Source organism: Myiozetetes cayanensis, unplaced genomic scaffold (assembly GCF_022539395.1).
Source record: "Myiozetetes cayanensis isolate MyiCay16 unplaced genomic scaffold, myiCay2020 scf4, whole genome shotgun sequence".
Lineage (NCBI taxonomy): Eukaryota > Metazoa > Chordata > Aves > Passeriformes > Tyrannidae > Myiozetetes > Myiozetetes cayanensis.
The window spans coordinates 8615593-8902058 of record NW_026087631.1 but is presented as its reverse complement, the minus strand read 5'-3'; the positions used below and the strand labels follow the sequence as shown (position 1 = coordinate 8902058).

The following is a 286466-nucleotide window of genomic DNA, read 5'->3' as shown; positions in this document are numbered from 1 at the left end:
CATGTATAGTTCAGCAGCTCCCAGGCAGCTGATTTGTTCCTCACTGCTGCCCCACTTCCTGCAGTAGGGGCCCTACTTTTAGGGGAGGAGGAAAGCCAAACAGCACAGCAAATTGCTATAAAATATCAGAGAAAGAAGGGTTTAGCAATGAAGTCAGCTGTCTGCAGTCAAGCTGGTGAAGAACAGAAAACATCATCCCAATTTATTTTCCCTCCCTTCCTGTTAGAGACTGATCTTCCAAGCAGAGACATATGTGGATGCAAACTTAGCAACCATGAAGCTGCTGTTTTCGCTTTGACCAAGGACCTTGCCTGGTTTGCTATACACTACATCAAGGTGTGTTTTGAGGGACATAAGGTGTCCCTCATTCTTTGTATGACTAGAGTAGAGAACCCCAAGCTGATGCCCACAGGAAAGCTGTGCTGCATCCTTAGTGTGATTAGCAGTGGTTTAACCCACAGTTTCTGGTCTAACAATGTGACTGAACAGGGCCTGAGGACCCATTCTTCACAGCTGCTATTTTTTGAGTGTCTTTTATTTGATATTTCATGCATATTTATAAAATAGCTGATTTGCATGCTAGCCAATAACTTACAGGTACACAGAGATTTTGAGTTATTTTTTTAAGGCAGGGCATTTGCCAGGACAGAAAGACATATTACACACTATGTTGTGATACTGATGAAATAAACACAGCACTTAAATTTAACAATATAATGTTAGACACACTATCATTTTTCCTGCACCTGTTTCTTCAGCAGTTTGAGGAGTTAACAGGCAAAGTAGAGCTGATCCCTCTGCCCAAAGGAGCAGAGCACTTTGAATTGTTTTGACGATGGTTTGGTTCATTTTATTTCATCACAGTAGGGAATAAAGTTCTCTGCAGAAGGGAAGACATAACAGGGAATCACAGCCAGGATTATAAGCATCAGGTTATGGAGGGGAAGTGATTAATTCATCTCATTTCTGTTGAACCTTCTTGTTTTTGAGCCGTGGAGCAGGCTCTGAGTTGGAGCTGTATGGGAGACTGGCAGGAGCTGGAGCCATAGTCCCCAACACCTTCATCAATACCAGCACGACCCTTGAACAAAAAATATGAACGTCCTGAGCAGTGATTTCCATTATATTTGAAGCTGACATTTCATGGGCTTTTCTCTCCTGTCAGTTCAAGGATTAGACTGAGAGCTAGCTGCATCCCACAGAGTAATGTTTTAATCACTAATACTGTAACTACAATAAAGGGGACATTCGCTGCCTTTAGCGTACTAGTTCTCTGCACTATGCTTCATTCATTAGGACCAGAGTCTCCTGATTAGCTGCAGGGAGACCCCCTGGAGTCACATTAATCCTGTCAATTCAGTCAGCCGCTGCGGCTCTGCAGGATACGGCTGCTGACTGCAGGATCACAGAGATGCTCTTCTGCTTGGTTTAAGCTCAGCGTGGGTCCGGAGGCAAAAGCGGTGAACACCTTCCCGCTCTGTGCTGTGCTGGGAGGGCTGCGCTGAGATGCGGTCGTGCCTTCACCCACACATGCAGCAGCTCGGCAAGGGGGGCGGCGGGGCAGAGCGGGAGCGCTGGGAATGCTCATTGCAGCACTCGGGCTCAGCAGCCTTCCAGCTCCGAGATCGCTCCTCCAGCCAGTTACCTGGGATGGAGAACAGCCGCACACACATGCCGACGATGACAGCAGTCGTCACACCAGCACCTGGAAATCCAGGGAAATGGCAGCGCGGCATCCCCTGGGCAATGGTGTGCATTGAAATTCAAGTGAACATCGCAATGAATGTGTCCCCGGTAGGGGGATCTGCGTGTGCTCCAGGAGCCTGGCGTTCCCAGGCTGTGCCAGTGCACTTCTGCAGATCACTGAGGCACTTGCAAGGGGGGACAGTCCTCCTGCACGCAGCAATGCCAATTAGCTAGATAGTTTATCCTCACCAGGCTGCTGCTGCCTGAGGTTTGGTGACGATAGGAAGTGATATCAAATGTGGCTGGGCAGCTCTCCAAGGGGCACTTCCGAAGGAGAAATCCGAGGAGGACAAGCCAGCCTGTAGTTTTTCCAAGGAAGTTTCTGTCAGGCTTTAAAAAAATACTTCGCAGCATGAAGGGCTAGTTAGAATTTCAGATAAGCCCAAACTAACAGCAAGAAGGACCAGGTAACGCTTTCAAATTAAAAGGCAATTACTAAAAAGGACACACTCTGAGGCCCTGGACGAGGACCTGAGCACAAGAGCAGATAATGATTGCTGTAGCTTTTGTTTGTCTTCCATCTGCACATTATTCCAGTAGTAAGCCCAGCCCACGGAGGCTGCGGGCTCTACTAGAAAGTTTCCCTTAGCACAGCCACACTGACTTCAGATGGGTTTGTTCATGTCGCTGCAAACCCCTGAGGATGGTTCACTCAAGCACACCTGAACCTCCTGCAGACCAGGGCAAGCACAGCATTTCAATGAGCCACATCTAAGAGGTACAGGCACAGACCAGAGCACATCAGCACCCACCAGTGAAGCTGTCCTCATCCCAGGAAGCTGACAATATGAAAAATGTAAGGTTGCAGCCACTAGGGCATGTTAAAGAGAGAGAGAAAAGCAAAAAAGAAAGGGATATGGACAAGAGAAAGGGCCGTGGAGATGAGGAAGGATGAGCTGGTATATCAGAGAACCTAGGAGGGAGGAAAGAGGGTGAACACAAAGTCACAGCTGAAGAATCAATTAGCTTTAGGAAATGAGTGTCCACAATAACAACTCCATTAGAGGCCCCACCCAGGAGCAATCCTGTGTGAGGGGCAGTCCTGCCTCTGTCTTTTTGGGCACTCAAAAAGGAGATACTGCACAGACACCCTCTCTCCTGGTCTTGCTCTGCCCTGAGAAATGGCCGTCTGGGGCTGCCTTGAAAAGAAGATTCACAAGGTGTCGAAGGATAAGCTCCTCCTTTCTTCTCCACAGCTCTTGGGAGGCACTCCAAGACCACTGAGATAAATAAATAGATGTCTAAATGCCATCTATCAGTGTCTATTAACAAGAAACAAGCAACAAGCTGGCTGGTTGGGAAAGATTTCCTTGGCAGTTTTCTCTTTGCTGCTGCTCAGCTGTGGGTAGCATGAGTTGGGACTTGTATTGATTGCTCTGTTTGTAATTTAGCATAAATGCAAATGCAGGTTGAGACCCAGCATGTTCTGTTTAGTAGACACCACGAAAAGAAAAGGAAATTACTATAAATTAAATGTTCCTGTCTCTACAGGCATTGAGATGGGGATTCTGATTTATTTTAGCTGTGGCAGAGAGAGGCAGTAACAAGAAAACAACATTTATTTGAGAGAGAAAGATTGACTAGAAGCTTGCCTCAGTAGCAAAAGTTTTTTATCTCAGGAAGTATAATAAGAGGTTTTAAAATACTGTCAAAACAGATAACAGCATAGAAAAACTTTGTCAACAAAAAACTTTAGGGAGAAGACGTACATTTCAGACCAAAGGTTCGTCTAGTTCAGGACCCTGCCTCCACTGTGGTTACATGCTGAATCCCAGAGAAGGGTGAGGACAAGGCAAATATACCTAGCACTTCCCTGAAAAACTCAACCACACCTTTGCTGCACTGGAATCTTCCTGAGCCTGCTGCAGATACATCTTTGGATTCACCTTTGTAGGCCTGATGGTTTCCACACATCTGAGATCAAACATCACATCTGGCTTCAGCCACCTGCCCGCCTGGCGCTTCTGATTCAAGTTCTTTCAATGGAGGCTCAGATTTATTTAAGGTTAGAAGAGTTGACTCCTCTCCACAAATGACTCAGACCAGTGATCTCAGCTCTTTCCGTGTTTGATAGATTAGTGCTTAAACAAACCTTACAGACTGCAAAATGCCTTTTAGAGAGCCATTTTTTTTCTACTAAGATGCATGACTTTAAAATCCTTTCCTACCTTTGAAAAGTTATTATGTGAATGTGAAATCCTTTACTTTTATTTGGAATTTTATTACAAAACTTTCTTATCAGGAAAAAAAAAAAGTTTTTTTCACACTGGTTTGTTATAGTTTAGTTTTGTCAGAACTGCAGAGCCATCATGAATATGGAAAATGGATCAGATTTTACTTTATTTGTGTATCAACAATTGAATTATAAACCAAAAGAAATTCAGACTTGAAGAGTTTCACATATGAGACCAATAGTGAAATTAAAACTAAGTAAAAGACATTAGGACGTGTAAGGTTTTTGCGAGCTTCCACTTTGTTACAGTATTCAAATTTACTGGATGCAATGAAGGGAAAATACTTCTATACCTGGGCAATTCTGGCATGGGTTTTGTGGTCTTGTTCCAAAATCATCAGTTTAGTCTCATCCCATTCTGTCACAAAACCAAGTGATCTCCGAATTAACTCACACTGGGGAAACCAAAGCAAAATTCACAGAGCCAAAGCTCACAGCAAGAGTAGAAATAAAATTTAAAAAGAAAGTCTTCTTGTGACTCTCTATATAACTACACTGGCATTTTGCAGTAGCAGTTGAGAAGAGATGCCCAGGACAAAAATGACCTCTCTGTCCTCACGCTTGTAAGTCAGACAAGCTGGCTGACCTGGTGAGAACTGCCTGGGTCAGGCAATGGGCCCCCACGTCTTCCAGAAGAAACACTGCCTTAGAATACACCAGGCACTTCCTGCCTGGCATCACTGCTGTCACCTTGGTGTGATGTTTTCAGAGCTCCCTCAATCCAGAAGATTAAGTGGATAGTAAGATGAGTGGTGGCACAGCAAGGTGAGTCTTGCTGTTGGTCAAACCTGCGTGGCTTTGGAGAAATAATGCTTATTTTCAGAGAGAAGAGGTGTGTGAGACTGGAGTGCTGGAGTCACACAGGGTATCCACAACTTCCCTTGAAATGCCTGGAGCTCTTGCAGAGACATTGCAGGAATTTGCAGTGTTCTATCCAAAAGTAAAAAAAAAAAAAAAATAAAATTCTGAGACATAAAGTCAAAGCACAGTACGAAACTCCAAAGCCCATAATCCTCTCCCTGAGAGAAATGAAGCACCATCTAAGTCCTCAAAGCATGACTACAGAAGTAGACACCCACACACAGCCACCTGTATTCCTTAACTCTTCCATTTTGCTGCAGTCTGTACTACTGAAGCTCTTCAAACTTCATTGTATAATTAGTCCTGAGCCTTTTGTAAAGCCTCAGTTCTAGGAGTCATGTGTTAACAGTAGAATGAGTTCCCACTTCTGGAAAAACAAAGGCCTCCAACCTCCCTTGATGCTGAGAAAAAAATTAAAACCATGCACCTGGAAATGCAAAAAAACCTTAAACTTATGTATTTATTTTTCAGTCTCAGAACTGTAGCTCACAAGTTTTGACTACTTTACACACTGCCACATAATTCTGTTTGTTGCATAAGTTTCCCTCAAGCTCATCTGGCGTAATTTTACAAATATCTACGGCTTTGATTTACTTTTTGGAAGTTTATTCTTTATAAAGGCCTAAGAAACACGTGTACAGACAGAGGTAAAGCTATTTTCAAACTTGTAAAGGTGATTATAATGGAAGAGTAATCATTTACTTTAACAGAACATAGAGAAAAAAAGAGGGAACACTTTTCCTATGGTCATTAGGTCAGCAAGTGAGAACATGTAGATTTGATTTCCCCCTTACCCTTTGAAGTGTTTCTTGACATTAGTCAATCATGTCTCTCCTCCTGAACAACTGGGTACCACTTTTCTGCTTTGCAGGGATGGGCACAGCAGCTTCCAGGGTTGCCAAGGTTTCCAGCATGCTACTCACCTGGAGCCCAATTCCCAAGTGGGAATGGATCCACAGTCTCAGGCAGAGGGAAATGCTCATGAAAAGAAAAGAACTCACAGCTGTCATTTCACCTGCCAGGCTTTCTAACCTAAAGGCTACAGACGGCCCATGTTACTAGAGACAGTGCAGATATCTCCAGATCCACATGGCCAGGTTGTTGAGCTTGAGCTTGGGAGGCTTGGACCTCACACATCCTGTTGATGCTCCATGGCTGAGTTACCTCTGCCAAGCCAAGCCGCGTCCTGGTGCCACAACTGCTTCCCCTGTGAAGCTGAAACAGCCAGGCCATAAAATGAAGTGAGTGATTGAAAATTAGCATCTTTAACTTTAACACAGCAGATAAAGTCTGCTGCATTAATACAAACAGACTTTAACTCCACTCCTGGGAGGTCTGAAACCTAGACTGCCCTGGACTGAAGAGATAATGTAGCTTGGACAGAGCAAGCACAGTTCTCCTCTGCCTTGTGCGTGGTCCAGTCATTGCAGGCAGGTTATGATGGCTGAAACACATGGCAGAACAGCCCCTTCCTGAGTCAAACCTAGGCATTAATGCAGATTTTGGGAATAACCAGAACTCAGGGTCTGTTATGCAGCACTGAGAGCTCAGTAATATCTTCTTATTTTTTACCATGCTTTTTGGTTTAGGAGCACTGAATTTGTCTTTGTTCTGTGAAATTTGGGGATAGATCATATATTCTAAACCATTTTTTGGTTCTCTTTGTGACACCTGTCAGTTACTCAATAGCTGACAGCAAATGCTGTTCTATTGATTTATTTTTCTAAACACTACAGATCATTCCAGAAGATGGATGTGAGCCTGTTGTAGTAAAAGCATTACTTTAAAACAGAAAGTAAAAAAAACCAACAAAAATAACCACTGATGCAAGCTCTCTTCCCCCTCCCCTCTAAGGTAAATGGATAGTTGCAAAAAGTGGGTTTTTTTTTCCTTTGGTTAAAGCTTGCCATCTGGTGGAATAAGACCAAATCAGCTGCTCTGCTGTGCGAGGAAAACAGGAGAAAACACCCTTTTTCTTACAGAAACAGTCATCTGGTATTCCTACAAGACAGAATCTGGATCAATCAGATATGGCTGACCTTGTCTACCAGGAAAGCTAAATACGGTGCTGAAGAATGAATGTTGGCACATCAGTAGATTTTGAACTTTGACAGCACAGGAGCTTTATTTGGTTTGATCAGCTGACACAAGGTTTAAATTGAGCTCAGCAAAGACACACTGCCATTCTCTCATAGATTTTGAAAGCTAACATTATTTATAGTGTATAAGCTATGTTTCATTATTTCAAATTAAATGAATAAAATCCCCTGTGACCAATCTTGTGAGCAGATAAATATAATCCTTTATCCTTGAGTTAGCCCTCCGTGAGATTTCTTACCAGACAACTGGATTATTCACCTAAAAGGAAAGGAAAAAGTTAGGACAGACAAAGAGCAAGAGATGAGAAGATGGAAGATAAAAAGAGAAGGAAAGAGGAAAGGGAGGGAGGGATGGAGGGACAGTGGGAGATGGGAGCAGAGAGAGGAGAGAGACAAGGTCCTTCACATGGATTTCAATTTCGCTGCACCACTGATACTCCTAGTCACTTGAAACAGCTGCTTCAAAACAGTAGCTTATGGAGCTGACAAGGAAATGTGATCATTTTTTCATTGCTGTTCTTCATCCTATAAAAAGAGTAGATAGTATACTTTTATCCGGGGATACTCCACAGCTATCTTTTCCTCAGTTTCATGAGGATAGGTGCAATTTATAATTAAAGTGAGGTTAGTATGACGGGATCTACTTTTAAAACAAGCAGAAAAGCCTTTTTGAATCTATGAGGCTTTTTCCCATCTCCTTTATTAGAGAAAAGGCAATGGTGACAGGTTTAATTACCTTTTTTTTCCTCCCCATACCATTGTGAAAAAGTGGGAACAGCGGGAAAAGGGCCTTCTGCCTAGTGCTGGAGTATGAAACCTTATCTTTCTTGCACGAAGATATTTTTACTTTTAAAGTGAGACTCTGTTTGTGCCGAAGCCAAAGCAGGAATCTCTAGCAGGGTCAAGAGGAAACATTGTCTATTTTGCAGTCCTTCAAGACAACAAACATGCTCCTTCCTGCCCTGTTCCTTGCTCTAATCACACTCTGGTATTATCAGCTGAAGCCATAGGTATCAATCAATGTATTTATGACACCAAGAGCTGACAGTCTACTCAGTTCATTTCCTACACCATATAGCCATCCACTCCTCATGACAAACAGCAAGAGATAAGGGTGGGAAGAGCAGAGGCCATGGGAAACTCCTTCCCTCCTCCCATCCCCCTTTGGTGCAACAGTCAAAGGCATATCTAAACCCATGTGGCAAAGGCAGTGGAAACGCAGGACAGCTTGCACTCTGCCCCTGACCTCTGTCTCAGAGAGCCCTTATGGCATGACTGATGCTCATTTACACTGCCCTCAGAGCCCAGGGATGAATTGCATAACAAATGGGTCTCCAGATCAGCTCCTTAATCTGTGTGCATGTGTGTTGGCTTAATTCACTTATTCCCATGATTATCATCTGTGCTAAAACACTATTTTCCTTCCCTTTTCTAAATTTCTGCAAATGCTACCCTTCAGCACAGCTCCCCAGGAGCATCACCCAAAATCCAGAACCCTTATGTCCCACACCTCTTTGCAGACAGTGCAGCCCTCTTCCTGATCAGGCTGTTTCACTCAAAAAAAACCTCACCACATTCTTAACTCAAGGTTGCTGTGGGATGCTTGCCCTCAAGGTTTCCAGGCACAGAAATATTACTGCCTGAAGGCAGTAGGTAAGATGTAGGTCATATGAGTTGTTCCTCTCATTATTATGCTCTGTGTGACTCAGATATTTCCCTTTGATGGCAGTCAAGGCAGAGCATTAGGAAGCCTGTAGCATGGCAATTCCACAACTGCAAGGAATGAACAGGTATGTTGTTCTGCTGTGTGGGGTTAAAACATTAAATACGGTCCTTTGTGTATAAAAGCATGATGTCAAATCATTGCATGCAGTACTGTCGGGAGTGGACCAGCAGAGGCCTACAGAGAATGGAGACAGATGCAGAAAGGCTGCGAAGAAACCTCGGAGGAAGAAATCGATCTAGAGGTGCTCTGACAGCTGCAACTGCAGGAAGCACCTGAGATCCAGCGATAAGACGCCGCTTCCACAGACCCCTGCAGAATTCCCCTATCTGTGCCCCCCTCACCATTCCTTCCCTTCCTTCCCTAACTCCCAAATCTCCCTATATGGCTGGACATATCCCTGCAGCCAATCCCTCAATTTTCCCTTATCTCTGACCCTCAGGATTCGTGCCCCTGGCAAGAATCCCACCCGTGTTCGAGACCCTTCTATGTACCCTCTATATAAACTGAAACCTTGTTTTAATAAAGAGCCATTTTGTGAGTCACCTATCTGGGGGCTCTTCCCTATACAAAATGTGCGCAAGGGTCGATCGCGGGGCCGAACCCCACCCGTGATACAGTACCAAAGAGCACAGACTATATGTCTAGAAACATTTTTTTTTCTGGCTTCTTACCTACAATGCCTGGTGGTCAGGGAATTTTTTAATCTGTTATAATTTTGGTTCTGCTGGTATAGCCCATTTATGTCTATTTCTCCAGGGTAGGTTGGTGGGGAATTTAACCCCACAAGCTAATCTTAGCTTCTTGCCTTGCTAAGTCCCTCACCCTCTTCAGTGCCCATGGCTCCAGCTGTGAACCAACCTAGATTAGCTCAATGTGAGAGAATACACAGTACCCTGGACTTTGGAAGGTCTTCACTGAAGTCTTCCTACTGACCCATTGCCCCCAAAATGTAACATCTAGGAAAAGGAAAGGGCAAGTTTTATTTAGTAATATAACACCCTAGAATTTATATGGCAAAATAAAATCACTTACCATGCAACAAAGCTGACAGAAATGAGATTTACTCTTGCAGCTGCAAGCTAAATTTGTCCCTCACCATGAGAAAGAGAAGATGGTTTAAAGTTTTACAAACTACACCTCTTGGGTACAGTGTGAGTGCTACTGACTTTCAGTTTTCTGTTATTGCATTGTTGCAAAAACCGAGCTGGTTTTGGGCTACATGAAGGATCAGGAATTACCAGAGAAAAGGAGCCAGAAATCTTTTAAATCAATGGAAAAGCACTGAAATATGAATACTTTCAAACTGAAACAGATAACAGAATTAGATACAGATTTATGAATAACTGGTAAAAGCAATATCATAGCTCTCCAAAAAGACAAACTGTATAACAGTGTTAATAAAGTTCCCATAAAAGTGACATCTAAGTGTGATAACAGCACCAGAGAATCACACAATGACAGCATGTTTGAGGTTGGAAGGGACCACTGGATGTCATCTGATCCAGCCCCCTGCTAAAGCAAAACCACTTATATCCTGTTGCCGAGGACCATGTCCAGGCAGCTTCAAAAAGCTGGATATTCAGAATGTCTCCAAGGATGGAGACTGCACAGTCTCTTGGAGCAACCTTTGACAGAGCTCAGTCACCCTCACAGTGGAAATGTGTTCAGAGGCATGTTCAGCAGGAACCTCTTGTGTCTCAGGTTGGGCCCATTGCCTCTGGTCCTGTCACTGGCTACTGCTGAAAAGAGCCTTGCCTCCATCTTCTTTCTACCCTCCATTCAGGTACTTACATTACTCCCTTGAGACTTCTCTTCAGTAGGCTAAACAGTCCCAGCTCTCTCATTGTCCCCCAGTCACTGAAAACTATTGCCCCCAAATTGAAAATTCCAAATAAAGTTTTCAAGGACACATAGCTCTTGCCCTTGAAGATTAGCTCTGCAAAGCCTCAGAGTTCTGAAGGCAACAAGACCTAAATCAAAATTTAGAAATTTCATAGTCTGTCCACGTCTTTAGCCACCTTTTCAATTTGCTTCTGGAACACTAAAAAATTTGTAATAGAAAATTAAGTAAACTAGTGTTGTCAAGCAAATACTGGAAAGGAGTTGCACAAAATCAATGTTTGAATTGAGATAAACAAAAACATAATAACAGCAAAAGGACAACCTTTAGAGTCTTTGACATGAACAATTTTGCTATAACTATTTCTGTGACAGCTCTGAGAACATTTCACAGGTCTTCTGAGAAACCCACTGGGTGACCACTGTTCTCACAGGCACAGCCAAAACTGTGTTGTTCTCATCCTTGTGTTGCCACTACAGTTTCAACAGCCTGGCCTTGGTGGCAGTGTGGACACAGAGAACCCAAAAAGACAGTGTGGACACAGAGAACTCCCCTATTTTTAAGACTTTTGCTATCTCCACCCAGGGAAGGTCTGTACATCCAAGTAGCACTATAGGCTGGGAGCAAAGTGGCTGAAGAGCAGCCAGGCAGAAAGGAACCTGGGGTGCTGATCAACAGGAAGTTGAACATGAGCCAGAGTGTACCCAGGTGGCCAAGAAGGCCAATGGATCCTGGCCTGTACCACCAATAGTGTGGCCAGCAGGACCAGGGTAGTGATTCTTCCTGTGTACTCTGCATGGTTAAGCGGCATCTCAAGTACTGTCTCCAGCTCTGGGTCCCTTGGTTAAGGAAGGACATTGAGGTGCTGGAACATGTCCACAGATTGGCAGCGATGCTGGTGAAGGGACTGGAGCACAAGTCCTGTGAGGAGCGGCTGAGAGAGCTGGGGGTGTTTAGCCTGGAGAAGAGGAGGCTCAGGGGAGACCTTATAGCTCTCTACAGCTCCCTGAAAGGAGGTTGTAGCATGGCAGGTATCGGTCTCTTGTCCCAAGCAACTAGAGACAGGTCAAGAGGGCACAGTCTTAAGCTGCATCAGGGGAGGAAGAAGTTCTTTACAGAGTGATTTGGTTTTAGAATGGACTGCCCAGGGAGGTGGTGGAGCCACCATCTCTAGAGGTATTTAAGAAGAAACTGGATGTAGCACTTAGTGCCATGGTCTTGTAGACAAGGTGGTGTTAGGTCATGGTGTCAAGGTTGGACTTGATGATCTCAGAGGTCTTTTCCAACCCGGCTGATCCTGTGATTCTGTGATCCTTTAAAAAGTAAGGCTCTCTTTACTTTTGAGATTCAAAGACTTTCCATCACCCTGCAACCAAGAAGAATTACAGCATGATCTAATTTTGACATGCACAGAGAGGAAACACAGACATGCACCTCCTTGTCCTGTTTGTAGCTGAGAATATGCTCAAAGAGCATGAAGGTGATTTTCTTTGACCTTTTCCCATCATTCTTAGTGATCACGTGGCAGATGTTGTTGACTTTGGTTTACACCCACTACAGGGTTGCGTACACCTTTGAACAAAATTTGAACTGCACCCACCAGCTCTCTCAGATCAGAGAACAGACAACATGAACTGGAGGAAACATTACACTTCTCATTTAAGCTCTGGAGTCATCTCTAGGCCTGGCTTGTAGATCTGCAAACTCCAGAGCAAAACTGCTGTGACGCCAAAAGTATGCCAACTTTCACCCACGCCTCTGCTTCCAAGGCCAGATCAGCAAATGCAAAGCTAATGCATTAAAACGATGAGTGACAGGTCTCCAAATGTGCTTTAAAAATAAAATTACATTAGCATGACAGTTCAAAGAGATTTCTCCCTACATTTTCCCATCTTAATTTTTACATATATATACGATATTCTGCTACAAGTTCAGGCTCTCTGAAGTCACAGAGGCAAAAAAACCTCTTCTTGGAGTCAAACATGATCTGAAATACATTGAAGAACTGCTCCAATGAGAAAGGGCAAGTATGTCTTTAAAATTATGCAAAAGCAAGCAGGAGGGAAAAGAGGACAGGAGAGAGTGAAGGCAGTTCTCTGCAATGATATGATAAGAAAGCACATCAGAAGAAGAAAATTATGTCAAGCAATACAAGTAAATGAAATATTTAAAATAAAGCAAAATATTTAGGTCTAGAGACCAGCACAGGCAAGAAAAATAGACATATTCTATAATTAGTGTCACGTGTGTTTACCAAGTGACCCTTTTTCTTGTTTTTGAGTTCTAAAGACTTCTCATTGCTACTGCATTTAGCCTGCAGTGCCATTTGTAATAATTTCCTATTCCCATCTGATTGCCACGGAACAGAGCTTCTTCTGAGCACAGCTCAATAATTAGCTGCTGCAGAGTGTGGGAAGATTCCCCATCCCAGGCACACATGAAAGGTGAGGAGGTAAACCTTTATGGGAAAATAAGTGGGCTTATTATTTAAATCAGCAAGACATTTCTCAGGTAAGAACTCTGCTCTTATTTCTCCCAGACTTACCAGCAGGGAAAAAAAAAAAAACCAAATTTTTCTCTCCTCCCCCACCTGACACACAGTGTTTCTACACGTGAAACAAATTACTTGGATGCAGCTGTGGGTGCTGAATTTGGCTGGTTTAGTTACTGGGTGAAAATTTGAGCACAGCCTAGCACCTGGGAATTCACCAGTAAGCAATGTGTCAATAGATAAGCTATCCTTGGAGTCCTGGTCTTCACTTCCATTAATAAGGTCTGACTGATGATTACTTTCCAAAGTTGTTTACCACAGAGGAGGTAGACCTTGACTGACAGAATAGAGCTGACATCAGGGGGCTGAAGGAGCTCAGAGGAGGCAGCATCTGCAGCCAGAGGAAGCTCTCTGTTTGGTCAGAAATTTCAAAGACAGACAGGGAGAGAAAGGATGTCAGTCCCTCAGCTGGTGAAGATGGTACTCCAGTTAACACTGTGTAGTAAGGCACATTATCCAGGAGCAACAAGAATTATTCTGTGTGCCTCATACCACAACCTCAAAGTCACCTGGCACTCTCACCCTTTCCCTATCCATCTTTCAGCCCACGTTGTGTCACCATGTTGGGAAGTTGAAGGGACATGGACTGGAAACTTCTTCTCTGAACTGGAAATCAACCCAGCAAAACAGTGAGAGAGAGCAAGTGTTGGTTTGGTTACTTTCAAAAAGAGTCTTGCTTCTCCCAGGTGAGCATGCTGTGGTGAATATCTCCCATATCTGCAGAAAATAATATCTAAGTTTTAAATCATAAAATTATTTGGAAAAATTACTGCTACATAGACATCCCTATGAGCCCAAGGGGCCAGAAAAACACAGTGGGTATCAAAAGAAGGTGATTTATGCCCTTACCTTTCCTCTTCTCTTAAAGAAAGGACCCCATTTTTGCAGTACTAAAACCTTAAAGATGACTTGTGCATTTACCACAAGGTTCCAAACCTATGGCCTGTCATTTATAGTGACAGGTCTCAGGCAAGATTGTGCAACCACCCTCTTAGATCTTCCCTCACTAACATCAGTGGTAACTTCTCTATTCCCTTTGTCATTGTGAAAGTAAACCTGTGACCTGTTGTCAGCACACCTCCCTCACCTTCTCATACATTTGAGTGTCCTGTGCTGGAGTTTTGGTAACGCCAACACATTAATCTTGAGCCAAATCTCCTGGAAATCAGAGGAGTTCTTAGAAAATGTGTGATAAAGCAATAAGACTCTTCAACAACTAAATGAATAAAAATATCAAGAGAGGACAGTATAGATGCAATATGAAAAGTAGCACTTTACTACTATAAGCTTATAGGATTACTATTCCTAGAGGGCTTTCCTATTTGGCTGTTAAGATAGCAGAATTAAAGATGGGTAGGGTTGGGCATCACATACTTGCAGCTGTATAGATATAAAAACATGAACTTTATCCCTGCTGTAGATGGATATTAAATTCTATTTCATTATACCCAAGCACCACCAAACCCAAGGATTTAAGAATGAAAATGTTGTGTGACATCATGGCTCCAATATTTTATGCACCCTAACTTTAACGACTTAGCTGTCAGAGATAATAAATGCATTGATTAATGGTGGAGATAATTGGACCAATCTTTAAAATGCAAATTATCAAAACAAAGTCACTCCATTTTGTGAAATGCATGGATTTACAGCAGGTTAAAAAAGAGAGAAATGTTTCTCTATCTAATGTTACCCTCTAGATAACACCATTTCATGCACTGATTCCTGCCAGGAGCTCAGAGCTTTCATATGAACTGCAGCATGCTTTGCAGACCGAGATTAACCCTTCAAGCAATGAGAAAATTAAGACTCCATCATACCCCTAGATATTTTGCTTGAAGCTTAATTACAGTTTAAGAACAGCATGAAGCATTTCTCCTGTCTATTGGCTATGCTCCTCCTTGCCAGATTATTTCTATGTGGTGTGTTTGATTTCGTGAATAGATTGAGGAGAACTCTCTATGCCTCCAGCAACTGCTCCAAGCACTTTTATGAGGAAATGGTTTCCTAGTTTCCATAATCGCCCTCAAAACATTTCACTGCAATATAATAAGCATGAACAGCAATCAGTCATTCAACACCATCAGGGACCACTATTTAGAAACAGATGATGTATGTATTTCCAGGCTCCACTCTACAATGAGGAGGTTGTAGAGGAAAGGGGCAGTTATGAGACATATAGAAATAAACGGACTGAAAATAATCAGCTATACTTGTAGAAGTAAAATTAAGATTTGGGGATCATTTCCTAAGTGGGTAAGAAAAGTATGTGAGGTGAATAAAATAGTTTATATGCCTAAATTAATGATCTTTACTCAAACATAGTATGATTCCTTCTCAGGACATTAGTCTTGGCTAGCTTTTATTTCTGCAGGGAGCCCTGGTGTCTCTGGGCACTTGCACAGTACAGGCTCTTGCCTCACTTACTGGTGAGGTAGATCCCAGATAATGGATCTTACATCTGGTAAGAAAGTAAACTTAAGGTGTGTTACACAGGCAGCAATACTTATCCTCAGACATCACTGATGTGCTTTGGTGAAGTCCCTAGATGGCTCAAAATGTGACCTTCGTGTGAGCTGTAAATTTTGGTGGGCATGATTTAATAACTCTTAAGAGGAGCCAGACCCTGTAGGCTTCAGGATCTGATGAAGGTTTCCATCCCAGCCCAGTGGAGCTGAAGTAGGTCAGTTCCCTGGGCCAGGATGATCCCCTCACAGCCCCAGCGAGGCCGTTGGCTGCCATTCCCCCTTCCACATCACTGATGAAAAAAATATTAAATATGGGTCGCAAACCTATTCCTGGAGACCTCAGCTAGAAATAGTCAATTGGATGACATGCCAAGAGGACTAAATTTCTCAATTTTTCAATGAACTTCTTCTAAATTAGGTTCATCACTGATTTTGAATTATGCTAATCTTTTTGCACACATATAATGCAGGACTGAGAAAAATGTCTTATGGAAGAGTAAGAACATTATGGCAACACAATTCAGACCATAAAAATTGGTCTATTTCTTTCATGATATTGCCACTTATTTATTCCTTATTCACTATGCCACCCCAAATCTTTCCCACTCATTGCTTTGAGAGGTGGCTCCTACTTACTTAGTTTATTTTACTTACTTACTTACTATATTTCCCCTTTCAGAACACTCTCTTCTCTGTTTACTGAATGTTATTCGTTGCTTTTAAAAGAACAAATGCTGATAATCAAACTTGTGTACTATTGTCCCATGTCCTTAAAAGTGAGGAATGCTATTTCTCTGTAGAACTCTGCAAAGAGAGTTTGCAGCAAATTATGAAACCTAGTTTCTAATTGGCTTTCCCTACATAGTCTCTCTAGGGAAAGATTGCTGAAAGCTTTATAAGTCTGTGCTGATTTTGGATAAACCTTCACCAGTTCATGGCTTCACATGAAAACCATGTACTAAGCAGACAGCTTGCACAATTTTACCACGGCTAAGCAGGAATATTTTCAAAGAAATTAGATGGTGTTAAAAGATGTTACTTTCTGGAAGACAAGTATTTTTCAGAGACCTATTCATTGCAAGAAAGTCCACGTTTGGATCCTCTTGATGCTGTCAAGAGTAGGCAGTGAAAAACTCGCGAGACTTACAAATCAGTCTCAATAAAGGAAAATGAGCTCAGACTTCTGTCTTCCTTGTGGGCATCTTCATTTGAAATTCTCTCTGGAAATTGCATTAGTTTTCGTATGAGAAGGTCCCTATAATTTGCCTAATTATCAGCCTGACAGTTTTACATGGAGCTTATATGCAGAAAATGAAAGGAATTATGAGGGAAATTCATGGAAGAGCTTTTATTTCCCCTGACAGAAATATCATCTGAACCTAATTTGCATGTTAACATTACACATTGCCCTCCAAATCTTATTGGTGGAAAAATATCCACTCTCATCTATTCCCATAAAAACAGCAAGCAAAAATTGACATTTGTTCATCTTGTTCCAGCAAAGCAGCTCCAAAAAGAGTGAATTTGGGTCAGACTAAGACACTGTCTCTTATAGAGAAATTCAGACTCATATACAAGTGATTTCTTTTAAATCATAATTAAAAGAGGAAAAATTATTGCATTTCTGTGTTAAAGAAGAAATTATCTATGGGCCAACCTAAGACTTACAGGCAAACAGATAATTACATGCCCTTTTTTTGGACCATGTTTTAGTGAGAGACTGAGGTACAGAAAAAAATGGGTCTTACCAGGGAATTGATACCATACCTGAGTGGCCTTTTCTTAACCAGATTCTTAGAAGTGCTTTTTGATATGCAAACATTATCAGCATTTGAACCTTTGACAAGGCTGATATCTGCTGTAAACCTGTAGGACCTTCTGATGCTCATATCCTCAAGATTACTGAATAGCATCCTGAGTAATCAAAAGAGACTTGGAAAACTCTCCAGTTCACTCACTGCCTCATTTCCTCCCTCTTTAAAATCCACAGTACACTCATCCACAGATGAAGTATTTGAGCACTTCCAACGAAAAAGAGAGTGCAATTGCAGGATTCTATATTACTGATCCTTGGATACTGATTGATAGCATATTTACAAATCCAGAAAAAATTTATTCAGTTCCAGTATCAAGGCTAGTGGGCTTTCTACATTGCTGTACTTCATCTAGTGGCATTTTGTAATACCTCAGACTAAAAATGGCATGGCCTTGCCTCCTTCAGTAAACCATTATCCATTTTATTTTAACTGAGCACTGAAAAATTCCATGTGGCTGGAAGACACATAGAAATTAAGAACTTAAGATTCTACATTCTGGGCTAAAAAAAGAAAAATCAATAGTATGAACTATGCATAGTTGAAATTATTTGGCTTCTCAGCTTCTGTGCTGTCTCACGCATTTTGTTTAAACTGCTGTGTATGCCACCAGTACACATTTTTGTATGTAACCAAGACAGAATGGAGGAATTTGCATCTGCATATAATACAAAGTAAAAAGTTCAGCTCTAATTTTTCAGATTTCCTGATTTATGTGTGCTTAGCTATAAAATTTAAATTCAAGTACACATATTTTTACAGGGAATATGATACGTGTTCTATTTAATATTTCATCTTTTTCTGTAATGTACAGAGATTTTCCATCAGTTCTTTTAAACAGGGAGTGTGCATTTAGTAGGAAAAGGATATGAGATACATTCTATTTCTTGACACAAACAGTACTAACAACATTCACTTTCTTAAACTGAGATTTTTCAAGTCAATTCAACAATATCACTTTAAGCGTAATATACGTCATTTACATTCTTCCTTGCGGCAGTTAGGAACACAAATACCATCTTAATTAATTCATAAAGGATAGATTTAGTGTTATAACTAAACGTGTCTGCAAAGTATCACTTGGGAAAATATAGGCAAGTGTCATTACACATAGAGCCATCTATCCTGCTAGAAAATAACTCCAAAAAACTAGAAGCTGAAATCATATACAGCAAGGAGTAATTGCGGCTGTTACTGCACTTACAGTGTGAACACAGAAAGTGCTGATCACAGTTTACATTCAGCACTCAAAACTGTTCCAAAAGGAGCCTAAAATAGACTTAATGAAGGCTTTCAGAAAACTACTTCTGTTTCATATCTAAATAAATGCGTTAAAAAAATAAATTTAACCACAATCCATACCATGACTTCAACCTCTGGAAATATTTATACATATGTATTATTTGACTTCTTGGCTCAGTAATTAATCTTAACATCATAATTTTCTTCGTGGATAGTTTACACACAGTTTTTGGCTGCATCCAGGGTACAAAATAAAAAACACTTTTGCTACGAATAGTTGGAGCAAGAGAGATACCATGTAAATAATATTCTGGGAAACACAAGCAAGTTATGAGGCTGCAAAAGCTACCTCATACTAAGCAGCAATGTTTCTTTGTTTTTAGTCAAGTACTGAGCATCTTGCAGCAAGAAATACACAACCATCAGTGTTATACAGCCTTTCTATAGGCATAGCACATAAAAAAACTTTTGTAATTATTTACAATTGCTTAATTTCACTCTTCTCTTCAAAACTTTACTTTAAAGATCAACCAGTTTCACTGCATATTAATGCAACTGGTATTTTATGGTAAAAGGTAGCTTCCCTTGCTGTTCCCCATCTGTGCTCAGAAGTCTTGACAAACCTGCACACACCAAGAACAGTGATGTTCATTTAGATTGCTACTGTTCAAATCTCAGGTGAATCTTCACAAACAAATCTCAAGTGAACTTTCATAAACAAGTCTTTTTTCGACATATGTTCAGCACACAAGTGCTACTCATTAAAATTCACCTACATTCAATAATTACTCTTTGGTATTCATTGTTATGCAGAGTTCCCTGGAAAAAGGCCTGCAGTCTGCAGGATGTCACCAAGCAGTTACACAACAAATTTTTGGCACTAGAAAATGCTTTTCTGGGTTTCCACACTAAATACATCATTCAAATCAAAGCACTAAAATTTCATTTTTGTGAAAAAATCAGCGTTTCACAGGACAGAGGAAGGCTTGTTCAGAAATACAAATGGGTTGATAGGAACTAGGCATCTTGAGGCAAATATATCATCCTCTTAAAGTAATTTCAATTTCAGGCTGGCTACAAGAAATAAATCTGAGAGGTCATACAGCCACTGTTAGAGAAAGGCTTCTCAACAGTCACAACAGTCACAGCAGCCTTCTCAAGGTAGCAGAGCTGTTTCCAATAAAGACATTAGAGGGGAAGATCCTAGAATTGTAGAATCATAGTACAGTTTGGGTTGGAAAGGACTTTTAAAGTTCAGCTAGTCCAAACCCCTTTCAATAAGCAGGGACATCTGCAACTTCACCATGTTGCTCTGAGTTCTATCCAAGCTGGCATTGAATATGTTCAGGGATGGGGCACCTACTAACTCTCTGGGAAACCCAATCCAAACCCAAACTACCCATCACAAAAAAATTAGTTTAAATTAGTTTATAACCATTATCCCTTGTTTTACCTCTATAGGCCCTACTAAAATGTGCTTCCTTCCTTGCAAGACCCCTTTGTAAGGCAGCAATAAGACCCCTCTTGAGCCTTCTCCTCTCTCCTCTGTCTGACATACTCTCTGAGGCATGGAGGAGTACACTGGAGGCATCACTCTCCTCTTTCTGTATCACCTGCCCAGATAAGTCTGATCTTTCCAGTCTGCCCAGGAAAAAATGGAGCTCCTGTTGCAGCACAATGACATTTTAATGAGCTGGTTTAAAGTAATTTTTATTTTAAATGCATGGGAGGATAAAGCTCTCAGCTTTATTATAAATCTACACAGTTCAAGAGGAAAAAGGTGACTATCCCTCCAGTGCCTCTGTGCATCATACTGAGCCTCCCCCTCTGATCTGCCTGCAGACTGAATTACACTGGTGCTGGCCCACCTGCCTTTAGAGGAAACCTTGCTAGCAAGTCCTGTCACAGCAGGATCAAGTGCCTGTTACGGATCTCCTACCAGGTAGGTATTAATCATTCAAGCACAGCAATCTAGACTTTTAAATGGGTGAGGGAAAAGCTGCTTCACTCAATTACAGATTGCACTGAAGAGAAGAACAACCTATTGGTAATTGGTTGTAACTAATTAAGTAACCTGAACACAGAGGCTACTAATGACAACCAGTTGCTAAACAGCTACAACTGTTAATTGTAAAAGTTTCTGGAGCCTTTTGACATGATCTCTGGCAGCTTATATGCAAAGGAACCTGGATGAATAAATTAATTGCAGCTTTGCCTTTTCCAGAAAGAAAATGAGTAGGAAAAATGCAGTGTAGCTTAAAAATGAAAATGTGATTATCAGAACTAAATTAATCCTTTTAAAGGGAACAAAGCAGACAGAAGACATGATCAGTGCAAACGTGACAAAATGGGAGCAAGTGTTAAAGTACTTACCTTTAAAATGTTCCTTTAAGTAAAAGATGCCTTAAAACAATAAATGAATCATCTTCAGCTACCAAGTATGGTCTCACATTGCTATCTCCAACAGGAAAGCAGTGGTTCAAGCTTTGTATACCTACCAATAATTCATAGGGGAAAAAAGATACCAATCCTCAAATTATTTTTTAACAGTCAAATTCTGTTTGAAAACAAAGAAAAACAAAATTATAAACTAGATACACTAATAACCCATATCTCTCTGTTGGTTTTTCTCCTAGATGTCTTCCTGCATTCATCCAACATGCTACCTACATGTATGTAAATCTCATATCTGGTATACCAAGAGCAAGAGATTCAATACAACAGACCAGGGTCACCACTCAGTTGTCAGTCTGCCTAAATCCTCTTCCACCAGGCTCTATCTGTGGTACACAGATACCCTAAGGCCTGATCACCTTAAAAAAGAGTCAAATTCTTGAATACTTTTAATATATCATACATCACCAGTCTTCCCAGTATGGATTATTTACTTTGCAGGTATTCTGGAAATGCCTATATTTCTGTTTGTACCTACTGCCCTAGCAGATTCTGTTTTCTGAAACATTTCATACAGTTAAACTTTCCACTCCATTAATAATCTCAGACAGTTACATTCTTCCAACTCGGCTTGTACAGTGGCCTCCATTTCAATCTAAATACTTAATTACAACTCCGGTTCAAAACATGTCACTGCAACTTTTAGTACAGAAGAAATTTTAGCCTATGTTTCACAGTATATAGTCTAATCTGTCACATCATAATAGAGAGAAATCCCTGGAGGACACAGCATTGCAGATCTTGTTAACCAGGGAAAAAAGGTATGAAATGTAATTGGCCAGACGTAGTCTCTTGATATTCCCTTGGAGGACTGAATTATCTAATGTGAAGGAGTCTAAAGACGAAATCAAAGGTGAGGGTGTGTTATTTTTGTTTCCTTCCTTTATTCCTTCTTGTCACAGCTCAACATGGTTCTCATTTTACCTGATACATTAGTTGGCTATTTACACCAACATGAGGGTCCTCGCGCAGTTCGTGTTTCTGAATTGCTCAGAAACTTAACAGCTCCTATTTCAACTAACACCCTATCTTCAGATAACCATTACCTTGAACTTCTGCCAAAACCTGTAAAGTTTGACTATCAGCCGGCCACTGAATCTCCTATTACTTACTTATCTCCTAAAGTGTGTGACATTTTATTTTAAAGTGTTCTCATTACACGTAAGTGTACGGTCAAGTATTATCTTCTCTAGGGTAGCACCATTCTGGAAAAGTTATGACTGCCATAGCTCTTCTTATAACCAAAAATAATTGCCTCCTACTCTTTCAAGACTTACATGGTTTTCACAGATCCTTTTAAGTAATCTGAGGATGGCAAATATTTTTCCTCTCAGGAAAAGTAAGAATGTATCTCCCATCATTCAGGAAGAATTTCTTCACTGAAAGAGTGATCACACATTGGAATGGGCTGCCCAGGGAGGTGGTGGAGTCACTATCCCTGGAACTGTTCAAGAAATGACTTGAGATAGGACTTACTGCCATGGTCCAGTTGACAAGGTGGTGTTTGGTTAAAGGTTGAATTCAATGACCTTGGTGGTCTTTTCCAATCTTAACGATTCTATGATTTTATGATCTAAAGAAGCAGGGGGTCATTACACGGCATAAGGATTTGATATGATAATGCAAATTTGTCTTTGCCACATTCAGTCACTCTGTATAATCCTGTGCTGATCTGGATTATCTTGAGGATCAGGATGAACAGATTTTGCTCTAATTGTTCCTCCAAGCAAATAACATAAATTCTTTTAAAAGTAATGCAAAGATAATAAATTTCTGGTCTTAATTGTTACAGATAAAGTAACTTTTCTTTAGTGAAAGAATGTTTTGTATGCTTATCTTTATTAAGTGGTGGTTTATATTAGACATCTGAGAATAATTTCATGACCATCATCTCTTTTAATAAAATATCATCTAAGTATGAAGGTTATCCTGAACAGCAGATATTCATTATTCAGCTATGTAGAATGAAATAAAGTGGTGGGATTTTTTTTAATTACAATTGTTACAGGCTGTAATAGCTCTTATTTGCATATCTGACTCTGGAAATTATTTGTCACGCTGGAGTTGTTCTGATTTCCTATAATTTAGCTTTCAGTCAATGTAATTATACTGCCCTCCTGGTTCTTGACCAAGTCAGTGTACAATCCAAAATCTGTGTGAGGATATTGAAAAATTGCCACATTGCTGTAGAAAACTGGATTTGCTCCAAATCTATTTGCTCTGGAATAATCTTGTTTGTATCATAAGGAGTCAGCAGTCATTTGCATTATATGCAAGACAGTGAATATGGGATGAAATATTCTCTCTCAGCCTTGATGATGCCATTAGAAGTAACAGGAGCAAAGTTTGGGATTGGTCCTTCAGAACTCACATCCAGAGCAGTGATTATGAATTACCAGTGAGACAGGAGAGCTGGATCATTTGGCATGGACAAGGCTTCGTCCTGATGCCTGGAAACTCACAGGAATTCCCATGGCTAAGCAGAGCTGGCAGGTTAATGCACCACCTGGCACATCCAGCCAGGCTGCCAGAAAAGGCATAGCATAAACAGTGGAAAGGTGAGTGACAAGGCACCCACACAAGCCTCACCTTTGACTTTCAGCACCTCCACACCATCCTCTGCAAAGCCCTTGAGGACAGACAGTACCACCTACTCTGCACTAGCAAATCTATTCTGTAAATCATCTAAACACAGGCAATAGCACAATAAATTGCCCTGTGAGGAACCCAGGGACTGTTTTCCAGTGGATTTGATTGTTCTAGCTGACTGAGTTTTAGCTGAAATATACTGAGGAAATGCTGTTAATGAAGCGTGCTCTGCCACACTTCATTAGGCATCTCTAGCAGAGAGAAACCATAACTAAGGAATTAGGCCCCCAATGGCTTGGGTAGTTGCCCCACACCTATATCTGAAGTACTTGCTTTGGCCTATGGTAGTGCCTACCTTCAAATATCACCGTTCTTTTTCTTTTCACAAAGAAAATTTTTCTTGTACAGTTTCTTTTATTTGTACTTTGACAAGTCCTTACTATCTTTATTTTATGAATGGAAAAACTAGGGAAATGCAATGTCATTCAAGAATTACCTAGCAAATGAGATAACTGTATGTAGCATATGCTTCCACTCTCTAGACATTTACTTTCTCTTCCCTTCCTTTCCCTACAAGGTGGTAATCTTTCTCTTCCACAACCACTAATTCTCTTTTTTGAGGGCCATAACTGCCCTTCGCTCATGCAACTAATATTGTTTAAATATGAAATTACTTTTCCCATTCTCTAGCTCCAAGTTTTCCATGTCTGTCTCAGCGCTAAGGGTTAAGCTTATGTGCAAACTTTCCAGTTACAAGAGTCAGCCTAACAAAATATACTTCTGTTAACAAACCTCTCTTCGTGGCCTTAGTTCAACACTTCCACCAACCTACCAGAAAACTTCCTTAACAACAGAAAGTGCAGATACCAGCACTGAAGAAAGGTCTAGGCAAAACATTAATATCCTTGATGATCCTTGGCAGAGGAACCCAGACACCAAGACTAAACCCGGGTTTGCCGAAGGCCACTCAAGATTTCAGTCATATTGTCAAGAATCCAGCTGAGACTACCATCTGCAGTCTTAACCTCAGGGATATCTGTTGTTCAACAGTGAAAAATGAGAGCAACCCCTTATCACTCAGGAGTCTTTGCTGTCTTTCTCGGCACAGTTTTGTGGAGAGAAGTGTTGGAAGTGTTAGACATCTGAGAAACCTTGATCTATTTCTTCTGCAGCAAAGTAGAAACACTTTGGCTGAGATTAGAAAGCTGATTTTTAAAACGACCAACCAGATACACAGCAGCTGCATCAGGTAAGGCTGTAACAGTTGGAAAGCCAGATAAATGTGAGCAAATTTTCTCAGGGCTTTTGCCTCATTCTCATCCTTTCCCTTCTCCAGTCATACTTCCCAGCTGCCTTGCTAACACCCAGCAGAGTGGAGGGATGGGTTTTAGCAGCACAGAAGAAAGAATAAGAAAGTCAATACCGACCTTGTAAAGATTCACAGTTGCAGCCTGTGAGTGTATAATTGTACCTGCCAGTAATATCTGTCTGATTCATTGTATTGGGTCTGGCTGGGCTGGAGTTCACATCCCCACAGCAGCCCTCACAGTGCTGTGCTTTGCATTGGTAGCTAGACAGGTGTTGATAACACACCAGTGCTTTGGATACTGCCAAGCAGTGCTGGCAGAGCATCAGCGCCGTCTCTCAGCACTGCCCCCATCACTGGGGTGGGCAAGATCCCGGGAGGGGGCACTACCAGCCCAGCTGATCCAAATTATCCAAAGAGATATTCCATACCATATGACATCTCCAGTATAAAAGCTAAGGAAAGGAGGAAGCAAGGTGTGGGGAGGGGGAGATGTTTGTGTTTTGCAATGTTTGCTTTCTGAAGCAACCACCATGTGCTTGCTGGGAAGTTGCTGGACATAACTTGCTTATGGGAAGTAGAGAATAAATGGGTTTTTCCTCTCTGCTTGTGCATGCACAAACTTTCACTCTTGCTTTAGTAAACTGCCTTAATTTATGAGTTGTTTTCCATCTTTTATTTTCTTCTCTGTCCAGCTGGGAAGGGCAGTGGTAGAGCAGATTGGTGGGCACCTGGCTGGTTGACACCCACCACATTCATAATTTTGAAAAGTCTGTTTTTTAGAGATCTCTTAGGTCTGTCTTAAAAGGTACCTAAGTAATTGTATGAGGCATTACCTTGCAGGACATGATGCAGAAAAAGCTCATCATTGATCTTTGCATCCATTTCATTCTGTTCAAACTGTGCAGATAAAAAACAGTTTCATTGCTACTCAGATCATCTGGGGAGAAAACTTTAACTACTTTCCATACCTGATAATACAAGGTATTTTTCTCATCATTCTTCATTTAACTTATGTTTGGATATACTCAGTTATCCATCCTGTCCTCTGATTGGCTGCACTCCCCAGCACTTATTTCTTAGGAAAGCACTGCTTATAGATTTTGGAAAGGAACTAACATGCAAGGCAGTCAATAAAAGTTTTGGTACATTTATCTTCCACGGGGTCACAAACTGCTTCATAACAACGGGTGATTTGTAAAGAATATAAAAGGATTATCCAAAAATTAAATTGATGTTTCCTATCAAAAGCAATCACAAAAAGCTGAAAAGGACTTGACAGTGAATGCTCCTTGCCCTCTGTGTTCAGCCCATGTGAACTAACTTACTTCGAACTCTTTGATTTTGTGAGTGTTGGAGAGTGAATGCATAAAATCAACTTATTTAAAGACCATGTAAATAACTATGATATTCCCATTCAAAAAGATCTTGCCCTGAATTTTGTTGTGCTCATTATCCTGCAGGTGAGAGTCAGAGACCTGTATGCTTGGGATTCTTCTATGACTAGGTCTGAGAATGCAGAGCAGGAAGGCTGGAGCAAATGGCTGTGCAGTAATGCAGAGCCTGCTCCCTATGTACAAAGAAGAATGGTATTGCCCTCTCTCCATCCCCATGGCAGTGAAGCACCAAAGAAGATGAGCAAAAGAGCAGCTCCTGAGGCTGGTTATTTCCAATTTTTCCCTGCAGTCACCTCTTAAATTTCAGGAAGACATCCCTAGTCCTTTAATCTACTCTGCTACTTAATGAAAAAAGTCTGAGCACAACAAATGTGGCCTAAAGTCTCTTGTGGTAATCTTTTATTGCTTATGGAGGGAACTTGCAGTGTTGAGGCCTGTACTTGCTTCCTCTTATCACTTGGCAACAATCTCAACAGAAAAGCCGCTGCAACATCCAGCTTTGGCACTGCTAGGCTGGAGGGACTCTTGTCAATGAGAGTAATGATTCTGAAATTAATTCACACACAGATACAGCTAGACTGAATCTGAGGATGCATACTGCCAGTGACAGTCTCACTAAGTCTTCCACTGAAATGAATTTAGAATGTGCATTTGTTGCAGCGTGTGCAGGCTATAATTATTCTACATGTATCATTGTGCATAGTTAAATAATGATATCTGTCAGTCAAGGAGATTATTTTTACTCCCAGGAATATTTTATACTGACCACTGGACTACTGTAAATAAGGTAAAACCCAACTGGATAAAATACTTCTCTGTTCTGTTTTTTCACTCCACTTGCAAAGAAAATGCCTTGCAAACATCCATGTAACCTGAGGTAATAATTTTACTCAATGTCAGTAACTTCTTCATAAAAGCAAGTCTCTGCTGTTGCCCTTGTCATTTATGTTGTGGAGGAAAGACTGGAAGAGGCTATATTTAGCAGGTTTGTGCACAGAAACATCAGTTCCAGAAATATACAGTGATAAATGAGTCCTTGGTTTCTGCAACTGACATCTGTGCCCCCCATTGGAGCTTCCTAAGATGGTAGTCTTTGTTTAGTTCTAACATGTTTCTGTGTACACTGGATTACCGTGGTCATGCTTGGAGAGTGACACCATGAGATCATGGCTTATCGACTCTGCCCTCTCTGAACTGCAGCTATCACTTGAAGCTGACAAACAACCTGAACAAGTGGCCTCAGGGTATGTAGCAGTAATGCAGGGAGTGAAAAATGCCAGAAGCCAGACTAGAAGAGGCTACCTTTTTAGTAAAGTTTCAAGGGAAATCTAGATCAAAAGAAAAAATATATTTAAATAAAAAAAAATCCTGGGAATAGTTATACAGTGTTGTAAAACATATTCTAACATCTACAATAAAAACAAAATTGGTTTGTGTGATAATCAATCCTTGATGCTTTCCAGACATTTCACAGAACTGAAGTCCACATCTCCATCTGTATCGGCTAAATATGCTCTTTACCTATTCCTCACCACCTCTCTCCTACTGAAAGACCTTGAGCTTGAAAGAACCTCCAATCTCCTGGAGGACTTATCTGGTTTTAAAGGACACACAGAAATGCCTAAGTGAAAAGAAAAGAGGAGTTTGCTCTCCTCTGTGCTTGCTCTTTGTAGGCTGTTGCCTGACCTTTTGGGCATTCTAAAGTTCTTGCATGACCTGAGCTCTCTTCTCACCAGCCCCTCAAAGGGTGCTGGGTTTCCCTTCTCTCTTGATCTCAGCGTCCCTTTGCAGACTATTTACTTCCCAATTCAAGGCAGGTCAGCCATGGCTGGCCCTATCCCTGCTGTGCTTTCACCCTTGGGCACAGGCTGTGAGTTAGGCTACAGACCTTGCCAGCAATTCCTTCATTGTCCCTGCATGCACTTCTTGGGGCTGCAACCCAGACTACATCGGGGAATAACCATCCATATGCTTCTGACCCCTTCCAGGAGCAAGTACCAGGGGGACAGGGAGCCCTGGTGCACACCATAACTCAACAGCTCCTCAGAGCACGCAGTTGCTCCTTGCAATGACTTGTTCAGAAGGAATTACAAAATTCTGAGGTGAAGATCGTGGGATTTTGGATTTCTGAGATGCAATGCCTTTGTTGAGAGGTTTTATGGTGGTGTGTAGCCTGTTATTAGGGGCTTTGTCTGTCAGCCCTGTGCAGCAGAGGGTAAAATATCTTTCCAGGCTCATATGTCTATATGCTGCATGTGCCTGTATGAGAGGACAATCTGGTGAAGCCAGCTCTTCCCTTGGACAGTTTTGTGTTACAGTTCAGCACCACAGGAACACTCCAACAATCACTTATGTAACTTTCCTGTCACAAAGTCCCTTTCTTTCAGTTTACATAAAACTCAAACCAAGTCCCATATGCAGGGTTTTCTTCCTCACCCCATACTGCAGGAACTCTGGTTTCAGGTTTATTGGACTCTCCAGTGATGTCTTCACCAGCTATTACAACGTGGAAGTTGTTGCATGACTTACAGGTCTCTCAAGTGTTTTCTCCCATCTTGCCAATCAAGTAACAGAGAAAGAAGAGACTCATTCATACTGAGTCACGTGCATGTCTGCATGTATATTTTTTCCTTTTACATTTCTTTTACAGCCCTGAGAATTCTTCTTTCTATGTGCTGATTTCACCAGCTCACAGGACAGCACAAGAGAAAGGAGACTGAAATGGAGTGGCTCCCTTCTCCTCTAATCACCCTGGCTGAGGGCTACCATACACAGCACGAGGCTTGCCTGCCAGCATAGCAGAGAAGATGTGAGTTAAGTGGAGTGAATACTTGGAAATGAACACGGTAATGACAAAACCGCTGCATTTATTCCTTATAAATGAAACTACTTCTGTGTCACTGGCCCACTGATGGCATATTGCCTTCATGATAAAGATCAGGTGAATTTATTGATGGTCCACAACAAACAAACCTCACACCAAAAACTTGCTTTGTGCTCTCAGACCCTGGAGCAGAATGGAAGTGTCTCCTCCTGCAGCGCCACACAACTGTCTGACCTATTCCATGTTTATCATCAGCAGTTTCATCTCATTCATCCTGGAGGAAACCAGCTGCTTCAAGAACCAACAACCTTTGTTTCATTTGTTTTCACAGCACCCTGGGCAGGTAGTAACAGGTGACAGTCCAAGACCTGCAGCGAATCCACCAGGTGATTGATGGCCTTCTCCATGAGAAAAGATGCTTTCATGGCCTGTGGAAGGGACCATGGCAGAAATCTTGTTCCTATGTTCAGTTTCCCACTCCTCTGACATTTTGGATGGTGTTTCTCTGTGGAGATGCATTGGAAATACATTCACAGACAGCATAGTCACGCACTTGGTGACCACACTGCCCCATCTCACCCCTTATCACTCTGTTTACAAATTAGCACCTCTGACAGCAGCCCCCATAGGCAGGCTAGCACTGAACACTATGCCTGCTCGTCCCTCCCAGATTTCTGGCTCCACCTCATGAGAAGTGAAAGCTGCAATTGAATTAATTTACCCATCTTGCACACTTGAGGAACAGAGAATCAGAGAATCAGAGAATGTCTTGGGTTAGAAGAGACCTTAAACATCATTTAGTTCCAACCCCACTGCCGTGGGCAGGGACACTTTCCACTAGACCAGGTTGCTCAAAACCCCATCCAGGGATCCACAGCTTCACTGGGTAACTTGTTCCAGTGCCTCACGAGGCTCTCAGAGAAGAAATTCTTGCTAAGATTCAATCTAAACCTACTTTCTGTCAGTTTGAAGCCATTCCCCCTTGTCCTGTTACTACATGCTCTTGCAAGCAGTCTCTCTCCAAATTTCTTCCTTGAAAGCTCCTTTCAGGTACTAGAAGACCTCAATTAAGTCACCCCAAAACCTTCTCTTTTCCAGGCTGAACAACTCCAGTTCTTTCAGCCTTTCCTCAAAGGAGAGGTGCTCCATTCCTCAATTTGGTGGCCCTCCTGTGGACTTGCTCTGACAGGTCAATGTCCTTCCTGTGCTGGGGACCCAAGAGTTGGTGCAGATGGGGTGGGGTCTCAAGAGAGCAGAGAAGAGGGTCAGAATCACCTCACTCAGCCTCCTGCCCACGCTGCTTTTGATGCATCCCAAGATACACTTGGCTTTCTGGGCTGAGACTGCACCTTGCTTGTGAGTCATGTCCAGCCTCTCGCCCACCAGCACTCCCAAGTCCTTCTCAGCAGGGCTGCTCTCAATCTGTTCATCCCTCAGGGGGTGATTGCCCACACACAGGTGCAGCACCTTGCACTTGCTCTTGTTAAACCTCATGAGGCTCCCGTGGGCCATTAGTGCTTGTGCAGGACTTGACTCTCAAGAGCTGGGAGACCTACCTGCCTCCAGTTCAGCATCCATTATACATTAGTGGCTTTTACTATTCTCTGTCTGGCAGACGTGCAGATGTTTTGCAGAGCACCACAGAGGAGCAACATGTACATTTTGCCAGCTCACTAGCAGTAAAATCAAATAACAACCCAGAAGGAACATTAATTTAGCTTTTTCAAAATAGGATTTTTGCTGGAAGCCACAACAATCACCAGTTCAAAACCCCAGCTTTTAGCTGGCAAAATTCCTGCCTGAAGAGATTGAGCTGTGTAAACTGGCTTGCTTTCTTTATTCTTTTAAAATGGTATTAAAGTCATTTCTCACTTTTCCCATAAAAATTATTAAATGTTATTGCTTGTCAATCTTATTTAAGATTTTTTTCACTCTGTATTTACCAACCACATCTCTCTCCATCACTCCTTCCCTTGAGGTCTCAATTATTCTCAAGTACTATGTCATTAACAATATTACTTATGCACCAATAGCAGTACAGATAAGTCTTGCTTTTTCCTATTTGAGATCTGAATTATCACATTAAATAAACAAATATTTATCAATGGCTCCTCTTTTACTCACCCTTCTTGCTGTTTTCATTACTTTATGAATGTAGACATTCATAAACAAGAGTTTATGAGTTTATGAGACCTGATGTGATCTTAGATGTATTTTCACTTTGGAAATGAAAACAATTCAGGACAGGGAGAAGCTTGCTTATAGACTGTATTAAAGAATGTGGTGACCCTGTCCCCACAGAAGCAGGCATTCTGGATCTTGCTCATACCACACATGAGTTTTGGGGAACTGCTCCCCTAAACTGGAAATAAACAGCAGTACATGTGAAAGCTGTTAGCAAAGAAGTGGCTGTGCTCTTGCATGCACCCGAAGCGTAAGTGTTCTGTCATGTCACTTCACTCTGGGTACTCCTCAGAAAGAGTCCTTGACAGTTTTTTTTGGACACAAAGAACATATGACTAACACCTCTTTACTGGCTGAACAGAGAAAAGCACAGGTCACCAAAGCAAAAAAGTACCTTCACAAGTTATATTTTCACAGAGCTTCCCCAACCCTGCTGCAGTGCAGAGAGATGTGCTGTGTATTAATAGAGCTCCTTTCCTCTGCTTCCGTTCCTCCATTTAGTCTTTGCTATAGGAGCCTGAAAAAGTCCAGCCTAGATCAGGACTGTGCTTTACAGGATGGTGTACAAATACAATAGGAGACAGTTTCCATCCTCAGAACCTCAAACCTACACTGAAAATGTATAGGAAAAGGGAAAAACATCACCATCCTTATATCAAAGAAGTTATCAGTCACACGTAATGCTATTTGTGACAGCATTGAAGACTGAACCTCAGCCAGAATTTGACCAGCATTTTAAGTGGGCATTGTCATTTGTCAGTGGCATAAACAGCCTTACTTCTGCCCTTTAGCTGACTGCTTGGCTTGGTAGCCTTTCAGCCCTCCACATCCGCATGACAGAACAAACAACCTGAAATGCAGGATGTTCCACCTGAACATGAGGAAGAACTTTACAGTGAGGGTGACTGAGCACTGGAACAGGCTGCCCAGAGAGCTTGTGGAGTCCCCTTCTCTGGAGATACTCAAAAGCTGTCTGGACACAATTCTGAGTAACATACTCTAAGGGATCCTATGTGAGCAAAGAGGTTACCCTAAATGGCCTCCAGTGGTCCCTTCCAACATTACCCCTCCTGTGATTCTGTGAATCTGTGTTTTTTGTACCACAGAGTGAAGGAATTTTGATATAAAACTTAGAGGCAAAAGCAAGAAGCTGTTTAGTCTGCTTCACTTCACTAGGGGGGGTCCGCCAAGCAACCATACCATTGGTTCCACTGGTATGAGGGAAGAGAGAAGGAACAAGGAGCCAAAGGCAAGATTGTGTTTTCTGGAGGCAGCACCAGTTAATGCAAGTTTTTGGCCATGGCCAAGATATCCGGTTTTCTTAGCCAGGAGACAAGTTTTCTAAAGCAAAGGAACATGAATTCTGACCTGCCTTCCTGGTTGTCTGCAACATGGCAAGAATTTGCCTTGCCATGTTGCAGACAACCAGGAAGGCAGGTCAGAATCTGTGCAAATGACGTACCAGAAGGAGCAAAACTTAGCAGTTCAGGGGCAAAGTGCTCATGTGATTATGTAGACTCTGTATCAGCTAGTAAATGGAGTGCCTACTGCCACAATGAAAACACTCTGTTCCCACTGTACAGTAGCCCTGATGTCTCTACACACAAGTGTTCTGTTCCACAGGGCTATGAGGTGTTAATGCAATAGTATGAGTAAAAAGAAATATCAGCAGACAGACTTGTGAAGACTTGGTCCTTAAAAATCGTCAGCAGGAAATTTACAATCGTCATTAAAAAAAAAAAAAAATAGTAGAGAGGAGTTATTTGTAGAAATCATGTTGCCCACTCTGAGAGCTTATCAGCAGTCACTCCATCCAGGTTCCTCTCTGTGGGTCTTGGATAGAGAATGATACAACCCAGCCCTGATCATCTAAGATCATTTGTGCTCACAGGTGTCGAAGTCCTCTTCCTGCTTCCAAAATGTAGTCCTCAGGATTGAGTAAAATGACTGCACAAAAGATTATTTCACATGCCTTCTGGAAAATTATGCTTCTGTCCTGGGTCTCATCACACTATATGTCAGTGTAGTGCAAGACATCTGTTGCTAGGCTTGCTGCCAAGTCCACAAGACTCAGTGTGAAACCAAAGTTGCGAAAAATGCAATTATGGAGCTATAACAGTTTTATTTTCTGGATCCTGAATCACTCTGTTTCTTCAGGACCAGTGGGGACAGTGGCCTTTTCAGGTAACCTACTGCAGTGGAAAGGTGTCCATCTTGTATTGGCTAGCAGGTATTCTGATTTTGCTTCTTTTCATTTCCTTTTCCTTTATCCCTTCCACTTCCCCATCTAAAACGCAATTACAATTCAGAAAAAATAAAGAGTGTATATGCTGCACATGGAAAATATGGAGTATCTTTGCACAGCTCTAGGATTCACTTATGAAGTGAAAGCTGGGTCAGCAGTCCCTTACACAGTGGACAGATATCTTTCCATCATCTTAAGTGGGCTTTGCAACAAGGCAGAAATGATTACTGAACATGTATATTGGGAGGTGTGAAAGAAGAGCACTAAATGCCACAGGCACTACCCAGAGCATCCCACAGACTCCTGCTGAGGGGGTAGTTTAGGGACAAGTGCCATCAATGGAAGAGAATCAGCTGAAACCCATGAGGATCCAGTATTTTGCTGAATGCATACACATAAATTGACTGTAGGCTATTATTTATTCTTTCATTCCTCCCTCAGTTCTAGTAGCCTTCCCTCAAGATTTACAGTCGTATAAACAAATTCGCCCCCTCCTCTGACTTTATCTTTTCAATCCCTCTCCGGTTGCTCGCTTTAGTGCCAGTGTAATTATCTCCCCAAAATAAACAGACATATAGTACAGAAAGGCATGCAGAAAAGTCATTTCCAAGTCTTGTCTGAACCTGCTACTGTTCTGCAAAACACCTCTGTAATGAAAGACATTCAATAATGGTGCAATTCAAAGAGATCAATCAAGCTCCATAAAGTCTCTCCTTTCCTTCCTACTGTTCTTGTACACTTTTGCAGACAGGAAACCCTGACCCTTGTATCATGAGCCTTCAGAGCTTGGGTTAGTTTGTTTGCTTTTCTTTAAATGAGTCCATTAGCAAAACAGTGAGAAGGATTTACTGGATTGTGGGTTGGGGTTCCTTCATGGGGCTGGCTAGGAGACAAGACAGGAGTCAGCTTATAAGTTTAAGGGGAACAAGGCCATCCCAAAGATGGACTAAGTGTCAATAAAATGGACCCAACCAGAATCATGTCCTGTAAAACTATCTCGCTCCTGTCAGTTCAGGGCTCAAGAGAGCACGTTTATCAAAGACAGCCCCCAAAACCAAGGGGAAGGTAGAAAGTGGAGCAAAAAAATAAAAGTTTACAATTCTAAAACACTTCTTAGTTCAGAGGTGCAGGATGCTCTTCATATGCTGCTTGAATAATAGCTAATTTACAGCCAATGCTCAAACCAACATCTGCCATCTGGGATGTTTAACCTTTCTGGGAATCTGAGGAACAAGAAAAGCCATGCTTGTCTAAACATGCATCTACTACATTCTCCCTTTGAATCTTGGTGCTATAGCATCTGTAGCCTGCATGTCTGGCTTTTTTCTTTTCCTGATAAAGGTAGATAATAGTACTCAAGGAACAGCATCAACATTGGCCTTACAAAATATCAAACATGCAGGCACTCTTGACACAATGCTTTTGAGATGTATTTTTATCATGACTGAATGCCTCTGTCTGAGAACTGAGTTTTCAGTGATACAGCTCCTCTGCAAGATTGCACTGTCCTCTTCCTTCACAGGAGCAGTGGAAAAAAAAGCCACAAGAAAAATGCATTAAATTTTGCTGTGCAAGTGAGCTTCTAAAGTAATTCTTTTATCCACAAATGAGAAGCAAACAGTTAAAAAGATAAAATCCTTATCTTGCAGTCTCGGAACAAGTCAACTTATGAAAAAGACAATTTCATAGAAGTTCTTATCCTAGCTTTGACCTCAGGCATGTTTAGACCAATATCTTTCTCAATACTGTAGATTTCAGTTGAACACTAATAAACAAACTTCTAACATATACTGTGATAAAATAATTTGCCACTTTTTAACCCCATCCAGTTAAATTAACTGACTTTCTACACTCCTGGAATTTCTAGAGAGCAACTGCCAAGAACCTGTCAATGTAACAACTAAAAAAAGTCTAACCTTTCTAGGAATTTAGGTATTTATGTATTCACAATTTATTAGTTGTCTTTCAAAAAGTAACTATCTTTCCAGTCAATTTTAAATATATTTTGTCCAATGCCATGGAACATCCCATGTGTCCAGATTCCCTTTGAGAGAAAAAAAGGGAAACGAGCAGTGAGAATGCTTGCACCATTTCCTGTGTTATTTCTAGTATGTCTTATTTGTCTCCTACTTCAGCTACATAGCTGCAGTCTCCAGATGGAAGGTTGGAAAGCAATCAGACTACCACCACCATCACCACCCTTTTTAACAGATTGCAACATCCCTAGACTAGATTGCCTCAAAAAAACGTAGTATAAAGAGGCTTTCCACAACATTTCAAACTATGCTCCCCAACCAAGGCACTGCAGGTAAGGTGTAGTCTCACGTGGTCTTTCATACTTTCTTCAAAACTCCTGAATTTGCTAGAGAAACAAAGTACCTCAGCTTCACCTCCTAGCGAATTTCAGAATAACTCATATTGAACTGTGTCAAAAAAAAAAAATGTATTTACACTGATCTACCTATTTGAGCTTGAATATTTTAATAAGTTCAATAAAAAACCACCCTGATTTCAAGCCTAGATCTGCAACTGGTCAAAGATAGGTTAGCATCACATTGTTCCCAGAAATGTGAAATATAAAAATAATAATTCTCCAGGCTGGTTGGACAACATTTGACTTGGCAATCTTTCAGTTTTTGTGACAATCTTTCAGTTTTTGTGTGCAATGTGTGTTCTAAAAAAAGTGATGAAGCTGTGATACTCCATTTAACATTAAGATGAACAGTTATTAATACTGTGTAAAAGACTATCTAAAACATACACTTACATATCTTAGGGGGGTGTACTGACTTAAGCCATTGGAGGGTCTGGTTTCCTGGTTGTGGACACTGGTTTCCAATGTTCTGCAATAAATAAAAATTACTTCCTTGTCAAAGATTTGATCTTGAAGAATGAATATATGAATATTCTCTTTTCTAATCCATAAATGGATCTGTTAGGGTTGTGGCAATAAATTTCAACTTTTTCCCCAGCAGAGGTTATAAATCCTGGATTCTTTGCTGCATTTCAGCATAAGCTTCAGAATATGCTTTCTACTGATATGCTTCTTAGATGGAAAGCACAAGAAATAAAGAGATCAATTAGCTAAATGTTTATGGTAATATTCTGGTTGTATTCCCAAGAGAAAGTAAATAAGTTAATGGGAATACAGATAGTCAGATTCTATAGCATTAGTAAAGCACTCTGCTCATCACAGCTGAAGGGAAAAACACTGACAATATCTCTAAACTGAGTAAAATTGGATAATGCAATAAGCACACCAGGATTGTGCTTTGCTACTGTCTCATTGGTGGAAGACAATGCTCTGTGAAAAGTAGGAGCAAAAATGGTTTTCTTCCATTATTGTGGACCCACTGTGAGGAATTACTCATTAATCATGAAGGATACAGCAGAACAGAGGAATTCTGTGAGACAGAGTCATCTGTTTCATAAAAGCAGGATTCTGACAAAAGTCTGTTGGATTCAAATGCTGTTGCACCATTTTGCATTGATGGAGGATAATCCCACCCTTTTTATACTTTTTTTCTTAAACAAGTTATTCAGTATCTTCCATCTGCACAGCTGCTACTGATTACATCCTCCCTACAGTTATTTTAGCACATGTGTAGTTGTCACTAGAGGAAAGGCAAGAACTCAGCTTCTCTTTTGCTAAGCCTGGACTGTCTGATGGTGATGGGCTCAGGACTATGTTGCCACACAAACAGGACAGCGCAAGGAGAAAAATAGTTCTTTCAGAGTCAATTACCATCTTTCCACTGCTGAGGTTTATTCTTCCCTATACATCTGGTCTTGACTTGCCAAATGCCACAGGAAAATAAAGAGCTGTGTACAGGCCCAGTGCCAGTTGCACCACAGAGAGAAGTAGGGACAAGTATTTCCTGTCAATATGCAGAGCAAACCTGGGAGGAACAATCTTTGTCTTTCAGCCACAGGTGGGTCATAAATTGTACTAGAAAGCTTTGCTTTACAAAGCCACCGACGCCCAACTAAAATATCAGGTGCCAGATATTAGGGTCTGACTGATATTGGTAGGAAGAGAACCGGCACAGCATTAGGAGGCTAAAGCTTTTCTAAAAGTAGCACTGGCTCTTCTGTGAGCTCAGCTTCTGTTTGAGTTGACCTAATAATTTTGTACTGTGTTTATCTTTCTTGTCTTGACTGCAGGAGAGGGTTGTTCTGTAGTCACAACTGTGTATATGGTTTGACTTTTTTACTATACACAGAGGGTTGAAAACCTGTACGTACCTTTGTACATCAATGCATAATGAGGTCTTCCTGCAGATACCCTGAAAGATGAGTAGGTGTATATACACCATATATTTAACAGAGACAGTAGGAGGCTGAGGTGGCTCAGGGATGGCTCTAATCCAGTAGAAATGTGTGGAGAACCCAGCTGGTGAGTTAGGAATAAGCAATAGGATGTTGACAACAGGCTTGGGAAGAATTATGGCTCATCCCAACTAAGCACATAAAAATCTCCCACTCCTAAGCAGAATTGGAACTCCTGTTGTTGAGCAATATTTATTTGACTCTTGCAATACCAAAAGTAATACACCCATTTGAAAACCAGCAACTGTTTGAAAGCACTGCACTCTGTAGCTACCTCTCCACTCTTTTGTCTAAATAAAGCTCAAATTCTTCCTTTTTCCTACCTCTTATATAAATCTCTACTTTTTTTTTTGCCACCTTATATCAGAACTGTTCCTCCATGAGCCATCCAGTTTATAATCACAGAATATATGACTTTCCATAGCCTCTGTGACATACAGAGGAAATCAATATTTTGCAAAGCATAGGACTGAGCTCAGAAAACGTTTTCTCTTAATGGAGTACTGTAATATTCAGTCTGTAAAGCACACGAGGTATATGAATGCTGGGAAATGGCATGTCTGGGAATTGTTCAGAGCCAAACTCTACAGTCAGTCACTACAGTGCAAAGAGTAAGTGCAAGTGACCTCTCCTAAACTTAACACAGCCAAGATCTCATCAAGGTCTTTATTGGTGCAGTATTTCATTCTCTCAAAAACTGCTCTGCTACACAATGCACAGTTCTTCCAGCGGGCTTGAATAAGCTGTATGCACAAAGCCTGCTGCTGATTTCTTTCCACAGTCTTTTTAATTTTGGTTGTGAGCGATGAAGTCAATGAATCTGCAGTGTCTTTCCTAAGTGTTTTATAAAGATACAACACAGTGTCACAATTACAGTAAGCAAGAAAAAAAAATGGTGTGCATGCACATATTATATTGCCTACAACAGCTTGCAGAATGATCAGTTCTCTCAATTTTCTTTCACTACCTCCTCCTTCATATCTTCATTAGGTCGTTGAGCTTCTTCTGACCCTTTGCACCCCTCTTCCATGAATAAATGGTAAACCTCTTCCAAAGCTTGGTAATGACAAATTCTGCTTTCTCAAACTCTAATGTTCATGTAACCTGCTGGGTGATGTTTTGTAGAAATAATGATGAAATATTCATGGGAGCATGATGGCAACAAATAAATGGAGCAAAGAGAGTCACAAAGTAAGACAAGAGGTCATTTATCACATTATTCCAAGCTAAAAAATGAAATAACAAGCAGTCTTCTGAAGCCTGCTGGGTGAAGCATGAGCCTTCAGTTAGGCCTATCAATATCAGACTCCTTTCTATTGCCATAGCAAATCAATCTGCCAGCATCTGCTTGCTCCCTAGTATGAAAGCAACCACTGTAAAATCTCCTGGGTATACCAAAATTGATAGACCTTGCACTATAGAAAAGTCTCTGTCCACATATGGCCAAATAATAAGATATGTAGCAAGACTGATAGTTCAAAACTAAAACATGAATGAAAAAATTTTGCCATGGAAATTACTCGGAAATCCGGGTAATGATCCTGCCACTTTTGTCAAAGTCTCAAAGGAGTGGAGGGGCTAGTTTCAGGAAGACATTTAAAAGTTTACTCACCCATAATTCTTTCAGCTGTAGGAAAGAAAAAAAAAAAAAAAAAAAGAAAAAAAAAAATTGCCAACAGGATATTTTCCCTGGAAATTGCTAAAACTTCACACTTCATAGTTGCCAGAGTAGGACTCCAGTTTTGTGTAGTGGTTTGCACTCCCTCAAAAGTAGATTTAAACACTGAGCAATCAGGATGGTAACGCTTTTACAATGGCATTGCAGAGGTGTAAATGAGTTTAAGCAAAGACCTTGTCACCTGGCATGCAGACCACAGTTAGCTGCGAGGTTAGGAGAGCAGGTTGTCCTTGTCTTCCCTGCTACAAAGTCACAGCATTTTGACCATGGATTTGGTTCATCCCATTTACTGCCTAAAATGATAAAATGTTTTTAGTAAAGCAAAGACTGTGAAAATTCCATTGACTGCTTAATCAGAGCTGTGCTTATGTGAAAACTTCAACTAAACTTTAACAAACATGGTCTATTGTTCTCTTCTTCATAGAACCATAGTGCATTTCCCAGAGCACTGGTGGGAGACAGGGTCCCAGAGGGCCCCTCATTCATCACCTACACAGAGCAGGATCTCAGCTTTGAGCTTGCAGCCTTCAAGGGTGGAGACCCCAGGGAACACAGGGCAGCTCCTTCAGAGCTTGGCTGTTATCCTTGGGAAGAAAAAGGAGTTTCTTGCATACAGCCAAGCACTGCTATGAGGAGCTTGTCCACGTCCCATTTATCACCTCTTTATAAGCACTGCCATGCTGCTAAGTGCACTGAAACTCTCTCTGCCCCAGATGAATTGATCCCAGACCCAGAACCTTGGTGTTACCTACAAACCTGAGTGCGCTTGTGACTTCCTCAGCACCACTAAGACAGGAACCAGGAAAGGCCCCAGAACAGATCCTACAGGACCCCACAGGACACAAGGCTCCAGGCAGATACAGCCCAACAATCACCACCTCTGACCATGACTGGTTAACCAGTTATTTATCCACCCAGATTCTAACATCTATTGTGGATTCAAGAACAATGTGAGAAACTCTTGGAATCCTTGCTGAAGTTACATCCCATGATCTTCACTTGTCCACAAACACTTTATCACACAACATAATCAGCTGCTTCAGACATGATTCACCCACAGTCAGTGGTGCTCACTGTCCCAATCACCTTCTCCTCCATGCAGCCAGAGATGTGCTCCAAGTGAACATATGCCATGAATATCTTGGGGAGCAAACTGAGACCAAAGATATGAAGTTCAGCAAGGGAAAGTGCCAGATTCTGCACCTGGGATGGGGCAACCCCGGACATATATACAGACAGGAGAATGAGATGCTGGAGAGCAGTGCCATGGAAAAGGACCTGGAGATCCTGGTCAATGGCAAGCTGAATCTGAGTGAGCAGTGCCCTGGCAGCCAGGAGGCCAACCCTGTCCTGGGGGCATCAGGTAAAGCATCACCAGCTGGTTGAGGGAGGGGATTGTCCCGCTCTGCTCTGACCTGGGGCAGCCTCACCTTGAATATTGTGTGCAGTTTGGGCACTGCAATATAGGAAAGATATTAAGTTCTTAGAGAGTGTCCAAAGGAGGACAATGAAGATGGTGAAGGGCCTTGAGGGGAAGCCGTATGAGGAGTGGCTGAGGGCACTTGATCTGTTCAGCCTGGAAAAGAGGAGACTAAGGGGAGACCTCAGTGCAGTTACAACTTCTTGTGAGGGGAAGAAGAGGGAGTAAATACTGATCTCTCCTCTGTGGTGACCAGTGACAGGACCCAAGGAAATGACCTGAAGTTGTTCTCAGCCTTCTTGAGCCCTGTCTCTGGGGAGTCCATCAGTGAAGAGAGAGGCAAAGACAACACTGAGCACCTCAGTCCTCCTCTGTGCTTCTTTTCATGTAAACTGTTTGCCTTATTCAGCCCCCATTTTCCTTGTTTAGCCTGTCACTGTTGATACAGAGGCATGACTTATGAGATTGGATTTTGATATTCATTTTGCCCAAGATGGAGCAGAAATAATTGTTGTAAAAATAAACAAATTCACTGGTATTATCTGACAATGACAAGTTTTAGATTACTGTGAGAGTCCATCATGTACTTACATCACACAACAATTACTATCTAAATGTTCCTTCAAACTGCTATTTAATGAACAAAGAATCCCTTTTCCTATAGAGAAATTATTTCTGCAGATTTAGTTTATTTAATGGGAATCAGCTTTCCCATTTTCATCCTTCTTCCTTATTTTCATTCCATTCAGCAGTTTTTTCATATCATACCTTTCTTTCAATTGAGATCCCCGGAGATACTTTACCAGGAGATTGCCATACTTAGACTTGATGTTCCTAGGAAAGCACATCAATGAAACATTTCTGAAAGGCCAAGTTGTTTCCTGTTGTCCCTTAGGAGACAATATCACTTCGTCCTATCATTGTTTATATGTACCAAGAGCTTTTTGGCACTGTGCCTGAGCAGAGCTGTCAAGATTGTAAATTCAAGTTATAACCCAAGGAGTGTTCACAATTTTATCTTATCCTGAGCTGCCTAACATCAAAAGAAATACTGAGAACACAACCAGCCTTCTACATCCCTGAAATGTGCAGCTGCAGAAGCCTCTATTTTAAAGGAGTTGAAAGTACAGCAGCTGTTTTAGGGAAAGTTATAAATGAAACCATGCTCCTTGTGGTTGTGAGCCAAGGTAAGTCCACATGGTAAGACTTTGTGTCAAGAGGAGCTACTCTAAAAGACAGAAATGGAGTTCCATAATACATAAAAAAACATATTCTGACAGGGAACAGTGTAGCACTCCATTCCTTATCTCTGCCATTACAGAGGAGCCCTCCTCCTCTTCAAGCATCAGTGGGGTGAAGCCATATGATCCTATAAATGATATCTGTAGTCCAAACTCATGGAGATAAGACTGACATAGACATGAGGTAAATGGAGCCCAGACCTCTTGAAATGAGTCCGCCAAATTCCCAGTCCATGGAAAGAAAGTTTGATTCACATTTGGAGTAGCCATGCTTGGATGCTGCTGTCTTGTACAGACCTTTTGTGATGTAGAACTTACTCTCCATCATTCCTCATAAAAAATCACTCTTTTAATTGCAATTTTCACATCCCGAGGGCTTAAGCCTACAGTAACAGAAAATCATCATAAAAGCAAATAAAAGCAGAGGAGAACTGACCTCTGGATAATAATTCTATTCTGAGGCACACACAGTTTTGAAAGGGGATTTTGGCCCTCTGGTGAATAACAACCACACAGAATCTTCTTATAAACACAGAAATACACTAAAATGCACTATTTTTAAATTGGATTTTTAGATTTTCCAATGCAAGTATTCATGCCTGTGACTGGGACATTTGCCAAGCTTGGAAAAGCCCCAAATGGAGGACTCTGCCTGAATTTTTCATGTCAAATAGCTCTGAATAAGATAGATGAGGGATATAAATACACATCCCATATTTCATATTTGCAGACTTACTGCAATGCTGTTGAGAGGAAATATCTCCTGGTCTTTTTTTTCTTTCTCACATTAACATGAAATAATGTTCGTCACTGAAATATCATTGGGTCATAAACATACTACCTGATTCTACTACTCCCTGTGTGCTGTAGTACGTAAAATATGTATGTGTAGGAGCAAAAGTAACTTTATGTGTACGTGGGTTTTGCAAATGCTGTAACAGCAAATGCACAGGCATATAATTTAAAACACTCCTCACTAGTTCCACCTTCTTGGAAGCCATACAGGTAGGTGTGCTGGTTACTACAGGGAGGAAGTTACTTCAGGTTTCCTCAAAGGTGTGGTGCACACAGGTGTGTTGATACCCCTCCCTCACCCCTCCAGTAAGCACGAGAGGAATCTCCACAGCGCATCTTAGAAGTGTCCTGGCACTGGTATTCCCCAGAGACAGTATGGTTTCACCAAAATGTCTTTTGGGGCTTCAGCCTCTGTATTAAACCCGAGTGCTCGCTGTTTCCCAAGGAACTGCGAGCTTGTGGCTACCCAGTACAGCATTGTGAGTCCTACTGACCCCACAGCCCTACACAGTACTAATATGGAACACAGGAGAAGACTGCAAGCTGTGCAGAGCTGGGTCACATCTGCTTTCCCCATGTGCAGTCCTGCAGTGCTGGTTGTGCCTCTCCCATGGTACATCTGCACCATCCTGCATCAACAGAGCTGGGCTCACCCACACTCCACACAGGGGCTTCCGACATCAAAGTGTGTCTCTACAAGGGATTTTCTTTTAAGGATTCTGTCAAAGATCCTGCATCTGTGTACTGAAGTGATAAACCAGTGCCTTAAATTCTGGTTATGAGGAAGAGTCCATAGACTATGACAGACACAGTTTTCAGAGGTGTTGATTATTCTCATACTCCAATGACTCAAGAAAATTAGGAGTGTTTAGTGGGTCTCTGATTAAAGATAAAAGTACACTTACAGATAATGGATTTAAGTTCCTCAAGCAACCATGCTTCTGGTTTCTTTCAGCTTTCTGAATTCGTTATTCCTGAAGCTTTAATATTTTTGGGACACAACTTTTGGCCTTTATTTATTATACACTGCTGTCATATTGACAGCTTATATGACTTCATGTATGATGACTAGAAGGTAAGATGTAAGTAGCTATACCAAAGACAAGCATGTTTTTGATGCATGTTGTGCTGCTTTTTGTGTCATAAGGACATACTAGAAAAAAAGTACTGAATAGCTGTATGGCCACATTTACAAGTAATTCAACAATAAATTATATTGGCCAAATTTCTATTGATTGTATAGCAAACCTTCATACACCATTGAAAAGAACCCAAAAAGTTATGTTTTTAATAATGCTTAGACTTTTTATTTGATTGGAACCAAATATAAAAATAACTAATTTTTAGTTACCAATCAGACCAGTACTACTTAAGAGACAGTATGCTTTGGCCTCATTAATTCAGACATTTCATGTGGAGGTGAAAAAGACAAATTTCAGCTCCAGAATGCTTAGTGGAAGGTGTGCAGATCCACAGCCCTGTGTCAGATCCCTCTCTTCAGGCAGTTTTTTATCATATTTCTGTTGAGTTGACAATAGGACTCTGATCCTAGCAAGTAAATCTTGAAACAAGCATAATGAAAACACAGAACAATGGTAGCATGGTATCTAGAATGTAAAGCATTAGGTCTCAAAATTTCCCAGTGGGGCAATCTGTCCACCTCCCAGCAGTTCTGTACATTGGAGCAGTCACGGACACAGTAAGAAGTAAATAACACATTTTAGAAAACGCTGTAGGGCTTCATCAGCTTGGGGGGCAACCAGACTGAAAAGTTATAAACAACAGTAATTTTGCAACTGTTCTTTCCCCTTCATTTTAGCATGATGAAGCAGTAAGCAAACCCCATATTTAAATAATGTCTCTGTAAATGTATATCAAAATGCAAGATCTGAAATAACATTAATTTTCTTTTATAAAAACAAAGATGTAGGAGAAATGTACAAATCCAATACCTAAACTATGATGTTTCACGCTGAACTTTTTTCTTCTTTATGTCCCAGAAGCCAGATTAAAAAAAAAAAAAAATTAATGAAAATATACCCCTGCTGCCAAACTGGTTGTCATAGAAACAAATATCATTACATCCAGAAAAAGGTTTAAATAGCCAATAGAACTAATATTCACACATGTCAAAGCATGGAGAAGCTTTATGTGGTAGCACATTACAAACATACCTCACCTTTGGGCACAAGTAGCCTCTTTTGACAGGCAGATCACAATCTGAACTCCATGTCAGTTCAGCTTTCAGAGGGTCACTGAGCAAAGCCAGATGCCGTAGTTTTTTCCAGAGCCCTATTAGGTGGAATTACTTCAGATGAAATAATGAATTAAAATCACACCATGAAGAGAAGAGCCCTTCTCCAGTAACAAGCTTCTGGCTGAGGTTACCGGCTCAGCAACACAAGAGGTCATGGAACAGCCCTTCTGTACAAGCGCCAGGATAGAGTACAAACCACTCTGCCCAGGACCACTCTTGTCTAAATTCCTGCACTCATAAAATAACAAAACTAAAGCTCCAACTCAAAGATGATGCAGATCTTCGCAGCCAGGTAACTCTTTTCATGCTTCAGTTATTTGGGAGAGAGCTAATCATAGAATCATAAAATGGTTTGAATTGGAAGAGACATTTAAAGGTTATCTAATACAAAATCCCTGCAATGAGCAGGGACAACTTCAACTGGACCAGGTTGCTTGGAGCCCTGTCCAATCTGGCCTTGAACGTTTTCAGGGATGGGGCATCAACCACCTCTCCAGGCAATCTGTACCAGTCTTCCACCACCCTCATCACAAAAAATTTCTTCCTTATATCTAGTCTGAATTCATCCTCTTTTAGTTTAAAACCATTACCCCTTGTCCTGTCACTACAACCCTGCTAAAAAGAATGCCCCCATCTTTCTTAAAAGCCCCATTTAATCTTATTGAAAGGCCACAATAAGATTCCTCCAGAGCCTTCTCTTCTCCAGGTTGAACAAGCCCAGCTCTCTCAGCCTCTCCTCACAGGACATGTGTTCCATACCTCTTACAGTTCTTGTGTCTCTCCTCAGGCCCCTCTCCAAGAGATCCATGTCTTCTTATGCTGAGGACCCCAGAGCTGGACACAGTACTCCAAGTGGGGTCTCACAAGGGCAGAGCAGAGGGGGAGAATCCCCCCTTTTAACCTGCTGGCCATCCTTTTTTTGTTGCCCCAACTACTTCATGAGGAAGACTCGACTGACTGTAAGAATTCCTGCTTTTCCATGTCTTCTACCATACGAATATTCGCTTCAGTTGGAGGACCTTTCACACTCATGCAGTTGTGAATATCTCTTCTGCCAACCATATGCTGAACAACCACAAGACTCAAACCTCAAAGAACTGAAGAAAGTTTCCTCCACAGGGTACTTGGGCCTGTCCCAGCTTGTTAGAATCCATGGTGGACCTGGCCCTGGGAAGGAACTCAGCAGGACAATGTTTATTTATAATCTTACTATCAGCTCCTCTGTAAACCTACCTCACTTCAGCCAGTGGACTGAGATGAAATATTTAGAGCCATAGGCCTTCATATATCAGCTCACCTTTGAAATTTTCTCTCTCTTTGCCCTGACCTTGGAGCAAGTAAACTGCAATATAAGTGCTAATTTGGATATTTTGACCCAGTGTTAAGAGTGATGGATCCAAGCAATGGTCTAATCTGTGCCCTAGAACTGCAGCTGTGCTGACTGGCCCCTGCTCATGCAATAGGTATGTGTTTTAGGGGAAGGGGAAAGGGAAGGTGAAATTATTAACTGACCAAGATTTGTGTCATGTTTTGGCCATGTGCTCACTTAGTGTGCATCTTATAAAGCTAGTGAGCTCAGTCAATAGTCACTGTAGGAAAACATACATTTGCACTGTTCATGCTCTGCTGACACCAGATATGCAGCATTGCTAATTCATCTCACAGCCACTCAGCTTACACAAAGCCTGAACAGAAAGCAAACAAAAGCCTTGCCCTTGATTTCATCAGACTTTTAGTTGAGCTGTATCACTGCTCTGTTCGTGCTCCTGGATCAAACTTCCATGCAGCACCTTTCAGGCCAGAGTGAATGTTTTTATTGCAGTACTATATTCTCTGGAGGAACAAGTTTTATAATGAAAGCACTGACACTGACCCTTAACTAAAACACAGCTTTAGATGCTGCTAGTGCTCTGCCTTAACAAGTCTCCTATCAGCTTCACAGAAATAAAGAAGGAAAAACCTAGTATAACAGTGCTGTCAGGGAGCATTTCAGTCCTGTTCTGCACATATTATTTTTATTCAACCTATCTTTGCCAAATTTTGAAGTCTATTTCACATCTTCTCTGGATACATCTGCTGTTGTCATGGCACTGTAACTTCTCTTGCTCTTTGTGATACACCAGCCATTAGATTTATGTCATCGTTAATTTTCCTCAGTGCACACCGCTTATAGGTTGATTTACAGCTTTAAAAAATCATTGGTCATCAGCATCTAGGCCAATTCTATTCCAAATGCAAATCATAGATCAGTCTGGTCTTTCCCTCAGACCCAGGTAAATCCTCCTCATTTCTATGTGTGTACTGACTTCGAACAGCCCTGAGTAGAAAGGCCCTTAAGAGGTCTCACCTTTCCCACTTCTGCCACAGGATTTGCTATTGCATGGATCTGAAACTGAAAGAATTGTGTAGATTTAGGCAAATTATCCCTGGACAGGATCTCAAGGCTCAAGCCTATAATTCAACACACCGCCTGTGCTTGTCCATTATGCAGCACGAATAAAGCATGACAGAGAAGGTAGACTTTGAAAGCTCTGGATGTTTCAAGTGTCTCCTGCCAGCCAGCCCTCATTGCTGATCCGTCATTTCACAGATGAAGCACTGCAGAAAGCTGTCAGTATTGCTGTCACTATGATGAATGAGGCCACTAGCTACAACTTTCTCAAACAATGTATCGAGCCCATCTATTGTCAGCATTTATAACATCCCTCTCCCCAGGCACTTCCAGGCAGCTACCACTTAACCAGTTGCTTTGTTTATTTGAACTTGCTGGAGGGGTCCTTAGAGTAAACATTTTATGATTAGAAGTGCAGGGAGTGGCTCATAGACAAGAAGGTAGACACAAGTATTTGTTAACAGTCATCCAGATGCAAAGAAAGATGCTTAGAAATCACTTTCTCGGCTCTTTTAGCCGCTGTAAATTATATTCTGTTTTACCCAGTAATCACGCCTTTCATTACAAAACATCTTAACCATAGACTTTACATGCATAGCAGGGTTTTCTAAACTCCCTCATCATTGTGCTTCACAGTAGGACAGACTTAAAGACTTTCACTACCTCATCATCCACTGCTCTCTCACATCCGCTTATGGAATATTTAGTCAGCTGGAAGAGCAAAGTGATTCCAGTTCTAAACAAGCGAGTTCCCAAGCTGAAAATAATTGGACCCTGGGGGAAGTTTCGCATATGTTTTCCCTGTTCCTAATTTCCTCTACACACCTGGTTTGGTTACTACTGAAAATGGAACTCTGCCTTAGATAGACCTTTGATTTAGGTCGCCATGATCATTTTTATAGCCTTTGCAGTGAAGAAAATAATCTCTGCCTCTGGCCGCTTACATACTAGCTTGTAGGGTGTTTGTACTTATACAGCTTAATGGTGTTACCAAGTGACACAATGATGCACTGATAAACTCATCAGCATGGCTGAAATATTGAAAATTTTCAAGTTAATGTGAACAGTATTTTTTGGTAAAAAAAGCCTTATAAAATGACTTTCTGTATATGTTTTTGCCTGAAACTTTGTTGCAAGACACGTGCAGGAAACCAGGGGATCAGACCCAGGCAGCACCAATTTAGGAAAGGCAGGTTCTGCCTGACCAACCTGACACCTTGTTGTGACTTAGGTGACCCACCTAGTGGATTAGGGAAAGCCTGTGGATGTTTTTTACTAGGATTTCAGCAAAGCCTTTGACAATGTCTCCGCCAGCATACTCCTGGAAAAGCTGGCAGCCCATGGCCTGGACAGGTGCACTCCATGCTGGGTTAAGAGCTGGCTGGATGGCTGGGCACAGAGAGTGGTGGTGATTGATGTCACATCCAGCTGGCAGCTAGTCACTACTGTGGTTCTCAGGGATCAGTACTGATGATCTGGACAAGAGAATCAAGTCCACCCTTAGTAAGTTTGCAGATGACACCAAGTTGGGCAGCAGAGTTGGTCTGCTGAAGGGTAGGAAGGTTCTGCAGTGGGACCTGGACAGACTGGATCAATGGGCCAAGGCCAATTGTATGAGGTTCAACAAGGCCAAGTGCCAGGTCCTGTTCTTGGGTCAAAAACACCCATGCAACACTACAGGCTGGGGGAGAGTTGCTGGAAAGCTACCCAGAAGAAAAGGATCTGGGGGTGCTGAATATGAGCCCAGGTGACCAAGAAGGCCAATGTCATCCCTGTCTATATCAAAAATAATGTGTCCAGCAGGACCAGGACAGTGACTGTCCCTCTGTACTTGGCACTTGTGAAGCCTTACCTCAAGTTCAGTGTCCAGTTCTGGGTTCCTCAATTCAGGAAGGACACTGAGGTGCTGGAGCAAGTCTAGAGAATGACAATGAAGGTTGTGAAGAGTCCAGAGAGTAAGTCTGTGAGGAGTGCCTGAGGGAGTGGGTGTTGTTTAGCCTGAAGAAAAGGAGTGTCAGGGTACATCTTATCACTTTCTACAACTACCTGAGAGTAGGCTGCAGCAAGGTAGAGGTCAGTCTCTTCTCACAGGCAACTGGTGACAGGACAAGAGGAAACGGCCTCAAGCTGGCCTAGAGGGGGTTCAGGTTAGACCTGAATTTCTTCACAGAAAGGGTTGTCAGGCATTGGAATGCACTGCCCAGGGAGGTAATGTACTCACCATCTCTGGAAGTGCTCAAGAAAGGACTGGACATGGCACTTAGTGCCATGGTTTGTTTGACTGAGTGGTGTTTAGTCAAAGGCTGGACTCAGTGATCCTGGAGGCTTTTTCAACGTTAATGATTTTATGATTCTATGATTCTAAGACATTTTGTTCAGGTAATCACAGTAAGCATGTATTTATTACTTCTGTACATAAATAGCTAGCTTCAGGAACAAAACCTGAAATCATTTAGCGATATAATTCCAACTACAGAATAATACTTTGTTGCATAATCCTAGGAGCTCAATAGCAGTTCTCAGGTCCCTTCATTCCACTGTAATGATCTCCCACAGCTGCTTTCAAATGCAGCCATTAATCTGCAAGTACAGAATGTTAAGTGATGTATTTTGTCTTTGTTGTGGTTACATGGGAGACAGAAAAAGACAGAAAAAAACCTGATCAACGGAAGGCCTGATTTTGTAGTTCTGAAGATAATAAAATTATAACAATAGCAGTAGCCAGCCCTGCTTGCGTTTGTTTTTTCGAGAGAGATACATTAAATTCCTGCTCTCCTGAATCACAATACTGAGTACCTTGTTGGAAAACTTCTCCTTGTCTCGAGGTGAGACATGAGGGTGACTGTTACCCCTGCTCAGACACATCTTTAATTCACTTCTTCCTGCGATACTTCAGACTACACCCAGGTGGAAGCAGCTGGAAGCAGGTGAAAGACACACTGCCTATTCTCCTGCCTCTGCAACTGCTGCTGACAGCTGCAGGTCACTACATCTTACACAGCTCTAGCAAGAACTGCCAGAACTTCTCCAAAGGCATCCCTAGGACAATGAATTAGGCCTTTTCAAAATGCTGAGAAAAACTTACATAGCAGACAAAGAAGCACTAATGATGAATACCTGCCATGCAGATGAAATGAGGCCACAGGAATGAATGCCCCAGAAGGTGCTCTAAGGAAGTAACAAAAGCCAATTAGTGCTGCATAGTCTTTTCATGGGGTTTTGCAAAGCTAAGTACTTACAGTGCTTTACTGTGATAACTAAGCATCAGCAGTATCTGTTCTCAATAACTTCCTTTGAGGTAGAGAAAGAAAACTTCTCTACTTACAACTTCTGTTGTAAGACTCAGATAAAGGCTGACAATGATCTATCTAAATGGCACCCTTGATTAATCCCTTAGGATTAGTGTGACACCATATTCACAGACTTCACCGTTTTGAGAAACTGACTTATCCTATCCAAGGCAAAAACCTCCTTCTTTGGACTCCACAGTTAGTGTGTGTAGTCTGGAGCTAAATGTATGCACATCAGGTGCCTATAGCTAAACAGGATGAAACCCCATACCAGGGGCTGGCCCAAAATGACACCTCTATTGGGACAACAGAGTAGAAAGCAGTGATACAGCATGATCCTACCTGTTTATTCTTTGTCATTCCTCCTCAGCAAACACTCCACCAATTCTCCAGAATAAAATCTACAGGAAAGACATGTAAGATCTCTCTTCACAGGTAGAAGATTTCCCTAAGAAATGTTTAGCTAATTTTCCAGGCACCAATATATCAAAAGCCCCTGTGCCTCTTTTTCAAATGTTCTGAGCCTGACAATTACCCTACATGCCTCATCCAGCTGCCTGCAGTCACAAGCACAAGTCACAAGTCTGCTCTGCCTCACAACTTGGGTTTTCCTTTTGAAGCCTATGGTGTCATCACTTCAGAGCAGTTCGAAAAGTGCCAATACTGCTACCACTCCTGAATAAGCACAAGTTTGTTTGGGTGCTGTGTCTTTCACAGATCCTAATGGAAAATATTCCCAAACCCTCTCTGAGTCCACTCACTTCTGCCTTGGCTGTGACATGAATGTTGGCATTCTCTTTTCTCTCCTGAGTTTATCTGCCTTCCACTTGCACTTTTAAAAGCTTGCACTGATTGCTGTGACATATGTGTGTCACAGCAATCTTCCAGTGTCGGTGTGCAATCTGCCTTACCTTGTGTGGCAAGATTTCAAATAGACCAAGAGGTAACCTCTTCTGTATTTTTTTATGGAACTTCAGGAAAAAAAATTGCTCTGCTGGCCTATTAAGAGCTCCTTGTAAAAGTGTCCAGTTGTTTTCTCTGAGACTTTCCAGCCTTCCTTGGCACAGTGGCTAACTATTATGTATATCAGATAGAAAAGTAATTACAACCTATGTATAACATACAACTATGTGATTTCTTGTCTCATTTCTCACCAAAAGGGATAGTTTCTTGGTCACTGCCTCAAGCAAGGGGAGCTGAGAGTCCCTTCAGTGCATGCAGTTTCACTGATATTTAAATCTAGCTGATGTGCTTCTTTCAATCATATCTTTCCTCACTACATGTAACAAAGCTGTGATAGAGGGAGCACCAGAAGTTTTTAAAACAATCCTCCTCCAGGCACTAATTCTTTTAACATGAAGAAAAAGACACAGAAGTGTTGCCTTTCCCCAGCACTGCAGTAACTCCATCTGTCTGTGGCTACTTGCCACGGGCTCAGAGAAATATCATTTTTCCACAGGGCAGTGTGCACTAAGACAGGCTGTAGTTACATCTACCTCTTTTCATGACATCTTCTCCTGCATCCTGTGTGCTTGTACTTGCTCTGTAACTCACCCCATTGCATCACAAGCACAACATTCATCTTCCAGCCCCTGCATATGACTTATGCATCTTATGCATCACAGTTTATCACCCATCCCAATATCACAACTTCACCTACTTGTGAAGCACTCAGTAGCAACAAATAAATGTGTCTTTGGCTGGTATCTATACTGCACTTTCTATTTTTCTTCTGACTGTCAGTCTGTCAAAGTGCTTGTGAAAGAGTACTGTAAAGTTATAAGTGAATAGGGATGGATAAATATTATTGCTAGAATAGATTATACCCCACATTTCAAAAAATAAATCCACATAGGATTTATCTTCTTATCATGAGGAGTCTCCAGTTTAAGAGTGCTTACTGTGTCTTATGTGGGAAAGAATGCTATAGTACTATTGCAGAATCACCTGGACAGAAGGTCCTCATGTCAGCCCTGTCCCAATCAAAATTGCTTACTGCTGTCACTTTTGCATAGTACTGGGTATCCATCACTGATGCTAATGTCAACATGAGAGAGTAGAGGTGCTATGAGATAATTCAGCCATGAATTTGTTTTGCTCTAGTGAAAGGTATTGCGTAGTAACTGCTGCTAAGGTTAGGATTCAAATTCCAGATAAAGGACTTAAAGAGATTCTGATCCCAGAAAGAAGAAATCATATTTTCTCTGTTTTTTGGGATAAAGGCAAAGCCTGACTGAAAATATAGGACTTAGAGGGACTTCTGAGACCAAGAAAGCATTCACCTTTCCCTTATCAGTGTTTAGCATTTCTGTACACTTACTCATCTGACTGAAAAAATGGACAGAAGTGCAGGAACCCCCTGCTTTTTTTGTTTCTCTCCTTGCACTCATTTAAACCAACTTGCAAGATTTTTAATCGAAGAAGATATTTTGTTGAGTAGTGAGATCAGCCAACAGCCAGCAACAATGTGTGTAGTAAACCCAACAAATATATTATTTTATTTCCCCTTGATGCTTTGGGGAAACAGGACTGGACAGAGGTCAGGGCAGTGTTGAGAAGCAAAGGGCTTCACACCCCAGATGCCAGTCTGCTTTAAAAAAGTAAATTAAAATGCATACCATCCAGGCTCTTTTGAAAGAAAAAAAAAAAAAAGGACAGAACTTCCTATTGGTGCCTGCTTCAGAAACAACATCAACGTGATCAGCTCCCCACTGAAAGGAGCCCACTACCAAAGTGCACACACACACACATCAGCAGTGTGTGCTAGTGTGGGTGCATGTGAGCATTCATGAGAGTAAACACACATATGCTCATATTTGTATAGATTACTCACCCAACCAAGGATCTGTATTTCTCTGTGTGGTGTTAAGGAAAAGGTGACAAACCTTTGAATTGTATCACAGCAGAATGTTCCTATCCATTGTACAACCCAGTGGACTGAAGTAGAACGAGAACAAAGCAAGGGAAACTGAGATGAGATGAGATGATGAGATGAGATGAGATGAGATGAGATGAGATGAGATGAGATGAGATGAGATGAGATGAGATGAGATGAGATGAGATGAAAACTGACATAAAAATATCACAGTCCTGTAGCTTTAGGAGGGATAGAGAGATCCCTCAGAAAAGATCTCATGCGGAGTAAAAACAATGGAGGCCTCATACTCCCTACAAGAGTGTCCAAGCCAGTGTCACGTAGAGTGGTGCCACGGACTCAGTGCCTCTGCCTTCCCTGAGGCAGGAACTTCAAGGAGCAAAGCTGACAGGGACTATCAGAGTAGCATAAGACTGATGGCAGTTGAGAAGGTCAACCAGAGCATAGAGAGTTGGAGGTGGACAGGTGGAAGTGAGAGAGCAAGTTCCCAAACCTTGAAGAAGCATCCTGGCAAACAAGTCCCAGACTGTTGTTAATGGCTCAGGTCCCAAGTCCCTGAGAGCATGTAAACAATTCCTGAATAAGGAATCTTCTGAAGCAGGTAACTGTGGTAGCAGCCAGGTGCTGAACTGAAGTACATGCTTTGTTCACAAGCATGGTGGCTATTTAAGCATTTCCTCCCATTTGCCCTACAGCATCATCACAAATTAGATTTCTTCCCCTGAAAGTGCAACAATAAAAGCCTCTGCTTTACAATGTTATTCCTAAGATGCAGAGAAATGGGTCGTGACACCTTCAGCTGCACAGCTAATCCATCATAATGCACCGTAGCTCATACAAATTACTGCCCCCGGCGGATAATGGCAGGCATTTCCAATTGTTCCCAGATGGCTAATATGTGGCAATGGTTTGTAACCTGCATATACTGGACCACCACAGCTGCTCCACTGAGCAATCTTGCTATATTGATGGATGTTCCTTTTGACCTAGAACACTGAACGTGTTTAATAGAGAAGTATTGCCACCAAAATCATTCCTTTCCTTTCCTCATCCCCAATTTAAAGGTCAGAAGTAAAATCAAGTTCTATCAAACCTGTCTGGTTTTCTCATTTTTAGAAGAGATATTTGTGCTTTCATCTGACAGCTCATTTGAAATATTCTCTCCTATGCCAGTAGAAAGGATGGTTCTGCCTATTAACAAGCAGTACAGAAGTGAAATTAGTGTCACACCCTTACCAGAAAGTGTGTATGTTCTCTTTGTGGTTGAGAACACATCTGCTGGTTTCTCTGTCCCCAAACCTAAGATCTAGCTACTCTCTGAAATATGATGACATACTGTTTATTTTTTTAAAGTTGCTTTTAAATTTAATCTTTAAGAGAGCCACAACTGCACAGAAAATAGCCAACCATTATCATGACACTTGATGCTGTGTTGTGCATCTTAATGTCTTTCATGGTTGAGGACAACCACATTTTCAAGTTCTGCCAGATACACCTTCAAAATTATTTATAACAAAACAAACTCACCCCAATTACTTAAATGTGTGTGTGTGTTTGTGTGGGTGTGGGTGTGCTTACACATATTGTGTATATACTTCTGGTTACATATGAGTGGTGGACAGTTTAAGATCCCAGCCCATGGAGTTTTTAAATCTGCAACAATCTTTCATCTGACTCCAGCAGATGAAGTTGAACCTCTACTTTGTTATTCTTCTTCCCTTTTTAGAAGCCACGTTGCCTACTAGTACTGAATTTCCCCCATCTTCTATGTCCTATTTTATCCCTCCCTCCCATATTACTTGGCATTCTTAACAGCCTGTATTCTCAGTGATCTTTTGCTTACTGTTTTTAAGGTTGAAGGGACTGTTAAATTGTATGTTCTGATCTCCTACATGACCCAATCCAGAAAAACCTTTCACAATGGACACAGTGACTCACATTTAGCTAAAATATTATCCAGTAAGTACTCTGTCATAATTCAAGAACAACACAGGGCAAAGAATTCACAACAGCCTTTCTGTGAGAGTCTCCTTTGGGTGTCAGTATTTTAGAACTGAAAGAGACAACTTATTTCCATTTTGCTCCTTCTTATCTTCACTTTCTGCCAGCACTTTCTGATTTTTCTCCAATATTTTTTCATATTTGTAGCACATACTTAATCATTTTCTGATATGCAATCTGTATTTCAGGAAAACTGTGTAGTAGGAAAGCATAAGACTTTCTATCTATATTGAAAATTCAAGAAGGAGGCTTCATTACGAGGAAGAGAACACGTTCTATGTTACGTTGTTCTCAGATCATTCTCATACCTTCTCCCAGGGAACAAGGTATCAAGGCACACAGTCATTTTATAAATAAGTGTAGGACCAGGCAATTAAAGTACAGTTTGAGCCAGGTAGGCACTCACACAACTTCATGAGTGGTTGAGCAAGAATAACTGGACAACTGTTCATTGATTTCCACTAATAAAGACAGCTGAATTTCCAGCTATTGTAATTCAACAGAGCACTGTAACCCTCAGAAAAAGAAAATCACCCACTAGTTCCGGATGAAGTTTGACCTCCCATTCCTCCTCAGGCATATTTTTATTTCAATGTATTTATAAAATACTCTTACAAAGACACGTGAAATACTGCACACAGACAGAAATCATCTTCTGAAAAAATAGGAGGAGAAAAGTATGTAACAGCTCTACAGGAAGAGAGGTCAGGCTTACCGTGAATATATTGAGTATGATTTCATGTATTTCTGTAGGAAAACAAGCATCATACAGGCACTCAGAAACAGGGCCATGGCCAAGATAGCCTTTGAATGCACCCTTGCCCTCTGGAGTCTGTGTACAGTGTTGCAACACAAGATTTAAATAAAACAATTTAAAAGAACCCAAAGGAATGCAGTGAGGAAGAAAAGAATGAATTGAAGGTAGTTTCACCTACAGAGGAGGGACATAGTCTCCAGCAAGGCAAGGAGCTATCTCAGAGTAAAAAGGAATAGCCCGTTCTACATTTCCACAAAATAGGACAAAAAGTAACAAACTCAAGTTACAGAAAGGAAAAGCCAGACAAGACCTTAGTGTAAATCCTGCTGAAGGTAAAGTTGGAAAAGCAATGGCACAGATTGCTTGAACATGACACACATCTCCATCACTGGCATCTTTAATAGGCCAGACAAACACCTGCCAGAAATGGCATGGGTGCATTTAACTCTAACTCCGGTAGAGACATGGATTGATGACCCCTTTAGTCCTTTCAGCTCTGCTCTATACATAATTGGAATCAAAAATGAGCTAATAAAGAAGAAACACTGCAATCAACCACACCTACTTTCTCTAGTGCTTGAATACAGCAAAGATCTTTTACCCAGAAAACTTCTAAATCGTTTCACATCATGGCACTTTACAGCTATAAATGCAAATACAAGTAATATGTGGAGAAAGATTATAAAATAGACCCAAGGTATCATCTGGAGTCCTATCTGCTTAGTTTGTTGACAAAAGTTGGGCTTCTCTGAATTGTCACTGAAATGTCTTGTGACCTTAACTGCAAATTAAGATGTGTTCTTTCAATTTGGAAAATCATTGTCAATCATTAAGATTCAAGAGCTGAGGTTTTTATATGATTTTTTATGGTTCATAGGGCAAACCCTCATAATTGTCTTGCCACTCTGTCACTATTCCTGAGGAAAATTAAAAAATCAATGGTAAGATACAAGGATGGATGAAAAGGGGGATGAACAAAAAATTCAAAATAGATTTAAGCACTTAGAAAACACAGAAAGAGTGAGAAAAAGCTCATTACAAGTGGCCAAGCTTATTTCCTCCCAGACTCAGACTAAAAACTGGCAATGTTGGCACACAACATATAAAACTCTGTCCCACTGGATTCACACAAGAAATGTCTTTAGCCTGTTGGTGTTAAGCAGAAGTCATTCTACAGTGTCATCTCCCAGGTAGCTGTACCTAAAAATGTGTCATCAATTTTACCCTGTGTCAGAAAGATGAACTGGTGATGGCTATGCAAGAAAGCAGAGAAAGTCATACAAAATAGCTGTCAGCATCAGGCAACGAATCAGCAGGAACAAAGACAAAGCCACAGGGCTGGTTTTATTGGTCTGAATATGTTACTTTCTTGTTTAGTAGCAGCAATGAGAATACTGTTGTGGTTTAGCTGGCAAGCCATTAATTGGCAATTTATGGTAGTCCTCCAACTTCTATTCAAACCTAATCCCAGATGCCAGCAAGCAACGCTGTTAACAGTTCTGCAGACTTGTTTTTGTGTACACACTAGCACTAGGGAGACCGTATCTATGACATATTGTGCCCACCCACATTGTCCTGAAAACAGTTAAAGCAGCATTCATTCCTATTCTCAAACCTAGATTACATACCCGGTTGCAGGCTCCAAACAAGCTGACAGTAGTTCAATGACTTGGTGGTGTGCCTCCCCTTGTTACTTGGCATGATTTTATGCATGATAACAGGAACATGCATAATATGTTGAAACACAAGCACTTTATTTAATGTTGAGCATATAGACTAAAACCAACACAGCTAACAATAGAAATTTACCATCAGCACTGAGCAGATGTAAGAAACAAACCTCTGCTCCAAAGACAAACATCAAGGGCATCAAGTGCTACAAGGCCACTGGCTGTTAAATTATCTCACCAAGAACTGAGTAATACAATGATAACAATAGTATTACTTCCAGTAAATGATTCTTTGAAAAACTGAGGCATTTACAACATCGAAGTTCTAAGTACGAGGGTGTTCACTTAAGTAAATCCTTGTGGGAATGAAAACAGTCCTCCTTTCTGATTTCTGGCAATGGCTTATAGCAGAAAACTGCAAATGAAGAGATTCACTTTTTAATGGGGCATTTATTGTTCCACAAAAAGGTTCATGCACTTAATAGAAAATCAAATGAAAACCCTGTATGCTACCAAAGTAACTTAATTAATATAATTTATTTCACATGCCAGGTAATAAGTGGGATCTCAGGTGTTCCTATTCTATGTTAAACAGTTCAATTTAACCTATTTTACATAAATTGCCATTGTAAAAATACTCTAAAAGCAAAGATAGACAGAATTTGCATGCTCTCTTTTGTTGTTTTGTTAAAATCTGTAAATATCTCAATTTTCACACCTCGTCATTTATTATCACGAGATAAGGCCATTTTCATCTTCACATTAGAATGTGTTCTAAACTATTTGCCTGGACTCACCATACATGAAACAACAGTTCCCTCTTCTGGACTGAGGTGATGTTACATTTAGGGTAGAGAAATCTCTGCAGAATGCAATTCTGGTTAATATTTAGAGGGGTTTTCCCTAACTGAACAACCCTTACAGTAACACAAAATACCTTAGGGTCTATACACAAAGTCGAGCACATTAAGAAAGAGAGGTGAAGAAATCAATTAAGTATTGGATTGTGGGGTTTTACATTTGATTTCAGATGAAGGCACTGATAGCTAAAACAGATGTAAGTAAGGATCTGTCACCATTTTGATAGTGAAACATGAATGCTATGGAAAGCATTGATTTCCAAACTCTCAGGGTTTTTAGAAAGTACTACAAGTCACTGATCTGGAAGGAGGAGTTTATTTTAAACAAGTGTTTAATTCAAGATCTTTGCTTTTGGACCTGAACGTCGGTTACACAACCAAAGACCAGCTACAGACTAAATTAAAAGTAACCACCCACTGAAAGACACACTAGACAGAGAAATAAAGTAGAAAAGTCTCAAGGGCCCAAATTCACAGAACAAAATGTCCCCTCAAAGATACCAGTCCACATCCCCACCTAGAGCAAAGCAATAGGAAACAAATTTGCAAAGGAGCACAAGCACCTGAAAGTAACTCTGGTTGTCTCCCAAATTGCAGATTTTTGTTTGTGAAAAGCAGCCCAGAACAGCAAAGTACCTGTACGGAAGAATCAAAACATCTGGGATACCTGCAGCTGGAGACGAATGGCAGGTACAGAGGCAATCTTGTGAAGAGATGGCACCAAACTCTCCTCTGGAACAACACATCCAGGGAAATTCACACTGCAAGCTTTGCTTCGCAGAGCTCCATGATTCTTTTCTTGGCTGGCAAGGAGAGCCTGGGAAACCTAACAGCCTCCACAGAGGTCCCTTTGTGCCCTGAGGAAAGCCGAAGATGGGAAGGTGTGAGAGGCACCACAACAGTTGCCAGGGCAGCCTCACCTCAGTCCTCTTTCCTCAGAGGGACCGCACAGGGAGAGACTGCCTGGTAGGGCTGCCTCAGTGGAGACACCAAGCACTTGTGCCCCAGGGCAGAGGCTGTCAAGGAGTCTGTGGAGTTCAAGGTCAGGGAGCCCCTCAAGGAGAGGACAGCTATCCATCCAGAGTGGGGCAGGATCTCCGGCGGGGCTGGGGGATGAAAAGGCTCTGCTCCCAAAACAGCTCTTCCTCCCTCAGGCGGTGGGCATTGGAGCAGGGGGGTATTCAGGGTGCACAGATTTATAGATTGGCCTGCTGAAGTGCCCTGGGGGACACTGTGCCCCTGACCAGCAACAGCAGTAAGCCTGCAAGGGACAAGGGGAGTCCATCACGTACCTGTGCACCTCAGGTCTCACTGTGGCACTGCAGTCACCCTTCCTGTGCCATACAGACAGTGCCTAAGGCAGGCTCTGAGCAGGCCCTCGCACCAGCAGGAAAGGCATTGCTGGCCTGAGCCCAGGGCTGACGGGACACACAAGCTGTGATGCTATGGCCACATCCCTGCCCCCTCCACCCGTGTCCATCTGGAGCCTCAGCTGCTGCAGCACTTGCTGCAGGAGAGGGCCTGTATTTCGACCTCAGCAACTGTTACAGTTGACCAAAATACCCCTAAACAGAAGTTGCTCAAAGCACAGCCCTCTCTTTGAAACAAAAGAGCCCCACTGAAAGGGGCAAGGCTCTGTGGAGGCTCTGTGGAGCTGGGGAGAAAGCTGTAACTCCCAAGTCCAACTCTAGAGCTGTAATACAGCAAATCAGTCTTTCTTAAATATCAGAAAATTTCATTGAACACTCTGTGAATTTTTGAGTGTTCCCATTGTATTAGAAAAGTTGCCCAGAGCCTGGGCAGACTCTAGTTACTAAAGACCGGCAGCAAAAACAGATATGTTTGACTTCCATTTTTTCTGTGCTCAGTTAATTAAATAATGACTGCAAAAAACCACAGTGAACTTTATCAGGGAATGGGGTGGTGGCCAACATTTCTGCTCTGAGGTCTAAAAGATACTATTCCAAAATCAGTAACCCAATGCTTGCCGTTGTGATCTATAATCAAAAACTTCTCTCCACACATACAAAGGAGTCTGGATCTACAATGGCACTGTGAGAGGAACATCTATGGCAACATGGTCACCTTTACTTAGCTCAAATGGCTCAATAGTCACATCCTGCTCCTTTTCGGTGTTGAATTAAAATGAATAACCAAGCATGTCTACCACATTTGCCTTCCAATGGGGAGAGAAGCACATTTTCTTTCTATGGTGTTTCTTTCTATGTTCTTTTTATGCAAGGATCTTAGACACCTGTTCCATCATTGTAAGACGAACCATGACACAGTAATTTTGCTCCTTTCCAGTCATGAGTGGAACTGAAATTCAGGTTTCTTCACTCTGTATTACTGACACTCCCACCATCTGCATCCAATTTTCGCAGTGGCTTTGCAATTTTTATATTTTTTTAGCCAGTCTTTCTCACTTACAGAGACTCACAGAGCTTCCTAAAGAATCATGACATCCTTCTAGGCACACGGGTCAGGGCCAAAACTGCTCTAAGTACCTGGGTATGAACTGCTATGATTCACTTCTGTGGCCCTAAAAACATGGGTTCAATCCCCATATGGGCCATTCACTGAAGAACTGGACTCAGTGATCCTCATGGGTCCTTTTCAATTCAGAATATTCTGTGATACAGCAACTATATCCTTGTTCACCACTCTTCTCAGAGCACTCTTCTTCAAGTATTCCCATCTGCCCCTTTTTCAGTGCACTCCACTTCCTTAAATGTTAATTTCACCACCACCAAAAGCAATTGTGGGTTTGTGAGCAGACAAAATTTATGAGTGTACAAAACTATGCAACACACCCTAGATCAGAGTGTGACCAAACCTTAAGAACACCAGTACATTCACAGTCCCTCCCTTGAATCTATTTTCAAGCAATTTCAGTGGCAATAGCAAGTAAAAACAGTTCCTTATTTGCAGGTCTCTGTAAATGCTGCTACTTCTATCACTTTTCCAACTGGGATAAAGCATCTTTGCTCAGTGTCCTTCTTCATGAAAATATTGCTTGAGAGTAATTTCACTTAAATATTCCCAAAGAAACTGCCTCACAAATCACACTGGATGTATTAAACATACTTTTTGTTAAAGGCTTGGGTAAACTCACATTAAAAAATTCTGTAGGATCAGCTTTGTGAAAACTGAAAAGAGGAATCTGTCGTCCCAGGCCCTGGCAAAAAAGGATTCCTGAAGTCATCGGGTTGAGTCAGAACACTCCAGCCTTATGCACAGTTAGACTTGCTGCTAAAATGTACCTGAACATTTTGTATCACACAGAGATGCACAGAAACTGATACAGAAATTAAGCTTTCCAGGCTGCATTAAGTCAAAGAAGCTGATGGGTTCTGTAAAGGCTATCAGAAGGAAGGAAGGTTTGATTCAAAGCACACTACCTTCACATGTAGGTGATTCTACCTACAGACTATCCCACAGGTTTACACACCAGCATTTTTTGTTCCTTACTCAAGTTTGCTCACATGTTCATATGTGTACCAAGTCCTGCAGAGATATGAGATTAGTGCAAAGATTTGACTTTGGCATGTAAAACACATAGACCTGAAGCTGAGCTAAGGTACTTCTGGTATTTTCCCACAGCCCTTGCAAAAATCTGACCAAATATATCCATGTGAATCAATATGATGAACGTATAATGCATCAAATTCAACACAAAGCAGAAGAGCTCTGTAGAAGCTCAGTCACTCACTCTAATATAGAGGGAAGAATATGAAGGAACATTTAAAGCAGATGAAGGCCCAAGCTCTCTTCTGTTACAGGAAATAAAAATCATACTGGTTCAATCCTCTTCTAATGCCCCTCACATATGCCTTCTCTATCTGATGGTTAAGCACTGGGAAAGACAAAAAACATGGATAATTCCTCGAGCTGTTAAGGTCTTTCCTCTGAGAATCCTGAGGGCTCTTTATGGTTGGATCAGAAGTTACCAGATGTGCAAATTTCTGCTGAAGAAAAAACATGCATAAACAAGAGGAAGGAAAATCAGAAGAGGAAACAATCTTCACTTATACATACATTCATTTTAAGACCTCAGATTATTGTGGATAACGGTGCAGAGGCTACGAAGGCTTATCTGGCTCTCTAGTATACAGTGCTGCTGCTTCATACACGTACCGAAGACACTGCAGTGGTGACCTGACAATTATCAGGTGTGACTAGCAGACTCCAGGGGCACTGCTTCAGAGCATGGGCACCCAAGTGTTGGTTTTCTCCATTGTGCCCAGGGAGGACTCATGGCATATACTGTGGGTGAATACAGGTGGCACTGTTTATTGCAGACTTCCAATTCCCATGAGCACAGTAGCCATGGTGAGAGAAGAACCTGAGAGTGAAAGCTGGCAGAGAAAAATGGATACTGTTGAGGTAGATACCTGCTGCATGCCAGATTAATGAGGACCAGGTTAAGGAATACTTCAACACCCTTGATGTACACAAGATTTTGGGGCCAGAAGGGTTAGCAAGTGTGCTGAGGGAGACAAAGGCTGATGGTAATGCAATGCCACCCTCAGTGGTCTTTGAAAGATGGAAACAACTAGGAAATTTGCAGATGACTGACTCAGTCCTACCTTCAAACCATGCAAGGAGGAAAATGAAAGAACTACGGCCTGGCCAGCCTCATGCAATTCTTTGGAAGATGCTGGAGAAAATCCACCTGCACAGCATTTCCAAGGGCATGAAGAATCAGAAAGTGCTCAGGAGTAATCAACCTGTATTTCTGAATAGAAAATTGAAAACTAACAACAAAACCAATCCAAAGCTGTTGAACCTCTTCCTTGGTGACCTGCAGGATGGGACAGAGCGCAGACTCAAGCAGGTTTGCAGAGCACACAGAAGCAGGAAGGGTGGCAGGTGCAGCAGACTTTAGGGGCATCTCAACAGTGGAATGCAGAACTGGGCAAGGAGGAATGTGATGGAGCACAGCAAGGGCAATTGCACAGTCCTGCATTTGAGGAGGAGTATCTCCATGCACTGGTACGTGCTGGAGACTGGTGCAGCTGGCAAGCAGCTTTGCAGAGAATTTCTTTGAGATCCTGTTGAACAATAAGCTGTTGAACAGTAAGCCAGCAACACTGTCTTGCAGCAACAAACAGTGCCCTGGGCTGTATTTAAAAGCATGTTGCCAGCAGCTCAGGGGAATTAGTCCTTCCTCTCCCCTTGCTGCTGATGATGACACATGCGAGGAGCGCCAGGTTCAGTTCTGGGCTGCCCAGTACAAGCAAGTTGTGAACAGACTGCAGTGAACCCAGCACAGGCGCTGGGATCCTGCTCTGAAATGGTGCTGCAGCATGTCCAAGAGGCAGTTCCTGACACTGAGGCTTTGCTTCAGTGCTCCCCTGTAGACTGCAGCCACCCTCTGTCAGGGAGCTCAGCTTCTCACTGCAGTGCAAATGAAGCAGCATCACTTCCATGTTCTCTTCCACTTACAACTCTTGGGCACACCAAGGGTACAGCCTCCCAGGATGAGAAACAAATTGAGAATGACAGCTATTGTCTAGGTTTGAGTAGAGTTTATTTTGCAGTTGGCAGCTGTCCTGGAGTAGAAGGTGAAGATGTGTTATGGCTCTAAATCCAGCAAGCAAGTTAAAACCTCAGGGCTGTGTTTCCCTTTCCCTTCTTTGGTTTAGTGGCCAGGATGGTAAAAATGCTCAAGGCTCTTCCTCTGCTTCCCACATTGACCGTCCCACTGTTGCCTTTTTCTAGGCTTTGCTCAGAACAGTGAGTCTGTGTTGGCCCCTGAGGAGGGACATAGTGCCTGTCCAGCCACCCCCCCACCAGGGAGGCCAGGAGGTCACAGTACCCTGATTACATACATGGCTGCTGCACAAAGTTCTCAGCACAGTCTCTCTCCAACGATTTCCACCTTTCTTTGTTCCTAACACTGGCCTAATGTTACAGGAAACACTAAACAGTTACATCTTGAATGCACATGAACACTTCCATGCCCAAGGCTGTGATTGATCGACAAACTGCTACAGAGGAAGACAGCTCAGAAGACATGGGCACAGGCTGTGGCAGAAGAGCTTACCTCTGATAAGACCTAAAATCCAATATGAGGCAATCTATCAACCTACTGGGGCCAGGGTGCTGTTCTGTTGTTGAAGACCATCCTGGTTCACCAGACTTTGAATACACATCCTGCTATTGAAACAGGATGTGACAGACAAGCTGGTCTGCCAGCTTGTAGAGCTGTTCCTAGCACTTTATACTACAAAAGTCCAGTCCCATCACATACAATTAGGTTCTTCTGACATAACCCTTCTTGGGATGTATATGTGGACATTGCTCCCTCAGGCTGGGGATGCCTCCCCAAGGTTACGCCTCAGGGTTGAGAGAAAGAGATAAGCATTGATATGGGTGAGTAACATCAAATCTCTACTTAATAATTATTCCTTTTTGGTAGCTACTGTATGTTTCAATAATTGATTTAATATAGTGCACTATCCTATCCTATCTTATACTATACCACTAGTAGTTTCAAACTTTAATTGTGTAGCAAATAATTCTGATTAAGATCTTTTGTCTAATTATTTGTATAAAATAGATTATTAATTTTATATAAATATTCTCATTTTGCCAATCATTAAAGCCTGAGGGACAGAAGTTGTTCAGTCATACCTCTATAACTCCTTAAATTGAAACCGTTGATGTAATCCAAGGCTAGGATTGGATTTGACAGCACCTAGACTCCTCTCTGAGAAGGGGTTTAGAAAGCAAGGAGTCCTTTTAGCACCTCATGAGACAACAGCAGGGCTTTCTAATAAATTTTGTCTAAACCTTCCACTCCCACCCACAATACAGGCGACAGTTCTTCAGATTCTCACCACGGCTACCACGCTCATGGGAATCATAACAAAACAAAAACAACAAAATGGACCTTGAAGAGAGAGCTGTGGACTTGAGCTAGCTTCTGCACAAGTATTTCGTCCTGGTGATTGGAGATACTCAGCATCACAACACTGAGAGAGACCAGTAACAGGAATTCCATTTGTATTGTAATCCAACTGGAGGTTGTGGCTGCTATATTGTGCTTGTATTGTCAGTGCTGCTTCACTCTGCTGAATTAAAATCCTGTCTAACACAGGATTTTTGACACTCTGTCTTCAAATAATTAAATTTGGTATTAATACACCACACCCTCCTCATGTGGAAAATGTAAAAGGGCCTGGTCAGAGTGTATTGCACAAGAGAAGCAACTGGACTGCAAGACAGCAGGAAACACCTCACCACACAGAATGCATCTCCAGGAGGGCTGAGTTTACTCAAGACAACATACACAGCAAATTAGCACAACAGTCTGAAATGACCACCCATTTGTACCATCAAGGGCAGACGGGAAAGACATAAAAATACAGGCCCATGAGCATAACACTGTGTACAGCCTGCCTACTAATGTAAGGCCACTTACATTACTGCTTGATTCAAGCAAAAGAGACAGTAGGTGATACTCATTTCTGACCTTGATTCAGCCTACGTTTCAGTCACTTCAACAATACAATAATAAAACGACAACCTTGCATGTATCAAAAAGTAAAGCTCTAAATATATTTATTATTCAGTTATATTTGCTTTTCATTGCACAAATTTGGTTTTTATCCCCATGTTTTACAGTTTTTTACAAAGCTGTCACAAGTTTCAGAAACTGTTAAAATTATCACTTAAGACTATTTAGGCACAGATCATTAACCCATAACTCCATTTCCTCCATTTTTTTTTTTTCATGTGAAAGATTTACAGTTGCATTTAAGCTCCAAATTGAAATACATTTGACAGTCCACGCTTTTACAGGCATACTGTCTGAAAAAGAAGTTTTGATTAAACAGTCTCACCTTATCAATTGTTTCCAGCAAAGCCTAAAGAAAGCAACTTCTTTTCCAGTAATGCTGAAATCAACACAACCCTAAGATAAGAAGAACCATAGTGGCCAACTAGTCAGTCATAGAATAACAAAGAAACAGTTCTCAAGAGGATTTTAAAATCCCCTGTAAAATTTACTTTAACATAGAAATAATTTAAATAATTTATTCTGTATGAAAAAAAAAGGCAAAAAAATGCAGCAAATAAAACACATGTGGTGAAAGGATGTGTCATATCCCCTGGACTACCAATGCTGTGTTGAGTGCTCTCCTTTCTGATAATGATTGCTTGAAAATCAGTGTCATATCCTTGGTGCTACCTTCTGTGAAAATGGCTTTGAAGTTTGAAGCTATCAGGACTGTTCTACATAGCTAAAAAACTGTGAGGTTTTTGATTTCTTAACATAATTCTTCTCTTTGGTGAGAGAGACTGATTGCTTTTGGTGTAAGATTCATATGTGTAGATTAAAGCTCTGTATCTGGGGTAAGCTGCTTGTGAATGTAACTGTATATTGCAGAGTTGTTCCCAGGACACAGGAAAGTCCATTTTAGAGGATCTGAAATGAGCTGAAGTTTCTTTCAGCAATTTTGTTATTAATATATTATTTTTTATAAAAAGAGTAATGTTAAATAAGTGACTGATGCTAACGGGCTCTTCCTGAAGAATATGAACAACACCCCCCTCTTCTTAACGCTGCAGAAAGAACAATATTTGTAATTTTTTAGCACCCACATCTCTTGTTGCTATTTAGAAATGAGTAAAATATTTTTGAAAACCTGGTGAAGAGTTTGCAGCAGAGCAAAAGGGAGAAGTCTTCCTGTGATTTCTATATAAGAGCAATTAGTGCCATGAGACATTTCTGGCTACTCCTTCCAGGGATAACCAGAGGGGCATCTCACATGAGCACAGGCAGTGCACAGCCTTTAGTCCCCTTGATAAGGAGCCCTGTTCATGGGTGAAAATGGAGATTTTTTTTTTTCCCCCCCCTAGATTTTGGGTGATCATTAAGCCTCAGGGAACTAGCAAGGCATAGTATTCATTTCTATGTGCCACAACAGAGGTGCACAGTTACAGGTTAAACAGCAGTTGCTTGCTCTGCTTGGGTTTAAGACATCTCTGTAAGGTCTAGCAGAGAGCTAGAGAGCTGGTGCTGAAGGGCACAGGTCAGTGTGTCTGCAGGGCTTGGGGAGACAGGGCAGCCTGGGAGGATGCAGGGGGCTGCACAGCACAGCTGGCAAGAGGGACCCTGCCGCTGTAGACGGCTCCAAGGATGGGACAAGGTGCTGGCAGCACCTGGGAGCTAAGGAGGCAGCAGCTGCAGGCACAAGGACAAGTAATACTCCAGCAACCACAGAAGGCTTTTCATGACCAGCCATGGCCCTGTGATCTTCCTGTGGTTGACACAACACTTCTAGCACCATTGCTGAAAGGTCTGCAGTGGGTTGGGAGTCCAACTTCCCCCTGATCCTTTTAAGCCCTCTTGGCAAATTCCCCTGCTGTCAATGCTGTGCCGCTTTCAGAGTTGTCCTCATTTGTCTGATGACCCCCAATTGACTGCAGCTGGTCTTTGGCAGAAGGAGTAAAAGAAGGCCACTGACCCACAAGACACAGAGACCTCTGGGGCTTCTCTGGAAAGAACTAGCCCACAACACCACCCTTTAAAGCAGGACCTCCAACATCAACTCTCTTTTACCTATCACAAAAGTGCTGGCCCTTTGGCACCTCCAGTGCAGCCTCGCACTCAGAGCAGGACTATCCCCAGCACGAGGTCAGGGCAGCCAGAGCTTTGCCTAGGCACCTGGAGCAGGGCCAAGCTGTGGGGTGAGAGGCGTGCACAAGGATCACTTTGGAGCTAGACCTGCCCTGAAGCTTGGCTGCAGAGCGGACTCCCACGGCAAGAGGACAGCAGGCAGAGGAGCCACACTGCTGCATCCCAGCATGGGAGAACTGGCAGCTGCCTTCAGTCTCCCATACTCCTGTGAAATGGCAGCAAAACAGGTTGCTCCTAGAGCTTAACGTGTAGCTTCTCCAGGACCAGAAGAGCAAGATCTTCCAAAGTCTCTCATTAGCATTAACGCATGAGCTTCTGACGTCAGTGAGCGGGCAAGCAAGGGGAGCCTGAAGAAGTGCAGCAAATCCATCGATAACTGTCTGGTGATGATTAGGGAAATGTGACCACCACAAGCCAGGGAAGTCCATGCTGCCTGAAGCATCAGTGTTTCCCCCAGTACAAAACCTAGGAGGAGTTATTGGCAGGAACTGGAGTCTCCTCCAGTTGCCAGGGGTGGAAAGAGCTGCAGGCCAGCACTTTCAGTTACTGCCTGTGTCTGTGCAGAGGTTTCTGATCTCCAGCTCCAGTTGTTTAATTTGGACATCTCTCTGGATTATCAACTCACGTAGTCTACGGATTTCTTCCTGTTGCCGGTAAAACATCCGCAAAAGCTGTAAGAAAAGACACATTTTACTTTCTTTACACTAAGAAAACACAGGCTTAGCCTGACAATGCCACCACTCCTGTCACATGACTTGAGAGAAACAGCATCTAAAGAGGAGGCTTTCAAACAACGGAGTGAACATCAGCAATGTTCCTGTTGTCCACTAGGTGGGCTTAAAAATGCAGGTGTTTCTCAGCACCATTTAGTAACACTACAGCTCCTTAATTCAAGGGAAAAAATCAGGAAAAATCAGCCTTCACACCACTGGTCACTCAAAGAGAGCCTACAAAAAGTATCTGGAGTCTAAATTCCTGAGTCCGCTGTATCTCCTTCTCTGACCTTGGGCAAGTTCTTTTACTTTTCTCCTTTTTTTTCTGATCATTCTCTCTCCTCTCCAGCTGGAACTAGAATGGTCTTTCACTGTGCATGCAGCAGAGCACCCAGTTCTGCAAGGGCTTCTCTAATCTCATGGTGCCAGCTCAGAAACACATAGGAAAACATCCTTTTTCGTATCACAGGGAAATTCAGATGTGGAAATTCCTGCCCTATCAAGCTGCAGAAGCTAAAATCTTGAAGAGATAAAAAGGGGACATGAGCACAGCTATGGGATGAAAATCCTTCCAGGGTTCCTGAAAGCAAACACACTGCACAAACTTGAAAATGTCCCTGAACTGCCAGTGATGAGAGGCTGGAAAATGACCTACCAAAGAGACCTACCATTGTGCCAACTTTGGTTACTAAACAGGGAGGTGGTTGGCCATGGCTGAAGACAGATAATGGAGCTGCCAGGATATTTTCTGGAGCCTTTCCCAAGCACAGGCTGCAATGAGCAGCCAGCCTCAATGGCATTGCACTGTCAAGTTGTCCCCCAGCAGTGAGCTGCTGAGGCAGGGGCAGAATGAGCCCCTTACCCATGTCAGGGTACACAACAGTTAGGCAGTTAAGACTATATGGATGTTCCAGGGGTACAACAGTCCTTCCACAGTGATCCCTGCTGCCTCACCAGGCTCACTGAGTGCAACTCTCATAGAAGGGTTATACTGCATAAAGTCCCTTCTCTTCTCCAGACAAAAAGATCACAAAAACCTTTTTGACCCCAGTCAGCCAACAGGCAGGTCTATGCCACAAGAATGCCCAAAAATTGTAGAGGTCACTTGGTCTGTTCAGCCTGGAGGAGACTGAGGGGAGACCTCATGGCAGTCTACAATTTCCTCCTGAGGGGAAGAGGAGGGGCAGACACTGCTGTATTCTCTGTGGTGGACAGTGACAGAACTCAAGGGAATGGCCTGAAGTTGTGTCGGGATGTTTAGGTTGGATATTAGCAAAAGGTCCTTCACCCAGAGGGTGGTTGGGTGGTGGAACAGGCTCCCTAAGGAAGTGGTCACAGCACCAAGCCTGACAGAGTTCAAGAAGCATTTGGTCAGTGCTCTCAGGCACAGGGTGTGGCTCTTGGGAATGGTCCTGTGTGGTCCTCCTCCTCCAAGGAGTTGGACTTGAGGATCCTTTTGGGTCCCTTCCCACTCAGCATATTCTGTGATTCTGTGAAAAAGCAAGAATGCTGATTGCTCCCTCCTTTCCAGATTCCCTCAGGTGGAATGCTGCTGGGCTGTATTTCTGCTTCCTGTGTTGCAGCCAGGGCATGAGGAGCTTCTGCCCCCACACAGAAGAAAGTGCTGACCCGGCTCTGCAAAATAAAGCCTCCCCAAATTGCCACCTCGTGAATAGCATCCTTTTGGCATCTGGCTCTGGGCTTTCCCCACAGTCCCAATCCTTCACCCCCCAGATTCACACCTCATTTTCAGTTTTTGGTGGTGGACACTCGAATATGTCAAAGCAATTGGAGAGGCACGTTTTCTCATTTTTTGGTGATTTCTCCTCCACTTTCACTTGTTTTCTGCCATCTTCGATCTCTCTTGGCTTCTGCTTGTCCTCCAGTGGCATCCTTCCTCCACAACTCTGCTGCTGGCTCAGATCAGTAGTTTTCATGAGTGGCTCTGGCTCAAGACTCTGTGGTATGGAATTCACAGCTCCAGAGCCTGGTCTCAGGGATACCAAGAGAGGCCCTAAGGAGGGAGGCAGGTGACAAGTTAGCACTCAAAAACCACACTCAGAAATCCGCTCTAAGCAATTCATTCAAACAACTTGTAGGGATAAACATGGAGGCACTTGACCAGAATGGCTTCCAGAGTTCACAGCCACCAAGTTACTTTAGCTTACAGTCACATTTGTTATGTTTCTCCTTTTCCTCCTTTCCTCTTTCTCTGGCAGTTAACAGGCCAGAGAGCTGGCAGCAGCTTACCCAAGCCCTGGGGAGCTGAAGGGCTGGGGAGCTCTCCATGTGCTGACCTTTGTTAACTCCGTTCAGCCACTGTTGTGCTGTCACTGCTGGCTGGGCTGCTGCAGTCAAGGGGTAGATGTCTTCCTGGTATGATTCCGACTGCAAGCAAACAGAAGTCCAGAGCAACCACATCAGTGAGGTTTTAGTTTAGAGGGGTCACACTGGATTGTGCTAAAGAAATAAGTTTATTCCACCTCAGCACAGGGAGTATCAGGAGTGCTTACCAGTATGGACATAAAATGTTCCCACCTGCCCTGAACCTCTCTCAGAAGAATTGCTTCTGATGGCCTAATTTAATTCGTGATGGTAAGGTCCTTGCATGTCCAGGCAGCAGACTGAGGGAGCTTGACAAACACTAACCCAGCTCCCATAAAATCAGTGTTCCCAAGGATGAATCAGTATGTACAAAAGATGGACACATCAGCTGATCATCAGCTAACAAAAACTGGCCAAGGAAATAATGTTAGAGGAACGTGCCTGATTGGCAGATGCGGTGAGCATTAGCTCTGCTGCCTCTGAATTCAAGGAACCTTCTTCTCATATTCTACTTTCTGAAAGTAGAAGGCACAGTGCTGACATTTCCCTCGTACTTTTGCTCACACAGTCACATGGAAGCTGCCTTGGCTACAGATTCATGGTCTGTTTCCTTCTCTCAGTGACACCAGCTCTGAAACTTCTACATCATTCTCAGTGCAATTGGTCATGTCTTACATGCTGCAGACCAACTGTCTGTAACACAATTGTACCCACTGGCTAGATACCTGGGAATCCATCATTCCCATTTTCCCAGAGTAATTCTTCTTTCTTCCAAAAGGAGATTTTTATGTCACTCAACATAAACTCCAGCCCCTCTCTCTCTTTTGTCATTCTGTTAAACAGATGCCACTGAGGAAGTTTACAGCCAGCTGGTAGACCTGGCAGCACATCCTAGAAAGTCAGATATTAAACAGAGACCTAACTCTTGAGTTACCCACACAGGGTTTGTTGGCAGGGCTGCCCCAGAAACTGCCCAGCTATGTCCCTCATGCCAGGAGAGAGAAAATCTCTTGTTCTACCTACTCTCATGCCCCCAAAAGAGTCACAGAGAGGAGGCACTGCCCTCATTTCTCCACTGACATTTGCCCCAGATGTGAACATGCCCTGAGGTTGACTTACCCGTCGAGGCACAATCATGGAGATGGGCTCAATCAGGCCTTTAGTTGGAATCAGTTTATAGAAACGGAAAATCTCACAAGATGACACATCAAGGCCTCTCTTTGGCATCATTCCTGGTGGAAGAGCATGAAATAAATGGGGTACAAATCTCCCTAGGAAAATTAATGTCATCTGCCATAGGAAAAGGGTCACCAAATAATGAAAGCACCAGTTCCACATCAGCATGGTCTGAAATCTGCATCCAAGACTGGCTCAGTGCCACAAGTTACAAGACTAAAAAATTTTTTTTTCTGTCAGAGCATGGATTTACACACAGGGTGTGCAGTTTGCATGCTAAGCCTCCTATTCCTTATTCATTCTAATGAGCTCCAAATTGACCATAACTGAGTACAACTGGCAGGTGATGCAACAAGATTTGAGTATCAGGATGACAAGGAAGGGATTTCAGGACACCTAAACACCATCAGAATAGCTATGTAATCAGGCTGAAATCCCTTCCAGCCCAGTATCCTCCCCCAAAACTGTCCAAAAACAGAATGGAGCATGAGAAGGGTGTGAACATCTGTTCTGTCAGACCTCACCATTTGTGTTTTAGGGACTGGCTAAGCCACACAAGGTCTCTAAGTACGTGATAACCTCAGTGGATTTCTCTCCCACATGCTTGCACAGTCCAAAGCCTACACTTTCAACTCCATTAACATGTCAATTCCCTTAACAAAAGAGATTCCCTATGCTTGTAGACCTTGCTTCATGGTGTTCTACATAACCATAGTTTTCTACAAACACCCAATGGGTTGAGATTAGCTCAGTTGGTGTGGGCACAGTGCTAATAATGCCAGGGTTGAGGGTTTGATCCCCACAGGGGCCATTCATTTACGAGTCAGACTCGATTATCCTTGTGGGTACCTTACCACACAGAATATTCTGTGACTTCATTAAACAGTAGATTCTGTGTGAAGGACTGATGCTCTTTACATTATGCATTCACCTAAATCCGAATCTAAACTCCACTCCTCTACACAGTATTTTGTTTTGCTAGTATTGAGAAAGAAATTTTGTGCAATAACCTTAGCAGTATGTTTGATCAGCACGACAAAGCGTGTTAGGGCAGTAGTTTTGATTCATTCAGGCAGGCCTTTTAAAAACACTTAGGCACTTCCTTTTCATGGAGTAATTTTTAAAAGAGACTATGACAACAGAAAAATCAGGATGTTGTACACTGGAAGGATTGTAGAACCTGAATAATGGGAGGTCCTTCCAGTTAAGTTTTAAATAATTTATTCCTTTCAATTTTTTTTTTTAGAAGAAGACTTGCAGGCATAAAATCCAGTGCTGCCAAATATCTGTACCAATGTTCTGTAAGACCGGGAGCGTCCAAGGTAGTGTGGAGGGGTGCCAAATGATCCTAGAAACTTATCACTCTACAGAAGAATATGACTTAAAGGGCAGACCCAAGAAGGTTCCAGAAAGGGCTAATATTCTGCCTTCCCCCTTGACCAGGTATGTGAGAGGGGCTGCTACAACGACTGGTAAAGCTGCCCAGCCCATGCTCTACTGTTTAGAAGGGACCCCTCCCAGCTCTGACCCCATATCACCACCTGCCATGTAGATGTGAGCTGGGCCAAGCTGACTGTTGTGCACCTGTAAACCTGCCTGGAGGAATCTGACCCATTTTCTTCTTTAAATTTTATTTTGGATAATCCTAGACTCTGAGAGCCTCTAAAATTAATAAATCACAATCTTCTTCTAACAGTAGGCATGCTGCCACTCACCAATTCCCTTCTGTGGTAAGTGAGAACGATATTCCATCAGGTAGTTCAGATATGGTTTCTCAGGGCTTATCTCATAGTACCGTATATTTCCATCACCCTAAAGGCAAAGAAAATCAGCATCAGCTGGACTGTGGAGTTCAGCATGAGGGTCTGACAAGTATGGCTGGCCTGAGAAGCCGTGCAGGATCAACAGTGAACCAAATGTTTACCCTCAAATTCCTATAGGGGAAGGTTAGGACTCTGCAGTGTACTTAACCACAATAAACATGGTACATCTGTAAACGTGGTATACGTGGCCTGACATGCAGCACCCTCTGGCCCCATTCCACCTGCCCATGTGCTTAGGTTAACATGCTTCAGGAGCATCTTTGACTTCAGCCTGATGCAACGCAGGCTGAGAGCAGAATCAAACAGGCCCGCATTTGCTGACATGGAAAGCACTTACCTTTCCCACTACGTAAAGCATGCGTGTGTCGGAGTCATAGATGGGAAACAGGAGTCCCGAGGAGCCATCCAGATCCTCCTCCAGTAAAGGCACAGAAAGGTCATTCTGGGTAGGACACAGGAAAAAGAGTCAGCTGCAATCACCTGTCAGTCACCTCAGGTCAGGGACACCTCACCTGAGCTCCAGTGGCTCGTGAGTACAGCTCTGTAATGATCCCTTGCCACAGCCCTGAGCAGCAGGCCATGCACAGACTTCTTCAAAGCTCTATGGGTGGGAAATGGGTGGTCTGTCCCATGCCTTGACTGAGTGCAAGACTTCAGTTCCTACCACTAGAACATCTCAGGCACCTGATGACATTTCAGGTGTCAGAAACATTGTCTGCCTCCGTGTGGGCCACCAGACTCAGGGAGATGAAGGGGCCTTCAGGGAACATCTGCATGGCACACTGTATTTTATTTATGTTCTTTCAAAGACAGTAGTCAAGACAATACCTCCACAGTTGTGTACCACCCACAACAAGAGCTGTCTATATCAGCAAGCTGTCTCCACACTGCACAGTGGGGAGGTGCCATTTGCAAGGACAAAACTCCTGCTGCCCTTTGGCAGGTAAGCTATGTAGGACACAGCACACCACTCCCTGCACAAGGCTGGCATGTCTTGTACAAAGCTAGCCCTGCACTGCTGAAGGGAGCAATTTTGAGAGGACTAATGGGGCAGACTATGGTGTCCCACGGCTACTGCGTGCTGATTCTCACATAAATATGTATTTAGCATAGGGTTAAACATATTTTGCCCTGTGGTACTGTCCAGCTGCAGGCTCCTGAAATCCAGAGCTTCTGTTTAGATGCAATGATGACATGGGTGGATGTGAACCTCAGAAAGATGCCTGTTGGGCAGGTCCTGTGCCAATGCCTGTTCCTGAGGAGATGGCACATGTCTAGACTCACAGATCTTCCCACTATGTTCTTAAACTAAGTGTGGACAGCTCCTCCAGCAGAAGGCATTGAAATCCTGATGTGAGACCCATGATGAGTCACAGCACTGCTCAGTATTGTGGAAAGCCTTCAGACAGCAGCACAGTGCTTTACCTCTCACACATGGCAAAGAAGCTATGTCCAAATGTAGCCAAACAGGAAATCATAGGCCTGGCCCTCCAGCTTTGTCTGGTACAAAGAGTGACTGCACTACATGATTGTGCTGCATGGTGGTTGATGCAGAGAGACAGTGCGACAAAGTAAAAACCTCTCACTGCTTAGGTCTTTTGAATGATTTTGGGTATAGGAGAGAAGGGTTTCATTAGGCTAGCAGCCACTGTCATAGGATTTGATTTTGAATGATTTCTTCCTTTAATGGGCTGCTGTGGTTTAACCTCAGTCTAAGCCTAAGTGCCACACAGCCTCTTGCTCTCTTCCTGTTGGTGGGATGAGGAAGAGAATCAGAAAAAGGTAAACCCATGTTGAGATAAGAACAGTTCAATAACTGAAAAAAAGCACGATATAAAACAATAACAATAATTGTAATGAAAAGAAAGGGGAGAGAGAGGAATTAAACCCAGGAAAAATAAGTGATGCACAACACAACCACTCACCACTCACTGACCAATGCCCAACCAGTCCCTGAGAAGCAATCCATGACTCCTGTCCAACTCCCCCCCTTTAGCATGACGTTCTATGGTAGAGAATATTCCTCCGGCCAGTTCAGATGAGCTGTCCTGGCTATCCTTCCTCCTGGCTTCTCATGCACCTGCACACTGGCAGGGCAGGAGACACTGAAAAGTCTTTGACTTAGGGTCAAAGGGTGTTGCACTACTTAGCAACACCCAAAATGACAGTATGCTATCAACACTAAGAAAAAAATTAACTCTATCCCAGCCAAAATCAAGACATGGGCGCAGCATACTCTTTGTTCTGGAGGATTTCTATGCTGAAAGTTTCTTTAAAAACTCAGTTACTTCTCACAGCAGTAAGCCCTATCACCCATTAGGAATTTGACACATCACTTCTGAATTCCTTCATGGTTCAATTTTTGTGTTTTTGGTAGGTGGAAAAGTTAAAGTGACAGCAAAAGAGAGAAAACTGAAGCTGGTATGGTTAAGACTGTTGGCCCCATACTCACTTGATCCCATAAAGCAATTTGCCTATTATTCCACCGAGATGTTCCAGTAGAGAACAGCTTTTTCATGTTTCCAAGGAACAAGACTTTATTGACTCTGTGAGACTTGTAGTTGGTTTCCTATAGGAAGAGAAAGAACGCTGCATGAGTAAGACAGCACCTGTTGCACAGCTACATTTCATGTCACATGACAACACTCACTCATTCACATCTAAAAATCTGCTCAGGCAGATCTAACTAGTGACTGACGTGTCTGCAAGAGGGCAGACCCTTTTAGTTGTAGGCAGGACTTTCTGTGTACACAAATCTGTGCAAATAGCTACAAAATGCAGTCAGCTTCACCTTGCCAACAGACGCAAAGTCCAGGCAACAAGAACAGCGCTGGCATTGCGACAAATGCCCACCTGATCTCTAGAAGCCCTCCCAAGGTGTCCCACAGAGGGCTGCATGAAGTAGCTATGAAAACAGTGCTCTTCAAGAAGGGTTTCAGGGAGCAAGGAACACGGTAGCAAGATGCAAAAGCCCTGTTTTCAACAATGACAGTGAGTGTGGCATGGAAATTAGAAGGTAATAGCACCATATAGTGCCTTGGGAAATGCAGGGCACAGATGTATCACCTTTTATGGCAATGAATCTACCCAGGAGAGGAAACACTCCAAGACGTAAGATCAGCTGGACCACAAACCTCTGACTCCAACCTACTTGTAGGACTGCTCCTGCACGAGGGTCTATTACACGTATCTTTCTGTCCCTGCAGGCTGTGGCAAGGAGACTGCCATCTGTGTTGAATGACATGGAGAGGACCACATCTGCATGAGCGTCAAGAATCTTCACTGGTTTTGAGATGACAGCCTCCTTGACATCCAGGTTCCAGATCATTATCTGGAGCAAAGGAACAAAAAAAAAAAAAAATCAGCCTTTTGCTGCCTGACCCACTACAATTTTTTGCACGCTAATCACTTCTTCCTCTTTTTCCTACATGTATAGGTCTTACCATCATAAGTGATTGTTCTCTATCACTTAAAATAATTCCTCATACTTACAGCAATATATCAGTGTTGGCTCAGAATGTCCAAGATTTTAATTTCCTTTGTAACCACATTTTATACATAAAAATCAGTGCAGATATTTGCATCAGCACAACAATAAATCCAAACAAATGCATGGCATTGCATACTGTATTCAATTCAGTAAATAAGAAAGGCAGAATAGACTGAAATTCACCAGAAGAAAGTTAGCAAGTCCTTTTGAACTTGTAGCAATGTCCTTTTGCTTTTGGAGTCACCATGGAATTTCCCCATAAAGAAAGCTTTTGAACTCTTTAGTATCATCTTACAGCTTGAAATTAAAACAAATTTCAAAACACTCTACCAAACAGGGTGCACCCCAGGAGGAGAGCTCCACAAAAGACAGACCCACCTTGTAGTCATAGCCAGAGCTGAAGAGGATGTTATCAGCCGTGGGGTGCCATTCAATGAGGATGACTCTTCCAGCATGCCCAAGAAGTTCTTTCTTCGGACTGGTAATGTTTCTTTTTAACAACTGGTTGGGGATGTCCCAGATTTTAACCTGAATGGCACAGGATGGGTCTTTGTGAGATGCCTGAGTAAGGAGCTCTTGGAACTTACCAGTAACTATTACTGCCTTGGTATTATTATTCCCCTTGTAGTGACTAGGAATGTTCCCGGCTTTACTGAATGCCAGCCTTTTAAATTTGTATCTTCATTTTTCTGTGGACCCAAAGACAGCTCTTTACCTTCTATCTTCAGCCAGCAGTCCTACCAGGCTTTTTTTAAACTTAGCAATCCAACCCTTAGACCTGGCCAAGCTGTCAGCGCAATTATGAAAAAGTTATTCCTAAGGGGAAGCAGTAAACCGCGGAGGTTGCAGACCTTGCCACCTAACAAACTTTGAGCAGCAGCAAGCAAGTCTGAATCCTAAAAGATTTATAGTTCTATCATTCTATGATATTATAGCAGTGTTTTTTTCAAGCTCAATCCCCTCTTGCTTTCTGGATCCTCTTCATCCTGGTCCTGAGGATCCATTCAGCATAACCTGGTAAAAGTACTGAGAACTCCTCTGGTCAGATGACAGCTCTAGTCATGTTTGTCCCACAGAAAACAGTGTCGTTGCTGAATGCTTAGCAAATGACACAGACATTTGTAAAATACACAGAACACTACACAGGTGGCCACAGGGCAGGTGCCCTGAGCAGAAGGGCTGGGCAACACCACACTGTGGTCACTCAGCACCAGGAGTGCTGTCTCAAAACAGGTCTACCTACAGTTCTGTGTTCTTCTAGAAAGATCCTACAAAAAGACAAAAATTACATGTTCTCCTGTGGTGGAAGAAGACAATAGAGGAAATCTGCAACAGCAGCTGAACCTATGCAGGTAAAATGAGACTCACTCTAACTCTAGAAACACCAATATTTAGTATGCTAACAGATCCTTTGGCTCGATGAAAATGACTATGCCTGTCATAATTTTTCTGGCTCTTAGCCTGAAACGAAAGGGAAATACTCTTTAAAGCATAGTTCATAGAAATTAGCCACACCTGCCAAGTCTCCAAGTTCAGCTGATGAGGATTACTCCTTTCAAACAAGGAGAGGCACAAATTCTGGGACCTACCAGGGAAGACCATAAGCACTCTTCTCAACAGTGTTTATTCCACTGGGGAATCAGACCCATCAGAAATCTAAGGACTGTAGGGTCCAGTAGTCTCCACATGAACTTCCACAGCAGTGGAAACAGGAACATCACACTTTACAGCTTCAACAGCTATCACTAAAGGAATGGGGAAGTAGGAAAGGGAAAAACGAGTTGTGTTCACACCAAGAAGAATGGCCTAGAATAAACCATTCACTCCTCATGCAATGAAATGACTGGTGATAAAAGCAGGGAAAAGCCTCTGGCTGGAATCTCAGGATGCATCAAGTGGCAGAAATTGCCAGTTCTTTAGTGTGCAGAAGAAGCAGGTCTTGGACCCAGGCCTACAGGCCAAGCATGAACAATCCACAAGCTGTCTGCTCTGCTGCATCTTGAAGAAAATCTGATAAAGTAAAAGGCACAGAGTTACCCCTCTAAACAGAGGGGAGATCTCCAGAGTAAGCTGAATTCATACATGCCTGATGATTTGCCAAAAGGAACAGAAGGGGTAAGGGGATGAGCTCAAACTCTCAGCCCCTGGCCATTTGCACTGGCCTCAGTCCTCAGTCTGCACCAGTGCAGACTGAAAAGAGTACTGGAGTTCATGGAGACTATCTATTCCCTCCCATGCCCAAAAGTGTCACTCCACGTGCTCCACAAAAGACAGCTGTAATACCACCAAGGCAAGCTCCAGAAAGGCTGGTTAATGGTCAAGAAAACTCTGAGAAACACAGGTATTGGGAAATTTCCATCATCTTCACAGAAGATTGAGGCCTTCCTCAAACATTTCACGGAGACCCAGCCCAGTAAGCAATTAGATGCATCCTTGTACGTAAACCAGAACAGTGGCTTATGCTAATGTTCAGAGATGGAAGAGAGCACCAGGCCTTTAACAACAGATTGCAAGGAAGGCTTTGGCTCTGATGTCCATATGGCAATATGGCAATCACTGGAGATCGGAGGTGTCCTATTTTCCCCTGAAGGGTACTTAACAGCTGGAAGAAGGGCCTAGTGAAGATATGGGATCTGTAGCCTTAAGAGATCTTCCCAACTCATCTGAACAAGGTTGGAGCACCCCAGTTTAACTGGCCTTCTTTGAGCCAGGCCTGAACTAAGTGACTTTCACAGGTCTAGTTACCAGGTAACAGGAAAGACAGTCACACTGAGAAACACAGCCTGATGTCCTCACTACTTAGCAGGGAGGGAAGAGGTATCTCTACACTGTGTCACTGTGCAGGGGACTCCTAAGATACCACTTCCTGGTTCCTGATGATGGGAGAGTATTAAAAGAAAGAGAGTACCATCACAAAGAGACAGACTTCATAGAACAACTTTTGGTGCTGAGACCAGTGACAAGCTCAGTGCTTTCATTCTTTGGTCTGAAGAATGATCCAGCATCAAGTTTCAGTAGGAAACTGGAAAAGAAAGCTGTCACAGAGAAGTCTTCTGCGTAGGCCTCGGGTCCTGGTCGAAAATAGAATAAGTATGACTCAGTGGTATGCCATGTCAGGAATGAAAGCTAGCAGCATCCTGGTCTAGAACAACAGAAATAGAACCACAAGATCAAGATCAAGGGGAGTGATTTTCCCCTTTACTCAGCAATTATTAAAGAATGCTTGGGATATTGCATCCAGTTTTGCACCTCCCAGTGCAAAAAAGGTGCTGACAAACCTGTGAGTCCAGTGGAGGCCACCAGGATGCTCAGGAGTCTAAAGCACTTGCTCTGTGACAAGAGTAGAGGAGCTGAGGGAGATGGGCTTGCTCAGTCCAGAGACGAGGCAGCTTCAGGGCAAACTAATATAAGCCTTCAACACTTACAAGACTACCGAGAAAATAGAGCCTGGCCCTGTGTTGAAGTGCAAGGTAGGAGGACAGGATACAGCAGTCATTAACTACACTGCATATAAGGAAAAAAATTTCCCATGCGAGCAGTGAAGAAGAGGAACACGTTGTCTAGAGAGGCAGTGAAATCTCCATCCTTGGAGATTTTCAAGACCCAGCTCCACAGACCTGCACAGGAGGTGGGGGTAGAGACCTCCCAACCTCCCTTTCAACACAAATGGTTCTGTGATTCTGTGATTTTGTGACTGCAGTAGGTTGTTTTGAAGCTTGTGTTCATTCCTCAAAAGAGAGGCCAAGGTGGTGCCTTCCTTCCAGAAGTAAACCATGCTAGGCCATGCTGCCTGAGACAGCATGAAAAGCTGGCATACAGGCTGTAAGATAAAATAAAATCTTTACTGTCAGTCCAGAAACTGAAAGAAGCCTCCAAAAAACACAGGAGTATCCAAACAAGCAAAGGCAAGTCACGAAACAGAAAAGACAATACAAAAAGCCTAGATTCAAGAGTGACTTTTTGTCAGAACCAAGATGGCAGAGGATGTGAACCAAGGCAGGTCTTGAGGAAATGACAGGAGAAATCTCCCTGATGCTGTGTGACAGAGTGTGAACATACCCAGAGGGAGAAAACATATATGGGATCTCTGGAAAAAAGCACAGTAGTTAAGCAAATGTTCTCACTATCAGAGAAGTCAACATCGCACTTTTGACAAGACCTCTTGAAAGTGACCTTTTAGTGGGTAGATATGGGTTAAACTGTCCCTTACAAACATGAATTGAATGTTTTAATTCCTATGTGTGACTTTATCTTAATCATACTAACTTCAGCAAAAGCAGAATTGTATGATGCAGATTCCTGAGTTACACTGCAACTGATCCAGCAGGACTTTACAGAATAACTGAGTGCAGGCATAAGCCCTGTAGGGAATTAATCTGAAACAGGTGTTCCAGATTATGGAACAGCTTTTTATTCCAAAGTAAAGACAGAGTTTCATTGCAATGAAACTTGAATAGTCATTCCATTTTAAATTCATATTCTATTTTTCTTATGCAAACACACCAAAATAAGCCCCCTTCCTTATTACACTGATTCAGTGTATCATCTGAAAGGGATCACACAGCTCTGAACTCAAGAAAGGAATCTTACTCTTACCTCATTTCTTAAAATGAGTATATATATATGTTTTCACATCTCATCCATGGACCTTTTGGTTTGTTTTTAACTTCTTCCCCTAAAAAGCACATTAGCCAGATAGTAACACAGAGCACAAGGTGGTAAACTTACTGTGCTGTCTTCTGAACATGAAGCTATTACGAAGTCATTGAATGGGTTCCACTTGATGTCCAGAACATTTCCTTTGTGCCCACATACTTTGGGATAATGCGGGTCAAGCTTGCCTGTCTGGGAGAAAAAATATAATCAAACCTAAGGTGAGCCATGAAATTACCAGACATTTTCAAGGAAGGTCCAAGGCAGCTCCAGCAAGAAACTTGTTTCTGCTTGCTATGTTCCAGACACCCTAGGTGCTCTCTGTCTGTTGAGAATGGGGTTTTCTGTCCCTGCTAGTCAAGTCTTGATGATACCACAGTAAAGAAAGGAAAGAGTGCTCAGACCATGCTGCTGTCAAGAAATCTCTATGCATGCATACATGCACATTAGAAAACACTATTAGGTTCAAACACCAAAATAAACCTTGGAGGAGAAACATCTATGAATGGGTTGAACCTTTGACATTTTTCCAAAGAACTTGTGAGGGGGAGACAAACAACATTAAAATCTCCTTCAGAAGACATTTCTTACGAGCAGGAAAAGATGTTTTCGGTTTTATTTTTAGACTCATATTTGTAATTGCAAATGGAGCTTTTTCTTTCAACAAGCTGTCTATTTCTCTCTGATGGTGTTCAATTCCAGGCATTCACCAGACCAAATCAACATTTTGGACTCTCAAAAAAAAAAAAAAAAAAAAAACAGCAACAACAAAAACCCCACCATGCTCAGGTGGATCTGCACCGGTAAAAATCCTGCTAAGTGCCCTAAGGAGTACTGAGGGCCTTGTGCCACACGGGGGCTGTGTTGCACTGGATAAACCCACACTGCAGGAACGGTCACTGCTACAAAGTCAAGTCTGAATATTTATGTGCTGGGAAGGGTGCTGGGGATTTTTATTAACATTCGAGCACCACTTGTTTCCCCGTGTCAGGAGCAGAAGAAGTATGGGCTGCTCCATGACCCACCTTACATCTCAGGCATCTGTTCACAAGGAAAAGTCAGTCACCTAAGCAGAGAGACATGATGGCAAGCTGGTGATGCTTACCTGCTTGCTTCTTCCCACGTGGAAGAATCATAAACCAAAATGATTGCAAATATGTGGTCTCCTAGAAAGCAGACACTTCTGTTGATGTACTCCCTACATCTCTGCAAAGGTGGGCCTTAGGAGTGCATAGCAGGGGCCACACTGCTGGCCCTAACCAGGCTGTGGATAAGATGTAATTTTCCCAGCTTTTGAAAATTTGGGGGTTTTACAATTTTGAATGCAGAACAGGACATGATGCATAACTATTCTGGCTTCACTGGAAAGTTTGTTGCATAAACTGGGACTAACCTGCTCTAAACTGAGCATCCAGAGGGCTTTGAAATGTAAAAGACTGCTTTTTTAGACTACAGTCTAAAACAATTCTCTTTTATAACAGCGACAATGCAGAGAGATTTGGGAAGGCAGAAGAGAGATAAAAGGCCTTTAATAAGCAGCGTTCCCCCACCCACAGTGCCCTTTTGTAGGCTTCAGAGCTTCGTTTCAAGCTGACAACTAAAAGGGCTGGACAGCCAGATCCACAGGGATCCCTTGATCCTTAAGAGAACTCTGTCCCCTCCTTAAGCTGGCTCCCTGTCTGCTCCCCACTCCATTTGGGAGACTCCCAGGCTGCCCCAAGCCCATTCTGCCTGACTCATCCTTCAAGGCTCTCTTACTGCTTTATGCTGCTAAGGAAGAGACAGATGCAGCCTCAACCAACTCTGGTCACCAGAGAAGGAAAAAGGCAGACCGTCTTTCAAAGAAAGGCCACAAAATTCCTGTCTGAGTCAAGATCCTTCTTTGGCATATTCTACATGCACCTCCCCAGCTCATCTGTGTCAGACACCAACCTACACCCAGGCCACACTGTGGGAAAGCGTCTCATATCCCAGTTACAGTCACTGAATTCGTGTCTCCTCAGGACTTGCAAGATTTACAGTCATTCAGTCTGTTCTGGGCACCAGCCACAGCTGCTTCCCTCCCTGAGGAGATGTGCTGCCATTCTACCCAGCTGGCTTCAGTGAAACTTATTCACCATGACCTACCTGACATATCCTGCCACAGGCCATTTTCAAAGTGATGGCAAATATTCAATTAATTTCTCTTCAGGTGGAAGGCAAAGGCCTGCTGAAAGGAGGGTATCTAAGGCAAAGAACTCATTCTCTACATAACCTCCGCTGTTCCCAACCCTACCTCATCTCCAAGCTCTCAGAAAGGAAGAATGGTGCAGAAGGCAAGAAGTGCTATTTATTCAAGGAGAGATGAGAGAGATTGGTATCTGTGACTCAGCAGGAGAGCAGCACAACAAACAAGCAATAAGGCACAGCTAAACAGAGCAAAGCTGAGCCTTCATTCAAGTACATCTGTAGGCAGGCAGCCCCTCCAGTAGCAGCACATGCAGAATGAACTATAAAAAACCTTGCAGGGACAAGAGCAGCTCCCTAAACAGGTTGTTCAACCTTCCCAGAAAGTGCAGCCTTCCCTGTCCTGGCTACCATTTCCTGCTTTGACTAAATGTGTGATGTCCTGGCTCTTGGGATTTTCCTCCACACTATGGCATACTTGGGATGTGCCTGCTTCCTGTGAATCTAGTTGAAAGTAACAGAAGTTACAGTCAATACTGTCCCAGATGTGTCTCCAGAACAGGCTGGCTCTGGTGTCCTGGCAGCCAAGGGCCCAAGCCAAGTGCCCAGGATGCTGTCTGCATGGGTCACGTCGCAGAAGGTGGCACTCACAAAAAGAACCCCACTAGGAGCACAGGTTGAAATTGCTGCTTTGCACCAAATGGCACCAGTTGGAAATGTATCATACAGAAAAAAAGTAACTGGTATCATGGGTCCCAACTCAAGGAACCCCTTTCTGTGGGTGGTTGAGTCTGCTTTCCTCCCCACCATGGGTCAGGAACAGGCTTTGGAATACGGCTGAGTGAAGCACTTAAGTTCCCTGACCCACCACCAAAGGTCAACCCTCAAGGGACTGACTCCTCTCCAGGAGTTCAAAACTCTGTTTTGAACACCTTAATTCTTCCAGGCTCATCAGCAGCCGCAGCTGTGAGCTCCACATCTGAACTGCAGCAGCATTTACATCTGCTGTTAATGGTCTGCTCCCTGGTCTCCAGAGTCCCCTTCACCAAACAAATCAAGAAGAATCGCTCCTTAAACTTCCCCAACCTCTTCACAGTTTTGTATACCTCCCTCATTTGCCTTTCTTCACAGACTAATTGAGGCCTAACCTACAAAGTCTTTCCTCACATGAAAGCACTTTCACATTTTCATTGACATAGTTTAATTATCCCTTTCTGTATCTCTTAGTTCTACCATGCCTTTGATTCCTGCATGCATTATTTCAGATCTGGGTGCAGTATTTGAGCCAGTGCAAGAAAGGAAGACTATCCAAGCTGAGAAGAGGTGAGAAGACAGAAGAATTAATAATAAGCAGTGCAAGCACCTTTGTCAACACTTTGAGGGCTTGGTCCCACCCCACATCCCACAGTCAACAACTGTCTGCTTATAGATGCATCTCTGTGATAAAGACAAGTTCTTCAGCCTCAACAGACCATGGTCGAGGGGACAGAAGTGACTCAGTCAAGAAAAACAGGGTAGTGGTTAATTCTAGGACATCTCAGAACAGCGCCAGTATTGAATGAATGAATAAACAAAGTCCAGAAGGGCTGGGACCAGTGCTAGGTTCTTCAAGCACAGCCATTTCACTTTCATCCTTAGCAAATATATATTGAAAAAGTGGCATTGCAATAACACCATCAATTAACTTTTAATTAAAGGCTGAACTTTTGCCTTTCATCTGTTCTGCCCTCATTCCAGAGAGATCATAATCTCATATAGAAACTAATCCACATTAGTGCATGCTTAATTTTTCTGAAGCAACAAACATCAGATGGCCAACTTCTCCCTCTCATCAGATCCTAAGTCATCCAAATTCACAAAGCCGGGATTTGTTTCTGAAAGGGAGGTTTTTACAGCATCAATGCTTGAAGCTTAGAAGCTTCATTGCCTGGTAACTGTGTCTCCTTTCTTTTACAAAGAAGGTAGTGCAAAACATACCATGTTCTCCTTTGGTCACAGCTGAAGCCATGCCACTAAAGCACCTTTCTGGTTTTGCTCTCTGTATTTTGCCCTCAGTTCAGGAAGGACATTGAGATGCTGGAGCAGGTCCAGAGAAGAGCAACCAGGTTGGTGAAGGGACTTGAGCACAAGTGCTGTGAGGAGAGGCTGAGGGAGCTGGGGTTGTTTAGTCTAGAGAAGAGGAGGCTCAGGGGTGACCTCATCACTCTCTACAACTCCCTGAGAGGAGGTTGTAGCCAGGTGGGGGTCGGTCTCTTCTCCCAGGCAATCAGCAATAGGACAAGAGGGCACGGGCTTGAGCTGTGCCAGGGGAGGTTTAGGTTGGATATTAGAAAGAAGTTCTTTCCAGAGAGAGTGATCAGGCATTGGAATGGCCTGCCCAGAGAGGTGGTGGATTCACCGTCCCTGGAGGTTTTTAAGATGAGGCTGGATGTGGCACTGAGTGCCATGATCTGGTAATCACAGTGGGGTTGGATCAAGGGTTGGACTTGATGAGCTTGGAGGTCTCTTCCAACCCAGTTAATTCTATGATTCTACGATCAACTAAAAACTTTTAAATGTGCAAGCAGCAATGCAAGACATGAAAGTACACAGATCCCAGGAATCACCTGCCAGGGCAACTGGTGCTCCTCCGTCATTTTGCAATTTTGCCAACAGCATTAACTGAACATCCTCTGAGACCAAGCTCCCTAGCAAGCCTGTCCCTCCTCCAGCCTCTTGATGTGCTCTTGAAACCCAGCTCGCCCTGGCAGAGCTCACCTGCTTGATGGGAATGACGAGGAAGGCACCGCCACCCACGCACTCCGTGACCACGGCGATGAAGTTGGGGTTCACGGCGCAGAAGTGGTTGTCGTGGACGCTGTGGGTGATGGGCACGCAGTCGTAGCACTTCTCCTTGCTGGCGGCTTTGCCGTACACGTTGCGGAACTTGGAGCTGCGGTACCGTGGGTGCCACGACATCTGCAAGGGGAGAAACACAACGCCCTGTGACATCAGGACTGGCCAACCTGGCAAGGCTCACAGACCCCTTACCCCCCTCGACCCACCCACAGACTCACTCTCCCCCTTTTGGGCTGCTCACGCCAACCTTCAGCCAGCAAGTGGCAGACAGAGCTCTCTCTTCTGGTCTTCGTCCCTCTGGGATACCCTGTCTCTGCACCCTGTTGCACATCTCTGATGGAGAGAGGAGGGCACAGGGAAGAAATGACAGCTCTCACCATCACCAGCCACTGCAGTAATGCCACATGCCCAGCAGTCCCTATCACTGGAGCAGGACTGGATGACAGCAAGTTTAAGAGGAGATGAATCCTGGTAGCACAGAGCTCAGAAAGCATGAAAGATACAAGATCTTGCATGAGGAAAGCCTGAAAGATGGTGAGGGAACAACTCTTTGTTTAGCCCTGAGGTGGTTTAGAGCCAAAAATCAGCCTAAATTTTGCTGACACAAACAGAAAAAATAAGTTTGACAGATCATAGAAATATTTACATTCACCTGTTGATGTTTTTCCCACTGACAAATACGTTCTGCATGTCTGGTTTATAACTGTGCTACACCCCTATGACAGACAGTATTTTAAATGGTGTTTAGATAAGACACATGAAGCATGCTAAACACAAGAACCCCTTACCACAGAGAGCAGTGAAGCTTAAAGAAACTGATGTAACTGATTTGATACAATCACAGAATCATGAGTTAGAAGGGACCTTAAATATCATCTATTTCCATCTCCCTGCCAGGTGCAGGGACACCTCCCACTAGACCAGGTTACTCAGGAACTTATCCAACCTGGCTTTGAACACTCCAGGGTTGGGGCATCCATGAGCTCCCTGAGTAGCCTGTTCCAGTGTGTCACCACCCTCATAGTAAAGAATTTCTTCCTAATATCTAAAGTAAGTTTCCCCTCTTTCAGTCTGAACCTTTACTCCTTGTCCTTTCACTATAGTTCCTGACAAGGAGCCCCTCTCCAGCAGCTTTCTTGTAGACCTCCGTCATTTACTGGAAGGCTGCCATGGGGGCTCCATGCAACATCTTCTCCAAGCTGAACAGCCCCAGCTTTCTCAACCTGCCTTCATAGGGAAGGTGCTCTACTCCCCTAATGAACTTTGTGGCCCTCCTCTGGACTTGCTCCAATAGTTTCATGTCCTTCTTTTGTTGGAGACACCAGAACTGTACACAGGATTCCAGGTGGGGTCTCACGAGAGTAGAGTAAATGGGGAGAATCACATCCCTCAACCTGCTATTTTCAAATAGAAAATTACCAGTGTTGGTCAGAAAAGGCAATTAAGAGTATTAAATTCTGCTCTTTCCACAAGATTTAGACAGTAAAAGGCACATGGTGAGGGTGGTGGTGAGATTCTATTGCTCAAAGAAAAAGAAGTGCAGATCAGGCAAGAAGGTTATGGGTGAAAGAGTGCCCCACACAATCAGCTGGGAGGATGGACAAAGACTGGGAGAGGGCATGGTTTTGCCCCATATAGATCTCTTTAGTGGACATTAGCTGAATGGTATTATCAGTGATTCTGGATCAGTGATACTCCAGTTCGATACAAGAGAACCAAACTGAGCACCTTTTGAGTTATAGCAAGGCTTAGACCACTCACTCATATGTGCAAGTGGTTGCAGGGAAGCACGAACGCACTCAGTGGCAGGGAGTCAAGTGCATCATCACCCGACAAGCAGAGGTCTAAGCAATTCTAAACCAAAATGTCTTTGTTGCTGGCATGGTATTGCATCCTCCTGGGATGACTCATAAAGGCTAAGAAGATGTATTTCTTGAGCTCTACAAGCATCCGTCAATACAAAGATACACAAAGCATACATAGTGTGTCACACTGGAAGATTTGGGTTGTGAACAGTAGTAGGACACAGGTTCTGTCCTATTTCCCTGCCTCTTCCCAATCCACTGATACAGCTCAGAACCAACCCCACCTTGGACAAAAACAAATGCCTATAAAAAAATCAGTCCTGGCAGATCCCCAGTTGCTTTCATAATATTTATTGCTCTCTTTCACCTTGGCATGTTTTACCTATGTTAACCCTGCATTTGTCCATATTCTTAGCTTATTGAATTCCTTCTGCAGAAACCAAAACAAAGAAATGGAAGTTATTTGAAAAAGAAAGAAGCAATCCTGAAAGCTAATCTTGGAAGAAGGGATCTCCACTGGTAGAAAGAGAGCTAAGATTATACGCAACTGGCTAGCTCCCCAAACATCCCCAGGGGTGGAGTGTTCTCACATTTCACACTCCTTACAGCTTTAGAAGTTAGACTTACTCACACCAGGGGGGAAAAAAAATCACTGTATTGTCTGGATGCAGCAGTAACTTCTTACAGCAAGAACATTATCTTTCTTAAAGGGAATTAACTAATTAACTGCCCAGCTGCAAGGAACTTCTAGCTATACTGTTCTTGAGTTGGGAGACAGTGTGAGGTCTGAAGGTTCAAGGCTCTTCTGCAGAAAGGAATCACCCAGCACACAGAAGTAATTACTGCAGTACCATTCCTCCTGAGAGCAGGAGCACACAGCAAGATACTGACATCCCATGCAGAGTACCTGTAAAAGGTTAATGGTGAATAAGGAATAAAGGAAATAAAAGGAATTAAACGACCAAGTTTGGACAGTGTTTAGGAAAGACAGATCTGTCCTATCTCAACTTGCAGAATTCAAGTTCAGCTACCACAGGAAAGAACTTCAAGCACCTACAATACAATTTGGACAGGAGGACAAGATATGACTGGGAATATCATAAAACTGGAAAAAACAGTCACAGTAGAACAATGTCCCTCTTAATGCTATTGCAGATACAACACAAAGCTCCTTAATAAAATAGGATAAATATGGTGAAAATTATAAGGTCTTGCAAAAAATATGGTGAAAAAGTCTGAGTAGGTGCAGCATCAGCTTCTGGTAAAGTGGGAGATGATGATCTCAAATAAAGCAGGCATACAGACATAGGAAAAGCTTGTTTGGAAGGAGTGTGGAGAAGGGTTCTACATTAGAGGTTGCTCAAGTGATCATGTCTCCCTCCCTGAAACTCCTTTCATGACTTGGTTAGACAAAGCCACATCCTCCTTGATCTAACATTCATAATAGTCCTGCTCTGAACAAGAAGCTGAACCAGAGAAAATCAAGGGCACTGTACCACCAAACCATACTGAAACCTTACCATTTACAATTGGAAAACCTCCTATCTTCACTAGGTAAAATAAGCCCCTGTGTGCACTGCCTGCCACACAGCAGACAAGATGTTGTTCCTCAGTAAGAGACAAACTTCCAGCCAGCTCTTAATAAAAACAGCGTGGCCAGAGCTCTCGCAGATCTCAGCTATTAGACAGGGCAAGCTGCAGTGTCTACAAGAATATCCTTGCAAAGGAAAGAGGCCATCATACATAGAAGTTCTCCATCACAGCTTTCAACACATCAAATGTTATGTGTAAATGCATGCCCTGTACAAAATGCATGGGCGGGTGTGTAGGTACTACAAGGACTACAGTAACACTTATCCCGTAAGCAGGGCCTCAGTGCAGTCTGCCTTCATTCAGCTTGCCCTAATCCCCCCCTTCCACTGATGTCAAGACAATGTAGGGACCAACCACAGGCCACTGGCAGCCCTCTCCCATTAGCAGTCCTGGCCCAGCCTCTTTGCTCAGCTCCTCTGCTTGCATAGTAGGACAGAGGAGGCCTCAAGTCTACAGCTACAAGTCTCTTCCTTTTTTTTTTTTTGTAAAAGCAGGTTTTCTGCTCACTTCTTTTCCTCCTCTTCCATCTACCTTCCTCTAAGGAAGAGGTTGGCTTATTCATTCCTAGTCTGGTACTTCAACAGTCTCGACTATCCTCCACTCTTCGTGGTGGTAGACGCAATGCCATATGTGTACCTGGGAGAAACAATCTGACTGAGCACCACTGTCCAGTCTCCAGGGATGAAGATGGAGGAGGAGAACTGACCAGAGGGAAGAGAGGCATCTCTGCTCCTTCCTCTCAACAAGGAGAGCAGAAAGCAACACAAACAGGTTTCTGCAGAGCTGGACAAAAAAATGCTTGTGGTCAGGCAAGAGGGGGGAGAATGGTTTTGACAGCATCTCCCATTCAGTGCTCATAGAAACTGTGCTGGTGCAGCTGGAAAAAAGCAGCTTGTCTCCTTACACAGGTGACAGAGAAGGCAGCTCTGAATGCTCTGTGGCCTTCTCAACTTATGAGAGCAAAGAGATACCAGTTTCTGACATATCTCCTGCTCCCAGAAGAAGCCCCAGTGTGGCCCGAAGTGCCATGGTGGGTCTGCAACGCAAAAGTGAAGGATGTGCCTTCTGAACACAGCTGCAGTGAGACACATGAAGAGCCAAGGTGGGAAGAGCTGGGCTGAGCTTCCCTACAGGGCTGTGCTTGAGTGGCTCTGAGGGCCTGTTTAGGAAGAACAGTATAATGTTATCTGCTGCATTTCTGTACCAGGCAGCGATAACTGGTCTCCCCTCTTATCGTCCACTCCTGAAATTGTCAGTGACTCAACGAGCTTTCTCGCAGATACAAACCAGTTTCCCAGCAGTGAGCAGGCCACTTGCAGCATTTCCCACCATTCACTCTTGGAGGCAAGCCCACCCTGAAGCATCTCCCATCCTGAGTGAGTCCTGCAGCAGAACAGCCCCCGTCTCCTCCACAAGGGCTTCAGGCTCCCAGATTATCCCCATGCTCCACTTCAGATAATTTCATATCAGACTAGCTCATCAAAGCCATGCCACACTGACACATTTCCATGTTCATCTCACCCTTTCCATGCCTCATCCTTGCCTATCAGCCCACTGTTCAGAACAGGGTCTCTCACTGCTGGGAGGAGGGGGCAGTGGGAGGGGGCAGCATCATCACAGCTGACTCATATGGACCACATTTTGCTAGCTGCAAAATCCTCCCTAGAGCAGGAGGTAGAAGGATAAGAAACATCTGGCATGGCTTGATAGCTCAGACCCAGAATCTGTATATATATGAGGTAATAAAATTACAAGTTAGTTCTGCCTGGACAAAGTCTGTCTCCACTTGGATTCATTTGCCACACTTCATTTCTCAGGGGTTTTTTTTGGAATTTTTTGAAGGTTTTTTTGTTTGGTTGGTTGGTTTTTTGGTTGTGGTTTTTTATTGTTGTTGTTTTGTTTGTTTGGTTGGTTTTGTTTGTTTTTTTTTTTAAGACAGTCATATTGTTCTTAGCTCAGCAGTTGGATTTGAAATTTTAAGACAAAAAAGCAAAGCTGTAGCAATTCTCAGCCTAGTGCTCAGAAAAGGTGGAAATCTTTCTGGCATCTGAAAAGGTATCTGGAAAACCAGTGGGGTACTCTGATATACTCAAGCACAGCTCTCTCACGCTTACCAGACATGAATATTGAAATGCTTGTGTGACCTCTAAAGAGCAGGCAAATTAAAGATGGAGAATCCAATTCCACCACTTGCCTTTGGAAATATGATGCAGTAGCACTGAAGGGACTTTGCTCTGCTTTACCTCTCACTCTTTTATGAGGCTGTTTATGAAGAGTTAGCTTTTCATGACTCATCTGCGAAACATGAGTGCAAAGGTTTCCCCTCTTGCCAAAGCAGTGAGCTCCTAAAAGGGTTGTGAAGTTTAGGGAAGTCTGCAGCAGTCAGGAGCAGTCTTGGGAGAGCCATGCTGTGGCATATTTTACTACTCTCTAGGAAATGTCAGACAGAAACAAAGAGGCATATGCATGTCCAACTGACTGAACATGAGCTTCACCACAGGCCAGCATGTTCCCATTTGTCCTATCGCATCCCACTTACCCTAGGATTATGGATTTGCCTGCACCATGTGTGACATTTGTGAATTCTGGATGAACTTATCCCAGTCCCAGACAAAATAACCACATGAGAAAAATGAAATATGTTTGTGGAAACCCAGACATATGGTAGCCTAATCCAGACCGAACTGAGAGCACCTTCTACTCTGGTGCACAGTATTCTGTAAAAGAGTCACAGCCGCAAGGTCAGACCTAATAGCCTAAAAACTCAAAACTTTGGCAGTACTTTATTCTGTCTTTTACCATCTTTGAAATCTTTAGTGCTTTTTATATCCCTGGCAGTGCCAGGAGCAGACCAGCAAGTCCTTTTCATTACATCCTGGGGAAGGCCTGACAGAAGATTGATGGGCACCTTATTTCCTACAAATACCAGTTCTTGGGTGTGGCTCCACACCACTGCTAGGGGCTGACTTCTCCAGCACACACTCCTGCACTTCTTGTGGTCTGTCACCTTCAGTCCCATCCATGATTTCTCCTGCTCAGAGCTGAAAATTAACTCTGGGGGAGAATGGGAATTAAGAAAACACAAACAAAAACAAACAAACAAACAAAAAACAATTGCAAAACCCAACCAAAAACCAAGGTAAGGCACTTGAGCAGAATCAAATCACAGAAAGTATCTGATGTGGGTTAAACATCAGATTGTGGATGGGGGTCACATCACATCTGGAACGAGAGGGAACTGGAGTGTGTTTGGCAGCGATGAGATCCCCAGTCAGCTCATCAGGGAACCACAGCAAGGCAGTGTGACGGTGTCACCCCAGCAAAGGAGAAGCAGCTATGAAGCAGACCTCACCTCATTCCCCTGTGAACAGACATGCACATCTCCAGCTGTAATGACAACAGAAGACTTGAAATCCAGGACCTTCATGCGTTCTGCTGCTGACTGCCAGGAAGGTCACTCATTTTCTAATTCTCTGCACAGAGCAGGATAATCAGCCACCATATGCATGTGGCTCCCATATGCCAAACGAAAACCAAGGGCTCAACATGCCTTACTCTTTTGGGGCCAAGATCCATCCACCCTGATTCAACAATGGGCTTAGCATTAGAGACAATTTTCCACTGACTTTATGTAAGGGGAAGGACTGAACAATCCCATAACTTTCCAACCCAGGTGTTCTATGTGTATTTTTTTCCTTCTAGGCATATTCCCTGTTCTGAAAATACAAGCAAGGGAATGAGGTAAACTGGCTTCGTGCTGAAATACTAAATTGTGATGTGAGTTATCTGTATTTCCAGGTCAGAAATGATGCAGAACAAGTGTGTAGAGAGGACGATGCTGTACTTTCCCATCACCAGCAACATGAACAGCACACAAAAAACGTCAGATCTGGGGGCTCTTCTAGAAGAAGGTGACAGTTAGAGGAAAATTCAGTGTAGAGTTGTATGGACCAGTGATCAAAGGTGTGTGACCTGCTAAGAAATACCAAAACCTTTGGTGTGGAGATGAAGGAGGGAAGCCATGACAGCAGGCTTCAAACACAGAAAAAGTTGCTACAAGGAGGATATAATTATCTGCTTTCAAAGTCTAGCGGAGACAAGAGACTCAAATGACATGTGTTTTTACTCAATCAAAGAAGTTCTCAATTAGGCAGCAGTAAAACTTTCTATCAGCCACAAGAGTGGAAGAGAGAATGGCATGAATCTCTATCAATGGCATTTCCCAGGCAGATTTGATATAAGCCTAGCAATGAACACAGAGCTACAGTTGATCCTGATTTGAACAGAAGACAGACTCATAGAGCTCAAAGAGTAATCACATAATAATTGTAATTTCATGTGAAGTAAGTCTGCTATGAACGGAGTGTGGCAGGGCTATTCACCCACTCATCCTGGCTGCACTAACCCATTCAGAAAGGCACCCAGCATCTCCATTTTAAGCAATTTTCAGAGAGGCAAAGCAGCTGGATTAGGTATAGCTACTTCAGAACAATCTGTTTCATATAGAATCTCAGAATCATAGAATCAATTGGGTTGGGAAAAGATCTCCAAGGTCATCAAGTCCAACCCTTGATCCAACACTGCCATGGTACTAATTGCCACATCCAGTCTCATCCTCAAAACCTCCAGGGACAGTGAATCCATGACCTCCCTGAGCAGCCCATTCCAATGTCTGATTACTCTCTTTATAAAACTTTTTTTCCTAATATCCAACCTAAACCTCCCCTGGCACAGCTTAAGCCCATGCCCTCTTGTCCTACTGCCAGTTGCCTGGGAGAAGGGACCAATCCCCACCTGGCTACAACCTCCTCTCAGGGAGTTGTAGAGAGTGATGAGGTCACCCCTGAGCCTCCTCTTCACCAGACTAAACAACTCCAGTTCCCTCAGCCTCTCCTCACAGGACTTGTGCTCAAGTCCCTTCACCAGCCTGGTTGCTCTTCTCTGGACCCGCTCCAGCACCTCAATGTCCTTCCTGAACTGAGGGGCCCAGAACTGAACACAGCACTCCAGGTGTGGCCTCACCAGCGCTGAGTCCAGGGGAAGGATCACTTCCCTGCTCCTGCTGGCCACACTGTTCCTGATCCAGGCCAGGATGCCATTGGCCTTCTTGGCCACCTGGGCACACTCTGGCTCATGTTCAGCCTCCTGTCAATCCAGACTCCCAGATCCCTTTCCACCTGGCTGCTCTCCAGCCACTCTGTGCCCAGCCTGTAGCGCTGCAGGGGTTGTTGTGGCCAAAGTGCAGGACCCGGCACTTGGCCTTGTTGAACTTCATCCCATTGGAGTCAGCCCAGCTCTCCAGTCTATCCAGGTCCCTCTGCAGAGCCCTCCTGCCTTCCAGCAGGTTGACACTCCCTCCCAACTTGGTGTCATCTGCAAATTTGCTAATGAGGGACTCAATCCCCTCATCTAAACCATCAATAAAGATGTTAAACAGGACTGGGCCCAGCACTGATCCCTGGGGGACACCATTGGTTACTGGCCACCAGCTGGATGCAGCCCCGTTCACCAGCACTCTCTGGGCCCTCCAGCCAGTTCCTGACCCAGCACAGAGTGCCCCTGTCCAAGCCATGGATTGCCAGCTTTTCCAGGAGTATGTTATGGGAGACAGTGTCCAAGGCTTTGCTGAAGTCCAGACAGACACATCCACAGCCTTCCCCTCATCCACCAGGCGGGTCACCTGATCATGAAAGGAGATCAGGTTGGTCAGACAGGACCTGCCCCTCCTAAACCCGTGCTGGCTGGGTCTGATCCCTTGTCCATCCTGTAGGTGCCGTGTGATTGCACTCAGGATGATCTGCTCCATAACCTTGCCAGGCACTGAGGTCAGGCTGACAGGCCTGGAGTTTTCCGGATCCTTCTTGCAGGAGGTACCAAGAGCTGCACTGCAAATCAAACTGTTTAGCAATGGCCATCATTCCTACCATTAACTGGACAGAATAGATCTTTTCAAAGATGTCACTGTTCAGGGTTACTATTAGGAGTGATATAATGGTAGATTAAACCCGAAAGTTTAATTTCAGTTCATTTGTTTAATGCAGAGTTTGAGCTGAAAGCTTCTCTACTGCATTGTAAAAACAAGTAGATCCTATTTCCTTTGAAGTTAAACTCAGCAACTCTAAGGGGGTGCAAACAGCTTATGTAGAGGGACAAGACCATCCCATCCAGATGCACGCCTGAAAATGATGGTGAGCAAAAGGGGTGGCACCCCCAAAAGCAGAAATCACATGACAGCATGGTAAAGGAAGGAAATGGATGACAAAAGCATTCACAGTGACAAAAAACATCATCCGAAGAATTCATAGGAGCTGAACAAGCTCAGTGGGCACAAGAAATTTCTCCTCTTGGCTAGGCCACCTGGAGCTCCCTCAGGAAGGTATCTGAGATCTCTGACACCAGAAAGTTTTTCAGGCTAACAAGGCTAGAGATCACCTCCCTGTTTGCAGAGAGAGCTGGTTCTCTGAGCCCAGGCAACCCCTGCCCCATCTCAACACGCATGCCCTGTAGGACCAGACTCCAGAGATGAATTAAACCCCCTTCTCCACCTCCACCTCTTGCACAGTGCATCCAGGGGCCTGGCAGCACCCAGCATGCATCCATCGAGGCACTGTCCTTGACCCTTTCTGTTCCCCATGGCAACACTTACCAACATTTTACTCATTCAAGGCTGTACAGACAGGAGGCTCACAGCTGACTCCAGTGACAGAAATAGGCATCCTACTTCACTATCTGTAAAATCACCTTTATTCAAAAACTTTTTGACAAGCTTCAATCAAACTAATCCTTGCAAGAACAAGATCATTGCCTGTAAAGAATCACATTAGATGAGGGGTCTCTCATAAGGCTGTATTACAGTCTTGGCATGGAAGCAGGGTACATAAAGGCTGCAAAAGTATCACTCAATTAAGCCAATGCAGAATTTATAGGCTGGGTAAGCCTGTAAGTTCTAACAGAAAGCTCTCCAGCTCTGTCTGCTTTCAGGTAAGCAAGGGGGTGACAGACTGCCTATCTCTGGTCCTGATCTCAGGACTACTGATGTGACAGAAGGACAGATAGAGCTCTTTTGGAAAGTAGAATCTGGCACAGTATCTCCTGAGGAGAAAAACCTGCATCATTTCACCATCCAAACACAAGATGAAATGCCCACAACTGCTCAGAACGCTCCATGCCTGGGCTGAGAGCCTTCCAGTTCATAGTGCACAATGGTGCATTGCGTGCTTCCATTGTGTGGATGTACATGCCCCTTGCCAAACAATTGTTCTGTTTTCTTCTGCTGCATATCTCTAAGCAGGGTAGAAACACATTCCAATGAATTAATAATGGTTATGTTTGCTTCATGCTCCCCCAGTTTTGTGCATGAAGCCTCCCTTCTCTTCAAGACGTGTTCTCCACAAGGCCTGTGTTAAATTCCTGCAAAAAAAAAGCCGCCCTGGCATCAGGAGACATAGGCTGAAATGCTGCCATACCCCTGAAGACCTTGTGCCAGTGAGCTCCTGGGGAAAGCACGTAACATAACAGTCTGCCAAAACACATTTATACTGCTTTCTATTGTTCACAGGCAGGTTTTGAAACTCTGCCTGTACCTCTCACCTGCTACCCTGAAAAGTACTTCAGCTGTTCAGGTGATCCTGACAAGTTGGGACTCTCTTCCTCCTGTGTCCCTACTGCCAGGGAACCAAGAGAATTTTCAGTTCTGAAGGACTCTCTGAGGTTTCAATCTCTTAAAAGTTAGCAATAATTTGAAAAGCAGAGGGATCAACAGAGGAAAAATGCACTTACCCTTCACTCCTTCTATTGCACGCAGGGTCAAAAAAGACAAAAGGAAGGAAGGCAAATGCTAATAAGGGGGATTTTGAAAGCTACCATGAACATTTCAATCTGAAATGCCATTAAAACTTTCCATTTCCCTTTTTACTTTCTCTTTTGGAATGCTAAACTTGTATTGCATAGGCAATGCCTTTTTCCTTTCAACCTTATCATTTTTAAGTGATGTTGCTATGGCCAAAAAACCCATAGGGCAACCTTGCAAGTCTCTTGAGAGCACTGTTTGCAAGTATCCAAGGAGACTGCCACGAGAGATTCAAACTTCAAACCCCATGTAAAAAAGCAGATGGAAAGTGGCACAGGATGCACAACTAGAAAGCTCCTCGGAAGACACACATCCTCTTCTCAGTCATTTATCAGCAGTCCATGAAATAAAACCTTTACATGAACTCAGCTCCAAGTAATAGAATCAAACCAAAGTAAGAATCAGTGTTCTTCCCGAAATCTGCCTAGATCCGTTATTTCCTTTGGTCCAGTTTCATTCATCTTATCTTTCTCCTGTCCTACTAAAATCTCCTTCCTCTCCTCCACTTTTCTTCCACACACCGCTTATTCTTTCGAAATTCATCCAAAAGTGAATAATATAACCTGATGCCAAAAAATAAGAAGATACATTCTGAGAGACTGAAAAAGCATTTCAGCTATCTTGTCTCTGCTAATGGCAATTGGATAACACTTAGATCCAGAAGCTGATATACATGAAGTCGGCCTCACTACTGCCTTCCACTGAACACTAAGCTGTGTACTGGAAACAGAGGATACATTCCCATTCCCAATACCACAGGACTTGTACAAAGGAAACAGTTAAAGACATGATTTTAAACAAGGCAGCTAATATATCATGAAATACTGCTGGTTTTCTGCCTGAGAACCAGCTACGTGCACTGTAAATTTCATGACATGGCTCTACACAGAGCAGGCTGTACAAGAGAGTTCCATAAAAAAGTACTTCCCCTCTCCTCACTCAGCTGTCCCCACAATAGATTTAAGTTGAAGCAGGAATACACCTGCTGTCTGCTCCCAAACCAGGCTTGTGCATTCTTCACACAGGCTCGGGGTCTTAGTTTCAGTGTCTCAGCTTTAAGGAGACTTGGCCTCTCTCCTGATCAGAGAGGTGTGATTCTTTGCTGCATCTTGCTTCCTGACGAATCTCCACAGCGGAACATCTGCTAAGCAGGCTGCTCCAAAACTTTCTGCTCTTACCTAGCCAGCACCAAGGCACAGCTGGGAAGCAATGCAGTACATACACCAGGCCAACAAGGGTAATGTTTCTTACACCTCTTGCTGAGGACATCTATCACCTGGATGTGACACACCAGCAAGACTCACATACAAGCACCTTCATGGGAAACGGCTGCTTTTAGCAGTTGACCAATCAGCCAGGCCAGCTAAATCCCAGATCCACACAGCTAGACTGGGACAGTTTTGGCAAACACAAATACATCACATTACTCTGTTTACTCTGAATAATGCCACTAATGCTTCTTCCACAGGGCAAAGATCTCTCTCCCTGAGACCTGGTATTACAACCCTGCTCCTGAGGTTAAGCAAGAGCATTCAAAGACACAGTCATTGAAAAAACAGTGTGCACAGGAACTCCTTGCTTCCAGACAGCTTTAAAACTTTCAATCTCACACCGCTCCAAACGCATTTCTCACCCTTTCTTCTTGCCTTGTGCAGAGAAAAAGCTGTTGGCCGCAACCCTAATAGGAGCACGATGATCACAAAGCAAGCCAGCAGCAAGAAAAGTGTCTACTTATCATGCTAGTCTGCAGGTGCCACTGTTTAGTACAAGCAACCAGTGCTGGGTTTCAGTTTCCTATCCCGTGTGTCCTTGTTTGCCACCAGCTTTCAAGGTAATGAAAAGGGCTTCATTAGAAATGGCAGAGTGGGCAAACACGTCCCTCTTTCTAAATCAAGTACTGTAGCAAGACATAGTTTTCTGCAAGTAGCACACACTCATATTCCAAAAGGGCTTTGGAAGACAGGACAGACTCTCATGCTAATGTGGACCAGGCTCAGGCATGAGCTGTCAGCCCATTGGAGCACAGTCATTTGTTCTACCCCACATCATTTGTTCTACCCCACACAAATATTATTCCCAGGTGATGTCACCACATCTCATCCTGTTCCCACTCTTCTCTTTTCCCTTTCATCTGAAGCAGCAGTAAGTCATAGTTTTATCACATATGCTAGTGAACAATTCTCTGGCTCAGAAAAAGGCCATCCTCGGTGACATATCAGTATGGCTGCAGCTCTCTCCAGCTGTGCCTTGTAAACCTCCAGGAGGCAGACTCCCTCTCTCCCCTGTTACCCTGTACCACCCTCTTTAGGGTGACCTGCCCCCAGAGATTTCTGCCCATGCTCTCCAAGCATGGCCTGGATAACCAGCAGAACAGGGAGTACTTTCAGAGACACCTGCCTTTTGCTTCCAGAGAGGACTCACCAGCAGCCAGAGGGAAGCCAGCAGGGTTGGGCTTGCGAGTCTCTTAATGACAGAGTCACTAATTATATGGGCATACTCATAAATAATGAGTTCTATGCACCACTAGGCAGATGGAGAGGCAGCCCTTGGTTTTTAGCCTGCAAGGAAACTAGAGGGGACCCCCTCAAAACACTGTGCTGCCGGACTGTTGGAGGAATAGGTGGAGGCTTTGCCAAGATGCCCTTTTTCTCCACGGGTCTGGGACCACCTTCATCCCATCCTATCAGCAACTCTTGCTTCCCCATGAGGAAGATCTCTATCACAAAGGCAAATGTTCCTCTCTCCTGTCCTCTCCTGCATGGTGACACCTCATTTATAACAAGATCTTCCCAAGAGAATGTACCTCAATAAATCAAAGCCAAACCCTCAGTACAGCCATCTGAGCTTTGTGTTGGAAGGGTCATGCTGTTCTTTTTCATTTTAACCATTCCTTGTCTTGGGTTGTGAAAGGTTTTGGGTAAGGCTGTATGAAATACACTGCTGTCCCTATGGAGGAAATATTGCTAAGAACTGGTCTTGGAGATGAACATTTAACAGGTTATCTGTCCCTAACAACCACCAACATCTGGCAGTGGTAGTGCATGGGTCACCTTCCTGTCTTCTGGTACCTAGGAGGCTGGTTGCTGGTGCACCAGGAAGATGCAGATCACAGCAGATCTCCAGCATTTCAGCCCCTTTCTTAAAGGAAATGTAAACTTTCAATTCTAATCAGAGAAAGCAGAAAGCCTAAATATTAACTGCAGCTCTGTTTTTTCTCACAAAGAAGCTGCAAGCACAAATGAGGAAGTTTTCTTGCAAAGAAGCAATAGAAGAACTAGCAAGGATTGCAGACTCTGTGAGAAAGGACACTGGAAAGACTGAGCTGTGGAATGCCTTCTTCACCTCAGTCTTTTCAGCTAAGATCAGCCTTCAGGAACTCTGGGTCCCTGAGAGCTCTAGAAAGTCCAATTCAAGGAAGACTTACCCTTGGTGGAGGAGGATCAGGTCAGGGAAAATTTAAACAGACTGTGGACATGCACAAAGACCTGATGGGATGGACCCACAGGAAGGGGAAAATGACCCATGCTGTTGCAACGTCATTCTCGGTTTTCTCTGAAAGATCATGGCTATGGGGCAATGTTCCTGAAGACTGTAAGAATGCAAATGTCACCCATTATCTTCAAAGCAAGACAGAGGATCTGGGGAACCACAGGCCCGTCAGCCTGAGCTTAGTCAGGCAGTTAACTGTAAGAAGGAACTTTTAGACTATGAGGGCGGTCAAACATTTTGCCTCTATCAGGCACAGTTTGCTGAGAGAGAGTGTGGAGTTTCTATCCTTAGAGATACTCAAAGCCCAACCAGACAAGGCTTTGAACCTGCTTGGAGCAGCTGGACTAGGTGGTTTCCAGAGGTGCCTTCACGCTCCACCACACTCTGACCCTGTGAAATCTGCACAGTGATCTCTAGGGAGAGCGTCCTGAGCAGATATAGTGAAAGTAGACCAGAACTTTGTGTGTACATTCAGTGTGAAGAAGATGGGAGATGTCTCCATTACACAACACTGCCTTCCAGGGATTCGTCAGACAGGCCGCGCTCAGGGGAAGCAAAACAAGCAGCAACTCAATCAGGTGACTTAAATCAACAAAAACAGCTGGACCCAAGTGTGAACTCCCTCATTCAAAACCAACTGAGGACTAGACAGTTTAGAGGGTTTTCAGGGGAGGTTGGGAGAAGCATGACATCAAAGCAGTAAAAAGTGGAACATAGTACATACACAGGTAAAAGTGAGAAAGATGGAGGATCAGCACAGCTTTTGTAAATTCTTACCAGGCCTCACAAGCCAAACTGTACTAACAAAACCCAAAATCACTGTGAGATGATGCACTCAGATTCCAGTACTATGATGGTTCCTCACCACAGTGATAAGGCATCATGAGTTTAGCAAGAAGGTCCTCAAATGGGTAAGTGGTTTGTGAAAAATGGGAAATACCTACACTTGAGTGCTGCAGGCTGAAGTTCAAAATAGACTCTCACTACCCAATTTACATGCCCACATGTCTCCCAAGAAGCAGAAGCAGATCACCACAGGTCTTGGGAGTCCATCTTTTTTTCTGTTCTTCTAATTCATTTCTCTATATTCTAACTAAGGATGTTTTTCCTACAATTCTCATGTAAGGGAGAGACCATCATATTCCTGCTAAACTTATCCCAGCTCTCAGCTGCCTTTAAAATTGCACAGCTTTTCACTGCTGTCAGAATTAAATCTCCCTTTGTGCAATCAGTGTCACTTGCTTCTTACTCTATTTAGCCAGATCCCAGACAAAACTCTATACCCAGTTTTTCAGTCTTCTCCAGTTTTTACTTCATTCTCCTCCTGTCAACCCTGTTTTCTCAACAGCTGATGAATTTGTTCTCCTTGCTTCTGCGCTCTTTGGCTCATCTGCATTTTACCAGAGCAGCTGCACCTAAAACTGGCGTACATCTATTTCAGTAATACAGAAGAACAGATGCTTCCTTTATAATTTACCAGATACTCTCCTGTTCCTATTTATCATTTGCTTGCTACAGCATGTCAATGAGTCGTGTTCAGTCTGGAATGAACTGCAGCCTCTGGACACTTCTCTGCAGAACTGCGCTGGGTCTGATGGTACTGCATCATCTGAAGACCTGAACCTCTCACTGCTGAACTGCATCCTAATTTTCCCATGCCAGTACTTCAGCTCTTCAAGGCAGTTTCAAACCAGAGCCCTGTCATTCTGCAAGTTTCCTGCTCCTCCTGGTTTCCTGCTTATTTATTCATTTGTCCTAATTGCTAATAAAAAATATCAAAAAGCAACAGATGCCAGGAAGAACCCTGCAAAACTTTCCTCAATAAATTCTCACATTCTGATAATTAACTGTCATACGAGTTCTTCTCTATAATTCTCTCACCAAATTTACATGTACCTCACCATGGACAGATGCATCCAGTGCACACTCCCTTATCTTACTCGTGTGGGACAACATTGAACATTTTTCTAAAGTCAAGATAAAGGATCCCACATCCACTGGGCTCACCACCCTCTGTAACATGAAATCAGTGTGTTGACATGGTTGGTTTTGCCATGCTTGTGCTGCCTCTTTCATCTCATTATTTCTCCCACGTGTTCCACCTGTTCTGATATACCCTTACAGAGAAGCTCAAGCCTCCATCTGTCTAGTGGTCAGAAATCTCCTCCATCCTCTGAAGAGTCCTCAAAGAGAACCTGTTAATTGCTCTGAGTCAATTTCAGACAGTTCTTCATGTGTCCTGCAGCCCACACGAACTCCTCACACATTTGCCACGAGCAATACCTAATATCAACTGCCCTGCTGTAGCCCAAATTACCAATTATCCCTTATTGCTGTTGCAGAAGAATTTAACCAGGTTTGGGAAGGGCTCTGCATTTGTCCCTTCAAGAACCCAAGGTGGATAGAAGCTGTGACTCCAGTCGGGAAAGACTGCACTGCTGAGCTGATCACAGAGTATGCCACGCCAGTTAGGTGTCAACTCACTAGCTAAGCAACCAGTATCCCGATACCCACTGGGATCCCCAGACCAGGAGGAACAGAAGACTTGTTCCTAACAGCCTGCCAGGGGTACAAGTTCTTCAGGATCACCAAGCTTTTGTTCTCCTGGGGCTTTGGGAGCAGGTTTTTCCAATGCATGAGACTAAGCTCCAGGTCCACCACACCAAATATCTGTATCACGAGCAGATCACTCACAGAGAGTCTCATTCGCAGCAAGAGGAGACCTCCTGTCTCACCTGTGGCTGGATGTCTGGAGCAACACCCAGGAGCCCAAATCCAGAATCAGTGAGCCAGAATGCCCCTTGTCACAGCCTACCCTCTCTGGCTGCACAAGGTCTTGCTGCTCCTACTGTGGAAAGTCAGGCCTGCAGCACTGTAGCCTGGCAGCTCTCTGTAGCACAGGCTGTCCACACTGGGTTTTGCTCTGCACACTAATAAATGGCCCTGTGGTTCCCTACAGGCAAGATGGGATGAAGAACACCTTCATCTTTTCCCCTGTGAGAAGCACCCCTTTTGAATTATTTTCTGCATGCCAAGGGAGACCAGCAATACCGGTGTGATTGTACTAATATAATTACAGGCTTTAGCTTCAACTGAAAATGTATTCCCACATAAATAGGCCTGGAAAACCCAGTGGCAGTAACAGGGTAAGTAAAGGTGTCTGTGCTTTGCAGTACATGAAAAGCAACAGCTCTAGAAATCCAGAGAGCAAGAACAGCTCACACTTTACAGCTTGGCAGATAACTCTATCAATGCACTTTCATTTCTCCTTCCTCTTATTCCAGTCATAGCTCTTTAAATTCAAAACAGAAATTGCCTTTTCCTGCACAGGAAAGGGATGGGGAATACCCCCAGAAAATGCTTTCTTTGGAGCATTTATGCACTCCTGCCAATTCGATTACTATTGCAAGTAATGTGTCATACCCCTCTAAAGTCCAGCATGTCTGACTGTTGCCCTTGGCCAGTTGTTTCCCTGCACCCAGCAGCAGCCAGAGGATGGGCATATGCACACAGCAGCTAAATCATATGACCCTGCTGCTCTACACCAGGCATTTTGCTTGCCCTGGTGTGTCCATTTGCCACAGCCTTATTACAGGCCAACTTGCTGGCTCTGACCCTCATCCAGGCAACATTTTTCACTAATTTGATGCTCTAGGGTTTATGCTTTTGAGTTTGCACTTTTTTCAAAAATCCACCCACGGGCTTCCATTTCCAAAGTTTCAAAATGTAATATGAGTAGGCCCTCAAAAAGGCAACCCTGAAAGCAAACAAAGGAATGTCAGTGTTATCTACAATTTGTAAGACACACACTTACGGAACAATCTCCTGTCTTTCACAGATGTTTTACCGCGGTTTGTGTTGGGCTACAGAACTTCGTCACCAGATACCAGTCTCCTGAGTCAGAAGCCAGATCAGCACAGACCATTTTGTTACTGGTCTAACTTCTCTCAAACCTACCACACCAAATGGTTTGTGAGGGTCATTGCTTAAATTAGGCTCCCTCCCCTCCAAGCCTCGAAGCCATGGACATTCTCCGAGGCATATCTACAACAGAGTAGGTCATGCACTCCCGGACGCACCTTGCCATCCAAATTCCACTTCTGTGTTATAACACTATCAAGGAGAAATTATCAGCAATAAATTCCTTTGGATCCAAAGTCAAGAGACAACATGATTATGGAGTCTCATAAAGCTCATAAAGCTCACAACCCAGAGCTTTAAATACCATCTACACATGTGATCTCAAACAACACTACAAGCTCAGAGGCTACAGGTTTATTGTTACGAGAGTAATAAACAATAAGGATATGGTGTCTTTCACCTCTCCGTTCCACCTAATGCAGGGTGGGTGGAGCCTGCATTGAGAGTATGTCTCTTCCACAATTGTGGTCCTAGAAGCAAACTCCTTCCTGCAAAGATGCTGCCTTGGAGGTGAGGTTTATCAGTTCAGAGTCCTCAGACAGACAACCCAACCACTACACCACAGTCTTGACCACGGCACTTGACAACCAGCTGCTAACAGAGAGTGAAGGGAGCTACAGAGGGAGACATGTTCCCAGGCTGGCTTTTTAAGCACTCAGTCCCCAGACTAGTGCCAGCTAGTCAGTCCCCACATCTAGGTATCTGCCCGTAGTTAGTTTAGGAAACAAAGTCTGCCTTGCTGAGTCCAGCAAGATCTTCTCCCCACCAGATGTGATGCAGCGCTAATAGAGAATCCAAAGTGGGATAGTTACTGCAGACACCTGAGCCTTGACAGGGAAGCAGTTTAAATTGCTGCCACATGAAAACTGAGTTACTGGTGAAGTCCTGCAAACAGGACCAGCCTAGCAAGCACTTTGGTATGAATAATGCATTAAAAAAAAAAAAAAACTGGGAGTAGTTTGTAAACAAGAAAGGAGGTGGAGAGCCATTAACTAAGTGATCTGCATTCCTCGATTTGCTTTATCAATCTCAGTATTCAAAAAAAAAAGCTTAAGAGCAGTCCAGACTCTCCAGTGAATCAACAAAACCACACAAAGGACTCTACCACTCCTCTCAGCCTCCAGGCTGTGCATTAGCTTTTAGCTACGGTATCTACCACATGAATAATGTAGCACGTCTTCCAGAGCATCTGTACTCCAATCAATCCACAGCAGCAAATAAAAACCTTTCAGCACGCCTTTCTATCAGGCAGCAGGACCTTTTTACAGCTGCTCAAAGGCATATCCTTGGAAAAACAACCCTATCTGCGACCAGAGCTGGAAGCCTTTTAAATCGGCCAGCTGGGAACCAGGCTTTTAAATCAGCCATACTGCGATGGGCCTCGATTTTATCAATTGCTTTTCTTTGTCTTTTGTTTCATAAGGATCCACACCCACCCGTTCCAGGGCTCAGATTAAGGGAGCTCAGACTAAGATTTCAGTTGGCTTTCGGAAACAGACAAGTGCCACTCCCCAAAATCAGCAGCTCACAGCCCGCCCTTCCCAAGAGGAACAAGGTGGCCTCACCAGCCACACAGCACACACTACCCATCCTTCTTCTGTGCTATAAAGCAGCCTCTACCATTCCCTAATGTGGGAGTATGGGTAAAGAGCCTTCACCAAACCAAGCATCAGTCATATGCTCAAATCTCTGTATTTCCAGAGGCAGAGCAGGTGATGGAAAGAGGCACTTTGACCCTCTCTAATGTTACTTTGACTACTGGTCCTCAGCAAAAGCACAAAGGTCCCTTCTCCTTGGCAGCCCACCAGGAGCTGTAGGAACTGCTTCTGTCACCTCATTTCAGCAGCACAACGTGAAAGCTACTGGCTACCTGAGGAAGGACATGATGCTGGTCCAAGTGGACTAGGATTTGCAGAGGTGGTGGAGGACAAGCTGACAACAGTGAACAAGATCTCAAAGAACATATTCTAGAGGTGTGTTATCTTTCATCAGAAAACCCGGCTCTAAATAATTCTCTAAAATATTTGCAGTTCTCTGGCACAGCAAGGATACCTAAATATGGTGCCCTGGAAGGCTGGCTGTGAAAAAACAGCTCTGCCTGTAGTATAAACATTGCACAATACAGAGGACATGAAGTAGGAAGGTGAAGGAGTCACTCAAGATTAAAATAATGAGTTGATTTCCTCATGCTCCAAACAGCAAGGTCAATACCTTTCTCTGAGCAGCCACAGCAGCCCCTCTTGCCCCTTATTTTTGGCGCATGATGGCCAGAGCAGGACATGATGAGGTCTCACACATGCCCCTCGAAGGAGACATGTCAGACCTTCCTCCATGCTAGCAGTAGGTCAGATCTTACACAGAAGGGTGGACACAGCCTCAGGAGAGGTGAGACAGTGGTTCCTCCACTGATATAGGCATCTTCTGCTTAGACCACAAGCAGAAGGAGATTCCAGTACTTTTGCATCCCCCACTTACTGGCTGGGGACAGGGAAGGCAAACATTGCATAGAGACTTAGCCTGTATGAACAGCAAGACTCCAGAAACCCACTGCAGCCTTGCACTCCACAAACAACTGGTACCACATTGTCTGTCTCGGAGCATCTTTCTTGTGAGGGACCCCAAGGCAGCTGACCAAGGGCCAAAGATATACCAAAGCCCTCCGCTTCGCAAAATGCACACTGTGCAAATTTTGTTCACATTAGAGGATACACCAAGTGTTGTGGACCTCAAAATAATTTTAAGCACATATGTCCAGGGGCAGACAAGGGTTGCCAGGAGTGACTGAAACAAGGCCGCTCTCCACAAGATGAGGTTGAGACAGCAGAAATCCAGTGGCCATCCTGGGTGAGCTTTCTAACTGCCTTTGTATTCAGTCACAATTTGAAACCACAATGCACTCCCCAAGGCAGGCAGCAATGCCAAATGGGTTCCAACATAATAACTCCCTGATGGTGACACCCGTTCATGCTATTGCCACATCCCCACCAACTGGTATTTCTCCGTGGGTTTGCTCTTCTGTCGTGCTGGTGCAGCAGGGAGGTGGATAAGGGAGCACATGTGCCTCACAAAAATAGCTCAGACAGGTTATTTTTAACTGGGTCATCCCAGCACAGCCAGCAGCAATGGCGAGGAGCAGTGAAGAAAGCAAAGAGAAAACTGGCAGAAACCACAGCTTTAGGCAGCTTCCCAGAGGCTCATCCCCTCCAGTCACCTGATCTGGTGAAGAATCCAAGACTGTATTTCGGGTAGGATCCCCCAGAACACTGTGAGGTGCACATCGTGAAGTACTGGCTGAATTGTCACCTGTTCTTTATTTTATTGCTGTGGTCACTTCCAAACCTGAAGCCAAATGTGTACTTGAGCCTCCCCTGGGACAAGTAAAAGAAGCAAAAAGAAACTACAACAACAAAACACATGGAATCACATGAACAAATCAGGCCAGAAGGCACATCTGGAGGTCCTGAGTTCTGCCCTCAGGGCCCAGCAAAGCTCACTACAAGAGCAGGTCATGTTGCTCAGGCTGACAAGCTGAGTTTGGAAGACTGAGGAGAATGGAGACCTCACTGGCCTCCTTGGGAAACCTGCCTGCCTAGAGTCTTGTGGAGAAGCCCAGGCTGCAGTTGGCCTGCAGGGTTACCCAGATGACTCTGATCAAACTTGGTGCCCACCAGGACCCTCAGAGCCTTCACTGAAGAGCTGCTCTCTTCACTGCAGGGAGCTGCTGTACACATCGGAGACAGAAGCTGATGTTCATCTTTTTTCCTGGGCCTGTTTACCCCTCGTGATAGACACAAAGCACTCTGGGAGCCTCCACATTGCTTAGGAAGCTCAAGGGCTGTGAAGTGTCTATGGAGGGTCTGTTGCCAAACTTTGGACTTCCCTGAAGAGGCCAGGCAAGCATTGTTTTTCCCATGAGCAACTTTGCTTCACCCTGGAGCAAGGGAGCCTGAGGCACCTGTGGCACCATCACTGTCACTCAGCTGCCAAGGGTGCCTGGAGCTCCGCTTCCTGAAGATTCACATCTCTCACTCAGGCAGTGAAACATCAGAATCGCCCCCAGTCACAGAAGAAGTGTCTTCATTAATAGTTTGTAGCCAGCACCAGCTAGAAATCAAGCTGAAGTGCATAGCCCACTCTTCAGTGAGTGTGAAGACGCTTGTGCTCAATCAGTGCAAAGTCAATTTGTGCATCTCAGGAGGGACAAGACAATACTCCAGAGATGATCCCATATTTGGTAGCTACACCTTTTTCTGGCAGTTCAACCTCTCCTTTCACCCATCCCTTGTCTGCTTCATACTGCAGAGCATGTGCCCATACTCTGCAAGCTCTGACAGAAACAAAGATGATGACTTGAGGACACAAATAGCTTCAGTCAATATGGCCTTTACAAAATACCATAGTGGGTTAGGAAGTATGAAAGATTGGAAAAAACCAGAATGATCCCAAAATTCAGTTCAGTTTCATTAGGCTTATCAGAGCTCCCAGGAAGGGCCAGAGGCAGTATGACTGAAGCAGAGGATGGGGCCACCCCACCCTCTTTGGAGAGTAAGCCCCTCCTTCCTTTGGTTCACCTCCAGCTTTCCAAGATAGCCTGTGTACAGAAAGATAAAGCCAACTTGCCTGCATTCTCCAGAGACAATACCCTCTTTCACTCTGCTGGTTACCTGGGCAGCGAAGAAAATATTATTGCTTATCAACTTCCTTGTAAGTACTAATGTGCTTCTGAATTCAACGAGAGGGCAAATTCCACCTTGCAGAGCTTTTATACGCTGGCAAGATCCTGCTTCATTACAAAAGAAAAGCAAATACAACAACGCTGGTTCAAAGACCAATAAAAATGGAAGCCTAATCTGCCCCCTCCAACCTGCAAAAACTTGGTCTAAAAAGCACATTGCCACATTTATTGTCAGAAAGACAGCCTTGAGAAACTCGTCATCAGACACTCCACTAGCTCAGCAGTTTCTTCTGAAACTAGAACGTCATTCTTTCACTCCCCTATTTCACAGAAAGAAGCTTTCTGCTACCCAAGACCAAGCTGGCTTCTGAGTTTCAGGAACCAAAGTTCAGCTCTCTGTTGAAAAGGTGCAGCTGCGTCTCAGTAACCTGCCGTGTTTTTTGGGAAGATCACGACTCCTGATCCCACTGCTCTTCACTGTGAGGCCTAAGCAAGCCTGCAGACATCAGGCAGAGCAGGTGACTCTTCAAAAGGCTACCATACAAAAGGCTTTCCTTGCAGCAAAGCTGAGTATCACTGATTCAAGGAGACCGTCCACCTTCAGGGAATCCCACAGTCTTGGTTACTTGCCCAAGGAGTCAAAGTGGGACCCAGTGGGCTAGCCAGATTTCTCTTCAAGTCTCTTCTGCCTACCTGAGGAGTTGTGATCATCACCAGAACACACATATGCTAGGAAATCTAAAGTGGCCAGCAGGATGGTGAGGCAATAGAAATAAATACACCAAGTGCAGATTTTTCTCCTGAGTTCTGTGAAGGTTTGGAACTTACACACTGCACCTGAATGTCTCAAGATATAGCTCTTGCATCTATCGTGATGTAATGTAACTGCACTCCCCCATGACGGAAGCTTTGTGCACTAATCAGCCCACAGTCTAAAACACTTGCAGGACATGATGAGATCCTGGCCAGCTAGACTAAGCCTGGATCTCATCTCTGAAGCTGCCTAAGAAAACTGAGGAAGATAACCAAGTGAAAATGGAAATTGCTGAACAGATGGGAGGCACTAACCAGGCTCTGCCTTGTCTGGACAGGAAAGCACAAGCACAGATATAAGGGCCCTGTGTAGGAGACCCCTCCTCTGGTGGTCTCCTGTCCAGCCTCACAGTCAGCCTGCCCATAGATCTAAGTCAGGGCAGATGTGGAGCCTTCAAAATTCCCAAGGATGATGGCCTCCACCTGCCTGGTTCCAGGGATGTACAGCCCTCTTGGGTATGCAGCTTTCTCTAATGTTTGACCTACTTCCCTCCAGCTGCAGCTTGTGCTCTTTTCTCCTTGTTACACTGTCTGCCAAGGAGAGTATGGCTCTGTAGTTGTCCTCCAGGAGTTGTATCCAGATGTTAGTAACTGGGTTTGGCAGCAAAAGGCAGAAGTACCTACTACCATAGACCAGAGAAGAACCAGCTCACCAGTTGTGAGCTGGTATTAAAGAGAAATGGTTCCTGTCCTTCTGGGAGCAATGACAGCAAGACTTTTTTCATTGAAAGGCAGTGGGGACAGCATCAGAGGTATTCTCTGAAGCCCATAACTATAGAGCTCTTCCACCTCCCTTGCAGCATCACCTGCATGCAAAAAAACATTGAGGGGCCCACACAAAAGAGAAGTCTGGGGAACTCTTCCACACCCATTCAGTGTTGAATCGGTTTATAATTCCAGTTGAGGCTTTTTTCTTTGACTGGCTGATTAAATCAGAATTGACATCGCTCTGTTCTCCAGAAAACTCCTAACACAGTTTGAGCTCTGTAACAGCAGGTGCCACTTATGTGACACATGACAAGCCAGAAAGTGAGTCTGGCAGGCGTTACAGACACGACAGCCAACGTTTTCTTCCATCTCGTTAGAGAATCACAGAATTTGCTGAGTTGGAAGGGACCCACAAGGACCATCAAGTCCAATTCCTGGCCCTGCGTAGGACACCCCAAGAATCACACCGTGTGCCTGAGAGTGTTGTCCAAATGCTTCTTGAGTGCTGTCAGGCTTGGTGCCATGACCACTTCCCTGGGGAGCCAGTTCCAGTGCCCAAACACCCACTGGATGAAAAACTTTTTCCTGATATCCAGCCTAAACCTCCCCCCACACCAGCTTCATGCTGTTTCCTCAAGTCTTGTCACTGTTTCTGAGAGTGCCCCTCCTCTTCCCTGCATGAAGAAATTGTAGCCTGCAATGAGGTCTCCCCTCAGTCTCCTCTCCTCCAGGCTGAACAGTCCAAGTGACCTCAGCCACTCCTCATAAGACCCTTCACTACCCTCCAGACCCTTCATCATCTTCATTGCCCTCCTTTGGATGCTGTCGAATACCTTAATGTCTTTTTTATACTGTGGTGCCCAAACTGCACACAATATCCAAGGTGAGGCTGCCCCAGTGCAGAGCAGAGCGGGACAATCCCTTCCCTCGACTGGCTGGTGATGCTTTACCTGATGCCCCCCAGGACAGGGCTGGCCCTCCTGGCTGCCAGGGCACTGCTGACTCACATTCTATGTGCCATCCACCAGGACTCCCAGGGCCCTTTCTGCAGCGCTGCTCTCCAGCTTCTCATTCCCCAGTCTGTATGAATATCCAGAGCTGCCCCATCCCAGTTGCAGAATCCGATACTTTCCCTTGTTAAACTTCATATGGTTGGTGATTGCCAAGTCCTCTAGTTTATCAAGGTCTTTCTGCAGGGCCTCTCTGCCCTCGAGGGAGTTCCTCCCAGTTTAGTGTCATCCGAAAATTTACTTAGTATCCCTTCCAGTCCTGCATCCAAGTCCTTAATGAAGACGTTGAAGAGCACAAGGCCTAGGACGGAGCCCTGTGGAACCCCACTAGTGACAGGTCACTGGCCTGATGTTACCCCGTTGTGATGTATGGTACCCTATACGTCACAAGTTTTAAAATCAATTCACCATTTAGAGCAGAGTTCAATTTTACTCTTTCTGGTTTTCAGTCTGGCTTTGATTGATGCTGAGTAAGTGGGAGGACTACACATGATTTCCCTGCCAGGGAAATGAGGTTCTGTGCCCATTCATTCACCCGCTGGGCTTGGCAAATGCAGTTTCTGAGAAACCAGTGCCATCCCTCTGAAATAAATTCATCAGTGCAAGCGCAGAAGTAATGTTTGGTTCAGACTGGGAGCACAGGTTTGGGGCAAATCTCCTTTTTGCTGCCATTCACTGCACTCCAGTTTGCACCGCAAAGTCATCTTGGAGCATGCAAACAGGATTCCTTCCAGGTGAAATTAAAATCATTCCAGGATCAGAACCCAGTGCTAATGGGACCAGCTGAGTCAAATTAAAACATCCAATATGCCTGTGGATATGAAAAGTCCTAGTACCACCTCTTTCACTCCACAGATCTACTTTTCTTGAACTCTACTTTTCTTGTTGTTATAGTTAACAGAGAGGTGAGGTCTATCACTACCAACTTTCCCATAGACATTACCCTCTGTTTGACTTTCAGCCTTGCTTGTCATCATATACACTATTTTCTTTGCCTCCTCTCCTCCAAGTATTGCACTCTTATACCGCTTCTAGGTGTTTTTTAATCTCTGATCATTCCATTCAGCACCACTGCTCTTCTCTGTGACCAGTGCCATTCTTCACACCTCTCCATCTTCACACCCTCTAGCAATGAAGATCAGCCTCTCTCCTCCCGTGTAGTAGTAGTTTATTTACTACATACTTCATTCCTGCCAGCCTTTTTACACATCTTCAGTACAAGTTTTCATCATCTTCCAGCTCTGTCCCACTGCAACAGCCTCTCTTCAACCCTTCCAGGTAGGGCACACCCCTGACAGTACCTCCACATCCCAGCAGAGTTCACTATTACAGGCTCTCTCTCTACCACTGCTGCTTTCCATGCCAGCCTATTTCTCCAGCATAGCTGATTCCACACTGACAAACTGGGTTTTTCTATGCCTTTGAGTCAGCTCTGGGCATCTGTGCCTCACAGACTTTTTGAGCCAAAGGCTTATCTGTCTGTTTAGCCAGCCCTAATGTATTTTCCGCCTGCAGATTCATCTAATGGCTTTTCTTGAACCACATCCTCAACATCCTGTGTCAATGAGTTCCACTGTTTATCTGCATCCTGTAGTTCCTGGGCAATGATAAACAGAGGAATAATCACTCCCTATCTGAACTCTCCATCCCATCATACTACCATATGTCAAAAGCCATATGTCATATCCCTTTTCAGGCATCTACCAGGTCCTCAATGAGCTGCAGAAACTGGCATTGCATGAGACATTAAAGAAACAGTTGCACTGTAGATATAACCAGACAGTATTTGATCTTGCCACAGTGCCGCAGAAAGGAGGGAAGGGAAGGAAAAAAAAAAAAAAAAAAGGTAGAGCAGCCCTTGAAGTCTGGCCGTGAATTAAAGTAGCATTTTGAACTCCTGACATAATGTAGGCCAGACAGTTTGGGATGCTATTTCCAAGCCTTAGGCAGTAAAAACAAGGACTGTGTGAAGAAGAGTGAGAAGAAAAGCACTGGGCAAGACAACCAAGGCCTCATTGCAGCTGACTGAATATGCAGTTTTCTCTGGACATCTTATATGCATTCATTAAATTACATGTGCATTTAGGGCTTTCCAGTACCAGAGAGTCTTCAGGCTCCAGGAAGCTTCTGAAGACTGCTCAGGGCCAGAGGAGAGGCAGCGCCGTGCTCTGAGCTCAACCAGAGATGGCAGCAAGCGGGAACAGTCCCACAGCAGGCTGGAGGGCTGCAGGTGAGTGCAACCACTGCCCTCTGTGATACCATTATGCCAGGGAACTCCAGGCACAGGAAGGACAGCAGGTAATGACACTTGTGCAGATATGGAAGTAAAGAAAGGGCAAGTTTTTTACAAAGAGCTCAAAATAAAGATCTGAATTTCCTGGGGAAGACTTGCTTTTCTGCAGGAGTTGAAGGCACTTGCGGATTTCCAGACTTACAGACTAACACACAGTGCAGTCATCTGCCTGTGCTGGCACTGGCCAATGGCACCAGTGGAAGCAGAATCCTACAACAATGAAAGGTGTATGAATCACTTCTAGTGCCATGAATCGTATCTTCCAAACCCACACAACAGGCAGAAATTAGAGTATAACTACTGCTGCTTTTTTTTTTTTTTAACCTAAGACGAGCTGTCAAGAAGTCACAGAGGAGTTCATGTTGCAAGTCATGCTGTCAGGGAAGGAAGAATAGGTAAGACACTGTAAAGCTCTTCTGAAATACACAAAACCATACACTAAATAATGACTGATTTCCCTGGTTTCTCAAAATTGAAAGAGAAATCACCACTTCAATTCCCTCTTTACACATCAAACAACCATTCTCAATTAAGCTCAAGAAGTCCTGTTCTACTAACAGACCACAGAGGGTTGGACACCAAAACAAAGCTCCCAACACAAAGACTCCCCAAGCTAAAAGCAAGATGAGCTTCATTGAAATGAGGTTTTTTGAAACCTCAAGGATGACCACAATATACTCATGGACATCCTTTGATATTTTGCCTCAGTTCAGTGAATGAACCCATAAAGCAGATATGTGTGCTTCAGCAGAAAGTTAAGGATTCTTACCACTTATCCAAGTTTCACATTCATCATGAATGTTGGGAAAGAGGCATAGGACATAGGGACCAAGGCAGACTTTCCAGGTGGACTTTAGCTAAGGGATTCCTTGGTTTAATTCCTTGAAATTTTCATTCCTAGTCTCATTAACGGGTTTTTGCTTCCAATACCATGACAGAACCACAGGCAAATTTAGGCTGGAAGGGGCCTCTGAGGGTCAGTGGTACAAACTTCCTGTCAAAGCAGGGTCAGCCTCCAAGTCAGGTTGTTTCTCTGGGCCTTGTCCATGTGAATTCTGAAAATCTCCAAAGAGGGAGGTACTACTACAGGCAAGCTAAGCCTCTGTCAGGCTAATAGTTGTGACCACAGTCAGTCAACACACAAGCCACAACGGCAGGTACTGGTTCTACACAGAGCTCTGCCTCCATGAGGATGAGTCACATACCCCTCCCTCTCCAGATCTCCAGACAACACAGCAGGTGAAGGTCTTTTCCACTTACAGACAATGTCCACAGTGGCTCAGAGGACCCCTGCCTTCCAACTGTCATCCCTACAGCGACCATAAAACAAAACTCAGGAAAGAAAGTGAGTTATTGCTTTAGGGAACGAGAATATCACCCTGGGGCTCTAAAGGCAAAGCCCAGCAGAACATGCTGAGAGCATGGAGAGAGAAGTACACGCTTTTCACTATGAGGAGATGGGATGCTCTGGGGGTTACAAGCTGAGGAAAGAAATTTTTGCAGGATGCCAGGTAGCTGCTGTTGTTTTGGTGCCTGCTAATGGCAGACTGAGAGGTGTAACCTAGTTGCAGAGAACACTGCTGTCTGCACTCAGTGACACTGGCCATTCAATGAAGAGCTGGACTCGATGATCCTTGTGGGTCCCTTCCAGCTCAGAATATTCTGTGATTCCGTGATTTAGAAGATCATGCTGTCCAGGTTTCTACCAATGCATTATCCTGGGAAACTCTTCCCACGATTCCTCCTCTTTGCTGCTAAAAACACAACTGCCTCATTATTTTGCCAAGTAATAATTTCTGCTTCCAGCTACTGGCTCTCATTCTGGTTTGTCAGCCAGACTGGAGAATCTATTATCTATAAAGACAAAAGAGGATCCTGGTCTTTCCAACTCCATGGGTACCAAAAGAGTTCACCAAAATACAACCTGGGCACTAAGAAAGACAAAAGTGTGAACTTTCCACATGAGCTTTTACCTATAAAAATCCCACTGAGGGTTGGGTTTTTCTGCTCCAAGACTTGGTTTGCCTGGCAGGGTGCATCACAGCCATAGCTACTGCACAGGGGAGTAATGTATGGCAGGGGCCATGAGCCTTGAAGAGGTGTAAAGGGATATAAAGTCAAGCCCCTCAATCCCTATTAAGCCCTTAAAAGAGTGCCATGATTTTTAAATCTGTGAGACACTGAACTCCTATTGATTTCTGTGGAAGCTGTTGGATGCCAGGCTATCATTAGCAAAATCAATCTTTTCAATTAAGACTCAGGCATCACTTACTGACATCAAGACCTTTTCAAATTCAAAGAGAAACATGAACCAGAGCCATGATCACAGGCAGGAGGGGTCAGAAGAGAGACTCTGATCCTCCCTGACTGTAAGGAAAAGAGTCTCTGTACACAGAAAGAACTGAATATTACAAGAGCAGGAACTTCGAGCAATGCTATTCTGATTTTGTTTTTGTTCCTCTATGTGTGCGTTTTGGTATTCAAATTAAATTAGAGAAAATGGCAGGGAAAAATAATGTGAACTAATTACATTTAAGTAGATGTTAGCAAGACAACCTTTGACTTCTTCTATTTGTCTGTTACAATTAAAGAGCTGCCTGGGTTCTCTGTGCCTATTACCCTGCAATTTTGTTGCCAGCACAGGCTCCTTTTAGAGGGGAAATAGAATGGAAGAAACCAGAGGATGACGAAGATTGGTCCCTCCTGGCATCATTCACGTTACAGTCAGTATTCCTAACAACATCAATGTGAGCTTTCTTAGAAAGGAACACTGCAACTGTGCCAGCAATTCAGGCAAAATAGCAGCTACACTTTTCTAAGGCAATATATGTCTTACATTTTTCAAGATTTATGTATTCTTGCTCAGGGAAAACACTGTGAAACACTGGTTTAAATAACTGGTTTTAAACAACCTCACCTGTAACCATGTGGAAGGTGCCTGAGAGTTGAACAGCACTGGCAGAGCCAAACTTTCTGCAGCCTGGAAAGCAAAACTCTGCAGATACCCGCTGGGAGAAGAGCTATGGTGCTACATGATTCAGCACAGATCAATGGTGTGACAATGACACTCGGTGGCATTCAGGGGTAGCACCACTTCGAGGGTCCTTCTGGTAGATTAGCAAACTCCTATGTGCGAACACTCCCTGGCTAAACAATACCCAAGTGAGGCTGGAGTAGGACAGGCAGAGTCAGAAGAGATCCACTGCTCCCAGTCCTGAGCTCGCACGTGCTCCCTTTTTCCTGCTGTGTCAGTCCATATCCCAGCCCTAAGAGAAAGCCACGTTTGAGAAAACGGCACTTGTCCACCAAGCGCTACTCATGCTCCCTGACAATGATTCTCAGAAAGCCTGGGGTGGGATCCAGAGCTTTCCAACTCTCCCAAGGAGTATTTCAGCCCTCCGCACAGGCGCTCTGCAAGGCAAGCGTAAATCGCATTATCTGTAGAGCAAGGAGTGATTGATTTCTGCTCTTGGGAGTAAGCCCAGTACTTGCCTTGGCTCCTCCTTGCACCTTTTTTTCTGACTGTCCCTGCTCTACTCTATGTACAAGCTGGAGCCAAGAGGCTCATATTTCCTTTACTAGTGCAACCCTGCCATGGGCAGCCTTGCCCAAGTCACCTTTTCCTGGGTGGAGCTCTCCCCCAGCATTGCCTCTCCCCTCCTGTTTAAGCACAGCTCCAAGAACTGCAGGAGGAAGAACAAGATGGAGTTTGGCCTCTCCTGCCTTCCTGCAAGCTATCTAATCAGTTTCTATGGACTTTGTTTCAATCTCAGTGATAAAAATGCCACAATTGCTGGGAGTTTCTGCTGCTTTGTCTTCCTTATTGTTTTCCTAGGTGACTTTGTCCCACAGAGGGAGAGAGGCAGAGCAGAGTCATCTGTTGCAGAAGGCCTCCTCTCTGCTGATAAGAATCCATGTTTCCTGGCATACAGCAAAAGAGCACAGCGATTCACTGGACTGGAATGAAACTCCTGCACAAACCAGAGCTGTGAAGGATGCTTGGAAGAAAGAGGAAAAGAGAGGCCAAACTTTGGGCACTGCTCTGGAAAATCTGAAGTGATGTGAAACAGAGCACAGGGAGAGTCAACAGGGGAAGAGAACAGGGCTTGGAGCTGCACACTATCATTGGTCCTACCACTGGCAGCAGCATGTCTCCAAGCTTTATAAAGGGTTTTGCTTGGCTGAGGGTCAGAAAGTCCTCTGTGTGAATTTTAAAGTGCTTTGGAAATAGTAAGCATCAGCATTACCCTAATAGAGCCCTGCAGGGTGTATTTTCAACATGGGGAATTGCTGGCAAGCCTGTAATACCGCAGAGGGGAAATCCCTGGAAATACTAGGCCAGTCTGGCTTCTACTTACCAGCCAATATAACCCTGTGAGTGTCAAATCCCCTCAGCCCACATACAGCCTCCTGGATGATTCTAAAGGTCTTTCCTGTTTCTCCTGCGTAGAGGCAGAAGGCGCGTCAGCGTAACTGGTATGTGCTGCAGGCAGTTTGCCTCAGTCAGCTCTCTGCAGCCAGAGCAGCTTAACATGCACTTACAGAAAGCCAGGTAATGACTACATGTGAAACAACTCACTGCATTATCGCTCTGGTGTCCTCTTGCCACGGGAGCAAGAGACCAGACTGTCTGTGTTCCTGTTGTGCATCAAGAGGTAGGCAGAGCCAGCTGTTTCGAAGGACAGCCGCTGTCCAGCCTCACCAGGGATGGATCCACAGGTCCCCTTGGCTCTGAGCAGGAGGTTTAGTTGCAGCGTCCTAAGCAGCCACCCACCCAGACATCAGCCCACTGGCCAACTGTAACACTGACAAATGTTTTATTGCCCAAAAAGACAGGTGATGTTTATAACTGGCAGAAGGGAATATTCAGATAAGGTGGTGGGGGGTTGTGGCATTTTTTTCTTGAAGAAAGCACTTTGAGCAAACTTTCTTGGAGTAGATTTATTTATGAGAGTGAAGAACAGGGTCTTGCCCTTAAAAATCTGCTGAGTTCCCTTGGACGAGCCAGGAGTGGATGGTGGGAAAATCATCTGGGACATTCTCCCTTCACCCTGTTTCTTCATAGAAAGCCTCTGTCATACCCTGTGACAACCCACACCCCAACAGTTTCCCCATCAAAATCCCTGCCATGGAAATCAGGACCCCAACAGATTGGGATGAAGACTTCATGCTATGCACCCACTGTGGGCCAAGGAAAAAAAAATTATCAGAGGAAGCAAACTGACCACAATTTATGAGGAGGTACAAGGTCATGCATAAAATCTACCTTAGCTTGCCCCCAAGGCAGAGTCTTCCACTCCAAATCATCACCTTTGCTTCTGGGATTTGCCAAAGTTTTCAGTTCTCTCCCTAAGTGTCTGTAATACGGAAGTACCTGGGCATCTGCAGTTCAAAGCACAGGGACCTGCTCTGTACTGAACTATTCATCCCCAAAACACAGCCCACACAGCATTCAAGCATCTGGCAGTCCAGACAGCCCACAGGCAAGGGAGAACTGCCCTTGCAAAGGCACCACAAACCTGCTCCAGAGACAGCAGCCTGCCCAGTGCCAACCAAATTAGAAAAAGACTCACAGAAACCTGCCACAGAGTCAGGCAACAGAAAATCCATTCATTATCCAGCTGATAACAAATGTAGCAGACACAGAAACATTACAAATATTATCCATTACTAACATCTGCAGAGCAAGAAAACTGCTCAGAGGGGACAAACCAACATACTGGAGAGATACGCAGAAATTACGCAGAAAAAGAGAATAAGAAACACATATATCTGGAGACATCATGACCTGCTGCCAGGAAATCCACCTGCTGCACCAGCTCGGCCAGCAACCAGCTGGATCAATGGGATGAACAATGCTGCTGGCCAGGCAGGTGCAGCTGCCACACAGAGGGCAGCGCCCTCCCTCACCCCCTGGTCTTGCAAAACAGGCACACTCATGCAGAGCTACTTTGCCTCAGAGGAAGAGAGGTCCGGAGGAGCTTAGGGCAGAGCTGGGGTACAGGTAGCAGAATTCACAGAATCACAGAATATTCTGAGTTGATAGGGACCCACAAGGACCATTGAGTCCAACCTTTAAGTGAATGGCCCGTTGTCCGGCTCTTTGTCCAAACATCTCTAGTGCCTGGGTCTCATGTTTCCCAGGTCTATGGCAGCTCTACAGAGATAATTGCCTTTGATATGTTGCTACGGACTAATAGATCAAATGAATTTGAAATACCTCTTATCTAAGCTACACTAATAGCTGTCATAATGTTAATTCACCAAACAACATCAGCACAGATGAAAACACCTCCTTTTTCCCTTGCCTTTAAGAAGCAACCAGCTCTCCCCTATCCTGCCTCCCAAAGCTCTAGAGTTTCCTGAAATGCTCACAACCAAAACATGAACTCCCTCGTGCCTCCATCAGTCACTCCCTGTCTCTGATGAAACCAGGAGAGATCAGAGCTCTCCGAAGAGGGCACAGCCAGTGGGAGAACAAAGGGAACAGCAGGGCTACACAGGCTGCTCCTTTGTTAACCCACCGGGGAGCCTGCATTGAGAGGCTTAAAAGGCAACCGACAGCCAACCTTCTCCCAAATGTTCTCTGAATCCTCTGCAGAAATCACTTCTCTTGAGCATCCAAGGGGCAGAAGAAGCTAAGCCTGTGCAGGCAAATTCCCTTTAGAGGACTGCAACAAACACTGTCTTCTTAGAAGGTGAAAGTGAACGGGGCTTTGGCGGGGTGAGGTGGGAATCAGAAATAGACAAGACGCTCCAAAGCAAGACAAGGAGGGTACCACTCCCTGCAGAGTGAACAATGATGTTCATCAAGACACTACACACAGTTGACCTCCCCAGGCCATCAGTGACTTGTCTGCAAAGTGCTGTCGTTGTTACGTATCCCTTTGCAACAGCCTGCCTTAGCCCCTGACAGAGCTGCGGCATGGAAGCAGTCCTCCAAAGCTGTGTCGCCCGAAAATAAGACCCCTTCATGGGCTTGCCCTGAAAGGGGAACTGGCACCACGAGATCCTCCTGCCAGAGAATCGTAACGTGGCTGTCATCACGCTCAATGCAAGATGTGACCTGCCCTGACAACAGGCACCCAAATTCCCCATGACTACAGCACAAAAAGGCCAAATTCAACCCCTCACGCACACAGCCATAGATAAGGCTTCTCTATGTACAGTAAGCAAAGTTACACAGATGCCAAGCCGTGCCACCCGTGGCCCCGGCTGGCAGGAGGAGGCGCAGCCTTCCCGGGCGGGCAGAGGAATGCCCCGGCTCGGCACGAAGCCCTGTTGCTCCGCGCACCGGCGGCACCTCGGAGCGGAGCGGGGAGGGCTGGCCGCAGACCCCCGGGCCGGCTGCCGGTCCGCCACGCTCCGCGCAGAAAATCCCACCGGCAGCTCCCTGCAGGAACAGCCCGCGGGCAGGGCGCTCCTGGGAGCGAGGATCCTGCCCGCCGAGGGCGAGAGCAGCACCGGCTGCCCCGACTGCGGCCAGCGGGAACGCCCCGCTCCCAACCCCGCTCCCGCTCTCCCTCCCGCCGCACACACCGGGGGATGCCCGAGGCCCGCGGCACCGGGCGGCCGCCGCATCTCCCGCCCGTCGGTGCCCCCGCGGCTGCGGGCGGCGGCCCCAGCTCCGCACAAAGCAGGGTGGGGCCGGCGGGGGCTGCGGCACCCCCGGCGCGCAGCGGGCAGGGCAGGCGCCCCCCGCTCCCCGGCACCGCCGTGCTCCGCAGGCCCCCGGCTGCGGCAGGTGCCCGCCGCCCGGCCCCACTCCACCCACGGCCCCCATCTCGTACCTTGCCGCTGCCGGCGGGGGTCTGCCCGTGCGCTCAGAGCCCGCGCCGCGGCAGCCCGGCCTGGCCCGGCCCGCCTGCGGTCCCTGCCCTGGCCCGCCCCCGCAGCCGCGCCCCGCGGCCGGGAGGTGCCGGAGGGACTGGGGCTGCCTGCCGCCCCTGGCTCCGCAGGGCTTCGGAGATCCTTCCCGGGCAGGGCCGCTCTGCGGTCGGGCCCGGCCCCCGGGCGCAGCCTGCTGTGGGCGGTGTGGGGTTTGCGCTGGCGATGCCGCGGGGAGAGCCCCTCCGCAACCACTGCAAGGTGCGCGGGCGGCTCTCCCTACCCCGGCCTTGGGAGCCGGCCCGCCCGGGCCGACGGGCGCCGTTCACCGTCACCATCCCCCTTGCAGGGAGGGCCCCCGAGTCTGTGGCCAGAGGCGCATGGTGAGGGCTGGGTGCGAGTTCCTCCTCCAAGATCGTCCTGACAGCATCATGACTTTGCTATCACCTGCAGAGAGGCCTTACACTGGCTCCAGGAGCTTCTAAGGACATGGGCATACTGTGCCGTGTTCTCGGCGCAACCACCAGGTCCTGCATATCCTGAACACTGCACATACCCCTGCAACACTGCATATACCCCTACAACCTTAGATGGCACCCTCTGGCAGATGGAGAGACACTTGCCCAAAGCTGCAGGGCCTTCACTGATGGCAAGGGTCCTTAGAAACCTTCTCATGTCTTCAGAGCTCACACTCAGACTTTTGGGTTAGCTGGTATCTTGGCAGCACTACAAACCTCCCTGGTACCCTGGGTGAGGAACCTGGCAAGTAGGCAGCAATGCCCAAGATAAAAGGGCAGAGGAGATTTCCTTGGCCAGGTCACCCTTTCAGCTAACACCACTCTGGTCCTGTCCAATCAACAAAGCCTGGGACAGCTAGCTCATCTCCATGCTTTAGTGCTGCCAGCTGTGGGTAGCAGAGGCAGCTCTGGGCTGAGCCAGCAACTGTGACAAGATTGTGACACTCGGTGTCCTCCACTAGTGAAATGCTGCAGATCAGTGTAATGGATCAAGCAGAATATCAAACATGCCCAAACGTAGCTGTTACCCATTTGTAACTCCTCAAGACAAGGGACTATTTACCAAGGAGCTGTGTATCAACCTGAGACAGACTCAGGCAGAGGGGGTGTCTCAAACACTCTAAACCAAAGCAACTAAGGAAACAACAGGCAAGATAATGGGGATTGAAATCAGTAGAGCAGTAAGACCTACTGACAGTGCCAAAAGAGTGAGAAAAGAACTGTGTCCTTAACCAAAAGGTAATCACAGCAAGGGGAGATCATGACCATTGACCCAGTGACTACCTTCTCACTAGAGACCCCAACTCTAGTAAATGAGTGCACTGTTCATGTGAAGTCATGCCCCTCAGGGCACCTGAAGTCCTTTTGGAGAAGGAAAATCATGCCCTCGAAAAGAGTAGATCCACCAGATTCTTCAAGGATGTTGAGCTGAATTTCAGAATCAACCAGCCTGCCCCAAGAGTAATCTTCATGCCTTGCTGCCAGGTGCCAGGCTGGGACATCCCAGGAGACTGAGGCACTTGCACAGATACACCAGCAGACAGCTGCTGAGAAGCAGTGTCCATGGATGGAGGACAGGAAGTAATCCAGCTACGGGTATGATACACAAGAAAAGAAATTCGTAAAAACCTGGAGATGCTCTTCCCTTCTGATTTCAATTAAAAATTATTTTCAGAATTCTCCATCAGGGACAACACCTTGGTTCTTATGTCTGCTTCAGAGAAGTTTATTTTTTAACATGGACCAAAGTATATTATATACCACAGAGATACATCCAGCTATGGTTTGGTCTGATAATACGTGTTTCAAATGCTTTTTTTAATAAACATAAGGGCAAGTCAGGAGAAAAGATTTTTAAGCTGTTGCAGAAAGGTCTAGGAAAAATAAAATTTTAAGTGAACTTGTAATTTTCATGGTCTTGATTTAAAAGATAATGTCTGTAGCAGTAGCAAAAATCTGTATTTGTGCACACCCATGCACATAACAGTATGAGTAAATTAGATTAGCAATATCATCTGTGAGGAAAAACCTTTTAGGCTTCCTTAGCTAGGTGGCGTAAGTGCATTTTTTGAGATGTTGTAAGATTCCAGTAACATTTTCTTCTCATCCCACACTTTCAATGTGTGCAGCTCTCAGTGGCATGCAGGGGATGTATCCGCTCTTCCCAAAACCTCATTTCCACTTTGATTACTTCTGTACTGCGTGGCTGGCCTCCACAGCTCTCCCCTGGTCTTCTATAATTCACTGAAGCTGGTTGACTTGTCCAGTTGTGCCTAAGGCAGAGCTGAGGCAGACCTACAGCAGCAGAATCTGCTGCATGCTGTCGGTGCCAGCACTGCAGGCACACCTGGAATAAAGCACCACTCAGCAGGAAAGTGGGGTTGCAGCATCTGGCATTGTGTTAGGGAAACGAAGTTGTATTTATCTAAAGCACTTGACTGCTCCTGGGTCTATGGAGGACTGAGCTGCACAGGCAGGGCATCCAGCCCAGGGGATGGGCGAGCCTGGGAGGCGAGGGAGAACGCTATCAGACCCCATTCCCAAAGGCAGATAGGGCATCTCTGTGTACTAGACCTGGGTTCAGGGAAAATTAATGATTTTTCTAAAGAATATCAGGACAACTTTTGTGACCTAGTCCCTGTGGTTTGCAGGTTCACTCCCAGAGTGCCATAAGCCAGGGGAAAAACACCTTCAGTATTGAAAAATCCTACAGAAAAGACTATGTCCCTCCATTATGAATAGGAGTCAGAGACAAGGATATCAGCACAGGAAAACCGTAACTGTGAGGCAGAGAGAGATGGCTACACACTCATCCTGGTCGAGTGTGAGGCCATCAGAAGATCCAGTCATCCCCAGTAAAAGTCTCTGTAACATTAGGCCCTGCCTGAAGCCAGGCTGTGGTTGGTTTCACACCAAGATGAGAGTTCCTCTACAGAGCAAACTCACCTCCAGATGGCAGACTGCTGCCAGGGTCAGGCCAATCCATAGATGGCTCTGCTCAAAGCTAAACAAAAAGGAGAGAGAGCTCCCAGCATTTCTCAGCCAGACAGGGAGACACGTCTTGTGTTCCCATGGATTTCCATGGGAACCAAACTGGAGAGACAACTCCACTCTCGCACAACCCATTTCCCATGTCTGAGCCTGAATCCCATGGGGTGATGTACTCCAGCTTCCAGAACTTCCTCAGACCCAACACTTATCTGGACACTGTCTCGACTGAGTAACTGCAATGTTAAACAAACACTCTGATGGCAGGCTAGCCACTGAAGGCACCAAGCCTTCAAAGAGCAGGTTTTCTTTCTAACCAATTCAGAAGCTTTAGGTACCAGTGAGGGAGGGTTCTCAATTCATTATTTCCAGGGATTTTACTTGTACATAAAGATCTCGCTCAAGCCTCCACTGGAAAAATGTAGAAAAGCCCTGCCTGGTTGGGTCTTTTGCACCATGTCAATTCCAGTCATGGTACAACTGATATTTCCTATGCACCCTCAGCTGTAATCCTGAACTGTACTGTACAGGGTGGGCTGAATGGGGAGAAGTACAGAAGAGAATAAAACTCCTCTGACACCTTCCAATCTGTTACAAAGGAATTTGTCCCCAGATGGTCATGTAACTACAGCCTTGCTTCCTGGGGCGGAGGAGAAGCTCCTGCTGTGACCACTCTTCCCCCTCTGGTCCATCTCTTACAGACAGTTGCTACTGATGCCCTTCTGCAAGACGGAAGGGAAGTGATGACCAACTCCATTTTTGCTAAATCTCTTCCTCCTCTTCACTAGCAACCTCCTTCGGGTCCTGAGGCCCTTGCTCTGCTCTCTCTTTTACATAGGCTGCCTTGATCTGTTCCAGTTCGCACAGCTCTGCCTCCAGCTCTTCCCGGTGCATTGACCGACGGTTCCTCAGCAGTTTCATGGGGAAGGGGTTTAAGTCGTTGAAGGCAATGTTCATCAGCTTCCTACAACAGAAAACACAGGTCTGGTCAACCGATTTACTGGCTGGTAACACATGGCGACAGATACACCAAGGGCATCCCAGGGTAGGCAAAGAGTAAGGCCTCAGACTTCAGCTCTCTGGGCTCAAAAGTCACCAAGCAGCAGAGGCTTAAAGGAATGACACGCACCAACCCAAGCAATACTTGAAACACACCTATACCACACCACCTCTTAAGGTACCAGTGTGCAGCCACCAGTCAAAAGACAGTGGATCAGATGCCAATTCTAACGGCCTCTCAGGGAGGAATACTCCTGATGCTGAGCTCTTCTGAACACGCAAATCTTGACCCCCGACACGTTGCCTTTATAGGTTGTGAGTTGTGCTGTGTACCCAAATACCCCAACCACAGCTGAGTGAAACGCAGCAAGCAGCAGCACAGGTTCCATTTGCTACAAAAAGGAGGCTGACACAGAATTTGTGGCTTGTTCTGCTGTAGCATGCCTTTGCCCAGGCCAAAAATATTTTAAGTAATGCCAGGAAGGGAAAGTCAGAAAGAGACAAACTGATGCACGTCCCATGGACCTCTCAATGTATCTCTCTTAACAGATCAGTCACAATTCTTGTTCGGCTGACCTAACAGGCAAGGAAGTACAAGTGGAAGGTGTCTACAACTCACAGTCCTACCTGCCATCCATAATCATTCTTGTGAAAAAGCGTAGGTACTGGTAGATCTCCACACTGTCGTGAATTCTCAGGATTTCCTCCTCATTGTATTTAAAAATCGCAAGAGCATAGCGGAAAATGACCTGGAGGGTTGAAATGTATTTGAGTTGACAAGTTTTAAGCAGCTGAGGGACCAGGCCCTGCTGGCATGAAAGGCAGGGTCAGGCACATAGCACTGCAGCACAGGCTTGACCCTGGGGTACTCCTGCTCTCAACAGGTTGTGCTAGGGCAAGCCTAAAGAAGTACAGAGCAAATTTCAGGAAAATGACTCTCTGTAAGCTAATTTACAGCCCCAGAGAACATCAGCACCTACAAAAGGACACCAGAGGGATTTCACAAGGGGTCTCCAATTTTCCCTATGCACAGGGGCAATGTAGGACTCACATTTTCAGATACTAACCGCCTGTCTTATGCTCCCTGTATCTGTCATACTACTAGTTGCGTCCAGGTCACAGAACAGGAGATGCCATGGCCTATCAGAGAGCTGTTTGGTAGCAAAAATACTGGCTAAAAAGGGACAAGGATACTCTGCACAGTATCAAAGATTAGGTCTGCCTCCTGGCAGCAAGTACACAGACAACACAGGAGCCTGAGAGACATCAAGGCGTGGCACCAAACAGGCGGGATAGGACAAGGGGTTCAACCTCACATCTCTTTGACACACGTGTACATACGTACATCCATCGCCCAGCTATCATGTCACAGACGTGGTGCAGACGTGAGGGAGGCCTAGGTTGAGAGTTGTACCTTAGTTCCCTCGTACAAGAAGGCATCCCAGACTCGCAGGAGGATGTCGCTGACCAGGCTGTCCACAAAGGCCACCAGAAACCAGTTGAAGGTGATGAGTGACACATCAATCTGATACTGCTCAAAATGAGCCATGAGGCGAGGCAGCTTCTCGGACAGGAAGTCTTTGAAGACTCTCTGATCTACCTAAAATTGACAAAAGAGAAAACAACTAAGCCCCAGTCAAGAGCAGTCCTAGTAGTGAAGGAGGAGCGGTGCAACTGGACAGTGGTCTTTGTATGCTGGGGTCATCTCCAGTGCTGCCTTCTAGCAAACCACACCCCAGGAAGAGCAGAGCATCCTTTGTCTCCCAACCCTGCAAAATTACTGAGCAGTGTACCTGTACACTGCACCCAGGGCAAGGTGTGGAGCTGAAAAAGGGCTAAGATACAGGCAGCAATACGTGCATTCTTCTCACTCAAAAGGACTGTATTCCTTCCTAATCTCAAAGTCTAGAGGGAAAATGCTGCCACATCTTCCTGCACCAGTCTTCCTGGGATTTTCTGTGATATCATGAGCATTCAGTTGAATGACAGGGATTAAAACCTGCCCCGGTCTGAATGACTGCACATGGCCCAACAGAATGATGACCTAGAATGCCTTTGACTTTACAAGCAGGACCTGAACTCAATTAGTGTCTCTTTGTGGTCCAAGTATTGTCTGTGTTCTGCTTCTGGCTGCATGAGCCGAAATACAGAATGTACTTGGTGAGATCCTTGATACAGGTTTATAAAGGCTTCACGTCAGCAGAGATGTGGTTTCTTGAGGGTAAGTGCTAAGGAGTAGGACCATGGTTAGGTCTTTCCCTATGCCATATTGTACTACTGCCCCAGCTGTGTCAGCCCACTTGACTTTGGCACTACGGTACAAACCAGATGAGGTAATATGCTTTGTCTTTAAAATTCACAAGAACCTTAAGTTTTGCAGCCAACTCAAAGCTGGAACAAGCCAATCCACGAGGTATCACCCTAGACCTTCCTCTTTACATGGGTCTTGGCTACTCTTTCAGAGACAAACCATGACTTCAGGAAGTCTTCCTAAAAAAGACTCTCTCAAATGGCCAGTGGGCATTCTGATCTGCAGGGAGCCCCAAAGCAAGAACACACACTGTCTCTGATCATGAACTGAGGCAAGCAGAGTGAATATAAAAATCTCAGTATTTTCATCCACCTGCACATGGCACTCTAAAGACAGAATGCAGTTTCAAGAAAGATATCTGAAGGGCTGCAGAGTGGTGCCCTCTTCACATCAAAGTTTGCTGCTCCACCTCTACTAAGCCCTCCTTAAAATAAGTAACTGTGCAATTAATGGGCACCTTCCTTCTGACTAAGTTGACCTTCAGGGAGTAGTACCCAATTTCCCAGTGCTGGGGATCAGTTTTGCTAGCACTTCTGCACTCTCAAGTCTACAACACCTCTGCAACAGAAAGGATTGCAGAGTGGTGTCACTGTCCCATGAGAAATCAAACACACTGCAAGCTGACTGCTCGCTTTTAAACCTTTACTGTATGAGAGTCCTAGCAAATGTGAGGGTGCACAGCTCACCTGTGAGGTTATCAGTGTGTCACTGTAGTAGTCTGCTGGCATTAGGTTCTCCACAATATGGACTAGACACCAGAAAGCACTTTCCTCATCTTCCAGGACCAGGAGAGCAACAGCTGCTAACCTGTGATGGACAAGGCACGGTGAAGCAATACAACACTAGAGAGGAGGTGTCCTCAGCCAGCACATGAACTGAAGAATACAAGACTCCTTTTGGCATGTCTTCAGTCCATCAGTGTCCAAAATATCCAGTGTCAGGACAGAGAGACAAGTGATCTGTTCTGCATGTTTCTGAAGGAACCAAAGGGCCATGTTTTTCTTTCCCATGTGTCTCTGTCCAAAAATATGGAACTCGTGTGACAAAGGTACGTTTCCCACCTAATGGAATTTTCTGTAAGTCTGCTGAAGTTAGTAATTTGTTGATTTTTCTAATTTCAATACAGGAAAGAGCTCACTCAGAGGTACTCCATATGTGATGTAGTTCACCTTCCTATACATTCTTTTACAGCCCTTACCTCCTTTAGCTCTGATTTACCCCTTTCAGACAGATTGCAAAGATGACATCTAATATCAAGGGTTCTCTAAGTGGAAAATGTCTTTCTGAAGGCCACAGAAAGAACAACAGAAATAGCTTACACAGACATTCCTCATGTGAAAAGCTCCAACTAGAGATTCCCCTCTTGAAGCTTGTGCCTGATCCCTTTTTTACTTGGTAGCACAATTCTAAGAAGTCTGTGTTTTATTTTCCCATAGCCTTCTTCAGGAAGGGAAAGAAGCTTTTAGGTTCCCTGAACTTTCTCTTCTCCAGAAAGAACCACCTCAGTTTCCTCAGCCTCTCCTTGAGTCATTTCCTGCAACTCCCTTATATCTTAACACTTCACAACATTTCCTTCAACTCCTCTCAGCAGAGGAATCACCAAGGTGTTCTGCTGAGTACACTACAACTTAAAAATTCAGCCCTGGCCTCATGCTGTTATTGTGGGACTGCCTCACCCTACTTCCTGTAGCTGTTCCTTCCTATTCTGTATCTACAGAGATGCTAAACAAGTGCATCCTGCTGCTTGCTGGATCCCAGCAACAACACTGGATGAAAAAGAGACACCAAATACAGAATTCTGCAGGAAAATACCTAGAGCCAGGACAGAACTCCAGAGAAGCAAGAACCACAGCCTAGAGTATGTGCCTACACCTTTTCAGTGCTATTCCATGAAGAAGCAGCATACCTGGCTTCTCACCTGTTCAGTCCCTGGCAGTATCCAATGGCAGGATTGTGCCAGGAGAATGCCAGCAATACCCTCCGGAGCTTGGGAATGAGCTGGGAGGTGGGAGAGGAAAAATGCTTGTTGTTGGTGAGCGTGCGGGGCAGGTCGAGCTCGATCTGGCGGCAGGCAGGGTGCTCAGTGCTCCTGCTCTGCTGCAGCAGCCGCTGGTAGTGGTCAGGCAGGCGGCTGCAGTGCCGGCTGACAATCCACTTCCACACCCGCTGCCGATGCTCCACCGGAATGCCGCTGCGGATCAGGCTCTTCAACTCTGCTGAGGGGTTCAGCTCCACAAGGCTGTTCCACCTGTCACGGAGGGGCTTCTCCACAATTTCCTGGCTCCGCAGTTTGTTGGACTTTATCTCCAGGGCTTGGATTTTGGCCAGAAGTCTCCAGTCCTCAATTTCATAGTCAGGTACAGTCATAAACCCATACTCATCATACTCGCTGGAGGAACACAAGGCAGTGGTTAGTTCAAATGACGGTGCTAGTACCTGTGTCGAGGACACTGCTTGGGTCATGCCAGCTACAGCCTGCTGCCAGGTTCTCATCACTCATGCACAGGTGCTCCTCCTTCACTTCCCTGGCAGCAGCATGTGACAGCCTGCCATGCCCACTGTCTCAGCCTTGAGGACGAATGGGAGCCTGCAGCAATGGCATACACACTTAGACTCAAGGGTTACTTGGCTCTGAGCTGCAGCCCAGCCTCATCAGACGTCTCTCACCAGCTCCCCAGCCCCTGAGGGAGTATCTAGCTCACCCTGCAAACCTTCTCCCTAGCACGCCCTAGGGCAGAGACAGTTCTGTAGGAAGGGACTGCAAAGGCTTTGGGGCATCAGATCAAAGAACAGAGATCCACAGTCCTTTCTGATGTCTCCTGGTACACAATGAAAATCTCCTACTGACTGGAACACACCAGGAGTGCTGATAGTACAGCTCGCTTAGGGTTTGCGCACCACCTGTCCACAGTGTAGGATACTTGTAAGGTATCATCATATTCTTGGCAGAGAGACCAAGCCTGGTGTAGGGGTCTCATCTCCAAAGCTACCTGGAGAACTTGTGAGACTGACCAAACAGATAAAACGGACAGTGTTATAGAACGGGGGCACTGACTGGGCAGGACGGCATAAACACAAGTAGGGACCCCAGCAGGGCTGGTGGCAAGGCTCTCTGGAGGTTTCCAGTGCAGCCCACCTTCACTGCAAGGCTGTCCCCAGGATTAGCACAGGGCAATGCTGGCTTTGTATGGCTGAGTAGAAAACTCCTAAGGACAGAGATGCCCCAACTACCAGATGGACTCCTCTCCTACAGAGAAAGTTCATCCTCATGTCCACCATTTACCTCCCAGGCAATCCATGGCTGTCATCACTTGCCATACTATCTGCCACTGCCTAGAAAAGTTTAGCTCTATCATCCTCAGCTTCCCCTACCTATGGTGACATGCTGCAATCAGATATTCATGGTCTCCACAACACCAAACCAAATCAGCTTCCTCAACTTCCTCTGCTATGTTGTGGCTCCAAGTCCCTGCTATAAAAATGTTCCTAGATCTTTCCTGCCTGCACATTCCCCTTCATAGACGGGCTTCTAGAAGGGTGTTAATATTCCCAAATCTTGACTCTTACCTGACAGGGTTCAAGTTAAAACCTTCTTCTGCTTCTTCCTTCACATCCCACTGGAGTGATTCCTGGATGAGATTCTTCACCAACTCAGCATAGGAGCTGGGCAGGCCAGGCACAGCCTCCTGCAGCTTCCGCAAGACTGTCAGGTATTTGCTCTCCATCTGGCAGTTTCTTGCTTGCAGGCAGGCACACTGATGGGGAAACAAGAAGGAAAGAGGTGGCTCAGTGGCAGTTCTTCCTGCATTGCCACTACTCTCTTACCGGCCTGGTCTGCACATAAAGCAAACACTGCTGAACAGCAAAGCCCCAGAAAACACATTTAGTATTTTTCTACAGTCAGTGGAATTGCAGATGTGAACGAGTCACCTTGGTCTATCAACAAGCACATGCTGCAGGACTAGCATGCAACAGAAGTTACTTATTGAGTGGGAGACCTACTTCATCATCACCTACTTTAGCTACTGCATTACATCAGTGGGTGGCCAGCTCAACTCAGGACGCAATCCAAGAGCAACCAATGCATCTGAATTTGCTGCAGTCTTTTTCCCTGCCCCTCATACAAGTTCTGTACACGACACTGAGCTGTGTCCTGACAAAACACACCACTCCTGAGACTGAGCTAAAAGCGTACCATTTTCAGGACACACGGCAGCACCACAGACCAGGTGCCACATGCCCCTCAGCATCCCCAGTCCCATGGAACTGGTACACATCACTTTGCAAGGACAGGAAGCCCAGATGAGTTCAAACACCAGGACAGTACATGCCACCACCATACTCCTGGGCACACAAAGCAGAAAAAATGAATGATGACTGTTGGCCCACTCCACAAAGGGGGGACTGAGGCCACAAAGGTGACAAGACTCACCCAGTGTCTCAAAGGAAGCTCAGTGAAGACTCCTGTTCAGTGGGAAGCAGCAGTTGAAAACAAGAACAAAACAGAAACCACACAGAGAATTAGGTTGCATATAGAGGGGACAGGAAGGAGCATAGGAGACCACTTTAATCAGCATGTTGCCTCACACTGAGCATGCTGGGCTGCTCTGATTACTTCCTTTCTGAAGGTTACAGCCATTTCAGGATCAGAGAGGGCAGTAAGTTAGGAGGCAGGCAGGGTTTCTAAGAACTAGAAAGCAAATAGATATAAAAATGGCAATAACACTTCAGAAGCAGCTTTTTGTCCTGTTTTATAATCCACAACTGTGGAGACATACCTGTGGTGGTGCATCCCCCACCTCAGGCCACACTATGATCTCAGAAATGCTCATTAGGCTTCAGCCTTGATGAACAGGACCTGGGCTAAGCACCTCTTGAGCTTACCAGAAACACTGTCTGCTCCCAGGAATTTCTGCAGTATAACGAGCTCCTGGTTTTTAACAAACAGCATTGGAAGCTTATTTTTCTTGCAAACCCAAGTGGAACAACCCAAATGGAATAACACTTTCATTACCAAACTTTCCAAGAAAGTTATCAGCCCAAATTGCAGCCAGGATGGAAAATTACTATGACTAAAGCCCACTCTCTTGCAACCCTACATGAGACCCTTTGAGCTCTCCCTGACCACAGTGGCCTGTGACCAGCAACCTCCCTCTGAGTGCAACACCTCTCAGAGTCAGAGAACTCTCAAGTTCACTGTACTTGGAGGACCACCACCAAACAATGACCACGGATCCTGGGCTGATGCCCCCACTCCTTGAGGCTCCACTCTTTGCCTGTTGAGAAGATGTAAAGTCATCCAACGTGAGTAGTTCCCTGAACTCAAGGGGAAATTTTCCCAGGTATATACCTTGTACATACTCCACAGGTCTGCGTGTGTGCGAGCGGGAATATGCTACAGCACACGCACCATGAATGCTGCTCTCCTAGATTCTTAAGTACCATAGATTTGTAAGAAAGTTAGGCCTACAATGGTTACTGTTCTGCTATAGTAAATTCTACATGAATCTTTTGTTAAACCGGTTAAACTAAACTACTGATTAAGTGCTACTGAGCTTAGTGCTATTAAATCTTTAGTCAGGTTCAGGGTTCAGTTTGGCAAGGGGTCCATGCTGAACATCGTGACTCAATGGGAGGGTCCCCCTCATTCCTTTTATCCTTACCCTTTCCCATCATCACGCTTTTCCATCTACAGCCTCCATGCAGATTATTTTTGATTGATTTTAGTTTTAGATTTATCAGTTTTAGGTTTTATTACTATTTCTCCTCTGTGTGCTTTAACCATCTAGCAAGTAGTAGAACAAGCCTTGTCAACAAACTCTGTCAAGCTTCCACTTCAATATTAAACCTCCTTTAGCCAATAACTTCGCCAGTGATTCTTTACAACCTAAAACACTCATTCATGACAATACCTTAAAACCCAATTAAAACCTCAGTAAATCCCACAGAACAAATGCCAGCACACACCACCAGCCCTGGACATGGTTCAGAACCAGAAGGTAGGATTAGACAAGTCTGATAGTAACCAGGTTACGCACACTTACAAGGCTAGAAATAAAAATAAAACTTAAGAAAAACATAAAAACTCTGATCCAACTATAGGACCTGAAGACTGCTGCCACGTGGCAATGCCAGGTCTAGCAGAGAAACCATGATTAGATGGAGCCAGGACTCAAGTCTGTCAGCTCTCAGGAAACTCTTCTGAATGCTTTTTCATTTGTATCTAAAAGCATAGCTGAAATGCAGAAATCTGGGTTAAGTTTCAGCACTCTTAAGACTGAACTTTGTCGGTATTTTACTTCTATTAAAGAATAAAAATGATCATGTCTAATTTGGGAACAACACAAAGCTGAAAAAAGGTCACACTAAAAAAAGACATTGCAAAGAAAGCTTACTCCTGGTGATCAAAATCCATTCCTGTGCCAACTTTGAAAATAAAGTAGTAACAGTTCACACCAAAGGAAAAAGGTCATTTTGTCTTACCTTCATCAGAAGAGCTTTTTCATTCTCAGCAACACTTGTCCAGAGTCGAGTAACCTGGTGGATCTCCGAATTGAGAAATTGGTTCTGGGTTTTGTACGCATCTATATCGTCCTGCCATGAAGCAAAACAGTCACACGAGGAGAGTTCTTGGGGGGCTTAAAATCCCTCCCACTTCAGGGATATCAGATTATGTTAAGAACAATAAGGTATCTCAAAAATTTTGTGTTCTGGGGAGCAGACAGGACTCCCCAGGACAAATACTGCCTACAAAGGAAACCAAGGCACAACATTAAATTTGAATGTCATGCATGGTCAAGACACTTGAAAATGCTAAATGCACATACATGCTTGAAAAACACAGAGACATCCAGGTCATATAAAGCTAGAGAAGCAACTAAATAAGATGAAGAATATATGTGCTTTTTTTGGATTTCATATGGTTGGTTGATTCGGTTTGGGGTTTTGGTTTGTTTTTTTTTTAAGGAAACAAATACCCATGGCTGTCAGCAAAAACACTCCCACAATGCAGCCAGCAAGTGGCTCTTTGGGCAATTCTCCACCTCAAGATAACTGGTCATTATAACTCTGCACATACAACAGGATGGATCTGAAAGAACCAGAAGGTATTGGGAAACTGTTTTCAAGAAGGAAACAAGGGGGAACAGGTTAGTGAAGGCAGCAAAAGAGACTGCACCCCTGAAACAAAAGAAAGCAAATAAAGAAGCAAGCACTGAATGATGATGCAAAGTCAAACAAAACAGGCTCTGAGCTGAAGCTGACCTAGATGATTTTTCAGCACCCTACTGGCATCAGGTGGGCCCCTTCCAGCCTCCCTCCTTTGGAGGCAGATGGAACAGCTAGCAGAAGCATATTCTGTGCTTCCCACAAGAAAGACCCTCCCACTGAACCTGAGGGTACAGAAATGGGAGCCCCCAAAAGACCTGTGCCATCTCACACACCTTCAGGTGCTCAATCTCCTCCTGCTGCTTATACAATGTCTCTGCAGTGACAGTGTTGTCTTCTTGCAGGGGGTCAGAGAGCTCTCGGGCCATCTGTTCCGTCAAGGCCATGATGACTTCCTGTTTGGCGTGGTTCTTCTCCATCAGAAGCTGCACATGTTCCTGGAGTTCCTGGATGTGGCTGTCTCTCAAAGTCAGTATCTGCTCCAGTTCCTTCTTTTCTTGTTCAAGAGCTTCCAGTCGACTAGTCAGATCTGCGATTTGTCTCACTTTGTGGCGCACCAGCTCCAGCCTGTCCTTATCTTCTGCTGCAGTGAGATACATGCTAGATACTCGCTTCTCCTGCTGGGCTGCCTCCAGAGCTTTGTGGAGAAGTTTAACCAGCTCCTGGAAAGGGAATGTAAAGTCATCACATCACAGTGCTCCCCCAGGGCAATGGCAGCACAGACAGCACAGACCCAACAGTGAAAGGTCCTCAAGACATTGAAATTGGCTCCTTTCAGAAGGAAAACTGAATGCAGAAATTTTAAAACCACATTGACACCATAGCAGAGAAGTTCTGCTCACAGAGCTGGGCCTGAAAGGTCTCTACAGCAGGTCACAGATAACTTGATTTTATGTGGATTGTATCAGAGAAGCTACTGCTCACACTGTCTGAATTCTGGCTTTCCTACAATCGTTCTTGAGAGGTCCAGCAAAGAACCTGGAGATCTGGTCACCAGTGTGGTAAAATGGGAGGGAAATAATGCAGTCTGCATCCTCCTGTGCTACCAGGAGGTAATTGCAATATCCATTTTAATCTTCCCTCTGCCAGAGTCCTCCCTCACTCCATCCTACCTGAAGGCATGAAACCTTGCCCAAGCAACACGTTGCTGATTCAGGTCTTGCCATCTCAGAAACTTTAAAAAGAAAATCAAGGATGCAATTGACTGCCCAACATGGGACCTGGCTCTCCTGTCTCTTCTGCTGGAATTGCTACCAACATCATTAGTGTAGAACCTGGCACTGGCAACCCTGCTTGTGAAGAACAGTATCATTCATGAGAGACAGCCCTTGCAGTGACTTATGTCTTGACTTCTTTAGTCAAATCACATCTTAATGGTGGATCACTGTTCAAAAATAATGACTTATTGTTAACAGCATGACTCCACCTGACAGTTCTTGCCATAGTACCTGTGCAGGACTGTACTTCATGTATTCATTGAGCAATAAAGATGCACGAGCAAGACACCAGTAGAGCACACTTAGATTTGTTTTACCTCCCTCTTCTAGCTGGCTGTACTTCCTAGCAATGGCTGAAGGCCTTCCCTTGTCTTGGGTACAATCACACAAAGTGGTAACACCAGGAGCTTCAAATGGTCCCATTAGTGCCTGCTGAGCACTTCTCAGCCTAACACCAACATACAGGGAGTCCCTGCAACCAGCCTCAGGGCCCTGCCCTTAGAAGCAGCAGTCTCTTCACCACACTTACCTTCTGTGACTTGACTTCCTCTGTCAGCGTCAGGATCTGTTGCTGTAGAACACTCACTTTATCCATTGGGTTCCTCTCCCTGGACAGCTCTTCATGTGAGCCCGGGAAGCCACTGTTCTTCCACCTGGCTTTCCTAATCCAGTTCAGCCTGGGCTCCATCCTCCCATCCTCCAGGGTCCCTTCCTTAACTAAAGAGAGATAGGCTTAATTTCCACAGAATTGCTGTGCCACTGTGTACTCCCAAGTTTTGCTGTGGGGGGGACTCAAAACAGTTCTGCAGAGAAGGCTGGCACACAGGGCATAGAAAATTGACCTGCTGGGATCCACAGGATGGAAGCTGAAACAGTGGGGATCAGACACAGGTACGCCCAGAATAAATGAAGCTGTACAGTTTCACGGTACCTGCTCATCCACTTTGCATCCTGCTCATGTATCTTGCCCACAGCAAATGCAAGTTGTCACCATGGAGAGGCAAACATGCAGTGGAGTTGCTACACTTAGCCTCTGCCTGTGCAGGGATTCTACCTCAAAGAACTAAGCTTGGCACATGGATTTTGGGGTTTTTTGCCTCTGCAGAAGGTTGCAGAGGTAGAAGATATAGACAGATGCAACCTGAAGCAGAGCCAAAAAAGTCAGTCTTGTGGTAACAAGACAGGAAGAGACTTGAGACAATGTGATAAGAGTTTTTATATCCCTTGACAACTTGCCACCCTCTCCTTCCCATTCCTGCTAAGTCCTGATTCCTACTAAAAGGCATCATGCTCAGACCAGCTCCAACAGCTCAGTAACAATCACCTGCACACCCTGCCTCCACTTCCGCATCTTGTTCCTCATCCAGGCTCGCAGGATGCTCTTGAAATTCATCGAAGCTGAAGACGTTATCATTGTTCCCCCAGAGCTGTCTGGAGCCACAAATATTGTAGACAGTGTTTCTGAAACAAGAAGAGATCAACACAGGCTAGTGAACAGGAGAAGTCATGATCACTGCAGTCAGTGCACATTCAAACTATTCAATGCCTCTACTTCCCCTTAATTCCCACTTTGCCTCCCAACACCTATCTCCTTCATGTGCTGAGAAGATGAACTGTTCACAGCAATGGTGGATCTGAGAGGAGAAAGGCTTAAACTGCTGTAAATCAGGAAGACGCCACAAAATCAGTACCAGCATAGCAATGTACAATCAGATGATCTTTCCCCACGTGCTTGAGTCCTATACATAACAGATGAAACAGAGGGATCAAGGGTAACAGTAGACCAACAACATCTCTCCCCCCACTCTCTCCTTCCCTCCTTCTCTCCATCCCTTCCCTTAGCACACAGCAGAAATCCCAAGGTGCCAAGAAACGCTCAGCTACCAACAGCACAGCCAAAGCTGGAACGATGATCACATTTGAAGCAGGCACTGGTTCCGTGCTCCAAGCTACATTTAATAAATATCCTTACCACAACCAAGTCAATAGACTAAATGCAGTAGAGAGATTCAGGAACAAATTTGCAGTCAGATGCAGAAATAGTTTGTTTCAGCTGCTGTTAACAGACATAGCCAAAAGCAATGAGATAACTTTACAGCATCATACAGAACCACAAATGTACAAGTATCTTCTGTAAAACCTATGCAAAAAGGTATGCATACAGGTCTTGTCCCTTCTCCCTGTGTGTTGCCCATCAGCTAAAACAAAATAAGCCCCATTTTGAGGTCTGCAAAAGACTCAGTGTCTGCTACTTTCGTAACTGTAAATGAAGTTACCACTTAAGATACTGTTCTCCTTTGCCTTGCTACTGGCTCCAGAGCAGAAGAACAGAGATTACTGACCTCAGAGAACATACAGGTACCTAAGACCAGCAGACCTTCCATCCCCCTTGTCTGCAGTTAGTCCTCATCTAATGTAATTTTCCTGCGTTTCTCTACCTCATGCTGCACTTTGTTTTTCCCCTCAGACTGCAGGAGCTCATGGATCCAGACATGTTACACTCATGAAGACCCAGCCTGACAGTGAGAGAGAGTCTGGAAAAAGGTTTACAGAACCAGGGGAGCAATACAATTTGAAGCTGAAAAGCAACAATTGCTACTTAGGCTCGCAAAAGCAAGCCTGGGGAGTTAGGGGGGTGTGGAGGGAGATATGTTTGCGTTACTTTTAATTAAAAATTAGTGAGTAGGAGAAAATGCATAGCCTGAAAAATAGTACAGCTTACTTTGATAGTCTCTGGTCTCATGGGGGATCTTTCCTCCTATGGGCATCAGATTATAGCCACACAAGTGGTGGTAAAAAACAACAGGCAACCTCCCAGTCAAAAATATTTGGCAGGTGGCTGGCTACCTACCACACCTGTGGCCACTTACAAATTTTTGGTTATATGTAAATAAGTGATTAGGAGATACTGATGGGGTTGTTCTTGTGCAACTGTACCTGCCCAAGGCTTGTGTGGTGGTTTTAATCTAGGCCTTCCTTGGTTACCAATTTGTAACCTTGGTTACCAGTTTGTAACCAAGGAAGAGGCAGTGTTCCCAGTATTCCATACGATTTTTACGTAAATCGGGGTATAAATAAGAAGGGAGGAGAGGCCTTCTCTCTCTTCTCTTCCAGCGGGGTACGGGAACAGTGGGTCCTTGCGTTGGTCTCACTTATCTAAGGCTGAGGCCTGCAGTGACCGCTGGCCTGCCACGTGGAGGATAGCAGAGTGCCATGTGTGTGCCAATCCTGTTTTTTTCTAAGGGATGTGGTGAGATTAGTTTTACTAGTTATTTTACTAATTCTTGGGTTTGATTGTGTATATCCGCTTGGTGTCCCTTTTTGTTCCCTTTTGTTCCCCTTTCCCCTTTCCCTATCCCTTCGGGGGGTGTTTGAATTCCTTTTTGCTGTGTACATAGCATCTTAACTGTAATATACATCAAATATATATTTTTTTATATAACTAGCTTGATTTTTGGGTTCTTCAATTTACATAGTTTTTTTCCTTTGCTCTGGGGGAAGAAGGAAGAGGGAAGGGGGGGAGGCTGCTACTGGGGTTTGGGCATTTGGCAGGGAGCCAAGTCTGAACCATCACAGCTTGTAACTTGAAATCCAGGCGGAGGAGTAGCAAGCTGTGCAGTTGTGCTTGAGCCCATAATATGACTCCTTTTCCTTGGAGATCCTGCTTTAGAGAATGCACTACATTCAAGGTCCTTTGAAACAACTGGAAAGTGCTAAAGGGCTTCTATCACTACCTACTGAGTCCAGCTCAACCTGACTCATGCCCTTCCACCAGTGCTGTGCAGATGCATCATAGGCATGCCAGGCACTGCTTACACTGAAGAGAGCTTAACCAAGTCCTAGGTCTGCCACTAGGATCTTTGCTAAGAGAGACAGATGATGGGGAATGCATCAGAACTGGGGTATGTGAAAGACCCTCTGGCAGGAAGTTTACTTTAGCCTGGAATATCCTTAAAAAGCTGATTCACAGTTCTTCCACCTATGCAGGAGTCCTTTTTCAAACGACACATGACAGGCAAGGAAGGCACATAGTGGCAGATAAGCACATCGACTGCACTCCAGTTCTCATCATTCACTTACTGTATCTCTGTCCAAGGGTGCTTAAGGGAGATGTTCTGCAAAGCAGTAGATGTTTGGGGTGCAGGCAAGGATGCTGCCTTTAAACCCACTGCTTCTGTTGGTGTTTTCACCAATGGCAGAAAGTCTTCATTGTCAACTACATCTATGTAAAAACAAAACAGAACACAAAAGCAAATGAGCAAGACAGAATTCCATTGGACTTTGGCTCCTTCATGTAACCTGAGAGCCACAACATTTTACTACAGGTATACGTTCAGTGTTCAAATGGTCAGGTGGAACTAGGACAGCAGAGCAGTCTTCCTTAGTTTTCCATCAAATTACAGAAGTTTCCATGTACAAATACAATAATCTATTTGAGGAAAATCAAGTGATTTCAGCCATATATATGAGAACGACTAACCCTAAACAACTGAACTTTTTAACTGCCTAACGAAATAAGTAAGAGATTTTGCCATTCTCTTTCCACATCCCAAATCATGTTTCATAGTTTTAATGTGTAGGTAACTCTCCACAGTTTGTTACCAAATTTTTGCCTGCTGTACCAAAATGCCAAGGTACCCAGAACCTTTCACAGCACGCACTTACTAGGTAGGGGATTATTTGCCTCAAAAAAATGCCAGTATGCATCTAGTCATAACTAAAGAGGTGGACACCCTGTTTGTGCCCTCCCCTGATCCACCCATCTGTGTACTACCCCTTCTAGGAATGGACATCCTCATCCCACTGCTGAAAATAAATTTGCTCACTCTAAATTTCACAGGCCTAGCAAGAGGAAGGGGATATACCAGATGTGCACACTTCACATGTGTGAAGAAAATCAAGATGGAATTCATGATCATAAGATAATAGCTGAACATCTCCAAATACTTGCTGTGGATTTGGAGGCAGCTTATTCACTTGCATGCATAATGAGGCAGAAGTTCTAAACATTGACCAAGCACTGATAGTTAGCACCTGCATTTAAAAATCTGGCCAAAACCTCTGCCCACTTACAGATGAGGAGCACCATCCATGGAGGGGCCACTGAAAGCAACAGAAAAACTGACATATGCCACACCTACTTGTTCTGCCAGCTAGAGGCTCATTCACAAGCTGGGAGCTGCCCACAGGAAATCTGCTCTTAGTGTTGCAAAATTCCCAACGTCTCATTTGCAGCTGCTGCAGCCAGTACATCATTGCCTGCTTGCTGATTGCCTAATATAACAAAAAACAGGAAAAGGAAGGGAATAATCTCATCAGCATGAGACATATCCTGAGAGGATGACCACCACTTTGCTACACAAGTCAGCAGAAACAGAGGCCAGCTGTATCAAGCCTAAGCTGAATTTGTATCCTCTGCTCCCAACCCTGATTTGGGAGGATAGAGTATATCTTTAGTATGGCCTTAAGAACCAGAATCTCAGTGGACCACTGACCTAATTTTAAATGTGTTTTGCTTTATTATGCTTCAAGGCTAAGCAGAAATGTCACAATTATTTTAGACAGGAATCACCCACAGAGCTTCTTAACAGAAACTTTCATGGAGATAAAAATCTAGCAAAGATTCCTGCTGGAACAATCATTTTAGACAGGGGAGTTCATTTCAGTTCAGAACATTACATGTGGACTGCAGGACTCCCCAGCTCTTTAATTCAGCACATACTTTGTGTTTTATTGTCGTTCTGTTAAACAACAGCCATCTCACACATACTGCAGTCCCACTCCTGCTAAATCAAGCAAGTAATTTAGGTCCAAATGGTAACAATCCAAGCTGGGAGGACTAAAGCGAAATTCAATCTAAGAGATACCTTAGTAGAGATCTGTCTGTCCTGACTGGGAATGTTTCATCACAAGAAGATGCTGCTCCTTACCTTCAAAGTAAAAACTCTGCTTGGTGTTCTGATCTCAAAAATCCCTTCTCCATTTTCCATTTTGCAGTCAAAGCTGGCGCTGGAGAGCTCGATAGACCCCAAAGGGTTAATGTCCTGGGCAGTTCTGTAGTATAGTAAGTGACATTTGTTTTCATCATAAAAGAACCAGCGAGACTTCCAGGTTTTGATCGGCCCCTTGATGCCCAGTTTATTTAAATAGCCACAGAGTTTTTTTCTGGATGTTTCTTTGCTAGGTTTCAGCTGTGTGTTTTCCAGTTCTCCAGGAGAGAAAAGCACATCTTTGTCTTTCGCTGAGGCTCCATTTCTGCTGTTATCATCTGGATTTGACTCCACTAAATTTCCTACGGCTGCAAAGGGACACGCTCCGCTTTCTGGTCCTTTCTTCATTTCTTTCAGGAAATAGATCAAAACAGGAAATTCTTTAGGTAAATAAGTAACAGCAGATCCCGATTATATCATCGTTATAGAACCTGAAGCAAATAAAAAAGAAGGAATAAGTTCACGTCTGGCATACAACAAAAAAACATACCCTAGCTTTCAAACTACTCAGCCAAGGTCTCCAACCCTACTTTTGGTCGTTGCTCTCTGCCTTCCTCTGCTCAGATGACCTCTACATACCTGCTTTCTTCCTTTTTCATTCCTAAATTAACCTGGACTAGCAACTAAGAAACAGTAATAAAAAATAATCTTTTGCATGAAAAATAAGTACAGCCTGTGAGCATACAAAATCAATAGCAATAACAAGGGCATTCAGGACTCAAAATATTAAAACACAGCAAGATAAAAAGTTCTGGAGGTAGGCACGTACTTAGATCAAGGGATTGGAGGTAAGCGTGTCCTGGTATTAACACTGAATGTTCAACAAATATTTTAAACCATGATGTCCAGAGAAAAATCCAGCCTTATGCAGCATCCTTTAAACCAATTTGTGTCAGCTGACTAGTGTTATTAAAAATCCTGTATGCTGTGTGTTAGTTCTTCATCCAGTAGGATGGAATCATATGATGGATTATGCACCGGAGAAAGTAATTCTATGATCCTTGCAAAAGAGACTTGGTTGCTCAGTGGCCAAAGTAACCACCTGGTCCCAGGAGGAACACAAGGTGCAAAAGAAAACGAGAAAAGACATGCTGGAAGGGATCAGTGTAGATCTCTCATTCTGCTTCTCTCTCAGAGAAGGGGCCAACTTAAAAGCTGTAGCCAACTACTCAGGTACGCATTCAGATGAATTTTGATCATATGTTATAATCAATTCTGCCACGTTTCTGAGCACTTTTTCAAGTGCTTAACCATACGACAGGTGTGATTTTCTGCTCAGAGCTGCCAACACCGACAGCTCCTGCATAAAAAAAGCTAACAACACTCCAGAAAAGTATAAATAATTTTTTGCATTTTTTTAAACTGCAGTTTCAGACACTAACATATCTGAAGCAAATATGTAAGGAAATAAATTGTTGCAGTGTTGAGTTAGTGTAAATCCCACTGCAGACACAAAACTATTGAACACAGCATCCAGCTGTATGACAACACGTGAATGGAGATAATACAATGGAGCACACAGAGATGTTGCCCAAGCTCACACTGAGGCACAACTTATCCTCATTACTGAAAGAAGGCTTACCCATCCTAGAGCTTTGCTAAGCGCCATCATGTTTATTGCTGCCACCTTCTGTTCCCACATTAGCTTTACAGACAACTACAGAAAATGTTCACTCTTCGGAAAGCTACTGAAATTCTTTTAGTGGACTCCTGTGGCCGTGGATCCTGGCGCTGAACACATTCACAAATGACAACAACAAGCACCCTTTATGAAGGTGTTGTCTCAAGTAGGGTCCGGGAACACCCAAGAACTTCACTGCCGAGCTAATTTTGCCTGGCACAAATGAACTATCGTCAGGAGGAAGTAACACTCTCAACTCCCCTGAACAGACCCCGGAGCTTTAATGGCAGTACCAAGTATCTCCTGCACAGTCCGAAGACTCCATCACAAGTCTACCTGTTGCCAGCACGATGGTCCATGGGACCACACCATGAACAGGATGGTTCAGCAATACAGTAAGTATTTCAGGTTCATGCACCAAGTTACAAGAAGTCATATCAGATCGGCATTCCAAAGCCCTCTAGGTAAGACCTCACCTCCTTACGAGAAACAGAGAGATGCTCCTGGAAGTCACCGTCTGCTGGCATACACCTACTGCTGCAAGCACCACCAGGCAGGTTAACCACAGCCTCCAACAAACCCAACAGCAACAGACAAGCGGCTTCTGCTCCAGGTTTCCTTCGGCCCAGCCGTTGCCAGGGAACCGCCTGAAAGATATATTTAGCCAAAAGCTGCCTTAGCGCTGACTCATCTGTGAAAACAGAGCAGGGCGAACCGCGCACAAACCTCTCCGCCGCGAGGGGCACAAGGCAGCCGGTCCCCACGGCCCCTCCCCGTTGTGTGTGTGCCCTAGAAATGCCAGCCAGCCCAGCTGCACCGCGCTGGGGGCACCAGCGCCGGCGGACGGAGCCTGGCACGGCGCTCACCCTGGCACCGCTTGTAGCGGGCAGCGACGGGGAGGGGGGAATCCGAGCCGCGCGGCTGTCGCAGGATTTTGGGGGTGGATTTTAGGGCGCTGCGGGAAGGAGCCGCTCCCGGCGGGAACACCTGCGGCCGGACGGGGACGGCCGGCCGGCGGCATCCGGCGGCAGGACTCGGGCAGCCAGACAGAGAGGAGGGAGGGTGTGAATTAATAATAAAGCAGCTCCCTTTCCTCCTGCTAGTGCTGCCAGGCCCTGATGGGCTTGGCAGGTGCTGGACTGGCCCGGCAAGGCACTTCTTCTGCCCTTATCCCCCTTATCAAAGTCAGGACAGCTTTGGCTTCCTCTGTGTGCAGTGATAACTGAGCCTGGCTACCGCCCATTTCTCTTGGTCTCAAGAAAGCCCTCTTTGAGTTTAGCCAGCTTTACAGAGTTTAATCACTAACTTTAGTCAAGTTTAAGTACCAGAAGAGCAAAAAGCAAAGCTAGGTGCCTGATGGGCTATCTCTCCGCTGGCCTAAAGTGCCAAACTATAACGCGCATGAAGCCGATTACAGGATGTAAAATCTACAGATTTCCATAGCCAAAACCGATTTGTACTGAATTTGTCTTCCCTCATCATTTGCCTATTAGACTGGATCACAGAATCACACAAGAATCACAGAATTGTTAGGGTTGGAAGGGATCTCTGGAGATTATCTTGTCAAACTCCCTGCCAAGGCCAGAGTCACCTAGAGCAGGTTACACAGGAACATGTCCAGGTGGGATTTTAATGTCTCCAGAGACTCTAGGGACTCCATGGGTAGCCTGTTCCAGGGCTCTGTCACCCTCAATGTAAAGAAGTTCTTTCTCATGTTTAGATGAAACTTCCTATGTTTTAGTGTATGGCCTTTGCTCCTCATCCTGTCAGTGGGCACCACCAAAAAGAGTCTGGCACCATCCTCTGGGCACCTGCCTTTGAGATACTTACATGTATGGATGAGATCCCCTCTCAGTCTCCTCTTCTGTGGACTAAAAAAACCCCGCTTTTGAAGTCTCCCCCAATGAGAGAAAGGCTCCAGATCCCTAATTATCCCTGTGGCCCTCCACTGGACCCTTTTCAGTAGCTCCTTCTTTCTTGTACTGAGGATCGGTGCTACTGGAATTGAGCTCCACTAGAAAAAGGGGAAAGTGTGAAGGCTGTAAATGCGATTGCACGAAGTCCTTCTCTCCCCTGAAAGCTGAGCTGCATTCTCCCCCTCAGTTGCACCTGGAGGGAGGTGACAAGAGTGTAACAGAAAGGATGCCAAAAGGGCAGCACTGGCCTGTGTGAAGGCTGGCCTGGATGTGCCTTAGAAGTCTCAGCTGGTTACTGCCAAGAGTGGCTGCAAAAAAATCATCCTGCTTCCAGTGTCAGTTTATACACTAGCACAGGCATTGGTGAGGCCACACATTGAGTACTGAGTTCGGTTCTGGCCCCTCACTTCAAAAAGGACATTGAGGTGCTGGTAAGTGTCCAGAAAAGAGTTACATGGCTCGTGAAATGTCTGGAAAACATGTCCTATGAGGAATGGCTGAGGAAGCTGGGTTTAGTTTCAAGAAAGGAGGCTCAGGGCAGACCTCATCACTCTCTACAAGCACCTGAAAGGAGGTCTCTTCTGCCGTGCCTGCAGGGAGAGGACAAGAGGAACTGGCCTTAACTGAGGCAGGGGAGATTCAGATTAGATATTACAAACCCTTTTTCCCTATCAGGGTGGTCAGGCATTGGAATGGGCTGCCCAGGGAGGTGGTGGAGTCACCATTCCTGGAGGTGTTCAAGAGGCGCCCGGATCCGGCGCTGGGTGATGTGGTTTAGAGGGTTTAGGGGTTACAGTGGCAGTGCCACACTGACGGGCGCACTGGATGATCTCAAAGGTCTCTTCCGAGCTTGGCGGTCCTACGATTCTGTGATCCTGTGTGCAGCCGCAGAGGGAGCTGAGCCGCTGAGGAGTCAAAGCACTGTTTTTGCTGTCCGAGGCACAGCCCCTGACAGCCCGGCCCGGCCCGGCCCTCACGGCCATGGCGGGGAAGGGAGGTCCGCGCTCCGCCCCGCGAGCAGGGGGCTCCGCGCACGGCGCCTGCGCGCGCCCGCCCCGCGGGAAATGGCGGCGCCGTGGGGGCCGCGCGTCCCTCGCTGCCTCCCTGCGCCATGAGGAACCTGCGGCTGCTCCGGGCCGGCGGGCACCGCTGCGCCGCCGCCGCGGGCACCCCGCGGTGCTTCTGCCTCGGTGCCGAGCCCGGCACGGTCCTCGTGGGCTCGCAGTACGGCCTGGTGGAGCTGCGCCCCGGCGGGGACTCGGTGAGAGAGCCAGGGCTGGGCTTCGGTCGACTTCGCCCGTGCTTGCCGGCGTGTTGTTGGGGTCAGCTTTGTTTGCAGAGCCGGAGTGAATCGTGGGTTCCTGCGGGAGTGCGACGGTGTCCGCCGGGAGCTCTGCTGTCTCCTGGGCGGTGTGTGGGGCGCTCGGAGCCTCCGGCTGCGCCCTCCGCTCGCTGCCCTGCACCGTGCCGGGGGATCGCCGCTCTGGCATCGCGGTGGCTGAAGAGGCTTTCTGAGCCTCTGAGACACTGAATCGGCCCGTTAAGAGCGTGGCTGTGTTTTGACACGGATCACTCACGTGGCTTAGTCTTAAGCGTGGCCTGGCGAGCAGTTGCATCAAAGATACGGTTCACAAAACAGACCCAAGGGGGCAAAGAGGTAGTGAAGAGCACGGGAGGAATCTTTTGAAACCGTACTCTAGGGGGCAAAAAAACCCAACATATCGCTAAAGTAAGAAAATGCTACCGAGTTACGAATTGGTGTTAAAGCTGGGTTGCTGTCTTCTCACTGTGCAGCTCTGAGGCACCTAATTGCCTTCAGTACATTCATCTCTGAAGTTAACGTAACAGAAGAGCTTTAGGGCTTTCCAAGGGTCTCGTTTTCAAAGATTGCTGTACCTTAGTACGCATGCAAATGCTTTTCCTTAGAAATGCTTTTTTGTGCTGTGTCTTTGAAGTCTGCATCTCCCCTTAATGGTACTGGGACACTTTAAGCAGCTACCGATGCACCTCTTAATGTTGACACTATGCGGGGACTTATAAAAAGAATGTTAAAAGATGATTAGCAAGACAGATTGGAAGTAGCGGTATTGTCGTTTATTGTTTGCTTCTTTATGTGAGTTTCTCATTGTCTGCCTAGTACTTTTAATGTAAGAGGATCTTCACAGGTTCCCCTGAATAAGTAAAGATAAGTTTCCTGGTGCCATTCACTTACTCTCTTCTGCTGTTAATGCTTTTTGTAACTGCAATAGGATGAAATATACCCATGGATATCAGTCTGTGATTTCTGCAAAAACCCCACTGAGGTGACGTGTAATTACTAAATCGTTGCCCTCTCTGTGTCAAGGTGACAAGAGAAGTTTCCTTGGTTGAGGAGGGTTTCTTGCCTGAGGATGGAAGTGGCTGCATCGTGGGTATCGAAGATCTTCCAGAGCAGGAGTGTGTGTGTGTTGCTACAGCAGCTGGAGACATCCTGCTCTGCAGTCTGAGCACGAAGCAGGTAACATGGCAGAAAAGACACAATAGTACTGAGAGATTTCAGAGGAAAGAATGATACTTGTGATTTCTTCAGGGGGAGTTGTAAGTTTGTTGCTTACTGAGCTGTGGTTAGTCTCCCTTCTCTGGGCAGACAAGCTGATTTTTGTGGGAGCCTTGAGTAGGATTAAGGACAGAATAGGCACTCTGTAAAAGAATTAAATTGATGTCTTGCCTGTCCAAAGCCCCAGTCCTCTAATTTTGCTTGAAGGGCTCTTAGCAAACACCCAGCACACAGGATCTGATTGAGAGTCTTACAGAAACAGGATTTTGCTGAGACTAGGTACAGAATAAAGTAATCCATTCATAACTCAGTGTAATCAGGCAATCCAGAACATCATGTTGACATGACTTAAGAGAGGAGAAAGTGTAGTGTGTTGTGATTTGAGAAACATTTGGAATGAAAAACCCCTAGAAAACATTAAAGGGAAACTGAAATAGCTGAGCAAATATGGCAGGAACTGAGATACTTGCTTTCTCAGTGTCAGATTTGTACTATCTTCAGCAGCACCCTCTGAAGTCTGAATCAGCTCCCATGATACCAGCCCAACAGTGCAGGTGTAGCTGGGCATGAGAGGACAGTGGTCTGTCTGGGTTAGCTGAAAGGTTGTGGTTATTTGCAGCTTGACTGTTTTGATTCTTGTTTGGGTTTGATTTGCAAATACGACTTAAATATGCAATCAGCTGTATCTGAAAAAGGTGTCCTTAAAACATGTCATAGGGGAATCAAAATTAACAAAGCCTGTGATACACAAGACTTTTCTTGCATTGATAGATGCATCAGAGATGAGGTTTACCTTCAGATTCTCTATTTCAAGGCTTTTTGGCTTACATTCCAGTTTTAGGGTTGTGTTCTTTGGCTGCAGTCAAGGCAGCAAGAAGGAAGTCTTTAAAGTTCCTCTGCTTGTTCTGAAACCCTTTGTACCTGGGTTATAGTTACTCTGCCCATGGGTGCCCAACGTCACTTTGCTTACCTGAAAAGACTGTGACACCCAAGGCTAATTCCTGTAATGGCATCATCTTGCCATGATATATTTATTGTTCCGTTCCATGCCTTTTGCGAATTGGAATAACAGTGCATGACAGAAGTTCTTTGCCGCTGCTGTTATATGCTCATAATGGGACAGTAAAACTGGCACAGTTTTTCATACACTTTTAAGTTGGTGCAGCTTTATACAGTTGTGCAGCACACACAGGCTGATCAGACTTTAACTTCATGTTGGAATTCTCTAGGTAAGAACCGTTATGTCTGTGTTTTGTGACTAATTAACTTTTTAACCAATGTAATCAAAGGCCCTGTCAGGCAGTATTAGTATTGACACTGTATGTGGTGACTTAAGACTGAGAGTTGAGAATAAAGCTCTTATTAAAACTGAGTATGGTAGAAAGTGTTAATCTTCAGATCATAAACATTCTGGAACCATCTTTAGTCAGAAAGTTTCTTTTTGTTTCGTAAAGTAACTTTTGTGACTTTTTTAAGTAGGAAGGGATTTTCCTACTTGGTGACTGTTTGCTTTTGTGCTGGAATAGTGCTGCACTCACATTCCTGCCCCTCTGTGATCTTATTTTGGTGTTGCAGGTGGAATGTGTTGGAAGTGTGGACAGCGGTCTGAGTACCATGAGCTGGAGTCCTGACCAAGAGCTTGTTTTGCTTGCAACAGGTATTAATAGCAGCCTGTAAGCTTCCTGCCTTTGGGAGTGAAACTCATTATGGCCAAAACATAAAACACAGCTAGGTTTTATAGGGAAGAATAAAAAGACAAAGTTATGTCATTGGAACTAGGACTTAAAGCGGGAAAAACCCCTACCTGATCCTATATGTGAGATTTTGTTTCATGGTCCATGAGGTGCTTTGGTGATCCAAGCAGAAGCTGTTCAGGTTCAAAAGACTGGGTTTTGTAGAAGAGTTATTAGTCCTTCAGCTCTTCCAAGGAAGTAGATTTGATGTAGTTAATTTTTTTGGCAAACTCTTCTCCAGCCACTTGGGCCCCTGTCTGTCTTAGTGCCTGAGATGATTATTTTCCATATTGAGGACATACCTTTTTTCTTGTTGAGCTTTATAAAATTCTGGGTAGCCCATCTCACCTACATGACACGATCCCTGTGGGCAGCAGCACAACCTTCTGCTGTACCTGCTGCTTCTCCCAGTTTTGCGTCATCTACAGCCTTGCTGAGGGTCCCATCCTCCAGGTCATTAAGGAAGATGTTAAGCATTGCTCCTGGACACCTGGGGCACACTGGTGGTGACTGACCTCAAGCTGCACTTTTTGCCACTGATAGCAAGCTCTTGAGCTTGGCAGTTCAGCTGGTTTTCAGTGTCCTCTTATCTATGCCATACTTAATGAGTTTGTCTATGATGATGTTGTGGGACACACCATCAAAAGGCTTATTAGAGTCAAGATAAATGAAATCCACTGTTCTCCCCCTATCCACAAGCTAGTCATCTAATTGTAGGAGCCTCTCAGGATGGTCAGGCATGATTTTCTCTTCATAAATCCATGCTGACTGCTTCCAGTTGCCTTCTTGTCCTTCCTCAAGAGAAAATACTTCACAGTGCCAGGTACTGTTTTGAAGGTGAAAAGAATTTTGTAAGATTAGACAAGGAAGCATGTTTTTGAGGACAAAAATTTGAAAGTGTTTTTTTGTTCCAGTCGTGAGATTTCGTGCTTTGAAGGATGTGTTCCCTGCAGTACCATATTTTCTATATTCAGGCCCATGACAGAACAATAGGACAACACAGGGGAATGTTGAGTGTTCATTTGCACCAATACTGTATTTAGCATCTGCCTTGCAGGTCAGCAAACACTCATCATGATGACAAGGGATTTTGAACCAATTACTGAGAAGCAAATCCACCAAGATGAGTTTGGGGAAGGTGAGAGGTGCACTGAAATGAAGTTGCTGTAACTGATGTCACTGGTATGTTGTAAGCATGTAAGTAAAGTAAGGAGACAGAGCTGAGCATTTATGTGCACTAGGAGGCATTTTAGCCTGTAATGCTGCTGAACAGCTGAAGAATACTTTTACTTGTGAGCATAAATTCAAGTAAGTTCCATGTACTGAAGGACTTTCTGGGCTAGGTAACTTTCCTGCAAGATTTTAAAATGAAATTTGGAGGGAAAGTGTGTGTGGCTTGAAGCTGTGGTTGTGTGTATAGTGTACAGTAGTGCTGTAAACTTTCCACTACAATTATTACTTCTTCTTCAGGAAAGTTTGTTGCTCTTGGTTGGGGAAAAAAGGAGACACAGTTCCATGGATCAGAAGGGAAACAGGCAGCACATCGCAAACAGACGGTATGATGCTGGGGTTTTTTGTGTCAAGCACGTGCTGTCTCTGTGAGAACATGAGTAAAGAGAGTTTCTGTTATTCCTGGGGTACCAGTTTCCCAACACCTTTCTGGCAGTTCTTTTTCATAGGCTGCTTCTGTTTCTGTGTTATCTGAAATCCTGCCTTTTTATCCTCCTCCTAAATCAAGAAAGCAGCTGGGAGTACTTAATACTTTTCGTATAGAACTGAAAGCAAGAATTGCAAGTTCTAGTGCTTGCAGAGGTAAACCCTCTCTTAAATCAGCATGATCAGTTTTGCTGAATGTGTGCTGCATACTGAAGTTTTTGCACGAGCAAGAGAAATAGCATGCAGTGTGGCTGAAAGGAGCAGAAATAACAGTAGATTGAACTCCCAGAAGGCCAGAGAAGAAGAATTTGGGCTACCTGAGCATCACCTGTGAGGCAGCTCCTTCACATTTTAGCTCTGTGCTCCTTTGTCTGACACTTCCATGTTTGAGTCTTGTTTTCTCTACTTTTTGTTTTGTGAAAAGTCAGCTAGCTAAAACCAGATTTTTCTTTTTGTGTTTAAGTTACAGAATTAAAACTGTTCAGTTAAGTCGGTCACTGCTGAAACCTCGCAGGCTACAGTGCAGACATGAAACGTGGCCTCTTCCAGCTTTACTGTTGGGACAGGCAGGACAAAGCTTATCTGGACAAGGGAAAATATGCCTAGTTGGACAAAATTAAAGCTTTTGAATAGCTACCTCTTTATGTATATTCTACTGAAATTTCTTTTTTCTTGTGTTCTGTGAAGAACCTGTTTGCCTTAAAGATCACTGCTTCTCATTCCAGCTTCTGTCTGCCGTACTGATTGCCTGGATGCCATGCCTTTCTCTTTCCAAGGGGTTGTGACAGTAATGAACAGATATGTAATGAACACCATCAGTAATGAACAAATCTTAATTCTTATGTCCAGCTTATGCTCGGCTGGTCTATAAGTAAAGACCGTGGTGGAGGGGAAGGATAGTGTGTGGTCATGTGAACAGACAGTCATACGCACTTGCAGGAAAAACAGATTGAAGTATTTCAGTTTTAATTCTAGTATTTCCTAAAATAACATTTTGAATAATGAATTTTTAACTTTGTAGCCTTGACACTTTTTAACGGATTGATTCCATGCCAAGGCTCTTCAAAGAGCAGTCTGTTTAGACGAAGGCAGCATTTGCCTTCCAGAGCTTTGATGCAACTTTCTTTATGTGACTTCAGGAAGTGTTGCCGACCTCAGCCTGGGACGATGGGAGGCCTCGGGTGACATGGAGGGGAGACGGGCAGTTTGTTGCAGTGAGTGCTGTCTGTCCAGAGACAGGTATGGGACCAAACTTCTTTGGAATACCAACATGTGTGAGGGGCTTCTTAAGCAGAATTTAGGTAAGGCAAGAGCTGTCTTGGCCAGTTGAAGCAAGGGTGAGTTGAGCTAGTTAATTGCTCTTTTCTCTGTTCTGATGTTCTCAGAGGCCTTTTATAGACACAATGTTTTGAACACTTTCTTTGCAGTTTGCTTTTCAGTTCAGTGAGATGCCGGGAGAGGGTACTACTGTGTAGATACTGCCTGAACTGCTTCTTTCACCAGTGCTAAATTACTGCTCAAGCTTTAAACAGTGTCTGATAGGCTCTCAGTGCCAAATGGATGAATATGTTTCGGGTGATACACTGTCCCTCATGCCAGCAGTTAAGCATTGCACACTGTTTTTTTAAATACTGGTAAATACTTTTCCCTTGGTTTGGCCCTAAAGCCAAAGAGGTGATGAGCATATGCATTTGTTGTAAGACTGTAACTGCTATCTTCCATGATAAATACTACATTTTGAAAGCTTAAATGTATTGGTCAATGCATTGAACTGCACTGCTCTTCCACAGGTTTGGGCTTTTACCTTCAGTACTTCAGATTAGGGAGGATCTTGAATGTATACAAAGATTTTAACATTTCCATGGCGAAAACATTTATTTTAACATTTCCGTGGAGGAAACTAGTATGACTGAACTAAATCAGACTGAAATTCCTAACTCGTTTCCTTTAGTCACTCAGTTACTATGGGGGATACAAGAGAAATCTCCTTTTTATGCACGTGCATCGAAATTTGCTCTTCTGCCCTCAGAAAATTAGGACATTTTCTTTCCAGTGTTTTCCTAGAGCTTTGTCTCACTGCTCTCTCAACCTGTAGGTGCTCGGAAGGTCAGGGTGTGGAACAGAGAGCTTGTGCTGCAGTCAACAAGTGAGCCTGTCTCAGGATTACAACAAGCACTGTCCTGGAAGTGAGTAATAAAGCAGTCTGCAAGTGGCAGCAGTGTTGCTTTTTATTCCCTGGTCACAGTCTTTGATCAGCATCAATTTCATTTCTTCTGTGTTTGTTGATTTTTTCCAAACCTTGAAGAAAGCCACCTTCTGATTCAGCATGAGGAACAGTGGCCCCTTAATCCTTGAAAAGTCTGATACTTGCATTACATGTGGGAAGAAAGACTAGATTGTCCCCATAGTGTCATTGTCAAGTGGGTTGGGACTCAACTGTATAAATAGGAATATTACAGGTCCCATTGCCAGTCCTCACATTTGATTGCTCCCCTGGGGATGTCATGAGCTCTGGAATATGTCTCTGCTGGACCTATGACTTTGTCTGCACAGTGCTGAGGAAAACACATCCTCTGCTGCCCTTTTCTTCATGTCGCTGGAGAAAATTTGAAACAATTGGTGTTTAAATGACAGCTAGTGACTGTGTGAGCAATAACTTTTCATTTGGCTCTTTTTTTAAGGCCTTCTGGAAACCTGATAGCATCTACACAAGAAAAACCCAACAGACAGGATGTGGTTTTTTTTGAGAAAAACGGACTTCTCCATGGCGAATTCACCCTGCCATTCCAGAAAGGACAGGTCAAAGTAAGTTCTTTGTCTGGGCTTCTTTGATGAGAGTGTAGCGGAGAGGAGGACTAGATCTTTTGCAGATACCAGCTGGAAGTTTTTAACTTAACACTTAGTGCCTGTCTAATGGAAGAAGTGATCTGAAAAGATATCAGTGAAGAAGCCTGTGGAGAAGATGCAATGCCCTCTGCAAGCTCATAGTAGAGACATGTAGTACAGAGTGACTGTAGCACTTGGGTGCTGCTGGGCCCTGTATCCTTTCTGTCAGGCAAATGATTCATAGGTGCTATTCAGCATGCCAGCTGAGTGAGGTCAAAGATATTATCCCAAGTAAGAGAAGTGAGAAGCTACTGCTAGGATGTTACTTCAGCTTCTGCCTTTGGATGTTGAGAGGTCTTTTGGCAGATGCTTCCTTAGTGCCAAGGAAAGCAAAGAGAACACTGCTGTCACATTTGTGGCCTCTTCAACAGTGGAGCTCTCAGGATGCCTTGTTCCAGCTGTTGGGAGCTTTGCAATACAGGAGGGCTGTGTTTGTCTGTTAACCTGTACACCTTACATTATTGAACATAAGGAACAACTCCTGGTCTTGCAAACAGGCTTGGAGCAACAACATCAGTAAGAGCCATGTTTGTGTCTGCAGGTTAATGAAGTGCTTTGGAATGCGGATTCTACGGTCCTGGCTGTCTGGCTGGAAGACCTCAAGGTGGAAAACTCTAGACCAAGCACTTATGGTGAGAGCAGTATGTGAGGCTCTGGCTCTTACACTTGCCTGCAAGTGTGGTCAGCAGTGGGTACTTATCTGCAAGTTAGGAGACACTGAGGAGGCTCACCAATGGCTTTGAGACCGCAGTGCTGGTGTCATGGTTTAACCCCAGCCAGCAGCCAAGCCTACACAGTCGCTCACCGACCTCCCCCCCAGCACCATGGGTTGAGATGAAGATGTTTTAATAGGGACAACAAAAGCTGTGCACGCTAAAAAAGCGATGCGGGGAATTAATCCACTGCTTCCTATGGGCAGGCAGGTGTTCAGCCATCCCCAAGAGAGCACAGCCCCATCACTTGTAGTGGTTTTGTAGTAAGACAGACACCATCACATTCATCACATCCAAACATTCCCCCTTTCATATACTAAGCATGGTGTTATATGGTCTGGAATATCCCTTTGGTCAGTTTGGGTCATCTGTCCCAGCTGTGTTTCCTCCCAACCTCCCAGGCAACCCCAACTTCCTCAACAGTGTGGCAGTACAAGAAGCAAAGAAGGCCTTGGCTCTGTGTAAGCCCTGCTCAGCAATAACAAAAACATGTCTATATTATCAACCCTGTGTCCAGCACAAATCCAAAATACAGCCCCATACTAGACACTGTGAAGAAAATTATCTCTACCCCAGCCAAAACCAGCACAGTTGGTCAGGAAGAACTGGTAGTTCAGCCTGGGCTCAAAGCATCTTCCTGGCTGCTGTAACTGGAAGTGGTATGAATGGAATGCTAAAGGTGTGAACCCTTCATGGAACAAGGCTACCTTGTCACAAGGTAGCTCAATGAATTCTAAGATGGACTCTTCTGCACAAAATCTGTTGTTTTCTTGTGCTGGGTGTTTATGGTACAGCTCATGGACTGAAGGCCAGAACTGTTATTTTCATGGCACGTAACCCACCCCTGAAGAGCAGTGGTGGGGGGGAGGAAGGGTTTGAGCTGGAGTACTCGTCTGTAGTAACTGTTTTTCTTACAGTTCAGCTGTGGACCACAGGGAACTATCACTGGTACCTGAAGCAAAGTCTGCATTTTGGTAGCTTGGAGGAAGATCAGTTGGTGTCACTGCTGTGGGACCGAGAGAACCTGTATAGACTGCATATACTCTGCCAGGGCTGGCATTACCTCTGCTATGACTGGCACTGGGCCACGGACCATGGGACGGGGGAGAACGGTCAGCATGTGGCCAATGTGGCTGTCATAGATGGAGGTAAGCAGTGGGACAGCTTTGCACCTCTAGAGTTAGAAGGAGTAATGTAGCCTTTTGTATGCAGGCTGGATGGGATTATGGCTCCTTTACTGTTGTTTCTATAAAGCTGTTACTGAGAGGGTCCATGTAATTGGTGGAAGCTTCAAAAGTGGGTCACTGAAGTTAACTACTAAGAGCACAGCAAATATTTTCCTGCAACATTATTCCTACTACCAGTGAAGAACCCAACAACAGCCTCATTAACATTTGGAGGGAGGTGCAGCTTGGATTTTCTTCTCTTTTTTTTTTTTTTTTTTTACAGATAAAGTACTTGTCACAGTGTTCCAGCATGCTGTGGTGCCTCCACCCATGTGTACCTATGAGCTCCAGCTCCAACAGGCAGTTAATCAGGTTGCATTTCACACAGATCTCAATCATAGTGGGGATATGGCTGTCCTGGATGCTGATAACAGGATCTCTGTGTACAGATATGGTGAGAGCATGTTGCACAGCCTTCTTAAAAAAAATCCTGTGTTCCTGAGAGCAGTACCCTGAGGGACTAGTAGGGTAGTGGTCACTCAAACCTTTAGTAGTTAGGAACAAGACAGGTTTGGTTTAATTGTGGGTTCAAGCTCTGCTCTCATTTCCAGTAGTTTGGGTGACACAGAAGCATTTTGGTGGTGCACTGACTTTTTGAGAAGACAGTGTTCAATACTTGTTTGCTGGTAATATCCTCCTGACTAGCTTCAGCTTGAGTGCAGCACACAGTATCTTGGGTAGTCTGTTCTGATGGCATGTTGCTGATTGGCACTGGAGATGTCTGAGAATCTATCTGGGGCACCCAGCACTTTCCAGAGTCCTACATACAATGTGCTATGAGGAAACAGGCTGTTACTGCTGTCTCTGTTTTGTACTGTATCATTGCAAGGTTACTGTCTGCTCCAGCGTGAGTCTTAACGAGAATTATGTGTTGGCTGTAGAAATGGAATTTTCTGACTTCTTTAATACTTTGATGTAGTTTGATCTACTTTTTGATAAGACTGAAGCTGAAAGGGGCTCTCTTGAGAGGATCTCTAAAGTCTGCCTTGTGCTGCTTTGTGTTTGCTAGGGCAGAGTACGGTGAATGACCCTACTGTCAAGTTAGGAGCCGTGGGTGGCAATGGATTTAAAGCAGCTGTGGAAACACCATACCTGGATAAAACCTACAGGTAATATAGAACTAATACAGCTGTAGTGTCGAGAAGAGTGTTGTGCCTACCTGGATGCTTTAGAGGTCACAGCTTGACACAGTTGACCCTGTGGCTGCAACTAATGCTGGGAAATGCCCTTGACTGAGGTCCTTGTCTAGTGGAAGCAGCGACTCTCAGTGACAGTCCTGAGATAACCTTTCCTGTGCCCGGTGCTGCATTTGGTCTCTGGAAGCAGAAGCATAAAGGAATGGCTGTGCAGTGCCCTGGCCCACGATCGTGGCACACTGAGCAACGGAGTTGCTTGCATGGCAGAGACACTGACAAGGTTAAAAATCCCATTCTGCTCTTCATTTGTTCCTTGAGGCAGTTGGCATGAAAGCAGTACTACCTCAGGAAAGCAAAAGGGGCTTCCTAGTTCTCGTCCTTTACCACCAGCCCAGCCTGTGGCAGGATTTATGCTTTGAGTGTCTGTGTTTCTGCACTGGAGCCCTCCCAGCCATGCTGTGTGTCTGAGCAGCCAGGCTTGCTGTGCCTAGGAAGACCTTTGTGTCTCCAGTGAGGTGGCTTACTGAAATCAAGTTCTATTTGCTTCCCAGTCTCTCTTATTTTGTGACAGAGTTGATGTGGGCCGTGACAACAGTGAAGCGATGGATCCTCTGGGGCTCCGATTTCTCACCTGGCTGCCAGATGGCAGCTTCCTGGTGGTTGGTCAAGGTCATGGTGCTGCTCAGTCTGTCCTTCACCATCTGACTGCAGTGCCTCACGTGGCTGGAGCTGAGGAACAGTGCCTGAATTTACGGTACTAGAGATCTGTCAGCTGTGGCTGAAGTTGGAGAACACCTCCAGACAGTCTCTTATTAGACTGCAGCCTGGAGGCTGTGGGTTGGGGAAATTTGACTCTCTTCCTGCAGGAGAACCAAACAGCTCATTAAGCTGCCCACTGGTCAGCACTTTCGTGTAGTCCTAATGCCTACACGCAGCCTAGCAGCAGTGTGCATGCTAACATGCCTGTGTCAGTACAGAATAGCTCTGTTCCCTTGAATTCCAGGCCCTCAGGGCAGGAGGATGGGACATTCTACCCTTTGCCCACCATTATCAAGGTCCAGAAGGGTACTAGTAGCCCTTGTAAGTGCTTTTCTCCTCCTCCTCACTTGCTGGTTTTGTGGGGCCAGCTAAATTAAAACCAGTTCACAAAAAAAAGCCACTTGAGGTACAGAAATACACTTCACAGAGAGATCTGGAGAGGGCTGCCTTGTGCAGCACTCACACAGCAGAGACAGGCTGATTTACATATGAACTGTAGAACAGAACAAAAGAAGTGTGGGTTTCAAAGTGCTGCAGGCAAGCCAACAGTATCCAGCACAGTTAGGCAAATGCCTGTTGGCTGGAGTTGCTGGTGCTCTGTGGTGCCAGTGTCAGCTGACATGGGTGTGAAAAGACTGCAGAAGATCCGTACTTGAACAAAGTATCTGTCCATGCTGGAAATACACATCTTTCCATCTGGCCACAAGAAAGGTGGGATGTAGGTTTTAAGTGTATCTCCTGTAACTGATGATCTGTGTTTTCCTCTGTCTTGCTTCAGGTTGTCTACACCTGTAGATGGAGAAGTGATCAGCCTGTACTGCAGCCCAGTGACCAAAACTGTAGCTCTGCAGTTGGCTGATAGACAGATCCTAAAATACCTGTGGGGTAAGCTGGGCCCTGTTAAAGTCTTAGCTGTAGTTATTACAGATTTCTTAGAAGGTTTAATGAGATGATTTGACATTCGGGGACTTGAGTGACTCTTGCTGGGTAGTTGGTGCTGCCTTTCATGCTCCCTCTGCTCCCAGAAATGGGCTGAAATGAGTGATTTGTGTGAGAAAGCAAATAACAGTTAACTTTTTAAATGTATATATGTATTTATGTATGTGTGTATGTGTTTATGTATGTATATTTACACATACACATATATATATATGCACACACACAAAGTTCAGTGCTGACTGACTGCCACAACCTTGGTACTTCTCTCTCATTCTGTGGTGAAAGGTGCTACTGAGCCCCAGAGGTTAATGCCTTCTTGTCTCCTGAGTCCTGGACTTCTGAGTCGGCATTCCTCCCTTCTTCAGATAGTGTAGCTTATTCCCAGCTCTGATTTTCTTGTGCCATGTGGTTTTAATGCCTGAATTTTTGATTGGCTGGAAAACAATTTGATCTTCCTTTCTTCTCAGAGGCTGCTACTCCAGTTCTTGAGCCCTGGCGGACGAGCAGTGGCTCTGCTGTTCGGTTCCCGTATCCTTGTGTGCAGACTTCTATCACGAGGATCAGTGGTGAAGTAAGTGAGACTGTGAGTAGATTAAATTCCCTACTCGGTTGTTCTCTGTGTCAAAAGTGCACCATGATCCCATGCACAGGGTCCAATGATACTTCTTCATGGCATTTCTGATAAAGCCCTGTGCAGACCTGAGAGCATATCTTTCCTTGCCTTCCAAAGCATTTCTGATGGAAATGCAGTTAACACCCAATCACCCCAATCTATGACTATAATGAATAATGTCATTAAAGAGCGAGAAATTTCAGATTGAAAATTTCCAGCAGTTGCAAGGTCGCTGCCGTGCCCTTTTTGAAAGGAGTATTTTGCTCTGTTTTATATGAACTTAACCTGTTAGCAAATATGGCTGCACTGAGTTCCTCAGATGTCCTACTGCTGGTGTTTCCTATTGATGATTTGGTGATGGTTTCTTGATAGCTGCAGCAGCTTTAAGAGTGAATACCTGTTTCGCTGATAGTTTCAGGGTTTCTTTCCTTCAGCGTGCATCCCAGTGAATGCTGTATGAAGCTGCTTTGCCATACTCTGCTGTGTTTCCTCTGGTATTTTGGACCCAAGTGCTGCTAAATAAAAAAACCTACATTTCTGGTGTGGTTTTTGCTTCTGTTTTATGACTGTACAGTTACAGGGTAGGCCAGTCTGGATTTCCAGCCAAAACATCTGTTTAAAGATGTTTGAGCCCTCCTGGAATAGAGGTTGCATGAATTCCTGTGCAGCTTCTCTAAGTATTCCACGAGGTACTCGTTACTAATTATGTCAGTGTTGCAAAATACTAGAGGTTGTGATGCTGTTAGGTCATAGTTGTCATCCTTTTTATTTACAGGAGGTGATCCTGGGCCTCACAGATCGATGCCGTTTTTTTGTTAATGATGTTGAGGTACCAAAGTTTTTATTCCTTGTTGCATCCCCTTTTCCTCTGCCAAAAACAGCTTTCCTGTTCTGGTCTATACAGTGATAAACTTCACTTTTTTTCTACAGGTTGCTTCCAACATCACCTCATTCACAACATACAATGAGTTTTTGTTGGTGACAACCAACTCCCACACTTGTCAGTGCTTCTGCTTAAAGAACTTATCAGTGAAAGGTAAATGTCAGCACTGTTTGCCTGGTAGCTTGTGGCCACTGTCTAGGAAGACAAGATGTCCCCATTTTTCACATCCAAACCTGCTGTATTTGGGACCCTCAAAGGAACTGCTTAAGATAGTAGAGTAAGAGAGTTGCTTTCAGAAATCTATCAGAGAGCAAGAACCACAGGGAACTGACTTTATATATCACACGCTTCTCACAAGGAGCATTATTTGTCCTGTAGTTGTTGTCCCTTCACTGTTTTCAAAAGCTTAGCCCTGCATTCGCTCCCTCCCCTCCATGTGTGAAAAAAGAACAGTCTGTGGGTGTGTGGTAGAGAAGGGATTACAGTAGAAGGAGTTTCTAGTGATACCTGGCTGAGATATGAGAAGTATGATGACCTTGGTAAAGGCAGGATGACCACTTAATAGTGCTTTACACCTTTCTGTGCTTCTCTCATTTGCTCTGTTGAGCTTTGTGATCCTGTTGTATAGAGGACATAGCTCTGCTTTGTGTACAGGTGCAGCAGGGGTTGGCGCTGAGAGGTTTTCATCCTGTCAGGAATTGTTGATCGCTGGTGTATTGTTGACTCAAGTCAGTCCAGTACAAACTCGTAGGGCTACACAGCAGGGCCATACTGGGGCGCTGTGCTGCAGTGTGCCATGTGTGCTGATAAATGTGTTGTCTTAGCCCTGCAGGCTGGCCTGAGCGGTGCTGCTGCACCCAACAGTGAGACCCTGCGCAAGGTGGAGCGAGGGTCACGCATCGTCACCGTCGTTCCCCAGGACACGAAGGTCGTGCTGCAGGTCAGTGCTCTGCCCATGTCTGCTGTCAGGGTGTGTAGGGGGCCGTCTCAGTGGGCAGCACCTGGCTGCCATCATGCAAACAGCCCTGCAGTGCTGCAGCACAGGCGGGCGGGTATGAACAGAACTGGGAAGGATGATTCAAATCCAGAATGGCTAAGGGAGTGTAGTGCTGCATATTGTGGCTTCTCACCATGAATCTCAGACTCACTTCCTAGCACTTGCTAGCAGCCCTCTGTTAGCCTTGGCACTAAGGTTGTCTGAAATGCTGAGCTCGCTCTTCAGAACCAGCAGAGATTTACAGAATGGAGAAAGATGTCATCTGAGAGGCACCACTGGAGGTGTGGAGCCCAACATCCTCCCCGGAGCAGGGCTAACCTGAATAACCTGATCAGATTGCTCTGGGTCTTGCCTGGTTGAGAGGAGTCTAGCCTCCTGAGGAAGGAATGTTTCTAAACTGAGATTATTCAGATATTTTTCCACAGTCACTGAAATTGCATATCCTTTGAAGTGAGCAAACAGGCCCATGCACCTGCAAGTTGCAGACAGGCCTAGAAAATTGGCCAGTCCTCACTTTACCTATAATGTAGTCAGAGTAACTACAAATAAGTAATCGTGTGGTTCTTGTGTTACAGATGCCAAGAGGAAATCTGGAGACTGTTCACCACCGAGCTCTGGTTCTTGCCCAGATTCGGAAGTGGCTAGACAGGTAAATGGCACTGGTGTGTTTGGGTCTTCTCTCTCCTGGTCTGAGTTGTTAGAGGCTGACTCACCTGGAAAAGAGAGGGAGGCTAAACTCAGGGGAATTGACCTTGTTAGAGGGAACGAAGCTTTTCTGGGACTACCAGCTAGAAATCCATCTTTCAGCAGTGCCACATCCTTCTGTCTTCACCACTGAAGGTCTTATTACATGTGCTGAGATTGTGTGGGTGGGAGAAATCTTCATCTGCTTTATTCTCCAGACTTCTCAATCACTTCATGATGAAGTTGGCTGTTTTCCATTTTTTACTTAATTCACTTGCATTGAAATTTTCTGAAACGGATATTGATCCGTGAAGTTAAAATGTAGCATTCTCTTTTTACGAGCACAAAATAATGCAAGTTCTGTATTCCCTCATCCACCTGGCATGCTGGTGTGTCCCAGTGCAAGGGCTGGCAATGAACTGTGGTGACCTTGCACATTTTTTCAGGAGGGCAAGCTACACAACTCATTGCATGGGCTGTTCTCTTCCCACTGGTTCTGCGCTTAGCTCTAGTCAGTTGCCTTTATTTGCGGATATTGCGTCTTACCCACTGTGTAAACTGTCCAACTTGACTCATTCCTCCAGGCTTATGTTCAGGGAAGCTTTTCAGTGTATGAGGAAGCTGCGAATCAACCTCAATCTTCTCTATGACCACAATCCCAAGGCAAGTATGCCCAGTTCTATTGTAGTGTTTGCCACGCTAATCTACCCTGGAGTCCATCGCCATTGAACACAGGGTTGAAAATAGCAGGTGGTGCTTTCAGCAGAGATGGCTGCTCTGCACTGTGACATCATCATGCAAGCAGATTAGATTTAGCATTTCCTTCACCCTGCACTTTCAGAGAAAGTCTCTGAATTTGTTCTTGTACTTAATGTGCCAAGAATATTCAGAGTAACAGTGGTAATACTCTTGTTCATTTCAGGTATTTCTGGAAAACACAGAAACCTTTATCAGGCAAATAGATTCTGTGAACTATATCAACTTATTTTTCACAGAACTGAAGTGAGTATAATTCTGCAAATGGAACATGCATGTAGTCAGTGGTGGTACATAATTTTGTCAAAATACTGGCAGGTCTTCAGTGTGGGTGCACAGAGTCAGAAATCTGGCATGTTGAGTCATAAAGGCCCAAGTAAACTCAGTAGTTTCAGAGACAGTCTGCCTTTTTGGGAATTCCAGCTTGCAGGCAGCCATTAGATTTTTGCAGCGAGCAATCAATACACTGCACAACTCCTTTGACTTGTCTTCTGCTTTGCTGTACAGCAGTAAACGAGAACAGAGAAAGTTTTGTTCCCACATAAAGAGGAGCAAGATGGCACTGTTCATCTAGAGCCTGAGGCCAAGATGCTTGCTTGGATTCCCAAATCAGGTGCCCTGACTTCTTTCTTAAAGGCTGAGTGATAAAACTCTTAAGGCATTGGTAGCTTCAGGACTTCTGAAGCTTGCTGAAGTAAGTAATTGTTTAGGAGCTGGAGATGTCACTTCACTGTTTTGTTTTATTTTCAGTTTTGACTGACCAGAAATAATACCAAATGTCTTATTTTTCAGAAGTGCTCAGTGGATAAATCCATGCTGGATTTAGTACAAGACAGCTCTATCTTGTAAAACTTGCCTTCTGGTTTTTTGGGTTTTTTTCATGCAACTGAAGTAGTTTTCTGACCGTTTGTTGTGGGGTTTTTTTATGCCTCTCTTGGCTGACAATCAATTGGGACTGATAAGAGATTTTGGGGAGCTTTCTGGTAGCATGGCAGGCTGTGTGTCAGTACAGCGTGACATAGCTATTTTGTTGAGTAGTAATTTGCTACATGCATTTGTGTTTCTTAATGTTACTGTCTTTGTTCTGGATTGTCTGATGGACACTGCTGTTCATGTCATCTGTTTTTATTTAGAGAAGAAGATTTCACAAAGAGCATGTACCCATCTCTGAATGGTAGCAGTAATACCCAACCACGCCAGCATTCTGATCAGAAGAAAGTTAACCTCATATGTGATGTGATGAGGGTTGCCATGGAACACATTGATCCTCAAAAGTGAGCACTTTCTTCTTGTAGGTGAAGGGAACCATTAGGGAGATTTCTATTAAGTCACTGGCAGAAGGCGAAGCTGTCTTTGACATCAGTTATTTTGCTTCAGGTTCTCTGAGATGAGCTTGTGCTCCACAAAACTAAGGTATACCATACCTTCCTTCTGCAGAGGATGCTGTCCTGGAAACCACAATATCTGATAATTCCACAGATAGCAAAGCAGCATTTTACTACCAGAATTAAAATAACAGATGCAGGATGCTTATAAAGGTTCAAGAAGTACAGTCTATTTAGGATCAGTGTGATATGGGGATGGAGAGACATGAGCGAGATTGTCCTATCAGTGCATTGCTGACTGTTTGAGCAGCTGGCCCTTTGCAAAGATCTCAGGTGTTCCATTTGAGACTGAATTGTTTTGTAGATCATCAGCTTCACGTTTCTGTATTATTAGCTTTTTTGGTAGCCATCCTCCTTGGATGAATCAACACCAGACAAGGATAAAGGGTGGGAAAATAGGATAATAACAGTGTTTAGTGAAACGGTGTTAAACTATGGGCAGCTTACATGTTAAATAGTGGATAGAGGAGCAACAGATTGTGAGTTGCTGCTGAGCCCTGAGAATTTAGACACTTTTCAGCAAACAGATGTTTCAGAAAACAAAGCATCTCCTTAGCTGAAAAGCTGTTTTGAAATAGTAACTCTGAAATGTATGAAGGTAAAAATAACATCCTAGAAAGCTTTCATTTTATAAAAAAGGCTATTTTCATGCCAAATTTCCTTTTGAAAACTGTGTCCAGCTATGTGAACTTTCAGAGAGGGGTGTGTTCTGTTCCTTATGCTGGCTGGCAGGGTAAGGAAGTTCATTCTACTCAAAACAGACCTCTAGCATTGTGACATGTGTGAGGAGTCATGCTGAGTAGAAAAACCTCTTTGGTATATTCTGTTCTTTTCCCATGTTTCCTGCCTTCCTTTAGAAAGATCAAAATGCCTGAGAAGTTTCTTTTCATTGACTTTTTTTTTTTTTACTAAAATGTAAATTAGAACTTGCAAAAACCGTGCTAAAAAAGGAATAAGCAGTGTTTGCCTTCTCACTTTTTTATTCACTGCTTCCCTTTTTTTCAGATACTGCCTATCAATACTGACAGCACATGTAAAGAAAAGTCCTCCAGAACTGGAAATTGCTCTCCAGAAGGTTCATGATCTTCGAGGTATTGTATCAAGAACTCAAAAGTTTTGAAAATGAGTGGTTTGCAGCAGCTTTCTGTTAAGGAAACTTCCGTATCCAACCATCCAAGCGCCACTCTGGCAGTCACACTTGCACTACCTGAGCTGGGACTGAAGCCCCTTCACAGCTACACACCCCACACACAGTCAGACCAGGTTTCCTTACAACCCCAGGTGTCCCACGGCAGTCTCAGATCCTTAAAATAAGTTAATCTTGGTGCAATAGCTAAATAACAAAATAACAGCTCAAGCTGGTGCCTCTGAGAAGGGACCATGAACAAAGGACCCTCTGGCCTACAAGAGCTTTTATACCCTCACAATCTGCCTCCACAAAAGTCTAGTGGTCCTCAGTTCCTGCTGTGTCTCCAAGTGTCCGGTCTCGTGGCTGGGCCACAGGTCCCTGGGCCCAAAGGGTTGGCAGTTCATGGCCCCCAGGGCTGCAGCTCCCACTGCAGCTGCACACAGAGCTGCCTGCACTGAATGTATTTCTCAATTCAGTTGAGGAATATAAGCGTATTCACTTTCACTTGTTAGCGTGGCTCACCCAGAAAATTATTTTCAGGTGACTGTTTATGGAGTCAGCCAGAAAACAAAGGTACTTGAAACTTCTGTGTGTTTAGGTACAGCAGCATATCAGCTAAGATATGCTCCTGTGCATGCCTTCAGCTCATTCTTTTATCTGGGTTTGTCAGCAGATACTCCAGAGTTGGACTGTTCTTGGTTTTCAATTGGAACTCCAGTTCTCCAAGCATGGGATAGGGAGTTCCTATTCTGGGTCCTAGTGTCTCAAGCTGGCAAACCTTTATTTTATGGTGATGCTTCTAACTTGTCACAGTTGCACACTTAAGAATTTACTGGGATGTTCTTGAACTTGCCCAGGAAAGGCAGAGTAACCCCTTCTGCAAGACAGAAAAAGCTGTTAGTTTGGGGGTCCCTGTCTGAGGTCAGGATTGTGCTTGAGGATGCATCCTTCCCTCACATCAGGGTTCCACTGCTGGTGGTGTAACAGATCATATCATAGCTTCTTTGTCTTATTACAGAAAACTTTACTCCAGATATCAAAGCTGTGAGTGCAGAAGAAGCACTGAAGTACCTGCTTTTCCTTGTGGATGTCAACGACTTGTATGAGTATTCCTTGGGGACATATGACTTTGATTTAGTCATCATGGTGGCAGAGAAGTCTCAAAAGGTCGTTGCTTATAGTTCCAAGCCAAGGAATTATTTGTTTGCTTTCTTGAAGGTTCTTTGGAGTCTGCAGATGAGACTGCATATTCTTTTAATAATGGCTCTCAACCCAGGCAGGATTCCAGTTGCTCAGAAGTCCTATGTGTGCTTGGGACGGTGCTGGGAAGGTGTCACATCTGTGCATCCCTTAGTACTTCTTGAGCACAGCTTTGGAAACTTGCTTGTGCTCAAGGTGAAATGGTATTGCTCTAAAACAGTGGGGCAAAATACCTCTGAGGAAGGGAGGGACTGGTGTCTGAAGTGTTGTGACTGCAGGCCTTCCATTCCCAGCTCTGTACTCTTGCCATTCTTGCTTATTTAGTGGTGCTTATGATAGTAGTGTGTATCTTTACGCAGGTTTAATGTGAAATCTCTGAGTGGAAATGCCAATCAGGATCTTCAGAGTTTCCTAATGTTGCAGTAAAGCCTGCTGTCCATCAGTTAGAACAACCTATTCATGTTAATGGGTTTCATGACCTTTGGTGTGGGGGACATTGATCAGCTTTATGGCTGCAAATTTATACATGATAATATCTAATAGAAACTAATATCTGATATAACATAACAGCCTTGAAATTTAAATGTCACCAGCCTTTAGGTACTGCCAAAGTCTATGTGGGAGCCAGGTAATTTAAGTTAATCATTCCCGGCAAGAGTGCATATACAGCATTGATCTCTGAAATTATTTACATTTGGAAAGAAAAAAAAAAAAAAGCCTATTTATGGTATTACATATTTTCAGATATGGGACTCTCTCTTGGTGAAGATGGGGGCAAATAAGGATTTTAGCAGATTAGCTCAACTGCAGTTTTCACTATTCTTTGCAGGACCCAAAAGAATATTTGCCCTTCTTAAATACCCTCCGGAAAATGGAAACCAATTATCAGCGATACACAATAGACAGACACTTGAAGAGATACACAAAAGCTCTTGGGCACCTCAGCAAATGTGGTAGGTGTCCTAAGGAGAATTTCTGCAGTGTAACATTTTCATTTTGGAGAGACTTTTGGGTAAAATAGCTGAAGAAAGAGAAGGATTGCACAAGGTCATCTTCCCTCCTGGTGAACTTCTACTGCATGCTTTTTGAAGGGTAGCTTGGTGCAGGGAGTGATCATGAAACATAAGTTTTGTTTTGTTTCTGCTTAAGTGACTTGTGCCCAGTCGGTATCTCTGGCAAAAGTGGAGCAAACCTCAAGGAAGTGAATGCCCTGATTTTACAGTAGTAGGACAGGTGATTTTTTTGCTCTTCCACCCAAGCACCTCTAGTTGCTTCTTGATGTGATGAACCCAGACTATCTGGGACCTGTGAGGGCTGTGTGCTTTCTCTTTCATTTTTATGAAAAGTACATTATTTCTGCAGGTCCTGAACACTTCCCTGAATTTCTGAACTTGGTGAAGGATCAGAATCTGTATGGTGAGGCGCTGAAGCTGTATCCCTCTAGCACTCAGGAGTACAAGGTGTGTAAGGATGTGACACTGCAGTGTCCAAGCTTGTCAGTCTCTCAGGCATTCCTCAGCACTTTGCATGAGGGCAGGAATGAAACAGCAGCTGCTTGTGTTCAGGTTCTGTGGGTCATTGCTGTTCCAGTGTTGTCTGAGACACTCCTCTGAGATGACAGCAGGAGTGACTATTAGGACTAACCCTATGGGGCCTGGTCACTGAAGGACTGGTGGTTATGTTATTTCTTTGGTCTTGTGACCCAGAGAGCACCTAGAATTCGTGTTTCTTGTACTGCACTGTCTTGTGATTGCTGACAAGACTTCCATAACCACAGAAAGACTTCTTCCTATCTTGACCTCTGTCTGGCTTGCAGATTGTATGGAGAAACTTTGTTATCCTTAAACTGTTCTGAAAAGTGCTATAGAGCTTGGGACACTTGCAGTTGTGCTGTTTCCTTCTATGCAGTGTCCCTTGTTGGTTTCAATATTGAAGAACTTTAGCTTGCCCAAGGCTGAGATAAAATGTAAATGCATCTAATATAATTTAATTTAGATATTGTAAATAAACAACACACAAGCCTTTGTGAAAGGAGTAGATCGAATAAGAGGGAAAATAGAGAAATTTGGTCTATTTGCAACTCAGTGAAAGCAGAAAGGACTCTTTACTCATGAGGGAGGTCTGTTCCTGAATGATTCAGTGGGAGTCTTCTATTATTCCTCTCATAGCCTTCCAGTCAAATCCTCCTGTCCTTTCTTCATGGAGGTAGTGAGCTTCAAATAGTCTGTGCCCAGAACTGCAGGGCTTGCTTGTTCCCTGTGCCAGTGCATGCCTCCTGAAGTAAGTTGGTTCATAGAGACATTCTAACAAAAACTGCTCATTGAGTGGGGAAGAAGGGTCTGATTTCCTGCAGTATCAGTTTACCCAGCCTTTGGTTTGGAGAATTAGGTACCTCCCCATCTCACTTGCTTTGGCCCTGTGAAATGTCTGCATGTGCTAATCATCAGCCTTTGGCTTGATAAGAAGTTTGAAATGGGGTAGAAACAAGGCCTGGAAGCCCCTTAGAGGAGGGGGTAGTAGGCTTTTGTTGATGGGCCCTTAATATTTACTAATGGAGGACTGCTAGTGGTTTTACAGCTAACTTTTTATTTTTCTTCTTGCAGGACATCAGCGATGCATATGGGGAGTACTTGATTCAGAAGCAGCTGTGTGAACAGGCTGCACTGATATTTGCTCGTGCTGGCATCTTTGCAAAAGCACTCGACGCTTTTCAGAGCAGTGGCAGCTGGCAGCAGGCCCTGTGCATGGCATCACGGCTTGGCTACACAAAGGATGAGCTCTCCAGTCTGGCACGGAGCATGGCAGGTAGGCCTTGAGGAGATGAAAGTGTGCAGAGCAGAAGTGGCTGTTGTTATTTATGGTTCATTTCATTTTTTTCTAAAATTCAGTGAATTTGAGTATTCAGTATTCAGCAGCATATTCCTTAAATGAGAGCAAAGATCCCATGCTTCCCAAGGGTTTGTGCAAATCACCTTTGTTTCTCAAAGGAACCAAAATGTGTTGGAGCTGTGTTGGTAGGCACCCAGGAGTTGCCAAGCTCGCTGTGGCCTTGGCTGCCCCATGCTGACTTCTTGCATTGTTTCCTTGCAACTGGTTGTTAAACTGCTCTTCCATATTGCCTCATGCTTAACCTCGGGGAATAGACATGCTCTGATGTGTCTGACATTACTGAGGCCTCTGGACATCATTTTTGCAAGTCCTGTGCCTAAACACAGATCTTGAAAGCTACTGCATAATTCAGAGCTGCATTTTAATGTTTTCCCCTTAAAGCCTGCTAGCAGTTAGGACCACCTGGTACATTTAAAGCTGTGTGCTGTCCTGATGCAGGAGAAGAAGGTAGCTGGTCTCAGAATTTGTGCTCACTAGTGTATCTCAGACTGCATGTGTGAGATGTGTTGTGGACCTGGCATATATTGCAGCAAGAGAAATGTCCTGGCTTCAGCCTTACCCAGAGGTCCAGTCTATGAAAGGCCCGCTTAACACAGTGGGAATATGGATTCTGGGAGTGTAGTCTTCCACACTTGGATACTGACATATTTGCTTTTTCTGAATCCTTCATGTCCTTCATCTCTTTCATACTTTTTTCTGGTGCCCTTCTTAAATTACAGCTGTAATTTAGCAATTGAGTGTGTGTGTGAGCAGATAGAAAGTGCTTCACTGAGTGGGATTTTCCTCTACTTTGTAGTTTTGTGGCACAAAATCCAGCCCTGAAAATCTGAAACTCTCACCTTGTCTTGTAGGAAAACTAGTTGAACAGAGAAGGCATGCAGAGGCAGCCATACTCCTGGAACAGTATGCTCAGGTAACATATCACCCTCGTGTCTGTGCCCCAGTAATACCCTCTGTCAGGTAGATACACCATCTGTGTTTTGTCTGTTCTCCTGCACCATATGTGGCTCCATGCATGCTGACAGCAAAACAGTCTGTGCCATGGGCTCCCCTGTGGAGGGCAGAGCAGGCCCAGGTGATGCAGTGAGCAGGGTGGGGATAAATGCTGTGTCCCTGAGTTCTTCCACTCACAAAGCTGCCCGTGCTTTGGTACGGAAACCTTTTTTCTCAGAGAGCTGAAGCACGAGGGGCTGGAGTAAGGAAAACAGAGTTCTAGATGGTTTTCCCCTCATTCTGGTAGAAGTAACATAGTTTTGGTGGGTTTGTGGTTTTTGTTTGTTTATTTGGCTTTTTTATATCAACACTTCAAAGTACCTGGCACTCTAGTGTTTTCCTGTCTTGACTGTGACACTGCTGCACAGAAATATGCATCTGAATAGCTGCTACCTGAATGTGTATTATGAACATCAGTGCCAGCCCATGGTTGCTCTTTCCTTCTAGGACTATGAAGAGGCTGTTCTCCTGCTCTTAGAAGGGGCTCTTTGGGAAGATGCTTTAAGGCTGGTAAGACATTTCAGAGCACAAGAACAAGAATTCTTGTGGAAAGGAAGTACTTGTTTAGAGTGCAAGAACAAAGAGATGTGATCTGGGTTAGATCCTTAAATAATACATTCTTTCCTTTCCCTAATCCAGATTCACAAGTATGGTAGACTGGATATCTTGGAGACCAACTTCAAACCTGCTATTCTAGAAGGTGAATCTGCAAGAATCTGATCTCTGTGCTATAGAGGCTAAAGAAGGTCTTTACTGGGTCTGAGAGAAGTCACAGCACTCCAGTACTGGAAGCTTTGCTTCCACCTAACTGATGTATCTCAGCTGCCTTTGGCTCTACTCAATGCACCTCAAAGCCCTGGAGTGTCATGGGCTCTCTTTAGCTTAGTCAGGCTCCTTTTAAGCTTTTCCAGAGCTCACAGTCACAAACTGCAAAGGTGTCTGTGTCTGCATGGCCATGAACAAGCAGGACAGTCCTGGTTCCAGAGCACATGTGGCAGCAGGGCTATGAACTAGGAAAATGGCTGGCTGTCCTATAAGTTTTGAGTAGTTCTGTGGAAAAAAAATACTTGATAGCTGTAGTCTCCCATCCAGGAAGGATGTTTTGTTACCATTATTAGTTGTTCTTCTCGTGTTACAGACTTTATTAGTTGAGGAATTTATTTTTTCTTTAGTTTAAATGTGATTAATGGAAACAGACTTAGCCACAGAACTTTCTGGTCTTCCTGTATCAGAAACAAGACTCTTCTTCTAGAAAACACATGTCTGGCAGGTTAATTCACTCCACATCCAGTTGTATCTTATGTGGTGGTCTGTATTATAAGCTTTGAATTTCCTTCTACTTGAGTCCTTTTGTGTGCTCTGTACCTGACTTCTGAGCTTGTTGAGGACTGTGCTTGTGTACAAAATGCTTTTCTGTTTCTCTTGCACAAATGTTGATGTTCTGATTTTCTTAATGAGCAGCTCAGAAAAGTCAGCTGATCTTCCTAGATTCTCAGAAAACAGCATTTCTCCGCTACAAGAGTCGCCTGCAAGTGGTCCGAGAGATGAAGGAGAAGGCCTGTGAGAGCCTGCAGGGTTGGTATTGAAGTGCATATGACTTTATCCTGCATAAGTAACTGTGATCATCTTTTTCTTTGTGGTTTCCTTTTGGCAGAGCTGTGCTCTCCCCCAGCTGCAGTGCCATCTACAGCAGTAGAACAGCATTCTCCTCATGCCCTGCTCATACCATACTTGAAGTGTGGTTCTTTTGCCTTCCTTATTCTGTATTTTCAGCACTATCTTGTGTTCATGGGAACACAAGCATAACGCAGCATTGTCTCCACAGTGTCATCTTGGCTGGCTGAGACAGTACTCTGTGTGTCCTTTGTGCTGAGTACCTGTAGCCATATTCACCTGCCAGCTCACACAGGCTCAGGGAATTTTTCTGAAAGCAGAATGCTTTGTCCTGCTCCAGATCTGCTGCACTGAGATTGCCATCCTTCTGATTTCGCTGTTCAGTATCACTATCCCCCCCCAAGGAAGAGGAGTGGTGTTCTCACAATCTGTGTTCCTTCTCGTGTGCTGGCTGAGTGGGATTGAGAGCCATAATGCTCCAGAGCACCAGCAGGTGGAATGAATCTGCCCAGCAAACTACGTTGATCACCCAGGGAGAAAGCTTGAAATAACTCTAATCTTCTTCCATACTGTGACAATTGTTACCATGTTTTGCAGATTATGAAGTGCCGAATTGCCCAGAATTGGAGCTTTTCTCTGAAACCAGCAGTATTGTGACAGCCAGTGACATGAACAGCAAATATTCACACAGCAATTCAAGGATATCAGCGTAGGTATCTGGCCTCCAAATTAGGCAGTGTCTGTTCTAGCATCAGCATTTGGGAGGTCAGCTTGCTCGTGCTTAGCATGCTGCTCCTTGCAGCTGTGTGTGCCTTGAAACTGCCTTAATTACAGGGATTTCATAGTTATTTTAACTCCTATTGGAAAGAACAGAAAATGCCAGAAGCTACTAATGCAACTGAGTGCCCAGCAGAGGAGCAGTGAGCACAGACTCTGGGCAGGATCCGGCTCTCTGGGTGTTGGGCACATTGCCAGAACAGCCGGCTGTAGAAAGCTTGACACAGAATACAGGCAGAGCCTCTCAAACATTAACAGCTTGTGCACATGGCTTGTGTTCTTTGTCCCTGGTTCTGCACTTGGTGTGTGGGGGTTGCTGCTGAATCTCATACCAAGGTCTTCCCACAGTGGGCGTCTGCGTTGTTTTTGAGTGCAGCTGGGTGGGGTGGGGTGTGTTACAGACTGGTGTAGTCTGTGAGACCACTTCTGAATTCCCAGTTGAAAATGTGGAAAAATACAGTTGTGGGAAAATTTTGGGCTTTTTAGGCCACGTTTTTTTGTTGTTGACCAGATGTAAAAAGAAAGAGCATGCAGCCTTAGTATGCAGCACACCTGCACCAGAGAGTGCTGATCACTTGGGAACATTATGCAGCTAAGTCTGGCCTATGAATTAAGTTGCTTTCCTGTGACAATGGGTAAGAGGCTCTGGAGACAGCAAAAATTAAAATGTGCACACACAAGCACTGACCCTGGCACCAGTGCTTCAGGTGGAGCTCATCTCTGCCTGATAGCGACTGCTGCTTTGTGCTTAGAGCCATGCTTTAACCTTGCTGGAACACAGAGCAGTCTTTTTTTTGTAGTAGACACAGTTTGACTGTCTGGTGTTCCAGACCACAAAGGGTATTGGTTGAGTAGCACTGAAAACATGATCACAGTGCTGAAGTTTACACACAGTCCCCTGCCACTGTAGAGAGTAAGGACTCAAATAACAAGTTTCATGCACACTGTTAATGTTCCTTCAGACTTACCCTGTTAACAGCCAGTCCCGCTGTGCAAGCTGTAATTGAGTGCGCTCCTTTTCAGGCGATCCTCAAAGAACCGGCGCAAGGCTGAGCGGAAGAAATACAGCTTGAAGGAGGGGAGTCCTTTTGAAGATATTGCCCTTCTGGAAGTCCTGGGAGAAAATGTTCGTGCTGTTGAGTCTGTGAAAGGTAGGACACTTGGTGGTCTTAATCCACTCTGCTTGTGGGGACAGCTGAGGCAGTGTGTCCCCCCTTGTTCTTACTGTATGTGTTGGAAGGAAAAGCTCTCTGCTCTGTACAACCATCTGTGTTGGAGTTTGGTTTAGTTCCTCTGCCTCTGTCGTTGGAGTAACGTAATAGTGTGAGCTCCCTGCATTTGAAATTTGGGAGCAGAGAAGCGAGGCCTTGTCAGTTTCACTACAGGTTTGTCATTTGTATTTGGGTACTGTGGGGGATGGACAGGGACAGAACCAGTTCTGAGTTGCCACTGTCCTTTCTATGCACTGATAGCAAAGAAAAGCAGCTGTTTATTTAGCATACCTGTGTTAATTGCTATTGCTTGTGCTTCTCTTCCCTCCTGCAGGAGATATACACATCCTTCTAAAGCAGCTTGTGCTCTTTGGTTATGATGAACAAGCTGGGGCACTGCAGCAAGTCCTGGAAGAGGTTTGGCAGTTGATGGAGACCTCACTCCCAGAAATCTGGACTCCAGACCTGCAACAGAGCTCTGTCAACCTGGTCTGTGCTCATCCACAATACCTATCACACCTGCTATACAATACCAAGTGTTTACCAGTATTTTGTATTACTCAGCAAAGAGCCCAGAATCCTTCCCTGGCTTTCAAAATCTGGTTTGCTTTTTTTTTTTTTAATCTATAGAGATTCAGTAGACATTCTGTGCAGTACCTGCCAAGTCAGTACACTCTAGATGTGTACAACAGGTGTAGCCTACTGTGTCCTCGCCACTTCGGACATCCTGAGGCTTGTGTTACCTTGTCCTAACGGTGACTTGTTTTTGTAAGCTTTATTTTAAGACATTTGTAGAACATGGGAACGCTGTTTTCACTTTTAGGCCTAATGGTAGAAGTGTTAGCATGGCTTCTGTGTGTACTAGAGTAGCGGTTGTCCAACTTGGTGTTGTGAAAAGCTACCAGACCAGTCAGTTTAGTCTGAACCAGCATATCATAAGGAGTATATTGCAAAGAGAAGGCTTATGTCAGGTTTTTAAGCTTCAGCTTAATGCAGAATAAGGACATTACTAGGACTGTAGTTAGTTCCCTTCTAGAGTAAAAGTCTTTATTTCTAATAAGTGGTTTCTGAGCATTCATGGTGAACACAAGATGTTCCCCATTATCTTCTCCCTAACGGCTGATCAGCAGGACTTGTAAAGACAGATTAACACTCTTCTATGTGACAGGGAACTGAGACTCCCAAAAGAACTTAAAATGTTGATGGTGCTGTAATGAAATTAGTACTGCCAAGTCATGACATTTACAGGGCTGTGAAGAAGTCGATGCTGGGATAAGGGTTCTGTGTCCTTCAGAGCTGTACAAAAGCAGTTTTCTTTCTGCCTCTATGTTAAGTTTTCTGAGACATTACTGGACTTGATCACACATTCCTGTTCACGTTGTACTCTGAGGTGTCCTGCAGGCAGGTGCTTCTACTTTTGGACGCTAACAGCAGAATTTCCTTTGAGAGTATCCCTGCTCTTAGCCTTGCTTTGTTCAGGTTGGAACATGGCTATTGCTTCTTATTACAGGTCCTGGGACCCAATTCAACTGCAAACAGCATTATGGCTGCCTACCAGCAGAAGAGGATGATGCCTCCTGTTGTACAAGGTTAGTTGAGGCTCTGAGGTAGGCGTGGATGTGAAATGTCAGGTTAGTGGGCTTTGAGGCTCTCCGACCATTGCTACCTGCCAACAGCTGTACCAGGTATTCAGCTGTAGGCGTTTCTTGCTTTCCTTTATGGTGTACTGTCCTGCCTCATGGCAAGTGAGCAGCCATCTTAACAAGGTTTATTTACTCCGAATTCCTGTGCTAAAATTGTCTCAGTTGTGCTCATGGCTTCCTGTATGTGTAATGTCAATCTGTTGCAAGGGAATTGAAAATCTGATTTCTTATGGAATTCTTCTTGTAAGTTACCTGCTTAATTTTTCTATCTGGCTTTGGCAGTCAGGCCAGGGTCTTGACCAGGGCAGGCTACAGTCTGTCATGTCACTTTGCCATCTTGAGGTTCTTGCAGTTAATGCAAAATTAGGGTCAAGAGACTTAGCAAGGGCTTGTCCAACTGCCTTGTCTTCCCTGTTTCCCACTTGTCCCTGGTAGTCCTGGGATTGCCTGGGAAAATCTTCTGATGAACCTCTATATGTGACTTGCCTATTGCCACTTGCCAGGGCTGGCTCCAGAAAAAGCCTTGTGGCTCTTGTTCATGCTGAACAGAGCAAGCTGACTGTTGTGACTGCCCAGTAACAGGAGAATGAATGTAGTTTTGTGACAACGAGCTTTGTGACACTGCTCGTTGCCTCCTCTTTCTGAACAGTGACAACTGAGAGGGGATTTGATGTGCCCCAAAGATTTTTTTGTATAAGCAGCTCTGCTGGAGGCACTCCTTTGTGCAGGCTGGTGATCAGTCACTAAAGGGAAATGATAGATATTGAGAGATTTCTCAGTGTCCTTTGATGTAAGGAAAAGTGAACTAAGTAGTTGACAGCTCTTGAAGAAATTGTATTGCTGTTACCCCCTGTTCTGACACTTGTTCCATTTGCCTTTCAGATCCAGATGTATTTACTCCACCAAAATTCAATAAAAATCTACAGTGGAAACTGCATCTTCTGCAGTAACTAAAAGCCAAGGAATTCCTGTAACTTTTCATATAACTTCATTGTATCTTTACAGAAACTGTTGTTGTTCTGTCCTGTTCTTAGTGCTGTCCAAGTGAAGGGTCCCTCCGCCTGATGCAGCTGTAACTGTGACCTCTATGGTGTCACACTCATGGGGACAGCCACTCACATCTCTCAGCAGAGATAGTTTGTGAGGCTGGGGAGCAAAAGGGGGTGCAGCTCTGAGTGCTGCTGGCTGAATCCAGCATCTCCCGCTGCTGTTGCCTCCCTTCTGGATGAAGCAATCCCACCAATATTGAATGGGCTGTTTCTCTGCCATCACTGCCTCCCATGGACGGTACATGCCATGATGACAGGCCACATTTTAAGCACTTCAGCCTGCTTTAGGTCTCACCAGGAAGTCTGTACCAATAGCGAACTGTTGCAGTTGCTAAACAAATTAACTGTGTTTTCTCTGCTGCAGTTGGATGTTGCCAATACCAGTTTTATATCAGTATTGCTTTGTTACATCAGAGTGAACCCCGCAGTGCCAACAGCCATTGCTGTCCTGAAACTGTGCCTTTCACACCAGGGAGATCTTAAGCAGAGGAAAATATGAATAAAAGGGCAGAAGGTGTCAGTGTCATGCTGTGATGGGTGATACTACCTCATAATTACCTAACTAATTATCTGAATTTAAAGAAGATGAACTAATGGTGCTCTATGGCACTGAAAGATCAGCAGCTGTACCCTGATCATGCTGTGCACTGTTGCAGAACTGTGTCATCTGGAAATTAGTCTCATACCTCAGAGTTAGGTTTCACCCAAGAATACTTCTGTAATCTGATGCAAGAAGTTCTGGGAGCAGAGGAAGAGGGCAAGGCTGGAAACCCTTTCAGTGGTAGCAGCCCCCTCTCAGTTAATTTTGGCCCAGCAGCTGCTGTGTTCAATGCAGGCCATTTCAGGTGCCGTGGAAAAATGCAAGCAAAACCAAGGCACTTCCTGTCTGTTGGAGGAATTTCATGACAAAGCAGTGACCTGTGTTGTTACTGCATGGCATTAGCACCTCTCAGTCTGCAGATCAGTGTTTTTGTGCCTTACATCTGGACGGCCATTTGGTCTTGTGCCCTGGGTGTTGTGCCGGCCTGGGCTTGTTGGAGTGGAGTGGGAAAACAGGGCTTTGTCAGGGTGCATCTGGGTGCCTCATTTTAGCTGTTCTGAGTTATGTGGCCTGTCTGGATACTGTGGGGATGACTTCAGTCTGTTGTCAAGCACTGTGACTAAACATTTAGTAACTTACTTAGCAAGATAATCCGTGATGTCCAAGCTAGCATAATGTCAGTGATGCCACATGTAACATAACCTTCAAGGATGGGGAGCCACATACAAAGAGCTGAGGTTTTTCCATAAAAGTACATGGATAAATGGGACTGGTGGGCAACAAGGACAGCAGAAATTCTTCAACCTTCATCTCATTGTCTCTCTCCTTGTCAGTAATTGGACACTGACACCACAACAGCATGGCATGGTCCTCCAGCTGAATCTTCATCTGCAAAATACACTCCAAAGTATTTTGGGCACAGTTTCAGTCCACCACTGCCATGTCTTACTGGCTGATGAGTGTTAAAGTTACGTTGCTATTCTGAAGCTCTCTTCCAACAAAGATATCTTTTTGGTTGCTCTCAGTCTCCTGTATGGGCTTACCAGCTGTGCATGAGAGGATGTTGGAAGGCCACAGATCCCCTGCAAAGCCACACAAAGTAACCTCTGCCAGTGTCTGTGAATGCTGCTTTCGTTTCCCTCATGGCCTTGAGGCTGTCCTTTGCCAGAAAACATGGGCTGACCCTTGTGGCTTCAGATGCATTTAACTGCGAATCTCATGGCTTTCCCTTCTGGCCTGTGTCTGCCATGAGGAAGATCATGGTTCTCCAGCATTTGCAACTTGGTCTTGGTCCTGTTGCAAAGCATCAGCACTGCTTCATCTCTGGGGCCAGCTGAAGCCCTGGTTTGTATAATCAGTCAATCCACAGACTGGCAGAGCTTTCGGCATTGTTTCTTACTCTCTAAGTTTTGCTTTCTAAATTAAGGCATATTATTAATAATATCAGCAAAATCTTAAGTGTGACTGGCATTTGAAATTAGGCCAGAGCCAACCCTTCACACTTACTGCACCCCATTCTGGTGAAAGAGGAATGGTTTAAGAAGAGATCTTGCAGAGTGAATCTTTAGAGAACAAATAAATATTTTAAAGACCCAGAAAAGTGAGAAACAGCAAGGTGTTGTAAAATAGTTTTGAAACAAGTAAAGAGATCTCACAAACAGAGATCTCGAATTAGATACTGGACACTGCATTGGCAACATTCAGTAAGTTTTACTGAAGTTGGCTAAATCAGCTAAAAATATGTCCTTTAGATGAACTTAGCTCATTATAATGTGAAAGCCACGCCTCTAAAGCTTAGGTTACCCATCTCCAAGTGAAGACTCCTACCTACTGAACACGCACAATAAATTTGAAATGCTTTGTACCTTTAAATTGAAGCAGGCAAAAGATTGTCCAATAGCTATTGAATAGACTTTTATTTAGAAACTGGGTAACTACAGTATTTTGAAAATATAAATACACTGCTTGGCTGTAACTGGGTGTGCTGCTCTGTGGATTTACCACCCAGCACCAATCTCTGTGCTGGCATGAAATAAACTTGACTCCTTGCACACCAGGTGAAAGAACCCATTTTTCGGGACAGTTCCATGACAGGAATGTCTTTGTCCTTCTCCAGCAGCAATGAGTTTAATATTTGCCCATCGGAGTCTGTATAGCAACATGCAGCTGCATGGGGGGACAAGAGAACAGGACACCCTCTTCCCACAAAATGTGCTATCAAGATTTAGGAGCAGCATTTTCCTTGTGTAGCAAAAGCACTGCGAGCTAATTTACTGAAAGCCATCTCACCCAGAAGGCATCTTACTTAACAAGTCAGAGCTGGGCTTAGGATGAAATTTGAATGGTGCACACCAGTTCTGGACCCAGAAACAGGTTTTTATTAGTACTGCTCTGCTGCCTCTCTGCAAATTCACATCTTGAAAATAATCGAATTATTAGAGGCTCACCAAAATCCTGATCTGGAGAAACAGGGCAGGATTATACCCCACAATTTCTGTACCAAACTCAACATATGCGGACAAGCAACTGCAAACCCTGATAGTTCATTACTCTGGGGAGCAGAAAAGCTGATTGTTGCCTATTATAAAAATGCTTAAATACATCTTTGTAAATGAAAGACATTGTCTGCCCCACTTAGAGCCTGAGCAGTGGCTATGCTGCACCCTGGTGAGGGGCAAGGCCTGCTCCATATCTGAGGGGAAGTTCAGCAGCACCGAAATCAAGCCATTCAGTGGCGCAGCGAAGTGTGGATGCTGTAGCTGATGCTCCTTGCCCTACACTGACAGCACGTTCTGTCAGCCACACCAGCACCTGCAACATTATAGCTTAGGAGAAAGTTCAGTGATAGGCAGCAGACATGTCCAGAAAGACCTCTAAACCTTGTTTCTCTGTGTTCTCAGTAGAAACCTAGATCTGGGCTCAGTTCAGCTTCTGAATTAAAATAAATCCTTTCATCCAAACAAAACACTTCTGTGCTTTTTGGCTCACATACAGGTTAGTGTGGCTGTACCACAGCAAAGCTGCAAACACACCTTCAATTTCAGAAATCACTTCATGATTTTATTTGGTTGAAGGAGGGGGGGTGTTTTTTTGTCTAAGCTATTACAAAGTTAGTGTGCTGCTGTTTCCAGGTTATCTTTCCCGACAGTACATTTGTCATTCCAGTTAACAAACATACATTTCAACTTACATTTCACAGTCTTTGTTTTGACCTGAAATCCAAAGGCAGGGTGAGACACCATTTTCTGCAAAGTCATTTTGGCTGATGCGTCCGGATATGTGCCTTTAACTGTGGGATTGTGGACAGCTTTTGTTTACAACGGTGGCATCTGAGGGGCAGTTTGAGAAGTTCAGAGACATGATCTCTCACCATCACTTTTCCATTACTTCTTACCATCTCTATCACATCTGGGAAAAAAAAAAAAGGAAACAAGAGGTACTGAGACCACATAGCATCATGAAACACGTGACACTGCAAATCTTTGTGCGCTGCTTTGCATGCACAGCGTGTCATTGCTGCATTCTAATGTAAACCAGCCACAAAATGCACTGTTACCTAGTGCTACTCCCCAATATCTGAAATCAAATAAAACCTTTCATTTACTGCAACAAAACGCATGGCTTGCACATTTGTTTGGAAAAAAATCCCAAAGCCAGAAGCTGCAAGTAGGATTACGTGTTATGAAATACCTTTTCTAATACTTACCTTGAGAGTTTAAGAAATAGTCAGTAGTAAAAGAGTTCCAGTGCTTTTTGGTTTTCAGGGCCATAGAATCAAAATCCTGGCTGATTACATGCAAATGTAGCTGACTGGAAAAAAAAAAAAAAAAGATATGAGAGAAGAATGTTAATGTTCCAAGTTCTTTTGCAGTAGTATCAGTTGCAAACTGATGATTCAGCAGTTTTGTGGGTCAGTCTTGGCCCACAGTCCCAGGACAGAAGAAACACCGTCTGTTCTGGAAGCACCATCTCTTGCCAAGCATTTCACTTAAACAGTCAAGGTTGCTGGCCTTCATAAGTCATGGGCCCCACTCATACAGTCTACATTCCTGCTAGTTTCCAGAAAGGCAGACAGTAGTTTTAATAAACCAAAGGTTTAAACTCTGTAGAGTAACCGAATGGGACTTGATCACTGACCAAAAGCTTCATTCAAGAACCAGAGAATAGCTTAGGGGCACTGACTGCAATATCTACAGGCCTTTGGATGCTCTGGGATCTGGACTTATTTACACACAAAACTCAAATCCTTGCCTGGTATCAGGCAGGACTTGACAGGCCTGGGAGTCACTCCCTCATGCCACACAGGGATGCCCTCGCACTTGGCACTGGGAGCTGGTGGGGCATCCCACAACCCCAGCCCTGTGCCAGGGGAACCCAGCAGGCATTTCCCACTGGACCCAAGACACCTGTGTAGCCCATCAGCATCCACGCAGCCGTGTGCTGCACGGGACCTGGGCACCCAGCTGTTTGTGGCGTTCAGGAGGATTAGCTGTTCTCTAGCGATGTCAAATCACCTCACAGATTGAGCCCCGCATCTGTGTAACTGGAAGAACAGGGTCTCTAGCTGATGACTCCTCCAGATCTTACCTCATACTGGGGATAGCATGGTAACCCAGTCTGAACTCCAGGCTCTCTCTGGCAGGGCACTGATCGATCATTTTCTGCCCAACAGCATGCATATGTTCCAGGAGTTCAAGGTGGTCCCTGGTGACTGACTTCAGGCTTGAAATGGGCTCCCACGGTAAGACAAGCCAATGGTAACGTGCCTTGGGATATTTATCCTTGATGACTACAGTCTTTCCATCTTTGTAAACCTTGCAAAACACCAAGTAACTAGATTACTTTCTCATCAAAGTTAACTATATTATTCCTATCTGCACGATATTTAGTGGCTTTTGAGATGTTACCCAAAGAGAACTTTTGCTGGAACTAAGTTGCTCCAGGATAAGCACCCTCTTCCATAATATGCACTATGGAAAGGTGTTGCAGCATGCCTCTTCACATACTTTATAAAAGGAAAAAGCTTTCTATTCTTACATTTTATACGTATATTTTGGGTCAAAAAAGCATTTTTTGGCAAGTGCTGTAAGAAATTCTAGTTGAGGGATGAAAATTAAGCTTCATGTTTAAAAAGTAAGCAAGAATTTCCGTAACATTATTCCCTAGAGACAGACTCATTTGAAAGTGCAGGCAATTCTAGGACAATGAGCATCCAGTTCTACAGCTGTATGCAGCTCAACACTCCAGACTTGAATGGGACAAAAAAAAAAATCAATTAAGAAATAGGGCCTTCTAATAAGTTATCAGCTAAGTGAGCAACTGGATCACAGGTTGGGCACAAAGAGTTACAATGAGTGCAGTGACATCAGGGTTCCACAGGGTTCCATTTTAGGCCCTGTGCTCTTCAACATTTTTATAAATTACTTGCGTGCAGGACTTGAAGGAATACTAAGTAAGCTTGCTGATGGCACTAAACTGGGAGACGCTGTCAGCTCCCTCCAGGGCACAGAGACCCTGCAGAGATTCCTTGACAAATTCAGAGAGATGGGCAACCACCAACTGTATGAAGTTTAACAAGGGCAAGTGCTGGATTCTGCACCTGGGACAGATAACCCTGGTTATCTGCACAAGGTTAAAAGAAATTACCCAGGAAAATTCCTGTTGGCACAAAGAACTGGGTGAAGGAGAAGCCAGAGGTTAGATCCTGTCCCCTGGCACAAAGGTGTCAAAGTTAAGTTTGCTGGAAACCAGGAAACTGCACTATGCTTAGAAACAAGGCAATGCCGACTGCAGGAAAACAGGAACCTCCATGACTTGCTTCAAGCCACAACCCCATTTTAGTTGGTTTCTCTGAGGAAACAAAGCAACTGCATGGCTTGCCTGCTCTTCCACCAATGTTTTTGAAATCTGTTGACCAAATCTGGTAATACAGAGAGCTCAAAGGTAAGATAATGACACACTGTAAAATCAGTAATCTGCAATCTGCAAAATCATCCCCAATTAATGTTATTACAGAGAGAGATGCAAGTACAATTCAGCCCTTATGCAGTAGACCACTGGTTAGCCACATTGTTAAAGCAAACTGAAGGAGTAAGAAAGCAAGCTCATTTAGCTTCGCTAGACAGGAACTCACCTGCAGTGTTGGATCTTCCATGGAGCTCTTTAGACCCTGACTCCAGTGTCCTAAATGCTCCTACAGCACAAAAGGGAAAAGAAAAATAAGGCAATTAAGCATCTGATTATATATTTTAAAGGATTCAGTTAAAAACATTCATTAGTATGTAACAGTAAAAATAACAGCTGAATGACAGTTATTTCCCTTCTATAAAATACCAACACATCTGCTCCAACTGCCCCCAAAAAGCTACTTTTGAAAACTTTTAACAAGATACCGTGAAGCTGAAAAGTTAAATCTTTCAAATGTTGGAACTTAACATCATTTAGAGATCTAATTCTCTTTGAATTTAATAGTTTGCACACACACATCATGGCACGAGGCCCTCTGCTTCAGGGATCACAAGGGGCACAGGAAGTGCAAAGATCTCCATTAACTGCCCTACTCCACACTGCTCTGTGCAGAACAAAGTGGTTGTGGTGTGTGGCCCTACTCTTAGATGCACTGATTTTTTTGTATTGTGCAGTGGCTTGTAGAGGCAACAAGAAAGGCACAGGAAGATCAAGCCAAAAATAGCAGCTCTCTTCACTTGGTCACTGAACACCTATTAGAAGGGGTGCCTGGAGTGCACCTTTTTCAAAACAGATGTTTTGTGTGTTCAGATCACCTTACAAGCAATGATGACCCTCATCATACTTTGTGCAGAGGAAAATGTTCAAACATTATTATAGTGCTGGCAGAGAAACAGTGTGAATCACCTTATCTGCCCGTTCATTCCACAGATCTGGCCCCAGTGTAACTAGCCCAAGTCCACAAATGAGGTAAGTCGTTAAGCCACTGCAACCTGAGTCTGAAATTTTGTCCTGAGGGGTTTCATTTCTGTGCCTTCTCCTCCAGCAACTGCACTAGTTCCAAATGCATTAAGCAGTCTTTTATTTTGCCTGTGTTCACAGGGCTAAAAACTCCCATTCAAGTGATTCTGGCTGGTTACATTCATTAGTGTAAACATGGTTTTACTGTAACGAATGAACAAAGCAGGAGGGGAAAAAAAACCCACATAATTAAAAGCAAACAAAACAAAAAAGTCTCAAGCTGTTCCATTCTCTGTGTTTGCCTTTAGACAGCAAGAGCCAGGACAGTATCCTTGGGTGACTGCAGCTAAATAGAGTTCATGTGGACTGTCCTTGCAGAAGAAACTGCAACAGAAACCAAAGACTAAATCCTCACTTGCTACAGGCAAGCCCCCTCTCACACACCCAACCCTCAGCTCAAGTTAGAATGGGTCCCAAGTAACTGTCTCAGAGCCTGGGTGATGTCAGGAGCACAGTCCTTGTATCAGCACGGATTAGCTTACACGCCCCGTGTCCTCTGACGATCTGTGTTCCCCAAAGACATCCCACCACCACGAGAAACCACAAAAGTAAAAGACCAAAGCCCTCATGGAGGAGACAACCCCAGGACAATCAGCACTATAAAATCAGTACTAATACCAATACACCTGCCTTTTTGCTTGAGGTGCCTTCACCTGGAGATACACTGGTAGTGCTTAGCTGGGGATTTGCAGAACTGCCTTGTGCATCCACCACCTCCATTTTCATTGTTTTTCTGGACACAAGCTCTGCATCATCATTCTCACAGGAGTCCTCATGTGGCCTCTTGCAGGTTTCTGTTCTGTCTTCTGCTTCTGTAACAGTTTTCCCTGACTCTTCCGCAAAGTGCACCGTGTAGGGGTAAAGGTTATTCACAATATACAGAACTTGGCCTGGCTTCATTTGCACCACTTCATCCTTGCCAATATTCACGAGATCAACACTACTTGGGTTGACCCCTATCTTTGGTAGACAGAAAAGGGAAAAAAATAGTAGCAAATGCTGTTTTAAATGGAATCGCCAACTTCCGCCCCGTTTTCCTGGAATACCACTCACTATCCCGGAAAGCAAATGCATTTTTGTATTCTGCCCCCCTGCCCACATCATCCCTCTGTCTGTGGCCAGTCTTACACTCACAGCTGCCAGCACACAGCCTCAGGGGCATCACAGGGAGCCCGCAGGTCTGCAGAGCTGACAACAGAGTTACAGCACCACTCGTGCCGCACATCCCACAGCAGCAACGAGTTCTGAGCAGCGACAGCAGCTTCAACAAATTATTCTGGTCCAATCACACGTGGTGTGGGCAACCTACAGTGACTGCCTGATAGGTGGATTTTGCCCCATCGTGAGGGTGACCCGAGGAAAACTGGGACTCTCCAGCAAAATGATTTTGGTTAATGTTTGCACATGAAACGGGCCTCGTGAGGGGAGTGGGCCTGCATCCATCCAGCTGGTAACATGAGAATGCCTTCAGTGCTGTCTCACACCCATCCTATCCATCCCTGCCCAGAAGTAACCATGGCTCTTATCAGCCATCAAAACAAAAACCTTCCACAACTGTGTGTGGTTCCCCTGACACAAGAATTTCAACCTCAAATGGAGGGCCGCCTCAGCTTTAGAAGTTTAAGGCTCAGGAGGCAGATAAGCAAGTTTAGGGGAAGGACTCCAAAATCTCCCAAATACAGGACCTGGAAGAACTGATTAAGGATTCACAGCAGCATTCCCTGATGCTGCAAGTCTGTCTGTCTTTAGACTGGAGCATATCTGGAAGGAACAGCATAGTCTGTCACTGAGGTGCACAAACTAAAAAGGTTACTTACAAGGAACACTTGCTGTGCTCTCCTTTGGTGATAAAACAGCTCCAGATCCTTCAGACCCAGTGATGAGTGACCAGAATTATCACTCAGAGCATTTTTGGAGTTAAGTACAACAACCATCCCCCCCAAGTATCATAAATATTGTACATCCATGCATAAAAACATACCTGCTTAACTGTGACATATCCCTTGTTACAATCTGCTTTTAACTGAACTGGCAAAAGAGAAAGAAGAAAGTGTCACAAAACAGTGCAAATAAAAAGAACTCTGCTGAATCCCCCAGTGCAGAAAACACTCCTCTGTCTGAGGGTCTGCTTCCTTCTGCAGCTGACTGCTGTGAATGTATGCAGAGAGCACTTCTGCCTCATCTCCTCCCAGGGCCGCAGGTAAAACAGAACCAGCCCACACACTGAGCCACACCACAGTCAGAAAAATCACTTCAGAAGAAAGCGGGATGTTTGGAGGTCTTCTACATGTTCTTACCAGCTCTCTGTGACAATAAAGCATGGAGCAGGACTGTGTCCAGGGAAGATGTGCAGTATTTTACAGATCACAGGTATTTTCACATATTCTCCAAAAGCATGTTATTTTATGTATAGAATAACAAGGCATACTGAAAATCAGCTGGTGGGACACTAGAGAGAAGTGCTACTCACAAAGCACGAGTGAAGACAGCGGAACACAACTGTGGGCCTGGGAACTCATGTTGAGGTTCAGTGCTTTGGTTTATGAAGGTGACTGTCCTGTCATTGGGTGTCTCTGACTTTTTAGGCCCCAGGGGTCTCCCCAGGTGCTGACTGAAAAGGCTTGATGACTCCAAGAACCAGACAACACTATGGACCACGCAGCAGAAGGAGGGAAGTTTGGCTGCTGCTGTGTGTGGAAAGCAGGATTTGGGCTAAGCCCCCTTACCTTGCTGCCGTGAGCACCTCTTATCCGTTATCCCTGTCTCTGGGCCACGCCCAATCACCACTGCTTCCAAGTGGGGCAGTTTCACTTGCTGACTGCCCTTCTCCTTCCCCACGAGCCAGCACACGAGCATTGCTGTGCTACAGAGCAAAACAAACAGCGTGTTATCAACACACCACTTCCCTAGAGGCCGCCTTCCCATGGGAATTCTGCTGCCAGCCCACCCATTAGCTGAGCCAGTTCTGCTAACTGGGTTCATGTTTCTGAAATTCCAGGCAAAGCACAGCATTAACATTCATATAACCTAAGAGCAGGTTGCTGCTGAAAGGACAGTGCTGTTTTCCTTCCTATGACCATACCTTCTTAAAACCCTCGATCCATAGACCATAGGAAAAATGAATTGGATTGACGGTTCCATCCGACAGAAAAGCCTACCTACAAAGAAAGTGATTTGTTTCCCACTGAATCTGAATTGATCAAAGACACTAACTAAACCACTAAAACAAAGAGAGCAGCAGACAGAGAGGACAAGATAGCGCGGATAGCTTCATCCAGCAACAGCCAGCACATGGGTCATGCTATGAAACCCTCAGGTTCACAATAATTTGACCCTGGACAACAAAAATCCCTCCTCCTCCTCCTGCACGGCGCTCGGCGCCGAGCGCTCCTCCTCCCCACTCTGTGGTGAGCTGACGCCGGCGGAGAGCAAGGCTCGGTGCCCAGTGCAGCACCGGCACCGTCACACCCTCCCCCACCCCAGCCCATCCCCATCCCCATCCCCCAGCCCATCCCCTGGTCCCATCCCCTTGGCAACCACAGGCCCCGTTTCCATGGCAACACTAGGGCACTCCCCCCGCCCCTTACCGCGCGCGCGGCGCTCGCGCCGCAGCCCGGCTCAGCCAATCAGCTGCCGCAGCGCGGCTCCCACGTGACCAGACGGCGCCTGCAGCCGGGGCGCGTGGCGCGGCGCAAGCGCACCGAGCCCGCAGACTATAGGGGGGAGGGGAAGGGGGTGAACGCCGGGGCCTGGCGCAGGCGCAGTGGCGCGGAACGGGCTGGGCCGCCGAGAAGCCTGTGTGGTGACGGGGCTAGGCCCGCATAGGGTGGGGGAGAGAAAAGGGCGCGGAGCGGCGCCGGGAGAGCGTACCCGGTACCGCCCCGTGCCTACGCTTAAAGGGGACAGGCCCGGGCGCCGCGCAGGCGCGGCGCGGCGCGCGCGCGGGGCAGGGCGGGAGTCACCGCCCGCGCGGGGCGGGGCGGGGCGGGCCCTCGCGCGCCGGGGGTGGTGAGGCGGGCGCTGATTGGCCAGCCGCTCTCCCTCCCCGGCGGCCATTGGCAGGCCGCCCGCCCGGGCCCGGCGCGCGGCGGGGGCGGGACTTCCGGGGCGGGGCGGGGCGGGGAGCGGCGGGGCTGCGTGGACCGGCCCGAACTTTCCAGAAGAGTCGCGAGCGGCGCCGCCGAGCGGGATCTGTGCCCGCAGCCCCCGCCGGCCCCGCAGCCCCCGCCGCAGCCATGGTGAAGGAGACCACCTACTACGACGTGCTGGGCGTGAAGCCCAACGCGTCCGCCGAGGAGCTGAAGAAGGCCTACCGCAAGCTCGCGCTCAAGTACCACCCGGACAAGAACCCCAACGAGGGCGAGAAGGTCGGGCCGGGCCGGGCCGGGGCGGGCCAGGGCGGCGGGAGCGGCGCGGGGGTGCTGCCGGGGGGTCGCAGGTGTCCGAATGCCCGTGTCTCTCGTGCAGTTCAAGCAGATCTCCCAGGCCTACGAGGTGCTGTCGGACCCGAAGAAGAGGGAGCTCTATGACAAAGGAGGCGAGCAGGCCATCAAGGAGGGCGGCTCCGGCGGCGGCTTCGGGTCTCCCATGGACATATTCGATATGTTCTTCGGCGGCGGGGGGAGGATGCAGAGAGAGAGGCGAGGTGAGGTGCCGGCTGCTCTCCGATACGTTCTCGGCGTGCCCGCGGTGTTAGACAGGATCAGAGTCTCCCGTGAGAGTGCCATGGGTGTAGGAATTGAGAGTTAAAGGGAAGTTGTGGGCTTAGCCTTAAAATCGAAGAAAACTGTTGTCCCTTAATGCCTGGGACTGTAGGGGAGAGAGGACATTTGTTCCGTTCGGCAGTAGTTTGGTTTCCCGTTCACTGTCCGCTGTTAATCGCTAACCTGGTGCCGTTGTGTTTGGACAGCCTTTACCCGAGTGCAAGCCCAGCTGCCAATGGGCTGAATAGGAAACATAAGGGTCCTGTAGCTTAACGCGATTTGTCAGCCCTGCTACCCTAAATGTAGGGCCTAAACGTGAATTTCCTGTTTAATTGCAAGCAACTGCATCGAAATAAGGTATCAGAATTAAGTTCAGTCTGTGAAACCTTTTGTCTTCCTGCACTGTTCTGCTGAGTTAAGTTGAAGCTGCAGGAAAATGCTGCTCAGCAGATAAGCTCCAGATTAATCACAGTGGGAAAAATTCAGAATTGGTTAGGAGCAATGCTGACCCCATCACCTCTTGGTGCAGGTCTGGTGACAAAAGGAAGAAAAAAGTGTTTGTATCAAAGTGTTACAGTGTTGTAGCAAAATACTCCTAGTAAGCCAGAGCAAAACTAAGCGTGTAGCAGCTGAAGTTCTAAGGAATTCCTGAGTGCAAAAATGTAATTGCTTAATTCTGTTTCCAGAAAGTCCCCTGATGAGAGAAAAGATGTCTCCCACTTCCTTATAGGACACACGTTCCGTGACCTTGTTAAAACAGAGTCCTTCATTATATAACTTAAATGGCTGAGGTTCTGTGTGTTTTGTTTCTGTCACTGTTTTTGCTTTCACAGAAAGTCTCTTCTAAGGGCAAAGCCATTAGAATTGTTTCCCAATTTGAAATCAGATGGGAGGGGGCTATTGGCTAATGCCAGCAAAACAAGACAAAGCTCTATTGAAACAAAACGTTGAAGCCCAAAGACTTGGTTTACCCTGATTTGAGCATGGAGACATGGGAAGTTGGAGACCAAGCTTTCAGACTTTAATATGTTTTCTTTTCCAGGTAAAAACGTGGTCCACCAGCTGTCAGTAAGTTTAGAAGATATGTACAATGGTGCGATGAGGAAACTTGCACTGCAGAAAAACGTTATCTGTGACAAATGTGAAGGTAACAATGAAACTGAAACTAGACACACTTTAAAGTTTCCTGGTGTTTTTTTTCTGGCAACACGTAATGGTCGGTCTTCAAATTTCTTTCTCAGGTCGTGGTGGCAAGAAAGGGGCAGTAGAATGCTGCCCTAATTGCAGGGGATCAGGCATGCAGATCAGAATTCACCAGATCGGGCCAGGAATGGTGCAGCAAATCCAGTCTGTGTGCATGGAGTGTCAGGGGCATGGAGAGCGCATCAGCCCCAAGGACCGGTGTAAGAGCTGCAATGGCAGGAAAATTGTTAGAGAGAAGAAGATCCTAGAAGTGCACATTGACAAAGGTGAGGTGTCTTACTAAAATGAGGTATTGAACGTGGGTGTACTGACTGGTTTTGCACCTCTAAAACAGGAGGTTTAGAAAATAAGCAGTGTTTATTTGGTGAGTAATACCGATGGATACACATGCAGTAAAGTTGCCTGTTGCTGCCTTTTTTGAAGTGGAAGACTTGTTTTTACGTAAGGTTCTGTGTTCCCTTCCGAAATCTGTGCATGTAATTGAAGTGAATTCTAGAACCTGTGTTACTGTAAGAGGTGAATTATTTTTGAGCTCACTGTAAGCACAGTTCATTATCAGGAAGCCTAATCAGGTTTCACTGCCTGTAGGGAAACCCCGCAGACTCCGATCACTTCTACTGTCTTTCAGTGTGAAAGGGAACCAGGTCTGCTACAGTAACAGGGCGCTGAGACAGTGCTTAGGCTCTTGTGCTTAGAGTTCTGCCGGCTGCACAACCCTGACAGTGCTGCTCGGCGCAGGTGCTCCTTCCCTGCCTGGCAAAATGCAGCTCCACACACAAACCCTCCCAGTGGTGAGTGAACGTGACACTATGGGGTGGCAAATGCACCTCTGCTGAGGGGGCTGCTCGAAAGCTGGTGGGAGAAATCTCTGGAGTAGTGCAGCTCGTAAGACAGCAAGCTTACAACACATGGCTTCTACAGACTTGCTCCTGATTATCAGCTGTGACCGCTGTGTGTGGAAGCATAGCTTGTGCAATGCTGAATTTGTTTTTAAGAGGGAAAATCCTACAATAATAGTAAATATGAGGGCTAAGAGGGATATAAAACTGATGTTTTGAACAGGAAAATCTCTGAGAAGAGTGTCTTTTCTTTTCTAGAAAAACAGGCTTATCTAGCATTAGGAAGCTAGAAGTTTTGATAGACACACTTTTGTGTGGGTGAAAGGAGTGTCTGACATGAGGGTTACAGTCTATTAGAAGTGCTTCTTGCACTTGGCAGGCACTGAGATGATGTTTCATAAGGAAATGTGCCACGTATTTCTAAAACTGAAGTAGTTTATTGGCCACTTGCTCTTAAAATGGAGTTTGTATACAGTGTTTCTGTTTTCTTTTTAGTACTTGTGTGTATAGTGAAAATTTTATGGTATTTCCCTTAAAGACTTTTATCTTGGTGGCTGTTTGGACAGTACAATTAAGCTTAGTGACCTTCAACCATAATATTGATTCAGGTTACCAGCACTAAGGTTGGACACGGGAGTGGATTAAAAACAAAAAAGGGGATTCTTCAAGGGAAGATCCTGATGTTCTTGTTTGAAGATCCAGAGATTTCTTGATATCAGCTTGTGTCTATAAAAGTATTTCCTGATGGTGTTTTTCACTTAAAAATAAGGAAAATGTTTGTTTTCTGCAATAGGAATGAAAGATGGTCAGAAAATAACATTCCATGGTGAAGGGGACCAAGAGCCAGGTCTGGAACCCGGGGATATTATTATTGTATTGGATCAAAAAGACCACTCTGTATTTACAAGGTAAAAACTCTTTGACTCCTCTTGTGTTAACTTCTGCAATGCTTGTCCTTGGTTACCCCCTACCTGGTACCTAGTGGAGTGTCAGTGGGTATGATCATGTGACTGGAACTCACTGTGAGCTTGTTTGGGTGGCCAGAGGAGCACTGAGGTGCAGGAATTCTGGTGGAAATAGTCTCAGCCACTTGCGTTCTAGTAGCATGAGAGAATTGTTTGTGAGCTTTGGCAGTGCAAGGGGATAGAAGGCAAACAAAACCAGATATAGTAATTAAGACTTTTCAGATCTTTAATTTTAAGATCTCTTAAAATACTGAGACTCTAATTAGTAGATTTGAATATTTGTGACTGTTTCCTTGGTCACTTTGGGACAGCATTCTGTTACTTAGCTCAGAAAATTGCCATTTACTGTAGGCAGCTGTTTATTGCCCGCTTGGCCTCAAGGCACGGAAAACTTGGACTGTGTTCACATTCGTTTGGGGATCTTACTTATGACAAACTCACTCAGTATAGCCTGCACCCTTCTGATCAAAGGTGCTTTCCCTCACTTCATTTCCTACCTGAGTGCTGTGGGCAAGGTAATTGGTCCTGCCTGTTTTTTATTGTGAACGCAGAAGTGACTCAAGCAGCACTGACCACATCTCAGCTATTTCACGTTACCCCACAGCACTGCTCAGTGTTGCACGCCTCCCTCTTTCAAGTTACTGTTTGTGGAATTGGTCTGTCCAGTGCATTCTGACCCAGTTAAAAGCACTGCTGATCATCTTGCAGAAATGTGTTATACTTGATGTCATGCTACTCCTGTTCAGAGCAGTTAAAAGGCAATCAATCAGTTTAGACAAAGCGTCTGTTTGTTTCAACACCAACCACTGACCTTGTAAAAATAGGAACAGTGAGCCAAAGGTTCCTGGGAAACCTGCGGCTGGTCTGCCCAACTATTTTGTATGGTGCTGAGCTCTTGAAGCTGCTGCCAGAATTCTATGCCAAAGAACACTGAGCTCACAGGTTAAGAATCAGTTCTGTTTGCTTTGGATAAGCTTACTCAGCTGATTTTTCTTAACTTCCAGTGAAACCAGACACTGAATCAGATATGCTGAACTATTCTCATGGTTTCTTGGGACTTGAAGTCAGAATTCTGCTAGATTATTTTTGTCCATCTTTCTGCCCACCACCTTCAGTTCTAGTGTCCATAGATAACCCTTGATATTACTGATTTGTGGGGTTATGCTGAGGTCATGCTCTCGCACAAGTGGGATGTTCCTCCTCTCCTGTAAGAGTCTAAAATTAGCTTTTCCTGCAAGTCTCCTTCCAGAGACCTTTCAAAAACAGGGTAAGTGCTATAAGTTCTTTGAATAGGCTGGACGATTTTGTAGCTTCTGAACATGTAAACACCACTAGCCCTGCCTTACTGAAGCCACAACAGGCAGTTAAAGGAATTCACACGCTCTATTCCAGATACTTCTTGGAGCTTTCTAAAAGATACTTGCATCATTACCCAGGGGCCATCACCCTTTCAAACTTCCCTAGTAACAGATCTTCAAGAGTGAGTGTAACATACTAACACAGAGCAAGGAGGTGCACTTAAAAAAGTGGGGGCAGGCATTAATTGTTGCAGTGTTTAGGAGGCTGAGAGATCTTTTTTTTCCTAGAATTGGAAAGGAGCAGTGGAGTGAAACTGGATGCAAGTGAGCCTTGCTATACGTATTTCTTTTCAGTAAACACTTCTACACTTTAGTTAGCTTGATGGGATCAGTAATGGCTCTCAGTATGGGTATCATTCTTGTAATTACTGGCTTGAAATGCTACATCAATATTTGGTATTCTTTATTTAGGTGCCTGAGCTTCTATTAACATTACAGCTTATTGTCATTTCCTAGTTAAATATTGAGGTTGGGTATGATCCTTTTACTCTTTCTGCCTCTCTGTGACTGTTGTTTGATTGGTTCTACCTTAGACGAGATGAAGATCTTCTTCTGTCTATGGATATTCAACTGGTGGAAGCACTCTGTGGCTTTCAAAAGCCTATAACAACGTTGGATAACAGAACTATTATTATTACCTCCCATCCTGGTAAGAGTTGCTTTACTTTCTGTTGGAAGTCCCAGCACAAGGTGAATGTAAGCTGAAAACAGGAAAGGAACAGAAACATCCAGTTTTGATGTACAAGGGATGTGTGCTGGTATCAGGCTGTTTTCCCTAGTCTGTGCAGTTCAAACCATGAAATAAAAAAGGATTTTTGGAAAGCAGTCAGCAGTTAACTTTCTCTTTGCATGACATAGTAACAGACCTTACCTCATGGACATACTTGTATCCTGAGGATACCTCATGAGAATTGAAGGGCGTGTGTCTCTGAAAACCACTTTTTCAGCCTTGGAAGTGATGGAACACTTAATAAATTTGTAAGTATGTTTCCTTTGGGAAGCATAACAAGGTTACAGGATTTAATTTAGTAGCAACCTCCTTTCTTACTCAGATATTACCGGGCATTAAGTTCCTGTTAGAGTACTACATAATGGTGTAGGTGACTAACTGCAGTGTAGAAATCTACACAAATATTGAAGGCACTTAAAACTAAAGCTGCTTCTGTTGCCTGTATTGATCCCTTCTTCTTTTTTGTGATCTTTTTGTTTTGCTTTGTTTTTAGGCCAGGTTGTTGAGCATGGTGCTATTAAGTGTGTGTTGAATGAAGGTATGCCAATTTATCGCAGACCATATGAAAAAGGACGTCTGATCATAGAATTCAGGGTAAGTGGGTCACTTCCGTGGCATAGTTCAGGCTGAATATCCATCCAAAATTTAACCTCTAAGCATCACCTCAATCACGAAGAGATGCCAGTAATCATATTTTTGGTATCTGTTTTTTACAATGGTGAGAACATGTAATCCATCAAACAGAATTACAGTTCAGAACAAAGACAGAACTTCCTGAACACACTATGCTGAAAGTACCACAGGAATTTCTTCAGTGACCTTGTGAATTTCCTTTTGTTTCACATATTCTTTAGGAAGGATGGATGAGTAACTTCAACTTCTGTGCTGGAGCAGAAGAGTAGGCTGGAAAATGCTGATTTCTTCGCTGGGGAGAAGCTAATGCTGGGAGCTGTAGCAGCAGGCTCTGTCTGCTATGGCTTAGAAGATATTTAACCATATCTGTAATGTTCACATTTTGTGTTTATATATACAGATATATAGTTTTATATGTTATTATATGTATTTTATTTTGTTTCTAGGCTGATTCCAGAGGGCAGCCTGAGGCAGAAGAAATGTACTGGTTGAGTTGCTAGAGTTAGAAACTAATCTCATGCAGGCATTAAAAAATAGCTCAGTCGTGTTGATAATTTTTTTAAGCTCTGGATTTAAGTCATCTGTGATGATAAATCTGACTTTGCCAGATGTTTGACCTGTACGTAGCTGTGTTGGTAAAAGACTCGTTCAGACAGTAACCCCAGTTCTTGATGATTTCAGGTCAACTTCCCGGAGAGTGGCTTCCTGTCCTCAGATAAGCTGTCTTTGCTCGAAAAACTGCTACCTACAAGGCAGGAAATAGAAGAAACTGAGGAAATGGAACAGGTGGATTTAGTGGACTTTGATCCATCTCAAAAGAGAAAACACCACTATAACGGGGAAGTGTATGAAGATGATGAGCATCAGCCTAAAGGTGGTGTTCAGTGCCAGACATCGTAAATGGGCCAGTGAATAACTTGTGATGCTTGTTTTGTATGCAGTAGTGGATGAGTGAAGGACTACAGACAGTTCACCCTCACCTCCTGCTATATGTTGTTCTATCCAGCCATAGTTATTTCTAAAAGCATAAAGAAATAAACTAAGTAATTAAACTGACTTTGCAATTTGTATGAAGCTCCAGGATACAAGCTCCAATGAAGTTGATTGCACTTCACCCCTGCCTCTTGGTCCAGAAACTCCCTTACCTGCTTGTCTTTTCTTCCAAACCTTGTAATTCCTGTATGTGTGCAATTGCCCAGGCTTAAACTTTAAGAATCTGTGGTGTGCTTTTTAGGAATTCTAGATCTTATACTCTGTGAATAAAGTATGCACAAGTACTTACAATCCATGGTAAGATGTAGTTAAGTTTTGTACCAATTAGGATAACAATGTTTTGGGCTTATACTGTTATTTGTTAAACGGGCACTGGCTCTAATGCAACCATGTGATCCCTGGAGCTGATGTGGATGTGGTCATTCTCCACAGACCCATTAAAGCCACGTGATCCACAAGCTCTCCGAAGCTATTGCGCTTCAGGTCAGACAGTCCCTTCCTGTGCCAGCACTAGTCCTGACCCCAGAGCTCGATGAGGAGCTTGCTTTGCTTCACCAGTGACTCCAGTTTGGCTGCTGTCCTGCACCACACTGCCTCTAGAGCCAGTGCTTGCTTGGAGCTTCCTTCGCTACTGCCAATTAGTGAAAATCTCTAGGATTTATCAGCACACATGTGGCTTGGGATCTGTCACACTGCTGCCTTGGTTACTGAAATCAGATATCCCTCAGTGTGTTATGGAAAGCAGTGCTGGCCCTTTTGGTGGGTATATGATCCTGCAGAGGAGGGAAGCTTAGTGAATACAACCAACCAATGCATATAGGATGTTCTGAAATTAATGTATTGTGTGCATTATTTTAAGCTGAATCTTGGAAATTCTGTATGAATGTGCTAATTATTGTAGATGAAGCGTTTCCGATATAATTTCAAAATGGTTCATTGCCTCTTTTCTTAGACCAGATGTTGGTTTAAAGACACCACCCCCTTCTTTCTAGACAGCTATTCACAGAAAAAAATCTTAGCAAAAACCTTTCAGAAAATATGCTGAGAAGACAGGTCCAGATTTAACCTCTAGTGTGGTGCTTTAGTCTTGCTCAACCATCTGGCTTGGGACAGAGCTTACGCTTTTCATACTGCTTTGAAGCAAAAGTGTCACAAAGAGAACTCTTGTAAGTAGCTGCTGTGTGACAGTACATGTGCTGTAACTTAAATATCTGGGAACTCTTAGAAGACAGCTCTAGCTCTCCTAAGTGTCACAGGTTTCATTTTATAAACACAGCTGTCACCATGGGTTTTGTACCTCAAATGTAGTTCCCTTTCAGGTATCCACAGAACAGCGATCGCCTGCATGTTTCCCCTACCTTTTGGTTTTCTTTATTCTACTCAGCAGAAATAAAATTCTGTAGGCAAAATGTTTTTCCAAATTCTGCTTTGAATGAGCTCATCGGTGAGCTGTACAAATGTGACCAACAGGTGCCTGTTCCCTATCTGAGAAATGGTGTGTTTGAGTGAAGGGGAGAAACAAAGTAATCCTACCTCTGTCTAGGCCTGACTCCTGCACAGCTGTCTCGAGACTTAAACAGCAGTAAAATATGCTCCTTGTTTTCAGTTCAGTGAGCACCCATGTTTACTTTTTTCCTTAACCACTGGATCAAAACAGTAAGGGCAAACAACACCTGTGCAGTGCCTTGAGGATGAGAAGGGGACATTATTTTGTTTCAGATGACTGTATTATTTAAAAAAAAAAAAAAAAAACAAAACCAAAAAAAAACAAACAAACAAAAAAAAACACAGGGGGAAAAAACTGACAAACATTCCATAGCCATATTTTCCTAGGAACACTTTTATTTTCCTTTCACCACACCCACAGCAGCACAGTTGAGGTAATGGTCTTGACTTACCGTTCAGACCATGGGCGATTCTCTCGTGCTTGGTGACACCAGAGGGGCTGGTCCGGGTCTAGATTCCAGGAGGGTGGCTGAGCAGAAGCTGCCTCTGGAAGCCTTAGCAGAGCAGTCCAGGGAAAGATGATACTACTGATGCAGGAGGGGCAGCAGAAACACCACCAGTTTAGGATTCTGTTTTGAAATGAGCTGGTGACTAACATAAAATCTATGTCCCAAGGAAATACTGGCAGCAGTAGAGGGAGCTTGTGGCAAAAAGCATTAGTCAATGATGGCAAGAAGGACCCAGCTCTTAAAAGTTCAAGTACAAGGTGTGGCCTCTCCCAAGCTTCTTTGTCCTCCCATGATATTCTGGGTATCATACAGTTAGAGCAAGCAGCAAAACATGTTCTGTGCCACTGGAAAATGGAACGACAATTTTTTCTGACTTGTTGCTTTATGTGCAATGCAGTTTCCCATTTTGGGAAATGAATGGACAGACAGCTGTAGAAATTGAGGCCACAGTAGCACAAAATAGCTGTTTCCATGACTACCAGAGTAGTAATCTGACCTGTTGTAATCTGAGTTGATGCTTGCAGTCACTTCCAGTGTTTTAACACCACCGAATTCATACATTCCAACCCGATAGTCTAGTCTATTATAATTATTCTTTCCACTCTGCGCCAGGCATCCGAGACATTTTTCCCCAAGAAATCTTGCAGCTCCACTGTTGCACAGGTTTGCTGTGAAACAACACCCACTGCAGACTCATTTAAGAGCCTGCTCTCATTTTTGCTTCTGCTTTCAGAGCCCTTAAACTAACAGGTCCTTTCCTCCCCATAGCTTTGAATACCTGCTACCCAGCACCAGTGCAAGAAGTTTGCTCAGCCCAGGGGATTAAACTGAATAATCCCAAATCTGCTCTGAACTTACAGTGTGATGCAAGGTCAAGCAAGCAAGCAACTTGCCCCTATGACTTCTTCACTGGCAACTTAGTCTGTGAAGACATGGTTATGATTGATTACTGCTCGGAGGATTAGTAAGGCACACTGAGAAGGGAGGTTTGATTTAAGCCATTTTTTTTCCAAAAACACATGAAAACAAAGGAAACAAAATCAAAGAAATGCCACATTCAGTGTTTTCTTAGGAGGTAAGATGAGTGCTATTAAGGTGCTCAAAGAATAGGGGCTTCAACTACCCTGAACCCTGCTGCCAGAAAAACACAGCAGGACATCATAACACAGGTAGATCCACACCTCAGGTAAATGCTGAGTGCTCTCTGCCATAACTATGGGTACTCGACTAAGAGCCTGATGAATGTTGTGGCAGGTGGCTGAATTACAAGAGAGTTAACACACTGCAGTGTTAGAGGCACCAAGCAGAGGTAGATAAGTAGGTTCAGAATCACACCCTCACAATGGATACCACCAAGCATGAGGCACCTCGGGTGTGGTGAGCCACAAAAGCAGGGCTCCAATTCAACCTCCACCATCCAGACCAAAACCAGATATGACACACCTATTAAAGGCTCTAGATGTCCCTGAGAAAGGCCAGCAAGGAGAACCCGGGCCAGCAGTGCACGGTGGTCACCGTAAAAAGAAATCATGAGTTATCGTAGTGCGTGACTCTGTCAAGGGGCGCTGGGGCACCCACCTGCCAGCCTGGTAGACAGTCATGGGGAGTTTGCTGCCTCTCGGGTGCTGAGATACGTGACGTTGTCAGGAGGGTACCCCAAACTGTCAAAAGCACAGACTACTACCCGTTATTACTCTTTCTTGTGGGTGCAAATGACACCACAAGCCAAAAACAGCAAGAGAATCTTTGGCAGCAGGCTGACCAGTTTGATGAGATAGACTTTCAACTGAAGGACTCAGGGTTGGGATCCAAAATGGCAGTACTTTTGCCATTGCTTCCTCCTGGGGAGTAGGTCATACCAACCAGTGCAGCAACAGATGTTCCTTGGCTGCCTCTCAAGGTGAGGATCAGAGGGCTAACCACATCAAGGGTGTTTTTGGTCACAGTGAATCCCCTTACACCCCTTCTAGCAAACCTCATTGCTTGATCCCCTCTGAAATGCCTGCATACAAACATATGCAGCATGGAGAATAAACAAGAACTGGAAATCTACGTGCAGTCATAGGCCATGATCTCATTGCAATGACTGAGACATGGTGGGATAGCTCACGACTGGAATGTTGTCGTGGATAGGTATGGACTTCTTAGAAAGCATAAGTCAGAGAGGTGAGGTGATAAAGTTACTCTTTAGATGAGAGAACAACTTGAACGTATCAAGCTCTACCCAGGGGACAGACAAACCTGTTAAGAACTTTTGAGTGAGAATTGCTCAGTGTGCCCTGGCAGCCAGGAGGGCCAACTGTGTCCTGGGGGGCATCAGGCAAAGCATCGCCCGCCAGTCGAGGGAGGGGATTGTCCTGCTCTGCTCTGACCTGGGGTGGCCTCACCTTGAATATTGTGTGCAGTTTCGGGTGCCACAGAATAAGGTATCAAGCTGCTAGAGAATGTCCAAAGGAGGGCAGTGAAGATGGTGAAGGGCATTGAGGGGAAGCCGTGTGAGGAGTGGCTGAGTCACCTCAGCCTGAGGAAGAACTACTTTACACTGAGTGTGGCAGAGCACTGGAACAGGCTGCCCAAGAAGGTCATGGAGTCTCTCTCTAAAGACATTCAAAACCCACCTGCTCTAGGTGACCCTGCCCTGGTAGGGGGGGAAGACTAGATGATCTCCAGAGGTCCCTTCCAACCTAAAAATTCTGTGATAATCCATCCAGGAGATTCATGGAGTGCTTCAGTGAGAACTTCCTGATCCAAATGATAGAGGAACCAACACGGAGAGATGCTCTGTTGGACCTCATACTCTAAAACAAAGGGCTTGTTAGGACTGTCAAGATCAAAGGCAGCCTTGGCTGCAGTGACCATGAGATGTTGGGGTTTGAGATCCTTAGAGGAAGGAAGAGGATAAAAAGCAAGTTCTCAGCTCTGGACTTGAGAAGAGCAGACTTTGGTGTCCCTGAAGATTTGCTTTGGAAGCATCCTGAGGGATAAGGCTTTGGAGTGAAGAAGGCACCAAGAAAGCTGGTTAAAATTCAAGGCTCACCTCCCCTAGGCTCAAGAGCAGTCCCTTCCAGTGAATGGGAAGTGAGGCAAAAATGGCAGGAAGTCTGTAGAGATGCACAAGGAATCCATGGCTACACAAAAAGGAATCATCTGGAGGATGAGTATCCAAAGTTAAGTAAGCGGGGAGGAGCATAAATATGTTGTTTGGGAAGTTATGAAAGCTAAAGCTCAACTGGAGTTGGATCTGGTCAGGGATGTCAAAGACAACAAGCACCTCTGTAAGTACAAAGGTGGGAAAGGGTAGGGAAAATGTGGGCCTGTTACTGAATTAGATGAGGCATCTGGTTACACAGGACATGGAAAAAATTGAGGTACTGAATACCTTCTTTACCTCAGTCTTACGGATGACACAGGCCCTCAAAGAATTCCAGGTCCTAGAGACCAGGGGGAAAATCTGGAGCAAGGACGATGTACCCTTGGTGGAAGAGGATAGGTCAGGGAAGACCTAGGGAAACTGGACATACACATGTCCTTGTCCCCAGTGAGATGCAGCCACAAGTGCTGTGGGAGTGGCAAGGCCCCTCTTGACAATCTTTGATTGATCATGGTATCTGGGAGAAGTGCCCAAAGACTCATGGAAAGTCAGTGTCTCCCCTGTCTTTGAGAAGGGTAAGATAGAGATCCAAGGAACTAAAGGTCTTTTCGCCTTGCCTTGATCCATTGGAAGGTAATGGAGCAGCTAACCTGGAAACCATTTCCAGGCACATCAAGAACAAAAAAATCACCCAGTTGTCAGCATGGCTTCACCAAGGGAAAGTCATACTTAACCAAACTGATACATTTTTACAGTGAAACAACCGGACTGGTGCATGACAGGAGAGCAGTGGTTGTTTTCCACCCAGACTTCTGTAAGGCCTTTGGCACTGCCTCTCATAAGATCCACACAGAGCAGCTTTGATGTATGGGACAGATGAGCAGTGAGGTGGATTGAAAACTGGCCGAATGTCCAGGCCCACAGGGTGGTGACGAGTGCAACGAAGTCTAGCTGGAGGACAGTGGATCCCAGGGGTCACTACCAGCACCATTCCTGTCTAACATCCTCGTTAATAATCTGGACAACTGGACAACACATACCCTCAGCAGGTTTGCAGGTGACACAAAACTACAGAGGAGTAGCTGATACAATAGAGGGTTCTGTTGCCATCCAGAGGGAGACTTGGAGAGTTCAGAGAAATGAGCTGACAAGAACCTCAGGAAGTTCAAGGGAAAGTGCAAAGTTCTGCATCTGGGGAGACACAACTCAATGCAACAGCACATGCAGAGGGGCACTCAGGTGGAAAGCACTAGAGAAGGAACCTGGGGTCCCAGTGGACACCAAGGTTATACATGAACCAGTAACGTGCCCTTTTTGGAAAGAAGACTAATGCTGTCCTGGCTGCCAGTAGGTAGAGGGAAGTGATCCTTCCCATCTACTCAGCAAGGGCTAGGCCACACCTGGAATGCTGTGTCTGGTTTTGAGTTCCCCAATACAAGAGGGACGTGGTTGTACTGGAGCAAGTCCGGTAAAGGGTCACAAAGATGCTGAGGGGACTGGACCATCTCTCTTGTGGGGAAAGGCTAAGAGGGCTGGGACTGTTCAGCCTGGAGAAGACTCAAGGGGAATCTCACTGATGTGCAGAAATACCTGAAGGGAGGGTGCAAAACAGAAGCCAGGCTCTGCCTAGCAGTGCCCAGTGACAGGAGGCCGTGGGAACTGACTGAAACACAGGAGGTTCCCTCTGAGTATCTGGGAACTCATCACTGGGGGTTACTGGGCACTGGTACAGGTTGCTCAGAGAGGTGGTGGAGTCTCCATCCTTCCAACATCAGATATCCTGTTATTCTGTGCATAAGACTTCCAAGGACAATTACTTCTAATTTGGGAAGACAGAAAAGGCTTAACTAGCTTCCAACAGTACATGTCTGCTCCCAGACAAGCCAATGCCATTTCCTGCCCAACAAAGGCAGTTGTCAAAATAATTTGTTACTACACGGGGAGAAGTTTTATACACTAAGGCAAATAAAGAAACTGAAGAGGGTTTCATTACTCTTTTTCACGATACAAGTCAAAAGAAAATTGTTATAGCTCCATCTCTTGTTCCATGAGGAGTCTAAGAATTCCCACAATTCCTACTCTGCCCCCAAAATAAAGCATTTAACCACCTTTCTCCTTAGGATTCACCTAAAGCCTATGCTTTTTCCCTGATAATGAGATTCAAGCTTGCTCAGCCTGTCTTTCACACGGCATCATCATCCAGAAGTCATAGGGTTTATTTACAACTATCCAGTGAACACAACACCAACAGGAACCGGGGACGGAGTAACCATGCCTAAGGACTCCCAAAACTCACACAGAAACCAGGCAGAAAGTGAAGAAAAGCTGTACCCAAAATGCATTTATAGCTGACTTCTGGCATCATCTTTCCTTTAAATCTATGCAACACCTTTTCCTTCTTTTTGCACAGATTGAACACTAGTCCTGCCAAGGTGACTCACACCAGAGGCAGGCCCTCTTACTGAGGCTCGTGGTTCAAAACCCTCTGCAAAACGCAGGATCAAGAGATTCACAGGGGCTGACAGGCAGCCCTGGAGGCCATCTGCTCTCTCAGGCTCCATGAGAATTCAGCTGCTTCACAACACATTCACAGAGAACCCACCACTGCTGTTGAGATCAAGTCTTCAGTTTTCAGGTGGCCTCCCTAAATTTTACTAGGGAGGGTTTGGTTTTTGTTTCTGGATGTCAAGCTGGTAAGAGTATCAGAGCACAACTACAGGAAATAATGCTACATGGTACACCCCAACCCCCAAACATTTTGCACTCCTCTGTGTATGACAGAACTTGACATTTCCAAACAAAACAATTCAAGAACAAAGCAAGGCCCACAGGTGAACAATGTTTTCTTTAATACGAGTTAAAGAACTGCCTTGTTCTAGTCTTACAGAGAGGTAAGTGGCATTAACACCTGGCTGGTTGTCCAGAGAGAAAATGTCCTCCTAGATTTAAAAAAAATAACATTTGCAGTAAAAAAATTTTAATTAAAAAAAAAAAAATAACATTTTCAAGATTAACACTACATTTCTGTGCCAACAGTCGGCTATTTTACAAATCACAGCCATAGCCCAGGAAATAAGTTTTACCACTGCCCTTTCGTAAGTACTGGTAAATATCACCTTTTTGGCTTGAGAATTTAATGCAATAAACTGAGACTCCTCAAAGAAAAGCATAAGAAACACCAGAGTGTCTTACATTTTTAAGCTAGAGAATGTATTCCAACCTTTAAACCCTACGGATTCTGACAGTTTCATTTGCTAGAACTACTTTTCTCTTAGAGAACAATGTAGGATACAGTTTTCATTGAGGAGTAGTAGTCCTGTGTAATCTGAAGACAAAATGAACCACAAAAGTTAGGTAGTATTAAAAATATTTTGTCAAGATCTTCTGTATCAAAAGTACTAACTGCCAATGGAGCTTGTCAGATGTGTCACTGTCAGCTATTTCCGTCTTCTCAGGCAGGAAAAATAATCACTTTTTGCTATCTGAAAAAACCTCTAATGATGTATCTAAGTAAGTAAAAATCAACTAGGGAATTAAAAACATCACAGCTAAACAGAGAACTAAACTCTACACTTTAATTAGTGCAGTGAACAAGCAACGCCATGTGAGAATTCCAGTTGAACTTTTTCTGCATTCCCCTGGACCACTACAGACACAGACAAAATACTTGAATTGGAACTAATTTATTAAATCAAACAAAAGTTACCACTGTTTGAAAGATTACTGTGGTAGGAAAGCATTCTACAAGAGACAGGGATAGAACACAGCACAGCAGATTCACATCTACAAGTGTTTCATTCATCATTACAGGAAAAACCTTGTTTTTCTGCATCCTAGAAAAGACATGGTCAGATTCTGGTGTACACTCACAACAGTGTGCATTAGACAGGATCTCAAATCATAAAATCTTATGCTCCAAACCGAGCATATGAAGAACCTGAAAGTGTCTTTTTATCTGTGGGACCTATGAATCACCTCGACTAGGTCCACAGGCATATGAAACTGAAAAAAAATTAAAATCTTACAAATAATTATTTAAAGCGTTATCACAGCACTAGGAACTCAGCCTATGTAAACCAACTTTTGCATTTTTTAAAATATTGATCCCCTAAAGCCTGTTTCAGTTACAGCTGGTCTGAAGACATTTTGCACTTACACGAAGAGAGTACTTATACCTTTTAATCTAGAAGTGAAATAAAACAAAAGGGAAAAAAAAAAAATAACTGTATCCCACTGCCAGATCAGGCAGGTTTATAGTTTAGAGTAGGAAGTGCTGGCAGATGGGGAAGCATAGTCTCTTTCTGAGGAAGCTGTGTGACACTACTTTCCAAAGTAATTGGAAAAATTATAGTGAAAATTGAACACAGCAAAACCCAATGGACTAGAAACGGCCTTGTCTTCAAGCCGAAGCGTAGCCTGGTCTGCATTCCAGAAAAACTATGCTTATGTTTCAGCAGTGGGAAATAGATAGCTTTCCCACTCCACATTTCACTCACACAAACAAAAAAAAACCCAACATTTTGCTGTATTCTAGGAAGTCAGCAACCACTCATAAGTGTGTCTACTTCCTGGCTCATTCAACTTTTACAAACATTGTAGGAAGAGTACAGACTTCAGGAGACAGAAAAAGCACTCTCACCGAAGTGACTCTGACAATTCTAATAAAAATAAGTATATGAAATTAAGCAATGCTGTATTTAAGCATCAATCTACTCTAGGTGAGTAAAAATGTCATTCTCTGGAAAACCAAACTAAAAATTGAGCAAGTATCATACTCTGGACACTTAGATCTTGTTAAAGCACAAACAATAATAAACTGCAACTAACAGGCACACTTGAGAGCTGGATGTAACATCCACCTATGGCTTCCACAGTTTGAGGAGCCCATCTTCACTGTAAGTGGCAATCAGGTTCTGGTGGGGGTGATGAGCAATGCCAATGACATCCTTCTCATGAACCTAGAGAATAAGTAGAAAGATGCATCAGAAGAGTATTCCTTTAGCAGATTCAAGGCAAATATTCTCTTCAAACAAGAACTAGAGGAAAGCTGGACTGACTTTTAACATACACCCCAACATCAAATTCCAGTCACAACAATGTTTGTGACATGGCAGTTACTTTTTGCTGGGCAAGGGAAGGCTCACTGAAAGTGAGCCACAAAATTTAAAGTGTTCCTTGTTAAATTTAGACATTCAATTTGATACTCCTTTTTAGTTCAACCCAAGCCAAATTCAAAGCCTGACAGCTTTAAGTCTGACAGCTTGGTCAGATCCTCCACCAGCTGGAACCCAGGACAAGACCTGCTCCCATTCAAATAGGTTTGACCCAATTCACTCCTGACTTGGTGGGTAAATGTTTTCCTAACTTTTACAATCAAATAGTTCTACAAAACCAAACACATTCTAGAGCCAAATGTTCTGGAATACATTTGATTAAATTGTGGCCGCTTCCTTGGTCTGAGACTACTCTTTCTGGATGTCACGGTGAATATTTACATCCTCCTTGTGTTTAAACTCTGAAGAAGTTAAAAGGTAAAAACTTACAGTCAGGGTTCTCTCCAGCTTGCCGGTCACTGTGCTGAAGCAGTAAAGCACAAAATCTTCACCAACACAGTAGATCCATTCACCACGGGGCGAAAGTGCACAGCACACAAAGTCACCACCTTCTCTCTTACCAGAGCTAAAGCTTCTTACAATCTGTAAAGACACAACCCCCATAAATAATTGCCAGGATTAAACAGCAGCATCATTACTCTAATCAGCACAAAAATATTTAAGCAGTACTAGGTCTGCTTAGAACACAAGATCTCTTCATAGTTAAAAGCGCTTTCTGCATTCTAGAAACTGAGTACAGAATAGTTTGTCCCAAAAAGCAAACCAGGGAAATCAGGTTTAACCCAAGACTAGGTTATTAACTAGGGTTTTCTGCATTCTACAAATAACAGAGGAACTTTAAAGGATGCCAGTAAGATCACACACCTGTCCTTGCATATTCATGATGACAACTGTATTCGATCTGTTGCAAACAACGAAGTGCTCTGGGTTTTTAGGCAGCAGAATGACACCGTTCACAGTAATGTCTGTCCCAGCAGTGCTGCCAAGAGACTTGAAGGTGTTTGAGCACTCCGTCGTCTTCACATTCCAAACCTAGTATTAAAAACAAACATAAAACCATTTAGCTTTCAAAAACTGAACCAAGAATGAGCTGACGCAGAACTCAGAATTTTTAAGGCCCCTGGAGGGAAACACAAATTCCAAAAGTTGTAGTTTTATGCAGATTTTGAGGAAGTTATCACACACATTATGAAGTGTGAACAGCGTGAATAATTTCACTGCAACTGAACTGTAGGTGGATCTCCATCACCCAAATTCAGCCTGGCTCCCTTACCTTAAGCATTTTCCCTATGGGGTGAGTCCAGACTTGCTTTATGCATTTAGCTGGTATCTGTGAATATATGTATAACCCTGCATATGCAATTTGCCTTACTGACATGAAAACTGCAGACAAAGCAAAGCCTCACTGCTATTAGCGGGAGGGACATCCCAGATTACAGCTGCCTCAGACTCAACACCAGCTGTTTAGAAACGGGAAATGGAACTACTTGTTTAATATTTAAAAACTCCTTCATCATCTGTGAAATATTTTTGTTGTTTACCTACTAGTACAATCAAAAGAAAGCACCCTCTTAAGCTATTCCCTCAACTGGGGTAGTCAAGTAAAGGGTGCAAGTCCAAAGTAACATTCCATTTGATATGAGCAAATCTATCACAGTTTCCTGGGCACATCTATAACAGGATCTGTTTGCCCAACCTCAATGCACTATATCAATGCTCTACTTAATAAATAAATACAAACCCAACTACATTAACCAAATAAGTCAGTAATGCCCTTGAGAAATAACAATTTACTTCTTTTAACTACTACACACTGTGCAGTTCCACTCTTTCCTGGGACTAAAAGCTGGACCTGTCACTTCTACCATCATCATTAATGTCAGATTACCCAGCTTACACAGCGAGGGACTCCTGAGCACCAGGACACAACAGCTGACCAACACAGTGAGAAAATACAACTACTGCAGACAAGGGAATCCCCACATCCTAAGACAAGACAACACAGTCAACTCAGAACAGGCTTAAGGTAAGTCCTGTACTTATGTCCCCCTTTCACAAATGCAACAAAGGTCACAAGCAGAATCATTACTGCAGGTAACCCCAAGCCCTTCTCCAAAACCTGCAGCAACCACAACAAATCAGCTAGAAGAAAGCAAGAGTCTGAAGGTGTTATTCACAAAGGGTAAATGCTGTCTTACCTTCACTGTGCCGTCAGACGAGGCGCTGATAATGTAGTGGCCATCCTGGGTAAAAGTGGCTTCATTGACAAAGGAGGAATGACCACGGAATTCCTTTAAGGTTTTCCCAGATTTTAAACCGTGAATCCTGTCAGATAACACAGGTGCAAACCAGTGAGCAAATTCTACTCAGTAACAAGACACCAAGTAGGCACAAGATCAGAACTACTGCATTACATAAATATTAATCAAATTAATCAACACTTCCCAGATGCTAAAAGCTGCAGGAAAAAGGGTTTGATGAGGTTGCTGCTGCCTGGTAACTTAAGATTAGAACAGAGTTTGAGTACTTTTGTGAGTATATTCATTCTTACTTTTAACTCAGTGATTCTTAGCTTAAAAAAAGAGTCCTTACTGCACACCTGAAAACTTGTAACTATTTCCTTAACATCCCTACCCATCATGTTTTTACAGAATAAACAGAGCCACGTTCCTCTCAAAGGCCCGTGGCTGAAGTACAAAAGGCAAAAGATACAAGTTAAAAATAAAATTAAAAAAAAAAAAATAGAAGCATTATCAAACCAACCCAAAACATCTTTCCCTAAGTCCAAACGGGATTTTCCCCAAGAGAACTGTAGGGCCCTAGACAAATTCCAAGAGCAGCAGTAGGATCTTCAGCTATGGAAATCTTGAAAACTCAGCTGGGCAAGGCTCTGAGCAAGCAGCCCTAACTGAAAGGCTCACTGTACTTTGAGAAGCATAGTGGACTAAAGACCTGTACAAGTACCTTCTAAATTAAACTGTTTTACAGTTTAGCTGCTTAACGTGAAAATTCTGTTTTCATTTCTCCCACACTGTAGCTCACACATTCTTAGTTTATTTACCTGATTGTCTGATCAAAAGAAGCACTAAGAATCTGGCTGCTGTCTTTAGAGAAACTGAGGCACGTAACACCTTTACTGTGTGCTCGTTCAAATCTCCTCAGACACTGACCACTCTGGATTTTCCACACCTGAAGAGGAAAACAGCAAATGAAATAAAAGTGGTTACTTTGCTGTGAGACCACAGAAGCTTAAACATCAAAGCCAATATATATATATATATATATGTTTCTGAGCCATGCTAAACTTCATTTATTTTTTATATGGGATGGCAACGTTCCTGCAATTGCAAGGTAATCTTTTTGGTCACCATCTCTCCCAACATACAACATGCAGTAGAAGAAGATTTGTACCTTGATCTTCCCATCCTGTGCTCCAGTTGCTAACATTTCTGTGTCTCTGCTGAAGCACATGCACAGCACTGCATCATCCATCATCATGAAGTTATCTTGTGCCTGGTACTTCAGATCCTAAACAAAAGCAGAACATTTTTATTTTAGGCAAAGCACAAAACTACAGCAGTTTTACTTCAGTTACATTTTATAACCCGTCGCCAAGCAGACCTCACAGCTTTGTAATACAAGATTCAAAGGCAAAAACAACGACGTAGAGATAAAAAAATTTATCACAGAGGGATATCTATGACAGCCCAAATAGTTAAACCCATGTAAATATTCCAGACTGATATCTGAATCACCTAAGAAGACAACTTTCTCAGGTTCAGATTCTCTGATAAATGAAAATAATCATAATCTCAAAGAATAAATTGAGGTGCAAATGAACCATCTGTGTGAAATAAGCAGTAACTTGCCTTCCTAATCTTCCCAGTAGTGAAGTTCCACACTTCAATGAAGCCATCAACAGAGCCAGTAACCAGGTACTGTCCATCTGGAGAAAACCGAGCACACTCCACGTGCGACTTCTGCCCAAACTGTTTAAAGAAGAACACAAGCAAAGCTTGATAAGCAACTTAAAAAGAACAACTGATTAAAACAAAACTGTAGTCTCATTTTGATGGTAAAAATGCAGTACTTTCTGCAGGAATGCATTCACAAATTTAATGCTCCTCAGTACAAGTTGTTTCACTTGGAGCAATGTTTCTTCAGTGTAACTTTTACAGGGAATGTTTGATATTTTTAAATATCCCATTTTTAAATTTCCAAGTTTTTAAATACAAGTGATCGTGACAACTAAGTATAGAAAAAAAAGCCTTCACTAGTTAAAACAAAAATACAAGATTACCACTGGCAAATAAAACAAGTTCTAATAAAGCATTTTTAGCAAGCTGTTATCAGACACCACAAATTGATTTCACAAGTTCTGACTTGAGACTTCTAAAAAACAGTTTAAGCCAGGAGTATTTCTTTGCACAGACAAAGAAGGGGACTATGCAAACTTCTGGAAACAGATTGACTCTGAACTGTGAAGCCAAAGAAACAGCACATTTATCTTAATCACAAATACCATAAGCACTCAAAGGTGTTAAAAGACCTTATCTCAGATTGTCAGGAAGAAGTGAGATAAAGATGAGATAAAGCATGGAGTAGAAAAGGGGAGGGGAAAAGGAGGGGGCAGATGACTTACAACAAATAGAACAGAAGAATTCAGAAGATTTACCCTTATCTTCAAACATAAAGCACAGCAAGGAACAAGCAGCAGTAACACACATAAAAGCAAACACATTACCTTAATATGCCTGCTCAGCTGTGTGGGGAACTTCTCCTCTTCTACATCTTTCACAGCTGCTTTGCCTCTGAACAAGTCAATTGTCATACCGGGAGGAAGCAGGCCCTGATGCTGCTGCCATTTCAGTGCCTTTAGGGGAGTTGAAAGCCACAGCATTAGGCATCAATTAACACAGACCTAAGATATATGAAATACTGGCTGCACAGAGTATCCACAAAAACACTCTGAGAAAAAAGCACAACAGGAACAGTGTGTGTTACAGAATGTTATCTACAAAGTGCATTGTATGTGCTGAGTATTTATTCTGCTGGAAAAAAATCTCCTGCTGCAGTGAAGACTTTTCCTACAACAGCTAAATCCTTACCACATGTAAAAAACCTTAATTTTTAATTATTTACCACATGTAAACTGTGTGACACCTGAACCTCACTTTTACAGAGCTGGAGGCTCAACCACACCACAGCTAGCTTACTGCAGCAGGGATTTAAGGAAGCTGACACAGCTACCGAAACGCTTCTCCAAGACTCACCTGCCCCAGCAGTGCCATGAGGCGGGACGGGGGCACCACGCTGACCTCTCCAGCCAGAGCCTGTGCAATGGCAGCTCTCCGCTTCTCTTTGCTGCTCCCATCTGGGTATGCCTAGAGGAGAGTTGTTTTTATGAGATGATTATTCCATAGCATAATTTTTTTTTTTCTTTTCCATGCAAACCCCCCCCCACCATTGCTCCAAACTGAAGCCCCTCCCACATCGATTTTCTGTCAGGCCTCCAAAATTCTGTTCTCTTTAATCCCCACCCCTGAAATGCAGAGTGTAGAATCACAGGATTCTCAGGGTTGGAAAAGACCCCCAAGATCAGGCCACCAACCAAGTCAGCCATTAATCCAACAAGCCTTCACCAAAAACATCAGACTGACATCACCAGCCTGAAATAACTGGTAAGAAATAATGCTTTGCTATTACACAGTAGTATTTTTTGTTGGCACAAGGTGTGTTTTTTTGTGCTGCCCTATGTGAGAAAAAGAAACTAAGGTGTAGATATCACCCCGTGGCAGGACACCGGTATAAACCCCCAAACTCCCACTGCTCTGGTGCTGCCTCACATCATGTGCCAAGCACCATTTCCTAAACACTTCGTGAAACATGTAAAAATCTCCAAACAGGGAAACTGCAGGTTCTCACTCCCAGAGATAGGGAAAAGAGACTCCCCGAGCCGTCAGCGACTCGGGCTGAGGCTGGGGAGGTCTCTGAGAGAGCACAACGTACCTCACGAGGATCGAAGTAGGACCTGGCCAGGAGGTTCTCCAGGTGGATGTAGCGCTCGGGCTGGGTTTGTTTCAGCATGATCATGGGGTCTGTCTGTCTCAGGAGGGACCTGGCAGCCCCCAGCTCCCGCAGCTCGATCAGCTCCAGCACGACCTGCAGCAAGACACGCGTGTCAGTATCAGCGGGGAGCACGTGGAGAGCAACACACAGGGGCTCCCCCGGGGACCGAAGGGCCCGTCCCAGCCCCGCGCTCGCCCACCTGCTCGTAGAGGTCGATGAGGGTCTTGTCGGGCAGCTTCAGCGACTGAATGGCCTGCAGCACCGTGTCCCAGTGCCCGCTGTTGATGTCCGCCACGAAGCTCTCGATGCTGTCCACGGTGTTGAGGGACACGGTGGTCTCCTCCTGCAGCGTGGCCAGCGCGCGGTGCAGGCTGTTCTCCTTCAGGTACTGCATGATGAGCCGGATCACGCTGCGGGGAAGGACGCGGAGAGGGCTCAGAGCGGGCAGGGCGCGGCACGGGGCTCCCCCCGAGCCCACGGCCGCCAACAACCCCCCCACACACACACACACAGTCGGGACCCCCCGAGCCCACGGCCGCCAACAACCCCCCCCCCACACACACACACACAGTCGGGACCCCCCGAGCCCACGGCCGCCAACAACCCCCCACACACACACACACTCGGGCCTGAGCCCACGGCCGCCAACAACCCCCACACACACACACGGGACCCCCCCCTGCTGCCCCCTCGCTACCCCCGCCACACTTACTCGGAGGATTCGATTTCGATCGACATCTTGAGCTGCTGCCGCCGATACAACCGCCGCTGCTGGTGTTACCGCCGCTAAATCACCGCTGCTGCTGGTGTTACCGCGCTAAATCGCTATCGCTGCCGCTGCCGCTGCCGCTGCCGCCGCCGCCGCCGCCGCCACAAGGCCTTCTGCCCGCACTTCCGCCAGGCGTCCAAACGCCACTTCCGCCAGACCTCCCACTTCCGCCCCTCCGACCCCTCCCCCTGACGTCACTGCTCGGGGCGGTGCTCGCCCGCGGACAGCCCCGCCCCCCAGCGGCGGGGCGGGTCTGGCGCCCCCTGGCGGCCGCGGGCGGGGAAGGCGCCCTCTCCCCGTGCCTCGGGAAGGACTTGGAAGGGCTGGAGCGGGCCCGGACAGAGCTGGGGAAGGGTCAGGAGCGCAAATCTATGAGGAGCAGCTGAGGCAGGTGTGAGAAAAACTTCCTCGCTGCTCTCTCCAACTGCCTGGGAGGAGGTTGTGGCCAGGCGGGGGTCGGTCTCTTCTCCCAGGGGTAACCAGTGACATGATGGGAGGACAGAGCCCCAGGCTGCATCAGGGGAGGTTTACTTTGCACCTCAGGAGGAACTTCTTCGCAGAAGAGGTGATCAGAGATTGGGATGGACCTGCCCAGGGAGGTGGTGGTGGAGTCACCGTCCTTGGAGGTGTTTAAGGAAAAGGCTGGACTTAGCGCCGTGGTTTTGTGGACATGGTGGTGTTCAGTCATAGGCTGAGCTCAGAGATCTCAGAGGTCTGTCCCAGCCTAATTGATTCTGTGCTTCCACCCCCTGTCTTTTGTCCATCAGGATCACGGAAGATTCCCTGTGGTGACACTGACAGGTCAGGCTGCAGGTCACGCATCCCGGCATGGACATGGAATGGTTCCTTGCCCTCCTGCTTCTTCGCCCGTGCAGGTTTGCAGGTGCAAGTCAGGGGTGTTACTCGCAGCTTGCAAGTCTCAATAAACCATTGTGAGCTCTGCATTTCAGGAGTGTGGTCATGTGTGGAAGAATGACAGTACACAAAGTAACGTCTCAAGAGTAAAGGAATTGACAGCATGACTTGCTGCTTTTATTTATGGACTGAGAATTAGAAGAAAAATACTGCTCTACTGGGCAGAGCCCTCCAGTGGCACAGGGATGGGGCATGAGAAGAGAGCTGTCCTTTAAACACACGCAGGGTGGCTGTGGCAGTCCATCTGTGCTGCCTGGACTCTGACCAAGGCCAGAAGTCTTGAAGCTCCTTGGTCCTTGGGCAGCGCTGAGGATCTTCCAGGCATGGCACACCTGCTCCCAGTAAGTGCCCAGTACCAGTGCTAGACTGCCAGGGCGTGGGGGTGTGAAATCCTCAGCACTCGGCCCCTCTTGGACGGGCCTGTTTCTTGCTGGTTTTTTTTAGGCGTGTACGCTTTGCTGGATGAGCCATGGAAAACAGAGCCGTGTGTGAGAAACTGCCTCCCTCTGCCAAGGAAAGCTGTTCTTCACTGTCTCTGTCCCCCAGAGTGCTTAAGAAAGTAATCCAATAGCGTGGAGCTGAAAAAAGTAGTGAGTGAGGCACACGGCTAACATGTCGCATGCTGTTGTTCCCTCTGCATGATCCCAACTGGTTTGTTTAACTGCCCGTACAGAGGTGCAGGGATTGCTGCAGGAAAGTACTGGTTAAGTTATTCCAGGCAAATTTGTTTTCAATGACAGGTGTTATTTATGTGGGTTGAAGGTTGTTCTGAAAACAAGTCTGATCCAGACTGTAACAAAGCAAAGCCATAAAATCCAAAGATGGCAGCTATTTTTGTGCTGGCAGCACACAGGAATCTGGCTCAATTCCTCAGTAAATTCAGCTGGTGCTCTCTTGCCTGCCCTCCCTGCAGTGTTACTGGCCTCTATCAGGAAAAACCGAACAGGCAACACCTGGTCTTGAACCATCCCAGTCCCCAGGATGGTATTTTTTTGAGAGGTGAAGATGCTTAACAAACTGGACAGATGTTGGTTTATATACCCCCTCTGGCCTTCCTTCACAAAGAGATGCAGAGAGGGAGATGGACACCCCAGGTAGACCTTCGTGTGCTCTCCATGGACTCCACCCAAGTGCTGTGCAAGCACATGAGAAGCAGACTTCAACTTTGTGGCTAGACACAGCTACAGCCAATCTCATCTGGTGCTGGCAGCAGTCCAGTGTCTGGAGACCTCCAGAGATGCTTCCAGCCAACACTCACAGGATGCCAGCTCCAGCAGAGCATTAGGGTTTCCATTTTATATTTTGGCTCCACTGGGAAATGGATGCAAAGAGAGATAAACAGTCTTGCTGCAGTTAGGCAGCACAGATATCTGCAGTACGCTGGAGCTGAATCCAGGTCTCCTCAGTCCCAGACCCAATCTTTAAATGGAAGCTGAGCAAGTGCCTTGGAATCAAAACTTCCAGTTTTTAAGGAAATAAGTTTACCTTTCTCTCTTCTCTTGCAGAAAATCTATTAAAATATTTAATAAAATATTTTTCAGATTCCTCCCGGTTCAAAAGTTATCAGTTTCCTGCACTCCCCTCCTGCAAATCACCTGTGATTTGACATCGGGGTGTGGTTCCAGAGAGTTTGTAAAGCTTTGCAAAACCGACTTTGTTTATCATTGAGGGTGAGGCAGACCACATGCTGGTCCATGTGAGGAGATGCAGATAAAGGGGCATTACTATCCATTTTTCTGCACATCCGTCTGGGAAGGATGTGGAGAAGCTGGAGGGGGGCTAGCAAACAACGGCAAGGCAGGAAAGAGCACGGGGCACGTGGCATGCAGGCAGAGCTGGCAGGAGGAGGTGAGGCAGGAGGGGCTTTAACATCAGCGTAGAACTGCTGGAAGGCCAATTCCAAATGGCTGAAGGCTCTCTGATAGCCTCAGCTGAAGCAACAAGTGGCAGCAGCCACACAGCTGTTGGGTGACTGTCAGCCCTGGGACCACGCACCAGGGAGGTGGGGTGATCCCTGCCCTGGAGAAGCGGCATTAGCTGCGGCCACAGAAAGCTTGTGGGGGCTGGGAGGGCCTTGTCACAAGTGGGACTCGGGCGGAGACTCCCCCCACACCCTCCCTTACAAGAGCTCTGGTGCTGCTGGCGCTCTGCAAACTGAGGACCACACTCCGGCTTTATCCGACCCTCAGCAGCACAGCAGGGAGGACTGGCAATTTAGGCCAGTCTCTGAAAGATACCCAATGAAATGTATCTTGGACTAATTAGGCTTTAGGGCTCAGGAACTCAGTTCCAGTTGCCTGGCCTCTGTTTTGACCCCTGTTTTCTTTGAAGTTCACAGAGAAGAAGGGAAAAGGAAATGAGGGGAGAGGCCCTGCTTTTCCTGCAAAATGCCTCATTCCTTATAAAATCGTTTGGCAGAAATCTCTTTCAGCTGGACAAGCTGAATGCTTTATTACATGCCTGCAGTCATTTTCCACCCTTGTCTCATTCCCCTGGCTGCTCAGTCCCCGCTCTGCATCAGTAAAGCTGTAGAAGTACAAACACAAATACTTCTCAAAGAGGTAGCAGAGAGGATCACCAAGAGCATGTCAGAGGTCTCAGAGTGGCAGCAGCTGTGTTCTTTCCTGGGCCAGCTGGGAGTGCACAACACCATGCAAGTACAGTGGTGCCAGCTCCAGCTCAGCTCCATGTTTTCAGACCTTTTTTCCCAGGCCAGCCTGCTGGGACACACACCTTCCAGCCTTTGCCAGGCCATGAGAAAACCACACCAAAAATCCTCACTGCCATGTTAACGCTGCCCAGGCCTGGTGAGGGAGAGGCACATAGTGTCTCAGGTCTGTCCTGGACACTGGGGGTGTTTTACAGCACAGGGAAGACAAAAACCTCCAAAGGAAGGCAGAAGTATTCCCTCCCTCCCACTGTAACACAGAATTGCCAGGAGGTCTTGGTAGGAAGGCATCTCTGTAGGTCTCTAGTCCACCCCCCTAGTCCAAAGCTGGATCAGGTGGTGTTGGGCCGTGTTGAATTCTGCATACCTCCAAGGACAGAGATCTGCTCTGAGTTGCACCACCCTCAGTGCAGGAATTTTTTCATGCCCAGCTGGAATGTCCTGTCTTGCAGTGTAATGAGTAGTAGTGGTTTAATTTACTCATCAAATTAGTAATAGTGGCTTACTCATTAAACTGTAGTGCATATTATATTCTTTTATATATATATATATATGTCATTATAATCACTGTTCTGTTACGGGTAAGAAACTGTAAGTTGTAGAATGGTTCATTAATCTATCAGCATTGTAAGCTGAAAAAGCATGATGTTTGCAGTTCTAAAGCTAGAAAGACAAACCATTGTGCCTTGTTAAGTAAGTATTTTTGTATCTTATTTTTCTAAAAAGTTTATTGTCTCACAACACGCATAAATAACGAAAGAAAGGACAAGGATTGAAGAGTCAGGGACTGAAACAATACAGAATGTCCAAGATGGACATCTGGAGATGCCTGCACGCTAGGCCTCAAGGTCTAGGGACTGATTGGAACTATGGAAAGAGAAAGCACCTGGCAACCGAAGCGAGAATGCAGAGAGGCCAACCAGAATCAGACCTGCAAAGCTCAGATCCAATAGAAAAACAACAAGTGACAATGGGAGGGAAACCAATAAGGGAATAAAAGTTACTGGTTTTGTTCACTGAGCTTGCGTGCCGTGAGTGGAGCAGGAGACTCCCCGGCCACCCAGCATGCTGTTTTACTTATTTGCATTTTGTATAAATCTTCAATAAATTTTTATTACTATATTTCAACTCAGTTTCATTTTACTTATAACATGCAGCATTTATCTATTGCTCCATGTCCTGTCCTTGTCTGCCTCTGAGAAGAATCTGGCTCTGTTTTTTCCATGACCACCATTCAGGAAGTGGGTGACCCCTGTGAGAACTCTCCAGTTGTCTCTCCTCCATGCTGGACAAGCCCAGTTCCTTCAGTGTCTCTTCATGTGCCCTGTGCCACAGCCTCATCACCGCCTTGGTGGTCACCGCTGGACTCTCTCCAGTTTGTACTGGAGAGGCCTAAACTGGATGCAGTACAGAGATGAATCTTCAGCAGCACTAAGTGGTGAGGAAGAATCACCTCTCCTGTGCTTAGCTTCACAAAGTTGCTTCTAGCCCGTTCCTCCAGCCTGTTGAAATTACAGCAGATGACAGGCCTTTCTCCCGAAACACAGTGACCGTTCCCAATTGATATTAGCTATGGGATTTTTCTTATCTCTCCTTGAGATCTCTCCTCCTAGGGGCTCCACCAGACATATGTGCAGTGAGTTGGGAAGGGTCCTGAGAACTGCCCACGGTTTCCTCCTCTCTTGGCTGGGGATCCAAGGTGAGCTGTAGGAACTACTGTTTCCCTGGAAGGTGGCCTTGCAGCAAAAGGTGACTTTCACAGAGTGTAGTTAGACCTGGAGTCATTCTTACTTCTCCTTTTGAGAGGTGAAAGGATGGCCCAAGTGTGGTCAGAGATTTCCTACACCTACATTCGGTGACCACCTGCAGTCCTTACGCTGGAGGTTTCATATCCTGTTTCAGACCAAGCCTACCCCACAGCTGTGGGGAGGGCTGAGCCCTGTTTTGAGTGAACAGCTGGTGACAGGGAATCTCCAGCTTTCCTGGTGCTCCTCACGTGTGCCTGCATGGGGGTCTGCAGCAGCATGTAAAGGGCCCACGCTCTGGCTGCCCACCGGCTTCATCTCAGCCCTCTGACGTCTGGCTTGGGCACCTTGGAGGCACTGGCACCTTCCCCAGGCTGGGAGGAGGAGCTGACCTGAGGCTGGCTAGGGATGCTAGCACCACACTGTGCAGGTTGTTTTTCTGCTCTTTGCAGAGGGGAGCACGGGGGAGATTCAGCGCAGCTTGCAGATGGCAGGCACTTGCTGGAGTTCCCAGGGAGCACAGCTTTCAGGTTATGTTTCCACATGCAATTTAGCTCAAGATGTCTGCAGAAGCCCCACATATGCAGCTGTGCACTGGTACAGGGGCACAGTGTGCACTAAACCGATAGAGCTGCAGGCACCCAAACACAGCTTTCAGAGAGGTGCCCACTATGCTTCTGATCTGCATGGTTCTCAAAATCCTGAAACAACTTTTGATTTGAGGACAGCCAGGCATTCACTTGGGTGCATACAGAGCAGAGGAGGCCTCCTGAAAGCAAGATGTGGTGTGGTGTACTTTGGCTGTATCATCTCAGAGGGGGAGACCACATTACAGATTTATTTCTGAAGCTGGACCTTCCAACCCATTGGAGTAATTCTGACATATGGTTTATGTCAAACCCTTTCAAAGCTAGAAATTAAATGAAAAATTAGGCTGAAAGAGTTGTTATTCACAGGCAAAATTTGATTCAAGACATTTATCTTTTGTTTTTAAGGACTGCAGGCAAGGGAGAACTGTGAGAAGAGTAATTTCTATGTTACCGGAGACTAATCATGAATAACAACACTCCCTGGTGATGTCAGATAGGATTGAGTATATTTAACTTGCAGGCTGCGTTATACTTCCAATTCGTAATCTTGGGCAGGGCTTTTGGATGCATTTACAAATGAGGCAAGATGTAGCAACATGAATAGAAGAGACAGGGAATGGTGTTTGTGGCTTGGTAGGCAGCCGCCTTTCTTCAGGGTTAGCCCGAGTCTCAGTGCAACCTTTGGATCATCAACAGCAGCAAGACACTCAGTCTGCTCTTCCAGGAGCAGTCTTGCTTCTCTGTGACTGGTGTGAAGTGCCTTTGCCCGTGGCTGAGGCCTGGCTCTGGACAAAAACAAACAGTCTGACAGCAGAGTAAAGCTGAGACGGTGCCCGGGTTGCAGTCTTGCAGGGCTGGGCTTCCACACCGCACCCGGGCCATCACAGTTCCTTGCGCGCCGCCTCAAGAAGGCATCCAGATAGCTGAGATTTCAGGCACCAGCTGCAGGAGCAAGAGCTCTCCCTTCAGGCCGTTCCTCCCCGATACTCCAAACAAAAGCAGTTTCAGTGCCTCAGCATGTGTGAGCTGCCTGCCCTTCGTTTGGCCGTGTCTCTGCCTCTGGGTGTCTCCTGAGGGGTGCAGTGTAGGCGAACAGCTGCTGTCCCTCAGAACAAGCAGTGTCCAGCTGGAGAATGGTGCTTTCTCCCAGGCTGAGTGAGTGCAGAACGACCTCAGCTCCTCTCACTCATCTGTGTGGGAGCCTGGCCGGGGTGAAAACTCACCAGGCTTTTTTTCTAGACTGCAAGAGAGGGGTGGGCTGACAGGAGGGATGGCCACCAGGAGACTCCAGCAGCCTGTGCTGCTGCTGGGCAGTGGAGCAGCATGGGAGCTGGTGTCCTCTTGCTGCTTTGTGTGTAGCCTGACCATAACAAACCTCAGAGTGGACAAGGCACATCCCGGAGACAAACATAATCCTCCAGTTACAAGTGGTTTCTTTGTTTTTTAATTGATATCTGTAATGTCATCATGTAGCAGGGTGGCTGGATGAGATCCCTGAGTATTCTGTCTCTGTCACTGAGAAGCACACGCACACCTCACACGGGCTGAAGTCAAAGTTGGAGAGTATTGGAAATGTCTGCTAGGACCCTCCTCTTACAGTTTTTACAGTCAGAACCCCAAACCGAGTGGAGGAAGCCCAGGTCCTCCTGTCACAGGGAGGAAAGCCAGCTACTTCACATTCAGAGAAAGCAAAGCAGTGTGTGAATTGTCATCCTTGCCGGCGGTATCCCTCTCAGCCAAGGTGTGAATGCCATCTGGCAGGGTGGGTCAGTTTGCACCTGTGTCTCAGAACAAAGACAAACTTTGCACCTAAGTAGGATTTTCTTTTATCTGTGCAACGTGAGAAGCTGTAGGCAGTACTTAGTGATTTAATTTCAGCTGTGTACCACAACCATGTTTTGTGCTTCTTTGAGTAACTTAGCAAAAGCACCTTCAGCCGCTGCTGTTTTACTACCACTTTGTTTCACCTGAATGGTTTCAGACCCCCAGCAGTGCGGTGATTGTGGTTGAGCCTCTGGGGGTCTCTAATTCGTCCCCTTCCATTCAAAACCGGGGATGACCGATCCGAAGCGGCTCAGCTTAGAGGTGGCAGGGGCTGGAGATGGCCTGGGGGTAGTGGAGGTACCCGGGGCAGCTCTCAGTGCATCTCGGGCGGTGCAGTGAACACCCAGCTCCTCCTGCTCTGTGCACAGAATGGCTGGGGCACGGGGCTGAGCTCAGGACGACACACAAGGTGGCATAGTGAGCAGGGCTTTCGAGCTGGGCACCTCCGGAGGTCCATTACAACCTACATTTTCCCAGGGTTCTGCTGTAATTGCAGGTTTACTTAGCTTTAGTTCTTGTTCCTCTATACAAGAATGTATTGAGAACAGATTTTCCATAGCTCTAGTACTGTTGCGGTGGGAAGGCTGTACAAAGCCTTCTTTATTTGCCACCCCAGGAGAGCTTTACCAAAAGGGCAGGTTGCCACCCAGTATCAGACCTTTGATCACCTTGGGTCTTTTGGAATTGTTGGCCAAGTCACAGCACCATGCCAACACACAAAGGCCATGGAGTTGGTAGAGGATCCGGTAATGGTCCCAGAAACTTGTGACTGGCAACTTCAGGTAAGAGCCTCAAAAAACTTAGGCTCCAGTTTTGTCCTCATTTGGACAAAATTCATTTGAATACCTCACTGGGGTTTTCTGTGTTTATTGCTTTTAATGGAAGTATTAATTTGCCAGGGAACATAAAAAAAAATAAGTTCAACAGCATGTTGGCAGACAAAAGATTAAGTTCTAGAAAACAAGAATTTTATATGGCTTGCTCTCTCTCTCTCCACACACATACGTATATAGATAGATAGATAGATGTAGATGTATACTTACATATTCTTTTTCTGCTTTTTTTAACAGTGCTGGAAATCATCATTGTGAGGGAGAGTCTGACATGGTGAAAGGCAGAGCCTCAGTCCAGAGGGACATCTCTAAATGAGAAGACTGGAACATCAGGATGTTTACAAAGCCCAGCAAGTAGAAGTGTCAGTGACACCTGGTGCACAGGGGTGAGGCAGGGATAAGCCTAAGAACTGGCTCAGGCTAAGAAGTGACTGGTGGAGCTGCTTGATGCGTTTTGGAGGTAATTGTGAACATGAGCTTGAACATGGCCCAAAAACAATTCTCATTGTGCATAGTGCAAACTGCTCACTGGGCCATAAAAGGAGGACTGCAGCCAGCCCAGCGGAGGGATGTTGGAGACTGTTGTATAGCTGTGAGTCCAAAAAGCTCTTCAATATGATGCATTATAATATGTAGAAATGCATAATGATGCTGGCAAAGCTCAGGAAAGATTCCTTCACAACCTTCCACACAACTGCTGAGGTCACAGGTAGTGGGACCAGTGGAAACCTAAGTGTTCCAGAAGGGAGACTGAAGTGCGCAGGCGTGCTGGCAGAAGACAGCAGGCAAGATGTCTTGCTATATGTTAGGCACCAGAGTGAACAATATACAGCTTGCTGGCATGGCCTGAGTAACTCATTGCCTGAACAGCACAGCCTTGAGAGCTGTGCCAGGGTGAAGGGTACCAGCAGCACCATCCCTTTTGCTTCCTCCCAGGGCCATCAGTCCCAGGATGCTGGTAAGGTAGAGTTTAGGACGGGTCTTAAAACACAGCCTGTTCCTTTCTCAGACAAAATGGAAGTTGTTTGGCACTGTCTGCTGTCCTTTGCCTCGTTGTGCTGCTGCTACATGGCATTTTCTCTGAGGGCTGGGGGTCCTTGGCCTCACCATATTTCCACAGTGTTGTTCTTGGTGATACCATTGTGGTTCCTGCTGGGAACCATCACACCATCTCATCTTAGAGGAGTGGGAGTTGCTGAAACTGCTGGAGCAGTCTCTGCCCTAAGCTGTTGGTGCAACAGCAGCCCATGGCATTAAACACAAGCAAAAGTTACTTATTTCCCCTAGAGAAGGATCTTTTATAGCTCTGCCCTTATTTTGTGCTGTAGTCTCAGCAATACTGTTAACTCTGACAGCAGGGGTTAGAAATTTGATTTGTTAAGACATTGCAATGGCATTATGTCTGGTGCTTTTTCAGAGTTTGCTGGATGTTATTGAAACAGGATAATCACTTACTCATGTGCAACCAACGACCACATGGAAGCTGCTCACAAAAAAAGCAGCATTTTCTTTGCTAACAAAGGAACTCCTTACTGTTTTATTTTTCCAACAAAAATTTCCCAAACACAGTAATTAAATTTCTCCCTTTGTTCCAGTTTTTGTGTTTATTCTAATTTACAAGCAAGCCCAGTGGGAGGGGATGGAAGATAGGAGTTTTTGGTATTAAAATAAGAGCTTTAGTCTGAAGTCTTTTCTGTAGGTAAGTATTCTTAGTCCAAAAATGCCGGAATGGCAAAGATTTTTCTCGTGCATTCAAATTACCATAGATGGAATACTTTGGAGAAGCTCTAAGAAAAGGATTTCAGTTTAATCAGGTCCAGGCACAAATTTTGGGCAGCTAATACAGCAGAGCATCAGCAACATCTGTCTCCTCTCTGCACTCAGATACAAGGGGACTCAAGAGCTATCCAGGCATTTTTATGACAGAAAGATTTGCTTATACAAGAACTATCTTCCCTTTTCGTCTCCTCAGTTTTCTTCTTGTTCTCCCAGTACAAAATAAAATAACTTTTATTACCACCAAATCTGAAAAACATTTTTGTTTAATGTTTAAATGTGAACGCAGATGAGTGTTTAGTTTTGAGGATATTAGTCAACCAGGAATGCATAATCAGCATGTGTAATGAATTACACTCAGCACCTCCAACTGCTTGGCCATCCCTGGGAGCCTAGATTTGGACTGCGGCAGGATTCCTGGGATTGAGAGATCTGAACAGGAGCAGAACAGGGAGGAGCCGGCTTCTGGTGGGGAATGAAACTCTCATGGGTTGGGATAGAGTGGTTTGCACATGGGCACAGCTGGACCTTAGGAGACATAGTGGGAAGAAATGCTGGTGTGGAGAGACATTACGTGGTAGCTAAGCAAGTCTGGAGGATGGGTGGAGAGGCTGGGCTGATTCTCTGGCTCCAAGTGGCTCTGGTGCATGAGGTGGACCTGTGGTGGAGTACGTGGGCGGAGGGTGCTGCATAAGGATGGCTCATCTTAGGACACACCAACACATCTCAAAGCAGAGGCTCAGACCGTGCTGGGGTCAGAGCACTTTCCATCTACTCCCATTCTGGAAATGGGGCAGGAAAATGTGGGTGGATGGGGCTTCACTCAGCACTTCTCTGCTCATCTCCTGTTTTCACACAGGCCACAGTGTCTCGAGAAGCAAAAGGATGGGGGGGTGGGTTCAGTCTTCCCTATAGGCTGTACCTGAGATTATTTGTATCTGGGAGGTGCCCAGCTTATCTTCTCACAGCCTCAACCCCTGGAATGTTGCTTTTGTGGCCTTTTGTCACTCCCTGCACCCTCACATTTGTAGGTCGTTTGTAGATCGTTTTTATATGTACCCTTGCCAGAGGCAGCCAAAACTAAATCAATCCACCTCTGTTCTTAAATCAGGAGGACCTTGCAGGCCTTCTCTTTCTTGGTCACATCCCCGTATGTGACACGGTTCTGTCATCTGACATCACCTGTTGTCCCTCATTTGACTCTCTGGGGAAGGCCACCGAGCTAAATCATGGTCCCCCATGAGACCCTCTCTCCTTGTTTGTGTTTGCTGTGTCTGGTACCTTCAGCAGCCACCAGAGAACAGTCACTCTGGGATGTTTGCTGCATCTTTGCACCCACAACTTCTCAGGACAGCCTGTGCCAGTGCTTCACTATTCTGCCAGTAAATGAATTCTTCCTAATACCTAATCTAAACCTGCCCTCTTTCAGTTTAAAGCCATCCCCTTGTCCTATCACTACATGTCTTTGTGAACAAACTCCCTCTCTGCCTCCCTTGTAGCTCCCTTCGGATTCCGGAAGGCTGCTACAAGGTCACCCCAAGGCCTTCTCCTCTCCTACCTGAACACTCCTAACTCTTTCAGCCTGGATTCAAAGCATTGATGCTCCAGCCCTCTCATCAGCTGAGTGGCCTGCCTCTGGAGTTGCTTCAACAGGTCCATGTCCTTTGTATGTTAGGGGTCCCAGACTGGTTGCAGTGTTCTGTGTGGGGTCTCACCAGAGTGGAGCAGAGGAGCAGAGTCACCTCCCTCGACCTGCTGGTCACACTGCTTCTGATGCAGTCCAGGACACGGTTGGCTTCCTGGGCTGCAAATGCTTTGTGCTGGGTCATGTTGAGCTTCCTGTCAACCAACACCCCCAAGGTTTTCTCCTTGGCTTCAGTCATGGCAGTGGGAGGGAGGGAGCTGGGTATTGTGCAAGTTACAGTCCTGAATTTAGAGAATGGGGATCTTCCACAGAACATGTCCTGCAGAAACTTACACAGCCAGCTGGCTCCTATTGGCAGGGAGTCAGAAGAACCAATCAGAAGTGAGACCTGCAGTGCTCTTAACACCTCCCCTGCTCAAAGCAGGCTACCCCCGGTATCAGATTTGTTTTGTGGTATCTCCAAGACTAGAGACCCTACTGGTCCTCTGGTACTTGGCTGCATCCCTTCTGCAGGGAACCAGCTTTTCGTTGCATCCTACCAGCAGTTTCCCCCGTGCCAGGTCTCTGCCCAAACGATGGTAAAGTAAACACGTGTATGCATCTTTCCCAAGTACATCCTCCTCCTTGGGCACACTGGAACAGCAGAGAGAAGAGAGACCACAAAGCACTGTGCTCCGATTGGGAAGGGGTCTTTGCATCGAGGAGGCATCTGTGTGCTGTTTGACTGCATGGCGGAGCAGCAAGGAAACCCAGTACTAGAGTCTGTGGTGGGGCTGGAGCTGAAACAGAACAAAGGCTTTCCTGAAGCTCAGACCAGCTCATTTGCCTTCCTGCTGTGCCTGGCCACGTGGGCCTGGTAGGAGGGATGACCGCAGGGATGGGGCTTTCTCACTGTCTCCAACAGGCAGCAGTGCCAGGGGGACTTTCTCCTTGCAGTTTCAGCTGCTGCCAGTGGGTTGGAGCTGTGCCTCCCAGGCACGGGTTTGGCCCACTGCTGGCTTTTGCCGGGGCTCTCAGAGGCTGGTTTGCAGAAGGGAAGATGATGGCATTTCAGACATGACTGCAGTTTCCATCGCAACCTGTAGGCCTGAGTCAGCATCTGCCTGCTGCAGTGGTGGGGAGCACACAGAGCTGCCTGTCCCCAGCTTTGCTCCGGGCATGGCACAGAAAAAGGCAATGCTGGGTCAGAGGGGGGGTAGTATGTCTAAGGTCTGAGCTACTCCAAGGGCAGGAAATACATCAAAGAAAGAATCAAATCAATTTTTCTGCTAGCTCAGTGTGGGGATCCCATTTGAAGAATGGGGATTGCCCATGCCCACCCAAAGGAGGAGTGCTCTGCCCAGAGTAAATCTCTTCTTGGCCTCCTCCAATCATATCTGCTTGTGCTCTTGTCATGTGCTGGCTGGGGCTGTGCAAGTGTGCAAAGTGCTGTGTCCAGATACACACTGGCTCAGACTTGACTGGCAAGAGATCTGAAGCCTGATTCTGCCCTAGGCACAGAGATAACTGTGTTTGTCTTTGCAGCTGCAACTTGAGAGCAGGAGCCACCAGTGGGAAGGACTAGCAAGCACCACTCTGTGCTCTGTACATGTCCCATGCACAGGGGCTGCATTTTGGAGCAGGGAGCTGCAACTTATCATTAGCAACAGCAATGCAGACTCCACCTCCTGCATCTGTGGGAGTCAGAGGGCATAAAACTCTTAGGCAGTTCACCATGCAGCCTTGGCCTACCATCATCTGCTTTTAATGAGGGAACAGAAGGGTCAGGAAAAAGTCTGTCTGAAAAGGCAAGACTTTATCCAGCATGCAGTCACCCTTGCTGGGCCTTCCTGCCCAGGCTGTGCACTCAGCAGCAGTCACTGTGCAGAGTTTCAGTGCCAGAACAGATTTGGTGTCTCTGTTCAGGATGTGCAAGGAGCCAAAGCCATGCCAATCAAAAATGGGGAGGCAAATCCTCCTCCCTGGTCCAAAGAAAGAAAGACATAACAACACTAGTCATTTGAGTGCTGTCAGGCTTTCTGGCACTCAAGATAAGCTTCAGTCTTACATGTCCAGCAAAATATGTTTTCTTCTGATGACTGTGTGAATTCAAATTACTAGTTCACTGTGTCCCCTGTGCAACAGGTCCAGTGACAAATGGCACTGTGAGGATGTGGGAAAGCCCCCCAGTGTTGCTTTAAGTGCTCTATTTTGAGACCAGTAAGTGCTGTGTAAATACTGGTGTTCTGGGAGCAAGCTGTGCTTGAAACATGAAACTCCGCTGTGAAAGGTCATTTGCTTTTGCTGGATGCACCACAGGATTGCTAGCAGCAACCAGCCCAAATGAAGCACAAGGTGGAAGAACCTGTCTCACGTCCATCCCTCAGGGCATTGCTGACCCCCCACCCCACCCTGCTGCTCTTCTTGGCTCTGTGCTCCCAGTCCTTCTCTGCTATGAAGCTGGTACCTCCTTCTAGGGGACCATTGCCCTCAGCTTGATGGTTTCACACTTCTCCATGTCCAAAGCTGTGGCCAAACTGCTTTAACTCCTGTAACCTGCAAGCAGTCTCCTTGTCCTGTCTACCACAGAAAATGTCTGTCCCAGGCAGTAACAGAGCCTGCCCTTGGGTCGAAACAGCTCAAGCTCCTCTCCCCAGTACAGCCACAGCTCCCAGACTCATCAGCTGTCTCACAATGTATTTGTAAATCTCTGTGTTTTGCAGTGAAGTGAGACTAATTTATTTCCCAGAGGTTGCCAAAAAAATGTTGCAACTCAGGCTTTCTCTGCCATCGGATTTTTGGCATGCAGGGCTTTGTTTCTCTTCTCTGCATTGACGCACAGGACTGACACTCCTGTATGGGGGTTTGACCTTCCACAGCTACCCAGATTTGCCTGGAGCCATGGCAGCTCCCTAGGCCAGCAGCCTTATTCTCTGTCCTGTGGTGCAGTGCAAGATGTCTCTGCTGACCTTTTATGTACGAGGACCTTGCAGAACTGCACGTGTGAACAGAGATGTACATGATCCTCTGGACGATGTTTTGCCAGGTACAGTAAGTAGATCCAGGGAAAGATACACACAGATGTTGCTCCATATACCCACAACACAGTACAATATTTGGGCAGGTGAGAGGGAGCATGGACATGAGCAAGGGTTGTAAGCCTGTGATCCAACTCCATGCTGCTTGGCTTTTTTGGGCAATTCTACAGGCTGTTTCCCTTCTCCTTTTGCTCACCCAACAGGGTCAACCTGCAGTTCAAAAAACTTGCCCCCTTATTTTAAGGACCTGCCAGGTGGATGAATTGCCTCTTTGGTTGAAGCAAAAGTCCACAGCCTTCTGGAAGCAGTACAGCTTTGTAGCAGGCAGATTTTGGGGGGTCCTGACAGCAGTGCCTCCAGGCTGTCTGGCCTGTAGACATCTGTACAGTCTTTGCTGGCAAGAGACGTGCCCTCATTGCATGTGCATAGCGACAGACCTGGATGTCCCTCCTTCAGCTTCTCTGGGGTTTCAGATGTGGGGATGAGTTTTGTATGTGCTGCAGCATGGCTCTGTCCTGTCCATGATCACATTCAAGTGTCTTCTGCTCCCAGGAAACATGTCAGACAAGTCCCTGACCTGTGACACCGATGTGCTCTCTAGTCATGAAGGCTATTGCTTGGCACCAGGCTAAGGTTAAGAGCACAGCTCCTCGTTTGGTGCCAACAACCCTTTCCCCTACTGAGTCCTCTCAGCTCAGGATGTTCCCTGTGTACTTGATTTGCAACTGTCTCTTGAGGGGACCAGGGCACCAAGCAGCTGTCCGGGGGTGATAAGCATACAACTGTGCCACAGCCCCTCTCCCTGCCTTGATTTTTGACTTCCCAGAATGCGGTTTGCAGCCCAGTCTCCCTCTCAGTGTGCTCAAACACAGGCCAGGAGCCCCTGCTTATCACTGGCTGTCCTCCAAAACACCCATGCTCACAGACTCACCTGTGATTGCATGGCTCCCCTCAACCAGTACAGATACGAATGTTTCAGCGGGCAATAACAAGACATACCATATGGCCACCAGAGAGAGCAAAACATGCCAAACAACTTGACAGCACCAGATCCCTTCTGATGAGCTGCAGTACTTCTGCCATAGGAAGTATTTTCTCCTTTGGCTTGCACAGTCCTGAAGCCAAGGCAGGGATTGGGATTTGGAGCAACAGGGTTGGGAGGAGTAAGCTGCTCTGCTGTGCCTCCACTGTGGTGTGGCAAGATGCTAAATCACAGAGGATGTAAGTGATGGGACAACAAAAATGACATCCTCAGAAGCTGCAGGACAGGGGTACTGCTTCTCCCATGTACCCCAGTACCTGCCACATGAGTACACACAGCCAGGACAGCCTGGCACACAGACCCAGGGCAAGTGTAACTTCTGTCCCCAGGTTGCTCCTGCATCTTCACAGATTTCCAGCCTGAAACTGTTGGAGAGAGGAATTTCCAAAATAAATGTTGCTATTCAAGGAATGCAGCAGGGGGGAGGAAAGAATCACAACAGAGATAAGGAGAAGCTGGTCAGTTTGACAACTGTGCAAGTTCCTCTGATCCTTGTTTAGGACTTTAGCCTACCTCCCTCTGCCCCAGGGCCGATAGTGCCTCCTTAACATCATCTCTGCTGGTGGGGCTGGGGAGACAGCTCTGGGGCAGATGCAAGGAAAGATGTAAAACAGGAGAGGGGGCAGGGCAGTAGAATGGCATCTGTTCCCACTCTCCTCTGTGAATCAGCCACCCAGCTCCTCTCCTCAGCAGCCATCCACTGGGCTTCCCTCTGGCTTTGTGGTCACAAGGCTATTTCGCTAAGAGCATGTGCAGGTTGCAGGCATTTCCTTACAAAGCCAGGCAGCTGTACTGCACCATCGCAGGAATTTTGGGGGCTTATCTGCTTTTCTCCCTCTCCTGGGCTGCTTTGCTCTCAGCTGCCAAGATTTCCCTGTCCTTACCACTGATCCCCTCTGGGATCAGCCCTGTTTAACATCCATCTGGCCACGTGGCACTCCACTGGCAGTCCTCTGCAGGCCTTGTGTAAGTGTTCTGCTGGATAACATTTGAGGTCCAGGGTCTAGTCCTCTCCTTCCAGGGACAGGAAAAAAGCTGCACTGCTCTTGGCTTAGAGTTCAGGAAGAATTTATTTGCTAAAACCAGATGTCTGCATCCACTTCTGCTGACCCCACACTGGGGCTTTCGCACCTGACATTCACACAGAGGCTGTTCTCTCGCTGACAGGCAGTGAGGGATTTGTCAGAGCCAAGGTCACTCTCCTGGGACTGCACATCTGTAGCTTGGCAAATAAATAGTAAGAGAAAATAGGTCCCCTGGCTGGACAATCTGCAGAAGGAGAGATGGAGAGACAGTGCTTGGGCAGGCGGGTGGAAGGCCCTCACCTGGCTGTCCCCAACACATTCAAGTGATGGACTTCACGTTGTGCACACAGAAACTGAGGAAATGCCCTGAGTATTGAGACAAGACTAGAAATTAATAATTTCAGCCCTTCAAGGTGAAATCATCAACCCAAAGGAATGGCTTTAGATTTGCAGTTCTATCTCAGCTCACAGGTCTGCTCAGTTTTGCTTGTCCACGTTGTGCCATTCGAGCGTACTGCTCACATTGGTCATTTAACTCACTGCTATTCCAGACTTGCTCTACACTTTCATCTCTGACAAAACTCTTGTGAGGATTAAAACCACAGAACGCAGCTGGCCAGGAAAGGGGTTATTCTTCCTGACCCCTGCAGGTATTCATCCCTGCAGCCTGAGCCCTGGTTTGTAGTCCTGTCACAACGCAGAGCCGCAGAAGTTTCCTGCAGAGTTGTCAGTGTCTGCTCCCCAGAGGCATACTCCGTGTCAGGGCAAAAAAGAGGAGCAAAGCAGAGACTCTATCGGTGAGAAGACTGAAGGTTAGGGGGAATTATCAGTCTTTCCTTTTGCTGTGCTGTACCTCTGCCATACCTCTTGGATGTGTTGGCATAAGGTAATATTCATGCTGTGGCACTCCTTGCTCCCTTCTGCAGTCTCTTTGAATATGCATGTTTCCTTGTTCCTCTGGAAATACAGACAGCACCTGAATGCTTTTCCCACCAGGGCTGTGCACAGAAGCAAGAGCTCTGTTTCTGATGCTGTTACCCACTTGTTTACAGCTGGAGGCTGCATTCTCTCTATTAATTGCAGCACAAGGAGCTCATGGTGTTACCCACAGATGCACTTCAATCTCCCTAAAACACTGCTTTCCAAGGCAGTTCTCACATCTGAAACTGTTTACTTCTAGTTGCATTTCAGTAATTTATTCATTAAAGTTTATTTCACCAGACTGTAATGATTTGTTTAGATCCAGAGCCTCCTGGATCAGATATTATTTGCTACGCCACCATGTTTGTGCCATCTGCAAACTTCTTAAAGGTTTTGTAACAGCTACTTTTGAAAGGTCACTGAAGCATTTTTTAAGCTCAATTTCTTTTGTTAAGGCATGGGTCTTAACAAAGTATCACATGATATTAAGTAAAAAAACACTTTGAGGAAATCTGATTATGTAACAGAAGTGTTCCCTTTATTGGATTGAAGCAGTAATCCTGTACTGTTTGTTTGTTGGTGTTTATTTAAGGAAGAAAAATAGAAGAAGATAAGTTTGTTTGACAGTGCTGTGCCTCATGGCAGCCTCATGGCTGATTTTGGTAGAAGTTTTCAGCCTCCTTATTGATCCTGAGTGCCATACTGACATTTGGATCAGGAGCCAACTGTTCCCTTGCCCTTACATCTTTTATCTTCATGGAAATACTGTGCCAGTTTTCTTTCTTCTGCAAGGGATTGCATTGAAAACGTTGCCTGGTGTGGATGGAGAGTGTGGGGGTACAGCAGCACCTGCAGGAAAAAGTGGCAGGAGCAGTCACAGGGTGGGCAGCCATGGATGGCATCTGCATTAGCTGACTACAGTGGTCCTACTGCTTTCCAGACCACCCCACAGCCAGGGATGGTCTCAAATGTGTGACAGGCTAAAGCATGGTATCCTGAAGCCATTAAAAATGGTGTTTGGAAGACAAGAGACATAAAGCATTCCAATAAGGAGAAGAACAGCAGCAAGTACATTTTAAGGGTTCCTGGAAGAGGAGTGGGATGGAGAGACAGGAGACTGTGATCACCATCAGCTCCTAACAAGTACAGAATGTCAAGACTCAAAAGCAGCACACAGTTCCTCAGGTGACAAGCCAGGAGCCATGATAAGACCTCAGCAGTGAGTGTCCCTTTTACTCTGCATCACCATTTAGTGTCCCTGGACAGACTGCTGGCATTTTGGTGCTTGCATCCTGTACAGACCATTCAGATTCTCCTGTCTTGGACATCCTTGTGAGTAAGAGGATGGCAGCGAGGAAACTGGCTTAGTTTCAAACTAAATATTCCCTTTTCCCATAGGGTCCAACACAGAGCTTTGGTTCATTGTTGCAATGTGAGCTTTTGCCAGTATTTTCTTGGAGCTCTGAGACTTCTGATTTGCTTTTCTGCCATCTGCTGCTGTTGCCTGGGGCTCCACCAGAAAGGACACTGCCACTGCTGGTAACAGTCCCAGTCTTCACGCTAAAACAGTGGATATTCAGCACATCAGGACCCTGTTGTGGCCCATTATACTTGTTGCCAGCTTGTCATGAGCGCCTGGTGTGTGAACTGGCCTGCAATACCAGGTGTCTCTTGTTATTAATGTGCAATGGAAGCGCAACAGCAGTAGGGGCCTTGAGAGTTTTGGAACAGGTCAAAAGTAGAGGCTCCAGGACTATAAATAACTTAGTGGCAGTTGGTTAGCTGTGCAGCCTCAACAGCGGGGCAAAGCCTCTGTTCAGTGTTCCAAAGAAAAGCAGCAGCAGCAGCTGAGCAATGAGAAACACATCTGAGCAACAGGGTCAAGCACCTGCTGCGGTGCGGGAAAGCAACCCCTTCCAGTGCTGTGCAGGAAAGGGGGTGGAGGACAAGGGCTAAGAGCTGCCTAGAAATTCAGACACCTTGAAGAAGTGCCAGGATGCTGAATGTGGTGTGATTCTGGGCGTTTCTGTGCCCAGACTCACAACATCAGGAAAACTGTGGGGCAATGAGTGCCCCTGCTCCTTGAAGCTCTGCTCACCTGGGGACCACACGCAGCTGAGGTTGAAAGGGACTTTTGGAGGTCATCTGGTCCAACCTCCTTGCTCCAGCAAGGCCACACAGATCCAGTTGACCAGGACCATGTCCAGATGGCATTTGAACATCTCCAAGGATGGAGATTCTCATCATCTGCCTGGTTGCAAACCCTGATAAAACTCATCTGAGCTGCCAGGGTCTCACAGGCCAGGTGCATGATGCCATGAGTGTGTCTGAGCATGGCTTTTTGTGCACAGTTCTCCTATCTAATACTCCAGTTCTCAATATGTATCAACTCAATGTGTTTAGTACTGATTTTGGGCAGTATTATAATTAGCACATGTGGGACAGAGAGTGCACTCCTTATCAAAATGCTTCAAAGGTAGCCAGTGGCAGTGGTTTAGACATGCTGACTTTCGAAGCAGATAATTTTGCAGGAGTGCCACATCAGCCCCTTAGAGCCCTGCAGATTGCAGTTGCCAACACTGACTGATGCTCAGCAGCCCTTTACATGTTAAAGGCGCTGATTTCACACCACCTCTGCAATCAGGTCTTTGTGTCCACCAGAGGTTCTCGCTGCAGTGAGATCACAGCTTTGAAAGCTGCTAGGCAGACCTCAGTGAGAAATCCCAGTTTCCACTCTGGTTCTTCATGTTATCTGGACAACCCTTGTTGCGTCAACAAGGCATGTTTCCACAGGATTCTTGGTGAGAAGTACCACAGTGTTCATGCAAGTTAGAGGTAACCAAAACACAGTCAATTGCTGCCTCTGCAATTGTGTTTTTTAAGGTAATGATGGTGGTTTAGAATGATTTTGGCAGGGAGGGATCTCTCAGGGCTCTGACAACACCAAGCTGTGTGGTGCAGTTGATGTGCTGGAGGGAAGGAATGCCATCCAGAGGGATCTGGACAGGCTTGACACTTGGGCCCATGGAAACCTCATGAAGTTCAACAAAGTGAATTGCAAGGATCTGCACCTGGGTTGGGGCAATCCCAATCACAGATACAAGCTGGGCAGAGAATGGAATGAGAGCAGCCTTGCAGAGAAGGACTTGGAGTGCTGGTTGATGAAAAACTCAACGTGAGCCAGCATTGTGCACTCACAGCCCAGAAAGCCAGCGGAATCCTGGGCTGCATCAAAAACAGAGTAGCCAGCAGGGTTGAGGGAGTTGATTCTGCCCTTCTGCACTGCTCTGGTGAGAACCCACCTGGAGGACTGCATACACTTCTGGGGACTCAATGTAAGAAGTACCTGGACCTTTTGGAAGGGGTTAAAAGGAAAGCCACAAAGATAATCAGAGGGCTGGAGCACCTCTCCTGTGAGGGTAGGCTGAGAGAGTTGAGGTTGTTTGGCCTGGAGAAGGGAAGGTTCCATTAAGACCTTATAGCACCTTCCAGTACCTAAAGGGGCTATAAGAGAGCCATGGAGGGACTTTTGACAAAGGCAAATAGTGATAGAACAAGGGGTAATAGCTTTAAACTGAAGGAAGGCAGGTTTGCATTAGCTGTCAGGAATAATTTCTTTACTGTAAGGTTTGTGAGGCACTGGTACAGGTTGCCCAGACAAGCTGTGGATGCCCCATCCCTGAAAGTGTTCAAGGCCAGGATGGGGCTCTGAGCAACCTGGTCGAGGCGAGGCTGTCCCTGCGCATGGCATGGAGGTTAGAACAAGCTGATCTTTAAATCCCTTCCAGGCCCAAGCATTCTGTGATTCTATGGCATTTTGAGAGTGCAGCTGCATCTGTGGACTTGTTTCACCAGTGCATCCCATCTCACCCTTGCTACTGATGTCCTTACGCAACTTTTGCACCTCCTGGGTCAAGCACGTCCCCAGGCGTTGATGCTTAGCGAGTGGATGCATTAAATTCATGAAGACCCCAGTGCCTTGGCTGAGCTTACCACTGCCTCTTCTGTAAGAACACATCGATTTTGGTTGTACTGGGGTTGTAAAGGCAAAGAAATTTGGACCACAAACAGAAGAATCGTCCCTTTTCCCTTCACTGTAGATTTTCTCCAGTGCTGGTCTCTTCTCTGGCACATCTAACTCTTCATTAGGCCCAGTCTCATGTCTCTGAGACTATTTCTGGAAATGGGGAGAACAATAGTTATGCTGCTGGAGCACATGGTGCTCTGGAGTGATGCTGTGACCCTGGACCTCCTTCATCAGTGCTACTCTTTCCCTGTGAAGACTTGTCAGCACATTTCCCTTAGAGGGGCCACTAAATACCACGGGAAAAGATACAGTGTCTATGCCTTTTTTTTTTTTTTTTTTTTTTTTAATTTTGTTTCAAAGAAGATTTTTTTTTGTTCCAGACTGTGGTTTGGTGAAAGAAATCTGACACATCTAATAAGTGGGGTGCTGCTGGAGGGATGACTTTTCAGCCTGTGTCTGTTTCACATGGGACTCTGCTGGTGTTTTGCATTTTTTGACTAAGTTGTTTCTCTCCCTCTCAAGAGAAAGTTGGAGGATGTAAAAAAAAAAACACCCAACCCAGTCAGTGAGCTCTTACTGTGATATCCTTTGTGCTAGCAGTCAGCAGCACCTCCACAGACACCTGGAAGAAATGCTTCCAGACATCCATCCAGGCTCAGCATCCTTTTGCCTGGATGCGTTGGACGCAAGTGTAGAAAGCTTCACAGCTCCTCCCTTTCTCTCTTGCAGCAGGGCAGATGCTCGCAGTGGTAAATACCATGCCAAGTTTTGACCACTGAAATATAGTATAAAGCAGGTTGGGAAAGGGCAGGCAGCTGTGTGACTACATGTTTTCCCTGGCAGTGCCCTGCAAGGTTCTCCAGGCTTGCTGGTGGCATAATTCATGGCCCTATCTCATGACCACCAAAGCAGCAGTGCCCTTTTGTACAGGCACTGCACACTCCTGCTGCTCCACTGGCTCTGGTTTGGTACTCCTGAGGGCCTGTTTTATTGCTGTATCAGTCCCCCAGCCCAGGAACCACTGACCAACCCTTGAATCTTCCCAAGGGTTCAAGACCACCACTACCCTGGTGTGCTGTCCCAGGGCTGCACCACCCTCCTGGGGAAGGGCTTTCTTATAGTGTCCATCCTGAATATCCAAAGCCTTCTGTTTTGCAGGAAGGCGGGGAATTTCACTAGAAATTATGCTTGACTAAAATGGGTGCTTCTTGCAGCAAAATGTAAAAAAAAAAAAAAAAAAAAAAAAAAAAAGGGTGTGTAAGAATGTGAAATATGATAGACAGCAAAATAATGTGGTAAACACTGCTTACTTGGGTACTTAGAAGTGGTATTTACCAGGTCCAACAACTAGAGCTCAGACTACACAGGATAATCAAAGGTACTAGAGAGAATCATCAAAGGCAGTACAACAGGACTCTACAGGCATTCTAGAAGTTGGGGAAAATGCACATCCACTGATGGATGGAGGAAACAACGTGGTGCTGAACAATATCAAAAACCCCACAATGATTAATGGACTTTTGTAGCATCTTTGCTAGGAAAGACTTCTCCGAGATCTTTGCGTTTACCAGCTTAGTTTTGAAAGGAGGTGAGAAGGCCAAACGTGGGATTTAGGGACTGCTTAGATAAGCTGAGCATGCTCATATCCACTGGAGGAGATGATACTCACCCCTATGAACTAGCTGGTTCATGTCAGTGAAGGTGCTGTAAGCCATGGTGGAATATTATGGCAACTGGGAGAAGGCTGAATGAAAAAGCTAATATTATGCCCACCCTTAAGAAGGGCAAGGAGAAAGATCTGGGAAACAGCAGTAATACCTCCAAACTTGCATTGGAATTACAAAAATATTGTAAGCAATATCTCTATCTTTGGAAAAATTCATGGAGCAAGAATTCTTGGAAGTACTTTTCAAGCATGTGAAGGGCAGGAAGGCAATCAGGAAAAGTCCACTGATCCGGCCTTTGGACTTAACTGAAGGCCCTTATTTTCCCTACTTAGCTATTCACTACAAGACCTAGTGCAGACTTGGGAAGCCAGGCACCTATGACTCTACAGGGATCTTTGTGCACTGATCTGCATTGCTGAGAGCAGTGGATGGAAAAGTAAAACAGGCTCCAGGAGTGGGGTTGCTGCCTTGGGTAAACAGAAGACAGAGGTTCTCCTATGCGTGCGTTGCCCCTGAGTGCACAGACATCCTGCATGTGGGATGTAGTCAAATAAGTACAGATCCAACGTCAGCACGGCCATGCTAAGACAAAGCAAGAACAAAGGGCAAGCACACCCACTTCAGACTCCTTCCAAGAGGGTTAAAAGGTTTAGCAAACTCCAGCTCAGTACTTTTCTTCCTTCTAACAACAGCTTCTTTTTTGTTGTGGGTTGTTGGGGTTTTTTATCCCCTGTGGGCTGGAGAACAGGAAAGTGTAGCAAACATGTGGGATAAATGTCAGAGACCTCTGCTCACCCACCCTGCCCCTTGGCAGGCAGGTGAAGCTCGAGGTCGGAAAAAGTATGATCTCAAGCAAAAGACTCAAGGGATCCTTTACAAGCCACATGCTGATCTGGTCCAGGGAAGCCTTGGTAACCAGTGGGGAGAAGGGCAGAATCCTGCTGACACTTTTCTCTTGCTGACACTTCTCTCCTGCTTTCAGCAGTGGACAAAACTTCTACATAGGCTTTCTTCCAGCCACTGAGCTGTGTGACTCCTAAGCATTCCTCACCCAAAGGAGGTCGTAAAAGATGGGAGGAACAGCTCAGTACTCAAGAAGACAGAAGTAGGAGAAAGCAGAAGGTCCCTCTGGGACCATTTTTCTTCCAGCAGATAGCAAACTTTGAATCATGAGAAGGTGACGCCCACAATTCCTGTGCAACATTTCAGGGTCCAAAAATCAAGGAAAGATGCACTAGGGATCACTGAGGCTACTGCAGCGCCCCAGTCTGCTGGCAGCTTCCATACAGTGATGCTCCTGCACTGTCCCCAGTGCCCAGGCAGCCTGTCTTGTTGGGATGAAACAGGCAAAGGCTAGTGCCCTCTTCCAGAGCCCTCTGTCAGTATGGTCTTCAAAGCATGCCTCCAAACTTTAGGGGCTTAGGGATGTCCCACTGTGACAGGCTTGGCCCCAGAGTCTGGTAGTTCTTCCCAGCTGGAAACAAACCTACCTTTCCCTGGAGAGCACTGGGGAGTTCATGCCAGCTGCCTAGCCTTAGCCACAGTCTTGCAGCCAGAAAAACCTCTTCCACAGAAACTGTTTTCATAAGAAATTGCCAAGGAACACAGGCAAATGTTTACATCAGTTTCCCAGGAATGACTTCTCCATTTCCATGCTTGAGCCAAACCCACAGGCACCTAGGGAGCAAGCAGTGGCCTGTTTTCCCCAAGCAGTCAACAGCCTGAGTGAGGGCTTGCATCCCCTGCCTTGTTTCAGGAGGGGTTTGCATGCTGTTCCCCTATCCCCAGGTTAATGAACCACCCTATTGTTTTCTGGTGTCATCTGGGGACTCTTGGATCTCTTTCTCTAACACAGGGAAAAATTCTGCAGCACAGAGAAATTCATTCAGGGGGGGAAGACAGAGGGAAGAACAGCTGGAGAAACTTAATGCAAGGAGGCCAAGGCATGTCCCAGCCCACCCCATCAGCCAAAAACCCACCCGGACAGAGGGGTAATCCAGAGCGATGCTGCCAGACATCATTACTGAAAATACTTTATTTGACATCAATAGTAAAGTAGGAACATTGGATTACACAGCCCTTGATACATAAATGATACAAATGCAAAAAGCAAAACCATCTACAGGAAACCCATAATCAGTCCAGTACACAGTAACATCCTGGGGAAAGCTGCATATCAGGACCCTACCTCATGTGAACAAGCAGACAGTCATCCTGAAGAAACCAAGCATTAGGATTTCCTTTGCAGCTATTTTTTCTGGGTTTCAACCCTCAGTTACAATCAGTATCACTTTGAGTGTTTTTACCAGTACGGGAGAGGAAAAAACACCACCCATCACAGGACATGGCCAGAACTGACTCCTGTGCAACCTGAATGTTTGTAGACAAGGCCCCAGAAAATCCCAGGGAGAGAAATTTCATGGCCAGGTAGAGACACGAGCACTTAATGAGTTTGACTAACACAGTTTACACAGAGAAAATGAGATCTGGAAATCACGGTCAGCACCGAAGGGCAAAACGAGCAACAGAAGTGGCTTTGGTTCTTACATGGCTTGTGGCTTTAGCAGTAGAGGAGAAACTATGCAGCAGCACTGCTGGTATCTCTCTGCTGGGAATGGTTTTCAGGTTTCCTGATTTTCCAGTTTCCATTTCTTTCCTCTTTCAAGGCACATGCTGTAGAAACCTTTGATCCCCACAGCCAGAAACAAGTGCTCAGACCGCCTCCATGACATTAAAGGATTTCGGCACACAGCAAAATAACGAGTTGTTACACTAACTTTTTCTAATCTTCAAAGGATCCCACTGCAAGGAATGTTCCCAGGGCCTCCCCCCGCCCACCTTGCGCCAAAACCAACCACTCAATTACAACAGGTATCCCCTTTGCAGAGGCTGGTAGTAGACAGACACCACTACAGATGATGGTCCCAACTCTGCAAAGTTACAAAAGGCTCAGCACAAAGTGGAAGTGCTCTCTGCAAAGGTCCGGCACGTTCAAGTGGAGTCTTGACGAGCTTTGGTGCTGATCTCCTACCCGTGGGAGTGGGTCCCTGCTTGTAAGGCACCTTTGAAAACACAAAAATAATCCTCTCCTGTGTCTCCATTACTGGTGTAGGCCACACTGTTTTATGGGTAGACATTTGACCTGACTTCTCTGAAACACATTTTTTTGTACTCCCTTGTATCTGTGAGAGCTGGAGCCTGACCTGCCAAAAAGGAGTATTGTATTTTTTTTTTTTAATGCAATGATAAGCACAACAGAGAAGCTCTTAACCACAAGCCTCCTTCCTTGCACTTTGCTCCTGCTCCATGTAAGCCCATCTTTGCTCACCTCCCAGCATGACTGGAACAGCAAGTCTAGCCAGAAAGAGCTTTGAAGCAAAGGGAGTGAAGACTTTTTCGAAGTAAGACTGAAAAGGCAGTTAGTAATTAAAGTTTCTATGCATCCTCTGAGCCACTGCTGGCCTAAAAATAAATGCACTGTCCCCCAGCCCCTGCAGGATCCCACCCCTGCAGTGCAAGGGTTCAGCAAAACCTTCAGGTCTCAAAAAAAATGCAATAAAAACCCAAACCAAATCGAAACAAAACAAAGCAATACCCTCAAACAAAACAAACAAAAAAAAAAGCCCAAAACAAAACAAAAAAACCCATCAAAAAACTACAGGCAGTGCTGAAGATGATCCCCAATACAACAAGTGTCCCTGATTTTAAATAGCCTTCAGCACAGGCCAAGGAAGTGCAAATTGCTGTGGTCAGAGCTGGTGGCAAAGCGCTCACCAGAAGGAATTCAGTTCTGAGTTATGGCTAAGAGCTTTAAATCATTTAAACCAGCTCCACGGGTGTCAGCGCCTCAGGCTTTCCTATGGTCATGGGAAGGAGAAGCAGGGTCTGTACAGGTGGTGCCCCGGTGCACTGACAGAAAACAGTACGGCAGAAATGTGCATGGCCCTCAAAGCCTGAGACAATCGGAAAGGAGGTTCCAGACAGAGCACACGCACTGCAAACAGGCTTTGGGCAAAGGAAAATCAACGGGATGTCAGCCCTGCTGTGAATATCTCAGCACCGCAGGAGATTTCATGGACAAATATGCAGAGCAAATATGATACATGGCTTATATATAATGACGCACATAAAAAGCCTACTAGTCTAAAGATAGAGGAGGCCTTGAATCATATCCTATTATGCTGCACCCTACTTTAATCTGGTGTTAAATACACTGCTTATGATACACAAATTACCTTTAAAAGTTATTAAAATGTTACAACAAAAGTAATAAAAGATTTCAAGTTTTTTGCACAATCTTGCAAGAGAGAATTTTGGTTTTAGGAAGCTTCAGACAATGTTTAAATAGCGTGGTGAGTTCCTACCACGGTTAACAAGTGTCAGCAAATTCTAAGGCCATAATTTAATCATGCAATTAAATTAATCTTTATTTCAAGAAAAAAAAAGAAAACCAACCACCACAAACCCACCCCTCTCCAACACACGAAAACCCCCAGCTGGTGTTGTGCTGAAGCAAATAGTCTCTGTCATATCCAGAAGTAACATTATCTGAAGCCAGCGGTTTTTGCAGATGCTGCTTGTGTAGCTCCCAACCTATGCAGAGAGCTCACTGACAAATTCTGGCAAGCTCTGTCTCGACTCACTCAAAGCCTCCTTTGAGACTAAAAGAAATAATAACATTCATTGAATCCAGACTTGATTGTTCAACACCTGCTCTGCACACAGAGAAGATGTTTGTTTTGGTCACTATGAGAAAAAAAATGTGTGATGTTGTCTCCTTTAAAAAAAAATAAAAATCTAACGCAAAGCGTAAACTTGTACAATTTTAGCAGCATTTTACAGTCCTTCATAAAGTAAAACCAGGAATGAATTAAAAAGAATGCTTGCACACACCTCATCTAAAATACCAAATATCATGGGCAGTAATTGTTGATACATCAATCGTAATCAGTAAAATTTGTGTCCAGAAATTAACTCAACCCATGGGGAGTACTGCAGCAAATAGATCAGACTCAACATTTTCTGGTGAATATTTACAACTCCTATGTACAACCTCTGGACTTACAAAACAATGGAGAGCTAGAAAGTTGTGTAAAGTCAAGTTTGGAATTTAAAAAAATTTAAAAAATAAAAGCACTTGTCCAACCAATTTGGAGACGCTTTGGCATGCCAAAAGAGGCCTTTTTTTTTGGTTCACGGCAATTGTTATAAAACCAGCAGATATAATGCATCAATGAGGCCAGATGTCCTGGGCAATACAGGCAAGTCTCTGTTGTGTCTCTGGTGCTAGCTATTTGGTGAGCCAATATCCACTGTGATCTTTGTATACAGAGGGTACTTGTCAGTTCTTAACACCTTGTAGGATAGTGTATTTAGGCCGTCAGAGTTCATTGTCTCCCTTGTGTGAGCAATTCGGTCAAACCTGCAGGAGGGGGAGGGCAGAAACCACAAAGAAAGAAAGGAAAAAATGTTTAAACAATTCGAACTTTGCATGCCTCTCAGGCAGCATCTCCGTTGTTTCAAGAACAACCTGAGTATCAGCCTTATAAACCCCCAGATTTGGCCAGACTGAGCAGTGGTCCAAAGCATCCCTATGGGGTCAAATTTTAGATAGGAAAAAGCAGCCAAGCTTATAAATCACACAGGTCCTTTTCCAGCTTTGCACTGGACCACAGGTTTATACCCCAAAGACATGCTGGAAGCAATTGCTTGGGACTTAATTTGCTATGTTCAAGGAAAAAGAAAAAAACAGGGAGGCAGGGGAGAGACCTCTGTGTCATAGTGCAATGCTGGGGAAAAGTTCTATAAATCAGGTAATAATCTGGTAAGGGGGAGGGGGCAGCTTGGAGTGCAGAGAGCTCAGTCAGGGAGGAGGAGATGGCTGTAGCCTTTCTGCAGTTGAGCTTTTTGTCCCCCTCAAACCTGCTGCGGGATGGGGTGAGACACACCTCTCGGGGTTGGGTTCGTTCTTCCTGTCCCGGGTATGCCGAATCATTCTGCACTTCCCAATGACGGCATCTGGACGGGATATCCCCATGCCTTTAAACACCAGCCTGTAAAAAAAGCAAGTACATTAAACACTCAAACGGATGTGGGATGCTCTGCCACACCTTCCACAAATGACCATTAGTTTTGCCTACTTTTTTTTTTTTTTTTGAGGGTGTTGCTAGTGCATTTCCAGGCTTGCCAACACTGAAAGGGAGGAAAGCCAGTCCTTTTCCATACAAGCACATTAGCGTGGGGAGAAGAGACATCCCCTCTGTCAACACCAAACTAAATTCACCGCACCTTCACCTCCACCTCCACCTCCTGCAGCCAACACCCAACACCCACATTAACCTTGCTACAGGCTGTAGACTCGACTTTGAATGAGAGGCATCTAGTTTTTAACCCTTCTGGATAGGATGTGAAAGCTGCAGTGCTGGGAGAAACAGAAGTGAACGGCAGTGGGTGGAGCAGCATGAAGGAAACACATGGTGAGAGTCACAGCAGTCCCAGCTGGGTCCCACCGAGTGAAGGGACTTTGTTTGCATGTTCTCTGCAAGGCACCTGCAGTTATTTCACAGATACTGATACTGGAAAAGTACTTGATTTTTTCTTCTTTGCCTCTGCCTTTTCACTTCTATACATCATCTTCTGCTCCTCAAAACCTGAGAGCCCTAAAAAGAGAGGACTACCTTGCTCTGAATGTTCTGCCCCACTGGAAGGCTCTCCCTCTCTTGGTTTATTAAACCTTTTTCAGGAAGCCCCTTCCTGAAGCCCAGAAGAGCTCAGAAAGCCCAGAGAAGAGACCATGCAGAGTGGTTTTGTCACTGAGAAACATGAAGAGGGTTTCCAAGTTCAAGGTCCCAGTGATGATTTCTCAAACCTCATGTCCACCCTTTACCCTGGTCTTCAGGCAGGGGTGGTCCCAGCCTGAAGTTTTTGCTGAGCCAGCAGATAGCCCACACACCCCCTCTATCTCCTGCCTGGAGACACCCTATGCCCCCCATAGCTGGGTGAGAGCAGCAGGTCTGTGCTCACCCCCACCCTGGACGCACCCAAGGGTGCCAAGGAGGAAAATTTATTTACCTGTTATAAATGTCATCATCTTCGCCACCCCAGCCCCAGTAGTTGTTTGGGAACCCATTGATCTTTGTGAACTGCTCTTTGCTCAAGGCAGACACACCTCCAAAATACTGATTGTAAGGCAACCTGGAAGCAGAGAGAAGAGGACATTAGAGGAGGAGAGGTGCCATTCCAGGGGCAGCCTTGTCTGCCTGCCTGAACAGGGTTTGCTGCTGCCCTTCACCCCAGCCCACAGAGAGCCAGCACACCCTGCAAGGCACCTTCCTGCAACAGGAAGCAGCATGTGTGGACTTGGCTGGGAACTGGTGGGCTCAGTCACAAGTACATTGGGGAAGTATTTTGCAACTGGCAATGGCTGCAGCCTTTCACTAAGCAGTGCACTGTCCTCAAAGGACAGGCTGGTGAGACGCACATCACATCACCAAAGGTGACATGCATGCTGCAGGAGTGGCAAGAGCTCAGACAGACAGGGTGTGCCACAGTCTTCTCTTCCTGCAGCTCTACCACTCGCCTCCACACTCCTCAGTGTTGTAAAAGGAGGCCTACAGTCCAAAACTGAGCTGGCAGTGTGAACTTACATACACAAAGCCAACAAGCTCCTGCTCAAAACAGGGGACAATTCACCAGGGGTTTGGGGACAAATGGATTTCAGACCCACAGCACAAGGAGTGGGCCCACACAGGGATCACCAGGACCTAGTGCAGACTTGTCTCTGCTTCAGCAAGCAGAAGAATACCCCGGGGCATGCATTTCTTCTTTGAACTTCACCTAGCTGCAAGAAAAAGCTGCAGCTGTTGTGGTGCCAGTGGCAGTCCTGCTCTGAGCAGGGTCAGGGTCTGGAGTGGAGACGTGCAGGGATCCTGCCTACACCAGCACTGCTATAGCTTTAGCGCTACCGGCCACCACGGGGGCACAACCAGTTTTCACTTTATAGGTGAGTTTTTAAACTCCCCCTTGGGGATTTGGGATAGGAAAAGAGAAGACAGAGAGGAAAAGCAAGACACATTTCTGTTCACAACACCTTGCTAACAGAAATGTTATGCTGAAAGACATTTCGTTTTGTGCTGCCCTCAGATACCAGGGCAGGTCTCTCAGTGGTACGAAACTGAACAGCCAAAAAAAAATTTTTCATTTTGGTCTTAAAATAATGCCTGATGTAGTATTTTTAAAGCTGCACATAATTCTCACTATGTGAGAGTGTCTCACTTTTCAGACTGAGTGGAAACACTAGCTGTCTTCCACCTTCCAGCCTGAAACACAAGAAGGGATATGCGGGCATCTGCGAAACGAAGGGTGCTTGGTTTTTCCTCGCCCTACATTTCACTTTCCAGAAGCTGTGAATTTTAATAAACTGCTTGGCTGCATTTCTCCGCCTTCCTCCCCTCCAGCCACCCCACTCCCTGCAGGCACACGCATGCCCAGACAGGCTTTTGTGAGAGGCGTTTTCCCATGCTTCCACTGGTAGGTGGGGATGGGTAACACCGTGCCTGGCCTGCTAGACTAAGGGTGGTATTAGGGAGAAGATGCCCCTCCATAAAGGTGTCTCACCGAAATCCAAATTTATCCATGGATACAGAGAGGTGCCGTGGCTGGCTGTAACATTTGTAGGTGTTTCTGTCATCCATTGGGATGAGGTCTACGTCACTAAACACAAAGCAATCATAGTCATACTCTTTCAAAGCCTCTGCGAATCCTATATTCAGCAGTTTAGCACGGTTAAATTCTTCCTCTCCATCCTAATTTGAAAAGAAAGAAAAACAGTTAAGTGCCTTAAATCGGACAGTTGACATCAGCAGTTTCTTACCTGCTCCGAGATAATGGTGTTGCCGCACTGGGTTGACACACCTGTGATGGACTGAGCTGGAACCCGAGCACTACCCTTGCAGCACCCATGGGATGTTTGCAGCGAGACCTCCCGCCTACCAAGGATGCTGCCTGTGGGGTGGTGACATCTGGGGCAGCTGCAAACCACAGGGACAGACAAAATGGCTGAGGAAAGGCTGGACCTGGCTCAGCTCCCAGCTCTTGGTGGGAGCTTCCAAGAGGGCAGGTTTGATACCGAGCGGTCTCCGTGTCCCCCTCCACACGCAGGCATTTCAGGTTTGAATTCTGTAAATTCAAACAAAGTAAAGGGGAAGCAGCTGGGGCTTCCTGGAGCAGCAGAGGAAAGCAAAGAGAGATGAGGTCCTCTAGAATAAGGGTCTCTTGCCACAGAGAGAAACCTCGGTGGTGCCTTGGCTTAGAGCCAGAACAAAGGACCATGGACCAAAACTTTCTGTGGCCAGGATTTGAGGACCCTCTTCCTAAGCTCTGCCACAACACGACTGTGGGACTGTGGTATGGCCTCTGCCAAGCAACGTGTGTGAGCACATGCCAGACCTGATTTGCAAAGCACAAGATGGCACCAGGAGTTAAGGTCTGGTTCTCTGCTGCTCGCTCCTGATCCTCTGCCAAGCCCTGGGCAGATATGCACACATAGGAGCAGGATGCTCCCTGGGAACCCCAGAAGCTGGTTCAGCACATGGCTGTGACACAGCCTCAGTTACTGGGTGGCAGGTCAGTGTGAGCTGCTTCCTGAAAGGGCTATGGCTCATGTGCTGGATAATGCCACTGCTGCAGTGGCACATCCCCTTCTTTGGTGCTCCTCTGCCATCATCCATCTGTTCTGGGGGCCCTGACGAGAAAACAAAATCAGGAAGGCTGTCACCGTGATAGGAAGGACCTGAAAAGAACTGACACTGCAGCAGGGCACATTTTATCCCAGGGTAGGCGCAGCTAAAGAAGGGACCTGCAGAGAACAGAGCAGGAAAGTCTCCACTTTCCTCCCTGAGCAACTGAGGAGAACCCATTGGGCTTTTCTCAGGCAGAAACATTTAAAAAGCGCACGTGGCTTTGAGCATGAGTAGAGTCTTGCAAACTGCTTGAGTACTTTTGAAATACAACAAGATCATACCCACAAACACAAGAATATTGGTTTGAGAGTAAGGACTTTCAGCCCAAGACCCCACTTTGCAGCAGCAGCAGCTTCAAACCCAAACCCTATGCAGGGGAACAGAACAGGTGGAAGCAAACTCACAGGCCATCGCTGAAGGAGGCTGGAGTTTTTTTGCCAGCCTGGAAACCAAGACTGCCAAATCTTTTCTACCTTTGCTCTTCCACACTCTCTGAGCAGCGTTCAGCCAAAGGACTGTGCAAGCTGCCCCTCCACCCTGCACTACCCGTGCCCGACACAGGATGAAAATCAAGGATGGATTGCGCCCAAGGAGCAGCAGCTTCAAACATCACGCCTCCCAAACAGCTTTCCCTGGTTAATAAACAGCAAGTCTGGGAACTGTTTAATCCAGACTGGTTAATGGATCTGCTGCTGGAGAGCCAATGCAAGTTCTTAAAACAGCCCCAAGTATCTTCCAAATGAAGGTTTTAACATGCAAGTGTCAAACCACAGTTTTCAAAAGTATTCATCGCCTGCCTAGGGCATAAATGACTTCACAGGGAGGAGTGAGCTTTCGTGGAGGAGGATCTGAGCAAATTCTCAGCATCCTCACCAGAAACAAAAGGGTTCACACCGTAAATAAGGTGGTGGGAGGATGATTACCATCATGCATAAAATAAGAGCAGTGAAAATTCAACTTCAGAAAATAAAGGTAAGTGGAACAAAAAGCCAGGGGAGAGGAGGCAGCTGAGGCTGTGAGATCAGAGGGTTTTCTCCACTTAGCAAAGGGGCTGCCCAGCCCCAGCTCCTCAGTGCTCCTCAGGTTCCCCAGCACCAAACCTAAACCTGGCTCCATAGTCCCAAGGGGGACTCTTCCCGGTGCTGGTGCAAAGTACAATGTTCTTATACTTCAAAGCAGCTGCTGAGTCCAGTCTAGGAGAGTGTCCTCATTTCACACCCTTTGGCTGTTCTTTTTCTAATGAAATTCAAGGCAAAGGGCAGTTCACACCGATTTTGTTACCAGCAGAGGCTCAGCTGTAATTAACTCATGCCTTCAAGTAACTCTTCTGGTGCCACATGGGGATTAACATGCTACAAGGAGCTGCGTTTTCAAACTTCTCCCCGAAAAGCCTCAAGGCACAGCGCAGTGACCACACCAAGAGCACGTGGGACCCCTGCACATGGTGGGGACATTGCCACTCTCTTCCCAAATGGCCACACAGCTTCACACTCTAGGATCCAAGAGACTGGGGGGGAAGAGAATAACAACCAATATAAGACAACAAAAACCCTTCTCCAAGCCATTTTTCTGTGCCTTTACATCGAGCAGGTAGCTCATGCAGCAAACTTTGCAAGACTGTTATCAAATGCAATTGCTTTAAAGGCAGAAGGCTGGTTTTCTGTCCCATCAGGCATGTGGGGCTTTATAGCACGTATCAGAGCAAAAAAAGACTGACAAGAGGTTTTGCTTTTTGCAGAAAGCTGTTTCTTTACCTAAGGCAATGTGGAAGCACTGGTGTGCTCGCAGTACCTGAGATTCAAATCTCTCAAAACTCAGAAGCATCCTGCAGGCTTCCATCTTTGACTGACCCCCAACATTTGGGGAAAGAAAGCCCAACAGTCCAGAGCTGGGGAAACTTTGTGCTGCTGTCCCTTCCAGGTCAGTGCAGGGAGCCCTTGAGAAAGCAAATAAAGCAGAACTGAAGAAACCTCCAGCCCCCACCTCTGTTTGGCAGCTCCTCATCCCATGGAAGCTGAAATCCCATTCTGCCACAGAGAGGTGGATTACTTTGGACTTGCTTGGACAGAGGAGCATTATCCTGAAGAGCAAGGCAGCATACAGGGGACTGCTGCTTTGACAGTGCAGGCAAGCTCCATGTCTTCCTAGGTTTTCAGCCAGTAAAAATGTTGTCCAAGCACATTTTTGCTATTTTCTTTTTCTTGACAATTTTTTCCCAATATTCTCTTGTCCTGAAACTTAATCCATGTCTGAGTTTAATGCTGGTGCCCAGCACCTGTTTCTGGCTCCTGAATTTTCTCTCTGTATCAATCCCCTTACATCCAAGTCCATCCCCACTCCCTGATCCACGAGAGAGTGGCTGAAGGGGAACAAACTGCTGCCTCAGTCCTGCAAGGTCTGATGCTGACTCCTTGCAGCTGGAGATGAATGATCACCCTGAGCAAAAGAACATTCAGGCTTTTTTACTTCCCATCCCTTACCTTTGCTGAATCTTAGGCAGACGTACCAAATCATGGTACTATATTTTGGGGCCCAACAGAAAAAAAATCACGGTTTTGGAGCCATTACTCAAGGTAAAGGGGTTGCAAACCAGCAAGATGCCATCTGTCCTGGCTTTGTCCTACCTCCCACTTCCATGCAGGAGGCAGCTCTGTGATTCCTCCTGCAGACAGCACAGAGGACCTCTGGCTGCATCTCTCTGACCTAGATCTTACACTCATCAGGTCTCAGGGAGGTAATGGTGAGGATCCATACTCCTGGCCAGCCAGAAGAGCCATCACCTCTAATGGGAGCCTGCTAGTTAAATCAGGGATACACCAAGACAACCCAAACCACACACACACACCATGCCCATGTGTAGGTCCTCACTCCAGTGACTTGAGCAGGTAGAAACAGATTTCCAGGGCCCTAGAGGGCATCAGGAGACACTCTGGTGTTTCTCTGTCAAAGGGTGTTTTGATGCCTCAGCACAATGACACCGGGCAGCAGGAGGGAGCAGCCACAGTGGAAACTGGCCTCCCTCACCACTGCAAGGGTAAGCAGGGGCCGAGAACAATTCCCTCCTTTTCCCACATACCCAGGGGGTCCTGATACCCCCTGCAAAATGACATGAATAAGAGTGATGCCCAGCCACTCCACACTCACACACAGACACCCCTCTCTGGAAACTGCTACCCAGACATTGCAGGTAGCGCCAGGGGCCAGTGGAAAATGGTTGAGCAACTGCCCAGTTTTCATGGAATTTGCCAAGTCTCCCCTTCCCCAAACTTTAGTCTGGCTCCACAGGCATTTGCGTGGGCTGAAATGCAGTGAGAAAACTCGTTTCTAGACATGAGCGCCCACGTGGCAAGAGCTGGAGGTGCCAGAGAGCACACTGGTAATGGTGGGGCTGAGGGAGACACTGCAAATTCGCCGCTGACTTCTCATTTGCTCAGGTCAAGCTAGCACGGCATCGAATGGGCACTACACAAAGTGTGCCCAGCCACGTGCCCTCACCTCCGATTTATCTGAAAAATCCTACAGCTCCTACTCCACGCATTGGGTTTGGGTTTTTCTGGGGGGTGGAGTGTGCAGGGTGAAACGCAACATGTATTTTTTTCCACTGGCTCCTGCTGCATGGCAGACATTTTGCAAACACCATCCCCCTGACTTCAGCCAAGCCCTACTCTGAGGCACTCAGGCACGCAGGAACAGCACGGTGGAGACACAATGGACTCGTGACAGAAACACGTTGCGCTGAAAGGAAGAAGTTTGACATTACCAGTGCAGCAGTAGCAGGGCTCAGCGCTCCTCTTTCTTTCTATGAGATGCGGAGCACAGAAGAGCATGTAGGCAGCGTGTAAGAACCAGATCACACAGCAATTCTCCTTGCTTCAGTGATTGCTTTGATATAGACAGGATTAACAAGTAAAGGTAATATTTCCCCACTAGAAGGAAAAATAAAATAAAAAAAGAAAAAAAAAAAAAAGGAGGGCAGATGCAAAGGGAAGGACAGACAAGAAAAAGAGAAAAGCAATTGTCAAGACAGCAGAGAAATAAGACTGTTTTCCTACTGTACTTCTGGCAGAATTAATACATTTTCTGCAACTCTCTCTATTCAGTGTTCCAACTCACCCTTAAGAGATGCACCCGGTGGGTTTACTACCACTGACCACTCCACCTCTTCCAGACACAGCTTATTAGAGGCATGCAGAAGGAGGATGTTTATTTTACAAACCAAGTAGTCTTACTTGCTAACCTACATCTGCTGGATGTGTCCAGGACATATACACCCTGCATACCACATTCCACTCCTGCTCAAACTGTGCACAAGGGATGCACCTGAAAAAAACATTTGCTTCAGAAACTTCTGTGAGGGTTAACTTTAAAGCACACAGCCCTAGTGCTGGAGAACAGGACCAGAGAAGAGGAGTAGCCAGCAACACAGGGCAAGGCAAGCTAGCATGCACCACGGCAGCAGCAGCAGGAACTCCAACTGGGCTTCAGACACTGCCTGCCTTTACAGGCACCAGCACTGCTTTCCCTGCTGTTGAACACCACCGATGGCAGAATACCGGCCCCAGCTGCACTGCCAGCTCTTTGCAATGGAGACACCTGCTTATCCACGAGTGATGCCCCAGACCGTGGGTGGGCAGCTCTCCCTGGTCCCCCGCAGAGCTGGCGAGTGAGCTGGGAAGGCAGCGGATCCCACTGCTGGACGCCTCATCGCACCCTCCCTTCCGAGCCACGCTCAGAAAGCGAGGCATGCCGCCCTGCTGCCTTCACCCACCCACACCCTAGGGACTCAACCAGCCTTGTGGCACCAGGAACTTGCACAGGCAAACGCTGCACGTGCAAGGAAATGCAGCCTGAAGGACGAAGGACTGGGGCCAGCCCTGCATTGCTGGACCGCAGCAGCACCAGCTGCTCTTTGCATTACAGAGGAAGGGTCTCCTTGGAGGGCTTAATTTTAGGGCACTGTGTGCCAGTCCACATGCTGCAGAAATGCCTTGTGTCCTCAGTAATGTGGCTGCCAGGCCACAAGCACAGTCAGACGCAGACACCAGAGCATCTTGGCTGCTGTGCTTGGGAACAACTGCTAATTCCTCACAAATCACCTCTGTCCAGATTTCTGGCACCCTGAAAATGAGTAAAGTAAGAGAAACTGTTCTAACGGAGTATTGGTTTTCTCTCTAGGAATAGTTCTCCTCTTACTTTCAATTCTTTGAGGAAACTCATTGCTTGGGTGACCATTTTAAATATTCATGGTGTTTGATACGCCCAAACACATGATCCAAGTACAGGTTTAAGAAGTTAACATTTAAAGGAGCACGCTGTTATCATCTCAGTTTTTACTGAGATGAGAAAGCACGATATAAATAAATATCCAGGAGAGAAATTGCGCTGTGGGGTTGCCCAGCCGGTGGTCTCTGCTGGGGTTCTCAGAACTGCACGTGCCCTTTCACACTGCAGCCCATACAAACACCTACATATTTTAAACCTTTCAAAGTGCAAACACCACCCACTTATTTAAAAACCATTGTGGTATAAATTAAGATGGCTTGTCTTGAGTGAAATGTGCCTTTTTATGCTCTTTTTTTTCTTTTTAAAGACAGATCTAGGGGTACCAGATATGAGGGGAAAAAAAAACAAAAACAACAAAAAACCCGAACAACCTTCCCATGACTGCTTGTTTCTTTTCTGTTCTATTCACCTGAAGACAACCACTTACCTGCTCCACTGCTTTCTCCATCCTGACCCTCTGTGCACTAACATTAACAGAAGATGCTCAAGAAAGTAAGTGAAATCCTACAACTTCAGGGCACATCCAACACCAGATTAAGCTTTAATGCTACTGTGTCACCTTAGAGATCTCTGCATGCAACTCCTGCAGCAGTTGGGAAAAAAGAACATTTAGAAAGAGGTATTAAATTGGGTTGTGCTATTAGGAATTTTTTTCCTACTCACCAAGCGGTTTCTTTAAGCAGAAGCTCTCTAGAGTGAATTGTGCCTGAGCAGAAGAGGGGATCTCAGATTTTCCATCAAAATTGATGAAGCAAAATCTTTCATTTTAACTTTTTTTTTTCTTTTCTTTTAAGCAACCTTATCCCTGCCTGCCAGCCTACTGCTGCTCAAAGTAAAGCAACCATTCCTCTGTTTTAAGGAGCACAGGTAGTGTTATGACAGCTGTATAAGGGCTTGTCTCTTCAGCATCTTTCTTACCTGGTTGATAACATATACTCCATAATCTAGTTGCTGCCTTTGGAGAATCGGGTGCAAGTAATAGAGCCAGTACTTCAGGTGCTCCTCTCGGTTCCTGAACGGTATGATTATTGCTACTTTCTGAAGTGCTATACAGTCCTTCGGAGCAAAACGACCTCCTGCTTTGATCTCTGGATTTATTCTTGCCACTTCTTCCAGGTTTACAGGCTGGGAAAACTCCACACGTAGCGCACCAACTGGAAGAGAGGCACAGCACAAAGCAAGTTAACACACAGAGTCTATTTCTCTGAGCACATATCCTTTACACACATTTGGATTTTGGTTTGGCCTTGTTTTTAAGAAACAGAGCTTTCGATCCCAGCTCAATCCCAGCAGTGCATGGAGGTGTTGAAGCTTGGACCATCCATACCCAAAGCAACCTCCCATCATCACTCAGAGCAAACACTGTGGCCTTCTGGTATCAGAACCCAACCAAGCTGATGATGTTAAACTGAGCCTTGAAAATCCTGCCATCTGCATGGCAAACCAACAGCTGTGCTCCCACTGGCATGTGCACCACAAAACCAGCCTGAAGCAGCACCCCCTGCACTCTCACCCACCTCACGCAGCCCAAGAACTCCAAAAATAGTCCTGCTCTCCTACTGAAATAATTACTTATGGGTAGCAACATGCAAAGTGAATGAAATCCCCTTTTCTCTTTTTTTTTTTTTTTTTCCTTTCTTAGAGATATTTTCAGTGTTCTGCAGACATGCCCCTTATATATTACAAATGCTAAAAAAAGCCTTATCCAGATTTGCATGGAGGTTGGCAGTTCCTGCAGATGGTTTCAACAGTTTTGAAACTGCCAAAACCAGTGGGTAAAACTGAGAAGCCCCCATGGCACCACAGAGAGAACCCTCTCAGAGAGATGCCTCCTCCGAACATCAAGGCCAGTCCTTCTGTAATATTTGCTTCCAGCTGCCCCAGCCCTGATGGAGCAAAACCCTAATAACTGTGGCAGCTCCTGCAGAAGGAAGGGCCTCTCTTGCTGTCATGTCCTGCTCCCAGGAATTGCCAGCTAATACACTGGGCTCTGCACACACACTCATCTCCTGCTAAAACCTCTGCCGCGGGTGGGGATGCTGAGGCCCCTGTGCATAAGGCAGAAAGTCTCCACCATAAATACCAGGCTGGGGATCACTCCTGAAAGGTTTGACTGCTGTACCCTCTCCCTTTCCTCCATTTTGGTGTGCACAGACGCACAGGCACACGCGTCCTTGAGCTAATGCCTCCAGTTTGCACTTGCTACAGAGACCCCCAGAACCCCAGAAGTCAGGCAGTGTGTGCACACACCAGCGGGGGCTACAGAGCACTTGGGGAACCCCTCAAGAAGGGGCACAAGTGATTTTTAGAGCTCAAAAAGGCCAGGGCCATCACAATCAACCTCGTGCACCCTGTAACAGGCGACTATTAAAAAAAAAGGCAGAAATAAGGCTCCAGACTCACGGCTGGTTGTTTAGAAGAAGATAGTTTAGTTCGGTTGTGCTGCTCCGCAATCCTGTGCTCACTCAGGCTGGAGAAGGCAAGGAGGAGACTGGCCAGGCAGGCAGAAGTACCCAGAGTACCCCCAGAGGCAGCAGGGAAACTGCTGCCTGATTCACTGCCTGCATAGCAGCAAGGACAGGATGCATCATGGACAGGATGCAAAAGGATCTCCTGACCTCTGCATTTTGCACTGGTTAAATGGGCATGTTTCCCTCTCACAGGAGGAGAAGGAAGTGATTTCTCAGACTCCAGGCACTAGGATCAGCCTGCCCATGCTCTCAGCACTCTAGTGGTTCCCAGCCGCACTCCCAACATGCCTGCCTGGTTCTGCACCCTCTCTGCCCCACAGCACAAGCTGAGTCCTGTGGATTCCCGCCCTGCAGCTGCAGGGCCAGGGCTGAAGACTCTCCAGTCTAAATGTGGCTGGGAGGGAGAGCTCAGAGGGCGCTCTGCAGCGGGAGGAAGAGGCAAGAATTGGAGGAACTGGGGCAGGAAGGAACGTGCAGTTGCGTGACCCGGACCGGGACTCGGTGATGACAGGATTGGGGGCCAGGCACAGCTATCCTTGTGCCTGTGGGACAGGCTGGAGCAGACACCGTATCAGCGAGGCCAGTGGGGGCAGGAGGGGGAGACGGTGCATCATTTCCTCTGAATTTGGGTACTGCTTCCGCAGGATGGTGGTGAGCACTTTCCCAGAACAGCCTCTGGCCTCAACCCACTTTCATGCCTGCTTCCCCCACCCACCCCTCTGCCCGTCAGCATTACCTCCATTAGGAGACTGGCAGTCAGAGATTTAGGATGATGCTACATTTCTATGCATTTAAAACAGCAATTGAATTCAAGGGCATTGAACTGGGCATGGTTCACCTAACTGGTCAAGACCAGCAAACAGGATTACGTCGGGCATCTGTGTCCAGGGTGTTATTTTCCTGCCTTGCTCGCATCCAGCTGCCAGCAGCACTCTCTGCTCCCAGTTACCACACTCTGCTCCTGGTTGCTGCTCCTGAGAACAACTGCAAGCCCCATCAGCCCAGAGGATGCTTTCTGGTTTAATGAACAAAGGTTCTTTTAATGCCTCATGCTCGCTCACTCAGTGTAGGGGGGAAGGAAACGAAAGTTTGCCAAACAGGGCATTCTGCAGACTGGCATCCAGCAACCCCCCAAGGCCAAATGTGGACCATTGGTCCTGCCAGCACTTGCTCTTGTTTGCCTTCAGGTGACTGGAGCAGTGGCAAGGTAAAGATGGGAGAAGAAAACACAGTCATGTTAAAAAAACAGCTGCAAGACACAGGGATTTAACAGTTTCATAGTCTTCAAGGGCATCAGTGAGAAATTATCTGTCCTGCTCTGACCTCCTGCTTAATAAATCAGTTTTAAAGGCAGCATAGCTTCTTGTAAATACTGTCCTGAGGGATGCAACCAACATGCAGGTCAGTGAGAAGTCCCCAGGCACTGGTGCCATCCATGTGCAGCAAGGCAGCCGCTTCTGGGGCAGGCTGGACTCAAATCACCCTGTTAATACATTCACTGAATACAAAGAAAAAAAGCTGAACAGGCTGTTTTGAAATACAGATTGACTAAAACAAACTAGACTTCGTAAAGCCATGTGGCTGACACAAAGCAGCAGCAGCATACCACCCCCACTGCAAATCGACACTTTCAGCTCACTTCCCCGAGCAGGACAAAGCTAAAGCCAAATCCACAAGCACAGGCCTTCCAACTGTGAACAGAGTCATGGTTCCAGTTGCTAATTTTAAATCCTTTTCACTGAAATTTGACTACCTGGATAGCAAACAGCCGTAGGGCTTTTGTCTCCCAGGGATGCTGACTCAGGACATGATCAGTGATGCCAAGAAAGTGTGCAAAGTCTGCTGCAAGTGCTGTCCCACCAGTCAAAACTGTATCTCTACCTATGTTTTCTAGGTAAACTTTCCAGCCCGATTCACTCCATCAGAATCCTTTCTGCTATTTTTCCAAGCCAGACTGCCTGACATACAAGTCTCTGTATATTGAGCCCCTTCTAAAAACAGACAGGCACAACAGAGCTCTGGATTTGCAATTCTGGTCACCCATACAGCCTGGCACCTGTAGGCAGATGCCTTTAGCATCACAGAACTTCAACAGAGCAGCTTCATGACCCTCTGCTGTGTATTTTCAGCAAAACAAAACATCGAAAACATAAACAAGCAACTGCTGGAAGCTTGCAAAAGACACAAAAACACAGCATCACATCCAAACATTTCAGTGATTGTAAAAGGAGGCTTTAGCTGGCAGTGGCAGGGTAAGACAGACACACGTACTGAAAAGGAGCCAGCCCACTCCTGCCCTCACCTCTGACACTCAGAAGAGTTTCTACTCACAGGAAAAGTGCTGCACAGGCACACATGCCAGGGGACATCATGCTGCTCACAAACAGGAAGCAGCTTCTCACACAAAGCAAAAAGTGAGGCTTGCAAAAAGCCAGAGGCAGCACAGCACTCAAGCCTCAGAAGCCTGGCCCACAGCCCCAGTGATCTTCTCGTCCCCACTTCCCAACAGCCATGCCTGGCCACAACACCTAAACCTCTGGCCATCTGAGGATCCCAGCACACATCCTCCCTCAGTGCTCATCCTGCTGGCTCCAATGGAAGATCCCTCACAAAAGAAGCCCAGGATCTGCTTAGACCGTTGCTGTAGCAAATCTGGAGATTGCTCCAGCCTCCCCAGACCACAGGGAGTGGTATAGGGAGATCATAGGAAGTATTTTCTCCATACTAGGAGTATTGGGAAAACTCAGGCACCAATGCCCTGCAGGCCCAGAACTGCACTGTTGCATCCCTACAGGGGCTGCACACAGGATGACACCACACTCCATCCAAGAAGGTGATATAACATGGGGCTGCTGCCACAAAATGCAGCCCCAGGGGGACTCAGGTAGGACAGGCATGAGGAAACCTCTTCTTCAGGAGGGTAGTGAGGCTGCAGCAGAAGGAAATATGATGGAGGGGAGCTGAGCTAATAGACAGGTTTGGTGAGGTGATCCAGTCGTCTGAATCATCCTCCTGAGCACTTCCTTAGAAAAACCAGGAAAATTCACCTTCATGCTTTAAGCCAGGTGTCAATCTCAGATACCAGATTTAGTGAGAATGAAAGCAAAAATCATGTAGCATCAGTTGGAAAAAGTCTCTCCCCAAGCAGAGCAGAAAAGAACGTTTCCACTGCCCTGGCTGAGAGCTGGGCACTGCTCTCCATCCACTGAGCCACGTGCATGCCCACATTGCCACGCTTAGACAATCTTCATAAGAAAGGAAAGCTGGAAAAGAGAAGCAAAACTCGAAAGAGGAGGGGAAAAAACCCAAACAACACTCTCTTTGCAGGGGCCCAAAAGAAAAGGGAAGGAAGGGCCCACCGGCATCACCAAGCCAACCCTGGCTGAAAAAAACCCCAGCATCAGCTCCACAGCAGAAAATGGGGGGGCAAGTTCCCCCACTCCAGGGCAAAGCAGGGCTGGAGAAACCTCCAGCTCCCAAACCCACAGGGCAGCTCCAGGGCAGGCAGCTGCATCCCACAGCTCAGCAAAGCACTAATTTCCTCTTAAAATCATTAAAATAATTTCCCATCAGTTAAACTTCAGAGCTGTACCAGCACCTGTTCAGGTGTGCCTACAGGGACACCTATCCAGAGGTGTTTCAGCACCTATTCAGACAGCACCAGCCAGGCCTGAATTATGGGTCAGCCCCATGGTGGGTGGGATGAGGGGAAGGGACAGCCCGCATGTCCCTCGCCTATCTGGGTCTCACCAGCAGCCCCCTGTCCTGGCATGGAAATGACCATGAGGACACTGGACACTGGACACTGGGTTGCAAAGTGGCTGGCAGCTGCTGCCCCTTCCTGCCTGCAGCCCGTGCTCACCTATGAGCATTTAAAGAAAAAAAACTCCTTAGGTCTTTCTCAAAATATCCCAATGAGGAAAGAAATGCCCTCCCAAAGACTGGCATACATTTTATTTGGCTGATCTACACTTGTAAAGTTGCATCCCGCTACAGATGTCAGATGTGCCAATGCCAGGCTTCAACCTGCTACACAGGCATGTGTCCAGGCAGGCTCACACAGCCTCTGGCATCTGCAGCTCTGGAACCCAAGGGAAACAGGCTGAAAAAAAACGAGGATGCATCACATGCACTGGTAACACTGGGTCTGCATGAGAGCAGAGGTCTGTGTGATTAACTCAGCGACTACAGCCAGAGAAAAAAGATTTCTTAATCCAATCCCCGTCACTGCCTATTCTAACACAAGGTCTCACACTAGCACATGGTGTCTTTAAAATAAAATAAAAACCACTGTTGATGAAAGATACTTCTGGGAGAGAAGCAAAGTCCTCCTCAGCGGCTCAAACCCAGTGCCCGCTCAGCGAGGCAGCTTTGAACTGCCTCCCTTTGAGCCGGGCAATCCACATGCCATTAGCCCTTCCTGCTGCCGCCGAACTGAATTCCAGGCTCTCAAACAGCAAACTACAAACAAAAAAACCCCAAACAAACAGAGAGGCATGGATCAGGAAAAGGCTGAGCTGCCACCCGCCAGAAACCCCCCACCGTGCTGCGGGACGGGATGTGTGGACGGGAGCTCTCCCGGGCGGAGCGGCATTCCAGGTACACGGCTTTGCCAGGGGCAGCCCCGAACCACAAGGCAAACGCCGCAACCCTCCTCCCCTGCCCCATCCCATCCTGCCGGTGGCATTCGCACCTGGATTCCCCGCGGCCGGGGCTCCCCAGGGAGTGTAGGGGAGCACCGGGTGCCAGGTGGGGCAGAGGTGCGTCTGTCTGGCCGAAACTCTGCCACGGCTCGTGAACCCCGAAATCACGGGGTGCTGCCAGCGTTGGGGAGCGCAGGAGGCGAGGAGAAGAGCAGGGCATTACATGCCTAGGGAAATGGCTGGTGCCCCATGCGCTGCCCCAGAGCACACAGGTATGCGGAAACCCATCCCATAAAGCCTTTACAGGGACCCCTTCCAGGTCCAGCAAGACAGTTCTGCAGGTAACTGCCCTCCAAGCAAGTCCAGGTGACACCCCAGCCTGGGGAGGTGACAAAAGCAGCCCACTTTCTGACAAAACATCTGCAGGGGCGTGGGGACTGCCCCGAGCTCCTGCAGCTCAGCTGCAGCCAGGAGGCAGCTGGAAAGGCTGTTTGCTATGCCCCAGAGGGCAGCCATGGCCACTGCTCCGTGGATTAGCACCTGCACTGCGAATCCACACCTGGCTCGCCAAGCACTTCCCCTTGCAGGCAGGAGCTCTAGGCACTGGTCAGCACAAAAGAAAGCACTGTCCAAGTGGCAGGTCGAGCAGCAAGACCTTCTCCAGCCCAGAAGAACAGGGGAGAACTGGACACTGACACTGCTCCATCCATGTCCCAGAAAAGCCCAGATCTTTAGCCCCACCACTGCAGCACTGCTCGTGGTGGATTGGCTTGCTTTGTCCCCAGAACCTCTCCAACCAAACCCCATCCTGCCTTGGTGTGCAAGAGGGAGGGGAGTGGTGGCTGCAGGATGCTGGCTGGAGTAGGGCCCACTGTTGAGGAAAGGAGGTGAGCAGTGGAGTCCAGCAGCCCAGTGCCTCTGGCTTGCTTGAGAGGCCACCAGACCTAGAGCACCTCCCAGATGAGGACTTGCACCCCAGCCCCCTGACCTCTGAGATCGGGATAGCCCTCAAGACAGCAACAAGTCCCCTTTCTGCAGTGTGAAGTCAGACTGAGGAGCTCCACACCAGAGGAGGAAAGTTGAGAGCTTAACTGAATTCTGCATTAAACTGCAGTTTTGGAAGCTGCAAGTATCTGTCTTTTTCCAAACACAAACTTGGCCCAATTTCCAAAGAAACTGCTTCAGATCAACGCTGGCAGAGGAACAAGCATGTTATAAAACACTAGATGCACGAGACAAAAAACTTTTCTTTTCTCTGTGTGTTGTGCCGTGTGCCTGAAACAACTGCTCTCCAGCACGGCAAGGTACATTTCCAAATTACTTTGCAAGCCTAATTAACAGTCCTTGACCTCCACCACTTTGACCAGGCAGGAGGATGCTAGGGATGTTCTCACCACAGGCTCCCTGCCCACCGAGAAAGCCTGTGCTTCGGAGTTCGACGTGCTCCCAGCCACACGGCTGTGGAGCCGTCGGTGGTGCTGCCAGGATTGCGCATCTGCTCCCTGCCAAACATCTTAAACATATTCTTTGGAGAAGTTTAACACAGTTTCTCAACCCCTCTTTTTGAAGCCAAGGAAGCCTAACTTTGAGCTCATTAGCTCCCCCTCCCCCAGCCCTCTCCACGCTCTTCTCTTCTCGCAGTTTCTGTTTTACTTTTTCAAAAGAAGGCAGAGGAGGGACACAGCACAACCCCAGCCTGCAGCCATGAGCTGTAATGCCTGTAGCACTGGGGTTTGGGAGCAGGCAGGAAGGAGCAGAGAGACTGGCTGTATCGAAAAGGTTCAAAAAATACTAAAAGAGAGCAAAGTAAATAACTGCAAGTTCAGACTAGAGAAGAGGGAGATGCTGAATGTAAAGCAAATGCTTTCTCCACGGTGTGGTATTGCAAGTGACCCCACAGATTCAGAAGCCCCCAGTTTCTTGGGTAGAAACAGCCCAGAGAGACAAAGCCCAGGACTGCAGGTGGGCAATGTGACAGGATGACCAGATCCCAAATCTGCCAAACCCACCAAATCCCTCCAGCACTGTCACCATCAGAAGTCTTCTTAAAAAATCATGGCTTTAGCATCTCTTAGGTTTTCACGTTCTTTCCCAAATTTTGCCCTGCTAGGACTCTGCCAGTGCTAAAATGTCCTCTGCCTCTGCCCACACAATGTCTATATATACAAGGGCCTCAAACTAGATTATTTGTGAATTCACTGACTTCTCAGGCAGAACATAACCTCTAAAAACTTCTGTAATACAGAAGTTTTAGAAGCTAACTACACCTCCTCAGAATAAACCTCAAAGCATCAGAAGATCCTCATCACTTATCTTCAGCATCTACAGTTTAGAACGACTGCTTGTACTGACAACACAGACATCTGAAGCACTGCCTGAAAGAAAAAGCCCGTACCATGGGTCCCTCCCTCTGCAACTGTCTGGTGGCTGTTCACTCATAAGCTGGCCAAAGGAGCTTTTTTCTCTATATTCTTGGTTTTTTTTAAACATGCCTTGCTAACAGTGGGAAGCATCAATTTCTATCCAGAGCTCTGGCATCTCAAAGAAACTGCTGTTTTTCTTGCATGCCCAAGATCCCTGAGCAAAAGGACTTGGGGGTGCTGTTTGACCAGAAGCTGGACATGAGCTGGGAATGTGCACTCACAGCTCAGAAAGCCAGTTGTATCCTGGGCTGCATCAAAAGCAGCGTGGCCAGCAGGGCAAGGGAGGCGATGCTGCCACTCTGCTCTGCTCTGGTGAGACCCCACACAGAACACTGCATCCAGCTCTGGAGCCCCAAGGCATGGGCCTGTTGAAGCAACTCCAGAGGAAGGCCACCAACATGATCTGAGGGCTGGAGCACCTCTCCTGTGAGGGCAGGCTGAGAGTTGGTGCTCTTCAGCCTGGAGAGGAGAAGGCTCTAGGGACACTAGGAAGGACTTCCAGTATCTAAAGGGAGCCTAAAGAAAGATGGAGATGGACTTCTGACAAAGCCACGTAGTGAAAGGACAAGGGGCAGAGGCTTTAAAGTGAAGGAGGGCAGGTTTCAATTATATATTAGGAAAAAATCCTTTATTTTTGGGTGAGGGTGGTGAGGCACTGGAACAGGTTGCCCTGAGAAGCTGTGGATGCCCCATCCTTGAGAGTGTTCAAGGCCAGCTTGAATGGGGCTCTGAGCAGCCTGGCCTAGTTGAAGGTGTGCCTGCCTACGTTAGGGGGTTGGAACCAATGATCTTCAAGGTTCCTTCCAACCCAATCCATTCTATGTTTCTGTGATGTCCCAGAAAACAGACATTTTTAAACATTAGTGAAAACAAGTACATCTCTAGTGGTTTGTGCTTTGGACAATTCACTGGTTCATACACTAACTTACATTTTTGTTTTGTCAATATCCTTTAATTATTGGTTTTCAGGGTTATCAGTTTTCTAAGCTTAAATCTGGGGATGAAAAGCTATTAAGACAGACACCTGACTGCAGTGTTTAGCACACTTGGGTCACCTGTCCCAGGAGGTGCTCATGACAGAGAGGATAAGAGCACACCTCTTAAGATTGCCATCCCAGGCACACCTGGTATCTAAAGGGGGGTCAAAAATGGGTAAGGAAACAGCTGTATTCTAAAATAACCTCCACAGACATATGCATTCAACTAGGCGGGACTTGCAAATGACATTCCTGAAATACAGACAAGCCTGTCCAGGAAATTCTGCTTTGCAGACTTCTGGCTGCCTTGAGATGAGCTCTTTAGGAAAGGGTTCTTACAATCAAAGAATCTGATTCCTTGTGCACCCCTCTCCTTAAACCACCGGGCACGCAACGACCCCATCCCCAAAACACGAAAACCGTGTAGAAATGACAGAAGAAAAGCATCTGATTGTTTTGAAAGCACTTCAGCCAACACACATACTACTTCTATAAGCAATAAAAAACCCCAACCCTAGGCAACACCACAATACTGTTCCTAAAGAATGTAACAATTTGGGGAATGGACACCTTCAAGAAATACCTGGATTTATGCGCTTTTGGGCTTCTCGGAGAAACCAGAGTTTCTTGGAATTCTTGAAATTTTACTGACAGCAAGCAGGCTCTGCATCTTGATACCCCTTTTAAGATACTCCTTGACATGCAGCTCCAAACTGGAGCATAAATCCAAAATGCTTATATTACCTTGTATTAGAGAATTTCAAAGCTGTTAAGGACTTCTAATTCAAAGTTGAATTGCAGTATTTCCCCAGCCCTGATTTACTCTTTTAAATTATAAATAATGGCAAGTGAACCATAAAAGCACATTTTAAATTTGGCAGCTTCTTGTAAGAGATTAAACCTCATTCAGCTAATGCATTTGTCGAAGAGCCAGACAGCAGGGATTGTAAACTACTCTGTCTAAAGACTGCTAGGAAGAAAACTCTGGGCCTCTGAAACAAGTACCTGGCTATTTTACCATTCAAAAAGTCTGAGCAGCTCAGTCACACATATCCTGTGTGAGTCATCACATGCTTCCCAACGACGAGGAGGGCGGAGGAGGGGGAAGGGAAGGGGCAGACAGGAAATAAAAAAAAATAAGATGATGTATGGTTTAACAAATTAAGGTTTATGCTGAGGAAATGCGGCGGTTTGAGCTACCTGTCCCCAACAGAGAACTTCTCCATGGCTTTGGGAAGGTAGGAATCACAGTAAGGTCCTTGCTGGTTCCTGTTTTTTTGTTCATACTGATAAGGAGTTTTGTGCACAAAAAGAAGAGGTTTTTTTGAATTCCGGGTGGGTGAATTAAGTGCCAGAAATGCCCGCAAAGTGTACACCTCTGTACAAAGTGTACAGTGGCCTTAGAGTTCCATGAGATGTCAATGCAGACTCAGCTCCGAACAACATGTGAGGCATGACAGGACTGTTTTACAAAGGCTTTTTTGCTACCAAAACCTGAAAAGAGCAGGATAAAAAAAGAACAGTTCCTCACCTACCTGCTGGCTACAAATCTTGACACTGATGGTGCCAGGCTGCATGTGACTGCACCAGCCCACAAGCACTGAAGGCAGCACAGCTAGAAAATGTTTGCCTACTGCCTTGTAAAGAGATACTTTTTGCATGGCCCTGTGCTGCCCACAGCAGTTCTGTGACTATCTGAAGCCATTTCCAGTTGCCTCTGGCCTTTGGCAGATCCAGCCAGTTGCATTGAAGATGTCACTAAGACGATTTAAAATACTTTAATTGATCCTTCAGCGACTAACTCCTATAACGCTTTGAATCTTGAGGTCACTAAGAGCGTTTCTGCAAACCCCAGGCATTTCCAAAGCACATGACTCACTCCTGACAGGATCAGAGTAAGTGGAGACCATTTAAAGGAAAGCCATATTCATACAGCCGTTTCCACATCCACTCTGTGAGGACAGGCTTGCATAGCCACTTTCAACCTAAAGTGATCTTGGGGGAAAGAAGTGAAAGATACGAATCAAACAAAAACAACAACAAAAAACCAGCACAGTTTCTTTTAGTGACCTCAAAACTGCCTTCCTAAAATACCAAGTCGTTTGTAATTCGGATGCATTGATTCATGAACAGCTGACCAGTAAGCACTGAGAGAAATGAAGAATTTTGTGTGAATTTCATAAACTGAAAACCACAGGAAGGCTTCTCGGAACTCTTCCCCATCATGATCTCCAGTAACAGAGGTACTCATGCTAACATGGCACACTTGATGGATAAGAGAGATGATCCCCAGGCTCCAGGGCCCATACAGCTTGTGGACAGGTCGCTGTCAACTGGTATGCCAGCAGGTCATGCTAACAAACTCTGCCTACACCACAGGAGCGTCTGTTCAAGCAGCAACACTTACAAGTAGCAAAGTTGGGTGAGAGAGCCTTTTAAAGGAACGCAAAAATCTGAAATTCACCTCGCCCCCACCTCCACCTTATGACAAAGCTAGCGGATCAAAACAGCTCCAGTCATCATGTACTGAAAGTGAGACCACCAGCAGGCTGCAAACCCACCAACATCCTGCCAGCATGCCAGCACCCAACCGGTCCCGAGAAAGGCCTGTGGGAAGCACAGCCCCAGTGCAGATAAAACACACGCCAGGCTGCCACGTATCAGGATACTGCATCACAGCACCAAATACACGGGAAGCGCCACTGGGATGCGTAACAACTGTATTCATGACCCTTCCTCAGAGCCCATTTTAAACCCGTGCCGCTCATCCAGCAGGTCCGCGCACACAAAAGGCCACGAAAAGCCCGCACAGCGCAAAGAGCCCTTCTGAACCTTCCTGTGGGATTGCGCAAAAGCAGCATTTTGGGTAGAGTTCCCAGAGGAAATTACCCAACCCGGCAGACAACCAGAAAGAAACCTCGCCGGGCTGGGAGGGAGCGCTCCCCGAGAGCGTCGGGGCTGCGCCCGCCGCTGCCGTCCCTGCGGCAGCATCCGCGCCGCGCTGCCCCGCGCACGGGCTCCCCCAGGATTCTCCCACAATGCCCCTCCGCCGGCGGCACGCGTGGGCATCCACGCCGCTGTCACACCGCGCCGGGCCCTGGGGACAGGCGGGGACACCGGGACCCGGCCGCCCGCGCCCCTCCCTCGTGGCTCCCCTGCCCGCCCCCGAAACCCCGCCGGGACGGCACTCACCGAGCAGCGGGGAGGGCTCGGGGCAGGGGCCGGGCGGCGGCGGGGGCTCGGCGGGCGGGGGCCGGGCCCGGGCGGGCGGCGGCGGGCGGAGAGCGGCAGCGAGAGGTTGGCGGGCGGGGGCGGCGCGGCGGCGGCTCGGGGCTGCCCGGCGGCCCCAGGGCGCTGCCCGCCAGGTAGTAGAGCAGCGTGGCCGAGAGGTGCAGGGCGCAGAATGCGACGAGGAGGCGGCAGGCCCGCTGCAGCGAGGTGCCGGGCAGCGACGGCTCCTTCATGCCGCTGCGCTGGCGGGAGCGCCGCCCGCCCGCGCCGCGCCGCCGACGGGGACGGGGACGGGGCGGGGGCGGCGGCGGCTCCGCCCGCCGGGGCGGCCCCCGCACCCCGCGCCCCGCCCGCCGGGCCGGGAACACCGGCGGGACACGGGGCAACGCCCGGCCACGGCACCGCCCGGCTCTTACTGCCGCACCCCGCCCCGGCATCCCCGTCCCGGCTCCGGCATCCCGCCCCGTCCTGCCGCCCGTCTCCCCCGAGCCCCGGAGCGGACAATCGCGCCGCTGCGGCCGGCCCTTGTGAGCGCACCCAGCTTTGGCTGGCTCTCCAGCACGGTGCCTGCTAGCACCCTGTTGGAGCGGCGGCTGCAGCCCGAGAAGGCGCTCGGCTGTAGCGCAGGGTGTGAGCTGCCGCAGGGCAGCGAGGGCTGCGTTTGGGTTCATGCCCGTTGGAGGGCGGCAGGTAGTCTTTGCTTGGCACTACTAAGTGTAAACTCTACTTTTCTGTCGGGTCGGTGGAGCTGTTAAAACCTTTCTGCAAAGCCAAAAAAAAAGACCAGAACCACCTCTTTGTTGAATATATCATGGCACCCCGGCAGTGCCAGTGGCAGGGCCTCCTGGAGGTCTCCAGCCGAACATCCTGCTTGGAGCGTGACTTGCCAGGAGCAAGTGAAGTCCGCTGTGGTTTGGTCCTGCTGAGTCTTGAAAACTGTCCATCATGGGGATTTACACCTCTCCAGTGCCCTGTCCCAGAGCTGTCCAACATTTCTCAGGAAGGAATTTCCTCATGTCCATCATCAAACCAGAAGTGTCTGGGCAAGCAGGTCTGGACACCATCCAACATCCGTCAAAGTTACACGTGTTTCTTATAACTAGGGAGTCTATGAGCCTGGGAAGAAACCTCCTTGGTTCTACAGAAAGAAACCTGCCCTGTAGCCCTGTCTTGGCCAGTAGCAATGGTAGGGAAGGGTTTATAGTGTTGCCCTTCTGTAAGAGCAGCATTAGTCAGGAAGCCAATACTAACCTTGCTGTTCCCCTGGGTGTTACAGGCACGTTGCTCATGGCTGACTGGAGAGTAACCACTGGTACATTGGTGACTCATGGGGTAAGTGAGACTGACAGCTGACCAGGCGAAATTCTGCTTGTGGTCTGGCAGACTTGCATGTATCTGGTTTAGCCCTGTGGGCTTCAGAGTGCTTCAGGGATACCGTGTGACGCTCAAGTGGTTTTCAAGTGCAATAAATAACTCCTGCCAGTAGCCTTTAATGCTGCTGTTTATTTGGTCTCATGGAAGCAAAGTAACTGCAAAGAGAAAGTGGATCTACATTCTTCTCATTGGTTAAAACTGCTTCCCTACACACACAAGCACCACTGCTACTGCCCTCAGCCCTCGTGTGTCTGTTGATTTCAGCGGCCTCTGGTGCTGCCTGGTGGGTTGCCAAAGTGCTGGTCTGTGGAGCTGGGCTCTCATCCAGCAAGGTTGGATGCTCCTTCAGTGTTCATTCAATGCCTGCTCACAGTTACTCTTCCACATTAATATGTCGCTAGTGGCCTTTGAAGAAGTTTACCATGTCCCATACTTTGACCTCCAACAACAGCAATATTTCTTAGTCTGAAGGCTTGCCCTGTTGGACCAGCTGGACCTCATCAGGTCAATCTGATCCTACGGACTATAGCTGTTCAGTGCTACACATTCACAAGTGCACATCCTTTTTTTCTTACTGGCCGTGGTGGTGAAAACCAGTAGGGCCTGGTCTTGATTTGTGACGCTGTGCTGAGAGAGCAGAAACAGGAACAGAACGCTCAAGAAGTGCAGCTGCTGCCATTGGTGGGAGAGTCTGCGCTTGTCTTTAAAAACCGAAATGGTCAGTGATCTCCAGAAGCAGTCATGAATGTGGACAAATCTACCTTGCTCTCAGACAAAGGAGTTTCCTTCTTCTGGAAGAAAGTCAACAAGCAGTTGACTTCAGGTCTCAATGCTTCTTTGCACACTTCCATGTGAAAGCACCTTTGGAAGATGGGCATTGCTTTCACCCTGAGGAAGCTTGAGGAGAAAGAGCTATCCTGCAGGCAAAGTGCATGACCAGAGACATCTGCTTCCTTCTTACTGTTCACTTACGTGTTTCTCATTTCTTTCTGACACTTTCTGCGTGTCAGTCAAATAATCACCTTGTGCTTTGTTTAAACCTGATGGTGTGAGCATGACATCTGCCGTCACTGATGGCACTGATATTCTCAGTCAATATTCAAACAAGGACTAGCTCATAAATTGCCCTCTTCAGTGAGCAAACCTAGCTTTCAAAGCTTCAGGCTCTCCAGATATCTTTTATGGATCAGTTAGCAAAAGGCAACCCACAAGTGAGCCGGCAGAAAATCCATTCTTCAGAACTAGCAGGTCAGTCCACAGTTTCCACGTTTCACTGCTGTCAGCAAATACCTGGACTTGTGTTAGTAAAATTTGTCTTTCCCTTCTTTCGGCTTTAAACTGGGCACTTGTAGGGAAAGTTCCCTGTGCTGCATTGTGAGTCAGGACCTTGACTGTGACTCAAGGCAAAGTCAGTTTGATTTCCCATGACACTATTATGTATGTCTTGTTTAAAATTTGGCTAGCAATAGCAAAAGAAGTTCCGGCACAGTGTTCAGGGCAAACATCAGAGGGTTAGAAAGTGTCTAACACATTTTTCCACAAGTGCACTGTAGCTCCCTACTATGAATGCCTGCTATGTTTTATGTGAGTTGTATAAAATATTGCCATTTTTTCTATGGGACCACTGTCTTGCTTGCACTTAACGTAGCTCTGGAAGTAGAGCAAGGCTTTGTGATGAAAGAAGCCTCTGCAGCAGGCAGGGATCATTCACACTCTGCCACACTCCAGTGCGCAATGATGTGTGTAAGGGTAAATACAGGTTGATAGGTCCAAGCATGTAACAGCACACCTATTTTTGGTAAGGAGGTAGGATGTCCTATTGAACACATGAGTGAATAAATAAATACAGGCCTCACAGGAAAGATGTAAACATGCATATGCAAGGTCTGGCTATGCACACTCCATGTCAACCCTCTCCAGCTTTTCACCATTGCAGTCTAGACCCCAGCCCAACCTGTAAGGAGTCCTTGGAGATGGCACTTTTCCAGGCATACCCGAGTCCAGTCCTAGCTCCCTGGGCTCCTTGTGCTGGTGATGTTCTTTTTTGGTGAAGCTGATTTTTAGCCTTTTTCTCCCTACAAAAAAACTACTGCGTGACCATAGTGCTTTGCTGCACATGAATACGTCTGTCTGTCCATGATGCCTAATGACTTGTAAGTCTGATTTTAATCAAACTTGGCAGCTGGAAGAGATCATAAATATCCAAAGTACCTGCTGAAACAAGTCATTAAGATGCAACAGAGTGGAAGTTCACTGGTAATGTGGTAAGATATTTGTAGCTAGGCATCAAAGTAGGAGTAAGAAGAGGGAAGCTATAAGCCCCGTACTCTTAAAAGAAAAGCAAAGTTCTCGAGGAGCATGGCAGAGTGAGGGAAGGATGTGAATATATGCCACATGGGGGTTTCTCAGTCATGCACCTCATGGAAGGGTTTGTTTCAGCATGATCTAGCTTTTCTGGTGTGTGCTGAGGTCAGTGTTTTAGCCACAGGGGTAGCATCATCTCTTGCCCTGGGGCAACTGCCCCTTAATTGAAGAGCAATGCGGTCATCACCAGCACTGCAGGGATGTATCCACATGAAAATGTGCTGTCCCCTGGTCCACAGCAAAACATGGCACATCTGCGTGTGTGATCTTGTGGAGCTGAAGGTGCCTGGGACAGTGAGGGTGCAGTACGGTGTTCTAGCCCTTGTAAATATCTCCGTGTCAAATTTCACAAGCCCCCTTCTGGCCTGATGAGGACAGCCTCCCAGCAGCATTCCTAGCAGCTTAAGCCAAGCTCAGCATCGTGTCAGCTTCTCCAGGAAGAATGGGGGTTTGGGCTTGTGACCCTGCTCTTCAGTGTGGTCACGGCAGCCCTGAGCATCCGTGGGTCAACATCAGGCCCCGCAGGGAGGGAGGGATCAGCCTCGGATTGGGCTGGATGAAGCCCACAGCCCCGGGTCACTCACAACAGCAAAAAAAAAGCGCACTTCCCCAGGGCATGAAAGTTCTGTCTGGGATAAGCACGGCTAGGGCATGAAGCAGGCAAGAGGGGATGTCGGAAGGCAGGGTCCGGATTTAGGGCCCGGCCGAGATGGAGAGGGCTCTAGGGGAGCGGTGGGTGGCAGTGCGGGGGTTACCGCGGTTCACAAGTTCAGAAGTGCCCTCTGCTGGCACCGTGCTCCCGGGAGCTGGCGGGGAGCCCGGCGTGTGCTCCCCTGCTCCGGGATGCGCTGTGCGGGCAGCTGCCCTAATGGAAACGCTGCTCCCAGGGATGCCAGCAGGACAGACATATGCTCCCTCTCTAGCGGGCTGGGCGGGAGGGGACCCTCTGTGAGACCACTACTCCCTTTAAGGCCTGCAGAACCCCGGGGTTATCCCCACGCTGGGGCATGCTACGCGGATGGGTGGGCGAGCATCCCGGCTCCGTAGTGCGCCACCATTCAGACACATTCCTGTGGTTTTTTTTCATTGCTGTCGTGGCAGCAGTCTACATCCGCAGGGCAGGGCCGAGAGGCAAAGGCATGGCTCCGTGCTGCCTGCAGGTCACCTTGCTTCAGGGCCACGACGCCGTGTCCCAGCACAGCCCCCTGCTTTCGGGATCCTGCTCCGCAAGGTTACCCTCTGTGTGATGCTCTGCTGCCAAGGCGCTGGTTTAGGAGGAGGATTGGGAAGGTCAGGTAGCAGTCAAGGCAGGCAGCAGGGGAACAAGTGAAGAGGGGCAGAAAGCTCCGGAGATCCAATTGCAGCATCCAGCTGCCCTTTGCTGAGAGCCCGTTGAGAGTCAAATCTGGGGCAGCACGGTCTTTTGTGGAAAGAAGTTTCATGACAGACCAGGCCATGAGCTTTGCTAATTAATTGAAATAAAGACTTCGAGACCTGAAAAAACAAACTTGAATCATCTCACAAACCTGGAAGTCTTTTTGCAAAGTTCCTCTTTAATTTCTGCTGCCAGCAGTGAATTGTTTTTGTGGGGTGGTTTTGCACTGTGCAGCAATTTGGGAAGAGTCCAAAGCGGCCCTGATATAGTTAGTGCTGACACAGACAAGCTCCTGCTAATCTCCTTGCCTCCTGAATGGTGCTGGCAGTTCCTGTTGTGGACTGAAGGTGTCCCATTCTTGTGACAGGAAAGAAGCATGAGCCTGTACCTCCTTCTCCAGCCCTAGGGGACTTATCCCCTCTGTATCTGTAACATGTATATCTTTTTAACTGGATAGTGCTAAGTTACGTCCCATGTCTCAGGTGCCATTCTGTATTGTTGCCTTGGCAGAAAAGTGATAATATTCCTCTGCAAGACGGATACAATTAGGCCTGTCAGAGCAAAGGGAGGTGCCTGCAAAACTTTGCTCGTGTGTAAGTTGAGGAAAATGAGAGAAAAAAATAACTTCACCTGCAGAGAAACTCATTGCTAGGCAAGAAGACATGTTCTGAGTGCAGCTACGTTCATCTAAGTGAAGAGAAACTTCCACCATTTCTTAGTTATAGTGTTTGATAATTTTTAATATGAATGTTTCCTTTATCAGTTTTGGGCTTTTTTTTTTAACAGCTAGGCATTGTGGCTCAGACTGAGGTATGGTGCCATACACATCCTTTTCTAATCACCAGACTAAGGTTAAATGGGCCTTGCCAAAATCTGGCTCCAAAGCCAGCTCAGGTTGGGTTACTGCTGCACCTTCTCAGTTCCTTGCTAGGCTCATCTTCTGTTGGTTTGGGTGGCTCATAACATACAGTAATGCATAACATATAGCCCGAATAATTTGTCACAAAAATTTAATATTTAAATCACATAAATCCATTATAAGGGTGCTCAGGCTTTGTGCTCAGCAGTGCATTTCTTCTTTATTCACTGCTTTGCCTCCTGGGACAGACAGCAGAGGTGCCAGGACCTGGCCAGACCCTGGCTAGACCAAGGCTCCCCCTTGGAGATGTATTTTCCAGAGCAGAATCTGGGATGAAGATTATGCACAAAGGTGTGGTTTGGTGCTACTGTTGAGCTCTTTTTCCCTGACAGTTTCCTAAGAGGAAACTTTGCATTAACGTCTGGCTACTCAAAAGTAAGCTGCTACCAATACTTTTAGTTCTGTTTCCAATGCTTCTAGTTCGGCTCTGATCCACCAGTACACGTCTAGATGACCATAAAGCGAAGATGTGAGTTAACAAAGGATACTGCTATTAACGTAAATGAGATGTCTCAGAGACTCCGAAGTTCCCTCTGCAACTTTTAAGAGAAATGAAACCAAAAGCTGCAGGAATGTGTTCCAAGAAATAGGATGAGTTTCACTGTGGGTGATGGTGTCCTTCTGTGCAATGGTGTTTTGTTGTAGCTCCCACCTGGTCTTAATTCATACATACCCAAGTAGTTAATAAAGTCACTTGGAAAAAATTACGTTTGCATAGTAGGTGGGCTTTGAAGTAACAAGTAGCAGGCAACCTCAAGGACACACGTTTCTGCTCTTAGTGTAAGACCTGCATCTTCCTTCCCTGGCAATTTAGCTCATGGAAAAGTGCAGAGCCGTGTATGTACCTGCACGTTCATCAGATAAACAACATACTAGAAAGTGTTTTATTCCTTGATTCTTCTTCAGATGGATGCTGCACCCTTGGACAGGTAGGAGAAAGTGGAGATGTGTGAATGTTAACCAGTGGCAATGTGGAAAGTTGGCCGGGCATGGCTGGGTGGCAGTGCTCCCAAAGAGCCATGCAAATCAGCATCACTGAACAACATCCCCTCAAAATGCAAGCAGAAACAGAAAGACTTTCCCGACTCTCTTACATTATATATCTTTTCACATCAGTTCACCCTGGGGTACTTTCAGGTCCTTTGGCAACTGGCAGACCGGGAGGACTTTTCCTGCAAAAGTCAAGGGACCTGCTCCACAAAAACTCACCAAGAGCAGCTGTCACTTTGAAGGGGAGAGCTGGCATATGTGCTACCCATTTTTCTCCAGTGTGGTGCCAAATACAGGATGGGGACAACATTCAGTCCTATACAATATGGAATTATCAATACTGTTCTCAGAAGATATAAAAGACTGAGGCACAGTACAGGTTTGTTCATTCAGAAACCACCTCCAGGGAAAAAAGAGACTCAGAAACCTGATTTTTTTTTTTTTTTTTTTTGTAAATTACAGTGGGTGTGAGTTCCCAGATAAACAAGACTGAACATCAGTGTGCTGGGAACAGCCGATATACCTACTGCCTCTGCCAGCATCCAGGTTATCTGTGTCAGCTCAGAGCAGGAGGGCACAGTCCCACAGCAGCAAGGGAGCTCTGCCCACCCAGCCCAGGCACGGAGCCTCATCCCCTCCCTGGCACCAGCACTTTGGCTTGGTGTACACTGTGCCAAGCATTTGCTGGGCAAAAGTAAATCCGTGGTTTTCTGCTGCTTTATCTGTTCCACTGGGGATTTGGTCACCCACCCCTCTTGTGGAGCATGTGGGAGAAAGCAGGTCAACACCATCCTTAAGCTGCCAAGGATCTGAAGGGCATTTGCAGACCACAGATGCGTTTAGAGCATGCCTTGCAGTACAGAGGTCCAAATAGGCAGAGGTAAACACAAGAGAGAGGAGAGGCAAGTGCCCTTGGATCAGGACAAGCTACAGCAACTTCGGCCCAGCTACAGAAACTTCATCTGTCAGTTAAGGCAGGAGAAGAAGGTGGTGCGACGGATGCTCCTCCTAAACTGCTGCACTTCTGAGGTCCAGTATATAACCTGGCTTCGTGGGAGCTCTAATATTCTCCAGACTTATGCCACCTTGGCCCTGGCCTTATCTGGTGAGAGTGTCAGCAGGCAGGATCGGTCCCTGTAGTCACCCTGTCTTGTGTTCTCACAGCCGACAGTATCACAGGGAAACTTTTCTATCATCAGAGAAATAATGAGCCTTTCTCATTGCCTGACATGTGGCAGTATTTACTCACAGCAGCAGAGGAGAGAGGTGGCTGAAGGTGTGGTTTGAATCTAGAAAGTCTGGAAAAACTGCTGGGAAGTGGTGATGGTTGATTCCTGCCCTAGTCACAGAGACTGATCTCAGATGTGAGGGTTTGGCTCCACTGTGTAGCCAAAGAAAAACCTCTGGTCATCTCGGGTGTTGGTTCTTTTTTGGTTTGGTTGACCGGGGGATTTTTTGCATGCGAAGGAGAATAATTGTTCTTTCTTACTTGTGGGGAGACCTCAGAGTGATCAGAGAGACAGAACTGCAACTATTATCCTCTCTATAAAAAACATCTAGAATCAGGGAGTGAACCAAGGATTAAAATGAGCATGGTACTTGCCTTCCTTTTTTTTTTCCTTGCCCCTTTGTGCAGCAGGAGGGTAGAGGGTGGGCTCTGGGCTTGAGCTGCACAAGCAAGGCAACATCTGTTCTCAGGGTGCTGTGGTATTTGTATGACCCTGGTGTCTGCTGGTATGCCAAAGGCCTGGGAGGAGCAGCAAAACAGGAGTTAAAATATCAGTGCGGGTGCAGCAAGCGGGAAGGCCAAAAACAGCCATGAAATCCAGGAAAGAGACCAGATAACAGCAAGGAAACGGCAGGTGCTGGGTGGAGGGGTGACGACACCAAGGCCACTCCACCGATAAGGCCACCACACAGACGTGAGTGACGTGATGCAATCCGATTTGGACTCCTGCCATCTGTGCCCACTCAGATGGGAAGCCTGCAAACAGAGCTGCAGTCTCCTGGGAGGGCAAAGGTGTGATAAGGGCTCACGACAGGACAAGCGATCCCAGTGTGTGAACATGGACTGGTGGGTGCCAGTGAGTGTGTGGGAACAAGCACAAAGGCAGGGGCAGTGCTACAGGTGAACAAGGATGAGACTGGCTTTGGAAGTAGAAGTCTCCTTCCTTGTTGCCACTGTCTCCAGCACAGTTTATCTGCCTTGCTGGTGACAAGACTGGGACCTTCATACCTGCCCCTCATATGCATCTTGCTGGTGAAAGTGCAGGGAGAGCCAGCTGGAGATGCTTGGCTAATGTGAGGGCAAGCAGCCACCAGAAAACCTCCTGTCTCACGCAGAGAAGAATTTGCCCACCTCTTCTTCGACAGGGACAGTAGGCAGTACTTTTTTTAGGGATTTCAAGCTTGTGCTTGCAGCAGAGAATAAAGCCTGAAAAGACAAAACCAGTTCACAAGAGGTGATTTCCCCTTTGTCATCTCTTAACATGTCATTTTAATTTCCTCTGTGAGGGCAGTGGCATTTCAGTATCACTAGGGACCAGGTGGAGGAAGATCAAGCCTCATATCAGGCAACAGCTTTTCCACAGCACTGCTGATCTCCAGCAAAGAGAAGACACAGATATTTTCTGCTGCCTTGCCTCCAAGGAAAGTGATCTGGAGCACACAATATGTTCCAGCAGCAGAGCCCCAACTTGTTGCTCCTGTGCTGTTGCTGGCATGATCCAAAGAACCAGGTCATGCTTGGGACTGGAGGTACAGCAGGGCTCTTTGCAGCAGCGGCACCAGGGGCATTACAATCAGCATTTGGGTGGGGATTTTGGTAGTAAAGATTTTGAAGAAGACTGTAAAGACCCATGATAGCCCTCATCCAGGGCTGTGCTGTGTGTTGGTGTGGGAGCAGCTTGCAGGAGGTGGCTCCATGTCGACCATGTAGCTGAGTGTTGGCAAGGACCAGATCTGCAAGATGGGAATCGAAGGAAATACATGCATGTCTGCTGGAGAGGGACATCTGCTAGCACCATGGGCCCAGCATGCTCAGGGCTCACCCTCCAAGCCTTGTGCCCAGCAGGGTTTGGTCAGGGCATCCATGGTTTTATACATGGCCCACCCAGGATGGAGATCTCCCACCTTCCTGCTGGTTTGGGTTGTTCAGCCTCTGGGGTAAGGTTTCTTTCCTGACTTCTCACCTGAATATCTCAGGCCTGAAGTTGCTTTTTATTCTGTCATCTGGCACTACCAAGAAGAGATTGGCTCCATCAACTTCCCTTTCAGCTGTTGTAGGCTGCTATCAGATCCCCCTTGGCCTCCCTTGTACTAGACTAAACAAGCCCAACAGGACCCCATGTGCCTCAGGAAAAACTGCTAATGCAGTTAAATATTTACTTTAGTTGAGGGATTTCCAAAGTGGAATAATAATAAAAGCCAAAGGTTATTGAACTGTGTAAACTCCATGAAGAGGGAATATGAAACATGTGCACAGCTGCCTTGGCAGAGTAGAGCAATGGTTCTGCAAGAAGAACCCTGAACTGGTCACCTTCTCCCTTCCCAAAATGTGGGCACAGCCCTACTGGGTTGTGAGGAAGGGCGTCCCAATGGCAAGGACATGAGCAGCCTCATGCAGGGCCCACACCTCTCTGGCCATGAGGGATGCTTACCAAGCTGTTCCCTTTTGTCTCAGACAGACAAGGGCAGCCTGTATCTTCCTGTGGGAAAGAGATGTCCTAAGCACAGTCATGGCCAGATCCTCAGCAAATGCAAACATTTGGTTTCTGTGTGCCTGGAGCTCTCCAAGCCTGCTGGTGGTTTCTTTAGGACACCTACTCCATGTCCACCCACTCCATGTCCCCCCTTTGCACACATGGCACATCCTACCTGCTCCCATGGGCAGGCTCCCTTTGTCCCTTCAGGCCCAGACCTCATCTCAGCAAGTCTGTCCCAAGGGAGTTTTTTGGTCAACACTGACTTTATGCCCAGTGGTCCTCTTTTCCATCCTTCACCCTTCACCAACTGATTTTGTTTCATCAAAGGAAGATTGGGACAGATGTGGAAAATTCAGCTTCTGAGAAAGAGATGATAAGGATGCTCAAACAGAAGGACTGTCATCAAGCATCCAGTCTGGGAGGCAAAGCAGCTGGGCTCTTCTGGGGTGATGATGCGTGTTGAAAAGACTGTGTCTCTTACCACTGAGGATCCTCTCCAGCCTCTCTCTCCCCTCTGTGCTCTGTGTGCCATCTCTGCCTATTTAATCTGTACATCCATGCACGCAGTTCCTGTCCAACACACTGAATAATTTTGCTCTGTCCAGTGCCGTCACCTGAAGCTGGCAAGTGGCACAGGGGAAGCTTATCGGTTGCATGAGAGTGCCCAAGTGATCCATCCCTCTGGGTGTACAGTCCAGCTGTTACCAGCACAGATCAAAATGCTGCTTTTCCCAGCACTCCTGAGATAAGCTGGTGCCCTCCCCTATAAAGGCAGGCAGAGTGAGGTGCCCAAGCGTGTCTGCCTGAGCTGACCATGGCTGTGAGGGTCCTGGTGCTGGTGGTGGCGGCGGCGGTGACTCTCGTTGCTGCCGGCGGTAAGTCTGCTCTGAACTCCTGGAGGGAACGACAGAAGGACCAAAAGTGGGTGACAGGGAAGAAAGATCCAGAAATCCTGGTTTGGAGAGAAGGTGAGGAGGGCAAACAAACAGAGGCAGCACGGTGAGGAAGGACTGGAGCAAACACACCGTACCTTCCTTATTAGCAGTTTGGGACAAGGATTACAGGCCTGGGCATCAACTGTATTGCACGTGGGAGAGGAATGGGATAGGGAAAGTCCACAATGAGAACAGGAACCAGGTCCTGGAAGGACAGCATGCACCCTGGGGTGGCAGCTACTGTAGTTCCTGCTTCCATGAAGACTGGCAAGTCATTGCAAGAACACTATGTGCTCGGCATATTCACGTGGAAAGCACCTGTTTGTAGGCACTGGAAAGCCACTGCTACCTAGGTGCATGTAGCAGCAGTCCTGCACCAACCTGTGTGAGAGCCTTCATGCCCTTAGATGGGCACAGATGGGCTGTGAACTGTTGCTACTACTCTGCTTGACTGACTGAAAAAAAAGACCCACCAAATGCTGCTCTTGTCCAGCTGTGCAGTTGTCCAGCTGTGCAGCATCACCAGCCTTCTGAGGATACTCCATGCCCCATGCATTACTGCCTGGTTTCACATTTCCTGAGGTGTGTTGGATGCTCTGTGGAACTTCTAGTCCAGAGACTCGAGAGAGGGCTGTTGGAACATGGTTTAGTGGGTAGGAACAGCCGTTCCCAGCTTTGCCCCAGCCAGCTCAGCTGTGGATGAAAGCTGTGTACTGTGCTGCTGGCAGGGGGAGTGGGGTTACCATGCAGCAAACTGATTCCCCCTCATGAAACCCGCACAGCTGATTCACATCCTGAGTGGGCTCTGCACAACACTGCTTTCCCTTTGGTTTGGATGTGATCCTCCGTCGATGACTTGTGCTTCTGCCACCAGTCACACGTGTGCCGTGCTCATGGGTCTCTGCTCTATTTCAGGGGCAGAGATGAATGAAGGGAGCAGCCTGAGAAAGGTAAGAGGTTTCTGATTTTTTCCTTGTTCATGGCTTGAGATGGATATGCCTGGTGTGCCTAGGAGAAAGACTGTTCCCAGCAATCATCCACAGCCTCGTGGGTACTGGTGTTGCAGCACCAAACCCACATCAAAGCCCAGGCTGGGAGTCCCACTGAGGGCTGTGGTGGCCTCTGCTCCCTCTGTGGGCATGCCCTGCCCCATTTGGGGCAGAGGGAACCACGTTGTCCGAGGCACTTGCTCCTGCCTGGGCACTGTGGGAGGAAGAGATGGGTCCTGCTGGCACTGAAATGTGTGCTGTGGTTTCTCCTTCCAAGCCGGTGTGTGCAGACATGGCTGACCTGCAGGCCTGCCCCCTCCTGTACTTGCCTATCTGTGGGACCGATGGGAATACCTATGCCAATGAATGCCAGCTCTGCGTGGAGCAAATGTAAGCTCATGCCCTTGGCAGAGACCTCCTGGGTCTAATTTAGGCTATCTGGGCGGTTGTGAAATGCTGTCAGTCATGCCTGGGAAAATCCATGTCAGACTGCACTTGCATGGCAAATAACACAAACTGTGTTGGGCTGCAAGGGGGGCTGGATAACCAGCTTGTCAAGTGAAGCTGCAAGGAAGCTGGAGGAGCTGTACCCAGCCAGTCTGGGGAAGGGGAGGCCTGGGGGTATCTAGCAGCAGCCTACAGTTGCAAATGGGATGGAGCCACTTCTTCTTGGTGGTAACAAGTGGTGCAACATGGGGCAACAGCCACAAGCAGCAGGTCCAAGAGGATGAAAATTTGATACAGGGAAAATCTTTTTCCCAAGAGGGTGGTGCACCATGGAGGTGTGAGGAGGGGGTTCTCCATTCTTGTGGGGTGGTGTTTAGAGCTCAGACAGAGCCAGGGTCACTATAATCTCACGCTAGGGGCAGCCCTGCTGTGAGCAGGCTGGGCTAGAGACCCACCACAGTGTCACAGGCCCTGGGAGGGGGACATCTGTGAACCAGGGTGACTTGCAGTCACCTCAGCTTTTTAGACGGGAAAATGAGTAAGCCTGTTTTGTAACAGTCAGTTCCATTCCATCTGATGGAATGCAGCCGAAGTATGACTCGCAGAGTGTTTTTTTATCTCTTACTCTTTTTTCCCATATTATTTTAGGAAAACCAGGCAAGACATCCGGATTCTGAAAGAGGGGGAGTGTCAAGATGCTTGAGCTTTCTGATAGCTTTCCTGAACCTAGAAACAGGTGATTAATTGATCCTGTGTGGTCTGTGCTGATTGGACACTTACGTTAGCTATGGTAAATAATAAAAAATAACATGCACAATCTTATTTAAACAGCACTTTTTTATGCGAGGCTGAGGGAAAACACCACAAGCCAGTTCCCATAAAGGGCTGCTAAAAGTGTAGTCAAAACATTTATTTCAAATCCACATCACAAAGCAGGGTGTTCTGCACATTATCTCACACATTCCTGTGAGAAAAGCCATGGAGGAGTAGCAAGAAAAACACAAATCCTTGAGAAGACGGTGCTGGACAAGTGCAGGTTTATTTTTTTGTAGAAGGAAATTTAGCAAAGAGAAAGTTTCTTCAGGATGCGAGAAGATGTCTCCCTGGCTCACTAGTAAACTGCTTCACTGCTTCCAGAGCTGATGTAAATTGAAAATAGTAACACCTGCACTTCTCATATTAGATGTTATTCAGCTTTTTATCCAAAAACCTTTCACATAGCCATCAGCTTAGATGATACATGTGAAGAGCTTGAGTGGAGAAGCTTGAGTGGTGAAGAGTGGAGAACACAAGGTTTTACCTTTGAAATTTTACTCTTTAATCTTCTACTCCAGATTTCTGCTCCAGCACTTGAGAGCAACCTTCAAACTGAATAAGTTTCAGGTCTTGGTTGCTCCTGGTGTCAGGGCCATCTTTGAGACTGTGGCAGGGCTCAGTCCCACCAGAGTAACAGTGTTAGTGTGCACCGCAGTCTCTGGGGCTCCCTTGGCTCTTTCATCTTCCACTTCTACCATGTGGTCCACAACTCACCTTTCACAAAATATTCGTAACGAGGTTGTACACCTTGGGTGTGCAAGGGGCCTTCTTTGCTCACAGTAGCAGGTATCAGAGGGCACTGGCTAATCCAGTGAATGCCTCCTGAATTCAGTTCAGACCTGCATCAGATGTTGTATTTCTACAGAACTACTGGCTGAGATTTCAGATCAGCTTTGAAGAGTGTTTCAGTGGGAACTGACACCCTCTAAGGGTAGGTCTGTCCTCACCCATAGGAGATGATGCTGCTCTGACTTGCTACTATACTGTACTTGTATGCTGTACACCTCTTATTTGCAGGCATCTGAGTAAGAATACGGGGTGCATCCCATGGTCAAGTGAGCTCCCTGAAGTCAGTGACCATTCTGCAAGTCTGGGAGTTGTGCCAGTGTCGTGGCTACTGTGCTTGGTCAGCTGGAATTCATCCCCTCACCCAGTTGTGCGCTTTGCTGGAGCCACCAGACGGGACGCCGCAGCACCATAATGCACAACAAAGCCACTGCTGACAGATTTAATGCTGCACCAGGAAATAGTATTGAGGAGCATAAAACAGCTATGCTCAGTCAGATGGATTGCATCCACCATTTTCTGTCCCAGAGGCAGCTGCTGTCATCAAAAGCTTTCTCTCCGTAGAAAGTTCTTTACCAGGCTGAAAAGTCCTAGCCTGGCTCAGGGTTTTTAAAAGCTTTTATCGTCCCTATTTTCCTTTCCTGGACCCTTTCCACTTCTGCAGAGGAGGAGACACAGCTTGCCCACCCGTCCATGGCTGCTGCTATTACACCACCTGTTCATTTGCCTTGAGGCTCTGCAAGCCTGTTTTTCCCTTTTCCATCCTCGGGTAGCAAGGGAGAGGTGCACTGGCTGTGTGCTACTCTCTGAGTTGCCAGTTCTTCTCTGCAGACCTTGGTGTCCCCTGTACACCACAGGGAAAGGCTTTGGTGGGGTTATGACCCCCAAAACACTTCCATGGTGAACAGCAGGAATGTACTGCTCACCTCTGTCCTGAGGTTTTCTGCTCCTGCTGCTGCCAACCCAGCCACAGGCAGGATGCATTTGAGCAGCTTTATCCCAGCTCTCTGCCAGGTCTGAGGGGAAGGTTATGCCCAGCTTAGCATGGTGCATGACTGGGAGCCATTCTCCTGGGATGGCTGGAGGTCACCAATATCTCAGCCCCATGCCCTGGCTCACGCTGCACAGGCAGAGTGGCTGCAGCCCATCACTGCATATTCCCTCAGAGCCACATCTATTTATGTGCAGAGGCTAGGAAAAAACAACACAAACAATCCAGAGGCTCTTCTGAAGAGGGAAACCACATGCCTCCAGCACAACATGGAGTGTTTATTCAGAAACTGCAGAACTAAAGCACACACTTATAGGTCAGACCTGCAAGGTTGGAGCACGGGCAGTCGCAGGACAGTGTGAGTGTTGACTCTACACAGCAAATTCAGAGGTACCAGTCCTCCCCAGGGACTGGTGGATTTGCCTGTTTATTTCACATGGCTCAAGAGCAAGCTGCAGACCAAGGGGAGGGGAGGGAGGGTGACAGGAGTGGTTTAACACCACCACAGACCTGTGCAAGACCAGCCTGGTGCAGAGAGCCAGGACTCTGAAGACTGGCAGATTTGTGGCTGGCAAGTTCAGTTGAGGCTAGGGAAGCAGCTGGGGGACAGCAAAATGCCTGCAATGACCTGATCTGTGCCAGAGGGTATGAATGTGGATTTGCGCTTTCGCGTACAGTTTTGCCTCCACATTTCCCATCTTTTGATGCTTCAATCAAGGCAGGAAGAGGAAGGGATTATCTGTTTTCACAAGCACCGTAGTTTGTCACACAGACTGGTAGTCCTGCTCCCAGAGAGGTGTGTGCCAACTAGGCAAGTTGTCTCCAAATGTGCTTCAAGTCAGGGAGTGAAGGACAAGCTTGCAAGTTTGTCAGACAAAACTGGAAGTGCCCTGATACCATGCTCGGGTGGTGGTGCTGTATCTTCCCCAGCTGCCCATGTTGATCCCTCAGATAAACCTGGGCTCAGGGCTGCATCCATGACTGCAGGGAGGGATATTTGGGTCTCTGGATACTGCTTTGCAGTAGCATTGCCAGATAGGGGAAAGAGAGAGACACTCACAGTGCAGGCTCACTGAGAGCTTTGACTCATACATAGATCCAAAGACTGGTGTTGTCAGGTCTACAGTGACAGCTGTCCCATCAGTGCCAGGAGAGAGGTCCAGTGGCAGGATCCACTCCTAGGTCCAGTTGTCCCTTGGACAAAATTTTCTCAAGATTTTGAAAGCTATGTCAGGGACTGGCAATGGTGAGATGTCCCCAAGGTTGTGGGTGTTCCCCTACCAAGCAGCTCCAGTGACACTTGAGGAGTCTGTGACACTGGAGATGCTCATGTTGCTGAACACCCAGTTGAACTCTTCCAGGTCCTTGTTTAAAAACTGGATGCATCAGTGGAGGTGGTCCAGGGCTAGATGAACTGAAATGTGGAGTGAAAGGGGAGGGAAGCAGTACCTGGCACACTGTAAAGTGTCCAGCTTCAATAGGTCATGCAACTGAGACTGGCCAGAAAGTTTATCCTAGTTGCACAGGTTAATTGGTAACAAAGGGGAGGCAGCTTTGGCCACATCTGCTAGGGAGCTCTGATGAAGAAGACATCACCGCACTGCTGGTGGTGGTGGGGCACAGGGAGCCCATTGCCATCGTGGATGAGACTCTGCCTCTCAGCACCTCTTCTTCAGAGCATAGATAACTCGAAACTAGGCAGAGGGGTCTGTAATTTCCATGTTTTTAACCATTTACAAAGTCTTCCCATGGGATAATAAAATCACTTCCTTGGGATTTAAAGTCACACACAAGAGACAAATCTCTTACAGAGAGTTCATTCACAAGAGCTGTAAGCACAAGCTCTGTAAGGTTTTAATGCCCATCTATTTTCCATGAAACACCTCTAAAGACTCTGGGGCAGAGTGACTCTTTCTTGTACAAGTGCTCCCTTTAAGGTAGAAGATGGAGAATGAAGAAACATTCACAGTACCAGCTCTGCAGTATCATATGCAATGTTTTGCTGAGTCAAGAGTCACTTATCAGACCTCGCCAGGCTTTGGAGTGACTGAGTAGATGATGGGTGTGAGAAGCTGAGTTAGCCACGGTCTGAGCATGCACCCAGTTCCCATGGAGCACTGAAACACACAGGGATTTCTACCCTTTCTTACATGTTTCGTATCACCTGCAAGCAGCCCAAAATAGAGAATCATAGAATCATTTAGGCTGGAAAAGACCCTTAAGATCATGAAATCCAACCACTAACCCAGCACTGCCATGCCCAGCACTAAACCATGTCCCTAAGCACCATATCTACATGTCTTTTAAATACCTTTCAGGGAAGAACTTTCAGGGAAGAACTTTCTCCTGATACTCAACCTAAACCTCCTCCAGAGCAATGTGGGGTCATTTTCTCTTGTTATATCACTTGTTATTGGGGAAAAGAGATGGTCCCCCACCTGTCTAAAATCTACTTTCAGGTAACTGTACAGAGCGATAAGTTCTCCCCTCAGGTTCCTTTTCATCAAGCTAAACACCCACAGCTCCCTCAGCCTCACAGGACTTGTTTTCTAGACCCTTTACCAGCTTCATTGCTCTTCTTTGAACACACTCCAGCACCACAATTTCTACACCTGGGACATGAGAACCCTGGTTGTGTGTACAGATTGGGCAATGAGAGGCTGGAGAGCAGTACCAGGAAAGGGTCCTGGGGGTCCTGGTGGATGGCAGGTTGAATGTGAGTCAGCAGTGCCCTGGCAGCCAGGAGGGCCAACCCTGTCCTGGGGGGCAT

At 45.7% G+C, this 286466-nt stretch overlaps 7 protein-coding genes across 13 annotated transcripts; 2 read left to right on the top strand and 5 right to left on the bottom strand.

Annotated features, from left to right (window-relative positions):
- Positions 1-66688: 66688 nt before the first annotated feature.
- On the bottom strand, positions 66689-124001 carry CORO2A (coronin 2A). 2 transcript variants are annotated; one of them, XM_050329383.1, is made up of 12 exons: positions 123924-124001; positions 87897-88097; positions 83049-83165; positions 78699-78848; positions 77982-78161; positions 77283-77399; positions 75168-75272; positions 74723-74819; positions 72951-73063; positions 71804-71894; positions 71249-71520; positions 66689-69464 (listed from the first exon to the last, which is right to left on the bottom strand). In XM_050329383.1, exons 2-12 carry the CDS (start codon positions 88095-88097, stop codon positions 69333-69335), a joined length of 1575 nt encoding a protein of 524 aa, XP_050185340.1. In that variant the 5' UTR covers positions 123924-124001; the 3' UTR covers positions 66689-69332. The 2 variants fall into 2 exon arrangements, with proteins under 2 accessions (XP_050185340.1, XP_050185339.1); XM_050329382.1 differs by lacking the exon at positions 123924-124001 and having other exon boundaries at positions 87897-88130.
- Positions 124002-125689: 1688 nt separating this feature from the next.
- TBC1D2 (TBC1 domain family member 2) lies at positions 125690-176784 on the bottom strand. 4 transcript variants are annotated; one of them, XM_050329372.1, is made up of 15 exons: positions 176659-176784; positions 146747-146917; positions 144590-145080; positions 143801-143933; positions 142740-142881; positions 139984-140120; positions 139189-139376; positions 137718-138104; positions 136759-136869; positions 133843-134030; positions 132194-132664; positions 130962-131082; positions 129379-129564; positions 128592-128713; positions 125690-127929 (listed from the first exon to the last, which is right to left on the bottom strand). In XM_050329372.1, the coding sequence occupies exons 3-15, from the start codon at positions 144995-144997 to the stop codon at positions 127728-127730; spliced, it is 2796 nt and encodes a 931-aa protein (XP_050185329.1). In that variant the 5' UTR covers positions 144998-145080; positions 146747-146917; positions 176659-176784; the 3' UTR covers positions 125690-127727. The 4 variants fall into 4 exon arrangements, with proteins under 4 accessions (XP_050185329.1, XP_050185330.1, XP_050185328.1 ...); XM_050329373.1 differs by lacking the exon at positions 176659-176784 and adding an exon at positions 147137-147266; XM_050329371.1 differs by lacking the exon at positions 176659-176784 and having other exon boundaries at positions 146747-147036.
- ELP1 (elongator acetyltransferase complex subunit 1) lies at positions 149258-180116 on the top strand. Of its 2 annotated transcripts, none has more exons than XM_050329362.1 (36): positions 149258-149447; positions 150531-150683; positions 152298-152379; positions 153513-153593; positions 153926-154011; positions 155251-155350; positions 156207-156297; positions 156793-156916; positions 157539-157629; positions 158628-158858; positions 159160-159330; positions 159946-160045; positions 160644-160826; positions 161610-161716; positions 162238-162341; positions 163159-163212; positions 163314-163419; positions 164091-164206; positions 164839-164912; positions 165532-165610; positions 165870-165949; positions 166837-166977; positions 168094-168179; positions 169236-169384; positions 170247-170370; positions 170780-170877; positions 172021-172222; positions 173158-173219; positions 173747-173809; positions 173939-173999; positions 174761-174874; positions 175511-175622; positions 176714-176841; positions 177236-177390; positions 178412-178490; positions 179427-180116. In XM_050329362.1, exons 1-36 carry the CDS (start codon positions 149298-149300, stop codon positions 179492-179494), a joined length of 4005 nt encoding a protein of 1334 aa, XP_050185319.1. In that variant the 5' UTR covers positions 149258-149297; the 3' UTR covers positions 179495-180116. The 2 variants fall into 2 exon arrangements, with proteins under 2 accessions (XP_050185319.1, XP_050185317.1); XM_050329360.1 differs by having other exon boundaries at positions 162238-162353.
- A 1907-nt stretch (positions 180117-182023) lies between these two features.
- On the bottom strand, positions 182024-190863 carry APTX (aprataxin). 2 transcript variants are annotated; one of them, XM_050329403.1, is made up of 8 exons: positions 190709-190863; positions 189848-189984; positions 189103-189149; positions 187752-188081; positions 186268-186327; positions 184722-184948; positions 183841-183944; positions 182024-183542 (listed from the first exon to the last, which is right to left on the bottom strand). In XM_050329403.1, the coding sequence occupies exons 2-8, from the start codon at positions 189975-189977 to the stop codon at positions 183388-183390; spliced, it is 1053 nt and encodes a 350-aa protein (XP_050185360.1). In that variant the 5' UTR covers positions 189978-189984; positions 190709-190863; the 3' UTR covers positions 182024-183387. The 2 variants fall into 2 exon arrangements, with proteins under 2 accessions (XP_050185360.1, XP_050185359.1); XM_050329402.1 differs by lacking the exon at positions 190709-190863 and adding an exon at positions 190204-190561.
- A 388-nt stretch (positions 190864-191251) lies between these two features.
- DNAJA1 (DnaJ heat shock protein family (Hsp40) member A1) lies at positions 191252-198836 on the top strand. Its single transcript, XM_050329071.1, has 8 exons — positions 191252-191488; positions 191589-191766; positions 192867-192971; positions 193066-193293; positions 194660-194774; positions 196723-196838; positions 197413-197513; positions 198234-198836. The coding sequence occupies exons 1-8, from the start codon at positions 191357-191359 to the stop codon at positions 198450-198452; spliced, it is 1194 nt and encodes a 397-aa protein (XP_050185028.1). The 5' UTR covers positions 191252-191356; the 3' UTR covers positions 198453-198836.
- Positions 198837-207258: 8422 nt separating this feature from the next.
- Positions 207259-215653, bottom strand: SMU1 (SMU1 DNA replication regulator and spliceosomal factor). The gene is made up of 12 exons (XM_050329480.1): positions 215487-215653; positions 214974-215184; positions 214715-214867; positions 213979-214089; positions 213450-213578; positions 212575-212694; positions 212117-212233; positions 211767-211894; positions 210904-211030; positions 209570-209737; positions 209135-209287; positions 207259-208549 (listed from the first exon to the last, which is right to left on the bottom strand). The coding sequence occupies exons 1-12, from the start codon at positions 215510-215512 to the stop codon at positions 208451-208453; spliced, it is 1542 nt and encodes a 513-aa protein (XP_050185437.1). The 5' UTR covers positions 215513-215653; the 3' UTR covers positions 207259-208450.
- Positions 215654-241246: 25593 nt separating this feature from the next.
- B4GALT1 (beta-1,4-galactosyltransferase 1) lies at positions 241247-268239 on the bottom strand. Its single transcript, XM_050329204.1, is given in 8 exon segments — positions 241247-244660; positions 245187-245291; positions 246310-246432; positions 247855-248042; positions 255180-255415; positions 267968-268057; positions 268060-268089; positions 268092-268239. Coding segments are annotated over 8 exon segments (1056 nt in total). The 3' UTR covers positions 241247-244524.
- Positions 268240-286466: the final 18227 nt, after the last annotated feature.

Bases quoted from the DNA above. Each gene is read 5' to 3' on its own strand.
- CORO2A (XM_050329382.1), bottom strand. From the start codon at position 88,130: ATGTCACAGGGCGTTGTGTTTCTCCCCTTGCAGATGTCGTGGCACCCA. The intron at 78,849-83,048 runs GTAAGTTTACCA...TGTGCCATTCAG, and splicing joins CATGTTCAGAAGACAGCACA to GTTAAAATCTGGGACATCCC. The intron at 73,064-74,722 runs GTGAGTGGCAGC...CTCTTCCACCAG, and splicing joins CTTACCACAGAAGGGAATTG to GAATGATGCCAAAGAGAGGC.
- APTX (XM_050329402.1), bottom strand. From the start codon at position 190,262: ATGGAACCGTCAATCCAATTCATTTTTCCTATGGTCTATGGATCGAGG. The intron at 183,945-184,721 runs GTAAGATCTGGA...TTTTTTTTCCAG, and splicing joins CATGCTATCCCCAGTATGAG to TCAGCTACATTTGCATGTAA. The intron at 183,543-183,840 runs GTAAGTATTAGA...TTTTTTTCCCAG, and splicing joins CTATTTCTTAAACTCTCAAG to ATGTGATAGAGATGGTAAGA.
- SMU1 (XM_050329480.1), bottom strand. From the start codon at position 215,512: ATGTCGATCGAAATCGAATCCTCCGA. The intron at 212,695-213,449 runs GTAATGTGTTTG...TTCTTTAAACAG, and splicing joins AGCTGAGCAGGCATATTAAG to TTTGGGCAGAAGTCGCACGT. The intron at 209,738-210,903 runs GTAAGACAGCAT...TTTTAATACTAG, and splicing joins CGTCTGACGGCACAGTGAAG to GTTTGGAATGTGAAGACGAC.
- DNAJA1 (XM_050329071.1), top strand. From the start codon at position 191,357: ATGGTGAAGGAGACCACCTACTACGACGTGCTGGGCGTGAAGCCCAAC. The intron at 191,767-192,866 runs GTGAGGTGCCGG...TTTCTTTTCCAG, and splicing joins GATGCAGAGAGAGAGGCGAG to GTAAAAACGTGGTCCACCAG. The intron at 194,775-196,722 runs GTAAAAACTCTT...GTTCTACCTTAG, and splicing joins GACCACTCTGTATTTACAAG to ACGAGATGAAGATCTTCTTC.
- ELP1 (XM_050329360.1), top strand. From the start codon at position 149,298: ATGAGGAACCTGCGGCTGCTCCGGGCCGGCGGGCACCGCTGCGCCGCC. The intron at 156,298-156,792 runs GTGAGTAATAAA...TCTTTTTTTAAG, and splicing joins CAACAAGCACTGTCCTGGAA to GCCTTCTGGAAACCTGATAG. The intron at 157,630-158,627 runs GTGAGAGCAGTA...TTTTTCTTACAG, and splicing joins CTCTAGACCAAGCACTTATG to TTCAGCTGTGGACCACAGGG.
- TBC1D2 (XM_050329372.1), bottom strand. From the start codon at position 144,997: ATGAAGAAAGGACCAGAAAGCGGAGCGTGTCCCTTTGCAGCCGTAGGA. The intron at 143,934-144,589 runs GTAAGGAGCAGC...TTGTTATATTAG, and splicing joins GCAGAGTTTTTACTTTGAAG to GCAATCAGCAAGCAGGCAAT. The intron at 134,031-136,758 runs GTAAGACAAAAT...TTTCCCCATCAG, and splicing joins AAAAAGCTCTTCTGATGAAG to TGTGCCTGCCTGCAAGCAAG.